The 288,358-nt window shown below is 47.7% G+C and overlaps 2 pseudogenes; both read left to right on the plus strand.

The window, feature by feature from the left end:
- Nucleotides 1–2,631: 2,631 nt before the first annotated feature.
- LOC144163916 (uncharacterized) lies at nucleotides 2,632–168,724 on the plus strand (annotated as a pseudogene).
- Nucleotides 168,725–179,399: 10,675 nt separating this feature from the next.
- On the plus strand, nucleotides 179,400–186,498 carry LOC144163917 (uncharacterized; annotated as a pseudogene).
- The last annotated feature ends 101,860 nt before the right edge of the window (nucleotides 186,499–288,358 follow it).

The following is a 288,358-nucleotide window of genomic DNA, read 5'->3' on the forward strand; positions in this document are numbered from 1 at the left end:
ATTTTTTTTGGCGCAAAGTGAGCCGGGGTAAAGGAGCGCCAAACAAAAGTAACAAAAAATAGTGGCTACTAAAGACCGAGTAACAATAAAATCAATTAACGGCAATGGTAATGTCTGGTGTATAGGGCCAGTTTCGATTACGCATGATAGGGAATGAGGTTTAAAAAGTTAACACCAGATAAATATTTAAAAACACGTTGTACAGAAACCATGGTATTGTCACCCAGAACCAAGGAAGGGTGTGGCGGAATGTGTTGTCTGTGTAGTTGCTTGAAGTGTCTGTGTCTTGTTGTGTCGAGTGCCAGGCATGTGATTAGGATTTGTACTACGGATATGCCCTCCCCACACCTGCTACACACGGGTCTTGGAGAGCTAGTGAGCAGGTGTGAGTGCGTCGCATGCGTCTGGCCCATCCGTAACCTGGCCAAGGCGACTTCCGTGGGTCTGTTGCGTGTGTCCGTAGTGTATATTCCCTAGTGTGGTTTTATTAGGTGTAACTTGTTGCCTGCCTGTGTATTTCAGTCTGCTTGCCATGTATTGCGAAGGTGGTTTCTGATGTGTGGTTTGAAGTCAGGGTAGGGTACTGTTGGTATGTGCAGTGTATTTGCAAGCACAGCAGCAGCGGCCATCTGATCCGCGATCTCATTACCGGCTATCCCCGAGTGGCCAGGCACCCAACACACAGTTCAAGATTCGAGGCATATGCAGATATAATGCTCTTTAGGATGAGATTGATGACAGTTTTTCAATGACATTGTGGATGACAATGCTTGCACCGCACTCAACGAGTCGGTATAAATGACAGACTTAGGGATGTTATGTTCAATGGTATGGTTTGCAACAAGAAATGTCCTTTAGGAAGCAGTATGGGCCAATAGGTTAGAGCGTGAGAACGATGTTGTAGTTTAAGAACTGAAGGGACATTCGGGGTTATTCGTATGTTTATATAACACCAGTAATATTTATTTATCCCCCCTCCTCCACACCTTCACCAATCTTGTAGTCTCTTTTGTAATTGTTCCTGTTGTGTCCGCAAACCATTCTTCTCATTAATGGGACGCGTGACAGGGGTATAGAGGTTTTCATTTTATCTCATTTAAATGTTGATATAATACATTTAATATCAATTACTGACTGCAAGCCACAGACAAGCCTACCTGTGTCATGCGAGAACTTGCCCCCAGTGCTAAACACATACATTTTATGTCGACTCCAGTGTTTCAGGCGGAATTCTCACCACAGCGGTCGTGATTCCTGGCCTGTTATTTTATCATAAATGCCACTCTTAAGCCACTGAGGGGCCTCCGTGAACACTTGCAGAGCTTAAAGGGATTACTGCTGAGACTAGAACAATAAAGACTGCAGTGATTTTTACTGACACAATGCAGGCCATGCGAGACCGTGGGAAGGTTCTACCTCAGGTACCCTTTAATCAAACCACCAACACGAAGGCTTCGACAGTTCCTCGACCGAGAACACCTTGAGCACTCCACACTCACACTTATCCCACCGTGTGGCTCTAACGTTCCTGGTGGTCTCATCCGCCGCCAGGAGGTGGCGCGAAGGATTTACGTCGGGGAGGCTCTTACATCAGCCGTCACTCACACCTAGGCCCCTGGAATTACGGGCTACAGTTGGGCTCTGATTTCGTTTCACTTTTGCATTGACCACATACATTCTAAATTTTTGTGCACTTGCCGTTCCCTACAGCGTTCCCGACAGTGCGCATTAAACAGTTTTCGAGTCAATCCAGGACGGCTGGCTCTCTACAGACGCTTGCCTTCGCGCCCGCATGACAGGACGTTTGACACTTTTCATTCGTCAAGGCATTTAGAATTTCAACTTTAGATATATAAACATTTTAGACATTGAGACTATAAACACGTCAAGCGCTTTTATGACGCCTCATTTCTATTTGTTTCCATTACAAGTGTTTCCAGACAGGCAGGACTGACACGAGCCCTCAATGGGGTCGGTTCGAAGAGAGACGGGTGTTCAGAGGAGTTCATTACTCTGTGTTCGTGTAAACACTGGTAGTTTACAAATTTTAGATGCGAAGCAGCTTATGGTGGTGCCTGTTCCCTCCCCCGTTGTGTGGGCACCGTTGTGCGGTGTCCACACCCCCACTGCGCATGCGCCAGGAACCGCTTATGATTGTGGCAGGATGTCCCTAGGGACTCTCCAACCAAAGAATCCGTCACAAGATAGCTTCGCGTTCAACCAGCGTCGTCATCTTCCTGTAGGGGAAGCTCCTCCCGCAACGCCGCGATGGGTTCCACGGGCAACGCCACCTGCAACGCCACCGTGAGGGCACAACAAGAAGAACAAGAAGAAGAAGGAGCAGCACCTCCTCCTGCCGTGATCGTCCACCCGGAACACGAAGACGCCGACCTGATCCCGAGCCAAGACTTGGTGCGCCTGATCAAACACGCGAGTCCGTACGAGGCCGCGCGCAAGCGCCAGGACATCATGAACCAGGACGAATACTACAACTTGATGAGGATGACACACGCGGAACATGAGCTACTGCGCGAGATTATCCACCGGCAGGCGACGCCATCAGTACCTCCGTTACGGGTATTCTTCACCGGACTGGCCGGTTGGGGGAAGACGTTCTTCCTCCGGCTTGCCATGGACCTCTGCAGCCGCTACAGCAACACCGGCAACAACACCGCCTACAACGCGTTCGTCATTTGCGCGTGCCCCGGAAAGGCGGCTGTGGCAGTGGGGGATCCACGGTGCACGCGGGTTTCAAGCTCTCTCGGAAGACCACCGGCCCCAACAAGGACGGAGGCCCCAGCGCCAGCGAGTTGAACACCTTTAGCGTGGCCTTCCGCGACGTGAAATGCGTGATCATAGACGAGGTGAGCAGGATGTCTGCGGACAACCTAAATGCAGTCGACTTGAGTCGACCCCATGGCTGCTTCGCATACTACTCAGGGATCCCCTGCGGGTAGAAGGTAATTTTTGTGTATAACCGGAAACTTTATGCCTTCTTTTTGCAGTAGTGACGGCTCTGGCAGTTTACAAATTTCTTTTATAATCCAAAGCTTTATGCATTTTTTTTGCAAGTAGTGACGACACGGGAGCCTTGGTTTTTGCCATTTTATTTGCAAAGGGAGAATCCAATAGACTTTATGCAAAAACTGGCGCCCTCTTGCGGGAACCATTTGCGCTTCCGCCATGTTGGGGGATTCTGCGGATGTCCGGATACCAGAGTATACGGGATAGCCCGGGGTTAGCTCCACGCACGTCGGCCTTTATCGTTGTACAGGATAATTAAATACTGCCGTGTAACTTGCTGTGCAGAAAGATGATACGACGACGACCACAGAAATAGCGTACACATCTTTGTTTTCTATTTCTCAACGGAAGCTTAATTCGAGCCCTGCGTGAACTCGCTTGCGGGTGTCGACTTCCCTTCGTGCAGTAATATTATACCTAGATCGCATGCATAGTCACGAAACGAATAATATGTGCACGACTAAAAAGTTCCCAAAGTGAGCTATTTTCTAGCCCTGTATCTGCCGCCAAGCACTCCTGCCCGCTGGTAGTTAAGGCGCACTGCATCGGTCAGCTCGTACTCATGTACGAGCTGACCGATGTCAACTCATGTGGGATGAGTTTTGAGACTGCCGTTCGTGCTTTGCGCGTTTTTTTTATTCTGGACGTTCGGTGGGCTTTTATGGAAGTACTACGCATTATTTCGTTTGCCAAACGTTACAGGAAATAAGGGATCCGCGAGAGTTGCAACCTTCACGTAGCGCCATGAGCAGCGCAAGTGTAAGTAGTAACCCATGTATCGGTCATTTACCGCTCGTCGCCTGCTGTTCGACCGTAGCCTATTTTCCCAAGATGAAATTTTTCGAGCGGAATTTTCTAAGCGGTAGTGTGCACCCAGTTTTGTTGTCCAGGGCGTGAGCAGGGGATGCTCAGCGGTCACCGCGAGGCACGAGCTCACGAGCGCTCGGCATTTTCTCGCTCTTTAAGGTTTTCGCAGTTTTTTTTTTCTAAAGCCTTTGCGTGTGCTGGGGATGCTCTGCGGTCGCCGCAAGGAATGCCCTCACCTGCGCTCGGCAATTTATTGGTAATTTAATTATTCATTGGCAATTTACAGGTAATGTATTGGCAATGTTTACCGCGTTACACACCACACGCGTTCCGCGCTACAAATTACGGCCAGCTACAACAGCTCCACGGTTAAAAAATGCCAGGTATGCAATTTATTTTATGAAGTGTTTTTTTTTGCAGGTTTCCTCTGCGTCCCAGAGGATCCTTAGCGTATAGCTATATCGCGGAGTGCCCCCCCCCCTCCCTCATTTCAACCTCAGGGCAGCCCACATCGGCTCGAAGCGTTTCAGGAATGACCTCCTGAGAAACTCGCAGGATTCGAACTAACACGTATGTACTTTCGACGTTTGGGTTTTCAAAGCCAAAAAAAAAGAGAAGAAACGCGACAACCTCCAAAAGCTTCCCTGCCGGTGCCTCTCTGACTGCTTTTTCAATGCATAATTCGTATTTACGAAGTCACTCGCAAATGTGGGCAACAGAGGGCCTCCTCGATTATCGTCTCGGACTGCCCGAGACGCGATCCGGCGCTCGATTTCCCCATGTATACCTATGGGACTTCTGTTCCGAACGCAGTCCTCGGACTGCCCGCGGACTGTCCAGGACTAGTAAATCGACGAGACCCAGAGAAAGGTCCACAGATCCCACGTCGCTTATTTTGCTGCGCTCAAATATGAATATAAAAGGATCGCCAAGCCCAGAAAGCCCCCCACACGCTCCGTACCAAGCAATCCCGCGACCGCCATCCCCCAACATGGCGTGGCGTGCTCGTTTCGTTTTTCTTCCGGTAGATGGCGGCACTTTTGCATAAGGTCTTTAGGCTAAGCTTTAATGCTCTTCTCCCACTTTGTGCAAGTATAGGCTGGCACCGACAGACTGTCAAGCCCAACAACATGCAACGGCCATCGGCAAATAAACATCGTCCTGTGCTTTTTAATGCTTAAAATATTTTCTTTGTACTTCAGCGTGAGATGGGGACAGTTGTTATCCACCTACGTGTGGCAGTAGTGTCAGTGTTTATGACGTTGTTTCCTTTTTTTCGAGGATGAATGCGAGCGCCGCGGCCTGTTTGAATCTGCCACACATGCCAGCTTTGCTGGTTTATTTTAGCCTCAATGAAATTGTTACGTGGCACCGTCACAATATTCCTCGATGCAGCAAACTGCATGCCGAGAATAAGGCGGAATGTAAAATGCCATCGCTTTGTGGATTTAAACAGTTACACAGAGGCATAAATTTGCATTTATAGCTTCTCATCAAAAGAAGCCTTAAGAATGGCATCGTGCTCCACATTGTCATATGCTCCTTTAACGTCCAGGAACAGCGCAGCGCATATGCGCTTGGAGCGTCTCTGCTGCTGCACAAAAGTTATTAGGTCGATGACGCAATCGATGACGCATTCGGGAATGGAAGTGCGGATGCTGCCGCCCGCTTGGCACAGCAAATGTTGGAGACCATATCTATTCCATTATCCAGTATGGACGCAGCTAGGACACTCCGCAAATTTGCCCGGGAGACCACGATAGCCCAATGGATTACCCAAGAGTTCACGAGCTCTCGTATTTATGCCCAGGACCAGCACCTTCAGCGTCCTCTCTAATTAGGAAGGCTTCTTCACCTTCCTAACAGGAAGGCTTCTTCACCTAGAATTGCCTACTCATTGTCTAAGTGATTCATAAGAATTGACCGCACACGCCACAGCAGTGGAAACATCGCCCGTTGCGGTCGGGCGCGAAGACACGCGGCACCACGATTTCATCATAATACAAATGCACCAGCACACATCAGGAAGTTCACCAACGTGTCATTTGAAGGTGTGCTCATTCTAAGTGTAAGACCAAACAACCTGCTTAGCACAGTCCAAAACGTTACCGCTACACGACACTGAAACAAGGCATGTTCCAATGTTTCAGTGTGCCCGCAGTGCGGGCACCGTGAGGAACGCACAATGCCGAATCTCGCCAGACGGTCACACGTCGGAAGAACTTGCCAGCCACGCAACCATCCGAAATCCCTAACATCAGAAGGAAGCTCCGTCGAAGTCAGCTGATGCCCACGGACACCGCGTGATCTTGCTGTCTGATGATTATATAATTGGTTTGCTGCCATTTTTTCGCACAATTCGCTTGCTGTACTATCTCTAAAATTCAGCCTTGGCAAGGTAGACTGGACGTTTCTGAGTGTTTTGACAACATAGGCATAAAATGGCAGTCACTCCTCGGCAGAGGGACCGGCAATGCGTTCGTCATAAAACATTGAGCGGTAAGTTCCCAGAAAGTACTGCAGCAGCGCTCTCCCTGGGTACTCAGTTGAGTCTACAAGGTCGAACACTGCACGTACGGCCAGCACGCTAAACATGGTTTCCAAGCAAGGCAGACTGAAACCACCCATTGACTTGGGCAGTCTCAACAGCGTACGCGACACTGTTTCTGTCTTGCCCGCCCAAAAGAACAACCCAAACTTCGTTGCGAGCTCACGGGTGAAATGGCGCGGTGGTTTCGCTACGTGTGCTACATAAAAAAGCGCCGCCGAGACAGAAGACTTAATTATCTAGCTGCGCTCTGCGAGGGAAAGTCTGAACTTTGACGCAACCGCAAGACGCTGCTTCGCTGCCTCGAGGAGGCGCATCCACGTACTACGCGCCACTTCACCCTGGGAATGGAAAACCACGCCAAGTACTCGAGCACCCGTAACCCATTCTATGTCGCCCGCCAGGCTAGATGCAAATGTGCCGAAGCGCACCGCCATACTTTTGCCCCTGTTCAGTCGAGCTCCAGACAGCTCACCGTACTCATAAAATAGCCGCATAAACGCTTGGTAGCTGTCCTCGTCCCGAATGAACAGGGACACATCGTCCGCATACGCAGACAGCTTGACTTGGCCTAGGCCTGGCAACGGGAAGCCGCGGATGGCGGTATTTGCATCTATACGGCGGAGCAGCGGGTCTAGACAAATGACAAAGAGCAGAGGCGACAAGGGGCATCCCTGTCTTATCCCACGGGTGACGGAGAACGGACTACTTAATAGTCCGTTGACAAGGAGTCTAATGCTCACGTTCGAGTACAGCAGCTCAAGCATTGTTACAAAGTCGGCTGGAAAGCCGTATTGACGCAAAACGCCTTCCAGGTATCGATGTTCCACTCGGTCGAAGGCTTTCGCTTGATCTAGGGAGATGAAGCAGCCAGAGGGGCCAATCATCGTCGCATAGCTGAATAAATCACGCGTCAATGCCAAGCAGCGTTACGTGTTTGAAGGGCTGGCTCTATGGTCCACGCGCAGCCACAACCAAGCAGGTGTTTGCCTCCTTTTGGGGCTTTGCTCGCGCCACTGCCGTACATCTCAAAATGTAAATTGTCCCAAGGTAATTGACCCCACCCTTCCCACCCGTTCTCATATGGGCCCAGTCGCCATCCTTATTTATTTATTTATTTATTTATTTATTATATTTTATTTATTATACCTTCAAATGCCCATAGGGAGGGGTATTACGTGAGGTCGTCAATATTCGCGAAGGATGATGCGTTCGAAATTGGCGGCATCGGAGTGGTGCGTAGCTTCAATGGGAGATCGTTCCAGTCTATAGCTGTTTGAATAAAGAAAGAATGAAGATGCGCAGAAGTATGGGCATGCGGCTGGTAAACTGCTTTTGTTTGATTGATACGGCATGAGTGGATGTGAGCATGCGTAATGACCCAGCTACCAAGAGATGAGCCATAGAATTTATGGTACAGACATATGCGGGAAATTTCGCGTCTAGTTGCAAGATTTGGTAGGTTAGCTTTAGATTTAAGATCGGTCACACTGGTGTGGTATGAGCACTCATTAAAAATAAAAGTAACAATAAAATTAGGAATAAATTGTTATTGATTATTCAATAGACCGTAGTGTTTGATTATAAAGGTGTGGCTGCGCCGGATTAAGGAGGATGAGATGAGTTGGAATGATGTGAAATCGGATATTTTGTAATTGATTAGAAGTTTGTCGTCAATGTTATTAACCTGGTATATCCCATTGAAATGGATTGGGGTGGAATAAGACTAATTAAATTGAGTTAGGTGTGAATTAAGGTGGATTAGTATGAATTGCGACAAAATAATGTGTATTCTGATGGACGAATGTGGGATTTGTGTGGTTGTGGGTGGATTAGATATCGCAATGAAGAGATGAACACTGATACAGTAAAATAGCTTGCTCTCCGCGTGGGCGGGTTGAAGTGCCTATAAAAGGTACCCGTAACAATTGTTCGGCAAGAACAGTATAGCGCCCTGTCGACAGTGCAAGTCAATAAACATCGCGAGGCATACGCCTTCGAAGCACTTAAGCAGCCGCTTGTCTCCTAAATGAGCCTGCTTCCGGTATTTTCTGGAGGGAAGGAAACGTCGTCGTAGAAGGCTTAACACGACCAAGGAATCGCAACAAGTAGGACACCAACGGGCTCGGTCCGGCGTGTTTCTATTGCTCGGTACTGTTTCGTTCTTGCTGTTCCATCTTTTCATAAAAATGAGCCAACTAACTCCAATCATAGTCCGGAAATTGTCGCTCGCGTGTAGCGGCGGCGGTATGGCCGAGCAGCCCTAACCAGACAACGCAAATCTTGATATTACCCGAGAAGTATGTATTCGCTCTTATCTTAGAGCAAATACAGAAACTATAGATCAACACGCCCTTTATGCACACCAAAAAAGTGCATAAAAAATTCGGCCACCTTCGCAACTGAGAGGCGGAGAGTTAACAAACAGAGAAGCTGGAAGTTCTCACTCACTCTAACTTGGCTTATCCGTAAATCGGACACCGATGCCGGGGAGTGCACACCGTCTGTCCTAACTAGAACACCTGCACGTCAGAAGTTACGTCATCACTAATCGCAGCTAATTGCCGAGGCGCAACTGACCACCCTACCATCTGCGGCGCCAAGCTCACTCTCCAGTGCTGCTCCTCTGCTTCTTGTCGACCCTCCACTTCGCCTCATAATTCTTAGACTATCATCTTCCCGCTCTCCAGTTTGCTGCGGAATTTTTTTTATCACGCTGGGCACTGCTGGAACTCAAGTTGAAAAAGCTTCGCTTTTAAAAGAAGAATTTGGTACGCATCAACATTTCAGGAAAAGTAGTGTACAGAAGGTCTGCAAATGACATCATGACGGAATAGTTACAATCTGCTTTTTCGAAATATTTGGGCAAGGATTCAAGCCCTTGCAGTGACTACTAAGAAAATAACTTCTTAGAGCCTTTCAAAATATTTAGAACGTAAAAAAACGCCAGACGATTACGATACTCCCCAAAGCGAAATTTGTAGCGGAGCACGAACCGTAGTCTTGTCGGTCAAGGTGCATAGCTGCTGTGTCTCAGGAAGGGATCGCGTGTTGAGCGAAAGCAGCGGCGGTCGCACTACTCCACCGTTACCTCGCACCGCGTCAGAGCCGCCGAGCATGTTGTTGCGAATCGTGTTTGAACCTCTCGCACAAATGTCACGTGGTTCTGACAGGCTTAAGGTACGTCTTAGGCTTCACGCTCGTCGTCCGTCTCTCAATGTAATCGTGCTTGACTTTGATCCAACCCGCAAAACCGCATCTGGCCACTAACTAGCCCGAGTAACAGTTTCCCGCGCCTCAGTAAAATCAACTACAGCAGTATGTCTTAATTTTCACCCTCTGGCCAAACCGCTACCGCACGCCGACCAGCTAGAGTCACTGTTAATGAATATTCACTGGTATTAATTTGAGATTGCCAGACGTAACTTTACCGATAGCTACGTAGGCTGGTGCTTCGTAGAATGAAAACGTTTTCTCTGATACTTAAAAAAATTATGACATACCGCTTCCGCTCTGAATTCTGAAGCGGCGTAAAAAATAGCGGCCATACAGCTCTGCCCATGCCCACTGGAAAAAAGGACACATTTCAAGCCGGCATCATAACGATAACAAATGGTTGTAAAACCACTATATAAAAAATGACAACAGGACATCACAATTTAACGAAGTCGTGGCCACTTCGTAAAGTAACAGCAACTCTGGTCAGTCAGCAAGCGAAGGTTGTTTGGCTTGTTGGGTAAAAGTCATCACAAACTGTGAAGCGGATGGCGAACGTGACTATTTAGATATTTTGTGGCTTGTGAGTGTACAGCCGAAGTTCCTATAAAGACAGCGTTATTGAAAGCACGGCCTTTCGACTACTATAGCACATGCTCAAGTATTGTGGGTTTCATTGTGACCGTCTGTTATGTTTTACCAGTCGGCATTAGTATATTTGATAAACACCCGATCAGTCGAGCACTCGTGCTAAGTTAGGCCTATGTGAAAAGAAAATTTACATGTCAACATGCGATATTCTTGTTTGTGAGTCATTACGAATGTCCATTTTATTTTTGTATAATGCGTAATGTTTTTGCTTGTTGATTCCTTCTCTAGAAGCACGTCTGACACTACGTTGTATTCCATTTTCGGGAAGCCAATGACGAGAATGGTCACTGTTGCGATGAGATGACAGTTTGAAAAGTGTATTTAAACTCTCGACATTTCACAAACGGATATATACAAAATAAAACACCGAGCATTGCTCTAACGGAAGCGTGCAAGAACAATCGCATAAAAGTTTCTGTACTGTGAAGATTCTCGGTGCACTGCTCATTGACGCGCAATGATGCAGCCCTCAATTTATTCGCGCACATTTAAAATGAACAAGGGTGCACTGGTTACCTGTAGTGGCAATCACTTCATTCCAACACTAGAGACAAATGAGCACAAAAAATGGCAGCTTGGTTAATGGCAGGATATTCAATGGCAATTTGGGCAATTGAAAAAAAAAACAATGGGAGTTTGGACGACATGCCTTCCTCACACTGTCTGAGTTGACCGGGCCACATGCGTCCACAAATAGTGTTCGAGTAGCGAGAGAGCACAAAAATACCAAGAACACCCAAGGGGTTACGAGTCGCCCACTGATATGACCTTCTAGATGTCATGACTGTTTGGTTGGAGTTCGTTTTCAGCACAGTTTTAATCATGATGTCGGGGTGGGGTCCTCCGCGCCTTCTAGCAGAGCGCGAGCTCTGCTGTCCCTTTCCGAATGGGAGTTGGGAAGCTTAGTAATCCTACCGTGCTCGGTTTGACACTGACTTTTCTGTGAACGTAGAGTCGAGTAAATATTGGGCAAGGAAGGAAGGAATAGAAGTAAAGGAAAGGCAGGATTGTCAACCAGGGTGTGGCCTAGTTTGCTATCCTACACGTGGATAAAAGGAGATATGGGAAAAAAAGATGACAGTAGTAAAAGAAGGGGAAGGTAAAGAGGGAGCGTAAAGAGGTGTGGCCAGCACCACGACGCAAAAGGCGATAGAGTTCATTGACTTCACAAAGCCGTCCCTAGCGCTACAGTCTGCTGTACAAGTTCGTTGCTTTTAGGAAGCACAGGAGCGCTTTTGTGGCCTTGTGCGTAGATGACAGTGAAAGCCAGATTGCCAGGATTTTCTCCTCGGAGAACGGCCGCACAAAATCGGCAGTTTGTTATTTTACGTAGGTGCTGGTTTCGGCTTGCCGCGGGTTTTTTTTTCTCCGTAGGGCAAACAAAATAGTGTGTATCCCTCTTTCATAGGAATCGGTAAAACACAAAAGTGAGATGTGCCTTCGCAGGATCAGATGAATGTTTATTCTGCATAGATATGAACTTGCACATCACTATTTAAATTTCCTCGGTAAGGTAGCGTCAGACTTATCAACATTAGACACTGGATTGCACGCGCTGGAGCACTGCGTAAACACGAATGAAACCACACGCGCTCGCAAACCCTGCGAAAGAAACTGAACCGGTTGCCCCGGAATCGTTTGGTGAACTCACGGTCCGCTGCAGCGAAAGAGCATGATTTGCGGGGCTGTCTTGTGGTTGTGCTTGGAGACAACAACCTGCTGCCGCGTCGCTTTCGCAAATGTGCAACCACTGCGTCCCCGCTCCGTGGAGTGTGCGGCAGACGGTTGCGTTCGAATGAGTTCAACTGGCGCCAACTGTCGGCGGTCATTAGCATCATGATGCACCACTCACTTTACCTCTCTTAGGTGGCAGAACCATAAAAAAAGTAGAGGTTGTAGGAAAGATATATGGCGCGTTCATATGACTGTATGCGCTTCATCTCGTTGCAGAGTCGGTAGCGCCTGGAACCTCCCGTTGCGGAAACGGAGCACCCGGCTGGAATCTTGGCGCAGCCGCGGTTTTCTGGCGATGTCATTCCAGTGACGGATATGACATAGTCAGACCTAGGTGTACCCTGGCATGAAACACTTTCGTGTTAGGAAGCCGCTCGCTTTCTCAGCACTGAGGCCCTGTTCCCTGCACATGCCGAGGCTATGCGTACGCGGTGTTCTCTTGCGCTGTCTGCACCCCTTTTTTCCGACCCTCTCTCGCCAGAAGTGCGCCCGCAAATGTGCGGGAATCTTTATTGTGACGTCATACTTGGACTGGAGGCGTCAGCCTAGTTGCTTTCGGGCAGAGCTGCGGGCAGGACGCGCGTTGGTGCAGCGGGAAAGACAGCGGACCTGCGAAGAGCACTGGCGTGAGTATAACGGCGGTTGCAAATACGACCGAATAACACCACCAACGAGGATCAGGCCTAGGGCGCTAAGCTTACGTGCAATTACTGAAGGCCCCCATAATAGCGGGAAGCAGAAATCTGAAGATGTCGGGGTGACAATCCCGCTGAACTTTGCTCCGGCGCGAAACAGCTGTTTGAGCAGGAGTTCGACGCCAACCGATTCGACGTCGCTTGCTCGGAGTGTCAGCGCTTGCAGTTATGGTGACGTCTGTTATGGTGACTTGTTATGGTGACGTCTGTAAGTAAACAGTACGTTTAGCCAACAATAGCTATCCGGGAACGCGGCTCTGCGTCCTTCTCGGCCGCTGTTACGGGCGTCGGCGACGGCAGCAGGATACCACCGCTGTCCCCTCCGAATATGTCCGGCACAAGTGAATTTTATTGTCGCCTCGTTTAAACCTGATACTGGCCCAGTGAGAGGTGTGTTTTGTTTTGCAGCGCGGACAACGAATGCGGCCTCATTACGAATATATGCGTCGTAGAAAAGTATAATTCGGTAATGCGATTACCCAATACCTGATAATAACCTGTGCCTTTTATAAGAATCAACGCGAAAATGGTAAGTATATTCCAAGGCTCTGCGTCGTGAAAGATGTGCACTTATGCCTTATAGCAAGAACCAAGAAAAGTGAATTAAACCACTGAAAAAGTAATGGTCTGCAAGTCCGGAAGAAACAAAATAGCTCATACAGAAATAAAAAAAAAAACTCAGTGCAGCTTCTGAATTGCCTAAGACGTTCGTATAAACTTAAGCCGGGTAAGACTTAGAACACCAAGTGTGCGAAATGCACTGCTATTTCTCGAGACATAGGGAGCAGCAGGGGGACGCATACGTATTGTTGTGTGCGATTGTGGAGCGAAATCAAGGATAGAACGTTTTAGTAATCACACACACAAGCTACTTGTTCACGCCGCTCTAGTTTTTAGACTTCAACTAACAGCTGATCCCTCGGCGAACGCATTTTTTGAGGTATACTAGTTCAAAACTGGTAAAAGGTGTCCCTAGAAGAGTGGGATATCTGATAAGGCCTTCATATTTCCGTCTGTGCTAGATTCTGCAGGCTCCCTGCGTCATATGACTATGCTTCGAAAAAACGGTTAGTCGCGAATGGGCATTACTGTAGAAGCCCTTCTCCGGCCTGCTCGCGGAGGATATATCTAACATATATGAATGTTTGCGGGCGCTCACCTCACTACAAGATGCCCCAGCATTATTTTTTTTTGTCGCGCGCTGATTCCGGGTATAATTTTGGATTATCCATCGTACTTAATTCATAGAATATTTGTGAAATTTATGTCCAGGGTAGTGATCAATGTCTGAGGTATGATATTAGCAAGCATAACTGCAAGCATAACTGCAGACAGCACGCCGTGGCGTGCTGTCAGGTATAAGCGCTCCACTAGACTGATTTACATCGTAATGTATAGCCATGGCATGACCATTTGGGGAAATTATGCTTACGGAGACACTGTTAGTAAATTTCAGGGCAGCGGAATCACAATCATCTCCATATGCATATCCCTGTTTCGCGACGCCGACCTGTGACGCACACCTGTCCCTTGTACAGACCGAATGTACCAGCTAAGATCGCGTCAGACACATTTACACTCTCGTAAACACACATTTGCGAGCCGAGTGACTGCTCCACATAAATATGTATTTCCAACGCATACAAACGGTAAATCTCCGTCGTGAACGGGCCCCGAAAGCAACGGTGACAGTGGGGAGCGGGCCGGAGACTCCCGTGGTTGCTTTCGAAACGGGCCGCTAGGGGGATTTCAGTGGCGCCCCTACAGGCCGCACTCGAGGCGTATACTCTAGCACGCAAACACAACTTTATATGTGTTCGGGTGATAGCTGATCTCCAAAAAATTCAGTGTCCTTCTACCCTGTGCATAGGGATGATCAGCGGAGCTCTAGTGCACAGTTTTAGTAGCAGGTAATTGTTATGTAATTTCTTTCCGTAGAGGTCTGGTAGAACAACATTTACGGCAGATTTCTGACCACAGGCTTGCCTCCATAGATGACCCTGATTGACTGCAGACGGCAGTTCTGTGACGTTTACAACTTCACTGTGAAGTAATTATTAATGACAAGTAAATAAAACTCGGCGTAACGATAGAGTCGTCTTAGCGGCTCATCGCCATATCATTCATTGTCGAATCTGTCAATAACACAAGAGTTACAGTGGTCTTCTCTAACCATACTCCTTTCGTAGATGGCCATATTTTACCATGCAACAGGCAATGGGGAAAGGCCGCTTGCAATAAACAAGCTTCCGCTGATCTCCCTACAGTCCCCTTCACGTCTACATTGGATGCACTGCTGGAATGTCATTGTTTTAGGGGCAATATATGCCGTCTAATGACAAATTATTAAATCCCTAAGAACTTGTTTTTTTATTTGCCCCTATACCACGCTCTGGTTTTGGCGAGCCGGAGATTCCTGCTTCGGAAGGAGCGGGTCAAAAGGTGTAGCGGTCTGACAGACTGTCCCGGACTGACCGTGCCCAGCCACGACCAATGTCAACAGGGCAAACTGCATTTTGGTGCCACTGACTGATGAAGTATCCATTTTGTGAATAGGTGGGTTATGCTAATATATGAATTGTGAAGGGTTCCCTGTCCTTTTCTCTCCCCTCCCGTTCCTCCCTTCCCCTCAGGGCCTCATGGCCTCATGGCCTGTCGTATTTATTAAAACGTGTCACTCACTCATTACTAAATGAACACAAATGGACGCTTCTTTCCGCAACACGCGCACTAGACCGCTTCGTGCTTCAAGCAAAACCGTATACCTGCACCCCCCATCGGTTTCATCTCCGTTGGCAAAAACGCCAAGCCGCCAAGAGTGCACCCATACCCTGCATGTCTCGCTCCACCCAAGGTTTCATGTTGCTGGCGATGGCCGGGGATTTTTTCTCGGTACGAACTTGATGTCCTTGGCCAATACTCCTATTTACTGTACGGAATGTGACGTGTACTTACTCTAAACCAGCATAATGCTGTTTTCACTCGTTTCTTTATTATTTTTCTACCCCTAATTTTAAGCAGGTTATGCGCTCTCACGGATGCGACGTTATTGCGGCTTTTGAGTTTATGGCATTTCCTTGCGAGAAATTTAGTTTAGTTTGATAATTGGTTCACTAGAACGGTATTTGTGGTTAAACCCGATGTTATGCTTCGTGCAATCCAGGATGCAGGGAATAAAAAGTTTCCGGCTATAACATTTTAGACTATTTTTCGCCAACCCATGCGTATATTCATGGGAATTAATAATGAAAAAAAACAAATAGTTCAGCCTAAGAAAACGACACACCGCGGTGGTTTGCTGGCGTAAACCTTTGAATTCCATCCTTTCAACCAATGACTTTGCAGATTTCTACTACTACGTATTCCGCGATGAGGCGTCTCAGCATGTACGGACTTACATAATGTAAAATTCACAGTGCAACCTTACGTCGGGTGCACATAGAAGACAACATCGCCTGTTGAGCCAGAATGTTTGTGGGGCTACATAAACACCTTCAAATATAAATTTACAGATTTGTGTTACCCACATCCATCCCAATAATTCTCCGCATTATAAGAACTTTATTTTAAAATAGCTCTACTATAAATATCGCTACATGGAGACCGCGTGATTGCTACAAGTTAATATTTGCCACGTTATATCTAAAGCAAAAGAATACTTCAATACATGAAAAGCACAAAACCAACTTTAAAATTACAAAAACACTTATGTGTAGTGGAAATATTTCAAAAAGGTTTTTAAAGCTGCATCTCATTTTTGCGGGTATATTAAGTAGTAATATTGCATTGCTTTAAGAAATATTATATAACTTTTGTAGAAGTGATTATTGCTTATAATATACACACGTCTTCCAAACAATAACTTAAAAGAGGGACGATTTACCATCAAGTTAAAAGCCGGTGTGGGCACGACATTTCGGTTTACGATCATACAGGTTAATCCAGCCCAGATGTCTGTCGGTGCAAAAGTTAACACTCGAACCACTTATGGCAGCACACATACTCTAGCAAATTTACCCTTTATTTATTGCAGGTTGCCTGTTTGAAAGTCAGCCGTGTGGACAAACGCATCGAAACCATCAACGAGCATCACTGGAGGTGCAAATTGAAATTTCCCTAATATCCCAGACAAATTAATCAAGCAGGCTGAGTTATTCCCGTTTTTGGAACACAAATTTCATTGAAAAAAGGAAGTGGCGTTTGCGGCGGCCCACCGCAAGCCATGCCACGATCGGAACCCCGCTATTCCACTTCGTAAATCTGGTTTATCGGGTAGGATGCCGGGATGTTCCGGCCATTATTCATAAAATTTATTCGCAGAAGTTACGATTCAATATCTTCTTGCATCACGTTGTGAAAAATTCAGGTCCTCGAACCATTTGGTCGTGGGGATTTCGCACAGGATCCTCATTTTTTACACGCTGTATTTTTGCAGTGTTATTTGAATGTAATCATTTCTTTCCGGGCGATGTAATGGAGCATAACATCCTGACAGATGGCCATGCGTGAAGAAGAGGGTGTCAGTGCACTGTACAGTACTTACGTACTAGATCTTCTGTGAGTATTGCAGACCGCACCACGAAACAGTTCTCGCGTAACCACGTGGTAATCCAAGTGACTAAAATTACAAGAATTCACTGGACGTGGTGATATCGTCCATGCTCTTGGCAAACATTCTACCGCCACCGAAAATTTACAAATGACCCCTTCATTGTCCCGTTTGTCGCTCTGTGCTCACTACTTCTACCTGCGGCCTTCATTGTCAGATGAAGCCTGTTAATCATGGTTCTTATTAAAGCTAGTGGACCCGGTAGTGGACCATGTAACTCCCCAAAAGGAAGCTGACAGCCAATGACGTATTGCGTAATTTGGGTAATATCCGTAAGAAAGTCTTTAGACCTGGTTTATTCCCTAGAAATTAAGAATAAGAAAAACCATTCCTGTCGCCAAAAAGGTGTCAGTGAATGCATTCGTAGATATCTTCGGGTTGCTATTCGTTGTTTGTTAGCAAAATAGCCGAAAAGGTATTTTGCAAAGAATAATTATTTATTTGACAAAATGTAGGCTGTTATTTCCTCAGCTTTTATCATTTCGGTAAATTTACTCTCCTGCTGTTCCACTAATTATTTCAGTGGAATAATTAGGGGCTATTACTATGGCTACGGCCATTTTAATCCTGATACCTACATCCCTTTACGCCATTGTTCACAAATTTTTCGTTAAAAACTTCATTGCGTTGGCAAAGTTATCGCACCTTTCAAATTCTACTTTTAAGGGGTCCAAATCAACGGTATTTCCTACTTCAGCCAAAACCTACTACCAAAGTCTTTTACCATGCAGTCATTCTTGGTCGCTTACACTTTAACTCATGAGAAACGAATAACTCAAAGTGTTTTATCACTGGTAACATACGTTACATGAAGACAGCCCGACATCGTAAAAGGATACAAAACTTATGCTGCACACCAATGTCGGCTTAACATATATCTGATTAATTATAAACCTTGTAACCGCCATAATATTCTACGAATGAAAGGTATCAATACTGCATTTATGTTGTTTTCATGCCATTCATTTAAAACCAAAATCTTGACATAAATAACAATTCATAGCCATGTTTTACCAGCACCAAGACATCAATGTTGATAGGTATCGTCTAGGATACGCACGTAAAAGAACCAAGCACATTCTCTTCTGCAAAAACAGTTCATAAGAAAGGCGAGGATGGTGAAGAGACGATGCAGGAGCTTCTATTGACTGCGAATAGTTGACACTAGCGCCTCTCTCACCAGGTCACAGTCCTCGTCTTCACTGCGCATAGCCTCCCTTCCAAAATGACCCAACTTTACGGAAAAATTTCTTTATTGTACTAAACTTGTGTTGTAGTAACGACACGTTTTGTTATAGAGAACAGGGCCGGTACGTAATACAATTAAAGCATAACTGAACCGGAACGAAGTACGGTCGAAACGGAACTGCTATTAAACCAAACTATGTGTGAGTGCGCGTCTGCGTGTCTGTGTGAGATCCCGTGCGCGCGTGTTGGGAGCATGCTTGGGTGCGGGCGTGCTTGTGCAGGTGTGCGTCTGTGTGCGTGCGTGCATGCTGCTGTAAAGGTGGCACGCTGGTCTCATGGCCACTGTTCGCAGAGCTGAGCGATGGAGCAGTCGAGGCGACTGTGAGTTGATAGAGTTATGGACAACATGTACAAGTGTAATACATAGCCGGGTCGTATAAAGGGAAGAGGGGAGAGAGTGTGCTAAAATATTTGTGGAAGCACGTCTCAGCTGACAGTCTTCGTCGTCGATTTCCCTTCACCTGGCTTTGGCTCCTATAGCCCCTGGGATTCGTTTTGGCCTGCTGCAGTTTAAATTCTCCAATACGAACCCTCCACTGGCAGCTGTTTGAATTTGGTGAATGTACGCGAAGGTCTTCCATCAGATTGCTCTGCGAAGTGTGGGGAGGTGACTCATCGGTGCCCCTTTGTTAGGCCCGGGCATGTTCGTGTCCAGCCGTTGGACAGCAGGGCGAGTGTCCGCCCGGCCGATATGCGGGGCGCCTAGTTTCAGCAGCTGAGCGAACTTGTGTCGGATAGTTCCAATGACTTTACTTTTGTGTGCTCCGGCACTACGTGCGCGAAGCCGCGCGCCACCGCAAGATTGATATTATTTGATGCCGAATCGTCCGTCGAACCTTCTCATAATATGAGGTCATGATGGTGAACGCCGGACGTTTAAATCAATAACATCCAGGCGCAGCCACACAACGTTAAGAATATCTGTCGGATGCCTGGTGGCGTCAGTGTCGATTTTACAGGCACGTTCCCCAAAGTCGCTTGGCTGTCTTGGTGCTGGACAAACATGGCACGCTGATTCCAGTATTGCTGACAGTGGGCAACGATGCTGGCGGTAATGGTACAACAGAGAAAATACAATACAGGAGAACTTGTGCCGCCTTGGAAAGCCACTTGGCGTGGCCTCAAAATTTTGGGCACCATCTTTTGTGGAGAGATTGGGCGTCGCTGGACCTTAGACGATTTGATATTTAGAGCATTTTTTTGGAAAACAAAATATGCACACTGGGACTTGACATCCATAAGCAGGCAAGTAGCTATTGCGTGGTATGTACTAAACCTCATAAAAATGGTGCACAATTTTCCAGTTCTCCGGCTGTTCGGACGCAGTACCTCAAATGCGTAAGCTATACTTGAAGGGCACACGTTATCAACAACCTTAAATTATCAACATAAATGCATCTACCTTATTATGGTAAAAAAAAGAAAGAAAATAGATGTAAACCTAAAGAGAAGGTGAAGCGGTTTTAGAATTAAAAGAGAAGTTGACTAGCGGGAAGTACACATTGAATAGTTCCTGTGTACGAACTATTCTCCCAATAAATGCAATAGAAGCGGCGCAATACGCAAACACAAGTGGCCCGACGCCCCGCCCCCATCTCGCCGCACGATGCCGGAAGACCGAAGAGCGCAGCGAAAACCGGCTGTAAACGTCATACCTGGACTTGACCGGATCGGCCGCCTCTGCCATGCTCTTTTCGCCGTGTTTCCTGCAGAGGCTCGCCACAGGAAGAACGATACCTGTTGTTGTTTTTGTTGTGGATACTTTTTGTTGTTTTTGTTGTGGATAGGACTTATTTGTACCATTTCCGTGTTCAAAAAGTACGCACGAACGCCAAACGAGTCATACGTTACCATGCCGTATTCTTAAGCAGGATAATACCACGCCGGGATGTTTCATAACATACCGAATCGACAATCGAGGTGGCTGTACTTCATGACAGAGAATATAGTACACTACGTTAGATACTTTGTAAAACGCTCCAACGTGTTTTTTTTTCTATTTTGCTTTTGTTTTTGATGAGACGGACATGCATATTCACATTATATGCTAGATTTAGGAAGGATGGTGAATACTGGTGTACTTTAGCCCGGGATGTTTCGTTCTGTTCCATAAACAAAGTCACATTTGTTCAGGAAATACCAGTTTCGTTGAAGCTGTCAGTTTTCTTTCCCTATAGGCTTAGAACAGTGTTCAAAAAAACTTAATTTTGGCGAAAATAAAGCAAGGGGCCAATCCTGATAGAAGTTCTCTCCCGGCTAATAGATAAACACTATTCTTACAGAGTAAAAGAACCAAGACCACTACATTACTTATTTCGCAAGTATAAATGCCACCATAAGGTAATATTTGTATAGAACGAAAAAAAACCCACTCCGAACCACCCCCGTAACATATTTTTCTGTTGAATGCGGAGGCCTAATTCCTTGCCCAAGATTCCGTGTGGCTGCATATCATAACCTGGCAAGCACTGGTTGCCGCTGAACCTCAACTGTGCTCCAGCAATAGTCGTTGATATATATAAAGATGAGACTAAAAAAAGTAGGAGCGAAGAGTAAATATACGGGCTTTGTCCGACTAGAGCAGTAGATGCTTAAATCTAGAAATGCTGAAACAGGCCAACGATTCATTATCACAAACGTTCGGTGATTGTTACCTAAAGTAACGTAAGTACAACGTAACTACCTTGTCCGACTGGTCTGTTAATTATAACGAGGTGGCCGTAACATTGTAGCAGAATCCGCAACGGACACGCGAAAATGAAGCCGATAAGGCTGCGGAGGCGCAAGTATACTTCAGTGTTTTCAGAATAAATGCAAGTAAAGCAGTAAGACGCCACTCATCGAAGTGCAGCTAGCGATAGGGGAGGCGCCTTAGCGCCGCTGCCCAAATGGCGCTGGCGCGCGTGCGAGTGGGTCTGTTTATGTGGATGAGTAAGGGGGGTGGGGTGGGCGAAGAACGAACAAAGGAAATTCGGAAGCAGAGCCCGCTTGTTGGTTTATGCGTTTAGCGGAAACATATGCCTCGCATATATGTTTACAGCGCATGAACGCTATTTTTTCGCGCAGTGTACTTACGTGCTTTTCGCTGGTAGATTGTTTATAAAACGCCGCTTAATCTCGGACATAAATGGTTTCGTATATTGTAACAAGCAGTTCAGACACTACCTAATATTAACATAGGGCATAGAAACCCCCTATGCTGGTTGCCTAATTCAGAAAAAATTGACGGAACCCTCTATCCGACGCCACAGTCACTGCTTTAGGGTTCTCGGTTGTGTAAAGCGAATTCAAGCTCCAAGATACTTGAACGAACATCACGGGAAGTTGGAAAATAAACTTGCAGCCAAGTGCGAACACTAAACTGCAAGCTAAATTGCCGAAAAGGCAAGCGCCGCTGCCATGCGCTCGTTCCCAATGCTTCCGACAACCCGTGCGGTCGAAGGGTGTCTTCCTTTGACGTCATGACGGGCGCAATGAATCAGAGGCGTCAAAGACGAAAAACGCGCGTCTTTCAAATGGGACCATGCGTTTTGCAAGATAAATTCCGGTTGGACGCATGTACGATAAAATTCAATGCGATACTCGGAGTCAGCGCGGAGGAAACTATATACATGCCTCTAACTCAATTTTTTTGAAAAGCGCTTCAGCTTCCCTTTAAAGGAGTACTGACACCAAAGTTTGACGCCTACAAAATGATATCATTGGCTTCAGTAGTTTGTAGAGATGCCTCACAGACATTTTTGCAGCGATCCGAGGCCGGAATCACATCTAAAATCGCTTTTGATTGCCAAGGCCTCGAGCTTTCACAAATCGGCAGCACTAGCGAAATCGCTTTCGGCGTGACGAAACATCGGCCTGCGGGTCTGGGCGGTTCAGGGTGACGTCATATAGTCGTTTTCGGAACCGGAAACGATATCCTGCGCTGCTGTTGTCGGTGGTATTCGTTTTGGCAGGAGACGTGGGCGTAGCTGTGTGAGCAATGCTTGTAAACGTTGCGTGTTCGACGTCTTTGCTCTTCAGTTCGTGGCCTGCTCATGGTATTCCCTTGCACTGGTGCCGAAAACTGCGCGGTGCCGGCGCCGCGCGGTGCGCGATGTCGACGGGCACGCGGTGGTGCGCGTCGCCAAGCTCGCCCAAGTTGTGCTATGGCAAGCTCGTGGTATGCGAAGTACTGCTCGTGGAAGCCTGTCCGAACAAATCGACGACGACGCCAAGATGCATTATTTTCCACGCGACGACATGCAGCGCTAAACGTGGTCTGAGTTCGTGCGCAGCGGCGGCCGCTAGAACTGTCGCCCAAGCCAGCGGGTAGCACGGGTCACCTTGGGTGTTAGGAACTTTAGACTTAGTATCGTTGGTATCGTGGCGACTATTTGATCGCTGGTATCTGTGCAACTGCGAATGACCATCCCTTACACAAATTTTCACCACACTATAATCACCTTTATCGCATATGGAGCTTTATTTTGGCAATAATCTCCGTTTCAGCGATCGGTGACCAAGACATCTGCCGCAGCCTGTTTTGATTCTAGCACGCAGGTGGCGCCATCTTTCGGCCGCTCGCCGCACCGCTGTGCCAGCAGTGCTGGGTCGGAGCGCCGAAGCACCGCTGCCGGTCAGCGTAGGCTTACAATCGCGGCTAATATCTGAACGCCACTTTTAAATTCAGCGCTGATAACAACCCCTAGCAGAATTTTTCAACACTATAACATCTACTATACTATAACATCTACTTTCTCGCATGTGGAACTTCTTTTTCGCGATAAAATTGATTAGAAGAGTGGCGACAAGCTGTTGCTATCACGGTCTGCGCCAGTTCAAGCCGCAGTGATATTAAAAAACGGACGACGGCGAAGACATCGCCGGCCTAATCGCCTGGCCAAATAAAGTTGTTCTGTCTGTCGGGTGGCAGCGACTCATCCGAGTCTGACGATTCAGACGACATGTCGACTGCGCGGGCGAGTACGGACCATGTGCAATCGTAGCAGACGATTCTGTGAAAGCATGGAGGAAAGAAAAACGTCCCTGACGTCACGGGTGAGACCGTGACGTAAGGCTGGCCCGCTTGCAGGCTGGCCTTCGAACGGCCATTTTCCCGCGTGGCGACCAAATTTGAAATTGGTTGCAATAAACGTGCTATAATTAATTCTGTGTTGGCGGCTGACGGCTTTCGGTTCGTTTTTCGTAATTACTGGGCCAATAGGTATTCTTTACAGCATAAAAACTGAAAGCGAGAAATGTCGTGTCACTACTCCTTTAAGGCAAGTACCTCAGAAGCAAAAATTGGTCATGTTTTTTGCTGTGATAGAGAGTATCATACACTATTTATGATAATAAAAAACCCTTATAGAATAGAAAAACAATAAAATCGGAGCTTCTTATCTTTGCGTCATAGGTCGTCGCATATGTTCCCCTGTTTTACCAGGCGTAAGCTGCGTTCTTCGTATGTCCAGGGATCGGAACAGTTCTCCTGGACAGAGTAACACAACGTAAAGAGAGACCTTAAAGAGAATTTCGGGCAGTATACATTCTTTGTGCACACCCGATGCAGTGGCCGTGGCTAAGGGGTTTATGCGGGTGCGCCCAAGGACGGGGGTTTGATTCCCGACTGTAGTGGCTGCTTTTCTGACGAAGGAGAAAAGCGAAAAGGCGTGTGTGTTCGAGATTTCTGCGCACGTTGGAGATCTCCAGGTCCTGTGTAGCGTGGGTGCATTAAACCTAATAATTATTTAACCAATTGTTTTTACACACGATAAAAATGTAAATAAGTGCCCATGTACGCCTTCCAGAAAATGGCGCTGTTTTGTCGCGTACTCGCGCGTTATTGCCGCGTCGCATGCTTTTTTGGTGGGTGCTGTTTCGACACCGTGCTCTTGTATCGGCGCTTATTTGTTGTTCGCTGTTTTGTAACGTCCTGTTCTGACGCTGTCACCTAATCTTTGTGTCGAAGCAGCCACAGCACCTGTTTCCTCTGCTCTACTGGCATGTCTCCTGATGACTAGCACCTCCTCAGGGCTTACACAACCGTCTTGTGTTCTCCAGTGGAAATCAAGGGGGTTAGTGGGCAAGCTACGCGAACCTAAATACTGAATACACAATGGCCGATTATCCGCATGGGCCCTCTTGCTGCATAAAACCAGCTGTGCCCCACAAATATATGAATCCAGCGCACATCAGTCACCAGCCATTCGGGACCGTCGATGTGTGTGTCCGGACGTCCTCCATGGCAAAGGAGTTTTTTTACTGCCCTGCCTGCTTGCCACATACCCAAGTTCTTCTTCTTGCATGATGTGCTGGTTGGTAAGAGGGATAAATAGCACAGAGCAATTCCTTCAAGACTTACTGAGAATTGTAAAGAGAGGTTGAGCAACTGTATGTGTACGCACATCTTAAAGTGTCCAGAAATTGTAGTCGTCGTGAAAGCAGGGAAACCTCCGGGAACGCTCAGCAATCTACAGCTGATTGCTCTGAAACGGATTCTATGCCCGTCGGCTGATTGTATGCTATGGCGCCTTCAGGGTATGGGTCGGTACCATCCCTCTAAAAACCGCTTTCGACTCAATATCGGTGCAGGGGACGGCTTGCATTTATAATCACAGTCATGTGAACTTCTCGTATTCGCTCCATTCTTCCTTGAGTGTGAGGAAAACCTATGGCAATATCAGCCATCGAGCTAATCTCGAGATGCTCAGATGCCTTGGGTTCCCGACGCTGGTAGTGTCCTTTATACATTCGTTTTGAGTAGTTTCCGGATAGCTGGTATGCGCCTTCTCAACAATCCGAGGGATACCGCAATGTGGCGTCCTGGCACGTACGCTATTTAACCTGACAAGGTGGTTGTCAGGAACCAGGTGGCGAAGAAGAGTTTTACAACGTAAAAAGAGAGGGAAACAAGTCAGAAATTTCTCGAAGCTAAAAGAGAAAGAGGAGGGAACAAGGAGGAAGAAGACGAGGAGCAGGCGGAGGGAGAGATCGTGTTTGGAGGCGACTGAAGGGGCGGGATCCGCGGCGTAGGTAACCGCAATGCCCAAGCGGTAATGCTCCGCTGGCCTTCTCGAGCAGTCGAGACAAGTGCTCCTGGACCCCACCGGCTGCGCTCGGCTGGCCGCAGCACCGACGTGCACGGGCTCCCACGCACCAGCGGCTACGTCCCGTTGGACTGGCCACCATCTTCACGGGGCCGCGCTCACGGATGCTGCCTTAGCGACATTGGACACCCGACTGCCGTGAACATCCGGTGCAGCCACGCAAAGTGCGGTATAAAATTGCTGACGATGATGATGGTTGGAGTTTTTTGGCGCAAGGCCAGCTGGGGCAAAGAGCGTCAAACAAAACTATATAACAAAAAATAGTGGCTATAAAGCCCGAATAAAAATAAAATCAAATAGCGGCAATGGTGATGGCTGGTGTATAGGGCCAGTTTCCATTACGCATGATAGAAAATGAGGCTTAAAAAGTTAACACCAGTAAATATTTAAAAACGCGTTGTACCGAAACCATGGTATTGTCACAAAAACAAGGAAGGGTGTAGCGGAATGTGCTGTCTGTATAGTTCATTGAAGTGTATGTGTCTTGTGGCGAGTGCCTCGCATGTGATTGAGATGTGGACTACAGATAGGCCCTCCCCACACCTGCTACACACGGGTCTTGGAGAGCTAGTGAGCAGTGTGAGTGCGTCGCATGCGTGTGGCCCATCCGTAACGTGGCCAAGGCGACCTCCGTGTGTCTGTTGCGTGCGCCCGTAGTGTATGGTCCCAAATGTGGTTTTATTAGGTGTAACTTGTTGCCTACATGTGTATTCCAGTTGCTTGGCAAGCATTGCTAAGGTGCTTTCTGAAGTGTGGTTTGAAGTCAGTGTAGGGTACTGTTGCTATGCGCAGTGTATTTGTAAGCACAGCAGCAGCCATCTGATCTGTGGTCTCATTACCGGCTATCCCAGAGTGACCAGGCACCCAACACACAGTCAGTTCAAGATTCGAGGCATATGCAGAGATAATGGTGTTTAGGATCAGATTGATGACATAGTTTTTGGATGATTTTGTGGATGACAATGCTTGCACCACACTCAACGAGTCGGTATAAATGGCAGACTTAGGGATGTTATGCTCAATGATATGGTTTGCAACAAGAAATGCCCTTTAGGAAGCAATATGGGCCAATAGGATAGAGCGTGAGAACGATGTTGTAGTTTAAGAACTTAAGGGACCGTCGGGGTTCTTCGTATGTTTATATAACACTAGTAACATTGATTTATCCCACCTCCTCTATACCTTCACGTACCTTATAGTCTCTTTTAGAATTGTTCCCGTTGTATCCGCAAACCATTGTTCTCATGAACGGAATGCGTGACAGTGGTATAGGTGTTTCCATTTTATCTCATTCTAATGTTCATATAATACATTTAATATCAATTACTGACTGCAAGCCTACCTGTGTCGTGCGAGAACTTGCACCCAGTGCTAATCACATACAATTTATGTCCACTCCAGTATTTTAGGCGGTCTTGTCACCACAGCGGTCGTGATTCCTGGCCTGCAATTTTATCAGAAATGCCACTATTAAGCCACTAAAGGGCCTCCGTGAACACTTGCTGAGCCTAAAGGGAGTACTGCTTAGATTAGAACAATTGAAGCCTGTAGTGATTTTTACGGACTCGATGCAGGCCGTGCGAGACCATGGGAAGGTTCTACCTCAGGTACCCTTTAATCTCACCACCAATACGAAGGCTTCAACAGTTTCTCCACAGAGAACACCTTGGGCGCCCCGAACTCGCACTTATCCCAACGTGTGGCTCTAAACTTCCTGGTGGTCTCACCCGCCGCCAGGAGGTGGCACGAAGGATTCACGTCGGTGAGGCTCTTATATCCTCCGTCACTCACTCCTAGGCCCCTGGATTAACGCGCTACAGTTGGGCTCTGATTTCGTTTCACTTCCGCATTGACCACATACATTCATAACTTTTGTGCACTTGCCGTGCGTTCCTGACAGCGTTCCCGACAGCGAGTATTAAACAGTTTTCGAGTCAATCCAGGACGGCCGTCTCAATACAGATGCTTGCCTTTGGGCCCGCATCACAGAACATTTTAGGCTCTTCACTCGTCGAGACATTTAACTTTAGATATTCCAACATGTATGTTAGACACTTACACTTTAAACTTGTCAAACGTTTCTAAGACGACTCATTTCTATTGGTTTCAATCACAACTGTTTCCGGACCAGCAGGAATGACATGAGCCCTCGATACAGTTTGTTCGAAGAGAGAGGGGGGTTCAGAAGAGTTTATGACACTGTGTTCGTGAAAACACTGGTAGTTTACACATTTTAGATGCGAAGCAGCTTATGGTGGCGCCTGTTCCCCCCGCCATTGTGTGGGCGCCTTTGTGCGGCGTCCACACCCCCACCACGCACGCCTGGCGAGGCACCGATGATGATTGTGGCAGGATGTCCCTAGGTATTGTCCAAACAAAGAATCCCCGTCACGAGATAGCTTCGCGTTCAACCACCATCGTCATCTTCCCGAAGGGGAACCTCCTCCCGCAACACCGCGATGAGTGCCCCGGGCAACGCCACCGGTAACGCCACCTGCAACGCCACCGTCAGGGCACAACAACAAGAACAAGAAGAAGAAGGAGCAGCACCTCCTCCTGCCGTGATCGTCCACCCGGAACACTAAGACGCCGACCTCATCCCGAGCCAAGATTTGGTGCGCCGCATCAAACACGCGAGTCCGTGCGAGGCCGCGCGCAAGCGCCAGGACACCATGGACCGGGACGAATACTACAACTTGATGAGGATGACAAACGCGGAACGTGAGCTACTGCGCGAGATTATCCATCGGTAGACGACGCCGTCAGCACCTCCGTTACGGGTCTTCTTCACCGGACCGGCTGGTTGAGGCAAAACTTTCGTCCTCCGGCTTGCCATGGACCTCTACAACCGGTACAGCAACACCGGCAACAACAGCGCCTACAACGCGTTCGTCATCTGCGTGAGCACCGGAAAGGGGGCTGTCGCAGTAGGAGGAACAAAGGTGCACCCGGCTTTCAAGCTTTCTAAGAAGACCACCGGCCCCAACAAGGATGGAGCCTCCTCAGCGCCAGCGAGTTCAACACCTTCCGCGTGGCCTTTCGCAACGTGAAATGCGTAATCATACACGAGGTGAGCATGGTCTCTGCGGAGACCATGCAACCTAAAGGCAGTCGACTCGAGTCGACCCCATGGCTGCGTAGCATAGTACTCAGGGTTCTCCTACGGGAAGAAGGTAAAATTTTTTTTGTATGACCGGCAGCTTTATGCCTTCTTTTTGCAGTAGTGACAGCTCTGGCAGTTTACAAATTTCTTTATAACCTGAAGCTTTATGCCTTCTTTTTCCATTAGTGACGGCATGGGAGCCTGGGTTTGCCATTTTATTGGCAAAGGGGGGAACCCATTAGGCTGAGCTTTAACCCACTTCTCTCACTTTTTGCAAGAATAGGCTGGCACCGACAGACGTTCAAGCACAAAAACATGCAACCGCCGTCGGTGAACAAACATCGTCCTGTGCTTTTTAATGCTTAAAAGTATTTTCTGGGTACTTCAGGTTGAGATGGGGAGAGTTATAATCCACCTAATGGTTACAGTAGTGTCAGTGTTTATGTCGTTGTTTCCTTTTTATCGAGAATGAAGCGAGCGCCGCGGCCTGTTTGAATCTGCCGCATATGGCAGCTTTGCAGGTTTATTTTAGCCTGAACGATAGTGTGACGTGGCACCGTCACAATGTTCCTTGATGCAGCAAACTGCATTCAGACAATAAGAAGGCATGTAAAATGCAATTTGCTTTGCGGGCTTAAACAGGCATAAATTTGCATTTCTACCATCACATCAAAACATGGCGAAATGGGTGCCGTCTGCCAGACCGCATATTGCTCTTACTAAATATGTGGGTAGGTTTCTTTTGGTGCTATCGTCAATCCTTCATAAAATGTACCTCCTAAAGGCTGTTCCTTTTTCAAACATTTCAGAGTTTGAAAAGAAAATTTGCAATTATTGAGGCTTTGCAAGCACTACCATGGAACAAGAGGCAGAGCGCCCACCTCATGAACCGGCTGCGCCGCTCCGAATCCTACTGGCGAACGTTTTTCCACAGGTAGGGCTTTTCGTGACAGCGACGGTGGTGCCCTCGAGCGGGGCTGAGTCCCTATAAACATTTTCGGTGTCCGCATGTATCCGACAGAAATGATGACACAAAATAAGAATCTTTTTTGCAAATGATCATGACTACCAGTAACTGTGGTTTGACCATTAGAGTACTTTAGGTGGCTTGCCAATCCGGCAATCTACTCGTGTGAGTTTCTTGGCGTCACCATCGACTTTAAATTATTCTGGAGGCAGGCCGTGGATTCTCTAATCACGTCCATGGTTCCCCGCTTAAATGTGCTTCGATTAATTGCTGGATCTAACTGGGGAGTCACTCATCATCTATGCTTACTTAGGCTTGACTCGGCACTCATCTTGAATCGGGTTCGTTACCATATACCTGTTTTGTCTCCCTCAGAGTCCCAGTATGCTCGCCTGGAAGCGCTGCACCAACAGGGCGTTAATATATCCCTAGGAGTACCCCAGGCGGTGGCAAACAAAAAACAAAAAAATCCTGGAAGAGTATCATTATCCACCTCTTCGATTGATGGCGTCTCAGCGGTTGCTCTTGCAGCTTGTCCTGCTGGGAAAGTTCGCCGCCGGAAGGGCCTTGCTCAGGCGTCTCCGCCTAAGGGTAGAATCTCGCATACACGCGGCGCTCTACACTCTCAGCATTCTCTACCCGCAACAGCGGAAGAACCAACATCACTTGGAGTCACCGTGGTCTTTCGGGAGTTTGGAGTGACAGCTCACCATCCCGGGCATCCGCTCGAAGAGATAAACACCAGTGGCGGAAGCGAGAATGCGACCACTTGAGCACTTGGACCGGCCGTACAGAGATTGTGTTCATGTGTTTACGGACGGATCTGTCGACAGAGAAGCAGATACCAGCGCAGCGGCCTTTGTGATTCCCGGCATGAACGTTTCCTGGGCGGCTCGCATTGACCAGTTGACGTCATCAACAACGGCGGAGTGCATCGAGGCGGCCTTGAATAATATCAAATCGCTTCGGCTGCAGCATGCGGTAATTCTCACGGATTCCAAGTCGGCCCTACAACTCTTGCAGCTTGGATTTTCCGCAGATAAAACATGCCAACGCTCCCTGCGCCTTCTTCAGCAGATAAAGTAAAACGGATTTAGCCTTTGCTTCCAGTGGGTTCCTTCCCACGTAAGAGTGCTTGGAAACGAAGCTGCGGACCAGTTGGCTCGTGAAGCGACATCGTGCACTCGTCTTCTGAAGGTAGCCCCAGATGAACGGCGCATTTGAAAAACAATCATACAGGATCATTTCCGCCCTCTTTGGCGACCACAACATCGACCTTGTGTTACCAAAGGAATGAAGAGGAAAGAGGCAACCTTACTGTTCCGCATCCGGACCAACTCAGCGCGGACACCGGCGTGGCTTCACAAGCTGAACATTATCTCTTCACCTCTGTGCGGAGCGTGTGATGCTACAGGCGACATCGGTCATTTTATTATGGACTGCCGAGAGCATGCTGAGGAGCGGTTAGCTTTGTTTAAAGAACTGCGAAGGAAAGCCACTCCGCATGCATCTTTGAACAATTCAATTTTCCCGGAAGGCCATTGGATCACGAGGAGGGACATCTTTCGTTTGATCCTGCAATTTGTAAGGGTCACAAGCATAGCGGTAAAAGGTGCTGATCGGGTGAGCAATTGCCGGCACACCTCGCAGGGCTAGGTCCACCCGTCAATAAACATCACCACCACCATACACGTTGCATATTGAGAGATTAGTGAAGAAAATATATAAATTTTTTTGACGGGTGAACGAAGTTTAAGACTCCAAGTCTAATGGGTGTAGTGCAAAGCTCTGGTAGTAGTGGGCATCCTGTTAAAATTCATGTAAGAGGAGATAACATTATGCAGTTCTACTGAAGTGGGAACCCCGTTGAAGTGACGTCGACTAGGAACAACACACGCGTGCTAATATGAATTAGCGGCAATGTGTACCGGACCGTTCAAAACCCTCAAGCGTAACCCTCATTCGAGCGATACGCTCTATTAGGTTCAGCTACTTGTTTAGAATTTGGCGCGAATTCTTTTATGCTTTCAAAAGCCTTCTCCGCAAACAATGATGTCGAGGAAAGTGCTGCATCTTCGTCTGTCTTTCGCGCCCTGTGAGTGGGCAATTACAAATCACAAAAAGCATTTCATACTTGCTAATGGTTCGGATGACACAGAGTAGAAATGGCCAATTTTAATCGTTGGATGTAGCTACTTGAATGAGGTATATCTGTATAGCATGCGAGAACATTGCTGTGTTGTTGGATTTTTTCTTAACAGTACGTGCACTATTTAAAATATTACGGAGCAGCCCTCCTTGGTGAGGTCGTGAAGCCGTGGCTATGAAGAGTAATACCCATGAAGGGCGTGTGGCCAAAGTTGAGGATGAAGACAACGTTCACTGTGGCGCCTGGCAGGAGCTTAAATGGTCATCTGCTGTGTCTCCGATTTTTCCCGTTGGTAAATAGTGTAAATACAGCCATTTATAACGGCGTCTACCTCGTCTCATCTTCGTGTAGATGCTACAGCGGTTCTGTGAGCCTACGGAGCTTCATAGTGGACACTAGGTCCCTCAGAACACCATTCTCGCCGATTCTGGGCAGTATCATGAACTGGCCATGCCACCGTCGATTGTGTTGCCCCACTTCCGGGATCCTGGATTTTGCTACGGCACCGACGACGTCGACGTGGACGACTGGCTCACCCTGTAGAAGGCATGTAAGTAGCCACAACAACTGGGATCCCAGGATCATGCAGCCAATACCATTTTTCATCTCAAGAGGTCGGCGTTCAAATGGTATAATAACTATGAACATGAGCTCATTGGGTGGGAGACCTGGAAAGAAAGGCTGAAAAGCCTGTTTGCCAGGACCTTTAGACATCAGCGTGCTGCCAAGCAAGAGCTGAGAGGACAACGGATGCGTATTTAGCATACATACAGCATGTACTTTCTCTATGCGCCAAGGTCAACGCCACATTATCCTAGTCCGAGAAGATCGCCGCATCTTAAAAGGCATTGCCGATGACGCCTTGAACTTGTTGCTTCTCCAGAATTGCTCGATCGTGGATAGAGTCATGGCGGAGTGCCGACACTTCGAGGAAGCGAAATGCCGCCACATTGACAAAACTTCATGACGCTCCCAAACAGTGCGGTGGCATCAACCTGCGCGGTCTCACCACATCCTCCGCACGACCCTACTTCGCCAGAAAATGTGGTACGCCTTGAACGCCGGGAGCTAGAAGCTATCGTTCCGCCAACCTTTATTTTCCCAGCAGACAAAGCAACACCACCGATATAACTCATCCAGATTGTAGTACGCCAGGAGCTTGAAAATGGCGGCTTAGGTACGCTGTGCTCCATATGTCGCCCTTTCACCCACGATATTCCACCCTCAAGTGCTTCCCGTGCCCACTACATGCCTCCTCGACATCTTAACACGGATGAATGGCGTACACGTCACGACAAACCAATTTGCTACGCCAGTCGCTGTGGCGGTCATATTTCTCGCTACTGTCCAAGCCGCTGGCTACCGGCACCCCGTTCCGGCTTTTATAACCAGCAAGGACCAACGAGGAGCTAGCCTTTTTCTCTCGCCGAGCTCAGACACCACAGACTCCCGCCCGCTTTCGAACAACCTACTGACCGACCCAGTCGCTCACCATACTCTCGACGTCACCTATCTCCGTCACACCAACCCCACAGTTTCTCTTCTCCCTCCTACCATTGGTATCCCATTGCGGAAAACTAGACAAAAAGCACTTAGAGGTGACGCTGCATGAACGACTGGGCCAGAAAATCCGGTTTTGAGTGTTTCTTCCGCTCCTAATCTTCGTGAAATATTCGTCGATCGTCGATCGTCGATCGTATAATCATATGCATCCAGGCGTTAGTGGACCCCCCTGCTCAAACTTCTGCCCTTTGTTCTGACCTTTACCGGCGGCTTAAAAAGTGCGCAGTGCTTCCCCCTGCTGTGAAGTACGCCTGGCCGATGGGGGTGGGCCAGCCATTTTTGATACGTGCACCGCTCGGGTTACCATCGCAAATTATGAAATCCCTGTGTTATTTCATGTCCTACCGCACTGCACTCACGACATCATCCTTGAACCCGGCTTCTTTACTAAAACTTCTGCGCTCATTGACTGTCCGCGTGTGAAATTCGACTTGGGCTGTCACTTTCCCCCCAGGTAACTCATGAAGTGGAATGTTGCCTTCGCTCGGAGAAGTTTACCCGCTTGCCTCCAAAAACTGTGAGATGCGTTTTTTTCTACTCTTAACGTACCCGATGGTTCGTACGTCCTTTCCCAAATCAGTGACGTTATCATGTTACGTCAAGCTACCCTTCCTCATTCCCTCATTACTGTTTCGAACAATCACGCCACCCTTCCGCTTTAATATTTACGTTTATCCCCACATGTCGCCCCCTATGGAATATCCTTGGCTACCTTGGTTTCCCTTGACCGGCGCCACATTCTGAGCTTTACGACTGATAGGCCTTCAGATTTTTAAAATGGTACGCCCCACTTCGAGACCAAATCTGATGAATTTGGTAAAATGATCAGCCCTGATCTGACAGGAGCATAAATTGATAACCTTTCGAACATTTTGAGCTCATTTTGAGGCATTTTCAGTTTCGACGAGCGCCCTTTAGGCCAATGGACATTGGTGAAACATCGAACCTACTCGGCCGACGTGAGCCCCCTCCCGCGGTGGCCATACCGTATTTCCCCCTCTGAAGGCCAGGTCATTCAAAAGGAGGTGTATAACATGCTTCAAAAATATATCATCTAGCTTTACTCTAGCCCTTGGCCATCGTCGGTCTTCCCGGTCAAGAGAAAAGACCATACCAGGAGATTCTGGGCCGACTATCATCATCTCAACAATTACAAAGAAACACGTTTACCCATTACCCCGAATAGACGATGCCTCGACTGTCTCCATGGAACGAAGCACTTCTATTTGACATACCTTTGCTCAGGCTACTGGTAAATTGCGGTGGACAAGATGGACAGAGAAAAAACTGCTTTCATTACACCGGACGGACTTAATCAGTCTATGGGCATGCCGTGCGGCGTTTGCAATTTGCCAGCGACATTTAGGCGCATGGTGGACTCACTACTTCAGAGATCTAACTTGTCCACGTTTGTTTGTTAGATTGGCGATGTGATCACTTCCTTTTCTAAATTTGTGACTCACCTTTTACGACTATTGGCCATCCTTGTCGTTTTCTGTAATTCCATCTTCCATCTGTACTCCTCCAAGTGCCATTTTAGACTGCACAAAATTACTATCCTCGGCCATCGTGTCGACGCGTGTGGAGTAAAACCTGACCCATAAAAGCTGAAGGCATTCCAAAGCTTTACTGTCCCTACTTCTTCAAGAGACGTATGTAGCCTTCTTGAGTTATGCTCGTACTTTTCGCTTCAATTAATGTTTCGCGGACATTGCACGCCCTAAACACAGCTTCTTAAGAAGAATGTGCGTTTTTTCTGGGGACCTGATCAAGAACGCGCCTTTACGACCTTAAGAACTAGATTAACAACGCCTTCCATCCTTCGCTATTTTGATACTCCCGCCCCTCTAGAAGCTCACCCTGACGCGAACGGCAATGGCATCGGAGCAGTTCTGGCGCAACGACTGTAGGAAAGATCGTGTGGTCGCTTCTGGAAGCCACCTTTTATATGCAGCCGAACGATACTACTATATTACTGAACATGAGTGTTTGGTACTGGTATGCGCTGTCACCATGTTTCGACCGTATCTCTGCAGACGGCCATTCTCTGTGGTCACAGACCACCGTAACCTTTGCTGGCTCTCAGCATTAAAGGACCCAACAGTAAGGCTAGAGCGCTGGGCGCTCGGGCTTCAAAAATACGGCTTTCTGTTCTGCATAAGTACGGGCGATTGCACCGGGATGCCGAATCGTTATCTCACTATCCCGTTACCACTCCTGATGGAAATGAGATAGATGACCAAGTCTCTTCCGTATCAGGCCTGCCCAGCATTGGGGTCGAACAACGATGCGATGAATGCTTGCGGCGTATCATTGAACGCCTACACTACCCTCTGCAGGACGCTTCAATTGGTATCTATCTCTTCAGAGAAGCGGCTTTATACAGCCGAAATATTCACACAGATGGCCTCGAGCTCTTTCTCGTCATTCCAGAACACTTTCGGTTGTCTGCCCTACAGCATTTATTGACAAAACAAATGCGGCCCGTCTAAGCCTTGGCGTACCTACTACAGCGTTCGCCACCGGTTTTTCTGGCCGAACGTACCAATTGGTACATATTCGGCCAGTGCTATGTCACCTCGTGTCACCTCATCATAATCATAATCATCACCAGCCTATCTACGCCCACTGCAGGGAAAAGGCCTCTCCCATTATTCTCCAATTCCCTCGGTCCTGTGCCAACTGTGACCAATTTATCCCCGCAAACTTCTTGATCTCATCTGCCCATCTAACTTTCTGCCGCCCCCTGCGACGGTTGCCTTCTCTAGGGATCCACTCTGTTACCCTTAATGACCAGCGGTTATCTTGCCTTCGCATTACATGCCCTGCCCACGTCCATTTCTTCTTCTTAATTTCTACTAATATGTCTTTAACACCAGTTTGCTCCCTGACCCACTCCGCTCTCTTCTTGTCACTTAATGTTACACCTATCAATTTCCGCTCCATTGCCCACTGAGTCGTTCTCAATTTAAGTTGAACCCTCTTAGTGAGCATCCAAGTTTCTGCCCCGTAGGTGAGTACCGGTAAGATGCAGCTGTCATACACTTTCTTCTTCAGCGACAATGGTAGGCTGCTATCCATTATCTGAGAATGTCTTCCATATGCACCCCACCCCATTCTGATCCTATTTTTGAAGCCAGAGATAATAATCTCTGCCTCATGGGTGGGATCTGGGGTGGGATCACGGGTGGGAACTTGGCTTAAGTAGATATATTCGTTTACCACTTCCACTGCCTCGCCACCTATCTCAAACCGCTGTGCTGTCCCGAGGTTATTGATCATTACTTTAGTTTCCTGCATATTAATTTTCAGGCCCACGGTTCTACTCTGATCGCCCAGTGCGGAAAGCATGCTTTGCAATTCGTCCCCCGAGTTACTTAGCAAGGCAACGTCATCAGCAAATCTGAGGTTACTGAGGTATTCTCCATTAACCCTTCCTCCCACCTGTTCCTAATCCAACGTTCTGTATACTTCTTGTAAACATGCTGTGAATAGCATTCGAGAGATTGTGTCTCCTTGTCTGACACCCTTCCTTAAAGGTATTTTACTGCTCTCCCTATGGAGGATGATGGTAGCTGTAGACCCATTGTAGATATCCTCTAGTATTCTTACATAATGCTCATCTACCCCCTGGTTCTGTAATGCCTGAATGACTGCTAGGGTTTCGACCGAGTCAAATGCTTTCTCATAATCTATGAAGGCTATATATAGGGGTTCAGTATACTCAGCGCACTTCTCTATCACCTGATTGATCGTGTGAATATGGTCCATTGTTGAATAACCTTTACGGAACCCTGCTTGTTCTTTAGGTTGACTGAAATCTAAGGTTGCTGAAATTCGGTTAGCGATTACCTTGGTAAATACCTTGTAGACGACTGACAGTAAGCTGATCGGCCTGTAATTTTTCAAGTCCTTCATGTCGCCTTTCTTATGGATTAGGATAATGTTCGCGTTCTTCCAAGATTCCGGTACCATTGCGGTCATTAGGCATTGCGTATACAGGTTTGCCAGTTTTTCAAGGACAATTTCTCCGCCGTCCTTCAAGAGGTCTGCTGTTATCTGATCCTCACCAGGTGCTTTGCCCCCTTTCATTTCTTTCAAAGCCTTCCTTACTTCTTCGGTCGTTACTGGTGTGATGTCTATCTCCTGTGAACTACTGTCTCCTTCGACATTATCCTGTATGTCCTGGCTACTGTACAGATCCCTATAGAAATCCTCGGCCACTGTGACTATATTATCCCTATTTGTGATGGCATCGCCTTGCTTATCCATAAGTGCATACATCTGATTTTTCCCCACGCCAAGACGTCCCTTCACTGCTTTCAGGCTACCTCCGTTCTTTACAACGTATTCGATCCTATCCATATTATACTTCCGTATGTCAGCTGTCTTACGCTTATTGATTAACTTCGAGAGCTCCGCTAGTTCTATTCTGTCAGCTGCGGTGGAGATTCTCATGGTTTGCCGTTTCCTGATTAGATGTTTCGTCACGTGTGAAAGTTTGCCAGTATCCTGTCTAGCCATAGTGCCCCCGACTTCTGCTGCACACTCCGTGATAATGCGTGTAAGGTTGTCGCTGGCTTCCTGTGTCGTAAACTCGGATTCCTCGTTAAGAGCGGAATATCGGTTCTGCAGCGCGATCCTGAATTCTTCTACTTTACGTCTTACTGTTAGCTCATTTATCGGCTTCTTTCGTACTAGCTTGTTGCGGTCCCTCCTCAAATCTAGCCTAATTCCAGATCTTACCATACGGTGGTCACTACACCTTACTCTTCCGAGCACTTCCACATGCTGCACGACGCCAGGGTTATCGCATAATATGAAGTCTATTTCATTTTTGTGCTCCCCATTCGGGCTCCACCAGGTCCACTTCCGACTCTCCCGTTTACAGAAGAAGGTATTCATTATGCGTAGGTTATTCCGTTCTGCAAACTCAACTAGTAGGTCCCCCCTGCTATTTCTACAGCCCAGACCATAGTTCCCAACTGCCTTGTCTCCAGCCTGATTCTTGCCTACTTTAGCATTGAAGTCCCCCATAACTACGGTATACTGTGTTTTTACTTTAGCCATTGCCGATTCCACATCTTCATAGAAGCGTTCCACTACTTGGTCGTCGTGGCTGGATGTAGGTGCGTAGCCCTGCACCACCTTGAGCTTGTACCTCTTATTTACCCTAAGTACAAGACCTGCTGCCCTTTCGTTAATGCTATAGTATTCGTCTATGTTGCCAGCTATGCTTTCATTGACTAGAAGTCCCACTCACCTCAGCTGAACCGCTATGCAACCTGATGTGATCACTGTCTACGACTTAAAACCCATACTGTGGGCCTAGCTGGCCTCCTGCAGCCCATCGATGTCCCCTTTACACCGTTCTACAGCGTCGGTTTCGATTTGCTTGGACTTTTTCCTACTACCACTCTGGGAAACAAGTGGTTGCATTGCCAGTGACTATGCTACTCACTTTGCCATCCACAAGGTCCCTCCAACCACTTGTGCTACCGAAGTTGCTGTTACTTCTTACATGACGTTTTTCTCAACCATATAGCCCCTTACCAAGTCCTCACCGACAGAGGGCGATCCTTTTTATCCCACGTTGTCTTGACATCCTACATTCGTGCAGCACTGAGCATAACTTATCCACTGCGTATCATCCTCATACGAATGGACTCACTGAACGCCTTAGTCGTACCATCACCGACATGATAGCAATGTATGATTTACGGGAACATCGCGACTGAGACGTAGCGTTACCGTTTCTGACGCTTTATAACTGGTCACGTCATGACGTCGCCACGTATTCCATATTTTCCATCTTGTATGGAAGGACACCTACCTTGCCACTGCATACCTTGCGGCCTCCTTCGCATGTTTCTGTGATAGAATACGTGAGCGACGCCATCGCCCGGGCTGACTACGCACGACAGATTTCCAGCATACACACCAAACGGTCCGAAGCACACCACAAAAGCTTTTATGACAAGCGCCACCGTCCTGAACATCCAGGCTCCCTCGTGCTTCTGTGGTCTCCTCGGGTTTCTCATCGAATTACACCAGATCTTTTTCCACGTTACACCAGCCATTACAAGGTGTTACGCCAGGTGACCAAGGTGACGTACGATGTCACCACGATTCAATCATAATCTTCCGTTGTTACAACAAACATTGTCTATTTTGCTCGGCTGAAACCACACACCTCGGCTCTGTCGGCCCCTGAATAGAAAACTCAGAGTCCGCGCATTCGCCGGCGGGGGTTATGTTATGGACCAGCCCTGCTTCGTTAAGTTATGAAGCCGTGGCTATGAAGAGGAATCCCAGTTAAGGGCATGTGGCCAAACGTGGACGAAGAAGACGACCATCGGTGTAGCACCCGACAGTATCTGAAAATGTGATTTGCTGTCTTCGATTTTTTCATTTGTAAATAGTATAAATACAGGCATTTCTAATGGCGTCTATCTCGTATCAGTATCCAAGCTTTATTTTTTTGAAATATAAACAGTGTAAATGCAGCCATTTTTAACCGCGTCTACCTTGTCTCAATATCCATGCTTAATTTTTAACGTAAAAGGCTTAGCCAGCTGCGTTTTACAACACAGCGTTAAGAAGGAGAACAAAAAAATGTAGAATAACTTTGGAACCGGGTTTTGTTTTATGTCTGCTTCCTATTTGGTGCGATAGGAAAGAGACACTTTGGTCGAAACACAATAAAGTGGCAGCTTATTTCTGCATTCGCTACGAATTTTTGCAGATATCCACAGCCCTCCCTGCAACGGCAGATAAAATGGACGATTACAGGCAGCTGAGCCTGAAAAAAACACGCCAAGGAAAACAATATTATTACTGAAAACATCGGAAACAGAAGCGCAATAAGGAAATGTGGTATTCGCCAACAGACAACAAGGAGCGTCCTGCACCTGAAATTCCAGTCTTCTTTGTCTTTTTAGCTTTAAGGAAGCAAGGTTTCTTTCCAAATAGTTATGTTAGACAGCCTTGGCCAGCTCCGGCCTCGAGGGTAAGCTACACTTGATCGGAAGGGCTGTCGATTCAGCCCAAGAAGCTCAAGGCATCCTGCAATCAGTACGCTGTACAAAGACTTCACTCGATTTTGTTAAAGTTAATTTTCTCTTTTCTCGCTCTCTCACAATAGCAGCTGGGTGGGGTAATCAAGAGAAGAAAACTCTATTTCGAACAAATTCACACTGTGCTGTGTGAATTCGACTGATTATGCGCAGAATTGATTCAAATAGCTGTTAAACCCGTATACGTTGCCCTAGTCGTTGAAGACTTCAACATTGTTCTTTTGATACTATCTAGATTGTGCAGCTTTTCCCTCATCCTTAATGTTCTTTCGGACCCCATGCATGTCGCTTTGCCAAAACGCCAGCGGTCGTGAAGAATGCTATAACGTTAAACTACGGCCGTGTGCCCTATCTAGGTCGCAAAACGCGCATCGTGTTTTTTTGTGGAGAAAAGAATCCTTCATGCAGTATTCGACGGGAAGCAGCTTGTAAATTGAGAGCGTACTGTTCGGAAACCGGGCAGACAACTGTCCAGTGTACCACTGTATTCATTAGGCACCCGAATCCACTATTATTTTACAAAAAACTGTTACAGGCTGCGGATGAAAGCTGTAAGACGGTCACTACCGGGCATCGAAACATTGCCCCCCCCCCTGCTTTAGCGCGGTAACTACAATGACTTGTATCCAAGCTCTGTAAAAGTATCACGGCACGTATGCTGTTCTAAATCAGTGCATAAGCGTTTCGAGGGTAAGGGGGAAGGTTAATTCGTACTGTAGGTTATGGTATCCCTGCATTGCTCCTAAGTCTTCCACTTACTGATGGATACCAATTGGAACGGTTAAGAGATATGGTAGTTGTGGGACTCAACCGATCATTGTTGTGTCGTATTAGGCTTGGCTCCACGTATTTTATGTGTTGTATGAAACTCATTGTGTAATCGGCAGACGTCGATACCTATTCCGGATTTCGTCTTCTTGATCTTCATTGGCCAGTGGTGCTTCGCAGGTGTATGTTGTTTTTTTTGTCCTTAAAGCTTGTCCATTTCTTTCATTAAGCTTATTATGGCAGTTCAAGTTTTCTTCCCGCTGCAACCAGCTCCGTAACGTTCGGAAGCACCCCTTGTAGACCACAGGAAGACCCTTCCGGAGCCCAAAAACGAAATATATGGATCATGCACGGACGACCGGCCAAATTAAATGGAGGAGCAAATTTTTATCTGGAAAGGTCTTACGTACAGGCTTGACTACATCCATTATCCCTTAGGCAACTTGGCGGTAACGAAGCAGCGCAGTAGGCGTTCAGCATGGCGTGAGTACCGGGGGATATGCTGATAGAAACCATACAAGCGCTACCAGACGCTACGATAGATCTTTAAAGTCGCGAGTTGGTGATGCGAGGCTTTTTTACGCTTGGCCTGTTTTAAATGTTAGTGCTTCGTGTGGCGCCTAAGCATGCAGTAAACATATGAGTGTGCATTGTGCGTTTCGTTCACTAGAGGTGCGGTGCGTTGCGTTTTCGTTGCATATGAAGTATTTCGATACATGCACATCATGCTCACCTCTAAACACAATCATATAACACGACAAGGTAGCTGCTGGGACATGACCCGACGCTCTGATTTAGCCTGGCCTGTTATCGAGTTCGCTGAAATGTTCTTCAAGCTATCAACATCTGACTGTCTGCGCTTGGATTATCTTTAGTGTTCATTGACTTTAAAATTTGTTCAGTGTGTGCGGAGGCAACGCCAGGTGCCGGTTAGCGCTTGTAATTAGCGTAATGTTGATATCACGTGTGTATGTTAGGGATTGGATCACCACCACATCCGAACCAAATGTCAATCGCGGACTTATCGCAGCTCGTTTCTCTATATCATTTATCCGCAACAAAATTTGCCCAAAGCTACGAAGCACCGTGTTACCTCCAAAACGTGACCTATGTGTCTGGTGTGTCGTAGTTTTCGAAAGGTTAATTGTTTGTGTGAAGCTACGTGGGCTGCTATCAATGCTCCATGGTGTTGTGTTGTTGGTATTGCAGCGAGAGACGAATGTTCTGATACTACTCCAGAAGTCGGCTCACGTGTTCTGAAATAATGAACAGAAAATCCTCGAGGTCGGTGTCTACAGCCCACCAGCTAGGAATGGCGCTGAGCAAAGACAGCGAGTTGCTTTCGTGTGCTTCAACTTGCCGGGATTATTGTCGTTACAAGCAAGTTTGCCCATAAGAAGCACTGGACATATCTTTTGTGCGTTGTGATGGGCTGATGGGCTAATGGGCTCAACGCAGGCGTAAATGAAAATACCCTGCAAAAATATAAAAGAAGCCACTAAGGTGCATAGAATATAAAAACGTGCACCTTAGTGGTTTCTTTTATATTCTTGCACGGTATTTTCAATTACGTCCGCGTTGATCCCATTAGCACTAAATCAAAATTGCATCCCTTAACATACCATAACCCTATTTGAGAACACATTTTCGTGTGCTATTGTTCTACTGCAGTATTTCGAAAACCGCTATGGATGTTAGAAATTAAGGTTTATTTGCCGTTCTAAACCTATTAACCTGAATTTGTTTAGCTATTACTCTTCTACTGCAGTATTTCGAAAACCGCTATGGATGTTAGAAATTAAGGTTTATTTGCCGTTCTAAACCTATTAACCTGAATTTGTTTAGCTATTACTCACATACGTTTATTTTTCTCGGTTGCTGACCTTGCATTGCTTTAGAAAGCAATGGTTGGTTTAACGCTTCGTCTAAAGGTACGTCGAATGTGCCCACAACTTATAAATACTTCGGGCATACCTACAACATTCCTTGAAGGTACGTGGGTTGTACACGATCTGAGAGGCTCAACGTACGACTTACACGCTTCCCGTTCGTCGTACGCCTCTCAGTGCATCTTGCTTGATTTTTATCGACTGGCAAAACCACCTCTGCTCACTGACTAACCAGAGTCACAGTCACCCGTGCGTGAATACAAACAACTACAGCAGTATGACTTGATTTTTGCCCACCGGTCAAGCCACTCCTGCTCGCTGATTAGCTAGAGTCACTGTTAATGATTAATCACTACTATTAATTTCACATTGCCAGACGCAACTCTACCGATGGCTACGTCGGCCGTTGCTTTAGTGAGTGATAGCGTTTTCTCTGATTAGGTAAAAAATCGTGACATGCCGCTTCTACTTTGAATTGTGAAGCGGCGTGAAGAATAGCTACAATACAACTCAGCCCACACTGGAAGAAAGGACGAATTTCAAACCTGCATCACAAGGACAAAAGCCGGTTGTGGAAACTACTTCGAAAATCGCATCGGGACTTCACAATTTGACGAAGGCGTGGACATTGGCAAACAAACAGAAACTTTGGTTAGTAAGCGAACGTAAGTTGTTTGGCGTGTTGGGTAAAAATCATGACAAACTGTGACGCGGACGGCGAACCTGACTTTTGAGATATTTTGCAGGTCCTTCATACATATATTTAAGATATTTTGCGTGTACATCCGAAGTACCTATAACGACATCGTTATTTAAAGGTTCAGCTTTTGACTGTGATAGGGCATCGTCAAATATTGTGCGTTTCATTGGAACCGTATTTTCTATTCTAATTCCCCTTAGATAAATTAATAAATTCTTTTAACTCATCCACAAGAAGACATATGAGCACCGGATCGGTGGCGCACTGGTTTTAACTATGTTAGGCGCATTGGAGCACAAATTTGATATATCAAATTGTGATATTCTTATTTTCGCGTTGGAAGGTATGTTCTGGTTATTTTTCTCTAATACGTAATGATGTTGCTTGTTGATTCCTTCATTATCCGCACATCTGGCGCTACATTATATTACGTTGCGGAGGCTACGTAATACGAGAACGGCTACCGTTTCGATGAGATGAATGTTTTAACAGTATAGCTGAACTATTCATTATACAAGCAGATATATACAAAATTAAGCCGTGAGCTAACTCTAACCGAAGCGGGCATTAACACTGCATAAAATGTTCTCTATCCTTCCCCTGCACTATGAATATTCTTCGTGCACGGTTCCTTGCTACGCAATGATACAGCAATCTGTACGTGCCCATTTAAAATAAGCATAAGGGATGACTCGTTTTTTATAGGGAGAATCACTTAAAGGGAACACAAGCGACCAATGGGCACAAAGGCAATGGCAAAGTGGTCAATAGGATTTTGGCCAATGAAAAAAAAATCAATGGGAGCTTGGTCGACACGGCCTCCATCGTACTTATGACGGGGCCATGTGCCCACACACAGTGTTTCAGTACTGAAAAAACAAAACAATGCCAAGAGCACCCAAGGGGTGCTCTTGGCAAGTCCTACGTAAGGGGTAGGACTTCACCCCTGATTGACCTTCTAGAGCCAGTTGCTCTTGGAGACCCTTTTCAGCAGAGTTCTAATCACGGTTTCGTGGAGGGGTCCTCCGCACCTTCTTCAAGAGCGCGAGCAGTCCTGTGCAATTCCAAATAAGAGTTGGGAATCTTAATAATCCTACCGTGCTCGCTTGCACACTGCCCTTTCAGTGAATTTAGAGTCAAGTAAATATTGCACAATTCGTTATTTTGCGGTAGAGCTGTCATAGGCTAGCCGCGGGTTTTTTCGTCTGTAGGAGAAGAAAGTTGATCGCTTTCTCAGCACACCGCTTTATCCTCCATGCACATCCCGTGGCATAGTGCACGCGTTCTCCTCTTGCGCTATGGGACACCCTTTTTCCCCGGCACTCTCACAACTGTAGAAGGGGCAGCAATTGCCTTGGCCCTTATCACCACGCCGCAACCACAATTATAATTATTGATTTGAAGACGTCGATTCAAAACTTCATTCGCCGTGCTACTTCGGCTACGGAACTCAGATTTAACCTCCAAAATCCCTGTACTCAACCAGTCGATATCATCTGGACTCCGGCCCACACGGGTGGGAGGCAACGAGGTGACCCACAAAGCAGTACGAGAACTCACCAGCTACGCTGTGCTCACTCCTGCACTCTACCACAATGCTCGGCCGGCCCTCAATCGACTGCTTTCGTGCATAGAAGGCACAGAGCATTGCCCCTCTCCCACCTCCGCTACCACCCCGCCCTCACATCCCTCACCAACGCTCACGAGCGCGTATGGCGACTCCTTCAGACCAATTTCCTCCTACACAAGACCTATTCCTCTGAGTTCCCTTCAACCTACTGTCCCTCTGTGACTCCCGTGATATGTGGGCCTGTTCTCTTCCCCCACTTCCGCCCATCTTCGGCGTCGTGCAGGGGGAGTACGCACGGGGCAGTTCCCAACCGGGGGTGCAGCTACGTCTGGTTGACCAGGCAGCCAGCGCCACCGAAAACCTTCGGGCGGCGGCCACCATGCATTTCTAGCCAACTTGCTTGAAAAATAAAGGGATCTCCCTCTCTCTCGCCCTCCGCTAGCCGGACACCCGCAATGTGTGCGTATCTCTATTGTGACGTCTTACATCTCCAGGAGGCGTCATCACAGTTGTGTTCCGGGAGAAATGTGGGCAGGACGCGCGTTGTGCACAGCGAGGAAGGACAGCGGGCCTTCAAAGAGCAGCGCTGGCGTGGGCATACCGGCTGGTGCAAAGACGGCAGAAGACAACGACGATCGAGCTGACGGCACCACGCTTAAGCGCGATGTCAATCGGTACCCTGAATAACGCGCAGCGGAAAATTGAAGATGGGGGTGACTGCAATCCCGCTGCACTATGCACCGGCGCCACGCAGCTGTTTGAGCAGGAGTGCGTGGCCAACCAATAAGGCGTCGCTTGCTCGGTGTGTCATCGCTTGCGGTTTCCTGGTAACCTCATTCTATTACGACGGTCTCACATGAACAGCTCCGCTGGTCTTCCATCGTCATAGAGTGGAATGGTGCTGAATGTTTAAAGGAATTTAGGCTGTATTGTTTTTAGTATGGAGCACAATCTCCACAACAAAGTTTGCACGTATGTTTGTGGTATAAACTTTCTTTGTGTTCTACGTAATGAACGTTACGACACCCCTACTGACGCGTTGTTAGAAAATTTTCCTTAACTAATATTCGGGCCCTAGTTTAGTATCGCTTGCTCTTAGCCTAGACATACACATTAAAACGCAAACACAACTTCAAATATATTTAGTTGATAGCTGATCTCCCACAAATTCAGTGCCCTTCTATATTGTGAATAAGGACGGTCAGTGGAGCTGTGGTGCGCAGTGTTAGTAGCGGTTAATTGTCATACATCTTTCCCTATAGGTCCGATTACAGTTACAACAGTTTTCTGATCACAACCTCCCACCATAGATGGCCCTGGATTGACTGCAGTTAGTAATTCTGTAACGTTTATAACTTCACTGTAAGCGAACTAGTAAAAACACGTAAATAAATCTCGGCGTAACGATAGAGTCGTCTTAGTTGCTTATTGCCGTACAATTCGTTTTAGAACAGTGTGGATAACAAAAGCGTTGCAGGGGTCTCGTAGATGGCCCTATTTTAAAGTGCGACACGCAATGGGAAAAAGCCCGCTTACAACGAACAAGCTTCCATTGATCTCACTATAGTCGACTTCACGTTTAATTTAGATGCATTGCTTGAATGTCATTGTTTTTGGGGCAATATGTGCCGTATTATATGAAATCATGAAAGCCCTAAGGCCTTGTTATGTTTTTTTTTACTTTTTCCTATACCGGTACGGTTTTAGCGGGCGGAGAAACCTGCTCCAGAAGGAGCGTGACACTCTACCAGAACCGATCTTCATCAAGCCCACCGGTACAAAATGCAACATTGGCTCGTTTCAAGTGCACGCACCATTTACACTTCGCCGATCGTTCGCTTTGCCTTCCAAACAGGCTGAATCTTCTAACATTCAATGAACGTGGTAATCACTACAATATGTGAGCTGTACGACTTTTCTGGGCAAAGCCCCTTCGGGGCTTAAGCCGTTGGCGTCTCCTGTCGTCGTCGTTAGACGTCGCGGTAGAGGTGGTACTAAAGCACTGTGACACTCGTTTTCCAAGGCCTCGCCCTAGATCGTAACGCCCACTAAAAGAACACAAAGAGACGCTCGTTTTCCAACTCTTGCACTATACCGTTTCGTGCTTCAAGCAAAGCTGTATACTTCTACCCCCCATCGGTTTCATCTGCCTGGGAAAAAAACGCCAAGGCCCCAAGAATACACTTACACCCTGCGTGCTTCGCTCCTCTCCAGTTTTCATGTTACTGGAGATGGCCCGTGTTTTTTTCTCGGTACGAACATGATGCGCTTGGCCAATACTTCTCTGTACTCAACAGAATGTGACGTACGTATTCTAAACCGCCATAATGTTGTTTTGACTCAATTTTTATTATTTTTTTGCCTCTAATTTTCACTAGGTTATGTTCTCTCACTGATGCGTCAATACTGCAGCTCTTGAGTTTATGGCATTTCTGTGAGAGAAATTTAGTATACCTTCCGCAAATTGGTTGAGTAGAATGGTATTTTTGTTCCCTCCCCCGCCACCCCCCCCGCTGTTATACTTCCTGTATGCTGGATGCAGGGCATTGTAAAGTTGCCGACTATAACTTTTAGCCTATTCTCCGCCATAACACAGGTATATTTGTGGGAACAAAAATAACAAAACAAGTAGTTCAATCATAACAAAGGGCACACCGTGGTTTTTTGCTGCCGTAAACCTTTGAATTCCATCCTAACCAATAACTTGGCAGATTTTTACCACCCCTTATTCCGCGATAAAGCATCTTAGCTTGTATGAATTTACACAATGTAAAATCGACAGTTTAACCTTGCGTTGGGTGCACACAGAAGACAGCATCACCTGTGAAGCCAAAATGTTTGTGGGACTGCACAAACTCCTTCAAAGACGTATTTACCGATTCACACCCTACCAAATCAATCTCAGGAACTTCGTACTCGGAAGAAACCCATTACATAAACAGTTGCACATTACTTTGCTGATGTGCGTTTATTTTTGCAGCTTTGTCTACTGATGTTCTGATAAATTGTTTCATAATCATAAAATCATATATAGCTAGCAAAACACAAAGTCAAATTTAAAATCATCAAAAGATTTCTAAGCAATACAAATATTTGAATACTATTTCTAAAAGGGCAGACTATTCGCACGGTGTTATAAATAGCGTTAATTTAAAGGTTTTTGCAGTCTTGTAAAACTTGTCTAGAACTGATTATTCTGTTAAACTTACGTACATCTTAAAAACAGCAAATTAAAAGGGACAAATTTCTCGTCACGTTCAGAGCCTGTGTGGGCACGACCTTTTGGTCGTGCCTTGTCCATGGAGGTTAATCTAGCCCAGATCTCAATGGGGGCCCAAGTTAATACACGGAAAACGTATGGCAGCACACAAACCACAGCAAATTCACCGCTTATTTCATTGCAGGTTCTCGGTGGCTTTAAAAGTCAGCCGTATGAACAAACGCATCGAAGATATCAACGAGCAACAGTGGAGGTGCAAATTCCAACGTCCATAAGAGCCCACATGAACTCATCAACCAGAATGACCTATTGCTGTTTTGGCGCGAAATGTTATTGCAAAGAACGAAGTAGCGTTTCCGACGCCACACCCGAAGCCGGGCCAGGATTGAAACCCTGCTATGCCACTTCGTCGTACTGGCTTATCGGATAGGAAGCTCGGATGTTTCAGCCATTGTTCATAAAATGTATTCAAAGAAGTTGCGTGTGTAATATTTTATTCTATCACGTAGCGAATTCAGCCTTCTGCACCATTTCGACGAGGTGATTTTACTCAGGTTCATCAATTTTCCACGATATATTTTTGCGGTGCCTTTAAAATATTACCTTTTCTTTCCAGGCAATCTGGGGGAGCATCAACGTCTTCACAGACGAAGTTGTATGAAATAAAGGGTGGCAGTGCACTCCACAGTACTTGCGCACTAGAACTTCTGTGAATATTGCAGACCGCACCCTGAAAGCAGTCCCCACATAACCATATAGGTAATCTAAGCGACTAAAAATGCCAATAATTCACTGGCCGCCATGACATCCATGCTCTTGAAAAACATTCTTCCGCCACCGAGAATTTACATACGACCCCTTCATTCCCCTGTTTGTGGCTCTGTGCTCGCTACTTTTATCTACGGCCATCATTGTCAGATAAGGTGTGCCTGGTAATCATGGGTCTTATTAAAGCTAGTGGAGCCGGTATTTGCTGCTTGTAAGTGCCCAAAAGGAAGCTGATAGCCAGTGCAGTATTGCCTAATCTGGGTAATGTCCCTAACAAATCTGCAAACCTGGTTTATTCCCTAGGAATTAATAATAACAAACACTATTCCTGTTTCTAAAAAGTCGACAGTGGATCCATTCGTATGTATCACCCGGTTGCTATTCCTTGTTTGTTACCAAAGTATATAGAATCGAAAAGTTATGTTAAAACAACAAATTATTTATTTGACAAAGTTTCGGCTATTATCTCTTCAGCGGTTAGCATTTCGGCAACCTTACTGTCCGGCTGTTCCGAAAAATATTTCAGTGTAATAATTATGGCCCAGTATTATGGCTACGAACACTATAATCCATATACAAAGATCATTTGAGGCCATTGCTCACAAAGGTTTGTGGTAAATCCCTCATTGTGTTGCGAAATTGAGACCAACTTTCCAAAAAATTTTAAACTATCTAGCTAAGCAGTTTTGAGGGGTCCAAATCAATGTCATCTCTTACTTCAGCCACACGTATTACCAATAGCTTTCTCCGTGCAATTATTTTGGGCCGCTTGCACTTTAACTCACGATAAACGAATACCCCAAAGTGATCAATCCCTCATTACGTATGTTATATGCAGAAAGCACTAAAACCCACAAACATACCAGACTTATGCGGCACACCAATGTCGGCCTAACATGTCTCTTATCATTTTTAAACCTTGTAGCTGCCATAATATTCTACGAATGAAAGCTACAAATAATGAATTTATGTTGTTTTTACGCCGCTCAACTAAAACCAACATCTTGACTTAAATAACAATTCATAGCGATGTTTTACAGGTACCAAGACATCAAAGTTGTTTAGTGTTCTTAAATAAGCACGTCCAAGCACAAAGAACGTTCTCTTCTGCAAAAAAACGTTTCTAAAGAAGACGAGGACAGTGAAGAGCGAGGTAGGAGCTTCTATTGACTGCGAATAGTTGACACCAGCGCCTGTCTTGCCAAGCCACAGTCCTCGCCTCCTCTACGCATACCCTCCCTCGCAATATGAGCCAGCTCGCCGGAGACATTTCTTTATTGTAGTAAATCTGGCATTTGTAGTAACGGCATGTCTTGTATAGCGAACAGGTACGGTACGTGATTTAATTGAAGCGGAACTGAACCAAGACCAAATGCGGTCGAACAGGAACGGCTATTAAACCGCACTATGTGAGAGTGTGCGTCTCCGTGACTGCGGGAGATCCCGTGCGCGCGTGTGTGTGCGAGAGTTTGGTGCCTGCTTGGGTGCGTGCGTGCCTGTGCATGTGTGCTTGCGTGGGCTTGCGTGTATGCTGCTGTGAAGGTGCCTTCCTCATCCCGCGGCCAGTGTTTCGGAGAGCAGAGTGACAAAGCGGTCGAGGCGACGGAAAGTTAACCGAGAGATTTATGTACGACATGATCAAATGTGGTACATAGTCTGCTAGTACAAGGGGAGTGGGAGAGAGTGCAAAAAGTTTTTGTGAAAGCACTTCTCAGCTCATTGTCTTTGTGGTCTATCGCCCTTCACGCGGCTTTGGCTCCTATAGTTTCTGGGATTTGTTTCAGCCTGCAGCAGTTTATATTCTCATATAAGAACTCTCCACAGGTAGCTGTTTGAATTTGACGAGTGTACGCGAAGGTGTTGCATCAGATGACCCTCTGAAGAGGGTGGAGCTGACTCATCGGTGCCCCTTTGTCAGGCCCAGGCATGTTTATTTCCAGCTGTTAAACAGCAGGGCGAGATTTCCCCGGCAGATCAGCGGGGCGCCTGGTTTCAGCATCTCAGCAAACTTGTGTCGGGTAGTTCCAAAGACTTTAGTGTTCTGAGTACAGGCCACTTGATGTCAGCACAATCGCAAGTCCCCTGAGACATGGCGTCGTTGTGGTGATCAAACCTGTCGACTCCTCGAAGGATATCACTCGCTACAACCTCATTGCTGTCAAGGAAGGATTAGAGACTCTGGCTCCAGATGGCGTGCTACAAGTACGCCCAAATTATCGCCTCAACCTGCTCGCCATTGACACTCGCAACGCTGATGCCACCGAGCGTCTCCTGAAAATCTCCTCCATTGCTGGAGTGAAAGTCCAGGCCTATGAACCACGATCGAGCAATTGCGGAGTGGGCGTGATCAGGGGAGTAGCTAAGGAGCTCTCCGACCCTGAAATCCTTAGTGCGTTACGAGCCAGAGCGCCCAAATCCGCCAGGAGACTGGGAAAATCATCAGAGAGTGTGCAGATTGTGTTCGCCACAGAACCTGTACCAGAGCATGTAGTCATCGGTTACACGCGCTATCGCGTGTATGATTACATAGAGACACCGATACAATGCAAAAACTGCCAGCGATTCGGGCACGTGGCGAACATGTGCAAATTCCCGCTCCGGTGTTCACGGTGCGGTGGCACCCACGACCGAGAATCCTGCTCAGTTCAAAATCCTAAATGCCCAAACTGCAGCAAAAAGCATGAGTCGACGTTTGTTCATTGTTCTGTCCGCCGTGATGAAAAGGCTATTTTCAAAATCAAGGCTAGAAACAACACTGACTACAAGTCAGCGAAATACGCTCTACTGGAATGCCGTAAGGCTGGACATAAGGAACACGGGAGAAAGCAAGAGTACACATCTGCGGCTGTCGGGTTCAACAACAATGAGGATGATTTCCCAGCTCTGCCAGTCCTCCATCGCGCATCGCAGCAGAAGCATCCCCCTACTGCAGCTCTGCCAGTACGAGCTACCGCAGCAATGGTTGACTCCCCCTCAAAAGATGCCGCCCCGCCTGCATCGACAGCTGCGCCTGCTCGGCCATCAGACGAGACTCCAACTCCAGCTGTACGAACTTCGAAGCCTGCTCGTCGAACATCTCTGAGAGAGCAGCGTGAGCCAAAGGATCTCCAGAGCTCCGGGGGCTTGCGTTCTGTGATATCAGCTGTAGTGGAGGCGGTGCGCCTCTTCCTCGCCCCCCTTTCATCACCGGTAGCCGTGGCTATCCTGACACTCCTGGACTATGTTTCACCTCTACTTATGCAATGGCGTTAACTGCAACTGCTGGTGCAATCACAGTTCCCAGAGTACAAGAAATTCGAGATAAAGCTACAATCTTACAGTGGAACGCCTGCGGACTCAAGCAGCGCCTTTCGGACCTACGCCAATTCATACGCGAACATCGTTTTCCCGTTATCGCTATTTCTGAATCACGGCTGATGGAAGACATACGCCTTTCGGGATATACAGTTCTGCGGTCGCTGACTGGCGTAGAAATGTCAAGAGTTTTAATGGCCGTTAGAAATGACCTCACCATAATACAGCATGGTCTATCACCGGATGCACGAAACGAATACGTGGCAGCCACAGTTCGCGGCACGGGGTTGTCCTTCACCATAATCGCCGCCTATATTCCACCTCGTGTAGCACTGGACTTAAATCGCTTAGAAGGCATCATCAATACTACACCAGCCCCGCACATCTTGACCGGTGACTTCGACGCCCATCATCCAATCTGGGGAAGTAGGAAAACGACGGCTAAAGGGAGGCACCTTCTGGACATTGCTCACCGGCAGGGGATGTGCGTTGTCAATTCTGGAGAGCCCACCTTCTACCGGGGAAAGATGTCCAGCGCCCTCGACGCCACGTTTGTTTCGTCACAACTCCTCCCTAGGACGAGCTGGGCAGTGGACATTGAACTGCATGGCAGCGATCATGCGCCGACTTATATTGCAGTAGATGGTCTCTCGGGCTCTCGTCCACAGCGTGTGATTCGCTCCTCTGACTGGGAGGCATTTAGAACTGTGGTGGAGGAAGCCGTGGACTCGGTGAGCTCATATGAAGCCTTCGTGGACACGATGTCAAGAGCTCGAAAGTCAAGCAGCAAACTACTGCGGCTTCCGCATGGATACACCGCCGCCGACTCGGAGTATGAGAGGCTTCGCGCAGTGCGTCGAAGAGCAGAAAGACGAGCGCGCCGGACACAAGCGCCTGAAGATATCCGTGCGTCAAGACGAGCCCAGAAGGCAATTCCAAGGCATATGATTAAGCTCGCCAAGCGTGAGTGGGAATCCTTCTGCTCCAAGCTGGACCCCCGGAAGCCGCTCTCCAGAATATGGCTCTTGATCCGAAGTTTGCGGACCCCGCAAATTCAACTGCACCCGTTCAAATCCATCTCACTGTGCACGAACACCAGTGACCTCCAAGTCGCTGACGCCTTCTGCAGGAGAATTACTGCAGCGCCAGCAGCTCTTCTTCCGCCACACTCCCCCCACAACGAGGGATGCTCAGGCCCGGTGTCCCCAATGGACGAGCCATTCCCCATGGCAGAGTTGCTCGCTGCACTGGCTTCTGTCAAGAAATCCAGCTGCCCAGGCCCGGATGACATCACCTACACAACCATCTCGCATCTAGGTGAAAAGGGAAGAAGTTGCCTCCTGCATGCCTTCAATCTTTCGTGGGAAACTGGTCGTCTAGAGCCAAGGTGGAAACACGCTCGCCTTGTCCCAGTCCTAAAGCCAGGTAAAGTTCCAACCGCCATCGAGTCTTACCGACCCATAGCGCTCCTGAGTTGTGTCGGGAAACTGATGGAAAAAATGGTGCTGCTCTGCTTGGACTGGGATTTGACCATCCGAAATATATACCCGGCACAGATGTCTGGTTTCCGCAAGGGTCGTAGCAGCCTCGACAACGTCATCGCCCTTGTAAATAGCATAAGAGAAGCAAAGTGTCGGCGGAACATTGCTGTCGCTGTGTTCCTCGACATCAAGTCAGCGTATGACTGCGTCGAGCATGAAGCCATCCGCTCTGCGCTGAAGTCTTTAGGCATCAGGATCCGCATGTACGCATGGCTATCGGACTACCTCTCCGATAGGTATGTGTACATGTCTACCGACATGGGCGACTCATCGCTACATCAGGTGACCCGAGGTGTTCCACAGGGTGGGGTGCTGAGCCCTACACTCTTCAACATTGCCATAGTTGGCCTGGAGAAATGCGTGCCAAAGTCGGTAGAAATCTCCCTGTACGCCGACGACATCTGTATATGGAGTTCTGGCCGCAATAGGCGAGTGTTACGGTCAAGAATGCAGCGGGCAATTGACTCTTTTGCGGCATTTCTGGCAACTAGAGGATTAGTGATTTCAGGGAATAAGTGTGCTGCGATGGGCTTCACAAAGCGTGACCTTACGCGCTACGGCCTCACTGTTGGAGGGACCGCAATTCCATACGTCCGGACCCACAAGTTCTTGGGAGTGACATTTGATAGCAATCTCACCTGGTCGCCACATGTTCGCCACCTCAAGGACAAGATTACTTCCTTCGGCCGCATATTCCGCATGCTCTCCACCAAGACTGGCGGTTGTTCAGTCAATTCTCTTCTACGCGTATACAAAGCGCTTTGCGTTGGCCTGCTGAGTTACAGCATCCCTGCTTTGGTCCCTCTATCAAAAGGAACTGTCAAAGCGCTAGAGAGCATGCAAGCACAAGTCCTGCGGGTCTGCATTGGCGCTCCAAAGACAACCTCTACCATCGGAACGCTGACAGAATGCAGGCAGCTCTCACCACTCGCTCTAAGCACGCAGGAGTTGCTTCGTGCGCGTCTGCGGATTGTGGCAAGACAGCGGGGCCATCCTCTAGCGACAAGCTGGGCCAAAGAAGTGCGTGAATTTCTGCCGAAGGAGTATCAAGAGCCTTCTCCTCCTGAGCACCCGCCCTGGATGTTCCTGCCCATACCAGTCACGACTACTGTGCCCGGTATCACGAGGAAAGAGTATATTCCGGCTTCCGCACTAAAGTTCCTCGCCCTGGACTACATGTCGCGGATATACAGAGACCACACTCATGTGTACACTGATGGGTCGGTGTCGTCAACATCATCCACTATCGGGGTGTGGATACCGTCATCCCGTACTACCATCAGTGTCATGCTCAGCCACAGAACGTCAACAACGGCTACCGAACTTGCAGCTCTGAGGGTGGCTTTCGCTCATATCGTCAAGCAATCCGCTCGAGAGTGGGCCATCTTCACAGACTCAAGGGCTGCCCTTCAATGTCTAGCATCTTTTCCAAAAGACCAGCTTGTGTGTGACATACTCGCTTTACATCTCCAAGCTCTCCAAGCGCACCATCACATTGCACTTCAGTGGATTCCAGCCCATTGTGGGATAACTGGCAATGTGAAGGCGGACATTGCTGCATCCGTTGCGCATAAGCATAATGGATCGGCAATAGCTATACCATTCTCCAGGAAAGATGCATCTATACTTGCATCCAGCGTGGCATGGAACATGCAGCGTGCAGCCTGGGATGACGTATCACGTCATTACGCGCCGTTATATTTCATAGATCCCAACTGCAAATTTAAAATGCCACCAGGACTCTCCAAGCGGGTACAAGCAATCCTACATCGCATGCGGTTGAATGTCGCATACACGCGCAACTTCCTCTTCAAGATAAAACAGGCTACGTCGCCACTCTGCCCACACTGTGATGTGCGAGAAACCCTGCAGCACCTGCTCTGTGAATGTGCTCGATTCAGTGCTCAAAGAGTATCCCTCGCAGTGACTTTGGGACTGCCGCTTTCCGTGGACATGCAGCTAAAGGACGTTTTAGGACCATGGGCTTGTCCCAAACGTGCTTTGCGGGCTACCAAAGCTCTGATAGAGTACCTGCAACACACAGGTCTAGACCAGTCGCTGTGAATAACTCGCCGTATCTGTACGCATCAACTTCTTGGACATCATCGGCATCATCTTCATCACGTCATCAACTGGCGTAGCAAGTTAGGCATTTTAGCCCAGCTAACATCGCCAGACTTCATTAAAGATCGCTCTCTCTCTCTCTCTCTCCGGCACAATAATACGTGCGGGAGGCTGCGCGCCACCGCAAGGTTAATGTTTTTGATGCCGAATCGTTCGTCAAACTTTCTGCAGAAATTATGACGTCACAATGGTGAATGCCGGACGTTTAAATTCATAAGATCCGAACGCGGCCCCGCAAAGTTTGGAATATGTGAGGTATGCCTGGATACGTTGGTGCGGATTTTACAGGCACGTTCCCCAAACTCATTTTGCTTTCTTGGTCCTGGACAAGCATGGCATGCTGATTCCAGCATTGCTGTCAGCGGGCAACGATGCCGGCGGTAATGGTAGAGCAGAGAAATACGATACAGGAAAACTTGGGCCGCCTTGGAAAGCCACTTGGCGTGGCCTAAAACTTTTCAGGCACCATCTTTTGGGGAGTTATTTGACGTTACGGGAACTTCGACCATTTGATATTTAGAGCATTTTTATCTTGAAAGACAAAATATGCAAACTGAGACTTGACATTAATAAGCAGGCAGGTAGCTATTGCGTGGTATGTAAACCTCATAAAAACGGTACACAAATTTCCAGCTTTCCTGCTTTCCGAACGGAGAACCTCAATTGCATAAGCTATACTTGAAAGGAAGACGGTATAAACAGCTTAAATTATCAACATAAATGTATTTTCCTTATTATGGTACATATATTATTGAAATTGTATGTCTGCTAAAGGCAAGTACCTCAGCAGCAAAAATTGGGTATAGTTTTTGCTCTGAGAGAGTATGACAAACTATTTATGATAAGCAAAAGCCCGAATATATTATACAAACTTTAAAATCGGAGCTTCTTATCTTTGCGTCATTGCTCGTAGCATATATGTTCCCCAGTTTCAGCAAACGTGAGCTGCGTTCTCCGACGGTACCGGAATAGGAACATTTCTCCTGGACAGAGTAACCCAACAATAAGAGAAACTTAAAGAGAATTCGAGACACTACACATTGTTTGTACACACCAGATTCGGTTGCAGTGGCTAAGGCCTTGTGCCTCAGCGTCCAAGAACGGGGATTTGATTCCGGCCGGCCGTAATGGCCTCTTTTCTGTCGGAGACGAAAAGCGGAAAGGCATATGTGTTCGAGATTTCTGCGCACGTTTAAGATCCCCAGGTGGTCAAAATAAACCCGGAGCCTTTCACTATCGCCTGTGTTGAAAAGCTGCGTTAAAACTAATATTCAATCAATCAATTGCTTGTCAATACCAGCCTATCTACGCGCACTGCAGGGCAAAGGTCTCTCCCATTCTTCGCCAAATATCCCGATCCTGTGCTAACTGTGACCAGTTTATCTGCCCAAACTTCTTGATCTGATCTGCCCATCTAACTTTCGGCCGCCCCCTGCCACGCTTGCCTTGTCTAGGGATCCACTCTGTTAGCCTTAATGACCACTGGTTATCTTGCATTCAATACATGCCCTGCACACGTACATTTTTCGTAATTTCTACTAACATGGCGTCAACATGCATTTGTTCTCTGACCCACTCCGCTCTTTTCTCTTCCTTTGGCGTTACACCTATCCTCTTCTGTTCCATTGCGTGCTGAGTCGTCCCTAGTTTAATTTGAACTCTCTTAGTGAGCCTACAAGTTTCTGCCCCGTAGGTGAGTACCGGGGAAATGCAGCTGTCATACACTTTCTCATTCAGGGACAATAGTAGGCTTCCATTCATTACCTGAGGATACCTGCTGAATGCAATCCACCTCATTTTTACCCTTCGAATTATTTCTGCCTCATGGTTGGGTTCCGAGGTCACAACTTGGCCTAAGTAGATATATTAACATACTACTTCCACTGCCTCGCCCCCTATATCAAACCGCTGTGCTTTCCCGAGGTTATTGATCATAACTTTAGTTTTACGCGTATTAATTTTTAGGCCCACGGTTCTACTCTGTCCAGTGCGGTAAGCATGGTTTGCTATTCGCCCCCCGAGTTATTTACCAAGGCAACGTCATCAGCAAATCTTACGTTACTGAGGTGTTCCACTTTAACCCTGACTCCCACCTGTTCCCAATCCTATGTTCTGAATACTTCTTATAAGCATGCTGTGAATAACTTCGGAGAGATTGTGTCTCCTTTTCTGACGCCCTTCCTTATAGGTAATTTTACTGCTTTCCTTTGGAGACGATGGTAGCTGGGGACCCACTGTAAATACCGTTTACTATTCTTAGAAAACGCTCGTCTACACCCTGGTTTCGTAATGCCTGAATGACTGCTGCGGTTTCCACCCAGTAAAATGCTTTCTCATAGTCTATGAAGGCAATATATGGGGTACTCCGAACACTTCTATATCACCTTATTGATCATGTGGATATGGTTCATTGTTGAATAGCCTCTACGAAACCATGCTTGTCCTTTAGGTTTACTGAAACTTACGGTGGCAAAAATTCTGTTAGCGATTACCTTGGTAAGTACCTTGTAGACGTGTGACAATAAGCTGATCGGCCTGTAATTTTTGAAGTCCTTCATGACACCTTTCTTATGGATTAGGAAGATGTTTGCGTTCTTCCAAGATTCTGGTGCACTCGCGGTCATTAAGCATTTCGTGTACAGGTTTGCCAGTTTTACTAGTACAATTTGCCCGTCATATTTCAAGAGGTCTGCTATTATCTTACATTCACCAGGTGCTTTGCCCCCTTTCATTTCTTTCAAAGCCTTCGTTACTCCTCCTGTCGTTACTGGTGGATGTCTATCTCCACTGAACTACTTTTTCTTTCGGCATTAACCTGGATGTCCCGGCTACTGTACAGATCTCTATAAAACGCTTCGGCTACTGTGGCTATTTTATCCCTATTTGTGATGATATTGCATTGCTTGTCATTAGGTGCATACATCTAATTTCTCCCCACGCCTATACGCCTCTTCACTGCTTTCAGGCTGCCGCCGTTCTTTACAGCATATTCGATCCTCTCCATATTATGCTTCTGTAAGTCAGCAGTCAGCCTATTATTATATGTCAGCCTATAAGTCAGCCTATTCATTAACTTCGAAAGCTCCGCTAGTTCTATTCTGTCAGCTGGGGTGGAGATTGTCATATTTTGCCGTTTCAAAAGCAAGTCTTTCATCTCCTGGGAAAGTTTGCCAGTATCCTGTCTAGCTGTCGTGCCCTCTTCTTCTGCACACGTAGTGTTAATGCGCGTAAGATTGTCACTGGCTTCCTGTGTCGTAAACACTGGTTCGTAGGAAGCAGCTGAATATCGGTCTCGCAGAGCGATCCTGAATTCTTCAACTTTACGTCTTACTGTTAGCTCATCGATCGGCTTCTTTCATACTAGCTTGTTACGGTTCCTGCTCACATCTAGCTTAATTCGAGATATTACCATACGATGATCACTACGTCTTACCCTTCCGAGCAATTCCACATTCTGCACGACGCCAGGGTTATCGCATATTCTGAAGTCTATTCCATTTTTATGCTCACCATTCGGACTGCTCCACGTCCACTTCCGGCTCTCCTGTTTGCAGAAGAAGGTATTCATAATGCGTATATTATTCCGCTCTGCAAACTCGATAAGTAGGTTCCCCTGCTATTTATACAGCCCAGATCATTGTTCCCAACTGCGTTGTCACCAGCCTGATTCTTGCCTACTTTAGCATTGAACTCTCCCATAACTGCTGTTTACTGTGTTTTTACTTTAGCCATTGCCGATTCCACATCTTCATAGAAGCGTTCAACTAGCTGGTCGTCGTGGCTGGATGTAGGCCACCGCCCTGTACCACCTTGAGTTTGTGCCTCTGATTAAGACTAAAACAAGTCCGGCTACCCTTCGGTCAATGCTATGGTGTTCTGGACTAGACATCCCACTGCCAGTTCTTTCTATCCACTAGACCACGGAAACACAGGACGTGTCCTATATTCAGCAACGCAAAGCCTTCACCTGTCCTCCTAACCTCACTAAGCCCTATGACATCCCGTTTAATGCCCTCTAATTCCTCGAACAACATCTCTAGACTCGCCTCGCTAGATAAAGGTCTCGTGTTAAACGATACAACTTTCACATTCCAATGGGGGGGCCTGTCCGGCTCTAGGGATTCTTAGCACCTTCTGCTGCATGACAGGTCTTACTGCCGCCGGGGTCAGTTGTTTCGCAGCCACTGGAGACGGAGGGCCGTTAGTTAATTGGCGCATTCATGGGAGGTTGTGGCCACTACTAAACCATGGTGGCCAATCGCGCTCTGGTGAGGGAGTGCGTTAACGGCAGTGGTCGGCGGGGTCAGGCCGCACCCCAAGCCTCATTCTGCAATTCCATAAACACGCGGTAACTTTTTAATCCGGTGGGCATTGTTCGGCATCGTATTCTAACCACACTCCTACTGCATGTGAGGCGGATTCTCTACCTCTACGCCACCGCTGCACCACCAATTGTTTTTACACGCGCTAAAAATGTAAATAAGTCCCCATGTAGCCCTCCACGAAAATGGTGCTGCGTTTCGCTCACTCGGGTGTTATTGGCGCGTCGCCTGTTTTTTGGTGGGTGCTGTTTTGACACCGTTCTCTTGTATCGACGTGCTGCTTTGACGCTGCCGCGTAATATTCGTGTCGAAGCAGCCACAGCACCTGTTCTCTCTGCTCTACTGCCATGTCTCCCGATGACTAGCACCTCCTCAGGTAATCAACCGCCTTGTGTTCTCCAGTGGAAATCAAGGGGCCTTTTGGGCAAGCTACAAGAGCTCAAATATTGAATACGCATTGGTCCGTTATCTGCATGGGTGTTTCCGGATAGCTGGTATGCTCACCTTCAACAATCCGAGGGATACCGCAATGTGGCTTCCTGGTACCTATGCTCTTTAACCTGACAAGGTGATTGCAGGAACCAGTTTGCGAAGAAGATTTGGACAACAAAAAAGGAGGGGGAAACAAGTCAGAAATTTCTGAAGCTGGAGGAGGAACTGGAGGGAAGAAGGAGGAAGAAGACGAGGAGCAGGTGGAGGTTGAGATCGTTGTCCGAGGCGACTGAAGGAGACGGGATCCACTGCGTAGGTAACCGCATGGCCCAAGCGGCAATGCCCCGCTGACCTTCTTGAGCAGTCGACTCAAGCGCTCCTGGAGCTCAGCGGCTCCGCTCGGCTGGCCCCAGAACCGACGTGCACGGGCTCCCATGCAGCAGTGGCTTCGTCCTGCTGGCCTGGTCACCATCTTCACGGTGGTGCGCTCATGAAGGCTGCCTTAGCGACATTGGACACCCGACTGCCGTGAACATCCGGTGCAGCCACGCAAAGTGCGGTATGAAAATGTCATTTAAGAAGCAATGTGGAGCAATAGGACAGAGTATGAGAACACTCTCGTAGTTTAAGAACTGAAGGGGCAGTCGGGGTTCTTCGTATTATTTTACAAGACTAGTAATATTTATTTTCCTACCTCCTCTATACCTTCGCCTACCTTAAAGTCTCTTTCAGACTTGTTCCCTTTGTGTACGCAAACCATTGTTCTCATTAATGTGACGCAAGACAGTGGTATGGGGGTTCCCACTTCATCTCATCGTAATATTGATATTATAAATTTAATATAAATTACTGACTGCAAGGCTCGGGGTTCTCCGAGCTCTATCGTGCGAGAACTTGCACCCAGTTCTTATCAGATACAATTTACGTCAACGCCAGTGATTCAGGCAGTTTTGTCACCACACCAGTCGGGATGCAATTTTGTCAACAATGCCACTATTAAGCCTCTGAGGGTCTTCTGTGAACACTTGCTCAGCTCAAAGGGAGAACTGACAGCTGCCAAGTCACGAACAATCAAAGCCTGTAGTGATTTTTGCGGACTCAATGCAGGCCGTTCGAGACTGTGGGAAGGTACTACGTCAGGTAACGTTTTACCCAACCACCAACACGAAGGCTTCAACAGTTTCAGAGTAAAGATTACTGGGACCAGAGGACATCCACTCCTGGACAGCAACAGAAGGATGCTGTGACCCGCATACTCTTAAGACGCATCCACTCAGCTTATCTTCTACTTATTCAATTTCTAATGACTACCGACAGAGAACACCTTGGGCGCTCCACAAACGCACGTATCCCACCGTGTGGCTGTAACATTCCCGGTGGTTTCATTCGCTGCCAGGAGGTGGCGCGAAGGATTTACGTCTGGGAGGCTGTTAGATCAGCCTTGACTCACAACTAGGCCCCTGGATTGACGAGCTACGGGGGCCTTTTCGTTGCACTTCGGCATAGACCACATACATTCATAACTTTCGTGCACTTGCCGTTCTCTACAGCGTTCCCGACAGCGCGCATTAAACAGTTTTCTAGTCAATCCAGGACGGCTGTCCCACTACAGACGCTTGCCTTCACGCCCACCTGACAGGGCGTTTTAGACTTTTCACTCGTCAAGACATTTAGAATTTCAACTTCAACATTTGAGACATTCAGACTATAAACTGGTTAAGCGCTTCTAAGACGGCTCATTTCTATTTGTTTCCATTACAACTGTTTCCGGACCGGCAGGACAGACACGAGCCCTCAGTGGGGTTGGTTCGAAGAGAGAGGGGCGTTCAGAAGAGTTTATTACACGGTGTTCGTGGAAACAATGGCAGTTTACAAATTTTTTCTATAACCGGAAGCTTTATGCTTTCTGTTTACGAGTAGTGACAGCACGGGAGCCTGCGTTTGCCATTTTATTGGCCAAGGGGTGAATCCAGTAGCCTAAGCTTTAACCAACAAAATGCAATGGTCGTGGGTAAACAAACATGGTCCTCCCCTTCTTAATGCGTAAAAATTATTTCCAGGGTACTTTAGTGTGACATGGGCACCGTTGTTAATCCACGTAATGGTTACAATACTGTCAGTGCTTATGACGTTGTTTCCTTTTAAATGCACAGCATTTCTTAGCCTCGCCTCTTCCTGCGTCAGACGGCGTCCACAGCTCCGCGTCCGCAGCAGGTGCGCGCATGCGTCGTAGTCAGCCCGTTCGCTCCGTCGCGGTCTCGGCGTAACGGGTGCGTGATAGCAGCGCGGTGGGGCGTGGAAGGGCGCGGGCTGCTTGCGCATGCGCGCTCTCTCCCCCGTACTGCTCTCCCTCTACTGCGCGCGCTGCAAATATAAAGCGGCTAGCGGTCGCTCGTGCTTCAGTCACTGCGTGGTGCCTTCCTTCCTTGGTTGACGCTCGCTCCACCCTAACGCGACTTTACTCTCCTCTGTCTACCCCAAACCAACACCAACGCAACTACGACCCAACTACCCACCCTAACGCGACTTTACGCGGCGTTAACGACCCCCAGTGCTCTGCATTTACTCGTGTTCCCCTCGCAGGAAGGCGCGGGAATTTTTTTTTATCGACGACTAATGCCGTGGCCTGTTTGAATGTGCCGAACGTGCCAGCTGTGCAGGTTAATTTTAGCCTCAATTATATTGTTACGTTGCACCGTCACAATATTTCTCGATGCGGTAAACTGCATGCAGACAATAGGACGGTATGTAAAATGGAATTGCTTTGCGCATTTAAACCGTTACACAGTCATATATTTGCATTCCTAGCTTCCCGTCATAACATGGCAAAATGCGCACCGTCTGCCAGACCGCATATTGCTTCTGCCTTCAGCTGCATGTTTTTTGCTTTCTTAACCCCCAACTCCATTTTTAGGGCCAATGGAGGATAGAAACGTTAGAGCCCTTTCCTTCTGTTTTAAAGTTTGCAGGCTTAGCTGTGCAAGCGCTTTCGTTAGAAAAGGCTTTCTTGTGACACTACAAAACAGCCCTCGGTGTCGGCTTCAATAAACTTGAAACCGTCACTGGGCAAATCTTGAAGAATGTTTTTTATACGGCCTTCCTTTATTTTCTGTTTCCCTGAGGTTTCCGATTCACTAACACACTCTGTGACGAACCTGTGTCTGTCCAAAGCCAGAACACGGTTTAAAATGGCCCTTGCTATAGCTAATTTCTCAGCGGGAACCAACAGCGGTGCTAAACCACACTTCGGGTCCTTGCCTAACATCTCAAAATGTTTCTCTGGAACCCCGCAATCACCCAGGACCACGACCTTCCCCACAGCTGTTTACCACTTGCTGGGAGGTTGGGGCGCACTGAATTCCAAAGCATGTCGGCCGAGTTTTCAGCCGTCTCACTCCGTTCCCTGTACACACGTCCGCCATGACGGGTCCCAACTTTGGTTTAGCAGGCGATACGACGGTGGTCCTTGAAAACGCGTGGTTCTATCGACTGCTCCGACCTGAGGATTTCGCTTTTAACCACCACTGGTATTTGTAATGCGTCATTTTCAAGTGAACTGCAGCGACGCAACGACGGCGTCCGTACAAGCTAGTAGTAACTTTGGCAGAGCCAAAAGGAATGCATCGTCGCGTCTCAGACGTCTCAATGCGCAGTTAGAGTGCCAAATTCCTGATCTGAGTGGCCCAGTAAAAGGTCTACGTGATATGGCTGCATTCAGGCGGACGCATATCACGAGGACGCCTGAAAGCTGCCATATGTGGTGACTGACGGGAACTTGAGGGCACTATAGAAACAGGTACTGCTTCAAGAAATGTTTTACTGCCCTACATGTGTGTTCCGGCAAATGGTTCACTTCGAACAGGAAGTTTCCAACGGAATTATAACCCGTCGGCCTGTGGAATCAGCCCACAGCCGAGTATATCGCTGTGTTTATTTGGCGTTAAAGAGTGTGATAATCGGTAGATTGGACCGAGAACATGTCGCGTGTTTCAGGCGCTCAGTTGTTACAGGGGACAGATCGGCTTTGCAATGTCCACGGAACTTGAATTAACACTTACGCGCACCCGACTGAATACACGCCGCACCAAAAGTTAGCTCCTGCGCTACGACCTCGATTCAACTACACTGGGGAAGCATTTTCATGTTATAGCATTCTTATTCATGCGCGTTTTTACACAGATATGTGATTCAAGAAACGCAGAGAGATACGGTTAGCAGAGAAGCCAGAACGTAGCAGACGAGGAGAACACGCTCCGATGACGGGATTCTCGCGCTGAGAGCATAATGTGACTTTACACACACTGAGCGTGGGTGATGCTTCGCGAAGTGATGCAAAAAATGTATCAGTTGTCCCTCTCTCGCCCTTTCTAAAAGAGAAGTTGCATATCTTGTTCGCGAATGACTGCTCTGTGCATATGTTAACGTAATAGTCGGTGTTCAGTGTTTTTTTTCTGTTTTCGTCCTTGTTTGTGTTTTCGGTGATGTACAGTCGGTCAACTCGTTAACTAGCGCGCGTGAGGTGCCACTTTTTATGCCTCAGCGCCGTATGACGGAAGCCACGTTGCAAAGAAGTCGAGATTTAATGAACGCTCAAAACCCGTGAGCAGCTGGGCCCATCGCTTGCTATGCTGTTATCTTGTAAAAGCGATGGTCGACGACTCTGACTAGTTTCGGTTTCGTAGGGCGCCTCCACCACGAGTCTGATGCACAACGTCGAAACACGGATGCGTTGGCGCCGCCATTTTGGGTCGCTCGCTCACCGCTGCAGCAAGTAATTCTATCAAAACCGCGCTGTAATGATCACCGCAACGCGATTTACTGGTGAAGTTTGAATAATCTCATCTGTTTGGCGTTGCTCTGTATCGTGGGAAACAAAAATAACAGCGCGTTGAGCACCTTGCCCCAATAGCGGCGGCACGGGAGACCCATACGTGGTGGACACACCCTTTGAACGGTGGCGTGCCGCCGCAACTGGGTCAACGTGCTCATCGTGTTGTCTTTTCATTGCCGAGGAGACCCAGCAACGGGAAACTAAGGTGATTCAAACTTCACCAGTAAATCGCGTTGCGGAGATAATTTTAGCGCGGTTTTAATACATTGATTTGCTTCGGCGACGATCGAGTGACCCAAAATGGCGGCACCAGCGTATACGTGTGTCTACCCTGTACGGCGTACGCGTGAATGAAGACACACTAGGTTTCGAAAATTGGAGCGATCCTAGCGGCAGGGTGCTGTGGCGTGGCTCTCCTTTCTCTTTCTCTCGGCGTTTCTTTCTTTCCACACCATCCATGCTTCTGTTCTTCTGACGCATGAGCAACCAGAGACCGGACACTTCACCTAGTTTCGTTATCGGAAATGAAATGCCGCCAGGACGCCGATAGCCAAGCAAAAATTAAGGAACTTTAGCAAATGTGGCTTTATCTTTCCAGCACAGGCAGCAATAAAGTAAAGTGATGATGTGTAGAAATAAAATGTGTTATTGGCTGTTTCTTTTTCACAATTTATTTATTTATTTATTTATTATTTTCATTTGTTGCACCGCGGGTGGCGCCTTCAGTCTTGTATCTTATGCTGCCCCCCTTTTCGTCTGCTCGTGCCGCTTTCCTTGTGGGCTCGTGAAGTATTCTAGTATGCGTTGAAGGTGCAAAATTTTGGTGTCAGTGAGTGCGAATGGGCTCGAAATGTCAGAGAAACTGAAAACAGGAAACAAGGCGTGGTGCGCTACTGTGTGGTATGACAACTAGGGTAGGAATAACACAGCGCAACTTTTCCACTTCCCAGCGGATGCACGTAAGCACACCTGTTATTCAGTCTAAGTTATAAAGAAGAAAGCGCTACCCTTATCAAAAAAGCGGCAGGGCGAACCAAAAAATGCTGCGTTGTTGCTTTAAAGCGAATTTTTTTTGTTTGGTACAAGGAATTTTGCAGCAAGGTTGTGAGCATGTGAAGCTTGCTCTCGACAGTTTTTCATGAGCCGATTGATTCCAGCGAACGCGCGGACGGAAATGTTGCTTCTGTAATGGTTTCGTGACGCGTCACTCTTCTTTTTGTGTTCCACATGAGGAAGGCTTGAAAATTATGTTTGCCGTATGTGCGTAAAGGCGTGTTTGATGCACTGGTTTGGCTTAGAGTGTTCCGCCGACCAGCTTCTTATAGTGACATTAGCACCTTTCAATGTTTATTAACACGAAAGAACACCCCAAAATCATTTACATGGCAGCTGACCGCTTGGATTCCGCGTAACGAGAAGTTCGAGTTACCTGCGCGACGGCCCAGCTGCGCTTCTCTTTTCAGCCTGTGCTAGGACACATTTTTTGTGCCGTCTTCGCACTCTCAATACTTGTTTCGCTTTTACATGTTGTATATTGATATCCATGGTGGTATTTTTTACATTTCCTAGGTGTGACGTATGGCTCAATTACGCAGAAATTTTGCTAGCTGTATAATGTTTTTTTGGGCTATCAAGTTTAAAAAAACAAGAAAAAGAAGTAGCTATTAATGGTGGGCAAAATGTGCTGGTCATCTGTGCATCAAACTCATTTTATTATTCACAAGCGTGTGTTACTATGAAACTACGTTTCTGTAGAATTGTATTGTGTACAACGAATGAACGGGGTGACCGCTGCAGCAATTTTCTGTACACGATCAATTGCACGAAGATGTCTATTATGTTTGTGTAATCGACACAGAATGTGAGAATTTGTAGTACTTACTATCGAGATACACAGCTCTATGCTACTGTGAAAAGGACCGCATTTCTTCGTTTGTGATACGTTGCTAATAACATCAGTAAATAAACCACATTTCCCGCCTACCGCTTTTTTATTTTCACGCGCCATTACTGTTCATGCGGCATTTAAAAAAGGTGAATGCGTTCGATTTGTGTTCTGCGAGTTGCGCATGATTTTTGTACGTAGGTATAATCCAGCTATCAGGGCTACCCGCCGCGGTGGATCAGTGGCTAAGGCGTTGCGCTGCTGAGCACGAGGTCGCGGGTTCGATTCCCGGCCGCGGCGGCCGCTTTTCTGATGGAGGCGAAGAGCAAAAACGCCCGTGTGTACGAGATTTCGGCGCACGTTAAAGATCCCCAGGTGGTCAAAATTAATCCGGAGCCTCCACTACGGCGCGCCTCATCGCGTGCGCTGCGTCGGCGCGTTAAACCATACAATCAATCGATCAATCAGGGGTCAATATTGCGGGTAATATGTTGCGACACTTTCTTCTCGCTGCATTTTGTTGGTGTGAACATGGTTTCTTGGAAGCATGCAGATTAATGATAGAACCAACGCTTTGTATCAGAGTTAGCGTAAACTGGCCCAAATGCAGCCTTCGGAGCATATGCTTGCATGCTTTTTTTAAATATATAGGTTCCCGAGTATTGCACGTCTGAACTGAAACAAATTTGTTGAATGTCTAAGGAACCTTCCTGGCACGAGGCCTGCCCAGAAAATAAGTATACATTCAGTGGAACTTTCAAGTTCTTTTCTTCTTGCTCCGAGGCGTGCGCGAGAAAAAATCTGTGTTGTCACTAGAACTTTCGAAGTTCTTCTTGCGTAAACAATTACTGTGTACTTAAATGTGTATGTAGAACGTTCCTTTTGCCTATCGTACAATATTGTCATATTTTTGCTTAGAGTGCAATAGTGTGCACATAAAATGTATATGTAATATGTGAGTGTGGTACGTGTGTTTTCATGCCTTCTAATCAAAGACGTACTCATTAATTTTGAATAAAATAACAGCAAAAAGAATGTTTGTGTAACGCTGCAATTAATACTGCGATAAAGACAACAATTCGACACCAGCAAACACACTACTAACTGCATGTTTTCTCCGCCCAATTATTAAACATGTTATTGCACTCACATAACAAACGACGGGCCCAACTTTCGCGCCTGGTTCCGTTCCCGAACGGCCCATTAGGCAGCGATCGGCGACAGGCGCGAAAGATGAGCAAGCGTCGGTTCAGGCGGTCGCCGCACGGAGCCCGGCCGTGACGTCACGCGCGCCCGCGACGTCACCGACCTCGTTTCTCCCCTCGCCACTCGTTGCCATGACGATTAATGCAACGTTTTTCAGGCGCCACGTGCAACTAGGGGAGAATTTAGCGCTGTTGGCGCGAATTACATAGTTGATGCTACAGAGGCCTCTCGTGGTAATGGTATCATGAGACAGAAAAATCCTCGCTCGCGCACGCTTGTAAAGAGTCGGCCGACTGCACACTAAAAGTATCGCTGTTTCCTTCATTAAAATCTTTAGTTGCGAGTCAGTGCCGTGTTTCTGTATATCCTATCTTAGTCTGCATCTTTTATGCTCTATTGTCACCTTTAAATCGCTCTAACTTGCCTCAGTTCGCCGCACTTATCAATATCGGGAATTTTTATTTGCCTGTTCTTCTCATCGCATGTAAACTTGACGTACCGTAAAATTGATTATACAAGCTGATAGTAGACGCGGTCCGCTTTCGTAGCACTTCAATTGTTCAGTACGCACATACACACATGCAATGTGAAAAGCAGTACTCTGGACACTGAGCGGAAAGAAAGCGGCACGGCAGAACGAAGCGTTCCCCGCACTGGGCACCTTGAGCAATCTTGGTAACGGTATTGGCGACACCACGGACCCGGAGCGCCCAAACGTAAGCTGGAACCAACCGTGGCAATGTGTTGAATGGTGAAGGGTAGAAACCCCGAACGGTGGCCGTCGCAGCCCAGGTCAAGCTTCGGCGGATGGGCCCCCTGTCTGTCCACGAGGCAGGGAGCTCCGGGACCTCTTCAGCTGCCAGGGTAAGGTTGACGAAAAAAGTACCCCCGTCTCCCTGCTTTTATACTATGCTATACGGCAAATTCTAAACCCCCCCAAAGGTGATCGGCCCCCGAAAAGGGGCTGCACCGAAGAATCTTTTCCTGCTTTGCCTTCCATCTCGCTCCCAAAGCCAGATAACTACCCTCGTTTTTTGATCCTAGAGTCTGTATACAAATCAAAGCCGGTTACCTCTCAATCAGTATTTCTTGTTTCGGAATTCCTTGAAGGTATCATCGGCGAAACATACGACGCCAAAAAGCTCAGAACTGGTGAAGTGCTAGTTGTAAAAACTTAGCAGCAATCCACAATCCTCCTGAAACAAACCCGCATGGCAGATCTGGAGATTAGGGTCACACTCCACCGCAGCCTCAACAGCTCTCAGGGTGTGATCTCTGAGGCAGATCTCATTTTCGAAACCGATGCCGACTTTCTGGAAGGCTTAAGGGATCAGTCAGGCCGTCACGGCTGTAAAGCGCATATCCATACGACGCGATGACAAGCAGATAGCAAAAAAACATTATCCTTACCTTCGATCGATCCACCCTGCCAGACTCCGTCGGTAAATGCCGGTTACATACATTGTTCTCTCCGCCCGTACATCCCGAACCCACGGCGCTGCTTCAAGTGCCAACTTTTAGGGCATTGCACAAACTCTTGCCGTGTCCGACTTACCTGCGCTAAGTGCGGTCAGCATGATCATCCCTTAGACAATTGTGAATCTGAAACCTTCACCTGTGCCAACTGCGAGGGACCCCATGCAGCGTACTCGTAAAAACGTGAAAAGTTTAAGCAGTTGAAGCAGATAATTCATGTCAAGGTAACAGAGAACATCACCTTCCCAGAGGCGCGAAAGAGGTTCGCCTCTTTACCCCTGGGGAGGTACGCCGACGCAGCTCGCCGAGGGGCGGAGCGGCGTCTTGTTTCGGCGGGGACCCAGTACCGCGAGTCGGACTTGGTCCCGCCCCTGCCGCCCCCTGGGTTGCCTCCGGCGGCTCAACCCACCACTCCGCCGCTCGCTGAGCCAGCAGCGGTTGTGGTGGCATCGGTGTCCGCTGAGGATGCAGCTGCACCCACTGTTTCCTCCTCTCCACCGGCCCGAAGCACATGCGAGGGCCCGGAGGTGATAGAGATGGAGGAAACGGCAGCAGTTCCCACCTCAGCCGCACCGCCTGTGCCACCTGGGGCGCTCCTGACGCTCTCGGCGGTCGCAGCCACAACGAAGGGAACCGCAAAAGGTGCCAAGTTCGGGGGGTCAGGTACGGCGGGTACCCCTTCCAAATTTGATGATGAGATGGATGTGGGACCTTTGCTGTCTCTTTCGCAGCGCAAGGAGCGGGTCCCTCCATCTAAACCTCCAGAGAAGGTAAAAAAAAACTCTTCCAGGAGTGGAAGCCCCGAAAGACCTTACGTAAATGGTCACACTCCAGTAGCTCTAACACATCATAATGGGAAGAGAAAACATAGTTCAATAGAACGGCAGAGGCCTTCTGAATAATCTTGATGAAGTGTATAAGATTCTGCAAGATAGTCAGCCAAGTTTAATGTGTGTCCAAGAAACAAACTTAAATTCTAATCAATCAATTTTTTTAAATAGCTATATCGTGTTCAGAAAGGATAGGGTTGGCTGCACACACTCTTCTGGTGGTGTAGCCATAATAGCCCGAGAATCCTTGCATGCCACCCTATCGCCCACAACACCGTCCTTGAGGCTGTAGCAATACGAACAATAATTTTATTAGGTTGATAACGGTATGCTTTATTTACATTCGTCATGATTTTGAACTCTCCAGCTCTGACTTCGAGTCGCTGGTCGACCAGCTGACTGAACCATATACATCATAACAGGCGACCTTAATGCGCAGAACTCTCTTTGGGGCTCTCCTCGCACAGATGCCCGAGGTCGCGTGATAGAGAAATTCTTACATCTTCAGGAGCATGCGTCTTCAACAAAAATAAGCCCACATACGTTAATATAGGTGTCACAAACTCGAGCGTACGACGTCTAAAAGTATCGTATAAATTTTTCATTTTATTGTACAGCGCCTAACTCTTCTTCAGTCGTCCGATTCATTCAGTTCGGTTCTATTCGCCCCGAGACAAGGCTGGAACTTTCGCGAACGAAGAGGCGGTAACACGATGACCCGCCGGCTCGCCGGCAAGAAAACAACAAAAATAAAACCTCCGCCGCACCGGTTTCGTCGAAGCTTCCAATACTTTCGAGGAGGTGCGGGTGGCCTTGCCAGTGCTAAAGCGCGATGACGATTCTAGAAGGGAGAAAGGGGGAAGTTATTCACTGACGGCGGCGGGCGCGTTGTGTGTTGTGCTCTCTCTCTCCGCGCCGGCACGGTTATAAAAAGAGAAGCCGCGCCTAAGCAAACGAGCTACGTTTGGACGTCGTGATTGACAACGGCACCTGCCAGTTTGTACATCACACCATCGGCGACCCGCGCCCTGGAGGACTCCAACGTACTCCCGGGCCTCGAATCACCGTGATCGTCTCGGACGGCCTGGCCTACAGCGAAGCCACGATTCCCAGGTAGCCGAATCGTCGCCGACAGCGGTGCATCGTCCGGCCCGGCTGGTGAATATGCTGGGACTCTGTCTCTCATATGCATCGAACTGTTTCTTTTTTTTAACTATTCCGCTTCGTAATATTCATCTGTTAACGCTCCTGTTTGTATCATTTTGTCTAATTGGACCGTTTCTTGTATTTGAATTCCATCTAAGTTGTCGGTCATTATCGATCCGTTACCTAGTGCTTGTGTTTGTAACTTGCCTGTCTAAATATAAGTCTGTGCTGTTTTTCGTTCAGGGATCTTGCTCATTCTTGCCGCTCTGGTCGTCGAAAGCCGCACATCAGACGGCCACCCCCTTTGTCACCTGTGCCCTGTTGATTCGGTGGGGTTGGTTGGCTCTCTAGAGTCGACTCCTCATATCTTCTGGCAGTGCACTCTAATTTAAGGAAACGGGTTACAATTTCTGGCGTCCGCGACAGGACGTCTGATGTGAGCGGTAGGGAGGAGAAAGGGCCTGGAACTTTTTTGGCATAGGTTGCTACTACCTTTATAAACGGGTGCTCTTGTTCACTTGCTCTGCGTAGATATACCTAGCTAGAGGCTAGAGTATTGTGGTTAGATTGCGATACATTTGCAATCATGGATTTAGAGAAAATCGTAGCGTTGGGCTGTCAGCTGGGCCTGTCAGGGGCCGAATTACGAAAGTGGGTCGCGCAGAAAGAAAAAGAAGAAAACGAGAAAGCTGAGAAAGCAAGGCAGGCAGCACGAGAAGAAAGACAGGCAGCACGAGAAGAGGCTGAGAGGGCTGAAAGAGAAAGAGAGAAAGAATTCCAGAGACAACTTCATTTGGAGCGAGAGAAAGCGGAGCTAGAAGAGAAAGCCCGCCAGGCAGAGGCAGAAAGGGAGCGAGCGAAAGCGGAGCGAGAAGAGAAAGCACGCAATGATGAGGTAGAGAAATCAAAAACAGAAATCGAGGCACTGCGTTTGGAGAGAGACTCTACGCCAGCCGATCGGAGCATACCAGAAGAAAATAACGGCGTACGCTTGAACCCGAGCAAGCTCCTTGTGGCATTTGACGAAAAAAAGCCGGGATGATCTCGACGCTTACATTCGTCGGTTCGAAGGAATAGCCAAAAGCCAAAACTGGCCGGAAGACCAATGGTCTTCCGGCCAGTTTAAGCGGCGAAGCACTGAGCGTGTTTGGGAGATTGACCCTGAGGACGCCGCTGATTACAGCAAGGTCAAGGCCGCGCTGTTGAAAAGGTTTCGCTTCACAGTAGATGGCTTCCGAGAGAAGTTCAGAAGTGAAACGCCCGCAGATGGCGAAACCGCCTCACAATTTGCGGCTCGCCTGAGCCACTACTTCGACCGCTGGACAGAGCTAGCCGAAATAGGAAAGGAGTATGCATCACTGCGGGAGCTGCTGATAAAAGAGCAATTTCTGAATGGGTGTCACCCAAGTCTTTCTCTGTATCTGAAAGAAAGAAGAGTGACATCTCTTGCCGAAATGCTGGAACTGGCCGACCAGTACCTTGAGGCGCAGAGAAGCACCAATCTAGGAAGGGCAAAAAGGGACAAAAGAGAAGAATCTGGACGCGTTGAGCCGGAGAAAAAAACGGCCGGTCAGAAGCCCCCGCCCAAGTGTTACCTGTGTAACAAGTTGGGACACCACGCAAATAACTGCCGGAGCAATTTCGCGGGAAGCAACGCTCCAAAATGCTTCAAGTGCGGGCGTCACGAACACAGGGAAGACGTTGAGCAGCAACAACAAAGTGCGTCAAGTTTCGTGCGTCTACGCACCACCTAAGCAGCCAAAGCCCGACGAGATCAGCGAAGGCTTTGTAGAACTCAAGAATGGCAAGATCCCGGTCGTGAACGCGGTCATTATGATGGGATCGCAGTTGCGAGGGGAGCGTATGCCCGTTGCTCAGGGAAAGTTGGCCGATCAAGATGTTTCGGTTTTGCGTGACACAGGATGCAGCCTAGTGATCGTGCGAAAAGACCTGGTACGAGATGAAGATCTCGCAGGGGAGACTAGCCCCGTGTATTTAGCGGACGGCACCATTCGGAATTTGCCCGAGGCTCAGATCGAGGTACAGACTCCATACTACAGTGGAAGGGTTAACGCCCTCTGCATGAAGACGCCGCTGTACGACCTCATTCTCGGCAACATCAACGGAGTGAGAGCCCCCGACGACCCCATAACTTCACCGACCCAGGAAGAAATACCCCCAGACACGATCACACAGCAAGCTATGGACGAGCCACACCCCGATGTCTCGGCCGAAGGGGAAGTCGCGGCCGTGGTAACACGAGCACAGTCACAAAAGAAGGCGCGACGCTTTCAGCCGTTAAAGACTCCTGCGCCGACGTCCGAACCACTTGAAGAGTGCAGTTATGCCGAAGACCAAGAAAAGGACCACTCTTTGAAATCCCGCTTCGCACAAATCGGCAAGGAGACGAAAAACTCGAAGAATAAGCATAAGATCGAGTTCAAGCTGGAAGATAACCTCCTTTACCGGCGATTCACCGAGAAGAGCGGTCGGGAAATACGGCAACTAGTCGTCCCCATAGGCCGCCGACCAACCGTACTGAAAACGGCCCACGATGGCATTGGCTGGCCACTTGGGTGTGGAAAAAACGAAGGACTGGATACTGGAAGACTTTTACTGGCCGGGTATCACAGCAGACGTGAAGAGGTTCGTCGCTTCGTGTGACATTTGCCAACGAACGATCCCCAAGGGAAGAGTGCCACGAGTACCCCTGGGAAGGACGCCGGTTATAGAAACACCGTTCCACCGAGTGGCGATTGACATTGTCGGTCCGATCCACCCACCGTCGAAGGCTGGAAACCCATTCATCCTCACGCTGATGGACTGTGCAACCCGGTACCCGGATGCCATTGCACTGGCAAGCATCGAGACGGAACGCGTCGCCGAAGTTCTAGTTGAGATGTTTTCTCGCGTGGGAGTCCCCAAACAGGTGTTGAGTGACAGGGGGACCAACTTCACATTCGAACTCATGAAGGAAGTGGCGCGGCTGCTCTCAGTACGCCTACTCCACAATAGCCCATACCACCCGATGGCCAACGGGATGGTTGAAAAGTTCAATGGAACCTTAAAACTCATGTTGAAGCGAATGTGTGTGGAGAAACCCCGGGACTGGGATCGTTACCTAGCTTCACTACTCTTCGCGTACAGGGAAGTGCCACAAGCAAGCCTCGGATTCTCTCCCTTCGAGCTACTGTACCGCCGCCACATCCGAGGTCCCTTGTCCATCCTTAAGGACATATGGAGTAATGAAAGTCTGGATGAGGAGACCAAAACTACGTATCAACATGTTCTCGACCTTCGTAACAGGCTGAATGAAACCTGTCGCGTAGCGCACGAAGAACTCGAGAAGGCAGGGGCCCGTTATGCGAAGTTGTACAACCGAAAGACGAGGAATCGACGATTCCAGACCGGAGACAAAGTCTTAATCCTGCTCCCGACAGATAACAACAAGCTCCTTCTCCACTGGAAAGGACCATTCGAGGTGAAAGAAAAAAAAGGGGAAGCTGACTACGTCATCGAGACACCCAGTGGGCCCAAAATCTTTCACGCCAACCTGCTGAAGAAGTACGAAGAAAGGAAACCCAACCCCGAAAAGACAATGTGTAACGCGATATGCGGCGTGCCTGAAACTAGTGAAGAAAGCAGCATGCCGTTCCGGAATTTGTCAAGACGGAAGGCATCGCTGACGTCAAACTTTCGCCGCACCTTACAACAACGCAAAAGGCCCAAATTGAGGCAGAACTGAAGCAACATTCTAAGTTTTTCTCGAACGTTCCAGGAAAAACTAATTTGGTAGAATGCCACCTGGAGCTCACCACCGACACCCCGGTTCACGTAAAACAATACCCACTGCCGTTTGCTACGGTGGAGAACATGGAGAGAAGGAAGTGCAGGAAATGAAGGCCCTGGACATCATAGAAGAATCAGTGTCCCCGTATAACTCCCCGGTGCTGCTGGTGAAAAAGCCCGACCACACCAATCGGTTCGTCGTAGACTACCGAAAACTCAATAACATACAAGTCGCCGATTCAGAACCAATGCTCCGAGCCGATGCCGTAGTTGCGGCCGCAGGCGGCAAAAAGTACTTTTCCAAATTGGACTTTGTAAAGGGGTACTGGCAAATTCCTCTTTCGGAGGAGTCCAAACCCAAGACTGCCTTTTCCACAACGTCGGGACTTTACCAGTTCCGTTGCATGCCGTTCGGAATCAAAACCGCTCCCGCCGTCTTCGCCAAGCTGATGCGGAGATTCGTCAACGGTGTCCCCGGGGTTAATCATTACTACGACGATGGCTTAATTGCCAGCAGCACGTGGGAAGAGCACGTTGCATCCCTCCGAGAGCTTTTCAGCCGAATTGAAGCGGCTGGACTGACCGTACGACCAAGCAAGTGTGAGTTCGGGGCAACAGAGATCGACTTCCTCGGGCATCGAATTGGGCAAGGAGAACTAGCCCCGCTGAAAAGAACCTGGAAAAGATCCAGACAGCGCCGGCTCCGAAAACAAAACGGCAAGTTCGGGCATTCCTCGGCCTAACAGGCTATTATCGCGAATTTATTCCGAACTATGCCGAGATTAGCGCACCGCTAACCGAACTCACCAAAAAAGGGGAAAACAACATCATCAAGTGGAGTACCGCCCAAGAAGAAGCCTTCCAAGAGCTCAAACGGCGCATCTCTAGCACTCCTATATTTAGACTCCCAGACTTCACTGAGACATTCGTGCTCCGCACTGACGCCTCTCAAACCAGCCTCGGCGCCGTCCTCATGCAACGCTACGACGGCACGCTTCACCTTATAGCGTACGCCAGCAGGAAACTTGTGCCCCGAGAGGCCTCTTATAGCACTATTAAAAGAGAATGTCTTGCCCTTGTTTGGGGAGTCCAAAAGTTTAACGCGTACTTGTACGGTCGGCCGTTTGTCGTACAAACCGACCACCAGCCGCTCTGTTACATTCAGCAAGCAAAACAGCTGAACAGTAGTCCTCCGCTGGAGTCTGCTTTTACAGGAATACCAGTTCACAGTCGAACATATTAAAGGGAGCGATAATGTGGGAGCAGACTACCTAAGCAGAGTGTAAACCCAGGTATACCTGTAATTGTGTACCGCGAGTAAAATGTTTAGGTTGTATGTTCACAAGGTGGTGCCTCACGTTTACATTCGCGACTTCTATATTGTACCAAAACGTGAAGTTGGTAATTATGCGTATTACCTATTGTACTGTACATTTGCCGTGTATTGTTGGCGTTACTAGTGGTGGCATTCGCGAACGTTGCGGTTGTCGACTGCCAGAACTTTATTGTTCTCAAACTTATGAGTTGTCACTAGGATGTGGATTTGTTGAGAAATTTGCGCTAAACCGCTGTTCTGTACGCGAATTCTGTACCTGTCATTATTCTTATGAAGAACATTGGGCTGTACTGGATTTTGGGTTAGTAGGCGCAGCCTGTTTTGTTCGCTTAGTGTGAACGACGCGAACGCACGACTTTGTGAGTTTGGGAATATTATTGCATAATATTCTGAAACTGGGGGGCTGTGTCACAAGCTCGAGCGTACGACGTCTAAAAGTATCGTATAAATTTTTCATTTTATTGTACAGCGCCTAACTCTTCTTCAGTCGTCCGATTCATTCAGTTCGGTTCTATTCGCCCCGAGACAGGGCTGGAACTTTCGCGAACGAAGAGGCGGTAACACGATCACCCGCCAGCTCGCCGGCAAGAAAACAACAAAAATAAAACCTCCACCGCTCCGGTTTTGTGGAAGCTTCCAGTACTTTCGAGGAGGTGCGCGTGGACTTGCCAGTGCTAAAGCGCGATGACGATTCTAGAAGGGAGAAAGGGGGAAGTTATTCACTGACGGTGGCGGGCGCGTTGTGTGTTGTGCTCTCTCTCTCCGCGCCGGCACGGTTATAAAAAGAGAGGCCGCGCCTAAGCAAACGAGCTACGTTTGGACGTCGTGATTGACAACGGCACCTGCCAGTTTGTACATCACACCATCGGCGACCCGCGCCCTGGAGGACTCCAACGTACTCCCGGGCCTCGAATCACCGTGATCGTCTCGGACGGCCTGGCCTACAGCGAAGCCAAGCTTCCCAGGTAGCCGAATCGCCTCCAACAGCAGTGCATCGTCCGGCCCGGTCGGTGAATATGCTGGGACTCTGTCTCTCATTTGCATCGAACTGTTTCTTTTTTTTTAACTACTCCGCTTCGTAATATTCATGTGTTAACGCTCCTGTTTGTATCATTTTGTCTAATTGGACCGTTTCTTGTATTTGAATTCCATCTAAGTTGTCTGCCAATATCGATCCGTTGCCTAGTGCGTGTGTTTGTAACTTGCCTGTCTAAATATAAGTCTTTGTGCTGTTTTTCGTTCAGGGCTCTTGCTCATTCTTGCCGCTCTGGTCGGCGAAAGCCGCACATCAGACGGCCACCCCCTTTGTCACCTGTGCCCTGAGGATTCGGTGGGGATGGTTGGCTCTCTAGAGTCGACTCCTCATATCTTCTGGCAGTGCACCCTAATTTAACGAAACGGGTGACAATAGGACACAACACACACTCATATCTTGAACTGGCTATTGGATCCGCAGTTCTCTTTCCTCTTCTAGAGTGGGATGTGGGTACTGGCCCATATTGTAGTGACAACTTCCCCACGTCACTAACATATATAGGTAAAGGCCTATGCAGTCCATCTTCTAAAAACAGGCTTCAATGAAGCAAGAGCAAACTGGAATACATTTACAGGGACATCCAAACTGCGCCACACATCCATAGAACACCTACACGTTGAAGAAGCTACCCAACTCCTCACGGAGCACATCCTTGACGCCGCCGAAAAATTCATTCCCCACGCCTCTGCTGCCCCGTGAAACCAGAGGAGGCCGTGGAGGAATGAGGACTGTAGGCGGGCGCGAGAGGCCCAGAACGAGGCGTGGGGTATCCTTCGTCGGTACCCCGCGTCGGGTAACCTTATTTTGTTCAAACGGGCCAAGGCGTTTGCGCTGTGAGGCAAAACGAGAGAGTTGGCACACCTTCTTGGCATCCATAAATTATTACACAGACACACACAAAGTCTGGACACGAATACGAAAACTAAAAGGACAACAGGCACACAGCCTGCCCCTGGTTAGTACAAGGGGGGACACAATAGAAGACCAGGCTAACACACTTCCACAACACTTATAACATGTGTCGAGTTCAGCACACTACACAAACACTTTCAATAAACACAAAACATCTGTAGAAAAGAAGTCCCTGCGTGATAACTACAAGTCGCACACTTCTTACAATTCACCCTCTGCTCTGAGCACATGTAAGCTCCAGGTGCAGACTAAATCACATACACCATGATACACACCTACACCCAGACACTCTTGAAACACTGCTACATCTATACAACAACATATAGCTATCGGGGCACATTCCTCGCTCTTGGAGGGAGGCCATAGTAGTGGCTTTTTGAAGGAAGGAAAGGACCCTTCCTCTCCCGCCAGCTATCGGCCCATCGCCCTTACAAGCTGCCTGTGCAGGCTCCTCGAGAAGATGATAAACAGGAGGCTCGTGTTCTTTCTTGAGTACAATGGTCTTCTCGAGAGCTGCCAGGCGGGCTTCAGGGCAGGGCGGTCCACTAACAACCAACTCGTCGCGCTCGAGTCTTATATAAAGGTTGTTTTCCTGCACAAACGATATTGTATGACGGTATTCTTTGATCTGGAAAAGCGTACGATACCGCGTGGTGGTATGACATCCCAAGCGACCTGAATTCCTTCGGCATGTCGGGTAACATGATGAACACACTTGCCAGCTACTTGTCTCAAAGAACCTTTCGTGTGCGAGTTAGAACTGCACTCTCTAGGGTGCATGTGCAGGAAAATGGAGTGCCGCAAGGTGGAGTTTTAAGTTGCACACTTTTTATTGTGGAAACGAATTCCCTTAGGAAGGCGCTGCCACCGTTGAGTTCCTGTTGAATCTATGTAGACGACGTTCAACTCTCCTTTAAATCCTGTAACTTGTCTGTCTGTGAGCACCAAGTCCAGCTTGGTGTTAAGCTAGCCGGCTGGGCAGATAGCAATGGTTTTTAATTTATTCCAGGGAAGTGCACTTGTGTTTTGTTTTCCAAGAGGCGTGGCATCCGGCCAGATCCAGACATTCAACTCACTGTGGTCTGGATTCCTGTAGAAAACGAAAACAAGTTTTTAGGTATAATCTTCGACGAGAAGCTCACATTCATCCCACACGTAAAACAACTAAAACATAAATGCTTATAAACAACCACTATACTGAAGGTTCTCTCACACATTTCTTTTGGCGCTGACAAACAACTTCTTTTACGTGTTTTTACCAGCTTGATAGGTTCACGATTGGACTATTGTAGCATTGTTTATGGGTCAGCAAGTAAAACATCCCTCAAAATGTGTGGACCCAGTGCTCCATCTGGAGCTCCACCTGGCGTGTGGCGCCTTCCGCACTAGCCCGGTCGAAAGCCTCTATGCGGAGTGCAACAAATGAAACCTACAACCTCAGCGAGCATACACAGATCTCCTTTGCGCTTCTAGAATTTCATCCATGCCTCACCATCCTTTTAAATCAGTTTTGCATGATACATCCATGATTTAACTACTTTTAAATCGACCATCGTTCTCTGCGCCCTTCTCTTAGAGAGTTAGAGAGGAAGTGTCAGAGCTTGCTGTCTTCTTTTCAGGAACCATCCAAACTTCTGTAACAGATTTTATGGCACTATGGCATCTCCACCCTGTATCATGCGACACATCTTTTACATATACAGATAACCGAGCCCCCCCATGTGCAATTCTGCAGCACTTCTTGTATTTGGAACAGAAGTATCAATGTTCTGAATGTTATACGGATGCCTCTAAAACTGCCACATCTGTGTCCGGCGCGGCACATGGGTCCGGCCTTAATGTCACTAGAACTCGCAATAGTAATACTAGTATCTTTACGGCAGAGGCTTACGGTGTACTTCTCTTTGTTTAATCATATACTTCAAAGCCTCATCCCACAATAAATTATATATATAGATTTCCCCAGTGTTGTGCGGGCATTGTCGTCAACAAAGTCTTCCAAAAACCATGTTGTCAATCTGATAGTCAAGGGTAATATGTCTGTGTGCGCCCACAAATTTGAACTGGTCCTATGCTGGGTCCCTGGACACTGTGGCATAGCCTGGAACGAAGCAGCGGATCGAATGGCTGCTGCTGCTAGACTCTTGAATACAGTAGACATAGCCACATTACCTTACACCGACGTGAAACCACACATCAGACAACAACTTCCCAAAACATGGCAAACACACTGGAGTGAACAAACAGACAAGTTACACATAATAAAACCTCACTTGGGACAATACACCACCGACACACGCAATAGATACACTGAAGTCGCCTTGGCTACATTACGGATAGGGCACACACATGCAACGCACTCGCACCTTCTCACTGGATCTCCAAGTCCTCTGTGCAGCAGGTGCGGAGAGGTCCTATACCTGATCCACATCCTCATACAATGTAAGGCACTCGACATTATACGACGCAAACACTTCCCACAACTACACACGCGACATATTCCACCACACCAGTCATACGTCTTAGGAGACGATGCCATGTTTTCGGTTCAGCGCACCTTTAAGTTCCTATCAGAAGTTCACTTCTTACAACTCATCTCATACCCCCCATTGTTTTACCGATGGTCCTATACACCAGCCACCTTATTTATCTTCTAACCACTCTTGTTCTTCACCCTGGCCCTTCACACCAGCCGTGCTCATTGTCTTTAACCGATTTATCCATGTTCCCTCCTCATCAAATAACTTTGTGTTTAGCGCTCTTTACCCATGTCGGCCTTGCCCCACTAAACTAAAACCATCATCATCATCATCATCATCATCATCAGAACGAAGAGTTGACTTAGGCAATAAAGTATAAAGCTGTTTTCTGACGAAGGCTGACACGTGTACATACATTCGTGTGTTTGTGCGTGTGCATGTGCGAGTGAGATCGTGTGCGTGATTGCGTGCGTGTGTGTGGGTGCGTGCCTGCATGTGCGTGCGTGCGTGCGTGTTTATGGGTGTGGCTGTAGTTGACTGATGTGTCGGTTTAAAAATACACCGTACCTAAATCCACAGGCGATGTCGGTGTCCTGCCACCCTTCTTGGTGTTTCTCTTGTGCGCGTCGTGAGGAGATCGTTCCATAGTCGTAACCACGTTACCGCTGTCTGCCGAATCCGTGCAGCGCTTTTTGATGTACACCTCGGCTGCCTTATGAGCCCGCCGCTTGCGTGTTGAGACTCCGCTTGGAAGCTGCTGATTGGAGGCACTTTCAGCCCCCCGTTGACGAGAGCACAGCCTTCTGTGTTCCACTATGAACGCGAAAGCGTTACAGAATGAGTTATCGGAACGTAACCATTGCTAGCGAGATGCAGCGATGGCGTAGAGGTAGAATACCCGCCTCGCGTGCAGAAAGACTGTGGATCGAATCCCGGTGCCGGACAATTCCAACCGGATTAAAAAAAAAATCCCGCGCATTGATGGAATTGCACAAAGGGGCTTGGGGTGCTGCCTGACCCCGGCTACCATTGCCGGTAATGCACTCCCTCACCAGAGCAGGATTGGCTACCCTGGTGTAGTAACGGCCACAACCTCCCATGAATACGCCAATTAACCCTCGGCCCTCAGTTCCCAGCGGCTGCGAAGCAACTGACCACGGCGGCGGTCAGACCTGTGACGCAGCAGAGGGTGCTAAGAATCCCTGGATCCGGACAGGCCGCCAATGGAATCTGAACCTGGAAACGTTTAACGTGCGAACCTTATCTAGCGAAGCAAGTCTAGAGGTGTTGTTCGAGGAATTAGAGGGCATTAAATGGGATGTAATAGGGCATAGCGAGGTTAGGAGGGCAGGCGAAGCCTTTACGGTGCTGAAAAATGAACACGTCCTATGTTACCGTGGTCTAGAGGACAGAAGAGAACTGGGAGTGGGCCTTCTAGTCAATAAAAGCATAGCTGGCAACATAGAATAATACTATAGCATTAACGAAAGGGCAGCAGGTCTTGTAATTAGGCTCAATAAGAGGTACAAGCTCAAGGTGGTGCTACGCTCCCACATCCAGCCACGACGACCAAGTAGTGGAACGCCTCTATGAAGTTGTGGAATCGGCAATGGCTAAAGTAAAAACGCAGTATACCGTAGTTATGGGGGACCTCAATGCTAAAGTAGGCAAGAATCAGGCTGGAGACAAGGCAGTTGGGAACTATGGTCTGGGCTGTAGAAATAGCAGGGGGGACCTACTAGTTGAGTTTGCAGAACGGAATAACCTACGCATAATGAATACCTTCTTCTGTAAACGGGAGAGTCGGAAGTGGACCTGGAGGAGCCCGAATGGGGAGCACAAAAATGAAATAGACCTCATATTATGCGATAATCCTGGCGTCGTGCAGGATGTGGAAGTGCTCGGAAGGGTAAGGTGTAGTGACCACCGTATGGTAAGATCTCGAATTAGGCTAGATTTGAGGAGGCACCGCAACAAGCTAGTACGAAAGAAGCCGATAAAGGAGCTAACACTAAGACGTAAAGTAGAAGAATTCAGGATCGCGCTGCAGAACCGATATTCCGCCCTTAACGAGAAAGCCGAGCTTACGACACAGGAAGCCAGCGACAACCTTACACGCATTATCACGAAGTGTGCAGTGGAAGTCGGGGGCACTATGGCTAGACAGGATACTGGTAAACTTTCTCAGGAGACGAAATATCTAATCAGGAAACGGCAAACCATGAGAATCTCCACCGCAGCTTCAGAATAGAACTAGCCGAGCTCTCGAAGTTAATCAATAAGCGTAAGACAGCTGACATACGGAACTATAATATGGAGAAGATCGAATACGCTGTAAAGAACGGAGGTAGCCTGAAAGCAGTGAAGAGACGTCTTGGCGTGGGGAAAAATCAAAGGTATGCACTTAAGGATAAGCAAGGCAATGTCATCACAAATAGGGATAAAATAGTCACAGTGGCCCAGGAGCTCTACAGGGATCTGTACAGTAGCCGGGACATCCAGGATAATGCCGAACGAGACAGTAGTTCAGAGGAGATAGACATCCCACCAGTAACGACCGAAGAAGTAAGGAAGGCTTTGAAAGAAATGAAAGGGGGCAAAGCACCTGGTGAGGATCAGATAACAGCAGACCTCTTGAAGGATGGCGGAGAAATTGTACTTGAAAAACTGGCAAACCTGTATACGCAATGCCTAATGACCGCAATGGTACCGGAATCGTGGAAGAACGCGAACATCATCCTAATCCATAAGAAAGGCGACATGAAGCACTTGAAAAATTACAGGCCGATCAGCTTACTGTCAGTCGTCTACAAGGTATTTACCAAGGTAATCGTAACCGAATCTCTGCAACCTTAGATTTCAGTCAACCTAAAGAACAAGCAGGGTTCCGTAAAGGTTATTCAACAATGGACCATATTCATACGATCAATCAGATGATAGAGAAGTGCGCTGAGTATACTGAACCCCTATATATAGCCTTCATAGATTATGAGAAAGCATTTGACTCGGTCGAAACCCTAGCAGTCATTCAGGCATTACAGAACCAGGGGGTAGATGAGCATTATGTAAGAATACTAGCGGATATCTATAATGGGTCTACAGCTACCATCATCCTCCATAGGGAGATCAGTAAAATACCTATAAGGAAGGGTGTCAGACAAGGAGACACAATCTCTCCTATGTTATTCACAGCATGCTTACAAGAAGTATTCAGAACGTTGGATTGGGAACAGGTGGGAGTAAGGGCTAATGGAGAATACCTCAGTAACCTCAGATCTGCTGATGACGTGGCCTTGCTAAGTAACTCGGGGGACGAATTGCAAAGCATGCTTTCCGCACTGGGCGAACAGAGTAGAACCGTGGGCCTGAAAATTAATATGCAGAAAACTAAAGTAATGATCAATAACCTCGGGACAGCACAGCAGTTTGAGATAGGTGGCGAGGCAGTGGATGTGGTAAGCGAATATATCTTCTTAGGCCAAGTTGTGACCCCAGATCCCAACCATGAGGCAGAGATAATTAGAAGGATCAGAATGGGGTGGGGTGCATATGGCAGACATTCTCAGATAATGAATAGCAGCCTACCATTGTCGCTGAAGAAGAAAGTGTATGACAGCTGCATCTTACCGGTACTCACCTACGGGGCAGAAACTTGGAGGCTCACTAAGAGGGTTCAACTTAAATTGAGAACGACTCAGCGGGCAATGGAGCGGAAAATGATAGGTGTAACATTCAGGGACAAGAAGAGAGCGGAGTGGGTCAGGGAGCAAACTGGTGTTAAAGACATATTAGTAGAAATTAAGAAGAAGAAATGGACGTGGGCAGGGCATGTAATGCGAAGACAAGATAACCGCTGGACATTAAGGGTAACAGAGTGGATCCCTAGAGAAGGCAAGCGGTGGAGGGGGCGGCAGAAAGTTAGATGGGCAGAGGAGATCAACAAGTTTGCGGGGATAAATTGGTCACAGTTGGCACAGGACCGAGGTAATTGGAGAATAATGGGAGAGGCCTTTGCCCTGCAGTGGGCGTAGATAGGCTGGTGATGATGATGATGATGATGATGAACCATTGCTAGAGTGCATGACCTCGTTGTCGAAACGAATCGTACAAAAACGTAAGTTACACAAGGAATGTGCTAAACCAGCTACAGCATGCCAGCCGTGTTTGAAGGTTGATAACAGATTACCAAAGAGTATTTTATTTATTTATTTATTTTTTTATTGGTTTGGTTACTTATTAAACAAATTTTTATTTATTAATAATTTATTTAAAATATAATTCCTGACAAAAGCACATAAGTGGTGTTTGGTGGCACATAGCAAGAAAACGCCTACGCTTTTCAGTGTGCACGAGCACACCTTAAGCCGTCCCCGATAAGTGAGTTAAAGTTCTTGGCATTCCTCTTCCTGAGGATGGCGGCTGCAGTGTGTGGCTCGACCAAATCAAGAAAACATGAAATCAACAGCTTCACATAATCAAACCCATAAGCAACTGGTTAGGGGGGGGATGCAACGGAGACTCTCAAACTTTTGACGCAAGCTGTCCTCACGAGCAAATTGACATATGGGGCAGTATGCTTCGATTTCACTAAGGCTCCACTGCAGCAGCTAGAGGTGCTACATCGTGAGATCCTTCGAGTCAACACTGGCCTTCCCAAACATGCCAAACTCGAGGAGCTATACAAGTACGCCCAACTCCTACCACTCAAAGAAATCATTCTAACCCGTCAGGAAGGCCAAGACTTCCGACGAGCATCGACTCACGCCGGCCGTGCGCTACTTGCGCTACGGCCAACATGCGCGGAACCACAACATCCTATCCCTGTGCCACTTTCATGATGGGACGACTTCATCGTCGTTAACACACAGCCACTCCCAGTCACCGGTCCAAGGCTTCACCATTCTAACAAACACCGACGCACGGCTCAAATGACCGAGCAGTTTCCGCATAGTGCTGTCTATATCGGTGCTACTTAGGACCCAACCACGAATACTGCCGGATTAGCGGCCATTCACTCGACATTTCGTGCTACCTGTCGACAAGAATAGTCAACAGCGCCCTCGTCTTCCCACCTTCAACTTGAAGCGATATCACTCGCTGTCCGAGAAACTCCAAATTTCTCACTACCAACCAGCCTCATGCAACTGTCTTCACAGCCAGCCAGGAGGCATTCCCCGCATTGCGCCGTGTGCCTTATCAGGATTCTATCTGTGCGTCTATCAAGATGCTTGCCCGGAGGCCACATTGTACAACAGGACTACAAATTCGGGTAGACTGGGTGCCAGGGTACTGCGTTAACTCCTTCAAAGAGTTTGCGCGCTCTCTGGTGAGTGATATTATTTGCACCCGCTCCCAACGAGTTTTGCCTCATCACGACCCCAACTTGGACCCCTTTGAAGCCCGTGCCACCTACCAACGATCTGCTAGCGCTCGACTCCGCAGCCACATCCCTACCAATGACTACCCGTTAACTACAGGACTGGCACGTGGCCTTCAGGTTCCGATCCACAAGGCTCGTGCTAGGGCGGCGCCTACAGAGGACATCCATTTTAAGTGGCGCTCTTACATACCCAAGAAAAGGCTGCCACCTGTTCTCCCAGGCCCTGCCGCAAAAATTTAACCCCCGCCGGCCATGGCACCACCGACGTGCGTGACATGCTGTCTAGGAGCCACACCCACCACTGATCATCTCCTTTGGATGTGCCCAGGACTGCACGCGGAGCGAACCTCTTTCAAACAAAGCAGCGTTACGTGTTTGAGGGGCTGGCTCTACGGTCCACCGCAGCCACAGCCACGCAGGTGTTTGCCTCCTTTTGGGACTTCGCTAGCGCCACTGGCGTCCTTTTGAAAATGTAAAGTTATCCTAAAATTATTGCCCCCAACCTCCTCACCCGCCCCCATATAGGCCGAGTCGCCATCCTTATTTATTTATTTAAATATTTATTTATTTTTTCATTTTTCATTTATTTTATTTAATATGTCTTCAAATGCCCATAGGGAGGGGTATTACATGTGGTCGTCAACCTTCCCGAAGGATGATGCGTTCGAAATTGGCGGCATCGGAGTGGTGCGTGGCTTCAATGGGAGGTCGTTCCAGTCTATGGCTGTTTGAATAAAGAAAGAATGAAGATGCACAGAACTATGGGCATGTGGCTGGTAAACTGCCTTTGTGTGATTGATACGGCATGAGTGGAGGTGAGCATGCGTAATGACCGAGCTACCAAGAGATGAGCGATAGAATTTCTGGTACAGACATATGCGGACAGTTTTGCGTCTAGTTGCAAGATTTGGTAGGTTAGCTTTAGATTCAAGATCGGTCAAACTGGTGAGGTATGAGTACTCATTAAAAATAAAAGTAAAAATAAAATTAGAAATAAATTGTTATTGATTAGTCAATAGACCGTAGTATTTGGTTATAAAGTTATGGCTGCGCCGGATAAAGGAGGATGAGATGAGCTGGAATGATATGAAATCGGATATTTTGTAATGATTCGAAGTTGATCTTAAATATTATTAACCTGGTATGTCCCATTGAAATGAATTGGGGTGGAATGAGACTAACTAAATAGAGTTAGGTGTCAATTAGGGTGGATTAGTATGAATTGCGACCGAATAGTGTGTACTCCGATGGACGAATGTGGGATTTATGTGGTTGTGGGTGGATTAGATATCGCAATGAAGAGATAAACACTGATTCAGTAAAATAGCTTGGTCGCCGCGTGGGTGGGTTGAAGTGCGTATTAAAGGTACCCCTAACGGCAAGAACAGTATAGCGCCCTGTCGGTGGTGCAAGTCAATAAACATCGCGAGGAATGCGCCTTCAATGCACTAAAGGAGCCGATTGCCTCCCAAATGAGCCTGCTTCCGGTATTTTCTGGATGGAAGGAAACGTCGTCGTAGAAGGCTTAACACGACCAAGGAATCGCAACACGTATAGGACACAAACGGGCTCGGGCCTGCGTGTTTCTATTGCTCGGTACTGTTTCGTTCTTGCTGTTCCGTCTTTTCATAAACATGAACCAACTAACTCCAATCACAGTCCGGAAAGTGTCACTCACGAGTAGCGGCGGTGGTATGGCCGAACAGCACTAACGAGACATCGCAAATCTTGATATTATCGGATAAGTCTGTATTCGCTCTTCTCTTAGAGCCAATACAGAAACTATAGATCAGCACGCCATTTATGCACACCAAAAAAGTGCATACAAAATCTGGCCACCTTTGCAACTGAGAGGCGAAGAGTTAACAAACAGAGGAGCTGGAAGTGCTCACTCGCTTTAACTTGGCTTATCCGTAAATCGGACACTGATGCCTGGGAGTACACACCGTCTGTCCTAACTAGAACACCTGCACGCCGGAGCTTACGTCATCACTAATCGCAGCTAATCGCCGAGGCGCAACTCACCACCCTAACATCTGCGGCGCCACGCTCACTCTCGAGTGCTGCTCCTCTGCTTCTTGTCGACTCTCCACTTCGCCTCATAATTCTTAGACTATCATCTTTCCGCTCTCCAGTATGCTGCGTAAATTTTTTATCACCCCGGGCACTGCTGGAATTCAAGTTGAAAAAGCTTTGTTTTTAAAGAGAGAGAGAGAAACAACATTTATTCAGGCCTGCGTAAACCCGGTGGGTTACCTACTGGCGCTACTCGCCGGACCCCGTGCAAGGGGTGGCGGAAAGTCGCACTTTCGGCCGCTGGCGTTCGATGGCCGCGAGCGCGAGCTCGGCAGCCATCTTTTGGAGTTCGTAGTTGACGCTGGTGACCGCGTCCCTCACGCTTGGTGGGAGCGGATCATCGTCCTCCTCCGTTGTTGTTGTCGGTGGTTGATTGAGGCAACCCCACAGCATGTGCTGCATGGTCGCACGAGCGCTCCCGCACAGCGCACACTCGTCCGTTGGGTATAGTTCGGGGCACACGTGCTTGGCGACCACGGGCGTCCATATCGCCCGCGTTTGGAGCTGTCGCACGAGCACCCCTTCCCTCCTGGTGAGTTTACGGTGTGGCGGCGGGAAGGCGCGCCTAGTCTCTCTGTACCACGCAAGCACATCCTTGTAGGAGCTGACCGGGGTTGCCTCCTCTTCTTCCCTGTAGTAGTCTCCCGCGTTCGATGGAGTAGGAGGAGGGGGCAGACTCGCCTCGGCCGCAGCCGCCGCCCGAGCCGCCGCCGCACCCTCCGCGGGCGCAGCAGCAGCAGCCGCGGCAGCGGCCGCACCAACGACGGCGGCGCCATCGTGTCTCGTTAGCACGCGCGCCGCTCGGTCCGCTTCCTCGTTGCGGTTGGTCCCGGTCCCCACCGGTCCCACGTGTGCCGGGAACCACTTGAGGACCACCGGTAGCGTCCGTCGGGGCAGGGCCCCGCACACCCTGTTCGCGCACTCCGACACCGAGTTCCGAGCGTAGCTCAGTATCGCGTTTCGCGAGTCACTGATCACTGTCGCGCACCGTGGGTCCACTAGGGCCAGCGCGATCGCCAGCTCCTCCGCTTGCGTTGAGTCCCGGGCCCTGACGCTGCCCGCCGAGCACAGCTTCCCGGAGGTCGCTGCAATCACGGCCACGGCGTACGTGCCCCGGCGGCCTGGGTATTCCGCCGCGTCCACGTAGAAGGCGTTGGTGTCCGCCGCGTGCACGTCCGTCAGGGCTTTCGCTCTGGCCGCTCGCCGCTCTCGATTCTCTTCTGGGTCCATGTGCTTCGGCAGCGGCGGCACTTGCATGAGGGCGAGCAGCCCGCGCGGCAGCGACCGCGCCGGCTTCGGCATCGGCGGCCGGCTCGCCGGCCACCCCCCGCCTCCACCACCGCGACCACCGCCACCGCTCCCGCCGCCGCACCCGCCGCTCTCGCTTTCGCCTTCTCGCGTTAATTCCGACCGGTAGCCTACCCTACGTAGAATAGCCCTACCAGTTCTTGTCTGCGTAAGCCTCGCGATCTGTGCGGTGCCCTGGGCCTCGGCTATCTCGCTGAGGGTGTTGTGCACCCCCAGTTCGAGAAGCCTTTCTGTGTTGGTATGTGCGTATAGGCCTAGGGCCGTCTTATAAGCTTTGCGTAGCAGAGCGTCCACTTTCCCTCGCTCCGCCACCGTCCAATTGTGGAATGCAGCTACATATGCAACGTGGCTGACGGCGAACGACTGGACCAGCCTGAGGAGATTCGCCTCTCTCATGCCTCCGTGTCTGGACGCCACTCGTTTGATCAACCTCAAGGCCATTCCGACTTTTGATTCCAACTTGGCAACGGTGAAGCCGTTGTGTCCGTGGGCGTCGATGTGTAGTCCGAGGACTCGCAGCGTCTTCACCCTCGGAATGGCCGTCCCGTCCCGCGTCTTCAGGTGGATGTTATTGTTTCTTTCTTCTTCTCCTCTCTTGTGGCTTCCTCTTCTCTTTGGTGTTAGTACCAGCAGCTCCGACTTGGTCGGGGAGCACGTCAGACCCGTGTCTTTTAGGTGATCTTCGACTGCGTCGATGGCCTCTTGCAGGGACGCCTCGATCTCGCCGTCACTGCCGCCGGACACCCACAGCGTGATGTCGTCCGCGTATATGGTGTGTCCGACTTTCGGGACGCCCTGGAGGCGCTGGGCGACCCCGATCATTACGACGTTAAACAGCGTCGGCGAGATCACGGCGCCCTGTGGCGTCCCCGTGCTCCCCAGACTCTTCTTTGGCAGCTCCATGTCACCGGCAACGATCCTCGTGGTGCGGCCCGAGAGGAAGTCGCGAATGTACGCGAACGACCTCTCCCCCATGTTGAGGCGCGAGACCTGGTCCAGGATGGCTGAGTGTCGGACGTTGTCAAACGCCCCTTTCAGATCTAGGCCGAGCACCGCCCGGTTGTCCATGGAGCCGGCCGGCCAGTCGATGACTTCGTTCTTGAGCAGCAACATTGCGTCCTGGGTGCTTAACTTGGCCCTGAAGCCCAGCATGGTGTCCGGGTACAGGCCTTCCTCTTCGAGGTATGTCTGCCACCTGTTGAGCAGGACGTGCTCCAGCACCTTCCCCACGCAGGACGTCAGGGATATCGGCCGCAGGTTGTCTATGCTCGGTTCCTTTCCCGGCTTCGGGATCAGGACCGTCTTTGCCTCCTTCCAGCTGGCCGGGAGCTTGCCGGTTCGCCAGCACTGGTTGTAGTACCCCGTCAGCGATTTTATCGCCGCATCGCTCAGGTTGCGTAGCGCTTTGTTGGTAACCCCGTCCGGCCCTGGGGCGGACTTGCTGTTTATCGTTTGGATGACTGCCCGCACCTCCCATTCCTCGATGTCGGCGTCGAGCTTGGCATTGGCCTCGCCCGCGTAACTCGGGAGGGGGGTCGGCGGGATGGACGGGAGGTACTGGTCGTTTATGCGCCGGCGGACCTCGGCCTCGCCGAGCTCCCTTTTCGCTTTGTGCAGCGTCCGTGCGAGGGTGTGATGTTGGGCCCCTTTCGTTTTGCCTTCGTCAAGGAGGTGCCGGAGCAGATGCCAGGTCCTGCTCTTATGGATCTGGCCGTCCGCTTCCTGACAGACCGCCTGCCACTGCTGTCGGCAGAGCACCGCGCTGTGCTTCTCGATTTCGATGTTTAACAGTGCTATTCTTTTGCGGAGCCTTCTGTTGTGGCGTTGCCTCCGCCATCGAGCCTTCAGCGAGTTCCTCGCCTCCAGCAAGTGCGCGAGGCGGCTGTCCAGCTGCGGGGTCTCTTCGTCGACCTCGATTTCCTTGGTGGCTGTTTTCGCGGCCGCGTTCAAGGCTCGCGTCAACTTCTCGATGTCTCCATCCTCCTCTTCCTGGGCCTGTCCGATGATCAGGGCGTCCAGCTCCGTTCTGTATTTATTCCAGTCTGTGATGGCCTGCTTGCGGGTGACCGGGGGTCGGCCGTGCAGCGGCACCGCAATTTCCAGGACGCAGTGGTCGCTGCCCAACGTCTCGCCCGTGTTCCGCCAGCTTACTCCCGCAGTGGCTTTGCTGCAGAAAACGAGGTCCGGATTCGTATCGCGCTGCACCGACGTGCCGTGTCGCGTGTAGATGTTCGTGTCGTTGAGCAGGTGGAGTTCCGCCTCGAGAGCCTCGTCGTGCAGATTTCGCCCCTTGGCCGTGGTCTTCTGGTACCCCCACGCCGTGTGCGGCGCGTTAAAGTCTCCGCACACGAGCGCGGTGTCGTCCCCGGCAAGCTGCTTCGTTCTTTGCATGAGTGATCTGAACTTTTGTTGGGATTGCTTGGGGTACTGTAGATGTTGATTAAATACGTGCTTTCTTTCTTCTTTCGGCCCGTCACGACTTCGATTGCCAAGTGTTCAATGGTACTGCTCTGCAGTAAGCCGTGTTCTATGTACGTGATTCCTTTCCTCACCAGGGTACATCCTGTTTTTAAAAGAATCACTTGGTACGCATCAATATTTTAGGAAAAGTAGTGTACAGAAGGTCTGCAAATGATATCATGACGGAATAGTTACAATCAGATTTTTCGAAATATTTGGGGAAGGATTCAAGCTCTTGCAGTGACTACTAAGAAAGCAACTTCTTAGAGCTTTTGAAAATATTTAGAACGTAAAAAAATGTCTGACGAATACGATACTCGCTAAAGCGAAATTTGTGCGGAGCGCGATCTGCAGTATTGTCGGTCAAGGTGCATAGCTGCTGTGTCTCAGGAGCAGTGTTGCCATCGCTGGGCTTCAGACATCCGCTAAAAAGCAATAAGAAATCCGCCAGATTCCGCTAGATTCTAAAACATATCCGCTAAATTTCCCGCTAGGGCCTATTTTATTTAAAATAACAGTGCAATTTCGTATGATAAATACCTTTATCATTCTTAAAAGCTCCCCAATACTACGAGAGCTGAAATAACATATAAAAGAGTCTTCCGAGGAGTCTAACAGAACACTTCAGATTTCAGTGCTGCGGTGGTCGTCATTGGTCAACCTCATCACAGATGAGGCTAAAAGATATAAATGTTCACACTGATGAAACAAAAGAACTCACAGGTCAACGAAAAACACACCGAGGTCTGCGTCGCCGCTGTCGTCGTCTGACACCATCTCCACATGACCGCTGGTACTTGTTGAGGGACCATAAAGGTGACTTGGTTGCACATACGTTGCAGATGTCCCGATTGCAGTAACAACTGCTGCGGGAAATTCGTAATCAAAACAACTTTTCTGGTGTAACTTCAGTCCCGCTCTTACGACGAGGATGGCGTTTGTTGTTTCAGGCTTCAGCTTGTTGCTCAGCTTGGATTTTACTATGTTAAGCTGACTAAACCTCATCTCTACTTCGGCATTTGAATACGGCAGCACGAGCATCGACATGGCAAATCCGGCCAGGTCGGCGAACGGGTTTTCGCCGCAGGCGTCCTTATAGGAGTGAACTCCACACCAGAACGACTGCGTGGACGATATTTGCCTCCAGTGCAGGAGGGTGATTTTGCTCCACTGGTTTTGAATTTTTTAGACTGTCTCAGAGCCGTTTTGAAACCTCACGGATTTGTTTGTCAGAGATAGGCGGAGCAAGTGAACAGGAGCCCTCCTAACCTCTGAAGTTAAGCAATTTCTGCATTTTTAGAGGACACGGAAATGGTTTATTGCAGGGCGATTTTGAATCGGTGCACTGCGTGACGTATCCGCCAGAAATCCGCTATGTATGAAAATGGCCCGTCAAAAAATCCACCAGCCGCTAGACTAATTTTTTCCCCGTCAGAATAAAATGAAATCCGCCAGATTTAGCGGAAAATCCGCTAAATTGGCATCACTGCTCAGGAGGGATCGCGTGTTGAGCGAACGCACGGCGGTCGCGCTGCTCCACCGTTACCTTTCACCGCGTCAGGGCCGCCGAGCAGCATGTTGTTGCGATTCGCGTTTGAACCTCCCGCACAAATGTCACGTGGTTCTGACAGGCTTAAGGTAAGTCTTACGCTTCACGCTCGTCGTCCGTCTGTCAATGTAATCGTGCTTGACTTTGATCCAACCCGCAAAACCACTTCTGGCCACTAACTTCCTAGAGTTACAGTTACCCGCGGCTCAGTACAAGCAACTACAGCAGTATGTCTTAATTTTCACCCTCTGGCCAAACCGCTACCGCACGCCGACCAGCTAGAGTCACTGTAATGAATATTTACTGGTATTAATTTGAGATTGCCAGACGTAACTTTACCGATAGCTACGTAGGGTGGTGCTTTGTAGAATGAAAACGTTTTCTCTGATTAGGTAAATATTATGACATACCGCTTCCGCTCTGAATTCTGAAGAGGCGACAAAATAGCGATTATACAACTCGGCCCATGTCCACTGAAAACAAGGACACATTTCAAACCTGCATCATAACGATAACAACCGGGTGCAAAACCACTGTATAAAAAATGGCAACAGGACATTACAATTTAACGAAGTCGTGGCCACTTCGTAAACTAAAGGCAACTCTGGTCAGCCAGCAAGCCAAGGTTGTTTGGCTTGTTAGGTAAAGGTCATCCCAAACTGTGAAGCGGATGGCGAACGTGACTATTTAGATATTTTGTGGCTTGGTGTGACGTACATTTACGATATTGTGAGTGTACAGCCGAAGTTCCTATAAAGGCAGCGTTATTTAAAACACGGCCTTTTGTCTGCGATAGCACATGCTCAACTATTGTGGGTTTCATTGTGACCGTCTGTTATGTTTCACCAGTCGGCATTAGTATATTTGATAAACAACCGATCAGTCGAGCACTCGTGCTAACTATGTTTGGCCTATGTGAAAAGAAAATTTACATGTCAACATGCGATATTCTTGTTTGTGAGTCATTACGAATGTCCATTTTATTTTTGTATAATGCGTAATGTATCTGCTTGTTGATTCCTTCTCAATAAGCACGTCTGACACTATGTTCTTTTCCATTTCCGAGAGGCCAATGGCGAGAATGGTCACCGTTGCGATGACATGACAGTTTGAGAAGTGTACTTAAACTCTCTACATTTCACAAGCGGATATTAGGAAATAAAACACCGAGCATTTCTTTAACGGAAGCGTGCAAGAACAATCGGATAAAAGTTTCTGTACCTTCCCCTGCACTGTAAAGATTCTCGGTGCACTGCTCATTGACGCGCAATGATGCAGCCCACAATTTATTCGCGCACATTTGGGTTACCTGTAGTGGCAGTCACTTCATTCCAACACTAGAGACAAATGAGCACAAAAAATGGCAGCTTAATCAATGGCAGGATATTCAATGGCAATTAGGGCAATTGAAAAAAAAAAAACAATGGGAGTTTGGGCGACATGCCTTCCTCACACTGTCTGAGTTGACCGGGCCATATGTGTCCACAAATAGTGTTCGAGTAGCGAGAGAGCACAAAAATACCAAGAACACCCAAGGGGTTACAAGTCGCCCACTGATATGACCTTCTAGATGTCATGCCTGTTTGGTTGGAGTTCCTTTTCAGCACAGTTTTAATTATGATGTCGGGGTGGGGTCCTCCGCGCCTTCTAGCAGAGCGCGAGCACTGCTGTCCCTTTCCGAATGGGAGTGGGGAAGCTTAGTAATCCTACCGTGCTCGGTATGACACTGACTTTTCCGTGAACGTAGAGTCGAGTAAATATTGGGCAAGGAAGGAAGGAAGGAATAGAGGTAAAGGAAAGGCAGGATTGTCAAGCAGGGTGTGGCCTAGTTTGCTATCCTACACGTGGGTAAAAGGAGATATGGGAAAAAAAGATGAACAGCAGTAAAAGAAGGGGAACGTAAAGAGGGAGCGTAAAGAGGTGTGGCCAGCACCACGACGCTATAGGCGAACCTTTCATTGACTTCACAGAGCAGTCCCTAGCGCTACATTCTGCTGTGCAAGTTCGTTGCTTTTAGGATGTACAGGAGCGCGTTTGTGGCCTCGCGCGTAGATGACGGTGAAGGCCAGTGGCCCTGGAATTTTACCTGAGAGAAGGCCGCCGAGAATCGGCAATTTGTTATTTTACATAGGAGCTGGTTTCGGCTAGCCGCGGGTTGTTTTTTCTCTGTAGGGCAAACAAAATATGGTTTATCCCTCCTTCATAGGAATCGGTAAAACACAAAGGTGAGATGTGCCTTCGCTGGATCAGATGAATGTTTATTCTGCATAGATATGAACTTGCACATCGCTATTTACATTTACTCGGCATGGCACCGTCAGACTTATCAACATCAGGCGGTGGATAGCACGTGCTGGAGCACTGCGTAAACACGAATGAAACCACACGCGCTCGCAAACTCCGCGAACGAAATCGAACGGGTTTCCACACAATCGTTTGGTGAACGCACGGTCCGCTGCAGCGACAGAGCATGATTTGCGGGGCTGTCTTGTGGTTGTGCTTGAAGAGCAACAACCTGCTGCCGCGTCGCTTTCGCAAATGTGCAACCACTGCGTCCCTGCTCCGTGGAGTGTGCGGCAGACGGTTGCGTTTGAATGAGTTAACCTGGCGCCAACTGTCGGCGGTCATTAGCATCGTGATGCACCACTCGCTTTACCTCTCTTAGGCGGCAGAACCATCAAAACAGAGGAGGTTATAGGAAGGATATATGGCGCGTTCATATGGCTGTATGCGCTTCATCTCGTAGCAGAGTCGGTAGCGCCTGGAACCTCCCGTTGCGGCAACGGAGCATCCGGCTTGAATCCTGGCGCAGCCACGGTTTTCTGGCGATGTCATTCCAGTGACGGATATGACATAGTCAGATCTTGGTGTACCCTGGCATGAAACACTTTCGTGTTAAGAAGCCGCTCGCTTTCTCAGCACTGAGGCCCCGTTTCCTGCACATGCCGAGGCTATGCGCACGCGGTGGTCTCTTGCGCAGTCTGCACGCCCTTTTTTTCCGACCCTCTCTCGCCAGAAGTGCGCCCGCAAATGTGCGGGAATCTTTATTGTGACGTGATACTTGCACTACAGGCGTCAGCCTAGTTGCTTTCGGGCAGAGCTGCGGGCAGGACGCGCCTTGTGTGCAGCGGGAAAGACAGCGGACCTGCGAAGAGCACCGGCGTGAGTATAACGGCGGTTGCAAATACGACCGATTAACACCACCAACGACGATCAGGCCTAGAGCGCTAAGCTTACGTGCAATGACTGAAGGCCCCCATAATAGCGGGAAGTAGAAATGTGGAGATGTCGGGGTGACAATCCCGCCGAACTTTGCTCCGGCGCGACACAGCTGTTTGAGCAGGAGTCGACGCCAACCGATTCGACGTCGCTTGCTCGGAGTGTCAGCGCTTCAAGTTTTGCAGTAACTTCGTTCCAGTTACCATGGTCTCACACAAGCAGCTCCGCTGGTATTCCACCGTCCTATAGTGTAATGGAGCTGAATTTTTAAAGCAATTTAAGCTATATTGTGTTTAGCATCGAGCACAACATCCGCCACAAAGTTTGACCGGCTATTCCTGGTATATAGTTTAATCGTGGTCCATGTACGAACGTTACGACACCCTACTGTCAACTTGTTAGTAAACTTTGCATATCTAACCTTCAGCACCTACTTTAGTATTACTTACTCTTAGGCTACACATATATGCCACGAGCTTTGCGATTGCTTCGCCGCCTGCTGCCGCTTCTCTGCGGAGTTGACGGGATTTGCGCTGCGCGGCCCATAGGGGTTCATGCAGTGTTTTGGTTCTCTTTCGCTTCTTTTTGCCCTTCCAAGTGCTAAAAAAATTGTTATGGTGACGTCTGTAAGTAAACAGTACGTTTAGCCAACAATAGCTATCCGGGAACGCGGCTCTGCGTCCTTCTCGGCCGCTGTTACCGGCGTCGGCGACGGCAGCAGCATACCACCGCTGTCCCCTCCAAATATGTCCGGCACAAGTGAATTTTATTGTCGCCTCGTTTAAACCTGATACTGGCCCAGTGAGAGGTGTGTTTTGTTTTGCAGCGCGGACAACGAATGCGGCCTCATTCTACGACGCAATATATGCGTCGTAGAAAAATATAATTCGGGAATGCGATTACCCAATACCTGATAATAACCTGTGCCTTTTATAAGAATATAAGCAACGCGAAAATGGTAAGTATATTCCAAGGCTCTGCGTCGTGAAAGATGTGCACTTATGCCTTATAGCAAGAACCAAGAAAAGTGAATTAAACCACTGAAAAATTAATGGTCTGCAAGTCCGGAAGAAACAAAATAGCTCGTACAGAAATTAAAAAAAAAATCTCAGTGCAGCTTCTGAATTGCTTAAGACGTTCGTATAAACTTAAGCCGGGTAAGACTTAGAACACCAAGTGTGCGAAATGCACTGCTATTTCTCGAGACATAGGGAGCAGCAGGGGGACGCTTACGTATTGTTGTGTGCGATTGTGGAGCGAAATCAAGGAAAGAACGTTTTAGTAATCACACACACAAGCTACTCGTTCACGCCGCTCTAGTTTTTAGACTTCAACTAACAGCTGATCCCTCGGCGAACGCATTTTTTGAGGTATACTAGTTCAAAACTGGTAAAAGGTGTCCCTAGAAGAGTGGGATATCTGATAAGGCCTTTATATTTCCGTTTGTGCTAGATTCTGCAGGCTCCCTGCGTCATATGACTATGCTTCGAAAAAACGGTTAGTCGCGAATGGGCATTACTGTATAAGCCCTTCTCCGGCCTGCTCGCGGAGGATATATGTAACATATATGAATGTTTGCGGGCGCTCAGCTCACTACAAGATGCCCCAGCATTATTTTTTTTGTCGCGCGCTGATCCCGGGTATAATTTTGGATTATCCATCGTACTTAATTCATAGAATATTTGTGAAATTTATGTCCAGGGTAGTGATCAATGTCTGAGGTATGATATTAGCAAGCATAACTGTAAGCATAACTGCAGACAGCACGCCGTAGCGTGCTGTCAGGTATAAGCGCTCCACTAGACTGATTTACATCGTAATGAATAGCCATGGCATGACCATCTGGGGGAATTATGCTTACGGAGACACTGTTAGTAAATTTCAGGGCAGTGGAATCACAATCATCTCCATATGCATATCCCTGCTTCGCGACGCCGACCTGTGACGCACACCTGTCGCTTGTACAGACCGAATGTACCAGACTAAGATCGCGTCAGACACATTTACACTCTCGTAAACACACATTTGCGAGCCGAGTGACTGCTCCACATAAATATGTATTTCCAACGCATACAAACGGTAAATCTCCGTCGTGAACGGGCCCCGAAAGCAACGGTGACAGTGGAGAGCGGGCCGGCGACTCCCGTGGTTGCTTTCGAAACGGGCCGCTAGGGGGATTTCAGTGGCGCCCCTACAGGCCGCGCTCGAGGCGTATACTCTAGCACGCAAACACAACTTTATATGTGTTCGGGTGATAGCTGATCTCCAAAAAATTCAGTGTCCTTCCACACTGTGCATAGGGATGATCAGCGGAGCTCTAGTGCACAGTTTTAGTAGCAGGTAATTGTTATGTAATTTCTTTCCGTAGAGGTCTGGTAGAACAACATTTACGGCAGATTTCTGACCACAGGCTTGCCTCCATAGATGACCCTGATTGACTGCAGACGGCAGTTCTGTGACGTTTACAACTTCACTGTGAAGTAATTATTAATGACAAGTAAATAAAACTCGGCGTAACGATAGAGTCGTCTTAGCGGCTCATCGCCATATCATTCATTGTCGAATCTGTCGATAACACAAGAGTTACAGTGGTCTTCTCTAACCATACTCCTTTCGTAGATGGCCATATTTTACCATGCAACAGGCAATGGGGGAAGGCCGCTTGCAATGAACAAGCTTCCACTGATCTCCCTACAGTCCCCTTCACGTCTACATTGGATGCATTGCTGGAACGTCATTGTTTTAGGGGCAATAGATGCCGTCTTATGACAAATTATTAAATCCCTAAGAACTTGTTTTTTTATTTGCCCCTATACCACGCTCTGGTTTTGGCGAGCCGGAGATTCCTGCTTCGGAAGGAGCGGGTCAAAAGGTGTAGCGGTCTGACAGACTGTCCCGGACTGACCGTGCCCAGCCACGACCAATGTCAACAGGGCAAACTGCATTTTGGTACCACTGACTGAGTGAAGTGTCAATTTTGTGAATAAGTGGGTAATGCTAATATATGAATTGTGAAGGGTTCCCTGTCCTTTTCTCTCCCCTCCCGTTCCTCCCTTCCCCTCAGGGGCCTGTCGTATTTAATAAAACGTGTCACTCACTCATTACTAAAAGAACACAAATGGACGATTCTTTCCCCAACACTCCCACTAGACCGCTTCGTGCTTCAAGCAAAGCCGTATACCTGCACCCCCCATCGGTTTCAATTCCGTTGGCAAAAACGCCAAGCCGCCAAGAGTGCACCCATACCCTGCATGTCTCGCTCCTCCCCAGGTTTCATGTTGCTGGCGATGGCCGGGGAATTTTTCTCGGTACGAACTTGATGTCCTTGGCCAATACTCCTCTTTACTGTACGGAATGTGACGTGTACTTACTCTAAACCAACATAATGTTGTTTTCACTCCTTTTTTTATTATTTTTCTACCCCTAATTTTAAGCAGGTTATGTGCTTTCACGGATGCGACGTTAGTGCATCTCTTGAGTTTATGGCATTTCCTTGCGAGAAACTTAGTTTAGCTTACCTAATTGGTTCAGTAGAACAGTATTTTTGGTTCCTCCCCGCTGTTATCCTTCCTGCACTCCAGGATGCAGGGCATAAAAAGTTTCCGGCTATAACATTTTAGACTATTTTTCGCCAACCCATGCGTATATTTATGGGAACTAATAATAAAAAAAAAACAAATAGTTCAGCCTTAGAAAACGACACACCGCGGTGTTTTGCTATCGTAAACCTATGAATTCCATCGTTTCAACCAATCACTTTGCACATTTCTACTACCACGTAGCCCGCGACGAGGCGTCTCAGCATGTACGGACTTACATAATGTAAAATTCACAGTGCAACCTTACGTTGGGTGCACATAGAAGACAACATCGCCTGTTGAGCGAGAATGTTTGTGGGGCTACATAAACACCTTCAAATATAAATTTACAGATTTGCGTTACCGCGCATCCGTCCCAACAATCCTCCGCATTCAAAAAAACTTTATTTAAATTAATCCCACTGTGAACAACGCCAGATACTTAAGCGCATTATGCTTGCAAAGTAACATTTGCTAGGGTATATATAAAGCAAAAGAATACATGAATACATGAAAAGCACAAAACCAAGTCTAAAATTAAGAAAAGACTTATTTGTATTGGAAATACTTGAAAAAAGCTTTTAAAGCTGCATTTCATTTTGCGAAATATTTTAAGTAGTACTATTGCATTAATTTAAGAAATATTACATAACTTTTGTAGAAGTGATTATTGCTTGTAATGTTTACACATCATAAAAACAATAACTTAAAAGAGGTACGAATTCACCATCACGTTAAGAGCCGGTGTTGGCACGACATTTCGGTTTATGATCATACAGCTTAATCCAGCCCAGATGTCCGTCGCTGCAAAAATTAACACTCAAACCAGTTATGGCAGCACACATACTTTAACAAATTTACCGCTTATTCATTGCAGGTTACCTGTTTGAAAGTCAGCCGTGTGGACAAACGCATCGAAACCATCATCGAGCATCACTGGAGGTGCAAATTGAAATTTCCCTAATATCCCAGACGAATTAATCAAGCAGGCTGAGTTATTCCCGTTTTTGGAACACAAATAGCATTGAAAAAAGGAAGTGGCGTTTGCGGCGGCCCACCGCAAGCTATGCCATGATCAGAACCCCGCTATTCCACTTCGTAATTCTGGTTTATAGGGTAGGATGCCGGTATGTTCCGGCCATTATTCATAAAATTTATTCGCAGAAGTTACGATTCAATATCTTCTTGCATCACGATGTGAAAAATTCAGGTCCTCGAACCATTTGGTCGAGGTGATTTCGCACAGGATACTTCATTTTTTACACGCTGTATTTTTGCAGTGTTATTTGAATGTAGTCATTTCTTTCCGGGCAATTTAATGGAGCATCAATATCTTCACAGATGGCCATGCGTGAAGAAGAGGGTGTCAGTGCACTGTACAGTACTTACGTACTAGATCTTCTGTGAGTATTGCAGACCGCACCACGAAACAGTTCTCGCGTAACCATGTGGTAATCCAAGTGACTAAAATTCCAAGAATTCACTGGCCGTGGTGATATCGTCCACGCTCTTGGCAAACATTATACCGCCACCGAGAATTTACAAACGACCCCTTCATTGTCCCGTTTGTCGCTCTGTGCTCACTACTTCTACTTGCGGCCTTCATTGTCAGATGAAGTATGCCTGTTACTCATGGCTCTTATTAAAGCTAGTGGAGCCGGTAGTGGACCATTGAACTCCCCAAAAGGAAGCTGACAGCCAATGACGTATTGCGTAATCTGGGTAATATCTATAAGAAAATCTTTATGCCTGGTTTATTTCCTAGGAATTAATAAGAAAAACTATTCCTGTCAGCAAAAAGGCGTCAGTGAATGCATTCGTAGATATCTTCTGGTTGCTATTCCTTGTTTGTTAGCAAAATAGCCGAAAAGGTATTTTACAAAGAATAATTATTTATTTGACAAAATGTAGGCGGTTATTTCCTCAGCTTTTAGCATTTCGGTAAATTTACTCCCCTGCTGTTCCACTAATTATTTCAGTGGAATAATTATGGCCTAATACTATGGCTACGGCCATTTTAATCCTGATACCTACATCCTTTTATGCCATTGTTCACAAATTTTTCTTTAAAAACTTCATTGCGTTGGCAAAGTTATCGCACGTTTCAAATTCTAGTTTTAAGGGGTCCAAATCAACGGTATTTCCTACTTCAGCCAAAACCTACTACCAAAGGCTATTCCCGAGCAGTCATTCTTGACCGCTTACACTTCAACTCATGATAAACGAATAACCCAAAGTGTGTTATCACTCGGAACATATGTTATATGAAGAGAGCCCGACATTGTAAAATGATACAAAACTTATGCTGTACACCAATGTCGGCTTAACATATATCTGATCAATTCTAAACCTTGTAACCGCCAAAATATTCTACAAATGAAAGGTACCAATACTGAATTTATGTTATTTTCATGCCACTTATCTACAGGCAACATCTTGACATAAATAACAATCCATAGCCATGTTTTACCAGCACCAAGACATCAATGTTGATAGGTAGCGTCTAGGATACGCACGTCCAAGAGCCAAGCACATTCTGTTCTGCAAAAAAAGTTTATAAGACGAGGATGGTGACGAGACGATGCAGGAGCTTCTATTTACTGCAAATAGTTGACACTAGCGCCTCTCTCTCTATGTCACAGTCCTCGTCTTTTCTGGGTATAGCCTCCCTTCCAAAATGAACCAACTTTCCAGAAAAATTTCTTTATTGTAGTAAATTGTGTTATAGTAACATGTTTTGTTATAGAGAACAGGGCTGGTACGTGATGCAATGAAAGCATAACTGAACCGGAACGAAATACGGTCGAACCGGAACAGGTATTAAACAAAACTATGTGCGAGTGCGTGTCTGCGTGTCTGTGTGAGATCCCGCGCGCCCGTGTGTGTGCGTGTGTTTAGGAGCCTGCTTGGGTACGGGCGTGGCTGTGCAGGTGTGCGTACGTGCGCGTGCGTGCATGCTGCTGTAAAGGTGGCATGGTGGTCTCTTAGCCACTGTTTGCCGAGCTGAGCGATGTAGCGGTCGAAGCGACTGTGAGTTGATAGTTATGGACAACATGTACAAGTGTAATACATAGTCGGGTCGTATAATGGGAAAAGGGGAGAGAGTGTGCTAAAATATTTGTGGAAGCGTGTCTCAGCTGACAGTCTTCGTCGTCGATTGCCCTTCACGTGGCTTTGGATCCTACAGCCCCTGGGATTCGTTTGGCCTGCAGCAGTGCAAATTCTCCAATAAGAACCCTCCACTGGCAGCTGTTTGAATTTGGCGAATGTACGCGAAGGTATTCCATCACATGGCTCTCCGTAGTGGGGGGAGTTGACTCATCGGTGCCCCTTTGTTAGGCCCGGGCATGTTCGTGTCCAGCCGTTGGACAGCAGGGCGAGTGTCCGCCCGGCCAATAACCGGGGCGCCTGGATTCAGCAGCCGAGCTAACATGTGTCGGGTAGTTCCAATGACTTTACTGTTGGGTGCTCCGGCACTACGTGCGGTAGGCCGCGCGCCACCGCAAGATTGATATTATTTGATGCCGAATCGTTCATCGAACCTTCGTCTCATAATATGAGGTCATGATGGTGAACGCCGGACGTTTAAATTAATAACATCCGGATGCAGCCACACAAAGTTGGAAATATCTGTCGGATGCCCGGTGGCTTCACTGTCGATTTTACAGGCACGTTCCCCAAGCACGCTTGGCTGTCTTTGTGCTGGACAAGCATGGCACGCTGATTCCAGCATTACTGACAGTGGCCAACGATGCCGGCGGTAATGGTAGAACAGAGAAAATACAATACAGGAGAACGTGTGCCGCCTTGGAAAGCCACTTGGCGTGGCCTCAAAATTTTCAGGCACCATGTTTTGTGGAGAGATTGGGCGTCGCGGGACCTTACACGATTTGATATTTAGAGCATTTCTATTTGGGAAAACAAAATATGCACACTGGGACTTGACATCCACAAGCAGGCAAGAAGCTATCGCGCGGTATGTACTAAACCTCATAAAAATGGTGCACAAATTTCCAGTTCCCCGGCTGTCCGAACGCAGACATTCAAATGCGTAAGTTATACTTGAAGGGCACACGACATCAACAACCTTAAATTATCAACATAAATGCATCTACCTTACTATGGTACAAAAAAGAAAGAAAATGAATGTAAACCTAAAGGGAAGGTGAAGCGGTTTTAGAATTAAAAGAAAAGTTGCCTAGCAGCAAGTACACATTGAATAGTTCCTGTGTACGAAATATATTCCCAATAAATGCAATAGAAGCGGCGCAATACGCAAACAAATGTGGCCCGATGCTCCGCCCCCATCTCGCCGTGCGATGCCGGAAGACCGAAGAGCGCAGGCGAAAACCGGCTGTAAAACGTCATACCTGGACTTCGACCGGATCGGCCGCCTCTGTCATGCTCTTTTCGCCGTGTTTCCTGTAGAGGCTCGCCACAGGAAGAACGATACCTGTTGTTGTTTTTGTTGTGGATACCTGTTGTTGTTTTAGTTGTAGATAGCACTTATTTGTACAATTTTCGTGTTTAAAAAGTATCACGAACGCCAATCGAGGCATACGTTACCATGCCGTATTGCTAAGCAGGATAATACCACGCCTGGATGTTTCATAACATACCGAAGAGACAATGGAGGTGGCTGTACTTCATGACAGAAAATATACTGCATACGTTAGATACTTTGTAAAACGCTCCAATGCGTTTTTTCTATTTTTTTGGTGATCCGACGGACATGTATGTTCACATTAGATGGTAGATTTAGCAAGGATGGTGAATACTGCTGTACTTTAGGCCTGGATGTTTCATTCCGTTCCATAAACAGTCACATTTGTTCAGGAAATACTGGTTTCGTTAAACGTGTCGGTTTTCTTTCCCTATGGGCTTAGAACTGTGTTCAAAAACCTTATTTTTGGCCAAACTAAAGCAAGGGGCCAATCCTGATAGAAGTTCTCTCCCGGCTAATAGATAAACAGTATTCCTACAAAGTAAAAGAACCAAGAGCACCACATTACTTATTTAGCAAGTACACATGCCACAATGAGGTAATATTTGTCTGAAACGAAAAATTACGCCCACCTCCCCTCGTGGGAACCCTGTTGTGATGCTACGCTGAAGGGGGTTCCATTGTGCGTTTCCGTTGGGTCGATTACTCGAATTACGTGATCAATCGTCGGGTATTGCGAGAGAGAGAGAGAGCAAACGTAGCGTGGACGACCGTCGACTGAGAGACCGGTCGGAGCGCGGCACTCCGCTTATATGCGCAGCGCGCCTGAAGGAGAGGGCACCGCGGAGAGAGAGGGCGCTGCACATGCGCACAGCGCCCTTGCGCCGCGCGCAGCGCCACCCACCGGCAGAGTGAGAGTGCGCTGCGCCACGCGCCCGTAGATGTTGGGCGAGAGTGTTCGCTATCGGAGAGAGGAGAGGGGGTGAACGGAGCAGAGACGCAGCTGTGCGGACGCGGGCAACGACGACGGACGCAGGACAGGGCCGCCGGCAAGAGATGCTCCTCTCAGCGTCGCATCTAAAAAAAACCCGCTCCGAACCACCCCCGTACCATATTTTTGTGTTGACTGCGGGGCGCCTAATTCGTTGCCCAAGATTTCGTGTGCCTGCATATCATAACCTGGCAAGCATTTGTTGCCACTGAACATCAACTGTGCTCCAGCGATAGTCGTTGATATATATAACGATGAGACTAAAAACAGAAGAGCGAAGAGTAAATACACGGCCTTTGTCCGACTAGCGCGGTAAATGCTTAAATCTAGAAATGCTAAAGCAGGCCAACGATTCATTATCACAAACGTTGGGTGATTGTTGCCTAAAGTAACGTAACTACAACGTTACTGCCTTGTCCGACTGGTCTGTCAATTATAACGAGGTTGCCATAACATTGTAGCAGAATGCGCAGCGCCACGCGAAAATCGAGCCGATAATGCTGCGGAGGCGCCATTATGCTACAGTGTTTTCAGAATAAATGCAAGTGAAGCAGTAAGACGCCACTCATCGAAGTGCAGCTAGCGATCGCGGAGGCGCTTAGTGCCACTGCCCAAAACACACGCGCGCACTCGCGCGAGTGGGTGTGTGTATGGGGAATAGTAAGGGGGGTGGGGTGGGCGAACAACGAACAAAGGAAATTCGGAAGCAGATCCCGCTTGTTGGTTTATGCGTGTAGCGGAAACTTATGTCTCGCATATATGTTTACAGCGCATGAACGCTATTTTTTCGTGCAGTGCACGTACGTGCTTTTCGCTGGTTCATTGTTTATAAAACGCCGCTTAATCTTGGACATAAATGGTTTCGTAAATAGTAACAAGCAGTTCAGACACTGCCTAATAATAACATAGGGAATAGAAACCCCCTATGCTGGTTGCCTAATTCAGAGATATTTTGACTGAACCCTCTAGCCGACACCACAGTCACTGCTTTGGGGTTTTCGGTAGTGTAAAGCAAATTTAAGCTCCAGGATACTTGAACCAACATCACGGGAAGTTAGAAAATAAACTTGCACTCATGTGCGCACATTAAATTGCAAGCTGAATTGCCGAAAAGGCAAGCGCCGCTGCCGTGCGATCGTTCCCAATGCTTCCGACAACCCGCGCGGCCGAAGGGTGTCCTCCTTTGACGTCATGACGGGCGCAATGAATCAGAGGCGTCAAAGACGAAAAGCGCGCGTCTTTCAAACGGGACCGCGCGTTTTGCAAGGTAAATGCCGGTCGGGCTTATGTACGATAAAACTCAATGTGGTATTGGGAGTCCGCGCTCAAGAAACTATATAAACGTGCATCTAACTGAATTTTTTTGGAAAGCGCTTCAGATTCCCTTTGAGGCAAGTACCTCAGAAGCAAAAATTGGTCATGTTTTTCGCTGTGATAGAGAGTGAAACTATTTATGATAAGAAAAAGAGCCCTTAGGGAATAGAAAAACGTTAAAATCGGAGCTTCTTATCTTTGCGTCATATGTCGTCGCATATGTTCACCAGTTTTACCAGGCGTAAGCTGCGTTCTCCGCAAGTCCCGAGATCGGAACATTTCTCCCAGACAGAGTAACGCAAGATGAAGAGAGACCTTAAAGAGAATTTTGGGCACTGTACATTCCTCGTACACACCCGATGCGGTGGCAGTGGCTAAGGCGTTTGTGCGGCTGCGCCCAAGGACGGGGGTTTGATTCCCGGCTGTAGTGGCCGCTTTTCTGACGAAGCAGAAAAGCGAAAAGGCGTGTGTGTTGGAGATTACTGCGCACCTTGAAGATCCCGAGTTCCTGGGTAGCGTCGGTGCATTAAACCTAATAATTAATTAACCAATTGTTTTTACACACGATAAAAATGTAAATAAGGGCCCATGTACGACTCCCAGAAAATGCTGTTGTTTTTGTAGCGAAAGAGGACCAGCATCTGGCTTCCGATGTGGTGATCGAGTCGATTAGCGAGGCAGTGCCCACCTCCGATCCCTCTGTTCCTCTTCCCCTACTGTCGCCCCCTGCCTTTGCATCTTTATTTCTTAAAATACTCCCGCCGCCGCCAAGTTGGCTGGGAGCTAGCTGGCAGCTGCACGGGAAGTCCGGGCCTCACTACGACCAGTTGTTCGACTTCTGGCGGCGCATAATTCCACAGTAGCGATGCTTGTAGGCAGGCTGGGGGATTCAGTGGAGCATTTGGCTGGATGTCTCCGTGCCGTCTATCTCGGTACATGTCTATAGCCAGCGTGACGGGCAACGAGCGCTTGCTGGTTTGCTGGGTCAAAGTTACTTAGGGCTAAAAGTGAATACTGCGAGTGTTCATATGGTCCCCCGGGAAAAAAGACCATGCTCAAGGTTTTCAACCAGAAGGCAGCCGCCGGGATCGAAAGGGAACAGCTGATACGGACGGTCAAACTTGCAGAGATCATGCGGCGTGCGTTGGGGCATTGTCCTTGCGTCACATGTCTGATACTGCTTCTATGGAGCAATCGGTGAGTTCCAGCAGCACATCCGTTGTCTCTGCGAACCATGAGATTTCCCCCTTTTCGGACCTACAAACACTGTAGAAAGGAGCATCCAGCGTCGACTTGTGCTTGCTGAAGATGGGGTGGCCCAAATACAAGCATTTGTTCTGCTTCCACACGGGAATGCGTCGCCACCGGGCGTGGACGAGTGCGGCCGGAGCTCGTTTCCGGCGTCGAAGCTCGCTCACGGAGTGCCGGAGAAGCAGCTAGGGTCTTCGTTATCCCCTTATGCGAGTCCACCTTCCCAACGAATCGCGTTTTTGTTGCGGGATCCAACAATACTTTCTTCCAATCGTAGCTGAGCTCCTGAAATGTTGCAGAAACGAGAGCTGCATCGCGAACGACACGGTCGCAACAGGGCCGCAGGGACGCCTCCACAGCGGGAGTCGAATCAGTGATTCCAAGTTCATGGCAGGGCCGGTCAGACGTGTCCGGAGCGGAAGTCAAGTCATCGATGTGAGGATTGTGGAACATCTGTATTGACGTCTCCGAAGTGAGAATTGTGTCTGTGACACCAGCGTCCGTCTGAGGCCACTGAGACATCTCCAGAGCAGAAGTCTTGTCGGCGAAGCTAGAGTCAAGGCAGGGTCGCGGAGCTGTTTCCGAGACTATAGTCGCGTCAGCGACGCCGAGGCCGGTGGAGTGTCCTTGAGACTTCCGCATAACGGCGATCGCGGAAACACCAGGTTGGGGCGGTCGCAGGAGCCGCTCTCCCGGGCAGAACCCCTTCGGGTCTTCCTTGGCATTGTTGTAAGGCGCAGCGCCCTCTTTGCGGTCATGTTCCTGTTCTACAACCCGCGCACCAGTCATTTCCCGAACAGGCGGCACGTCACCCGGGACAAATGTCCGCCGGGCCTCCTCGGGAAGCAAGCAAATAATCGAGGTTGCGATACGGGTGGTGAACAGGGCCGCCTGAGGTTGAAGGACGGGGCTTGCGGAAGAGTATTGGCTCGCGGAGAAGCGTACACGCGTTCGCATGGCGCATATACGCTCGTCGGAATCGATCGCTTCCAAAACGTCAGCATCAAATTCTTCATCATTCAAGTTCTCCTGAACTTGAGCGTCGAGTAGGTGAAGAGGGATAAACTGCACAGAGTAGTTCCCCCAGGACTTACTCAGAAGTGTAAAGAGAGTCTCAGCAACTGGATGCGTACGCACATCTTAAAGTGTCCAGGAATTGTAGTCGTCCTGAAAGCAGGGAAACCTCCGGGAACGTTCAGCAATCTACAGCTTATTGCTCTGAAACGGATTCCATGCACGTCGGCTGAGTGTATGCTATGGCGCCTTCAGGGCATGGGTCGGTATTATCCCTCCAAAAACCGCTTTCGACCCAACATCGGTGGAGGGAACGGCTTGCATTTGTAATCGCTGTCATGCGGACTTCTCGTATTCCCTCCATTCTTCCTTGAGTGGGAGGAAAACCTAAGGCAATATCAGCCATCAAGATAATCTCGAGATGCTAAGATGCCTTGGGTTACCGACGCTGGTAGTGTCCTTTATACATCTATTTTAAGTACTTATCGGACAGCTGGTATGCTGCTTCTCTACAATCCGAACAATACCGCAATGTGGCGTCCTGGCACCTACCATCCTTAACCTGACAAGGTGGTTGTTAAGAACCAGGTGCGAAGAAGAGTTCGACAACGTAAAAGGAGAGGAAAACAAGTCAGAAATTTCTCGAAGCTGAAGGAGAAAGAGGAGGGAACAAGGAGGAAGAACACGAGGAGCAGGTGCAGGGAGAGATCGTGTTTGGAGGCGACTGAAGGGGCGGGATCCGCGGCGTAGGTAACCGCAAGGCCCAAGCGGTAATGCTCCGCCGGCCTTCTCGAGCAGTCGACACAAGTGCTCCTGGACCCCACCGGCTCCGTTCGGCTGGCCGCAGCACCGACGTGCACGGGCTCCCACGCACCAGCGGCTACGTCCCGTTGGACTGGCCACCATCTTCACGGGGCCGCGCTCACCGATGCTGGTGAAGCGACATTGGACCACAGACTTCCGCGAACATCCGGTGCAGTGACGCAAACTGCGGTATGAAAATGGTGATGATGATGATGGTTGGATTTTTTTGGCGCAAAGTGAGCTGGGGCAAAGGAGCGCCAAACAAAAGTAACAAAAAATAGTGGCTACTAAAGACCGAGTAACAATAAAATCAATTAACGGCAATGGTAATGTCTGGTGTATAGGGCCAGTTTCGATTACGCATGATAGGGAATGAGGTTTAAAAAGTTAACACCAGATAAATATTTAAAAACACGTTGTACAGAAACCATGGTATTGTCACCCAAAACCAAGGAAGGGTGTGGCGGAATGTGTTGTCTGTGTAGTTGCTTGAAGTGTCTGTGTCTTGTTGTGTCGAGTGCCAGGCATGTGATTAGGATTTGTACTACGGATATGCCCTCCCCACACCTGCTACACACGGGTCTTGGAGAGCTAGTGAGCAGGTGTGAGTGCGTCGCATGCGTCTGGCCCATCCGTAACCTGGCCAAGGCGACTTCCGTGGGTCTGTTGCGTGTGTCCGTAGTGTATATTCCCTAGTGTGGTTTTATTAGGTGTAACTTGTTGCCTGCCTGTGTATTTCAGTCTGCTTGCCATGTATTGCGAAGGTGGTTTCTGATGTGTGGTTTGAAGTCAGGGTAGGGTACTGTTGGTATGTGCAGTGTATTTGTAAGCACAGCAGCAGCGGCCATCTGATCCGCGATCTCATTACCGGCTATGCCCGAGTGGAGAGGCACCCAACACACAGCTCAAGATTCGAGGCATATGCAGATATAATGCTCTTTAGGATGAGATTGATGACAGTTTTTCAATGACATTGTGGATGACAATGCTTGCACCGCACTCAACGAGTCGGTATAAATGACAGACTTAGGGATGTTATGTTCAATGGTATGGTTTGCAACAAGAAATGTCCTTTAGGAAACAGTATGGGCCAATAGGATAGAGCGTGAGAACGATGTTGTAGTTTAAGAACTGAAGGGACATTCGGGGTTATTCGTATGTTTATATAACACCAATAATATTTATTTATCCCCCCTCCTCTATACCTTCACCAATCTTGTAGTCTCTTTTGTAATTGTTCCCGTTGTGTCCGCAAACCATTCTTCTCATTAATGGGACGCGTGACAGGGGTATAGAGGTTTTCATTTTATCTCATTTAAATGTTGATATAATACATTTATATCAATTACTGACTGCAAGCCACAGACAAGCCTACCTGTGTCATGCGAGAACTTGCCCCCAGTGCTAAACACATACATTTTATGTCGACTCCAGTGTTTCAGGCGGAATTCTCACCACAGCGGTCGTGATTCCTGGCCTGCTATTTTATCATAAATGCCACTCTTAAGCCACTGAGGGGCCTCCGTGAACACTTGCAGAGCTTAAAGGGATTACTGCTGAGACTAGAACAATAAAGACTGCAGTGATTTTTACTGACACAATGCAGGCCATGCGAGACCGTGGGAAGGTTCTACCTCAGGTACCCTTTAATCAAACCACCAACACGAAGGCTTCGACAGTTCCTCGACCGAGAACACCTTGAGCACTCCACACTCACACTTATCCCACCGTGTGGCTCTAACGTTCCTGGTGGTCTCATCCGCCGCCAGGAGGTGGCGCGAAGGATTTACGTCGGGGAGGCTCTTACATCAGCCGTCACTCACACCTAGGCCCCTGGAATTACGGGCTACAGTTGGGCTCTGATTTCGTTTCACTTTTGCATTGACCACATACATTCTAAATTTTTGTGCACTTGCCGTTCCCTACAGCGTTCCCGACAGTGCGCATTAAACAGTTTTCGAGTCAATCCAGGACGGCTGGCCCTCTACAGACGCTTGCCTTCGCGCCCGCATGACAGGACGTTTGACACTTTTCATTCGTCAAGGCATTTAGAATTTCAACTATAGATATATAAACATTTTAGACATTGAGACTATAAACCCGTCAAGCGCTTTTATGACGCCTCATTTCTATTTGTTTCCATTACAAGTGTTTCCAGACAGGCAGGACTGACATGAGCCCTCAATGGGGTCGGTTCGAAGAGAGACGGGTGTTCAGAGGAGTTCATTACTCTGTGTTCGTGTAAACACTGGTAGTTTACAAATTTTAGATGCGAAGCAGCTTATGGTGGTGCCTGTTCCCTCCCCCGTTGTGTGGGCACCGTTGTGCGGTGTCCACACCCCCACTGCGTATGCGCCAGGAACCGCTTATGATTGTGGCAGGATGTCCCTAGGGACTCTCCAACCAAAGAATCCGTCACAAGATAGCTTCGCGTTCAACCAGCGTCGTCATCTTCCTGTAGGGGAAGCTGCTCCCGCAACGCCGCGATGGGTTCCACGGGCAACGCCACCTGCAACGCCACTGTGAGGGCACAACAAGAAGAAGAAGAAGAAGAAGGAGCAGCACCTCCTCCTGCCGTGATCGTCCACCCGGAACACGAAGACGCCGACCTGATCCCGAGCCAAGACTTGGTGCGCCTGATCAAACACGCGAGTCCGTACGAGGCCGCGCGCAAGCGCCAGGACATCATGAACCAGGACGAATACTACAACTTGATGAGGATGACACACGCGGAACATGAGCTACTGCGCGAGATTATCCACCGGCAGGCGACGCCATCAGTACCTCCGTTACGGGTATTCTTCACCGGACAGGCCGGTTGGGGGAAGACGTCCTTCCTCCGGCTTGCCATGGACCTCTGCAGCCGCTACAGCAACACCGGCAACAACACCGCCTACAACGCGTTCGTCATTTGCGCGTGCCCCGGAAAGGCGGCTGTGGCAGTGGGGGATCCACGGTGCACGCGGGTTTCAAGCTCTCTCGGAAGACCACCGGCCCCAACAAGGACGGAGGCCCCAGCGCTAGCGAGTTGAACACCTTTAGCATGGCCTTCCGCGACGTGAAATGCGTGATCATAGACGAGGTGAGCAGGATGTCTGCGGACAACCTAAATGCAGTCGACTTGAGTCGACCCCATGGCTGCTTCGCATACTACTCAGGGATCCCCTGCGGGTAGAAGGTAATTTTTTTTTGTATAACCGGAAACTTTATGCCTTCTTTTTGCAGTAGTGACGGCTATGGCAGTTTACACATTTCTTTTATAATCCAAAGCTTTATGCATTTTTTTTGCAAGTAAGGACGACACGGGAGCCTTGGTTTTTGCCATTTTATTTGCAAAGGGAGAATCCAATAGACTTTATGCAAAAACTGGCGCCCTCTTGCGGGAACCGTGTGCGCTTCCGCCATGTTTGGGGATTCTGCGGATGTCCGAATACCACAGTATACGGGATAGCCCGGGGTTAGCTCCACGCACGTCGGCCTTTATCGTTGTACAGGATAATTAAATACTGCCGTGTAACTTGCTGTGAAGAAAGATGATACGACGACGACCACAGAAATAGCGTACACATCTTTGTTTTCTATTTCTTAACGGAAGCTTAATTCGAGCCCTGCGTGAACTCGCTTGCGGGTGTCGACTTCCCTTCGTGCAGTAGTATTATACCTAGATCGCATCCATAGTCACGAAACGAATAATATGTGCACGACTAAAAAGTTCCCAAAGTGAGCTATTTTCTAGCCCTGTATCTGCCGCCGAGCACTCCTGCCCGCTGGTAGTTAAGGCGCACTGCATCGGTCAGCTCGTACTTTATCATGTGGAATGAGTTTTGAGTCTGCCGTTCGTGCTTTGCGCGTTTCTTTTTATTCTGGACGTTCGGTGGGCTTTTATGGAACTACTACGCATTATTTCGTTTGCCAAACGTTACAGGAAATAAGGGATCCGCGAGAGTTGCAACCTTCACGTAGCGCCATGAGCAGCGCAAATGTAAGTAGTAACCCGTGTATCGGTCATTTACCGCTCGTCGCCTGCTGTTCGACCGTAGCCTATTTTCCCAAGATGAAATTTTTCGAGCGGAATTTTCTAAGCGGTAGTGTGCACCCAGTTTTGTTGTCCAGGGCGCGAGCAGGGGACGCTCAGCTGTCGCCGTTAGGCACGAGCGCACGAGCGCTCGGCATTTTCTCGCTCTTTAAGGTTTTCGCAGTCTTTTTTTTTGCTAAAGCCTTCGCGTGTGCTGGAGATGCTCTGCGGTCGCCGCAAGGAATGCCCTCACCAGCGCTCGGAAATTTATTGGTAATTTAATTATTCATTGGCAATTTATTGGTAATATATTGGCAATGTTTACCGCGTTACACACCACACGCGTTCCGCGCTACAAATTACGGCCAGCTACAACAGCTCCACGGTTAAAAAATGCCAGGTATGCAATTTATTTTATGAAGTGTTTTTTTTTGCAGGTTTCCTCTGCGTCCCAGAGGATCCTTAGCGTATAGCTATATCGCGGAGTGCCCCCCCCCCCCTCCCTCATTTCAACCTCAGGGCAGCCCACATCGGCTCGAAGCGTTTCAGGAATGACCTCCTGAGAAACTCGCAGGATTCGAACCAACACGTATGTACTTTCGACGTTTGGGTTCTCAAAGCCAAAAAAAAAAAAGAGAAGAAACGCGACAGCCTCCAAAAGCTTCCCTGCCGGTGCCTCTCTTACTGCTTTTTCAATGCATAATTCGTATTTACGAAGTCGCTCGCAAATGTGGGCAACAGAGGGCCTCCTCGATTATCATCTCGGACTGCCCGAGACGCGATCCGGCGCTCGATTTCCCCATGTATACCTATGGGACTTCCGGTCCGAACGCAGTCCTAGGACTGCCCGCGGACTGTCCAGGACTGGTAAATCGACGAGACCCAGAGAAAGGTCCACAGATCCCACGTCGCTTATTTTGCTGCGCTCAAATATGAATATAAAAGGATCGCCAAGCCCAGAAAGCCCCCCACACGCTCCGTACCAAGCAATCCCGCGACCGCCATCCCCCAACATGGCGTGGCGTGCTCGTTTCGTTTTTCTTCCGGTAGATGGCGGCACTTTTGCATAAGGTCTTTAGGCTAAGCTTTAATGCTCTTCTCCCACTTTGTGCAAGTATAGGCTGGCACCGACAGACTGTCAAGCCCAACAACATGCAACGGCCATCGGCAAATAAACATCGTCCTGTGCTTTTTAATGCTTAAAATATTTTCTTTGTACTTCAGCGTCAGATGGGGACAGTTGTTATCCACCTACTTGTGGCAGTAGTGTCAGTGGTTATGACGTTGTTTCCTTTTTTTCGAGGATGAATGCGAGCGCCGCGGCCTGTTTGAATCTGCCGCACATGCCAGCTTTGCTGGTTTATTTTAGCCTCAATGAAATTGTTACGTGGCACCGTCACAATATTCCTCGATGCAGCAAACTGCATGCCGACAATTAGGCGGAATGTAAAATGCCATCGCTTTGTGGATTTAAACAGTTACACAGAGGCATAAATTTGCATTTCTAGCTTCTCATCAAAACAAGCCTTAAGAATGGCATCGTGCTCCACATTGTCATATGCTCCTTTAACGTCCAGGAACAGCGCAGCGCATATGCGCTTGGCGCGTCTCTGCTGCTGCACAAAAGTTATTAGGTCGATAACGCAATCGATGACGCATTCGGGAATGGAAGTGCGGATGCTGCCGCCCGCTTGGCACAGCAAATGTCGGAGACCATATCTATTCCATTATCCAGTACGGACGCAGCTAGGACACTCCGCAAATTTGCCCGGGAGACCACGATAGCCAAATGGATTACCCAAGAGTTCACGAGCTCTCGTATTTATGCCCAGGACCAGCACCTTCAGCGTCCTCTCTGATTAGGAAGGCTTCTTCACCTTCCTAACAGGAAGGCTTCTTCACCTAGAATTGCCTACTCATTGTCTAAGTGATTCATAAGAATTGACCGCACACGCCACAGCAGTGGAAACATCGCCCGTTGCGGTCGGGCGCGAAGACACGCGGCACCACGATTTCACCATAATACAAATGCACCAGCACACATCAGGAAGTTCACCAACGTGTCATTTGAAGGTGTGCTCATTCTAAGTGTAAGACCAAACAACCTGCTTAGCACAGTCCAAAACGTTACCGCTACACGACACTGAAACAAGGCATGTTCCAATGTTTCAGTGTGCCCGCAGTGCGGGCACCGTGAGGAACGCACAATGCCGAATCTCGCCAGACGGTCACACGTCGGAAGAACTTGCCAGCCACGCAACCATCCGAAATCCCTAACATCAGAAGGAAGCTCCGTCGAAGTCAGCTGATGCCCACGGACACCGCGTGATCTTGCTGTCTGATGATTATATAATTGGTTTACTGCCAATTTTTCGCACAATTCGCTTGCTGTACTATCCCTAAAATTCAGCCTTGGCAAGGTAGACTGGACCTTTCTGAGTGTTTTGACAACATAGGCATAAAATGGCGGTCACTCCTCGGCAGAGGGACCGGCAATGCGTTCGTCATAAAACATTGAGCTGTAAGTTCCCAGAAAGTACTGCAGCAGCGCTCTCCCTGGGTACTCAGTTGAGTCTACAAGATCGAACACTGCACGTACGGCCAGCACGCTAAACATGGTTTCCAAGCAAGGCAGACTGAAACCACCCATTGACTTGGGCAGTCTCAACAGCGTACGCGACACTGTTTCTGTCTTGCCCGCCCAAAAGAACAACCCAAACTTCGTTGCGAGCTCACGGGTGAAATGGCGCGGCGGTTTCGCTACGTGTGCTACATAAAAAAGCGCCGCCGAGACAGAAGACTTAATTATCTAGCTGCGCTCTGCGAGGGAAAGTCTGAACTTTGACGCAACCGCAAGACGCTGCTCCGCTGCCTCGAGGAGGCGGATCCACGTACTACGCACCACTTCACCCTAGGAATGGAAAATCACGCCAAGTACTCGAGCCCCCGTAACCCATTCTACGTCGCCCGCCAGGCTAGATGCAAATGTGCCGAAGCGCACCGCCATACTTTTGCTCCTGTTCAGTCGAGCTCCAGACAGCTCACCGTACTCATAAAATAGCCGCATAAACGCTTGGTAGCTGTCCTCGTCCCGAATGAACAGGGACACATCGTCCGCATACGCAGACAGCTTGACTTGGCCTAGGCCTGGCAACGGGAAGCCGCGGATGGCGGTATTTGCATCTATACGGCGGAGCAGCGGGTCTAGACAAATGACAAAGAGCAGAGGCGACAAGGGGCATCCCTGTCTTATCCCACGGGTGACGGAGAACGGACTACTTAATAGTCCGTTGACAAGGAGTCTAATGCTCACGTTCGAGTACAGCAGCTCAAGCATTGTTACAAAGTCGGCTGGAAAGCCGTATTGACGCAAAACGCCTTCCAGGTATCGATGTTCCACTCGGTCGAAGGCTTTCGCTTGATCTAGGGAGATGAAGCAGCCAGAGGTGCCAATCATCGTCGCATAGCTGAATAAATCACGCGTGAATGCCAAGCAGCGTTACGTGTTTGAAGGGCTGGCTCTATGGTCCACGCGCAGCCACAGCCAAGCAGGTGTTTGCCTCCTTTTGGGGCTTTGCTCGCGCCACTGGCGTCCATCTCAAAATGTAAATTGTCCCAAGGTAATTGACCCCACCCTTCCCACCCGTTCTCATATGGGCCCAGTCGCCATCCTTATTTATTTATCTATTTATTTATTTATTTATTATATTTTATTTATTATACCTTCAAATGCCCATAGGGAGGGGTATTACGTGAGGTCGTCAATATTCGCGAAGGATGATGCGTTCGAAATTGGCGGCATCGGAGTGGTGCATAGCTTCAATGGGAGATCGTTCCAGTCTATAGCTGTTTGAATAAAGAAAGAATGAAGATGCGCAGAAGTATGGGCATGCGGCTGGTAAACTGCTTTTGTGTGATTGACACGGCATGAGTGGATGTGAGCATGCGTAATGACCGAGCTACCAAGAGATGAGCCATAGAATTTATGGTACAGACATATGCGGGAAATTTCGCGTCTAGTTGCAAGATTTGGTAGGTTAGCTTTAGATTTAAGATCGGTCACACTGGTGTGGTATGAGTACTCATTAAAAATAAAAGTAACAATAAAATTAGGAATAAATTGTTATTGATTATTCAATATTCAAAAGTGTGGCTGTGCCGGATTAAGGAGGATGAGATGAGTTGGAATGATGTGAAATCGGATATTTTGAAATTGATTAGAAGTTTGTCGTCAATATTATTAACCTGGTATATCCCATTGAAATGGATTGGGGTGGAATAAGACTAATTAAATTGAGTTAGGTGTGAATTAGGGTGGATTAGTATGAATTGCGACAAAATAATGTGTATTCTGATGGACGAATGTGGGATTTATGTGGTTGTGGGTGGATTAGATATCGCAATGAAGAGATGAACACTGATACAGTAAAATCGCTTGGTCTCCGCGTGGGCGGGTTGAAGTGCCTGTAAAAGGTACCCGTAACAATTGTTCGGAAAGAACAGTATAGCACCCTGTCGACGGTGCAAGTCAATAAAAATCGCGAGGCATACGCCTTCGAAGCACTTAAGCAGCCGCTTGTCTCCTAAATGAGCCTGCTTCCGGTATTTTCTGGAGGGAAGGAAACGTCGTCGTAGAAGGCTTAACACGACCAAGGAATCGCAACACGTAGGACACCAACGGGCTCGGTCCGGCGTGTTTCTATTGCTCGGTACGGTTTCGTTCTTGCTGTTCCATCTTTTCATAAAAATGAGCCAACTAACTCCAATCATAGTCCGGAAATTGTCGCTCGCGTGTAGCGGCGGCGGTATGGCCGAGCAGCCCTAACCAGACAACGCAAATCTTGATAATACCCGATAAGTCTGTATTTGCTCTTATCTTAGAGCAAATACAGAAACTATAGATCAACACGCCCTTTATGCACACCAAAAAAGTGCATAAAAAATTCGGCCACCTTCGCAACTGAGAGGCGGAGAGTTAACAAACAGAGAAGCTGGAAGTTCTCACTCACTCTAACTTGGCTTATCCGTAAATCGGACACCGATGCCGGGGAGTGCACACCGTCTGTCCTAACTAGAACACCTGCACGTCAGAAGTTACGTCATCACTAATCGCAGCTAATTGCCGAGGCGCAACTCACCACCCTACCATCTGCGGCGCCAAGCTCACTCTCCAGTGCTGCTCCTCTGCTTCTTGTCGACCCTCCACTTCGCCTCATAATTCTTAGACTGTCATCTTCCCCCTCTCCGGTTTGCTGCGGAAATTTTTTATCACGCCGGGGACTGCTGGAACTCAAGTTAAAAAGCTTCGCTTTTAAAAGAACAATATGGTACGCATCGACATTTTAGGAAAACTAGTGTACAGAAGGTCCGCAAATGATGTCATGACGGACTAGTTAGAATCTGTTTTTTTCAAATATTTGGGCAAGGATTCAAGCCCTTGCAGTGACTACTAAGAAAGCAACTTCTTAGAGCTTTTGAAAATATTGAGAACGTAAAAAAACGCCGGACTATTACGATACTCCCTAAAGCGAAATTTTTAGCGGAGCGCGAACTGCAGTCTTGTCGGTCAAGGTGTATAGCTGCTGTGTCTCAGGAAGGGATCGCGCGTTCAGCGAAAGCAGCGGCGGTCGCGCTGCTCCACCGTTACCTCGCACCGCGTCAGGACCGCCGAGCATGTTGTTGCGAATCCTGTTTGAACCCCCCGCACAAATGTCACGTGGATCTGGCAGGCTTAAGGTACGTCTTACGCTTCACGCTCGTCGTCCGTCTCTCAATGTTATCGTGCTTGGCTTTGATCCAACCCGCAAAACCGCCTCTGGCCACTAACTAGCCCGAGTTACAGTTTCCCGCGCATCAGTACAAGCAACTACAGCTGTATGTCTTAATTTTCACCCTCTGGCCAAACCGCTACCGCACACCGACCAGCTAGAGTCACTGTTAATGAATACTCACTGGTATTAATTTGAGATTGCCAGACGTAACTTTACCGATAGCTACGTAGGCTGGTGCTTCGTAGAATGAGAACATTTTCTCTGATAATTAAAAAAATTCTGACATACCGCTTCCGCTCTGAATTCTGAAGCGGCGTAAAAAATAGCGGCCATACAACTCTGCCCATGCCCACTGGAAAAAACGACACATTTCAAACCGGCATCATAACGACAACAAATGGTTGCAAAACCACTATATAAAAAATGGCAACAGGACATTACAATTTAACGAAGTCGTGGCCACTTCGTAAACTAACAGCAACTCTGGTCAGTCAGCAAGCGAAGGTTGTTTGGCTTGTTGGGTAAAAGTCATCCCAAACTGCGAAGCGGATGGCGAACATGACTATTTAGTTATTTTGTGGCTTGGTGTGACGTTTTTTTACGATATTGTGAGTGTACAGCCGAAGTTCCTATAAAGACAGCGTTATTTAAAGCACGGCCTTTTGACTGCGATAGCACATGCTCAACTACTGTGGGTTTCATTGTGACCGTCTGTTATGTTTCACCAGTCGGCATTAGTATATTTAATAAACACCCGATCAGTCGAGCACTCGCGCTAACTATGTAAAGCCCATGTGAAAAGAACATATACATGTGAACATGCGATATTCCTATTTTCGCGTCATTACGAATGTCCATTTTATTTTTGTATAATGCTTAATGTTTTTGCTTGTTGATTCCTTCTCAATAAGCACGTCTGACACTATGTTCTATTCCATTTCCGAGAGGCCAATGACGAGAATGGTCACCGTTGCGATAAGATGACGGTCTGAGAAGTGTATTTAAACTCTATACCTTTCACAAGCGGATATATACAAAATAAAACACCGGGAATTTCTCTAACGGAAGCATGCAAGAACAGTCGCATAAAAGTTTCTGTACTGTGAAGATTCTCGGTGCACTGCTCATTGATGCGCAATGATGCAGCCCTCAATTTATTCGCGCACATTTAAAATGAACAAGGGTTCACCGGTTATCTGTAGTGGCAATCACTTCATTCCAACACCAGAGACAAATGAGCACAAAAAATGGCAGCTTGGTCAACGGCACGATATTCAATGGCAATTTGGGCAATGAAAAAAAACACCAATGGGAGTTTGGGCGACATGCCTTCATCACACTGTCTGAGTTGACCGGGCCACATGTGTCCACAATTAGTGTTCGAGTAGCGAGAGAGCACAAAAATACCGAGAACACCCAAGGGGTTACAAGTCGCCCACTGATATGACCTTCTAGATGTCATGCCTGTTTGTTTGGAGTCCCTTTTCAGCATAGTTCTAATCATGATGTCGGGGTGGGGTCCTCCGCGCCTTCTAGCAGAGCGCGAGCACTGCTGTCCCTTTCCGAATGGGAGTTGGGAAGCTTAGTAATCCTACCGTGCTCAGTTTGACACTGACTTTTCTGTGAACGTAGGGTCGAGTAAATATTGGGCAAGGAAGGAAGGAATAGAGGTAAAGGAAAGGCAGGAATGTCAACCAGGGTGTGGCCTAGTTTGCTATCCTACATGTGGGTAAAAGGAGATATGGGAAAAAAAGATGAACAGCAGTAAAAGAAGGGGAAGGTAAAGAGAGAGCGTAAAGAGGTGTGGCCAGGACCACGACGCTATAGGCGATAGAGTTCATTGACTTCACAGAGCAGTTCTTAGGGCTACAGTCTGCTGTACAAGTTCGTTGCTTTTAGGAAGCACAGGAGCGCTTTTGTGGCCATGTGCGTAGATGGCGGTGAAAGCCAGATTGCCGCCCAGAACGGCCGCCCAGAATCGGCAATTTGTTATTTTACATAGGAGCTGGTTTCGGCTAGCCGCGGATTTTTCTTTCTCCGTAGGGCAAACAAAATATGGTTTATCCCTCCTTCATAGGAATCGGTAAAACACAAAAGTAAGATGTGCCTTCGCAGGATCAGTTGAATGTTTATTCTGGACCAATATGAACTTGCACATCGCTATTTACATTTCCTCTGTATGGCACCGTCAGACGTATCAACATTAGACCCTGGATTGCACGCGCTGGAGCACTGCGTAAACACGAATGAAACCACACGCGCTCGCAAACCCTGTGAACGAAACCGAACCGGTTTCCACCGAATCGTTTGGTGAACTCACGGTGCGCTGCAGCGAAAGAGCATGATTTTCGGGGCTGTCTTATGGTTGTGCTTGGAGAGCAGCAACCTGCTGCCGCGTCGCTTTCGCAAATGTGCAACCACTGCGTCCCTGCTCCGTGGAGTGTGCGGCAGACGGTTGCCTTCGAATGAGTTCAACTGGCGTTAACTGTCGGCGGTCGTTAACATCGTGATCCACCACTCACTTTACCTCTCTTGGGCGGCAGAACCATCGAAAAAGTAGAGGTTACAGGAAAGATATATGGCGCGTTCATATGGCTGTATGCGCTTCATCTCGTAGCGGAGTCGGTAGCGCCTGGAACCTCCCTTTGCGGCAACGGAGCACCGAGCTAAAATCCTGGCGCAGCCGCGGTTTTCTGGAGATGTCATTCCAGTGACGGATATGACATAGTCAGACCTTGGTGTGCCCTGGCATGAAACGCTTTCGTGTTAGAAAGCCGCTCGCTTTCTCAGCACTGCGGCCCTGTTCCCTGCATATGCCGAGGCTATGCGTACGCGGTGTTCTCTTGCGCTGTTTACACGCCCTTTTTGTCCGACCCTCTCTAGCCAGAAGTGCGCCCGCAAATGTGCGGGAATCTTTATTGTGACGTCATACTTGGACTGGAGGCGCCAGCCTAGTTGCTTTCGGGCAGAGCTGCGGGCAGGACGCTCGTTGTGTGCATCGGGAAAGACAGCAGACCAGCGAAGAGCACCGGCGTGAGTATAACGGCGGTTGCAAAGACGACCGAAGAACACCACCAACGACGATGAGGCCTAGGGCGCTAAGCTTAAGCGCAATGACTGAAGGCCCCCCTAATAGCGGGAAGCGGAAATCTGAAGACGTCGGGGTGACAACAATCCCGCTCAACTTTGCTACGGCGCGACACAGCTGTTTGAGCAGGAGTTCGAGGCCAACCGATTCGACGTCGCTTGCTCGGAGTGTCAGCGCTTGCAGTTTTGCGGTAACCTCATTCCAGTTACCACGGTCTCACACAAGCAGCTCCGCTGGTATTCCACCGTCCTATAGTGAAATGGAGCTGAATTTGTGAAGCAATTTAAGCTATATTGTGCTTAGTATCGAGCACAACATCCTCCACAAAGTTTGACCGGCTATTCCTGGTATAACCTTTAATCGTGGTCCATGTACGAACGTTACGACACCCTACTGTCAACTTTGCATATCTAACCTTCAGCACCTACTTTAGTATCGCTTACTCTTAGGCTACACATATACGCCTCGAGAGAGAGAGAGACAAACATTTATTTTATTATTGAGCAGGAGGATGTTCTTAGGGCCTCCACCCAGTGAGAGGCATCCTTATTCCAAGATGCCTTGGAGCTGGCTGGCCATCCGGGCCCGTTCCACCAGTCGGCGCTGGTCCGAGAGCTCGGAGCTGGTCAGCTGCTCCACCCACTGCTCATAGGAAGGGTTGGGAGCTTTGCGATCGCTGCACCGCCTGCCGCCGCTTCTCCGCGAAGTTGACGGGATTAGCGCTGCGCGGCCCATAGGGGCTCATGCAGTGTTTTGGTTCTCTTTCGCTTCTTTTTGCCCTTCCAAGTGCTAAAAAACTTGTTATGGGGACGTCTGTAAGTATACAGTACGTTTAGCCAACAATACCTATCCGGGAACGCGGCTCTGCGTCCTTCTCGGCCGCTGTTACGGGCGTCGGCGACGGCAGCAGCATACCACCGCTGTCACCTCCGAATAAATCCAGCACAAGTGAATTTTATTGTCGCCTCGTTTAAACCTGATACTGGCACAGTGAGAGGTGTGTTTTGTTTTGCAGCGCGGACAACGAATGCGGCCTCATTACGAATATATGCGTCGTAGAAAAATATAATTCGGGGATGCGATCACCCAATACCTGATAATAACCTGTGCCTTTTATAAGAATATAAGCCACGCGAAAATGTTAAGTATATTCCAAGGCTCTGCGTCGTGAAAGATGTGCACTCATGCCTTATAGCAAGAACCAAGAAAAGTGAATTAAACCACTGAAAAATTAATGGTCTGCAAGTCCGGAAGAAACAAAATAGCTCGTACAGAAACTCAGTGCAGCTTCTGAAATGCTAAAGACGTTCGTATAAACTTAAGCCGGGTAGGACTTACGAGACCAAGTGTGCGAAATGCACTGCTATTTCGCGAGACATGGGGAGGAGGGGGACGCTTACGTATTGTTGTGTACGATTGTGGAGCGAAATCAAGGAAAGAACGTTTTAGTAATCACACACACAAGCTACTCGTGCACGTCACTCTAGTTTTTAGACTTCAACTAACAGCTGATTCCTCGGCGAACGCATTGTTTGAGGTATACAAGTTCAAAACTGATAAAAGGTGTCGTTAAAAGAGTGGGATATCGGATAAGGCCTTCATATTTCCGTTTGTGCGAGTTTCTGCAGGCTCCCTGCGTCATATGACTATGCTTCGAAAAAACTGTTAGTCGCGAATGGGATTACTGTAGAAGCCCTTCTCCGATGTGCTCGCGGAGCTCACTACAAGACGATCCAGCATTATTTTTTTTGTTGTGCGCTGATCCCGGTTATAATTTTGGATTATCCATCGTACTTAATTCGTAGAATGTTCGTGAAATTGATGTCCAGGGTAGTGATCAATGTCTGAGGTATGGTATTGGCAAGCATAACTGCAAGCATAACTGGCAAGCATATCTGCAAGCATAACTGCAGCACGCCATGGCGTGCTGTCGGTATGAGCGCTCCACTACACTGATTTACATTGTAATGTATAGCCATGGCATGACCATCTGGGGAAATTATGCTTACGGAGACACTATTAGTAAATTTCAGGGAAGTGGGATCACAATCATCTCCATATGCATATCGCTGTTTCGCGACGCCGACCTGTGACGCACTCCTGGCGCTTGTACAGACCGAATGTACCAGACTAAGATCGCGTAACACACATTTACACTCTCGTAAACACACATTTGCTAACAGAGTGGCTGCTCCACATAAATATGTATTTGCAAAGCATACAAACGGTAAATCTCCGTCGTGAACGGGCACCGAAAGCAACGGTGGAAGTGGGGAGCGGGCCGGCGACTCCCGCGGCTGCTTTCAAAACGGGCCGCTAGGGGGATTTCAGTGGCGCCCCTACAGGCCACGCTCGAGGCGTATACCCTAGTACGCAAACACAACTTTATATGTGTTCGGGTGATAGCTGATCTCCAAAAAATTCACAGTCCTTCTATACTGTGCATAGGGATGATCAGCGGAGCTCTAGTCCACAGTTTTAGTAGCTGGTAATTGTTATGTAATTTCTTTACGTAGAGGTCTGGTAGAACAACATTTACGGCAGATTTCTGATTACAGACTGCCTCCATAGATGACCCGGTATTGACTGCAGACGGCAGTTCTGTAACGTTTACAACTTCACTGTGAAGTAATTAATAATGACAAGTAAATAAAGCTCGGCGTAACGATGGAGTCGTCTTAGCGGCTCATTGCCATATCATTCATTTTCGAATACTGTCGATAACACGAGAGTTACAGGGGACTTCTCTAACCATACTCCTTTCGTAGATGGCCATATTTTATCACGCAACACGCAATGGGGAAAAGCCCGCTTACAACGAACAAGCTTCCACTGATCTCCCTATAGTCTCCTTCACGTCTACATTGGATACATTGCAGGAATGTGATTGTTTTAGGGGCAATATATGCCGTCTTATGACAAATTATTAAATCCCTAAGAATTTGTTTTTTTATTTGCCCCTATACCACGCTCTGGATTTTGCGAGGCGGGGAATCCTGCTTCGGAAGGAGCGTGACAAATGGTGTAGTGGTCTTACAGACTGTCGCGGGCTGACCATGCCCAGCCAAGACCAATGTCAACAGGGCAAACTGCATTTTGGTGCCACTGACTGATGAAGTATCCATTTTGTGAATAGGTGGGTTATGCTAATATATGAATTGTGAAGGGTTCCCTGTCCTTTTCTCTCCCCTCCCGTTCCTCCCTTCCCCTCAGGGCCTCATGGCCTCATGGCCTGTCGTATTTATTAAAACGTGTCACTCACTCATTACTAAATGAACACAAATGGACGCTTCTTTCCGCAACACGCGCACTAGACCGCTTCGTGCTTCAAGCAAAACCGTATACCTGCACCCCCCATCGGTTTCATCTCCGTTGGCAAAAACGCTAAGCCGCCAAGAGTGCACCCATACCCTGCATGTCTCGCTCCACCCAAGGTTTCATGTTGCTGGCGATGGCCGGGGATTTTTTCTCGGTACGAACTTGATGTCGTTGGCCAATACTCCTATTTACTGTACGGAATGTGACGTGTACTTACTCTAAACCAGCATAATGCTGTTTTCACTCGTTTCTTTATTATTTTTCTACCCCTAATTTTAAGCAGGTTATGCGCTCTCACGGATGCGACGTTATTGCGGCTCTTGAGTTTATGGCATTTCCTTGCGAGAAATTTAGTTTAGTTTGATAATTGGTTCACTAGAACGGTATTTGTGGTTAAACCCGATGTTATGCTTCGTGCAATCCAGGATGCAGGGAATAAAAAGTTTCCGGCTATAACATTTTAGACTATTTTTCGCCAACCCATGCGTATATTCATGGGAATTAATAATGAAAAAAAAACAAATAGTTCAGCCTAAGAAAACGACACACCGCGGTGGTTTGCTGTCGTAAACCTTTGAATTCCATCCTTTCAACCAATGACTTTGCAGATTTCTACTACTACGTATTCCGCGATGAGGCGTCTCAGCATGTACGGACTTACATAATGTAAAATTCACAGTGCAACCTTACGTCGGGTGCACATAGAAGACAACATCGCCTGTTGAGCCAGAATGTTTGTGGGGCTACATAAACACCTTCAAATATAAATTTACAGATTTGTGTTACCCCACATCCATCCCAATAATTCTCCGCATTATAAGAACTTTATTTTAAAATAGCTCTACTATGAATTTCGCTACATGGAGACCGCGTGATTGCTACAAGATAATATTTGCCACGTTATATCTAAAGCAAAAGAATACTTCAATACATGAAAAGCACAAAACCAACTTAAAAATTACAAAAACACTTATGTGTAGTGGAAATATTTCAAAAAGGCTTTTCAAGCTGCATATTATTTTTGCGGGTACATTAAGTAGTAATATTGCATTGCTTTAAGAAATATTATATAACTTTTGTAGAAGTGATTATTGCTTATAATATACACACGTCTTCCAAACAATAACTTAAAAGAGGGACGATTTACCATCAAGTTAAATGCCGGTGTGGGCACGACATTTCGGTTTACGATCATACAGGTTAATCCAGCCCAGATGTCTGTCGGTGCAAAAGTTAACACTCGAACCACTTATGGCAGCACACATACTCTAGCAAATTTACCCTTTATTTATTGCAGGTTGCCTGTTTGAAAGTCAGCCGTGTGGACAAACGCATCGAAACCATCAACGAGCATCACTGGAGGTGCAAATTGAAATTTCCCTAATATCCCAGACAAATTAATCAAGCAGGCTGAGTTATTCCCGTTTTTGGAACACAAATTTCATTGAAAAAAGGAAGTGGCGTTTGCGGCGGCCCACCGCAAGCCATGCCACGATCGGAACCCCGCTATTCCACTTCGTAAATCTGGTTTATCGGGTAGGATGCCGGGATGTTCCGGCCATTATTCATAAAATTTATTCGCAGAAGTTACGATTCAATATCTTCTTGCATCACGTTGTGAAAAATTCAGGTCCTCGAACCATTTGGTCGTGGGGATTTCGCACAGGATCCTCATTTTTTACACGCTGTATTTTTGCAGTGTTATTTGAATGTAATCATTTCTTTCCGGGCGATGTAATGGAGCATAACATCCTGACTGATGGCCATGCGTGAAGAAGAGGGTGTCAGTGCACTGTACAGTACTTACGTACTAGATCTTCTGTGAGTATTGCAGACCGCACCACGAAACAGTTCTCGCGTAACCACGTGGTAATCCAAGTGACTAAAATTACAAGAATTCACTGGACGTGGTGATATCGTCCATGCTCTTGGCAAACATTCTACCGCCACCGAAAATTTACAAATGACCCCTTCATTGTCCCGTTTGTCGCTCTGTGCTCACTACTTCTACCTGCGGCCTTCATTGTCAGATGAAGCCTGTTAATCATGGTTCTTATTAAAGCTAGTGGACCCGGTAGTGGACCATGTAACTCCCCAAAAGGAAGCTGACAGCCAATGACGTATTGCGTAATCTGGGTAATATCCGTAAGAAAGTCTTTAGACCTGGTTTATTCCCTAGAAATTAAGAATAAGAAAAACCATTCCTGTCGCCAAAAAGGTGTCAGTGAATGCATTCGTAGATATCTTCGGGTTGCTATTCGTTGTTTGTTAGCAAAATAGCCGAAAAGGTATTTTACAAAGAATAATTATTTATTTGACAAAATGTAGGCTGTTATTTCCTCAGCTTTTATCATTTCGGTAAATTTACTCTCCTGCTGTTCCACTAATTATTTCAGTGGAATAATTATGGGCTATTACTATGGCTACGGCCATTTTAATCCTGATACCTACATCCCTTTACGCCATTGTTCACAAATTTTTCGTTAAAAACTTCATTGCGTTGGCAAAGTTATCGCACCTTTCAAATTCTACTTTTAAGGGGTCCAAATCAACGGTATTTCCTACTTCAGCCAAAACCTACTACCAAAGTCTTTTACCATGCAGTCATTCTTGGTCGCTTACACTTTAACTCATGAGAAACGAATAACTCAAAGTGTTTTATCACTGGTAACATACGTTACATGAAGACAGCCCGACATCGTAAAAGGATACAAAACTTATGCTGCACACCAATGTCGGCTTAACATATATCTGATTAATTATAAACCTTGTAACCGCCATAATATTCTACGAATGAAAGGTATCAATACTGCATTTATGTTGTTTTCATGCCACTCATTTAAAACCAAAATCTTGACATAAATAACAATTCATAGCCATGTTTTACCAGCACCAAGACATCAATGTTGATAGGTATCGTCTAGGATACGCACGTAAAAGAACCAAGCACATTCTCTTCTGCAAAAACAGTTTATAAGAAAGGCGAGGATGGTGAAGAGACGATGCAGGAGCTTCTATTGACTGCGAATAGTTGACACTAGCGCCTCTCTCACCAGGTCACAGTCCTCGTCTTCACTGCGCATAGCCTCCCTTCCAAAATGACCCAACTTTACGGAAAAATTTCTTTATTGTACTAAACTTGTGTTGTAGTAACGACACGTTTTGTTCTAGAGAACAGGGCCGGTACGTAATACAATTAAAGCATAACTGAACCGGAACGAAGTACGGTCGAAACGGAACTGCTATTAAACCAAACTATGTGTGAGTGCGCGTCTGCGTGTCTGTGTGAGATCCCGTGCGCGCGTGTTGGGAGCATGCTTGGGTGCGGGCGTGCTTGTGCAGGTGTGCGTCTGTGTGCGTGCGTGCATGCTGCTGTAAAGGTGGCACGCTGGTCTCATGGCCACTGTTCGCAGAGCTGAGCGATGGAGCAGTCGAGGCGACTGTGAGTTGATAGAGTTATGGACAACATGTACAAGTGTAATACATAGCCGGGTCGTATAAAGGGAAGAGGGGAGAGAGTGTGCTAAAATATTTGTGGAAGCACGTCTCAGCTGACAGTCTTCGTCGTCGATTTCCCTTCACCTGGCTTTGGCTCCTATAGCCCCTGGGATTCGTTTTGGCATGCTGCAGTTTAAATTCTCCAATACGAACCCTCCACTGGCAGCTGTTTGAATTTGGTGAATGTACGCGAAGGTCTTCCATCAGATTGCTCTGCGAAGTGTGGGGAGGTGACTCATCGGTGCCCCTTTGTTAGGCCCGGGCATGTTCGTGTCCAGCCGTTGGACAGCAGGGCGAGTGTCCGCCCGGCCGATATGCGGGGCGCCTAGTTTCAGCAGCTGAGCGAACTTGTGTCGGATAGTTCCAATGACTTTACTTTTGTGTGCTCCGGCACTACGTGCGCGAAGCCGCGCGCCACCGCAAGATTGATATTATTTGATGCCGAATCGTCCGTCGAACCTTCTTATAATATGAGGTCATGATGGTGAACGCCGGACGTTTAAATCAATAACATCCAGGCGCAGCCACACAACGTTAAGAATATCTGTCGGATGCCTGGTGGCGTCAGTGTCGATTTTACAGGCACGTTCCCCAAAGTCGCTTGGCTGTCTGGGTGCTGGACAAACATGGCACGCTGATTCCAGTATTGCTGACAGTGGGCAACGATGCTGGCGGTAATGGTACAACAGAGAAAATACAATACAGGAGAACTTGTGCCGCCTTGGAAAGCCACTTGGCGTGGCCTCACAATTTTGGGCACCATCTTTTGTGGAGAGATTGGGCGTCGCTGGACCTTAGACGATTTGATATTTAGAGCATTTTTTTGGAAAACAAAATATGCACAGTGGGACTTGACATCCATAAGCAGGCAAGTAGCTATTGCGTGGTATGTACTAAACCTCATAAAAATGGTGCACAATTTTCCAGTTCTCCGGCTGTTCGGACGCAGTACCTCAAATGCGTAAGCTATACTTGAAGGGCACACGTTATCAACAACCTTAAATTATCAACATAAATGCATCTACCTTATTATGGTAAAAAAAAGAAAGAAAATAGATGTAAACCTAAAGGGAAGGTGAAGCGGTTTTAGAATTAAAAGAGAAGTTGACTAGCAGGAAGTACACATTGAATAGTTCCTGTGTACGAACTATTCTCCCAATAAATGCAATAGAAGCGGCGCAATACGCAAACACAAGTGGCCCGACGCCCCGCCCCCATCTCGCCGCACGATGCCGGAAGACCGAAGAGCGCAGCGAAAACCGGCTGTAAAACGTCATACCTGGACTTGACCGGATCGGCCGCCTCTGCCATGCTCTTTTCGCCGTGTTTCCTGCAGAGGCTCGCCACAGGAAGAACGATACCTGTTGTTGTTTTTGTTGTGGATACTTTTTGTTGTTTTTGTTGTGGATAGCACTTATTTGTACCATTTCCGTGTTCAAAAAGTACGCACGAACGCCAAACGAGTCATACGTTACCATGCCGTATTCTTAAGCAGGATAATACCACGCCGGGATGTTTCATAACATACCGAATCGACAATCGAGGTGGCTGTACTTCATGACAGATAATATAGTACACTACGTTAGATACTTTGTAAAACGCTCCAACGTGTTTTTTTTTCTATTTTGCTTTTGTTTTTGATGAGACGGACATGCATATTCACATTATATGCTAGATTTAGGAAGGATGGTGAATACTGGTGTACTTTAGCCCGGGATGTTTTGTTCTGTTCCATAAACAAAGTCACATTTGTTCAGGAAATACCAGTTTCGTTGAACCTGTCAGTTTTCTTTCCCTATAGGCTTAGAACAGTGTTCAAAAAAACTTAATTTTGGCGAAAATAAAGCAAGGGGCCAATCCTGATAGAAGTTCTCTCCCGGCTAATAGATAAACACTATTCTTACAGAGTAAAAGAACCAAGACCACTACATTACTTATTTCGCAAGTATAAATGCCACCATAAGGTAATATTTGTATAGAACGAAAAAAAAACCCACTCCGAACCACCCCCGTAACATATTTTTCTGTTGAATGCGGAGGCCTAATTCCTTGCCCAAGATTCCGTGTGGCTGCATATCATAACCTGGCAAGCACTGGTTGCCGCTGAACCTCAACTGTGCTCCAGCAATAGTCGTTGATATATATAAAGATGAGACTAAAAAAAGTAGGAGCGAAGAGTAAATATACGGGCTTTGTCCGACTAGAGCAGTAGATGCTTAAATCTAGAAATGCTGAAACAGGCCAACGATTCATTATCACAAACGTTCGGTGATTGTTACCTAAAGTAACGTAAGTACAACGTAACTACCTTGTCCGACTGGTCTGTTAATTATAACGAGGTGGCCGTAACATTGTAGCAGAATCCGCAACGCACACGCGAAAATGAAGCCGATAAGGCTGCGGAGGCGCAAGTATACTTCAGTGTTTTCAGAATAAATGCAAGTAAAGCAGTAAGACGCCACTCATCGAAGTGCAGCTAGCGATAGGGGAGGCGCCTTAGCGCCGCTGCCCAAATGGCGCTGGCGCGCGTGCGAGTGGGTCTGTGTATGTGGATGAGTAAGGGGGGTGGGGTGGGCGAAGAACGAACAAAGGAAATTCGGAAGCAGAGCCCGCTTGTTGGTTTATGCGTTTAGCGGAAACATATGCCTCGCATATATGTTTACAGCGCATGAACGCTATTTTTTCGCGCAGTGTACTTACGTGCTTTTCGCTGGTAGATTGTTTATAAAACGCCGCTTAATCTCGGACATAAATGGTTTCGTATATTGTAACAAGCAGTTCAGACACTACCTAATATTAACATAGGGCATAGAAACCCCCTATGCTGGTTGCCTAATTCAGAAAAAATTGACGGAACCCTCTATCCGACGCCACAGTCACTGCTTTAGGGTTCTCGGTTGTGTAAAGCGAATTCAAGCTCCAAGATACTTGAACGAACATCACGGGAAGTTGGAAAATAAACTTGCAGCCAAGTGCGAACACTAAACTGCAAGCTAAATTGCCGAAAAGGCAAGCGCCGCTGCCATGCGCTCGTTCCCAATGCTTCCGACAACCCGTGCGGTCGAAGGGTGTCTTCCTTTGACGTCATGACGGGCGCAATGAATCAGAGGCGTCAAAGACGAAAAACGCGCGTCTTTCAAACGGGACCATGCGTTTTGCAAGATAAATTCCGGTTGGACGCATGTACGATAAAATTCAATGCGATACTCGGAGTCAGCGCGGAGGAAACTATATAAACATGCCTCTAACTCAATTTTTTTGAAAAGCGCTTCAGATTCCCTTTAAAGGAGTACTGACACCAAAGTTTGACGCCTACAAAATGATATCATTGGCTTCAGTAGTTTGTAGAGATGCCTCACAGACATTTTTGCAGCGATCCGAGGCCGGAATCACATCTAAAATCGCTTTTGATTGCCAAGGCCTCGAGCTTTCACAAATCGGCAGCACTAGCGAAATCGCTTTCGGCGTGACGAAACATCGGCCTGCGGGTCTGGGCGGTTCAGGGTGACGTCATATAGTCGTTTTCGGAACCGGAAACGATATCCTGCGCTGCTGTTGTCGGTGGTATTCGTTTTGGCAGGAGACGTGGGCGTAGCTGTGTGAGCAATGCTTGTAAACGTTGCGTGTTCGACGTCTTTGCTCTTCAGTTCGTGGCCTGCTCATGGTATTCCCTTGCACTGGTGCCGAAAACTGCGCGGTGCCGGCGCCGCGCGGTGCGCGATGTCGACGGGCACGCGGTGGTGCGCGTCGCCAAGCTCGCCCAAGTTGTGCTATGGCAAGCTCGTGGTATGCGAAGTACTGCTCGTGGAAGCCTGTCCGAACAAATCGACGACGACGCCAAGATGCATTATTTTCCACGCGACGACATGCAGCGCTAAACGTGGTCTGAGTTCGTGCGCAGCGGCGGCCGCTAGAACTGTCGCCCAAGCCAGCGGGTAGCACGGGTCACCTTGGGTGTTAGGAACTTTAGGCTTAGTATCGTTGGTATCGTGGCGACTATTTGATCGCTGGTATCTGTGCAACTGCGAATGACCATCCCTTACACAAATTTTCACCACACTATAATCACCTTTATCGCATATGGAGCTTTATTTTGGCAATAATCTCCGTTTCAGCGATCGGTGACCAAGACATCTGCCGCAGCCTGTTTTGATTCTAGCACGCAGGTGGCGCCATCTTTCGGCCGCTCGCCGCACCGCTGTGCCAGCAGTGCTGGGTCGGAGCGCCGAACCACCGCTGCCGGTCAGCGTAGGCTTACAATCGCGGCTAATATCTGAACGCCACTTTTAAATTCAGCGCTGATAACAACCCCTAGCAGATTTTTTCAACACTATAACATCTACTATACTATAACATCTACTTTCTCGCATGTGGAACTTCTTTTTCGCGATAAAATTGATTAGAAGAGTGGCGACAAGCTGTTGCTATCACGGTCTGCGCCAGTTCAAGCCGCAGTGATATTAAAAAACGGACGACGGCGAAGACATCGCCGGCCTAATCGCCTGGCCAAATAAAGTTGTTCTGTCTGTCGGGTGGCAGCGACTCATCCGAGTCTGACGATTCAGACGACATGTCGACTGCGCGGGCGAGTACGGACCATGTGCAATCGTAGCAGACGATTCTGTGAAAGCATGGAGGAAAGAAAAACGTCCCTGACGTCACGGGTGAGACCGTGACGTAAGGCTGGCCCGCTTGCAGGCTGGCCTTCGAACGGCCATTTTCCCGCGTGGGGACCAAATTTGAAATTGGTTGCAATAAACGTGCTATAATTAATTCTGTGTTGGCGGCTGACGGCTTTCGGTTCGTTTTTCGTAATTACTGGGCCAATAGGTATTCTTTACAGCATAAAAACTGAAAGCGAGAAATGTCGTGTCACTACTCCTTTAAGGCAAGTACCTCAGAAGCAAAAATTGGTCATGTTTTTTGCTGTGATAGAGAGTATCATACACTATTTATGATAATAAAAAACCCTTATAGAATAGAAAAACAATAAAATCGGAGCTTCTTATCTTTGCGTCATAGGTCGTCGCATATGTTCCCCTGTTTTACCAGGCGTAAGCTGCGTTCTTCGTATGTCCAGGGATCGGAACAGTTCTCCTGGACAGAGTAACACAACGTAAAGAGAGACCTTAAAGAGAATTTCGGGCAGTATACATTCTTTGTGCACACCCGATGCAGTGGCCGTGGCTAGGGGGTTTATGCGGGTGCGCCCAAGGACGGGGGTTTGATTCCCGACTGTAGTGGCTGCTTTTCTGACGAAGGAGAAAAGCGAAAAGGCGTGTGTGTTCGAGATTTCTGCGCACGTTGGAGATCTCCAGGTCCTGTGTAGCGTGGGTGCATTAAACCTAATAATTATTTAACCAATTGTTTTTACACACGATAAAAATGTAAATAAGTGCCCATGTACGCCTCCCAGAAAATGGCGCTGTTTTGTCGCGTACTCGCGCGTTATTGCCGCGTCGCATGCTTTTTTGGTGGGTGCTGTTTCGACACCGTGCTCTTGTATCGGCGCTTATTTGTTGTTCGCTGTTTTGTAACGTCCTGTTCTGACGCTGTCACCTAATCTTTGTGTCGAAGCAGCCACAGCACCTGTTTCCTCTGCTCTACTGGCATGTCTCCTGATGACTAGCACCTCCTCAGGGCTTACACAACCGTCTTGTGTTCTCCAGTGGAAATCAAGGGGGTTAGTGGGCAAGCTACGCGAACCTAAATACTGAATACACAATGGCCGATTATCCGCATGGGCCCTCTTGCTGCATAAAACCAGCTGTGCCCCACAAATATATGAATCCAGCGCACATCAGTCACCAGCCATTCGGGACCGTCGATGTGTGTGTCCGGACGTCCTCCATGGCAAAGGAGTTTTTTTACTGCCCTGCCTGCTTGCCACATACCCAAGTTCTTCTTCTTGCATGATGTGCTGGTTGGTAAGAGGGATAAATAGCACAGAGCAATTCCTTCAAGACTTACTGAGAATTGTAAAGAGAGGTTGAGCAACTGTATGTGTACGCACATCTTAAAGTGTCCAGAAATTGTAGTCGTCGTGAAAGCAGGGAAACCTCCGGGAACGCTCAGCAATCTACAGCTGATTGCTCTGAAACGGATTCTATGCCCGTCGGCTGATTGTATGCTATGGCGCCTTCAGGGTATGGGTCGGTACCATCCCTCTAAAAACCGCTTTCGACTCAATATCGGTGCAGGGGACGGCTTGCATTTATAATCACAGTCATGTGAACTTCTCGTATTCGCTCCATTCTTCCTTGAGTGTGAGGAAAACCTATGGCAATATCAGCCATCGAGCTAATCTCGAGATGCTCAGATGCCTTGGGTTCCCGACGCTGGTAGTGTCCTTTATACATTCGTTTTGAGTAGTTTCCGGATAGCTGGTATGCGCCTTCTCAACAATCCGAGGGATACCGCAATGTGGCGTCCTGGCACGTACGCTATTTAACCTGACAAGGTGGTTGTCAGGAACCAGGTGGCGAAGAAGAGTTTTACAACGTAAAAAGAGAGGGAAACAAGTCAGAAATTTCTCGAAGCTAAAAGAGAAAGAGGAGGGAACAAGGAGGAAGAAGACGAGGAGCAGGCGGAGGGAGAGATCGTGTTTGGAGGCGACTGAAGGGGCGGGATCCGCGGCGTAGGTAACCGCAATGCCCAAGCGGTAATGCTCCGCTGGCCTTCTCGAGCAGTCGAGACAAGTGCTCCTGGACCCCACCGGCTGCGCTCGGCTGGCCGCAGCACCGACGTGCACGGGCTCCCACGCACCAGCGGCTACGTCCCGTTGGACTGGCCACCATCTTCACGGGGCCGCGCTCACGGATGCTGCCTTAGCGACATTGGACACCCGACTGCCGTGAACATCCGGTGCAGCCACGCAAAGTGCGGTATAAAATTGCTGACGATGATGATGGTTGGAGTTTTTTGGCGCAAGGCCAGCTGGGGCAAAGAGCGTCAAACAAAACTATATAACAAAAAATAGTGGCTATAAAGCCCGAATAAAAATAAAATCAAATAGCGGCAATGGTGATGGCTGGTGTATAGGGCCAGTTTCCATTACGCATGATAGAAAATGAGGCTTAAAAAGTTAACACCAGTAAATATTTAAAAACGCGTTGTACCGAAACCATGGTATTGTCACAAAAACAAGGAAGGGTGTAGCGGAATGTGCTGTCTGTATAGTTCATTGAAGTGTATGTGTCTTGTGGCGAGTGCCTTGCATGTGATTGAGATGTGGACTACAGATAGGCCCTCCCCACACCTGCTACACAGGGGTCTGGGAGAGCTAGTGAGCAGTGTGAGTGCGTCGCATGCGTGTGGCCCATCCGTAACGTGGCCAAGGCGACCTCCGTGTGTCTGTTGCGTGCGCCCGTAGTGTATGGTCCCAAATGTGGTTTTATTAGGTGTAACTTGTTGCCTACATGTGTATTCCAGTTGCTTGGCAAGCATTGCTAAGGTGCTTTCTGAAGTGTGGTTTGAAGTCAGTGTAGGGTACTGTTGCTATGCGCAGTGTATTTGTAAGCACAGCAGCAGCCATCTGATCTGTGGTCTCATTACCGGCTATCCCAGAGTGACCAGGCACCCAACACACAGTCAGTTCAAGATTCGAGGCATATGCAGAGATAATGGTGTTTAGGATCAGATTGATGACATAGTTTTTGGATGATTTTGTGGATGACAATGCTTGCACCACACTCAACGAGTCGGTATAAATGGCAGACTTAGGGATGTTATGCTCAATGATATGGTTTGCAACAAGAAATGCCCTTTAGGAAGCAATATGGGCCAATAGGATAGAGCGTGAGAACGATGTTGTAGTTTAAGAACTTAAGGGACCGTCGGGGTTCTTCGTATGTTTATATAACACTAGTAACATTGATTTATCCCACCTCCTCTATACCTTCACGTACCTTATAGTCTCTTTTAAAATTGTTCCCGTTGTATCCGCAAACCATTGTTCTCATGAACGCAATGCGTGACAGTGGTATAGGTGTTTCCATTTTATCTCATTCTAATGTTCATATAATACATTTAATATCAATTACTGACTGCACGCCTACCTGTGTCGTGCGAGAACTTGCACCCAGTGCTAATCACATACAATTTATGTCCACTCCAGTATTTTAGGCGGTCTTGTCACCACAGCGGTCGTGATTCCTGGCCTGCAATTTTATCAGAAATGCCACTATTAAGCCACTAAAGGGCCTCCGTGAACACTTGCTGAGCCTAAAGGGAGTACTGCTTAGATTAGAACAATTGAAGCCTGTAGTGATTTTTACGGACTCGATGCAGGCCGTGCGAGACCATGGGAAGGTTCTACCTCAGGTACCCTTTAATATCACCACCAATACGAAGGCTTCAACAGTTTCTCCACAGAGAACACCTTGGGCGCCCCGCACTCGCACTTATCCCAACGTGTGGCTCTAAACTTCCTGGTGGTCTCACCCGCCGCCAGGAGGTGGCACGAAGGATTCACGTCGGTGAGGCTCTTACATCCTCCGTCACTCACTCCTAGGCCCCTGGATTAACGCGCTACAGTTGGGCTCTGATTTCGTTTCACTTCCGCATTGACCACATACATTCATAACTTTTGTGCACTTGCCGTGCGTTCCTGACAGCGTTCCCGACAGCGAGTATTAAACAGTTTTCGAGTCAATCCAGGACGGCCGTCTCAATACAGATGCTTGCCTTTGGGCCCGCATCACAGAACATTTTAGGCTCTTCACTCGTCGAGACATTTAACTTTAGATATTCCAACATGTATGTTAGACACTTACACTTGAAACTTGTCAAACGTTTCTAAGACGACTCATTTCTATTGGTTTCAATCACAACTGTTTCCGGACCAGCAGGAATGACATGAGCCCTCGATACAGTTTGTTCGAAGAGAGAGGGGGGTGTTGAGAAACAAAGAAGCGCAGGCAGGGGGCGACAGTAGGAGAAGAAGAAGAGGAGGATCGGGGCGCTCGCTGCCTGGGTAATCGACTCGATCACCACATCGGAAGCCAGACGCTGGTCCTCTTTCGTTACACATTTCGTTACAGGGGGTTCAGAAGAGTTTATGACACTGTGTTCGTGAAAACACTGGTAGTTTACACATTTTAGATGCGAAGCAGCTTATGGTGGCGCCTGTTCCCCCCGCCATTGTGTGGGCGCCTTTGTGCGGCGTCCACACCCCCACCACGCACGCCTGGCGAGGCACCGATGATGATTGTGGCAGGATGTCCCTAGGTATTGTCCAACCAAAGAATCCCCGTCACGAGATAGCTTCGCGTTCAACCACCATCGTCATCTTCCCGAAGGGGAACCTCCTCCCGCAACACCGCGATGAGTGCCCCGGGCAACGCCACCGGTAACGCCACCTGCAACGCCACCGTCAGGGCACAACAAGAAGAACAAGAAGAAGAAGGAGCAGCACCTCCTCCTGCCGTGATCGTCCACCCGGAACACTAAGACGCCGACCTCATCCCGAACCAAGATTTGGTGCGCCGCCTCAAACACGCGAGTCCGTGCGAGGCCGCGCGCAAGCGCCAGGACACCATGGACCGGGACGAATACTACAACTTGATGAGGATGACAAACGCGGAACGTGAGCTACTGCGCGAGATTATCCATCGGTAGACGACGCCGTCAGCACCTCCGTTACGGGTCTTCTTCACCGGACCGGCTGGTTGAGGCAAAACTTTCGTCCTCCGGCTTGCCATGGACCTCTACAACCGGTACAGCAACACCGGCAACAACAGCGCCTACAACGCGTTCGTCATCTGCGTGAGCACCGGAAAGGGGGCTGTCGCAGTAGGAGGAACAAAGGTGCACCCGGCTTTCAAGCTCTCTAAGAAGACCACCGGCCCCAACAAGGATGGAGCCTCCTCAGCGCCAGCGAGTTCAACACCTTCCGCGTGGCCTTTCGCAACGTGAAATGCGTAATCATACACGAGGTGACCATGGTCTCTGCGGAGACCATGCAACCTAAAGGCAGTCGACTCGAGTCGACCCCATGGCTGCGTAGCATAGTACTCAGGGTTCTCCTACGGGAAGAAGGTAAAATGTTTTTTGTATGACCGGCAGCTTTATGCCTTCTTTTTGCAGTAGTGACAGCTCTGGCAGTTTACAAATTTCTTTATAACCTGAAGCTTTATGCCTTCTTTTTCCATTAGTGACGGCATGGGAGCCTGGGTTTGCCATTTTATTGGCAAAGGGGGGAACCCATTATGTTGAGCTTTAACCCACTTCTCTCACTTTTTGCAAGAATAGGCTGGCACCGACAGACGTTCAAGCACAACAACATGCAACCGCCGTCGGTGAACAAACATCGTCCTGTGCTTTTTAATGCTTAAAAGTATTTTCTGGGTACTTCAGGTTGAGATGGGGAGAGTTATAATCCACCTAATGGTTACAGTAGTGTCAGTGTTTATGTCGTTGTTTCCTTTTTATCGAGAATGAAGCGAGCGCCGCGGCCTGTTTGAATCTGCCGCATATGGCAGCTTTGCAGGTTTATTTTAGCCTGAACGATATTGTGACGTGGCACCGTCACAATGTTCCTTGATGCAGCAAACTGCATTCAGACAATAAGAAGGCATGTAAAATGCAATTTGCTTTGCGGGCTTAAACAGGCATAAATTTGCATTTCTACCATCACATCAAAACATGGCGAAATGGGTGCCGTCTGCCAGACCGCATATTGCTCTTACTAAATATGTGGGTAGGTTTCTTTTGGTGCTATCGTCAATCCTTCATAAAATGTACCTCCTAAAGGCTGTTCCTTTTTCAAACATTTCAGAGTTTGAAAAGAAAATTTGCTATTATTGAGGCTTTGCAAGCACTACCATGGAACAAGAGGCAGAGCGCCCACCTCATGAACCGGCTGCGCCGCTCCGAATCCTACTGGCGAACGTTTTTCCACAGGTAGGGCTTTTCGTGACAGCGACGGTGGTGCCCTCGAGCGGGGCTGAGTCCCTATAAACATTTTCGGTGTCCGCATGTATCCGACAGAAATGATGACACAAAATAAGAATCTTTTTTGCAAATGATCATGACTACCAGTAACTGTGGTTTGACCATTAGAGTACTTTAGGTGGCTTGCCAATCCGGCAATCTACTCGTGTGAGTTTCTTGGCGTCACCATCGACTTTAAATTATTCTGGAGGCAGGCCGTGGATTCTCTAATCACGTCCATGGTTCCCCGCTTAAATGTGCTTCGATTAATTGCTGGATCTAACTGGGGGAGTCACTCATCATCTATGCTTACTTAGGCTTGACTCGGCACTCATCTTGAATCGGGTTCGTTACCATATACCTGTTTTGTCTCCCTCAGAGTCCCAGTATGCTCGCCTGGAAGCGCTGCACCAACAGGGCGTTAATATATCCCTAGGAGTACCCCAGGCGGTGGCAAACAAAAAACAAAAAAATCCTGGAAGAGTATCATTATCCACCTCTTCGATTGATGGCGTCTCAGCGGTTGCTCTTGCAGCTTGTCCTGCTGGGAAAGTTCGCCGCCGGAAGGGCCTTGCTCAGGCGTCTCCGCCTAAGGGTAGAATCTCGCATACACGCGGCGCTCTACACTCTCAGCATTCTCTACCCGCAACAGCGGAAGAACCAACATCACTTGGAGTCACCGTGGTCTTTCGGGAGTTTGGAGTGACAGCTCACCATCCCGGGCATCCGCTCGAAGAGATAAACACCAGTGGCGGAAGCGAGAATGCGACCACTTGAGCACTTGGACCGGCCGTACAGAGATTGTGTTCATGTGTTTACGGACGGATCTGTCGACAGAGAAGCAGATACCAGCGCAGCGGCCTTTGTGATTCCCGGCATGAACGTTTCCTGGGCGGCTCGCATTGACCAGTTGACGTCATCAACAATGGCGGAGTGCATCGAGGCGGCCTTGAATAATATCAAATCGCTTCGGCTGCAGCATGCGGTAATTCTCACGGATTCCAAGTCGGCCCTACAACTCTTGCAGCTTGGATTTTCCGCAGATAAAACATGCCAACGCTCCCTGCGCCTTCTTCAGCAGATAAAGTAAAACGGATTTAGCCTTTGCTTCCAGTGGGTTCCTTCCCACGTAAGAGTGCTTGGAAACGAAGCTGCGGACCAGTTGGCTCGTGAAGCGACATCGTGCACTCGTCTTCTGAAGGTAGCCCCAGATGAACGGCGCATTTGAAAAACAATCATACAGGATCATTTCCGCCCTCTTTGGCGACCACAACATCGACCTTGTGTTACCAAAGGAATGAAGAGGAAAGAGGCAACCTTACTGTTCCGCATCCGGACCAACTCAGCGCGGACACCGGCGTGGCTTCATAAGCTGAACATTATCTCTTCACCTCTGTGCGGAGCGTGTGGTGCTACAGGCGACATCGGTCATTTTATTATGGACTGCCGAGAGCATGCTGAGGAGCGGTTAGCTTTGTTTAAAGAACTGCGAAGGAAAGCCACTCCGCATGCATCTTTGAACAATTCAATTTTCCCGGAAGGCCATTGGATCACGAGGAGGGACATCTTTCGTTTGATCCTGCAATTTGTAAGGGTCACAAGCATAGCGGTAAAAGGTGCTGATCGGGTGAGCAATTGCCGGCACACCTCGCAGGGCTAGGTCCACCCGTCAATAAACATCACCACCACCATACACGTTACATATTGAGAGATTAGTGAAGAAAATATATAAATTTTTTTGACGGGTGAACGAAGTTTAAGACTCCAAGTCTAATGGGTGTAGTGCAAAGCTCTGGTAGTAGTGGGCATCCTGTTAAAATTCATGTAAGAGGAGATAACATTATGCAGTTCTACTGAAGTGGGAACCCCGTTGAAGTGACGTCGACTAGGAACAACACACGCGTGCTAATATGAATTAGCGGCAATGTGTACCGGACCGTTCAAAACCCTCAAGCGTAGCCCTCATTCGAGCGATACGCTCTATTAGGTTCAGCTACTTGTTTAGAATTTGGCGCGAATTCTTTTCGCGCCAAAAGAATTTGGCGCGAAAAGCCTTCTCCGCAAACAATGATGTCGAGGAAAGTGCTGCATCTTCGTCTGTCTTTCGCGCCCTGTGAGTGGGCAATTACAAATCACAAAAAGCATTTCATACTTGCTAATGGTTCGGATGACACAGAGTAGAAATTGCCAATTTTAATCGTTGGATGTAGCTAGTTGAATGAGGTATATCTGTATAGCATGCGAGAACATTGCTGTGTTGTTGGATTTTTTCTTAACAGTACGTGCACTATTTAAAATATTACGGAGCAGCCCTCCTTGGTGAAGTCGTGAAGCCGTGGCTATGAAGAGTAATACCCATGAAGGGCGTGTGGCCAAAGTTGAGGATGAAGACAACGTTCACTGTGGCGCCTGGCAGGAGCCTAAATGGTCATCTGCTGTGTCTCCGATTTTTCCCGTTGGTAAATAGTGTAAATACAGCCATTTATAACGGCGTCTACCTCGTCTCATCTTCGTGTAGATGCTACAGCGGTTCTGTGAGCCTATGGAGCTTCATAGTGGACACTAGGTCCCTCAGAACACCATTCTCGCCGATTCTGGGCAGTATCATGAACTGGCCATGCCACCGTCGATTGTGTTGCCCCACTTCCGGGATCCTGGATTTTGCTACGGCACCGACGACGTCGACGTGGACGACTGGCTCACCCTGTAGAAGGCATGTAAGTAGCCACAACAACTGGGATCCCAGGATCATGCAGCCAATACCATTTTTCATCTCAAGAGGTCGGCGTTCAAATGGTATAATAACTATGAACATGAGCTCATTGGGTGGGAGACCTGGAAAGAAAGGCTGAAAAGCCTGTTTGCCAGGACCTTTAGACATCAGCGTGCTGCCAAGCAAGAGCTGAGAGGACAACGGAGGCGTATTTAGCATACATACAGCATGTACTTTCTCTATGCGCCAAGGTCAACGCCACATTACCCTAGTCCGAGAAGATCGCCGCATCTTAAAAGGCATTGCCGATGACGCCTTGAACTTGTTGCTTCTCCAGAATTGCTCGATCGTGGATAGAGTCATGGCGGAGTGCCGACACTTCGAGGAAGCGAAATGCCGCCACATTGACAAAACTTCATGATGCTCCCAAACAGTGCGGTGGCATCAACCTGCGCGGTCTCACCACATCCTCCGCACGACCCTACTTCGCCAGAAAATGTGGTACGCCTTGAACGCCGGGAGCTAGAAGCTATCGTTCCGCCAACCTTTATTTTCCCAGCAGACAAAGCAACACCACCGATATAACTCATCCAGATTGTAGTACGCCAGGAGCTTGAAAATGGCGGCTTAGGTACGCTGTGCTCCGTAAGTCGCCCTTTCACCCACGATATTCCACCCTCAAGTGCTTCCCGTGCCCACTACATGCCTCCTCGACATCTTAACACGGATGAATGGCGTACACGTCACGACAAACCAATTTGCTACGCCAGTCGCTGTGGCGGTCATATTTCTCGCTACTGTCCAAGCCGCTGGCTACCGGCACCCCGTTCCGGCTTTTATAACCAGCAAGGACCAACGAGGAGCTAGCCTTTTTCTCTCGCCGAGCTCAGACACCACAGACTCCCGCCCGCTTTCGAACAACCTACTGACCGACCCAGTCGCTCACCATCCTCTCGACGTCACCTATCTCCGTCACACCAACCCCACAGTTTCTCTTCTCCCTCCTACCATTGGTATCCCATTGCGGAAAACTAGACAAAAAGCACTTACAGGTGACGCTGCATGAACGACTGGGCCAGAAAATCCGGTTTTGAGTGTTTCTTCCGCTCCTAATCTTCGTGAAATATTCGTCGATCGTCGATCGTCGATCGTATAATCATATGCATCCAGGCGTTAGTGGACCCCCCTGCTCAAACTTCTGCCCTTTGTTCTGACCTTTACCGGCGGCTTAAAAAGTGCGCAGTGCTTCCCCTTGCTGTGAAGTACGCCTGGCCGATGGGGGTGGGCCAGCCATTTTTGATACGTGCACCGCTCGGGTTACCATCGCAAATTATGAAATCCCTGTGTTATTTCATGTCCTACCGCACTGCACTCACGACATCATCCTTGAACCCGGCTTCTTTACTAAAACTTCTGCGCTCATTGACTGTCCGCGTGTGAAATTCGACTTGGGCTGTCACTTTCCCCCCAGGTAACTCATGAAGTGGAATGTTGCCTTCGCTCGGAGAAGTTTACCCGCTTGCCTCCAAAAACTGTGAGATGCGTTTTTTTCTACTCTTAACGTACCCGATGGTTCGTACGTCCTTTCCCAAATCAGTGACGTTATCATGTTACGTCAAGCTACCCTTCCTCATTCCCTCATTACTGTTGCGAACAATCACGCCACCCTTCCGCTTTAATATTTACGTTTATCCCCACATGTCGCCCCCTATGGAATATCCTTGGCTACCTTGGTTTCCCTTGACCGGCGCCACATTCTGAGCTTTACGACTGATAGGCCTTCAGATTTTTAAAATGGTACGCCCCACTTCGAGACCAAATCCGATGAATTTGGTAAAATGATCAGCCCTGATCTGACAGGAGCATAAATTGATAACCTTTCGAACATTTTGAGCTCATTTTGAGACATTTTCAGTTTCGACGAGCGCCCTTTAGGCCAATGGACATTGGTGAAACATCGAACCTACTCGGCCGACGTTAGCCCCCTCCCGCGGTGGCCATACCGTATTTCCCCCTCTGAAGGCCAGGTCATTCAAAAGGAGGTGTATAACATGCTTCAAAAATATATCATCTACCTTTACTCTAGCCCTTGGCCATCGTCGGTCTTCCCGGTCAAGAAAAAAGACCATACCAGGAGATTATGGGCCGACTATCATCATCTCAACAATTACAAAGAAACACGTTTACCCATTACCCCGAATAGACGATGCCTCGACTGTCTCCATGGAACGAAGCACTTCTATTTGACATACCTTTGCTCAGGCTACTGGTAAATTGCGGTGGACAAGATGGACAGAGAAAAAACTGCTTTCATTACACCGGACGGACTTAATCAGTCTATGGGCATGCCGTGCGGCGTTTGCAATTCGCCAGCGACATTTAGGCGCATGGTGGACTCACTACTTCAGAGATCTAACTTGTCCACGTTTGTTTGTTAGATTGGCGATGTGATCACTTCCTTTTCTAAATTTGTGACTCACCTTTTACGACTATTGGCCATCCTTGTCGTTTTCTGTAATTCCATCTTCCATCTGTACTCCTCCAAGTGCCATTTTAGACTGCACAAAATTACTATCCTCGGCCATCGTGTCGACGCGTGTGGAGTAAAACCTGACCCATAAAAGCTGAAGGCATTCCAAAGCTTTACTGTCCCTACTTCTTCAAGAGACGTATGTAGCCTTCTTGAGTTATGCTCGTACTTTTCGCTTCAATTAATGTTTCGCGGACATTGCACGCCCTAAACACAGCTTCTTAAGAAGAATGTGCGTTTTTTCTGGGGGCCTGATCAAGAACGCGCCTTTACGACCTTAAGAACTAGATTAACAACGCCTTCCATCCTTCGCTATTTTGATACTCCCGCCCCTCTAGAAGCTCACCCTGACGCGAACGGCAATGGCATCGGAGCAGTTCTGGCGCAACGACTGTAGGAAAGATCGTGTGGTCGCTTCTGGAAGCCACCTTTTATATGCAGCCGAACGATACTACTATATTACTGAACATGAGTGTTTGGTACTGGTATGCGCTGTCACCATGTTTCGACCGTATCTCTGCAGACGGCCATTCTCTGTGGTCACAGACCACCGTAACCTTTGCTGGCTCTCAGCATTAAAGGACCCAACAGTAAGGCTAGAGCGCTGGGCGCTCGGGCTTCAAAAATACGGCTTTCTGTTCTGCATAAGTACGGGCGATTGCACCGGAATGCCGAATCGTTATCTCACTATCCCGTTACCACTCCTGATGGAAATGAGATAGATGACCAAGTCTCTTCCGTATCAGGCCTGCTCAGCATTGGGGTCGAACAACGATGCGATGAATGCTTGCGGCGTATCATTGAACGCCTACACTACCCTCTGCAGGACGCTTCAATTGGTATCTATCTCTTCAGGGAAGCGGCTTTATACAGCCGAAATATTCACACAGAGGGCCTCGAGCTCTTTCTCGTCATTCCAGAACACTTTCGGTTGTCTGCCCTACAGCATTTATTGACAAAACAAATGCGGCCCGTCTAAGCCTTGGCGTACCTACTACAGCGTTCGCCACCGGTTTTTCTGGCCGAACGTACCAATTGGTACATATTCGGCCAGTGCTATGTCACCTCGTGTCACCTCATCATAATCATAATCATCACCAGCCTATCTACGCCCACTGCAGGGAAAAGGCCTCTCCCATTATTCTCCAATTCCCTCGGTCCTGTGCCAACTGTGACCAATTTATCCCCGCAAACTTCTTGATCTCATCTGCCCATCTAACTTTCTGCCGCCCCCTGCGACGGTTGCCTTCTCTAGGGATCCACTCTGTTACCCTTAATGACCAGCGGTTATCTTGCCTTCGCATTACATGCCTTGCCCACGTCCATTTCTTCTTCTTAATTTCTACTAATATGTCTTTAACACCAGTTTGCTCCCTGACCCACTCCGCTCTCTTCTTGTCACTTAATGTTACACCTATCAATTTCCGCTCCATTGCCCGCTGAGTCGTTCTCAATTTAAGTTGAACCCTCTTAGTGAGCATCCAAGTTTCTGCCCCGTAGGTGAGTACCGGTAAGATGCAGCTGTCATACACTTTCTTCTTCAGCGACAATGGTAGGCTGTTATCCATTATCTGAGAATGTCTTCCATATGCACCCCACCCCATTCTGATCCTATTTTTGAAGCCAGAGATAATAATCTCTGCCTCATGGGTGGGATCTGGGGTGGGATCACGGGTGGGAACTTGGCTTAAGTAGATATATTCGTTTACCACTTCCACTGCCTCGCCACCTATCTCAAACCGCTGTGCTGTCCCGAGGTTATTGATCATTACTTTAGTTTCCTGCATATTAATTTTCAGGCCCACGGTTCTACTCTGTTCGCCCAGTGCGGAAAGCATGCTTTGCAATTCGTCCCCCGAGTTACTTAGCAAGGCAACGTCATCAGCAAATCTGAGGTTACTGAGGTATTCTCCATTAACCCTTCCTCCCACCTGTTCCTAATCCAACGTTCTGTATACTTCTTGTAAACATGCTGTGAATAGCATTGGAGAGATTGTGTCTCCTTGTCTGACACCCTTCCTTAAAGGTATTTTACTGCTCTCCCTATGGAGGATGATGGTAGCTGTAGACCCATTGTAGATATCCTGTAGTATTCTTACATAATGCTCATCTACCCCCTGGTTCTGTAATGCCTGAATGACTGCTAGGGTTTCGACCGAGTCAAATGCTTTCTCATAATCTATGAAGGCTATATATAGGGGTTCAGTATACTCAGCGCACTTCTCTATCACCTGATTGATCGTGTGAATATGGTCCATTGTTGAATAACCTTTACGGAACCCTGCTTGTTCTTTAGGTTGACTGAAATCTAAGGTTGCAGAAATTCGGTTAGCGATTACCTTGGTAAATACCTTGTAGACGACTGACAGTAAGCTGATCGGCCTGTAATTTTTCAAGTCCTTCATGTCGCCTTTCTTATGGATTAGGATAATGTTCGCGTTCTTCCAAGATTCCGGTACCATTGCGGTCATTAGGCATTGCGTATACAGGTTTGCCAGTTTTTCAAGGACAATTTCTCCGCCGTCCTTCAAGAGGTCTGCTGTTATCTGATCCTCACCAGGTGCTTTGCCCCCTTTCATTTCTTTCAAAGCCTTCCTTACTTCTTCGGTCGTTACTGGTGTAATGTCTATCTCCTGTGAACTACTGTCTCCTTCGACATTATCCTGTATGTCCTGGCTACTGTACAGATCCCTATAGAAATCCTCGGGCACTGTGACTATATTATCCCTATTTGTGATGGCATCGCCTTGCTTATCCATAAGTGCATACATCTGATTTTTCCCCACGCCAAGACGTCCCTTCACTGCTTTCAGGCTACCTCCGTTCTTTACAACGTATTCGATCCTATCCATATTATACTTCCGTATGTCAGCTGTCTTACGCTTATTGATTAACTTCGAGAGCTCCGCTAGTTCTATTCTGTCAGCTGCGGTGGAGATTCTCATGGTTTGCCGTTTCCTGATTAGATGTTTCGTCTCGTGTGAAAGTTTGCCAGTATCCTGTCTAGCCATAGTGCCCCCGACGTCTGCTGCACACTCCGTGATAATGCATGTAAGGTTGTCGCTGGCTTCCTGTGTCGTAAACTCGGATTCCTCGTTAAGAGCGGAATATCGGTTCTGCAGCGCGATCCTGAATTCTTCTACTTTACGTGTTACTGTTAGCTCATTTATCGGCTTCTTTCGTACTAGCTTGTTGCGGTCCCTCCTCAAATCTAGCCTAATTCCAGATCTTACCATACGGTGGTCACTACACCTTACTCTTCCGAGCACTTCCACATGCTGCACGACGCCAGGGTTATCGCATAATATGAAGTCTATTTCATTTTTGTGCTCCCCATTCGTGCTCCACCAGGTCCACTTCCGACTCTCCCGTTTACAGAAGGTATTCATTATGCGTAGGTTATTCCGTTCTGCAAACTCAACTAGTAGGTCCCCCCTGCTATTTCTACAGCCCAGACCATAGTTCCCAACTGCCTTGTCTCCAGCCTGATTCTTGCCTACTTTAGCATTGAAGTCCCCCATAACTACGGTATACTGTGTTTTTACTTTAGCCATTGCCGATTCCACATCTTCATAGAAGCGTTCCACTACTTGGTCGTCGTGGCTGGATGTAGGTGCGTAGCCCTGCACCACCTTGAGCTTGTACCTCTTATTTACCCTAAGTACAAGACCTGCTGCCCTTTCGTTAATGCTATAGTATTCGTCTATGTTGCTAGCTATGCTTTCATTGACTAGAAGTCCCACTCACCTCAGCTGAACCGCTATGCAACCTGATGTGATCACTGTCTACGACTTAAAACCCATACTGTGGGCCTAGCTGGCCTCCTGCAGCCCATCGATGTCCCCTTTACACCGTTCTACAGCGTCGGTTTCGATTTGCTTGGACTTTTTCCTACTACCACTCTGGGAAACAAGTGGTTGCATTGCCAGTGACTATGCTACTCACTTTGCCATCCACAAGGTCCCTCCAACCACTTGTGCTACCGAAGTTGCTGTTACTTCTTACATGACGTTTTTCTCAACCATATAGCCCCTTACCAAGTCCTCACCGACAGAGGGCGATCCTTTTTATCCCACGTTGTCTTGACATCCTACATTCGTGCAGCACTGAGCATAACTTATCCACTGCGTATCATCCTCATACAAATGGACTCACTGAACGCCTTAGTAGTACCATCACCGACATGATAGCAATGTATGATTTACGGGAACATCGCGACTGAGACGTAGCGTTACCGTTTCTGACGCTTTATAACTGGTCACGTCATGACGTCGCCACGTATTCCATATTTTCCATCTTGTATGGAAGGACACCTACCTTGCCACTGCATACCTTGCGACCTCCTTCGCATGTTTCTGTGATAGAATACGTGAGCGACGCCATCGCCCGGGCTGACTACGCACGACAGATTTCCAGCATACACACCAAACGGTCCGAAGCACACCACAAAAGCTTTTATGACAAGCGCCACCGTCCTGAACATCCAGGCTCCCTCGTGCTTCTGTGGTCTCCTCGGGTTTCTCATCGAATTACACCAGATCTTTTTCCACGTTACACCAGCCATGACAAGGTGTTACGCCAGGTGACCAAGGTGACGTACGATGTCACCACGATTCAATCATAATCTTCCGTTGTTACAACAAACATTGTCTATTTTGCTCGGCTGAAACCACACACCTCGGCTCTGTCGGCCCCTGAATAGAAAACTCAGAGTCCGCGCATTCGCCGGCGGGGGTTATGTTATGGACCAGCCCTGCTTCGTTAAGTTATGAAGCCGTGGCTATGAAGAGGAATCCCAGTTAAGGGCATGTGGCCAAACGTGGACGAAGAAGACGACCATCGGTGTAGCACCCGACAGTATCTGAAAATGTGATTTGCTGTCTTCGATTTTTTCATTTGTAAATAGTATAAATACAGGCATTTCTAATGGCGTCTATCTCGTATCAGTATCCAAGCTTTATTTTTTTGAAATATAAACAGTGTAAATGCAGCCATTTTTAACCGCGTCTACCTTGTCTCAATATCCATGCTTAATTTTTAACGTAAAAGGCTTAGCCAGCTGCGTTTTACAACACAGCGTTAAGAAGGAGAACAAAAAAATGTAGAATAACTTTGGAACCGGGTTTTGTTTTATGTCTGCTTCCTATTTGGTGCGATAGGAAAGAGACACTTTGGTCGAAACACAATAAAGTGGCACCTTATTTCTGCATTCGCTACGAATTTTTGCAGATATCCACAGCCCTCCCTGCAACGGCAGATAAAATGGACGATTACAGGCAGCTGAGCCTGAAAAAAACACGCCAAGGAAAACAATATTATTACTGAAAACATCGGAAACAGAAGCGCAATAAGGAAATGTGGTATTCGCCAACAGACAACAAGGAGCGTCCTGCACCTGAAATTCCAGTCTTCTTTGTCTTTTTAGCTTTAAGGAAGCAAGGTTTCTTTCCAAATAGTTATGTTAGACAGCCTTGGCCAGCTCCGGCCTCGAGGGTAAGCTACACTTCATCGGAAGGGCTGTCGATGCAGCCCAAGAAGCTCAAGGCATCCTGCAATCAGTACGCTGTACAAAGACTTCACTCGATTTTGTTAAAGTTAATTTTCTCTTTTCTCGCTCTCTCACAATAGCAGCTGGGTGGGGTAATCAAGAGAAGAAAACTCTATTTCGAACAAATTCACACTGTGCTGTGTGAATTCGACTGATTATGCGCAGAATTGATTCAAATAGCTGTTAAACCCGTATACGTTGCCCTAGTCGTTGAAGACTTCAACATTGTTCTTTTGATACTATCTAGATTGTGCAGCTTTTCCCTCATCCTTAATGTTCTTTCGGACCCCATGCATGTCGCTTTGCCAAAACGCCAGCGGTCGTGAAGAATGCTATAACGTTAAACTACGGCCGTGTGCCCTATCTAGGTCGCAAAACGCGCATCGTGTTTTTTTGTGGAGAAAAGCATCCTTCATGCAGTATTCGACGGGAAGCAGCTTGTAAATTGAGAGCGTACTGTTCGGAAACCGGGCAGACAACTCTCCAGTGTACCACTGTATTCATTAGGCACCCGAATCCACTATTATTTTACAAAAAACTGTTACAGGCTGCGGATGAAAGCTGTAAGACGGTCACTACCGGGCATCGAAACATTGCCCCCCCCCCTGCTTTAGCGCGGTAACTACAATGGCTTGTATCCAAGCTCTGTAAAAGTATCACGGCACGTATGCTGTTCTAAATCAGTGCATAAGCGTTTCGAGGGTAAGGGGGGAGGTTAATTCGTACTGTAGGTTATGGTATCCCTGCATTGCTCCTAAGTCTTCCACTTACTGATGGATACCAATTGGAACGGTTAAGAGATATGGTAGTTGTGGGACTCAACCGATCATTGTTGTGTCGTATTAGGCTTGGCTCCACGTATTTTATGTGTTGTATGAAACTCATTGTGTAATCGGCAGACGTCGATACCTATTCCGGATTTCGTCTTCTTGATCTTCATTGGCCAGTGGTGCTTCGCAGGTGTATGTTGTTTTTTTTGTCCTTAAAGCTTGTCCATTTCTTTCATTAAGCTTATTATGGCAGTTCAAGTTTTCTTCCCGCTGCAACCAGCTCCGTAACGTTCGGAAGCACCCCTTGTAGACCACAGGAAGACCCTTCCGGAGCCCAAAAACGAAATATATGGATCATGCACGGACGACCGGCCAAATTAAATGGAGGAGCAAATTTTTATCTGGAAAGGTCTTACGTACAGGCTTGACTACATCCATTATCCCTTAGGCAACTTGGCGGTAACGAAGCAGCGCAGTAGGCGTTCAGCATGGCGTGAGTACCGGGGGATATGCTGATAGAAACCATACAAGCGCTACGAGACGCTACGATAGATCTTTAAAGGGAAGCTGAAGCGCTTTCCAAAAAATCTGAGTTAGATTAACAGTTATATAGTTTCTTGCACGCTGATTCCGAATATCACATTGAAATTTATCGTACATGAGTCCAAGTGGCATTTATCTTGCAAAAAGCGCGGCCCCGTTTGAAAGACGCGCGCTTTTCGTCTTTTGACGCCCCTGATTGGTTGCGCCCGTCATGACGTCAAAGGAGGACACCCTTCGGCCGCGCGGGTTGTCGGAAGCATTGCGAACGATCGCACGGTTGCCTTTGCGGCAATTTAGCTTGCAGTTTAATTTTCGCACATGACTGGACGTTTGTTTTATAATTTCCCGTGCTGTTGGTTCAATTATCTTGGAGCTTAAATTTGCTTTACACGACAGAGAACCCCAAAGCACTGACTGTGGCGTCGACTAGTGGGTTCCATCAAAATATTTTTGAATTAGGCAACCAGCATAGGGGGATTTTATACCTTATGTTAAATTAGCTACTGCCTTAACTGTTTCTTATTATACACAAAATCATTTATGCTGAAGATTAATCGGCGTTTTATAAACAATCTACCAGCGAAAAGCACGTACGGGCACTGCGCGAAAAAATAGCGTTCATGCGCTGTAAACGTATATGCGAGGCACATCTTGCCGGTACACGCATAAACCAACAAGCAGACTCTGCTTCCGCATTTCCTTTGTTCGTTGTCGCCCACCCCAGCCCCGTTACTCATCCCCGTACACAGACCCACACGCGCGCGCCATTCCGGCAGCGGCGCTACGGCGCCTCCGCGATTGCTAGCTGCACTTCGATGAGTGGCGTCTTACTGCTTCACATGCATTTATTCTAAAAACACTGCAGCATACTAGTGCCTGCTCAGCATTATTGGCTGTAGTAGGGCTTGATTTTCGCTTGTGCCTTGCGCATTCTGTTACAATATTACGGCCACCTCGTTATAATTAACAGACCAGTCGGACAAGGCAGTTACGTTGTAGTTACGTTACTTTAGGTAGCAATCACCAAACGTTTGTGATAATGAATCGATGGCCTGTTTCAGCATTTCTAGATTTAAGCATTTACCGCGCTAGTCGGACAGAGGCCGTATATTTACTCTTCGCTCCTAATATTTTAGTATCATCATTATATATATCACCGACTATCACTGGAGCACACTTGAGGTTCAGTGACAACAAGTGCTTGCCAGGTTATAATATGCAGCCACACGGAATCTTGGGGAAAAATTAGGCCCCCGCAGTCAACAGAAATTATGGCACGGTGGTGGTTCGGAGTGGTGTTTTTTTTTTAAATTCCAGACAAACATCACCTTATCGTGACATGTATACTTGCAAAATAAGTAATCTGGTTGTCTTGGTTCTTTTACTTTGTAGGAATACTTTTTACCTGTTAGCCGGGAGAGAACTTCTATCAGGATTGGCCCCTTTTTTTTAGTTTCGCCAAAAAATTGTTTTTTTTACACTTTCCTGAGCCCATAGGGAAAGAAAACCGACGCGTTTAACGAAACAAGTATTTCCTGAACAAATGTGACTTGGTGTCTGGAATGGAACGAAACATCCCCGGCCAAAGTGCAGCAGTATTCCCCATCCTTCCTAAATCTAGAATCTAATGCGAACATTCACGTCCGTCACATCAAAAAAAAAAAAAGCCGCATTGGAGCGGTTTACAAAGTATTTAACGTAGTGTAGTATATTCTCTGTCATCAAGCACAGCCACCTCGGCTGTCGCTTCCGTATGTTATCAAGCATCCCGGTGTGGCATTATTCTGCTTAGGAATACGGCATGATAACGTACGCCTCGTTTGCTTTTCGTGCATACTTTTTGAACACGAAAATTGTACGAATGAGTGCTATCAACCACAACAACAAGTATCATTCACAAAGAAACACGGCGAAAAGAGCATGGCCGAGGCGGCCGATCCGGCCGGAAGTCCAGGTATGACGTTTTTCAGCCGGTTTTCGCCCGCGCTCTTCGGTCTTCCGGCATCGCGCAGCGAGTGGGGGGCGGGGCATCGGGCCACTTTTGTTTGCTCATTGCGCCGCTTCTATTGCATGTATTGCGAAAATATTTCGTACACATGAACTATTCAATGTGTACTTGCCGCTAGTTTACTTTTCTTTTAATTCTAAAACCGCTTCACCTTCCCTTTAAAGTCGCGAGTTGGTGATGCGAGGCTTTTTTACGCTTGGCCTGTTTTAAATGTTAGTGCTTCGTGTGGCGCCTAAGCATGCAGTAAACATATGAGTGTGCATTGTGCGTTTCGTTCACTAGAGGTGCGGTGCGTTGCGTTTTCGTTGCATATGAAGTATTTCGATACATGCACATCATGCTCACCTCTAAACACAATCATATAACACGACAAGGTAGCTGCTGGGACATGACCCGACGCTCTGATTTAGCCTGGCCTGTTATCGAGTTCGCTGAAATGTTCTTCAAGCTATCAACATCTGACTGTCTGCGCTTGGATTATCTTTAGTGTTCATTGACTTTAAAATTTGTTCAGTGTGTGCGGAGGCAACGCCAGGTGCCGGTTAGCGCTTGTAATTAGCGTAATGTTGATATCACGTGTGTATGTTAGGGATTGGATCACCACCACATCCGAACCAAATGTCAATCGCGGACTTATCGCAGCTCGTTTCTCTATATCATTTATCCGCAACAAAATTTGCCCAAAGCTACGAAGCACCGTGTTACCTCCAAAACGTGACCTATGTGTCTGGTGTGTCGTAGTTTTCGAAAGGTTAATTGTTTGTGTGAAGCTACGTGGGCTGCTATCAATGCTCCATGGTGTTGTGTTGTTGGTATTGCAGCGAGAGACGAATGTTCTGATACTACTCCAGAAGTCGGCTCACGTGTTCTGAAATAATGAACAGAAAATCCTCGAGGTCGGTGTCTACAGCCCACCAGCTAGGAATGGCGCTGAGCAAAGACAGCGAGTTGCTTTCGTGTGCTTCAACTTGCCGGGATTATTGTCGTTACAAGCAAGTTTGCCCATAAGAAGCACTGGACATATCTTTTGTGCGTTGTGATGGGCTGATGGGCTAATGGGCTCAACGCAGGCGTAAATGAAAATACCCTGCAAAAATATAAAAGAAGCCACTAAGGTGCATAGAATATAAAAACGTGCACCTTAGTGGTTTCTTTTATATTCTTGCACGGTATTTTCAATTACGTCCGCGTTGATCCCATTAGCACTAAATCAAAATTGCATCCCTTAACATACCATAACCCTATTTGAGAACACATTTTCGTGTGCTATTGTTCTACTGCAGTATTTCGAAAACCGCTATGGATGTTAGAAATTAAGGTTTATTTGCCGTTCTAAACCTATTAACCTGAATTTGTTTAGCTATTACTCTTCTACTGCAGTATTTCGAAAACCGCTATGGATGTTAGAAATTAAGGTTTATTTGCCGTTCTAAACCTATTAACCTGAATTTGTTTAGCTATTACTCACATACGTTTATTTTTCTCGGTTGCTGACCTTGCATTGCTTTAGAAAGCAATGGTTGGTTTAACGCTTCGTCTAAAGGTACGTCGAATGTGCCCACAACTTATAAATACTTCGGGCATACCTACAACATTCCTTGAAGGTACGTGGGTTGTACACGATCTGAGAGGCTCAACGTACGACTTACACGCTTCCCGTTCGTCGTACGCCTCTCAGTGCATCTTGCTTGATTTTTATCGACTGGCAAAACCACCTCTGCTCACTGACTAACCAGAGTCACAGTCACCCGTGCGTGAATACAAACAACTACAGCAGTATGACTTGATTTTTGCCCACCGGTCAAGCCACTCCTGCTCGCTGATTAGCTAGAGTCACTGTTAATGATTAATCACTACTATTAATTTCACATTGCCAGACGCAACTCTACCGATGGCTACGTCGGCCGTTGCTTTAGTGAGTGATAGCGTTTTCTCTGATTAGGTAAAAAATCGTGACATGCCGCTTCTACTTTGAATTGTGAAGCGGCGTGAAGAATAGCTACAATACAACTCAGCCCACACTGGAAGAAAGGACGAATTTCAAACCTGCATCACAAGGACAAAAGCCGGTTGTGGAAACTACTTCGAAAATCGCATCGGGACTTCACAATTTGACGAAGGCGTGGACATTGGCAAACAAACAGAAACTTTGGTTAGTAAGCGAACGTAAGTTGTTTGGCGTGTTGGGTAAAAATCATGACAAACTGTGACGCGGACGGCGAACCTGACTTTTGAGATATTTTGCAGGTCCTTCATACATATATTTAAGATATTTTGCGTGTACATCCGAAGTACCTATAACGACATCGTTATTTAAAGGTTCAGCTTTTGACTGTGATAGGGCATCGTCAAATAATGTGCGTTTCATTGGAACCGTATTTTCTATTCTAATTCCCCTTAGATAAATTAATAAATTCTTTTAACTCATCCACAAGAAGACACATGAGCACCGGATCGGTCGCGCACTGGTGCTAACTATGTTAGGCGCATTGGAGCAGAAATTTGGCATATCAGCTTGTGATATTCTTATTTTCGCGTTGGAAGGTATGTTCTGGTTATGTTTCTCTAATACGTAATGATGTTGCTTGTTGATTCCTTCATTATCCGCACGTCTGGCGCTACATTCTATTACGTTGCGGAGGCTACGTAATACGAGAACGGCTACCATTTCGATGAGATGAATGTTTCAACAGTATAGCTGAACTATTCATTCTACAAGCAGATATATACAAAATGAAGCCCGGAGCTTACTCTAACGGAAGCGTGCAAAAACACTGCATAAAATGTTTTGTACCCTTCCCCTGCACTATGAATAATCTTGGTGCACTCCTCCTTGCCACGCAATGATACCGCAATCTGTACGCGCCCCTTTAAAATAGGCATAAGGGATGACTCGTTTTCTATAGGGAGAATCACCTAAGGGGAACACAAGAGACCAATGGAAAAAAAGGCAATGGCAAAGTGGTCAATGGGAGTTTGGCAAATGAAAAAAAAAATCAACGCGAGCTTGGTCGACACGGCCTTCATCGTACTTTCAAAGTTGACGGGGCCACACGTGCCCACACATAGTGTTTCAGTACTGAAAGAACAAAACAATGCCAAGAACATCCAAGGGGTAGGAGGACATCCCTGATTGACCTTCTAGAGCCAGTTGCTCTTGGAGACCATTTTTAGCATAGTTCTAATCACGGTTTCGTGGTGGGGTCCTCCGCGCCGTCTACCAGAGCGCGAGCAGTCCTGTGCAATGCCAAATAGGAGTTGGGCAGATTAATAATCCTACCGTGCTCGCTTGCACACTGACCTGTCAGTGAATTTAAAGTCAAGTAAATATTGCCTAAATCGTTATTTTGAAGTAGACCTGTTATAGGCTAGCCGCGGGTTTTTTCATCTGTAGGACAAGAAAGGTGATCGCTTTCTCAACCCCCCGGTTCTTCCACCATGCACATCCCTGGCATAGCGCACGCGTCCTCCTCTTGCGCTGTGGGACACCCTTTTTCTCCGGCACTCTCACAACTGTAGAAGGGGCAGCAATTGCCTTGGCCCTTATCACCACGCCGCAACCACAATTACAATTACTGATTTGAAGACGTCGATTCAAAACTTCATCCGCCATTGTACTTGGGATACGGAACTTAGATTTAACTTCCAAAATCCCTGTACTCTACCAGGCGACATATTCTGCACCCCGGCTAACACGGGTGGGAGGCAACGAGGTGGCCCACAAAGCAGCACGATAACTCACCAGCTGCGCTGTGCTCGCTCCTGCACTCTACCACAGTGCTCGGGCGGCCCGCAATCGACTGCTTTCGTACCAAGAAGACACGGAGCATTGCCCCCTCATCCATCTCCGCTAACACCCCACCCTCACATCCCTCACCATCGCTCACGAACGCCTTTGGCGACTCCTTCACACCAATTTCTTCCTACACAAGATTTATTCCTCTGAGTTCCCTTCAACCAACTGTCCCCTCTGTGACTCCCTGGACACATTAACCCATGATATGTGGGCCTGTTCTCTTAACCCACTTCCGCCCATCTTCGGCGTCGTGCGGGTGGAGTACGCACGGGACAGTTCCCAACCGGGGTGTGCAGCTACGTCTGGTTGACCGAGCAGCCACCGCCACCGCAAACCTTCGGGTGGTGGCCGCCATGCATTTTTAGCCAACTTGCTTGAAAAATAAAGGAATCTCCCTCTCCCTCACTCTCCGCCAACCGTGCACCCGCAATCTGTGCGTATCTCTATTGTGACGTCTTACATCTCCCGCAGGCGTCACCGCAGTTGTGTTCCGTGAGAGATGTGGGCAGGACGCGCATTGTGCACGGCGAGGAAGGACAGCGGGCCTTCAAAGAGCGCTGGCGTGGGTATACCGGCGGGTGCAAAGAAGGCAGAAAACAACGACGATCGAGCCGACGGCACGACGCTTAAGCGCGATGTCAGTCGGCACCCTGAATAACGCGAAGCGGAAAAATGAAGATGGGGGTGACTGCCATCCCGCTGCACTCTGCACCGGCGCGACGCAGCTGTTTGAGCAGGAGTCCGTGACCAACCGACAAGGCGTTGCTTGCTCGGTGTGTCATCCCTTGCGGTTTCCCGCTAACGTCATTCCCATTACGACGGTCTCACACGAACAGCTCCGCTGGTCTTCTACCGTCATAGAGTGGAATGGTGCTGAATTTTGAAAGTAATTTGATCAATTTGTTTTTAATGGAGCACAATGTCCACAACGAAATTTAAGCGTATGTTTGTGGTATAAACGTTTTTGTGTTCTACGTAATGAACGTTACGACACCCCTACTGACGCGTTGTTAGAAACTTTTTCAGAACTAATAATCGAGACCTAGTTTAGTATCGCTTGCTCTTAGCTTACATATACACTTGAGAACGCAAACACAACTTCAAATATATTTTGCTGATAGCTGGTCTCCAAAAAATTCAGTGCCCTTCTATACTGTGAATAAGGACGATCAGTAGAGCTGTGGTGTGGAGGGTTAGTAGCGGGTAATTGTCATATGATTTCTTTCCCTATAGCTGCGATAGAACCACAGATACAGCAGTTTTCTGACCACAACCTCCCTCCATAGATGGCCCTGGATTGACTGCAGACAGTAATTCTGTAACATTTACACCTTCACAGTAAGCGAACTAATAACAACACTTAACTAAAACTCGGCGTAATGATACGGTCGTTTTAGTGGCTAATTTCCGTGTAATTTGTTTTGGAACAGTGTGGATAACAATAGCGTTACAGGGGTCTCGAAGATGGCCCTATTTTGAAGGGCGACACGCAATGGCAAAAAGCCCGCTTACATCCAACAAGCTTCCATTGATCTCCCTATAGTCGACTTCACGTTTAAATTAGATGCATTGCTTGAATGCCATTGTTTTTGGGACAATATGTGCCATATTATATGAAATCATGAAAGCCCTAAGGCCTTGTTATGATTTTTTTTTACTTTTTCCTATACCGGTACGGTTTTAGCGGGCGGAGAAACCTGCTCCGGAAGGAGCGTGACACTCTACCAGAACCGATCTTCATCAAGCCCACCGGTACAAAATGCAACATTGGCTCGTTTCAAGTGCACGCACCATTTACACTTTTCCGATCGTTGGGTATAGCCTTATGAACAGGCTGAATCTTCTAACATTCAATGAATTTGGTAATACTACAACATGTGAGCTGCACGAATTCACTGGGCGAAGCCCCTTAGGGGCTTGAGCTGTTGGCATCTCCTGTCATTGCCGTCGTTCGTTGTCGCCGTAGAGGTGGTACTAAAGCACTGGGACACTCGTTTACCATAACCTCACCCTAGACCGTAACGCGTACTAAATGAACACGAAGAGACGCTCGTTTTCCAACTCTAGCACTACTCCGCTTCGTGCTTCAAGCAAAGCTGTATACTTCTACCCCCCATTGGTTTTATCTGCGTGGGAAAAAACGCCAAGGCCCCAACAGTAAACTCATACCCTGCATGCCTCGCTCCTCCCCAGGTTTCATGTTACTGGAGATGGCCCGTGATTTTTTCTCGGTACGAACATGATGCCCTTGGCCAATACTTCTCTTTACTCTACATGATGTGACATATACTTATTCTAAACCGCCATAATGTTGTTCTGATTCGATTTTTATTATTTTTCTACCTCTAATTTTCAGTAGGTTATGTACCGTCAATGAAGCGTCAATATTACGGCTCTTGAGCTTATGTCATCTCTGTAAGAGAAATTTAGTATACCTTCCGCAAATTGGTTGAGTGGAACGGTATTTTTGTCCCCCCCCCGATGTTCTACTTCCTCTATGCAGGATGCAAGGCATGGTAAAGTTGCTGACTGTAACTTTTAGCCTGTTCTCCGCCATAACGTGTATATTTGTGGGAACAAAAAAAAACAAAACATGTAGTTGAATCATAACAAAGGACTGCTGCCGTAAACGTTTGAATTCCATCATTTCAACCAATAACTTTGCAGATTTCTACCACCCCTTATTCCGCGATAAAGCATCTTGGCTTGTACGGATTTACACAATGTAAAATTGACAGTTTAACTTTGCTTTGGGTGCAGACAGAAGACAGCATCACCTGTGAAGCCAAAGTGTTTGTGGGACTGCATAAACGCTTTCAAAACCGTATTTACCGATTCCCTACAAAAATCCGTCAAAGGCATATGATACTGCACAAAAAACTTTTTTTATGGATAAATTGTTACTGACTGACTTTGTTGTGCGAATTGCACAATTTACTACAAATTTATTATCATAAAAATATATAAAGCTTGAAAAACCGAAAGTCATTTTTAATAGTGTGAAGAAATTTTAAAGCAGTACATAAATTCGAAAATAATTTCTAATAAAACAAAGCGTTTGCGTAGTGTTTTAAGTAGTAGTCATGCGTTGCTTTACGTAATGCTGTAAAACTTTTCTAGAACTGATTTTTGCTTGAAAAATACATACGTCTTGAAAACCGGGAATATAAGACCGACGAATTTACCGTCACGTTCAGAGACTTTGTGGGCACGACCTTTTGGTTTAAGTCCATAGAGGTTAGTCCAGCGCAGATGTCCACCGGGGTCCAAGGTAATACACGAAAAACTTATGGCAGCACACAAACCACAGCAAATTCGCCGCTTTTTTCTTTGCAGGTTCTATGTTGCTTTACAAGTCAGCTGTATGGACAAACGCATGGAAGGCATCAACGAGAAACACTGGAGGTGGAAATTACAATGTCAATCACAGCCCACACAAATTAATAAAGTAGACTGACCTATTTCTGTTTTGGCGCACAACTTTATTGCAAAGAACGAAGTGGCGTTTGCTACGACACACCGCAAGCCGGGCCAGGATTGGAACCCCGCTTTGCCACTTTGTCGTACTGGTTTACCGGATAGGGTGCTGGGATGTTCCAGCCATCGTTCATAACATGTATTCAAGGAAGTTACGTGTCCAATATTTTATTCCATCACGTGACAAATTCAGCCCCTTGCACCATTTCGACGAGGTTATTTGGCGCAGGTTCATCATTTTTTACACTATGTATTTTTGTGGTGCCTTTGGAACATTATTTTATCTTTCCAGGCGATCTGCGGGGGCGTCAACCTCTTCACAGACGAACTTGCGGGAAGAAAAGGGTGGCAGTGCACTGTACAGTACTTGCGTACTAGATCTTCTGAGAATATTACAGAGCGCACTCTGAAAACAGTCACCGCATAACCACATAGGTAATCCACGCGGCTAAAAATACCAAGAATTCACTGGCCGTCATGACAGCACGAAGCACATTCTCTTCTCCAAAAAAAGGTTTGTAAGGAAGACGAGGACAGTAACGAGACGAGGTAGGAGCTTCTATTGACTGCGAATAGTTGACACTAGCACCTGTCTTGCCAAGTCACAGTCCTCGTCTTTAGTGCGCATACCCTCCCTTTCAATACGAACCAACTTGCTGCAAACATTTCTACATTGTAGTAAATTCTTGTATTGTAGTAAAGACGTTTTATATAGGGAACAGGCACTGTACGTGATTTAATTGAACCGAACTGAACCGAGACAAAATGCGGTCGAACCGGAACGGCTATTAAACCGCACTATGTGTGAGTGTGCGTCTTCGTGACTGCGTGAGATCCCGTGCGCGCGTGGGTGTGCGTGTGTTTGTGTGCCTGCGTGGGAACATGCGGGCCTGTGCATGTGTGCTTGCGTGTGCGTGCGTGTGGTTGCGTGTTCGCTGCTGTGAAGGTGCCTTCCTGATCCCTCGGCCAGTGTTTCGCCGAGCCGAGTGATGGTGCTGTTGAGGTGACGGTAAGTTAAGGAGAGACTTATGTACGACAGGATCAAGTGTGGTACATAGTCTGCTAGCGCAAGGGAGTGGGAAAGAGTGCCAAAATTATTTGTAAAAGCACTTCTCAGCTCCCTGTCTTCGTCATCTATCGCCCTTCACGCAGTTTTGGCTCCTATAGCCCCTGGGATTTGTTTCGGCCTCCTGCATTTTAAATTCGCCAATAATAGCCCTCCACTGGACGCTAGTTGAATTTGACGAATATACGCGAAGGTGTTGCATAATATGACCCTCTGAAGAGGGCGGAGCTGACTCATCGGTGCCCCTTTGTCAGGCCCGGGCATGTTTGTGTTCAGCCGTCGGACAGCAGGGCGAGATTCCCCCGGCAGATCAGCGGGGCGCCTGGATTCAGCATCCCAGCAAACTTGTGTCGGGTAGTTCCAATGACGTTAGTGTTCGGCGCTCCGGCGCAACAAAACGTTCCGAGGCCGCGCGCCACTGCAAGATTAATGTTCATCATCATCATCATAATCATATTCATCATCATCATCATCAACAGCCTCTCTACGCCCACTGCAGGGCAAAGCCCTCTCCCATTATTCTCCAATTACCTCGGTCTCTGCCAAATGTGACCAATTTATCCCCGCAAACTTATTGATCTCATCTGGCCATCTAACTTTCTGACGCCCCGTGCAACGCTTGCCTTCTCTAGGGATCCACTCTGTTACCCTTAATGACCAACGGTTATCTTGCCTTCATTTTACACGCCCTGCCCACATTCATTAATTCTTAATTTCAAGTAATATGGCCTTAACATGCTCTTGTTCCCTGACCCACTCCGCTCTCTTCTTGTCCCTGAACGTTACACCTACCATCTTCCATTACATTGCACACTCAGTCGTCCTTAAGTTTATTTGAAGTATCTTAGTGAGCCTCCACGTTTCTGCCCCGTAGGTGAGTACCGGTGATATGCAGCTGTCAAACACTTTCTCCTTAAGGGACAACGGTAGGCTTCCATTCATAACCTGATGATACCTGCCGAATGCACAACACCTCATTTTTGCCTTCGAATATTTCTGCCTCATGATTAGGATCCAGAGTCACAACTTGGCCTAAGTAGATATATTCACTTACCACTTCGACTGCCTCGCCACCTATATCAAATCGCTGTGCTTTCCCGAGGTTATTGATTATTACTTTAGTCTTCCACGTATTAATTTTCAGGCCCACGGTTCTACTCTGTTTGTCAAGTGCGGTAAAGATGCTTTGCTATTCGTCCCCCGAGTTACTTAACAAGGCAACGTCATCAGCAAATCTCAGGTTACTGAGGTATTCTCCATTAACCCTTACTCCCACCTGTTCCCAATCCAATGTTCTGAATACTTCTTGTAAACATTTTGTGAATAACATTGGAGAGATTGTGTCCCCTTGTCTCCCGCTTTTCCTTATACGTATTTTACTAATATACTTATGGAGCATTACGCTACCTGTGGACCCATTGCAGATACCTTCTAGTATTCTTACATAATGCTCATCTATAGCTTGGTTCCGCCATGCCTGAATGAATGCTGAGGTTTTGGCTGAGTCAAATTCTTTCTCATAATCAATGAAAGCTACATATATAATACATAATAACATTGGAGAGATTGTGTCTTCTTGTCTAACGCCTTTTCTTACAGGTATTTTACTGCTTTGCTCATGGAGGATGATGGTGGCTGTGTACCCACACTAAATATCCTCTATATTCTTACAAAGTGCTCGTCCACACCCTTCTTCCGTAATGCCTGAATGACTACTGAGGTTTCGACCCAGTAAAATGCTTTCTCGAGTCTATGAAGGCTACAAATAGGTGTTCAGTATACTCCGTCCCTTCTCTGTTCCCTTATTGATCGTGTGAATATGGTTCATTGTTGAATAGCCTCTACGAAGCGATGCTTTTCTTTTGGTTTACTGAAATCTAAGGTGGCAGAAATTCTGTTAGGGAATAACTTGGTAAATACCTTGTAGACTTCTGAGAGTCAGCTAATCGGCCTGTAATTTGTCGAGTCCTTCATGTCACCTTTCTTATGAATTTGGATGATGTTTGCATTCTTCCAAGATACGTGTACCCTCGCGGTCATTAGGCATTGCGTGTGCATGTTTGCCAGTTTTACTAGCACAATTTGCCCGCCATCCTTCAAGAGGTCTGCTGTTATCTGACCTTCACCAGATGCTTTGCCCGCTTTTCTTTCAAAGTCTTCTATACTTATTCTGTCATTACTGGTGGGATGTCTATCTCCTCGGAACTACTTTATCTTTCGGCAATATCCTGCATGTCCCAGTTACTGTACAGATCTCTATAAACTGCCTCGGCTACTATGATTATTTATTCCTTATTTGTGGTGACATTGCTTTGGTTGTCATTAGGTGCATAGATTTATTTTTTCTCCCCATGCCTAGTCGCCTCTTCACTGCTTTAAGGCTGCCTCCGTTCTTTGCAGCATATTCGACCCTCTCCGTATTATACTTCTGTATGTCAGCTGTCTTACGCCTATTGATTAACTTCGAAAGCTCGTTAGTTCTATTAGGTCAGCTGGGTGGATATTGTCATGCTTTGCCCTTTGAAATCAAGTCTTTCATCTCCTGGGAAAGGTTTCCAGTATCCTGTCTAGCCATCGTGCCCCCGACTTTTTCTGCACACTTCGTGATAATGCGTGTAAGATTGTTATGCTCACCATTCGGGCTACTCCACATCCACTTCCGGCTCTCCTGTTTGCAGAAGTAGGTATTCATGATGCGTTAATTATTCCGTTCTGCAAACTCGACAAGTAGGTCCCCCCTGCTGTTTCAACAGCCCAAATCATAGTTTCCAACTGTCTGGTCACCAACCTGATTCTTGCCAACTTCAGCATTGAAGTCTCCATAACTACGGTATACGGTATTCTTACTTTAGACATTGCTGATTCCACTGCTTCATAGAAACGTTCAAATAGCTAGTCGTCATGGCTGGATGTAGGCTACAGCCCTGTACCACCTTTAGTTTGTGCCTCTTGTTAAACCTAATTACAACACCGGCTGCCCTTTCGTTAATGCTATAGTATCCTTCTATGTTGCTAGAAATGCTTTCATAGAATAGAAATCCCACTCCCAGTTCTCATCTGTCCACTAGACCACGGTAACATAGCACGTGTCCATTTTTCAGTACCGTAAAGGCTTAACCTGTCCTCCTAACCTCACTATGCCCTATGACATCCCGTTTATTGCCCTCTAATTCCTCGAACAACATCTCTAGACTCGCCTCGCTAGATAAAGTTCTCGTGTTAAACGGTACAACGTTCAGATTCCAATGGGGGGCCTGACCGGCTCTAGGGATTCTTAGCACCCTCTGCTGTGTCACAGGTCTTACTGCCGCCGTGGTCAGTTGTTTCGCAGCCACTGGAGACGGAGGGCCGTGAGTTAAGGGGCGCATTCATGGGAGGTTGTGGCCGTGTTACACCATGGTGGCCAATCCAGCTCTGCTGAGGGAGTGCGTTAACGGCAGCGGTCGGCGGGGTGAGGCCGCACGCCAAGCCTCATTCTGCAATTCCATAAACACGCGGTAATTTTTTAATCCGGTGGGCGTTGTCCGGCATCGAAATTCTAACCACAGTCCTTCTGCACGCGAGGCGGATGCTCTACCTCCACGCCACCGCTGCACCACCAATTGTTTTTGCACTCGCTAAAAATGTAAATAAGTCCCCATTTAGGCCTCCCCGAAAATGGTGCTGTGTTGTGGCGTACTGGAGCGTTATTGGTGCATCGCGTGCTTATTTGGTGGGTGCTGTTGTGACACAGTGCTCTTGTGTCGACGCTCGCTTGTCGGGCGCTGTTTTGTTACGTGCTGTTTTGACGCTTGCGCCTGATCTTCGTGTCCAAGCAGCCACAGCACCTACTCTCTCTGCTCGACTGCCATGTCTCCTGATGACTAGCACCTCCTCAGGTCTTACGCAAACGCATTGTGTTCTCCAGTGGAAATCAGGGGGCTTATTAGGCAAGCTAGGCGAGCTCAAATGCTGAATACGAATTGGCCCATTATCTGCATGGGCGTTTCCGAATAGCTGTTAGACTCCTTCTCAACAATCCCAGGGATACCGCAATGTGGCTTCCTGGTACCTATGCTCTTTAACCTGCCTTGGTGGTTGCAGGAACCAGTTTTCAAAGAAGAGTTTGACAACAAAAAAGGAGGGGGAAACAAGTCAGAAATGTCTGAAGCTGAAGGAGAAAGAGAAGGGAACAAGGAGGAAGAAGACGAGGAGCAGGCCGAGGGAGAGATCGTGTTTGGAGGCGACTGAAGGGGGCGGGATCCGTGGCGTAGGTAACCGCAAGACCCAAGCGGTAATGCTCCGCTGACCTTCCCTAGCAGTCGACACAAGTGCTCCTGGAGCTCAGCGGCTCCGCTCGGCTGGCCGCAGCACCGACGTGCACGGGCTCCCCCGCACCAGTGGCTTCGTCCCGCTGGCCTGGTCACCATCTTCACGGCGGTGCGCTCATGAATGCTGCCTTAGCGACATTGGACACCCGACTGCCGCGAACATCCGGTGCAGCAACGCAAAGGGCGGTATGAAAACGTCGTTTAAGAAGCAATGTGGAGCAATAGGATAGAGTAGTAGAACGATCGTGTAGTTTAAGAACTGAAGGGGCAGTCGGGGTTATTCGTATTATTTTACAAGACTTGTAATATTTATATTTCCTACCTCCTCTATACCTTCGCCTACCTTAAAGGGGTCCTAATACCTTCCGCCGATGCATGGATGTACATGCAACCAAATAAAGCAATGTATTAGCAATCTCCTCCCGCAAGAATTTTGTTAAAGCGATGAGTATTAGCTGAGAAATCGTAAATAAAAAACCGCGCAATATCGTCGTGCCGCGCTTCCTCCTCCTTTCGAGTTACTCTCCGCTGTTGACGGCGCGCGAGCCTTGGCTCCCGTGATGCTGCGCTCCTCAGCGGTGACGTACTTCCGCTATTGCGCTGGTAAGACTGCCGCCTGCTACGGGCAAGCTTTGTTGACACCATGAATCCCGCACTCCGCTCCAGGCTGGAAAAGCGAACGAAAAATCTGGCCGCATGTCTGCGGCGGTCTGGCCTTGCCCTTTCGCGGTGTACGTTGGTGCAGTTTCTATCGGCGGCACGTCGCTTTTTATCGGCGGCGAACTCGCAGCCGCACTGGGAGGATCGTGCGCTCGTTCTTTGATGCACCGCGCACTGTTTATCCAAAAAGCGCCGTATCAGATGTGGCCCCGCTGGTGCCGGGTCTTATTTTGCGGCGGTGGTAATTCCTGCCGGCGGCATGTGAAAAAGACATTTTAAACCGATACAGAACCCGTGCACCAACCGCTTCAATCATGTGACCAGTTCAACTTGGGGCGACGCGTGGTGGAGAGCGGCAACGTTGGCAAAACATGCTCCACCGCGGCTCTCGTTGCAGCGAGCGCCATTTCTTTGACTATCTCAAACATCGGTTGCCTTGGCAACAAGGTACAAACCACTCTAGAAGTCAGTTACGGTTCCGTGATCCCAGTTCAGCTCGGGGCCCCACCTCGCGACATGTGTGTACTGCAGGCGTACCACTCACTCCCATTGGGAAGTGCGAGATGCGTTTGGCATTACAGGAGGCGATGGTGTGTGTGTTGTGGACGTCTTTGTTTCGCGATGAAATGCGACGTTGTGCTTCTGCGGGTGGATAGTACTTCCCGTGGTCTGGATTATCTTTCTCGAGTGATGTACTACTCAACCTCGCATGGGGTATTTGCAGTGTGCGTGGCTAAAAGCCATCTCGGCTTGTGCGCCGGAGTTAAGTGACTTGCAGTTCGTCCCCGCCAACCGCGCGCAAGGTGAGTGCCGAATTTACGGCGGGCAGGAGGAGGCAACCCATCGTCTATCAATCGCGGTTCAGACTTGCAACGCATGTTGTGACGTTGTGTTCGTTGGAAACGCATCTCTGGATTGTTTTGAAGTTGAATAAAATGTGTGCGTCAAACCCGGGCATTCGGCTCAGGGCGTTCTCTGCGATTACACGAAAAAAGTGCCACGGGGCTTCAACGCTTTCTTTATGGAACGTACTCAGGTAAGAGAATATCCATGTCGTGTTATGGCCGTGTTGCATTCAATACAAACGGTTAAGCGTTTGATTACACTTGTTTCGTTTGTCGTAAAATGTCCAAGCACTCCGGCACTCCGCTGGCAGATCAGCCAGCGAGCCGACGCTGAGCAGACGACTCATCTCTTTGCCGGAAGTGCATGAAAAAGTCACCCAATAGCAGGATGTCTAGCTCATGACGAACATCCGGGAATCTTTGACGTAGACATGTGAAGATGGCGGCGTCCAAAAACACGAAGGGAAGGGTGAGAAAAAAGCGACAAACTTTGCAACAAAAGTGTAAGCTTTCCGCTGCGCGTAAAAGAGTAATACTTGGCACAGATGACGTTGACGACCGAATTTAACGATTGCGCTAGTTCATTTAGTGTGCTCAAAACGCCTTTCAGGTCCCCTTTAAAGTGTCTTTCAGACTTGTTCCCTTTGTGTACGCAAACCATTGTTCTCATTAATGTGACGCAAGACAGTGGTATGGGGGTTTCCACTTCTTCTCATCGTAATGTTTATATTATAAATTTATTATTAAATTGCTGACCGCAAGGCTCGGGGTTCTCCGAGCTCTATCGTGCGAGAACTTGCACCCAGTTCTAATCAGATAGAATTTACGTCAACGCCAGTGATTCAGGCAGTTTTGTCACAACACCAGTCGGGATGCAATTTTGTCAACAATGCCACTATTAAGCCTCTGAGGGTCTTCAGTAAACACTTGCTCAGGTCAAAGGGAGAACTGACAGCTGCCTAGTCAAGAACAAGCAAAGCCTGTAGTGATTTTTGCGTACTCAATGCAGGCCGTTCGAGACTGTGGGAAGGTACTCCGTCAGGTAACCTTTAACCCAACCACCAACACGAAGGTTTCAACAGTTTCAGAGTAAAGATGACTGGGAACAGAAAACGTCCATTCCTGGACAGCAACAGAAGGATGCTGTGACCCGCATACTCTTAAGACGCATCCACTCTGCTTATCTTCTACTGATTCAATTTCTAATGACTACCGACAGAGAATACCTTGGGCGATCCACACACGCACGTATCCCACCGTGTGGCTGTAACCTTCCTGGTGGTTTCATTCGCCGCCAGGAGGTGGCGCGAAGAAGGATTTACGTCTGGGAGGCTGTTAGATCAGCCTTGACTCACAACCAGGCCCCTGGATTGACGAGCTACACTGGGGCCCTTTCGTTGCATTTGGGCATTGACCACATACATTCATAACTTTCGTGCACTTGCCGTTCTCTACAGCGTTCCCGACAGCGCGCATTAAACAGTTTCCGAGTCAATCCAGGACGGCTGTCCCACTACAGACGCTTGCCTTCACGCCCACCTGACAGGGCGTTTTAGACTTTTCACTCGTCAAGACGTTTAGAATTTTAACTTTAGATATTTAAACATTTTAGACATTTATACTATAAACTCGTTAAGCGCTTCTAAGACGGCTCATTTCTATTTGTTTCCATTACAACTGTTTCCGGACCGGCAGGACTGACACGAGCCCTCAGTGGGGTTGGTTCGAAGAGAGAGGGGCGTTCAGAAGAGTTTATTACACGGTGTTCGTGGAAACAATGGCAGTTTACAAATTTTTTCTATAATCGGAAGCTTTATGCTGTCTGTTTACGAGTAGTGACGGCACGGGAGCCTGTGTTGCCATTTTATTGGCAAAGAGGTGAATCCAGTAGCCTAAGCTTCAACTAACAAAATTTAATGGTCGTGGGTAAACAAGCATGGTCCACCGCTTCTTAATGCGTAAAATTTATTTCCGGGGTACTTCAGTGTGAGATGAGCACCGTTGCTAATCCACGTAATGGTTACAATACTGTCAGTGCTTATGACGTTGTTTCCTTTTTATCGACGACTAATGCGATTGCCGCGGCCTGTTTGAATCTGCCGCACATGCCAGCTGTGCAGGTTCATTTTAGCCTCAATTATATTGTTACGTTGCACCGTCACAATATTCCTCGATGCGGGAAACTGCATGCAGACAATAAGACGGAATGTGAAATGCAATTGTTTTGTGCATTTAAATCGTTGCACAGTCATATATTTGCATTCGTAGCTTCCCATTATAACATGGCAAAATGCGCGCTACCTGCCAGACAGCATATTGCTTCTGCCTTCAGCTGCATGTTTTTCGCTGTCTTAACCCCAACTCCATTTTTAGGGGTTTAGAAACTTTAGAACCCTTTCCTTCTGTTTTAAAGTATGCAGGCTTAGCTGCGCAGGCGCTTTCGTCAAAAAAGTCTTTCTAGTGATACTACAAAACAGCCCTCTGTGACGGCTTCAATTAGCCTGAAGCCGTCACTGGGTAAATTTTGAACAGTGTTATTTTTTTGTCTTCCTTTCTTTTCTGTTTCCGTGAGCTTTCAAATTCACCGACGCACTCTGTGGCGAACCTGTGTCTGTCCACATCCGCAACACGGTTTGAAATGACCCTTGATAATTTCTCAGCGGGAACCAACATCGCTGCTAAACCACACTTCGGGCCCTTGCCTAACATCTCAAAGTGTTTCTCTAGAACCCCGCAATAACCCAGGACCACGACCTTCCCCACGGCAGCAGTGTGTTTACCACTTGCTTGGACGCTGGGGCGCACTCAATTCCAAAGCACGTCGGCCGAGTTTTCAGCCCTCTCGCTCTGCTCCCTGTACACACGTCCGCCATGACGGGTCCCAACTTTTGTGTAGCAGGCAATACGACGGTGGTCCTTGAAAAAGCGTGCTTCTATCGACTTCTCCAACCAGATGATTTCGCTTAACCGTCTGGTCCCACCTCCTGCAGTGGAGAGCCACCCTCACAAAGCTTGCATTCGCAGGGAGGAGGCATTCTGTAGATACTACGTGATCACACGAGCCTCGCGTGCGTGCACTGCCTACGAGTTCGATTAGTAAAGTGTAAGTTTAAACATGAAGATTTTAATGAGTGAAAACGGCCATACCTAAAGTGTACATAACCGAAAACACAAATAAGAAAGAAAAGGAACAAAACCAGTTAAAACGGACAACTACGTTAACCGATATTAAGGATAGTAATGCGGTGTCGTGGATTACGGTAACCGTAACAAAATCTTGCCACCATACCCTGTCGTCCAGTCTATGGTAGCCGGTAGGCAGGTTAAAAACTGCAAGCTATCTGGAATATATGCTATCACGAGCCTGTGAAAAACTGCTACGGTACGTAAAATCAAGGTATTGATCGCAGCGATCATGAAGTCTCCAAATGGGGCAGTCCTGTGGTTGTGCCATTTGTCCAAACATTGTCGCCTGGGATACGAAAAGTAGCATCACGGTGCGGTGTCAGGGCTGCATTCAGCGCTCCGATACGGCTCAGGAGCATATGCCCGGCAGCACAGAAGGCAGCCGAGATATCAACAAACAAGCGGTCGCAAAAGGGCTCTTTTGTTAACCATGGGTCTACGTTTTTAGAGTGTGCCAAAAATGTGCTGCCCTGTAACAGGTTATACAGCGGTGCGCCTGCTTAGGGTGAGCATGGGAGCGCGCGGCCACCACCAACTGTCATTGCAGCCTACCGCGGGCGCCACGAAGCATCACGCATGCGCTGTTCGTGCCGATCGAGGATATGCTTTCAGCGCGCGCATCGTGTCTCCGGAACAACTGCTTGTCGTCTCCTAATTGTATCTCGCTTATTATGGTGGAGCTGTCAGCTACTCTATGAATGACTGGCAACTGAAGTCACCAGAAAAACGTTCAATTCGTAAATTTTGCTTCACTAATTAGCAGTATGCCTGAAAGCGTACGTCAAGGTGGCGTAACGCAGCGACTTTCTGCAAGCAGATTTGCAATAAAACAATTTTGGGAGTTGTAAGATCAGTTTTTTTTTGTAAGCGTGCACGAAAAAGATTTTCAGTACACACGGAGGCTCGAATTCTCTCAATGTCATGTTTACCATATGTGTCAGTAGGGAACACAGTACCACAACTGCTATTTGTAATGCGTCATTTTCAAGTGAACTGCAGCGACGCAACGACGGCGTCCGTGTGGGCTGGTAGTAACTTTGGCAGAGCCGAAACGAATCAATCGTCGCTTCTCCGACGTTTCAATGCGCAGTTAGAGTGCCAAACTCCTGATCTGATTGGCCCAGTAAAAGGTCTACGTGATATGGCTGCATTCAGGCGGACGCATATCACGAGGACGCCTGAAAGCTGCCATATCTGGTGACTGACGGGAACTTGAGGGCACTATAGAAACAGGTACTGCTTCAACAAATGTTTTACTGCCCTACATGTGTGTTCCGGCAAATGGTTCACTTCGAACAGGAAGTTTCCAACGGAATTATAACCCGTCGGCCTGTGGAATCAGCCCACAGCCGAGTATATCGCTGTGTTTATTTGGCGTTAAAGAGTGTGATAATCGGTAGATTGGACCGAGAACATGTCGCGTGTTTCAGGCGCTCAGTTGTTACAAGGGACAGATCGGCTTTGCAATGTCCACGGAACTTGAATTAACACTTACGCGCACCCGACTGAATACACGCCGCACCAAAAGTTAGCGCTTGCGCTACGACCTCGATTCAACTACACTGGGGAAGCATTTTCATGTTATAGCATTCTTATTCATGCGCGTTTTTACACAGATATGTGATTCAAGAAACGCAGAGAGATACGGTTAGCAGAGAAGCCACAACGTAGCAGACGAGGAGAACACGCTCCGATGACGGGATTCTCGCGCTGAGAGCATAATGTGACTTTACACACACTGAGCGTGGGTGATGCTTCGCGAAGTGATACAAAAAATGTATCAGTTGTCCCTCTCTCGCCCTTTCTAAAAGAGAAGTTGCATATCTTGTTCGCGAATGACTGCTCTCTGCATATGTTAACGTAATAGTCGGTGTTCAGTGTTTTTTTTCTCTTTTCGTCCTTGTTTGTGTTTTCGGTGATGTACAGTCGGTCAACTCGTTAACTAGCGCGCGTGAGGTGCCACTTTTTATGCCTCAGCGCCGTATGACGGAAGCCACGTTGCAAAGAAGTCGAGATTTAATGAACGCTCAAAACCCGTGAGCAGCTGGTCCCATCGCTTGCTATGCTGTTATCTTGTAAAAGCGATGGTCGACGACTCTGACTAGTTTCGGTTTCGTAGGGCGCCTCCACCACGAGTCTGATGCACAACGTCGAAACACGGATGCGTTGGCGCCGCCATTTTGGGTCGCTCGCTCACCGCTGCAGCAAGTAATTCTATCAAAACCGCGCTGTAATGATCGCCGCAACGCGATTTACTGGCGAAGTTTGAATAATCTCATCTGTTTGGCGTTGCTCTGTATCGTGGGAAACAAAAATAACAGCGCGTTGAGCACCTTGCCCCAATAGCGGCGGCACGGGAGACCCATACGTGGTGGACACACCCTTTGAACGGTGCCGTGCCGCCGAAACTGGGTCAACGTGCTCATCGTGTTGTCTTTTCATTGCCGAGGAGACCCAGCAACGGGAAACTAAGGCGGTTCAAACTTCACCAGTAAATCGCGTTGCGGAGATAATTTTAGCGCGGTTTTAATACATTGATTTGCTTCGGCGACGATCGAGTGACCCAAAATGGCGGCACGAGCGTATACGTGTGTCTACCCTGTACGGCGTACGCGTGAATCAAGACACACTAAGTTTCGAAAATTGGAGCGATCCTAGCGGCAGGGTGCTGTGGCGTGGCTCTCCTTTCTCTTTCTCTCGGCGTTTCTTTCTTTCCACACCATCCATGCTTCTGTTCTTCTGACGCATGAGCAACCAGAGACCGGACACTTCACCTAGTTTCGTTATCGGAAATGAAATGCCGCCAGGACGCCGATAGCCAAGCAAAAATTAAGGAACTTTAGCAAATGTGGCTTTATCTTTCCAGCACAGGCAGCAATAAAGTAAAGTGATGATGTGTAGAAATAAAATGTGTTCTTGGCTGTTTCTTTTTCACAATTTATTTATTTATTTATTTATTTATTTATTTATTATTTTCATTTGTTGCACCGCGGGTGGCGCCTTCAGTCTTGTATCTTATGCTGCCCCCCTTTTCGTCTGCTCGTGCCGCTTTCCTTGTGGACTCGTGAAGTATTCTAGTAGGCGTTGAAGGTGCAAAATTTTGGTGTCAGTGAGTGCGAATGGGCTCGAAATGTCAGAGAAACTGAAAACAGGAAACAAGGCGTGGTGCGCTACTGTGTGGTATGACAACTAGGGTAGGAATAACACAGCGCAACTTTTCCACTTCCCAGCGGATGCACGTAAGCACACCTGTTATTCAGTCTAAGTTATAAAGAAGAAAGCGCTACCCTTATCAAAAAAGCTGCAGGGCGAACCAAAAAATGCTGCGTTGTTGCTTTAAAGCGAATTTTTTTTGTTTGGTACAAGGAATTTTGCAGCAAGGTTGTGAGCATGTGAAGCTTGCTGTCGACAGTTTTTAATGAGCCGATTGATTCCAGCGAACGCGCGGACGGAAATGTTGCTTCTGTAATGGTTTCATGACGCGTCACTCTTCTTTTTGTTTTCCACATGGGGAAAGCTTGAAAATTATGTTTGCCATATGTACGTAAACGCGTGTTTGATGCACTGGTTTGGCTTAGAGTGTTCCGCCGACCAGCTTCTTATAGTGACATTACCACCTTTCAATGTTTATTAACACGAAAGAACACCCCAAAATCATTTACATAGCAGCTGACCGCTTGGATTCCGTGTAACGAGAAGTTCGAGTTACCTGCGCGACGGCCCAGCTGCGCTTCTCTTTTCAGCCTTTGCTAGGACACATTTTTTGTGCCGTTTTCGCACTCTCAATACTTGTTTCGCTTTTACATGTTGTATATTGATATCCATGGTGGTATTTTTTACATTTCCTAGGTGTGACGTATGGCTCAATTACGCAGAAATTTTGTTAGCTGTATAATGTTTTTTTGGGCTATCAAGTTAAAAAAAACAAGAAAAAGAAGTAGCTGTTAATAGTGCGCAAAATGTGCTGGTCATCTGTGCATCAAACTCATTTTATTATTCACGAGCGTGTGTTACTATGAAACTACGTTTCTGTAGAATTGTATTGTGTACAACGAATGAACGGGGTGACCGCTGCAGCAATTTTCTATACACGATCAATTGCACGAAGATGTCTATTATGTTTGTGTAATCGACACAGAATGTGAGAATTTGTAGTACTTACTATCGAGATACACAGCTCTATGCTACTGTGAAAAGGACCGCATTTCTTCGTTTGTGATACGTTGCTAATAACATCAGTGAATAAACCACATTTCCCGCCTGCTGCTTTTTTATTTTCACGCGCCATTACTGTTCATGCGCATTTAAAAAAGGTGGATGCGTTCGATTTGTGTTCTGCGAATTGCGCATGATTTTTGTACGTAGGTATAATCCAGCTATCAGTGGTCAATATTGCGGGTGATATGTTGCAACACTTTTTTCTCGCTGCATTTTGTTGGTGTGAACATGGTTTCTTGGAAGCATGCAGATTAATGATAGAACCAACGCTTTGTATCAGAGTTAGCGTAAATTGGCCCAAATGCAGCCTTTTTAAATTATAGGTTCCCGAGTATTGCACGTGTGAACTGAAACAAATTTGTTGAATATCTAAGGAACCTTCCTGGCATGAGGCCTGCCCAGAAAATAAGTATACATTAGGCGGAACTTTTAAGTTCTTTTCTTCTTGCTCCGAGGCGTGCGCGGGAAAAAATCTGTGTAGTCACTAGAACTTTCGAAATTCTTGCGTAATCAATTACTGTGTACTTAAATGTGTACGTACAACGTTCCTTTGGCCTATCGTACAATATTGTCATATTTTTGCTTAGAGTGCAATAGTATGTACATAAAATGTATATGTAATATGTGAGTGTGGTACGTGTGTTTTCATGCCTTCTAATCAAAGACGTACTCATTAATTTTGACTAAAATAACACCAAAAAGAATGTTTGTGTAACGCTGCAATAATTACTGCGATAAAGACAACAATTCGACACCAGCAAACACACTACTAACTGCATGTTTTCTCCGCCCAATTATTAAACATGTTATTGCACACACATACCAAACGACGGGCCCAACTTTCGCGCCTGGTTCCGTTCCCGAACGGCCCATTAGGCAGCGATCGGCGACAGGCGCGAAAGATGAGCAAGCGTCGGTTCAGGCGGTCGCCGCACGGAGCCCGGCCGTGACGTCACGCGCGCCCGCGACGTCACCGACCTCGTTTCTCCCCTCGCCACTCGTTGCCATGACGATTAATGCAACGTTTTTCAGGCGCCACGTGCAACTAGGGGAGAATTTAGCGCTGTTGGCGCGAATTACATAGTTGATGCTACAGAGGCCTCTCGTGGTAATGGTATCATGAGACAGAAAAATCCTCGCTCGCGCACGGTTGTAAAGAGTCGGCCGACTGCACACTAAAAGTATCGCTGTTTCCTTCATTAAAATCTTTAGTTGCGAGTCAGTGCCGTGTTTCTGTCTATCCTATCTTAGTCTGCATCTTTTATGCTCTATTGTCACCTTTAAATCGCTCTAACTTGCCTCAGTTCGCCGCACTTATCAATATCGGGAATTTTTATTTGACTGTTCTTCTCATCGCATGTAAACTTGACGTACCGTAAAATTGACTATACAAGCTGATAGTAGACGCGGTCCGCTTTCGTAGCACTTCAATTGTTCAGTACGCACATACACACATGCAATGTGAAAAGCAGTAAGTACTCTGGACACTGAGCGGAAAGAAAGCGGCACGGCAGAACGAAGCGTTCCCCGCACTGGGCACCTTGAGCAATCTTAGTGACGGTATTGGCGACACCACGGACCCGGAGCGCCCAAACGTAAGCTGGAACCAACCGTGGCGATGTGTTGAATGGTGAAGGGTAGAAACCGCGAACGGTGGCCGTCGCAGCCCAGGTCAAGCTTCGGCGGATGGGCCCCTTGTCTGTCCTCCAGGCAGGGAGCTCCGGGACCTCTTCAGCTGCCAGGGTAAGGTTGACGAAAAAAGTACCCCCGTCTCCCTGCTTTTATACTATGCTATACGGCAAATTCTAAACCCCCCCCCAAAGGTGATCGGCCCCCGAGAAGGGGCTGCACCGAAGAATCTTTTCCTGCTTTGCCTTCCATCTCGCTCCCAAAGCCAGATAACTACCCTCGTTTTTTGATCCTAGAATCTGTATACAAATCAAAGCCGGTTACCTCTCAATCCGTATTTCTTGTTTCGGAATTCCTTGAAGGTATCATCGGCGAAACATACGACGCCAAAAAGCTCAGAACTGGTGAAGTGCTAGTTGTAAAAACTTAGCAGCAATCCACAATCCTCCTGAAACAAACCCGCATGGCAGATCTGGAGATTAGGGTCACACTCCACCGCAGCCTCAACAGCTCTCAGGGTGTGATCTCTGAGGCAGATCTCATTTTCGAAACCGATGCCGACCTTCTGGAAGGCTTAAGGGATCAGTCAGGCCGTCACGGCTGTAAAGCGCATATCCATACGACGCGATAACAAGCAGATAGCAAAAAAAACATTATCCTTACCTTCGATCGATCCACCCTGCCAGACTCCGTCGGTAAATGCCGGTTACATACATTGTTCTCTCCGCCCGTACATCCGGAACCCACGGCGCTGCTTCAAGTGCCAACGGTTAGGGCATTGCACAAACTCTTGCCGTGTCCGACTTACCTGCGCTAACTGCGATCAGCATGATCATCCCTTAGACAATTGTGAATCTGAAACCTTCACCTGTGCCAACTGCGAAGGACCCCATGCAGCGTACTCGCAAAAATGTGAAAAGTTTAAGCAGTTGAAGCAGATAATTCATGTCAAGGTAACAGAGAACATCACCTTCCCAGAGGCGCGAAAGAGGTTCGCCTCTTTACTCCTGGGGAGGTACGCCGACGCAGCTCGCCGAGGGGCGGAGCGGCGTCTTGTTTCGGCGGGGACCCAGTACCGCGAGTCGGACTTGGTCCCGCTCCTGCCGCCCCCTGGGTTGCCTCCGGTGGCTCAACCCACCACTCCGCCGCTCGCTGAGCCAGCAGCGGTTGTGGTGGCATCCGTGTCCGCTGAGGATGCTGCTGCACCCACTGTTTCCTCCTCTCCACCGGCCCGAAGCACATGCGAGGGCCCGGAGGTGATAGAGATGGAGGAAACGGCAGCAGTTCCCACCTCAGCCGCACCGCCTGTGCCACCTGGGGCGCTCCTGACGCGCTCGGCGGTCGCGGCCAAAACGAAGGGAACCGCAAAAGGTGCCAAGTTCGCGGGGTCAGGTACGGCGGGTACCCCTTCCAAATTTGATGATGAGATGGATGTGGGACCTTTGCTGTCTCTTTCGCAGCGCAAGGAGCGGGTCCCTCCATCTAAACCTCCAGAGAAGGTAAAAAAAACTCTTCCAGGAGTGCAAGCCCCGAAAGACCGTACGTAAATGGTCACACTCCAGTAGCTCTAACACATCATAATGGGAAGAGAAAACATAGTTCAATAGAACGGCAGAGGCCTTCTGAATAATCTTGATGAAGTGTATAAGATTCTGCAAGATAGTCAGCCAAGTTTAATGTGTGTCCAAGAAACAAACTTAAATTCTAATCAATCAATTTTTTTAAATAGCTATATCGTGTTCAGAAAGGATAGGGTTGGCTGCACACACTCTTCGGGTGGTGTAGCCATAATAGCCCGAGAATGCTTGCATGCCACCCTATCGCCCACAACACCGTCCTTGAGGCTGTAGCAATACGAACAATAATTTTATTAGGTTGATAACGGTATGCTTTATTTACATTCGTCATGATTTTGAACTCTCCAGCTCTGACTTCGAGTCGCTGGTCGACCAGCTGACTGAACCATATACATCATAACAGGCGACCTTAATGCGCAGAACTCTCTTTGGGGCTCTCCTCGCACAGATGCCCCAGGTCGCCTGATAGAGAAATTCTTACATCTTCAGGAGCATGCGTCTTCAACAAAAATAAGCCCACATACGTTAATATAGGTGTCACAAACTCGAGCGTACGACGTCTAAAAGTATCGTATAAATTTTTCATTTTATTGTACAGCGCCTAACTCTTCTTCAGTTGTCCGATTCATTCAGTTCGGCTCTATTCGCCCCGAGACAAGGCTGGAACTTTCGCGAACGAAGAGGCGGTAACACGATGACCCGCCGGCTCGCCGGCAAGAAAACAACAAAAATAAAACCTCCGCCGCACCGGTTTCGTCGAAGCTTCCAATACTTTCGAGGAGGTGTGGGTGGCCTTGCCAGTGCTAAAGCGCGATGACGATTCTAGAAGGGAGAAAGGGAGAAGTTATTCACTGACGGCGGCGGGCGCGTTGTGTGTTGTGCTCTCTCTCTCCGCGCCGGCACGGTTCTAAAAAGAGAAGCCGCGCCTAAGCTAACGAGCTACGTTTGGACGTCGTGATTGACAACGGCACCTGCCAGTTTGTACATCACACCATCGGCGACCCGCGCCCTGGAGGACTCCAACGTACTCCCGGGCCTCGAATCACCGTGATCGTCTCGGACGGCCTGGCCTACAGCGAAGCCACGATTCCCAGGAAGCCGAATCGTCGCCGACAACGGTGCATCGTCCGGCCCGGCTGGTGAATATGCTGGGACTCAGTCTCTCATATGCATCGAACTGTTTCTTTTTTTAAACTACTCCGCTTCGTAATATGCATGTGTTAACGCTCCTGTTTGTATCATTTTGTCTAATTGGACCGTTTCTTGTATTTGAATTCCATCTAAGTTGTCTGTCATTATCGATCCGTTACCTAGTGCTTGTGTTTGTAACTTGCCTGTCTAAATATAAGTCTTTGTGCTGTTTTTCGTTCAGGGATCTTGCTCATTCTTGCCGCTCTGGTCGGCGAAAGCCGCACATCAGACGGCCACCCCCTTTGTCACCTGTGCCCTGTTGATTCGGTGGGGTTGGTTGGCTCTCTAGAGTCGACTCCTCATATCTCTGGCAGTGCACTCTAATTTAAGGAAACGGGTTACAATTTCTGGCGTCCGCGACAGGACGTCTGATGTGAGCGGTAGGGAGGAGAAAGAGCCTGGAACTTTTTTGGCATAGGTTGCTACTACCTTTATAAGCGGGTGCTCTTTTTCACTTGCTCTGTGTAGATATACCTAGCTAGAGGCTAGAGTATTGTGGCTAGATTGCGATACATTTGCAATCATGGATTTAGAGAAAATCGTAGCGTTGGGCTGTCAGCTGGGCCTGTCAGGGGCCGAATTACGAAAGTGGGTCGCGCAGAAAGAAAAAGAAGAAAACGAGAAAGCTGAGAAAGCAAGGCAGGCAGCACGAGAAGAAAGACAGGCAGCACGAGAAGAGGCTGAGAAGGCTGAAAGAGAAAGAGAGAAAGAATTTCAGAGACAACTTCATTTGGAGCGAGAGAAAGCGGAGCTAGAAGAGAAAGCCCGCCAGGCAGAGGCAGAAAGGGAGCGAGCGAAAGCGGAGCGAGAAGAGAAAGCACGCAATGATGAGGTAGAGAAATCAAAAACAGAAATCGAGGCACTGCGTTTGGAGAGAGACTCTACGCCAGCCGATCGGAGCATAACAGAAGAAAATAACGGCGTACGCCTGAACCCCAGCAAGCTCCTTGTGGCATTTGACGAAAAAAAGCCGGGATGATCTCGACGCTTACATTCGTCGGTTCGAAGGAATAGCCAGAAGCCAAAACTGGCCGGAAGACCAATGGTCTTCCGGCCAGTTTAAGCGGCGAAGCACTGAGCGTGTTTGGGAGATTGACCCTGAGGACGCCGCTGATTACAGCAAGGTCAAGGCCGCGCTGTTGAAAAGGTTTCGCTTCACAGTAGATGGCTTCCGAGAGAAGTTCAGAAGTGAAACGCCCGCAGATGGCGAAACCGCCTCACAATTTGCGGCTCGCCTGAGCCACTACTTCGACCGCTGGACAGAGCTAGCCGAAATAGGAAAGGCGTATGCATCACTGCGGGAGCTGCTGATAAAAGAGCAATTTCTGAATGGGTGTCACCCAAGTCTTTCTCTGTATCTGAAAGAAAGAAGAGTGACATCTCTTGCCGAAATGCTGGAACTGGCCGACCAGTACCTTGAGGCGCAGATAAGCACCAATCTAGGAAGGGCAAAAAGGGACAAAAGAGAAGACTCTGGACGCGTTGAGCCGGAGAAGAAAACGGCCGGTCAGAAGCCCCCGCCCAAGTGTTACCTGTGTAACAAGTTGGGACACCACGCAAATAACTGCCGGAGCAATTTCGCGGGAAGCAACGCTCCAAAATGCTTCAAGTGCGGGCGTCACGAACACAGGGAAGATGTTTGCAGGAGCAACAACAAAGTGCGTCAAGTTTCGTGCGTCTACGCACCACCTAAGCAGCCAAAGCCCGACGAGATCAGCGAAGGCTTTGTAGAACTCAAGAATGGCAAGATCCCGGTCGTGAACGCGGTCATTATGACGGGATCGCAGTTCCGAGGGGAGCCTATGCCCGTTGCTCAGGGAAAGTTGGCCGATCAAGATGTTTCGGTTTTGCGTGACACAGGATGCAACCTAGTGATCGTGCGAAAAGACCTGGTACGAGATGAAGATCTCGCAGGGGAGACTAGCCCCGTGTATTTAGCGGACGGCACCATTCGGAATTTGCCCGAGGCTCAGATCGAGGTACAGACTCCATACTACAGCGGAAGGGTTAACGCCCTCTGCATGAAGACGCCGCTGTACAACCTCATTCTCGGCAACATCAACGGAGTGAGAGCCCCCGACGACCCCATAACTTCACCGACCCAGGAAGATATACCCCCAGACACGATCACACAGCAAGCTATGGACGAGCCACACCCCGATGTCTCGGCCGAAGGGGAAGTCGCGGCCGTGGTAACACGAGCACAGTCACAAACGAAGGCGCGACGCTTTCAGCCGTTAAAGACTCCTGCGCCGACGTCCGAACCACTTGAAGAGTGCAGTTATGCCGAAGACCAAGAAAAGGACCACTCTTTGAAATCCTGCTTCGCACAAATCGGCAAGGAGACGAAAAACTCGAAGAATAAGCATAAGATCGAGTTCAAGCTGGAAGATAACCTCCTTTACCGGCGATTCACCGAGAAGAGCGGTCGGGAAATACGGCAACTAGTCGTCCCCATAGGCCGCCGACCAACCGTCCTGAAAACGGCCCACGATGGCATTGGCTGGCCACTTGGGTGTGGAAAAAACGAAGGACCGGATACTGGAAGACTTTTACTGGCCGGGTATCACAGCAGACGTGAAGAGGTTCGTCGCTTCGTGTGACATTTGCCAACGAACGATCCCCAAGGGAAGAGTGCCACGAGTACCCCTGGGAAGGACGCCGGTTATAGAAACACCGTTCCACCGAGTGGCGATTGACATTGTCGGTCCGATCCACCCACCGTCGAAGGCTGGAAACCCATTCATCCTCACGCTGATGGACTGTGCAACCCGGTACCCGGATGCCATTGCACTGCCAAGCATCGATACGGAACGCGTCGCCGAAGCGCTAGTTGAGATGTTTTCTCGCGTGGGAGTCCCCAAACAGGTGTTGAGTGACAGGGGGACCAACTTCAGATTCGAACTCGTGAAGGAAGTGGCGCGGCTGCTCTCAGTACGCCAACTCCACACTAGCCCATACCACCCGATGGCCAACGGGATGGTTGAAAAGTTCAATGGAACCTTAAAACTCATGTTGAAGCGAATGTGTGTGGAGAAACCCCGGGACTGGGATCGTTACCTAGCTTCACTACTCTTCGCGTACAGAGAAGTGCCGCAAGCAAGCCTCGGATTCTCTCCCTTCGAGCTACTGTACCGCCGCCACATCCGAGGTCCCTTGTCCATCCTTAAGGACATATGGAGTAATGAAAGTCTGGATGAGGAGACCAAAACTACGTATCAACATGTTCTCGACCTTCGTAACAGGCTGAATGAAACCTGTCGCGTAGCGCACGAAGAACTCGAGAAGGCAGGGGCCCGTTATGCGAAGTTGTACAACCGAAAGACGAGGAATCGACGATTCCAGACCGGAGACAAAGTCTTAATCCTGCTCCCGACAGATAACAATAAGCTCCTTCTCCACTGGAAAGGACCATTCGAGGTGAAAGAAAAAAAAAGGGAAGCTGACTACGTCATCGAGACACCCAGTGGGCCCAAAATCTTTCACGCCAACCTGCTGAAGAAGTACGAAGAAAGGAAACCCAACCCCGAAAAGACAATGTGTAACGCGATATGCGGCGTGCCTGAAACTAGTGAAGAAAGCAGCATGCCGTTCCGGAATTTGCCAAGACGGAAGGCATCGGTGACGTCAAACTTTCGCCGCACCTTGCAACAACGCAAAAGGCCCAAATTGAGGCAGAACTGAAGCAACATGCTAAGATTTTCTCGAACGTTCCAAGAAAAACTAATTTGGTAGAATGCCACCTGGAGCTCACCACCGACACCCCGGTTCACGTAAAACAATACCCACTGCCGTTTGCTACGGTGGAGAACATGGAGAGAAGGAAGTGCAGGACATGAAGGCCCTGGACATCATAGAAGAATCAGTGTCCCCGTATAACTCCCCGGTGTTGCTGTTGAAAAAGCCCGACCACACCAATCGGTTCGTCGTAGACTACCGAAAACTCAATAACATACTAGTCGCCGATTCAGAACCAATGCCCCGAGCCGATGCCGTAGTTGCGGCCGCAGGCGGCAAAAAGTACTTTTCCAAATTGGACTTTGTAAAGGGGTACTGGCAAATTCCTCTTTCGGAGGAGTCCAAACCCAAGACTGCCTTTTCCACAACGTCGGGACTTTACCAGTTCCGTTACATGCCGTTCGGAATCAAAACCGCTCCCGCCGTCTTCGCCAAGCTGATGCGGAGATTCGTCAACGGTGTCCCCGGGGTTAATCATTACTACGACGACGGCTTAATTGCCAGCAGCACGTGGGAAGAGCACGTTGCATCCCTCCGAGAGCTTTTCAGCCGAATTGAAGCGGCTGGACTGACCGTACGACCAAGCAAGTGTGAGTTCGGGGCAACAGAGATCGACTTCCTCGGGCATCGAATTGGGCAAGGAGAACTAGCCCCGCTGAAAAGAACCTGGAAAAGATCTAGACAGCGCCGGCTCCGAAAACAAAACGGCAAGTTCGGGCATTCCTCGGCCTAACAGGCTATTATCGCGAATTTATTCCGAACTATGCCGAGATTAGCGAACCGCTAACCGAACTCACCAAAAAAGGGGAAACAACATCATCAAGTGGAGTACCGCCCAAGAAGAAGCCTTCCAAGAGCTCAAACGGCGCATCTCTAGCACTCCTATACTTAGACTCCCAGACTTCACTAAGACATTCGTGCTCCGCACTGACGCCTCTCAAACCAGCCTCGGCGCCGTCCTTATGCAACGCTACGACGGCACGCTTCACCCTATAGCGTACGCCAGCAGAAAACTTGTGCCCCGAGAGGCCTCTTATAGCACTATTAAAAGAGAATGTCTTGCCCTTGTTTGGGGAGTCCAAAAGTTTAACGCGTACTTGTACGGTCGGCCGTTTGTCGTACAAACCGACCACCAGCCGCTCTGTTACATTCAGCAAGCAAAACAGCTGAACAGTAGAGTCCTCCGCTGGAGTCTGCTTTTACAGGAATACCAGTTCACAGTCGAACACATTAAAGGGAGCGATAATGTGGGAGCAGACTACCTAAGCAGAGTGTAAACCCAGGTATACCTGTAATTGTGTACCGCGAGTAAAATGTTTAGGTTGTATGTTCACAAGGTGGTGCCTCACGTTTACATTCGCGACTTCTATATTGTACCAAAACGTGAAGTTTGTAATTATGCGTATTACCTATTGTACTGTACATTTGCCGTGTATTGTTGGCGTTACTAGTGGTGGCATTCGCGAACGTTGCGGTTGTCGACTGCCAGAACTTTATTGTTGTTCTCAAACTTATGAGTTGTCGATAGGATGTGAATTTGTTGAGAAATTTGCGCCAAACCGCTGTTCTGTACGCGAATTCTGTACCTGTCATTATTCTTATGAAGAACATTGGGCTGTACTGGATTTTGGGTTAGTAGGCACAGCCTGTTTTGTTCACTAAGTGTGAACGACGCGAACGCACGACTTTGTGAGTTTGGGAATATTATTGCATAATATTCTGAAACTGGGGGGCTGTGTCACAAGCTCGAGCGTACGACGTCTAAAAGTATCGTATAAATTTTTCATTTTATTGTACAGCGCCTAACTCTTCTTCAGTCGTCCGATTCATTCCGTTCGGTTCTGTTTGGTCCGAGACAAGGCTGGAACTTTCGCGAACGAAGAGGCGGTAACACGATCACCCGCCAGCTCGCCGGCAAGAAAACAACAAAAATAAAACCTCCGCCGCTCCGGTTTTGTGGAAGCTTCCAGTACTTTCGAGGAGGTGCGCGTGGACTTGCCAGTGCTAAAGCGCGATGACGATTCTAGAAGGGAGAAAGGGGGAAGTTATTCACTGACGGTGGCGGGCGCGTTGTGTGTTGTGCTCTCCCCCTCCGCGCCGGCACGGCTATAAAAAGAGAAGCCGCGCCTAACCAAACGAGCTACGTTTGGACGTCGTTATTGACAACGGCACCTGCCAGTTTGTGCATCACACCATCGGCGACCCGCGCCCTGGAGGACTCCAACGTACTCCCGGGCCTCGAATCACCGTGATCGTCTCGGACGGCCTGGCCTACAGCGAAGCCAAGCTTCCCAGGTAGCCGAATCGCCTCCAACAGCGGTGCATCGTCCGGCCCGGTCGGTGAATATGCTGGGACTCTGTCTCTCATATGCATCGAACTGTTTCTTTTTTTTAACTACTCCGCTTCGTAATATTCATGTGTTAACGCTCCTGTTTGTATCATTTTGTCTAATTGGACCGTTTCTTGTATTTGAATTCCATCTAAGTTGTCTGCCAATATCGATCCGTTACCTAGTGCGTGTGTTTGTAACTTGCCTGTCTAAATATAAGTCTTTGTGCTGTTTTTCGTTCAGGGCTCTTGCTCATTCTTGCCGCTCTGGTCGGCGAAAGCCGCACATCAGACGGCCACCCCCTTTGTCACCTGTGCCCTGAGGATTCGGTGGGGATGGTTGGCTCTCTAGAGTCGACTCCTCATATCTTCTGGCAGTGCACCCTGATTTAACGAAACGGGTGACAATAGGACACAACACACACTCATATCTTGAACTGGCTATTGGATCCGCAGTTCTCTTTCTTCTTCTAGAGTGGGATGTGGGTACTGACCCATATTGTAGTGACAACTTCCCCACGTCACTAACATATATAGGTAAAGGCCTATGCAGTCCATCTTCTAAAAACAGGTTTCAATGAAGCAAGAGCTAACTGGAATACATTTACAGGGACATCCAAACTGCACCACACATCCATAGAACACCTACACGTTGAAGAAGCTACCCAACTCCTCACGGAGCACATCCTTGACGCCGCCGAAAAATTCATTCCCCACGCCTCTGCTGCCCCGTGAAACCAGAGGAGGCCGTGGAGGAATGGGGACTGTAGGCGGGCGCGAGAGGCCCAGAACGAGGCGTGGGGTATCCTTCGTCGGTACACCGCGTCGGGTAACCTTATTTTGTTCAAACGGGCCAAGGCGTTTGCGCTGTGAGGCAAAACGAGAGAGTTGGCACACCTTCTTGGCATCCATAAATTATTACACAGACACACACAAAGTCTGGACACGAATACGAAAACTAAAAGGACAACAGGCACACAGCCTGCCCCTGGTTAGTACAAGAGGGGACACAATAGAAGACCAGGCTAACACACTTGCACAACACTTATAACATGTGTGGAGTTCAGCACACTACACAAACACTTTCAATAAACACAAAACATCTGTAGAAAAGAAGTCCCTGCGTGATAACTACAAGTCGCACACTTCTTACAATTCACCCTCTGCTCTGAGCACATGTAAGCTCCAGGTGCAGACTAAATCACATACACCATGATACAATACCTACACCCAGACACTCTTGAAACACTGCTACATCTATACAACAACATATAGCTTTCGGGGCACATTCCTCGCTCTTGGAGGGAGGCCATAGTAGTGGCTTTTTGAAGGAAGGAAAGGACCCTTCCTCTCCCGCCAGCTATCGGCCCATCGCCCTTACAAGCTGCCTGCGCAGGCTCCTCGAGAAGATGATAAACAGGAGGCTCGTGTTCTTTCTTGAGTACAATGGTCTTCTCGAGAGCTGCCAGGCGGGCTTCAGGGCAGGGCGGTCCACTAACAGCCAACTCGTCGCGCTCTAGTCTTATATAAAGGTTGCTTTCCTGCACAAACGATATTGTATGACGGTATTCTTTGATCTGGAAAAGCGTACGATACCGCGTGGTGGTATGACATCCCAAGCGACCTGAATTCCTTCGGCATGTCAAGTAACATGATGAACACACTTACCAGCTACTTGTCTCAAAGAACCTTTCGTGTGCGAGTTAGAACTGCACTCTCTAGGGTGCATGTGCAGGAAAATGGAGTACCGCAAGGTGGAGTTTTAACGTCTCGACTGGGGCCAGTTGGTTCATTCTGATCTTAAACAACAGCGCAAAAGACAAGGACTAGCGCTTGTCTGTGCTTCTTTCTTAGTCCTTGTCTTTTGCGCTGTTGTTTAAGATTGGAGTTTTAAGTTGCACACTTTTTATTGTGGAAACGAATTCCCTTAGGAAGGCGCTGCCACCGTTGATTTCCTGTTCAATCTATGTAGACGACGTTCAACTCTCCTTTAAATCCTGTAACTTGTCTGTCTGTGAGCACCAAGTCCAGCTTGGTGTTAAGCTAGCCGGCTGGGCAGATAGCAATGGTTTTTAATTTATTCCAGGGAAGTGCACTTGTGTTTTGTTTTCCAAGAGGCGTGGCATCCTGCCAGATCCAGACATTCAACTCAATGTGGTCTGGATTCCTGTAGAAAACGAAAACAAGTTTTTATGTATAATCTTCGACGAGAAGCTCACATTCATCCCACACGTAAAACAACTAAAACATAAATGCTTATAAACAACCACTATACTGAAGGTTCTCTCACACATTTCTTTTGGCGCTGACAAACAAGTTCTTTTACGTGTTTTTACCAGCTTGATAGGTTCGCGATTGGACTATTGTAGCATTGTTTATGGGTCAGCAAGTAAAACATCCCTCAAAATGTGTGGACCCAGTGCTCCATCTGGAGCTCCACCTGGCGTGTGGCGCCTTCCGCACTAGCCCGGTCGAAAGCCTCTATGCGGAGTGCAACAAATGAAACCTACAACCTCAGCGAGCATACACAGATCTCCTTTGCGCTTCTAGAATTTTATCCATGCCTCACCATCCTTTTAAATCAGTTTTGCATGATACATCCATGATTGAACTACTTTTAAATCGACCATCGTTCTCTGCGCCCTTCTCTTAGAGAGTTAGAGAGGAAGTGTCAGAGCTTGCTGTCTTCTTTTTAGGCACCATCCAAACTTCTGTAACAGATTTTATGGCACTATGGCATCTCCACCCTGTATCATGCGACACATCTTTTACATATACAGATAACCGAGCCCCCCCATGTGCAATTCTGCAGCACTTCTTGTATTTGCAACAGAAGTATCAATGTTCTGAATGTTATACGGATGCCTCTAAAACTGCCACATCTGTGTCCTGCGCGGCACATGGGTCCGGCCTTAATGTCACTAGAACTCGCAATAGTAATACTAGTATCTTTACGGCAGAGGCTTACGGTGTACTTCTCTTTGTTTAATCATATACTTCAAAGCCTCATCCCACAATAAATTATATATATAGATTCCCCCAGTGTTGTGCGGGCATTGTCGTCAACAAAGTCTTCCAAAAACCATGTTGTCAATCTGATAGTCAAGGGTAATATGTCTGTGTGCGCCCACAAATTTGAACTGGTCCTATGCTGGGTCCCTGGACACTGTGGCATAGCCTGGAACGAAGCAGCGGATCGAATGGCTGCTGCTGCTAGACTCTTGAATACAGTAGACATAGCCACATTACCTTACACCGACGTGAAACCACACATCAGACAACAACTTCCCAAAACGTGGCAAACACACTGGAGTGAACAAACAGACAAGTTACACATAATAAAACCTCACTTGGAACCATACACCACCGACACACGCAATATATACACTGAAGTCGCCTTGGCTACATTACGGATAGGGCACACACATGCAACGCACTCGCACCTTCTCCCTGGATCTCCAAGTCCTCTGTGCAGCAGGTGCGGAGAGGTCCTATCCCTGATCCACATCCTCATACAATGTAAGGCACTCGACATTATACGACGCAAACACTTCCCACAACTACACACGCGACATATTCCACCACACCAGTCATACGTCTTAGGAGACGATGCCATGTTTTCGGTTCAGCGCACCTTTAAGTTCCTATCAGAAGTTCACTTCTTACAACTCATCTCATACCCCCCATTGTTTTACCGATGGTCCTATACACCAGCCACCTTATTTATCTTCTAACCACTCTTGTTCTTCACCCTGGACCTTCACACCAGCAGTGCTCATAGTCTTTAACCGATTTATCCATGTTCCCTCCTCATCAAATAACTTTGTGTTTGGCGCTCTTTACCCATGTCGGCCTTGCCCCACTAAACTAAAACCATCATCATCATCATCAGAACGAAGAGTTGACTTAGGCAATAAAGTATAAAGCTGTTTTCTGACGAAGGCTGACACGTGTACATACATTCGTGTGTTTGTGCGTGTGCATGTGCGAGTGAGATCGTGTGCGTGATTGCGTGCGTGTGTGTGGGTGCGTGCCTGCATGTGCGTGCGTGCGTGCGTGTTTATGGGTGTGGCTGTAGTTGACTGATGTGTCGGTTTAAAAATACACCGTACCTAAATCCACAGGCGATGTCAGTGTCCTGCCACCCTTCTTGGTGTTTCTCTTGTGCGCGTCGTGAGGAGATCGTTCCATAGTCGTAACCACGTTACCGCTGTCTGCCGAATCCGTGCAGCGCTTTTTGATGTACACCTCGGCTGCCTTATGAGCCCGCCGCTTGCGTGTTGAGACTCCGCTTGGAAGCTGCTGATTGGAGGCACTTTCAGCCCCCCGTTGACGAGAGCACAGCCTTCTGTGTTCCACTATGAACGCGAAAGCGTTACAGAATGAGTTATCGGAACGTAACCATTGCTAGCAAGATGCAGCGATGGCGTAGAGGTAGAATACCCGCCTCGCGTCCAGAAGGACCGTGGATTGAATCCCGGTGCCGGACAATTCCAACCGGATTAAAAAAAAAAAAAATCCCGCGCATTGATGGAATTGCACAAAGGGGCTTGGGGCGCTGCCTGACCCCGGCGACCATTGCCGGTAATGCACTCCCTCACCAGAGCAGGATTGGCCACCCTGGTGTAGTAACGGCCACAACCTCCCATGAATACGCCAATTAACCCTCGGCCCTCAGTTCCCAGCGGCTGCGAAGCAACTGACCACGGCGGCGGTCAGACCTGTGACGCAGCAGAGGGTGCTAAGAATCCCTGGATCCGGACAGGCCGCCAATGGAATCTGAACCTGGCAACGTTTAACGTGCGAACCTTATCTAGCGAAGCAAGTCTAGAGGTGTTGTTCGAGGAATTAGAGGGCATTAAATGGGATGTAATAGGGCTTAGCGAGGTTAGGAGGGCAGGCGAAGCCTTTACGGTGCTGAAAAATGGACACGTCCTATGTTACCGTGGTCTAGAAGACAGAAGAGAACGGGGAGTGGGATATCTAGTCAATAAAAGCATAGCTGGCAACATAGACGAATACTATAGCATTAACGAAAGGGCAGCAGGTCTTGTAATTAGGCTCAATAAGAGGTACAAGCTCAAGGTGGTGCAGGGCTACGCTCCCACATCCAGCCACGACGACCAAGTAGTGGAACGCCTCTATGAAGATGTGGAATCGGCAATTGCTAAAGTAAGAACGCAGTATACCGTAGTTATGGGGGACTTCAATGCTAAAGTAGGCAAGAATCAGGCTGGAGACAAGGCAGTTGGGAACTATGGTCTGGGCTGTAGAAATAGCAGGGGGGACCTACTAGTTGAGTTTGCAGAACGGAATAACCTACGCATAATGAATACCTTCTTCTGTAAACGGGGGAGTCGGAAGTGGACCCGGAGGAGCCAGAATGGGGAGCACAAAAATGAAATAGACTTCATATTATGCGATAACCCTGGCGTCGTGCAGGATGTGGAAGTGCTCGGAAGGGTAAGGTGTAGTGACCACCGTATGGTAAGATCTCGAATTAGGCTAGATTTGAGGAGGCACCGCAACAAGCTAGTACGAAAGAAGCCGATAAAGGAGCTAACACTAAGACGTAAAGTAGAAGAATTCAGGATCGCGCTGCAGAACCGATATTCCGCCCTTAACGAGAAAGCCGAGCTTACGACACAGGAAGCCAGCGACAACCTTACACGCATTATCACGAAGTGTGCAGTGGAAGTCGGGGGCACTATGGCTAGACAGGATACTGGTAAACTTTCTCAGGAGACGAAAGATCTAATCAGGAAACGGCAAACCATGAGAATCTCCACCGCAGCTGACAGAATAGAACTAGCCGAGCTCTCGAAGTTAATCAATAAGCGTAAGACAGCTGACATACGGAAGTATAATATGGAGAGGATCGAATACGCTGTAAAGAACGGAGGTAGCCTGAAAGCAGTGAAGAGACGTCTTGGCGTGGGGAAAAATCAAAGGTATGCACTTAAGGATAAGCAAGGCAATGTCATCACAAATAGGGATAAAATAGTCACAGTGGCCCAGGAGCTCTACAGGGATCTGTACAGTAGCCGGGACATCCAGGATAATGCCGAACGAGACAGTAGTTCAGAGGAGATAGACATCCCACCAGTAACGACCGAAGAAGTAAGGAAGGCTTTGAAAGAAATGAAAGGGGGCAAAGCACCTGGTGAGGATCAGATAACAGCAGACCTCTTGAAGGATGGCGGAGAAATTGTACTTGAAAAACTGGCAAACCTGTATACGCAATGCCCAATGACCGCAATGGTACCGGAATCTTGGAAGAACGCGAACATCATCCTAATCCATAAGAAAGGCGACATGAAGGACTTGAAAAATTACAGGCCGATCAGCTTACTGTCAGTAGTCTACAAGGTATTTACCAAGGTAATCGCTAACCGAATCTCTGCAACCTTAGATTTCAGTCAACCTAAAGAACAAGCAGGGTTCCGTAAAGGTTATTCAACAATGGACCATATTCATACGATCAATCAGATGATAGAGAAGTGCGCTGAGTATACTGAACCCCTATATATAGCCTTCATAGATTATGAGAAAGCATTTGACTCGGTAGAAACCCTAGCAGTCATTCAGGCATTACGGAACCAGGGGGTAGATGAGCATTATGTAAGAATACTAGCGGATATCTATAATGGGTCTACAGCTACCATCATCCTCCATAGGGAGAGCAGTAAAATACCTATAAGGAAGGGTGTCAGACAAGGAGACACAATCTCTCCTATGTTATTCACAGCATGCTTACAAGAAGTATTCAGAACGTTGGATTGGGAACAGGTTGGAGTAAGGGTTAATGGAGAATACCTCAGTAACCTCAGATCTGCTGATGACGTGGCCTTGCTAAGTAACTCGGGGGACGAATTGCAAAGCATGCTTTCCGCACTGGGCGAACAGAGTAGAACCGTGGGCCTGAAAATTAATATGCAGAAAACTAAAGCAATGATCAATAACCTCGGGACAGCACAGCAGTTTGAGATAGGTGGCGAGGCAGTGGAAGTGGTAAGCGAATATATCTACTTAGGCCAAGTTGTGACCCCAGATCCCAACCATGAGGCAGAGATAATTAGAAGGATCAGAATGGGGTGGGGTGCACATGGCAGACATTCTCAGATAAGGAATAGCAGCCTACCATTGTCGCTGAAGAAGAAAGTGTATGACAGCTGCATCTTACCGGTACTCACCTACGGGGCAGAAACTTGGAGGCTCACTAAGAGGGTTCAACTTAAATTGAGAACGACTCAGCGGGCAATGGAGCGGAAAATGATAGGTGTAACATTAAGGGACAAGACGAGAGCGGAGTGGGTCAGGGAGCAAACTGGTGTTAAAGACATATTAGTAGAAATTAAGAAGAAGAAGTGGACGTGGGCAGGGCATGTAATGCGAAGACAAGATAACCGCTGGTCATTAAGGGTAACAGAGTGGATCCCTAGAGAAGGCAAGCGGTGGAGGGGGCGGCAGAAAGTTAGATGGGCAGAGGAGATCAAGAAGTTTGCGGGGATAAATTGGTCACCGTTGGCACAGGACCGAGGTAATTGGAGAATAATGGGAGAGGCCTTTGCCCTGCAGTGGGCGTAGATAGGCTGGTGATGATGATGATGATGATGATGAACCATTGCTAGAGTGCATGACCTCGTTGTCGAAACGAATCGTACAAAAACGTAAGTTACACAAGGAATGTGCTAAACCAGCTACAGCATGCCAGCCGTGTTTGAAGGTTGATAGCAGATTACCAAAGAGTATTTTATTTATTTATTTATTTTTTTATTGGTTTGGTTACTTATTAAACAAATTTTTATTTATTAATAATTTATTTAAAATATAATTCCTGACAAAAGCACATAAGTGGTGTTTGGTGGCACATAGCATGAAAACGCCTACGCTTTTCAGTGTGCACGAGCACACCTTAAGCCGTCCCCGATAAGTGAGTTAAAGTTCTTGGCATTCCTCTTCCTGAGGATGGCGGCTGCAGTGTGTGGCTCGACCAAATCAAGAAAACATGAAATCAACAGCTTCACATAATCAAACCCATAAGCAACCGGTTAGGGGGGGATGCAACGGAGACTCTCAAACTTTTCACGCAAGCTGTCCTCACGAGAAAATTGACATATGGGGCAGTATGCTTCGATTTCACTAAGGCTCCACTGCAGCAGCTAGAGGTGCTACATCGTGAGATCCTTCGAGTCAACACTGGCCTTCCCAAACATGCCAAACTCGAGGAGCTTTACAAGTACGCCCAACTCCTACCACTCAAAGAAATCATTCTAACCCGTCAGGAAGGCCAAGACTTCCGACGAGCATCCACTCACGCCGGCCGTGCGCTACTTGCGCTACGGCCAACATGCGCGGAACCACAACATCCCATCCCTGTGCCAGTTTCATGATGGGACGACTTCATCGTCGTTAACACACAGCCACTCCCAGTCACCGGTCCAAGGCTTCACCATTCTAACAAACACCGACGCACGGCTCAAATGACCGAGCAGTTTCCGCATAGTGCTGTCTATACCGGTGCTACTTAGGACCCAACCACGAATACTGCCGGATTAGCGGCTATTCACTCGACATTTCGTGCTACCTGTCGACAAGAATAGTCAACGGCGCCCTCGTCTTCCCACCTTCAACTTGAAGCGATATCACTCGCTGTCCGAGAAACTCCAAATTTCTCACTCGCCTACCAACCAGCCTCATGCAACTGTCTTCACAGCCAGCCAGGAGACATTCCCCGCATTGCGCCGTGTGCCTTATCAGGATTCTATCTGTGCGTCTATCAAGATGCTTGCCCGGAGGCCACATTGTACAACAGGACTACAAATTCGGGTAGAATGGGTGCCAGGGTACTGCGTTAACTCTTTCAAAGAGTTTGCGCGCTCTCTGGTGAGTGATATTATTTCCACCTGCTCCCAACGAGTTTTGCCTCATCACGACCCCAACTTGGACCCCTTTGAAGCCCGTGCCACCTACCAACGATCTGCTAGCGCTCGACTCCGCAGCCACATCCCTACCAATGACTACCCGTTAACTACAGGACTGGCACGTGGCCTTCAGGTTCCGATCCACAAGGCTCGTGCTAGGGCGGCGCCTACAGAGGACATCCATTTTAAGTGGCGCTCTTACATACCCAAGAAAAGGCTGCCACCTGTTCTCCCAGGCCCTGCCGCAAAAACTTAACCCCCGCCGGCCATGGCACCACCGACGTGCGTGACATGCTCTCTAGGAGCCACACCCACCACTGATCATCTCCTTTGGATGTGCCCAGGACTGCACGCGGAGTGCACCTCTTGCAAACAAAGCAGCGTTACGTGTTTGAAGGGCTGGCTTTACGGTCCACCCGCAGCCACAGCCAAGCAGGTGTTTGTCTCCTTCTGGGACTTCGCTCGCGCCACTGGCGTCCATTTCAAAATCTAAAGTTGTCCTAAAGTAATTGACCCCACTCACCTCACCCGCCCCCATATAGGCCGAGTCGCCATCCTTATTTATTTATTTATATAATTATTAATTTTTTTAGTTATTCATTTATTTTATTTATTATATCTTCAAATGCCCATAGGGAGGGGTATTACATGTGGTCGTCAACCTTCGCGAAGGATGATGCGTTCGAAATTGGCGGCATCGGAGTGGTGCGTGGCTTCAATGGGAGCCGCGCTGTCTTGTTAAAGTTATGTACCAACTTGCCCAACTACAAACCCTGCTGCGCTTCAATGGGAGGTCGTTCCAGTTTATGGCTGTTTGAATAAAGAAAGAATGAAGATGCGCACATATATGGGCATGCGTTTGGTAAACTACCTTTGTGTGATTGATACGGCATGAGTGGAGGTGAGCATGCGTAATGACCGAGCTACCAACAGATGAGCGATATAATTTATGGTAGAGACATATGCGGGCAGTTTTGCGTCTAGTTGCAAGATTTGGTAGGTTAGCTTTAGATTTAAGATCGGTCATACTGGTGTGGTATGAGTACTCATTAAAAATAAATGTAAAAAGAAAATTAGAAATAAATTGTTATTGATTAGTCAATAGACCGTAGTATTTGATTATAAAGGTGTGGCTGCGCCGGATAAAGGTGGATGAGATGAGTTGGAATGATGTGAAATCGGATATATTGTAATTTATTAGAAGTTAATCGTAATTATTATTAACCTGGTATATCCCATTGAAATGAATTGGGGTGGAATAAGACTAATTAAACAGAGTTAGGTGTCAATTAAGGTGGATTAGTATGAATTGCGACGGAATAATGTGTATTTTGATGGACGAATGTGGGAATAATGTGGCTCTGGGTGGATTAGATATCGCAATGAAGATATAAACACTGATACAGTGAAATAGCATGGTCGCCGCGTGGCCGGTTGAAGTGCGTATAAAAGGTACCCGTAACAATAGTACGGCAAGAAAGGTATAGCGCCCTGTCGACGGTGCAAGTCAATAAACATCGCGAGGAATGCGCGTTCAAAGCACTTAAGCAGCTGCCCAGCAAACCACTAACATCTCTGCGACGTCTCAAAAAGATCCGAACGTCTATGTCCCAGCAGTATCTCTATTAGACATCCGTACTACATGCAATATTTTAATGAAAATTTCTGGATGTTGAGATAACGTTGCTGGTACCTTAAAGGGACACTGAAGTGATATGTAAACATTGCGGGATTACTTGCGGAAATTGTAGTCCGGAGTCCCCAGGCCATGTTTCGACCACCCTGGGCGCGTTTACGCGATTTTATTTAGTAGAAAAATTAATTCGAAAATTCTGTCCTCCTCTCTTTACGCTCGCCCATTTTCTGTGGCGTTTTCGTGTGACGTCAGCAGGAGAGGAGCTGACAATTGGCTGCGCTACTGCACGGCTCGCCGACCTTCCACGACCGAGTCAGTCGGCCCACCGTTTAGTCCGCCGGCCGCCAACGGGTCGTCGCAATGCGCTCGATCAGTTGAAACGAAGCCAGGACACGTTTGTGAATGTAAGAATGTGCCTTTCTTTACTTGGTTAGTTTGTACACTGTATCTAGCTCCAAGTCAAGGTCGCTTCACACAAGCGCTGCACAAGCGCAGATGCGACGCTTCGCTGACTGGTACGCCAGTATGAAAATATAAGGCCTCTTGAAGGGGGAGAAGAGTAAGCGAAGTCAATATTGGTACTAAGGAAATAAAATAAACTGATATTTTTACCGTACAGCGTAAAACTAGGGTGCGGGAAGCACTTTTTTGCACTGGGCGAACAAGCAGAGCGGTCAGCAGCACGACTACGCATCTGCGAACGCTTTCCCGTCTACGAAATGCAATTGCTAGACGTGAGCTATTGTGAAAACTCGGGGGACGCTTACTGCACGAGCGCAATACAACAAATAGTCACCTAAGCTGCTTGAAATACTAAAACTAAATAAAAGTGAAACTGGTTATACATTATATACCTGATATTTTCCATTCCCGCCACCGGCCCCCTGTGGCCTGGTGGGGCACCTCGTTGAGCGCCTCGGCGTCGCGGGGGGCCAGCTGCACGACTCTGGTGTTCGTTTCGGCCTCCTCTAGGCCCGGGATCCTCCATTTTTCACGGACGACCCGCTTCACTTTCCCGAAGCGGCCAAGTTGTTGGGCAATAAGGGCGTCCGGGACGTGGTGTGGAACCCAGTGCACGTTGATATCTTTCTCCTGCACGTTCGGGTCGATCACGACGCACTTCCTCCCTTTGACTGTGATTTCGGACTTGGATGCCAGGGGAGCCATGTCTTCTCCCGTCTTGAAAGTGAGCATCCATACGTGATTGAACTGAAAGCCTCCAAGGCTGGCGATGCTTTTCAGCTCGATAACAGCTGAGAGAGAGGCCCGCTGCTATATCTTAGATTCCGGTTGGACGGGCTGCCGGATCACAGTGCAGAAACAGTGAATTCTCCGTCACCTTTCCCGTGGGCAGGGTGGGGAGAAGCATCCTGTACTCCGACGAGCCGGGGACGGTCACCGATGTGCCGGGGAAGGACCGGTTTGACGCGGGTGCGCCTGCCGAACGCGAGGAGCTCGCTCCTGACATGACCGCTCCCTTCGGTGTCCGACGGGAGACTCCTACGCGGTGACCCCAAGAAACCGGTTACGGAGAGCGCGACCGAGACTTCCCCCCCGCCCACCGCCAAGCCCACCGCGGACGAGCAGCAGAGTGGAGAGGAGAAGCCGGCCGACCCGGAGGGAGAGGAGGTGCCCGCCCCGAGCGACCAGCCAGGAGGGACCGACGGAGCCGGCGCCGACGAGTATCCCCCGACAAAGGACGCAGCAGCATCGCGCCAACCCGCCACCACGGGAGTCGAGACGCGGCGGAGGGCGCGCGGGAAACAAGGCGGCGCAGCCCCCAACCAGCCAAGCCAGGGAGAGACCGGGTCAACGAACTCCGAGGGCAGCTCAACGAGCGGAAGGAGTTGAAGACTCAGTCGGTAAGCGCCTTTCACACCATGACACCACAACAGAGCGCAGTCACGCTTGCCACATTAAATGTGGTAAGTCTAACCACGCAGAAACGGAAGCATTGGCTGGCCGACCTCCTTAATGAAAACAAGACAGACGTTGCTTTTTTACAAGAAACCAAAATTGCTACTCGAGAGGACGCTCAAAATTTTGTACGTTTTTTTGGCCACCAATTTGGGTGTTTTTACACCCTTACACCGGGTGTTTGGTGTTTTTACACCCGTGCGGGCGGAACCGCTATTCTAATTCGGAAACATAATTTCTTAACCGTAATTGACTGCGAGCTGGCGAGGGACGGGCGTTTTTGCACCGTCGATGTCCTGGTGGGAGGGGAGCTTACGCGCTTTGTTTGCGTTTATGCACCGAACGATTTCTTGTCTTCCATTCGTGACAGCCTGGTGATTCCGGGTCGACTCGTCCTGGCAGGTGACTTCAATTGCGTTGTTAATGCCAGCGACAGAGCAGGTGCTAGGGGCGGGGCGGACGCTTCGGCGTGTGTTTTGAAAGCAGTCCTTCGAGAGGGTGACCTGAACGACGTCGCCCTCCAGCGTGGGTGGTCAACTTCCCGCTACACCAGATGTCGTGGCACGTCACAGGCTCGCTTAGATCGGGTGTATTTGACTGGTGATGCGCTGCCGTTAGTGACTGACTACGCCGTCACCCCTGTTGCTTTCTCGGACCACGGTTTGGTAACATGTACCATTAGAATTGAGCGCGAAATCAAAGGAGGGGTTGGCAGCCGTTGGCTGATGAACACTACGGTCCTCGATAATGCGGCCTTCGCTGATCGCATAAGAGGCGAAATCGAAGCAATCAATGCTGCACCCATTGATGGGGTCGCCTGGGAGCGCTTCAAAAAACGGGTAAAAAACATCCCCCTCGTGAGGGGCACGATCAAATGCAGAGCATTTCCGCGGGGGGCGCGCCTGCAAGTCGTATGGATTACGTATTGGTTGTTGTTGTAATTGTTGTCTTCCAGCGTAGACATTGTTGATGAAGTCGATGGTGAAACGTTAAACGTGCCGTGATCCCCCTGCCGCGGCTATGACGCAACGTCGAGCGGCTATGACGCAACGTGGCGCGGCTATGACGCAACACAATCCAACACAATCCACTTTAATCCAATCCAATCCAAATCCAAACCAAGCCAAGCCAAGCCAATCCAATGCCAGCGCGAACCCAACGTACAGTGCCTAGAATATACTGGCTAGTGTGCTGAGGGCGGGCGCGGAGGTGGCCCCGACCGTGATGACTGGCGGCGGCGCCCGCTTGGGGCGCTGCTGTGCGAGAGGGTGCATGTGCGCGCCGTCCGCGCCAGCCCGCGCAGCGTTCCGCGTGCTCCCCAAACGCTGGGAAGCTTCAAGTTAGCCGAGTAGCGCGAAGCGGGCGTTTACTTTTTTCGTGTGTTTGGAGCGTTCGTTACAAAACGCCATGCTATATGAGAACTACGCGAGTACTTTTAGAATGCACGCATTTTGCTAAACCCAATGTAGATAAATGTGTGGCGTAAACTTCGCCGTCTCCTCCCGCCCTCAAAAAACTTTACTTGTCAGTAACCACCCAACCGATTTTTTATTTACTTTGCTTCTGAGAGCAGAAATATCACAGGAAGTTTGAAACCCCTTACCACATGGCCTGCATTCTGCCAGAGATGAAGTGAAAACAAAATAGTAATGGCAAGTATGTCAAGCAAATAACCGGACACTAAAGCAACGTTTGAGATTCTGCGCTGCGCTGCTTATTCTGGGCTGGTGACGTTAGTTTCCGACACTCTCTCAATCAAAGGAGATAAGATAACATGTGCGGCAATATCTGAGGTGAAATAGAAAACATTATGGCAGCGACATTTAAAGCGACACCTTCGATTTGTTTAAAATGAACATCCATGGATATTTGTAAATGTCTCCAAAGGACTGTCGTTGCCGAAGACATAATTAACAACCTACAATTCACCTATTACGGCATTAAATAACTACACAGAACATGAATTATATTTCAGAACTCCTGTCGTAATGACAATAATATTGGCGTTCGAAACCTCAAAGCAGCTATTGTGCTTCACCAGGCAGTAAATTAAAAACATTGTTATATCTGCTACTTTAAATTATCTTTCACAAAGGGCCTGACCAACAATATAAACCACGATTTATTACACGTTAACCAATTCCAGAAGTTTCCTCGTGATTCAACTAACCTAATTAGCAGGTATACCTCAGTGTGATGTTAAGAACTGAAGCACTGTGTTCAATGCAGCATGTAGAGGCTGGTGTATGCCAAAACAGGTCAACTATTTAACCTGTTTGCCTTTTTGCATCCTAAAAAACAAGCTTTTTCAGCCAAAGCCTTTTTTTCACACCGCTGTTTAAGTGCTCTGTCTCAATGAGTCGCGCCACTGGCAAGTGTATTAGATCTAGGCAATCTGGAAACTATAAAAATGACAAAAAATATGAAAACAAAAATCTGTGCAAATGTGCAATAAATTTACTGCAGACATGAAACGAAGTACTTTATTTACAGAACACTGAACACAATAATTGAAAATAGAACATTAAAAAAAACCTCCGTCAGGCACAGATGGCCTGACGGAGGTCCTCAGCCCTCTAAACACTCAGCAACGTAAATTTCAACTCTCTTGTCTATGCATGCAATCGAACAGAGCAAATAGTTCTTACAAATATGGGAATAGGAAAAAAATTATAAAGCAATTAGGAAGGGAGTATGAGAAATGTTGTGAGCAAAAAAAAAAAACAACAACAAAGAATTACAGCACAATTGAGAGAACTCTCTGTCGTCGGAAAATAAACAAAAATAAATATATTTGTCTACGCATACATATACACACTTATACATAGTTCTACACAGAAAGAAACGCGCTCAACTGGCTCAACTACTAACTGCAAGGCAAAGAACGGTAATATGAAAAAAGTGTGGGTATCTCGAACAAACAAATTAGGTACTCACGGAAGGAGTCAAATGAGAACTATACACACTTCACACTACTGGCAGCGTCGCAACTTTAGGTTTTTTGTCGCTGCCTTTGACCTTCTCTTTGCTTGTTCAGGCCCTTAACATAAAACCAATCGGGCTGGAAGCTTTTCGAGGACATCTCAAGTCTTCTGGCGGCGTTATCATTGATGTAACGTTTAATCCAGGCCCGCCTTCACTTGCTAGTTGCGTGCGTGCGTGCGTGCGTGCGTGTGCGTGTGCGTGTGCGTGTGTGTGTGTGTGTGTGTGTGTGTGTGTGTGTGTGTGTGTGTGTGTGTGTGTGTGTGTGTGTGTGTGTGTGTGTGTGTGTGTGTGTGTGTGTGTGTGCAAGCAATACATTACTTCAACCATTGTAGCAACTTCGTTCAAATGTCGTACACCGAAGTATCCTCGCAGTTTGCTGTAAAGATTGGAACTGCTTTTCCCCAGTTCGAGGAGCCTGCAGGCACTGGACATGGACATTGCAAAAAGTATCCGTCCGAGTCAGGCTGGCACATATTTTCCATAAGCTTGGGCAGTTTATTTCCTATGCGAGCAACGAAGGCTGCTCTTCTGTGACAGACATGGCGAAATTTCAAATCCGTGAAAACTTTTAAGGTTCATTCCCAGATGTTTATGTTGTTGTTACATTTTTTTTGTGCTTGTCGGTAATGAATTTCACTTGCGAAGGTCATTCAGCCAGCTGAAATTGATCAAAAACCGCTTTGATCAGTGGTGACTGACAGCTGCCTCGGCGATTTGTCGCTGCTCAGCGTGGGGACAGAGATTCTTAAAAGCGTCAATGGTGAGGATATCATCATCAAACTAGCAAGTGAAACGGAAACGCTTGTAGAAACGTCCAGAACTTTTTATCTATTCCTAAAACACGAATAAAAACAGAAAGCATGCTAATACGTACACATGCCCGATTTCAAGGTTGGATTTCGTCGAAACGCGCGTAAGGTATTTTGTTTATTTATTTAGTCATTTAAGATGAAAAGAGCCGCATGCAATAGGAATGTGTTTTTTTCTGTTATAAATATATAGTGCCTGCAAAAATGTAAATCTGTTACCTGTTTAACAGTGAACTATGTTTTATTATTAAAATATTTTTGTGATGTTCGTATCCATCTCATTTCCTGAAAGCGCCACTTTTTCTAACAGATTTAGCTCCCCGCAGGTTCAGAATATTTTATTAATAAACCATTCAAATTAAATTTCCCGCTCAGTCGGCATATACCATATACTGCCTTAAGAGAGCTTAAATTTGGGTTTCTGGATGAAATCACAAAATAGCCAGGCGATTGGTAGCTTATTTACAGTAAGGATGGGCGAACAGTTTCTGGAAAAGGACTACCTGTTTACTTCGGCAGTGCTTACACGCCGCCGACCAAAGCGTGGGCTGCCGAATACGCCGCCGCGACAGAGGAGCTTGGCGGCTTTCATGCACCCTCTCGCCGAGCAGCGCCCCTTGCGGCCTCTGCGCGCAGTCATCGCCGGCGGAGCCACCCTCTCCCGTAGAGAATGCGCGCGCTCCGCACACTAGCCAGTATATTCCAGGCACTATACCCAACGCGGCGAGAGAGGGTGTTGCGCACATCCCCACCTGTTGTGCGCCCGAACCGAACGCGGCGAGAGAGGGTGTTGCGATCGGAGAGAAGGCGAGGAGGAAGCGGGGGAGAGGGCGCACCTGTGGCCGACGGTTGAATGAGTCAAGGATATAAGGCGTGTTCGTAACCCTCCGTTCTGTGTCGGCTTTGTGGGGCAGTGGGTAGAGTACCATGTACCTTGCGTTCCGCCCGCAGAGTCGTTGGTTCGAAACCTGGCGCCGGTAAGTATTATTTTTTTATATAGTGTAGGGGGAGCGATGCGGACTACGGACGCCAACGCGGGTGACATCGTGAGTTACTGAAATGCTCTGCATTTAAAAATGCAGCAATCGCAACCGAACGACAGGAAGCGAGGGACAGAAAGGCGAAATTAAGTCGACTCACGGAGTGCCTACGCTCTCTTGTGGAAGCGGACGGGGAGAGGCCGGGGGAATTCTCGGAGGACATTCGCAGCGTTAAAGAGGAGATCCGAACTGAGCTGGAAAAGCGGTACTGGGGGGCTCTTGTGCGGAGTAGGGAGCAGCCAGTGGTGGCCGAGGCACAGCCGTCGAAACTTTTTGGTGCTTTCGAGCGGGCAAGGACTGCCACTAAAGCGATTTCCGAGGTCAACCACCCTAATGGGCTCGCTCGTGGGAGCGGCGAGGTGGCGGCTGCCTTCGGCGACTACTACGAGAAGCTGTTCTCGCGCGCTGTTCCCGATGTTCCTCCGCCGGATGTCCTCGATGAGCTGCCCAAGGTCCCGGAGGACGTTAAGGCCGTCATAAACAACCCCACCACGGTCGAAGAAGTCAAAAGCGCTATAAAGGAATTGCCAAAGAATAAGTCACCGGGGCCGGACGGGATCGTTTCGGAGTTCTACCAGGTATTCCAAGAGGAGATCAGGCCTGTTTTGGCGTCGGTATTCGAAAACATCAAAAACACAAAGTTGCTGCCACCTTCAATGCGGAGCAGTAATTTGGTCCTTATACCGAAAAAAACGTCTCACGATACGGCACCCAGTGTTGAAGATTTCAGGCCTATCAGTCTGCTATCAACAGACTACAAAATCCTATCCCGAATCCTGTCCAGACGGCTCGAGAAGGCCCTCAGAAGTGTGGTGGGACCACATCAGACATGCGGATTCAGAGGCCGCTCAATAAACACCAACCTACACCGCATGAGGACTGTCTGTGAGGTGGCGGAGTCAGGGTTTTTTCCCCTTGCTGTCTTGTAACTCGACCTCAGAAAGGCCTTCGACCAAGTAGACCACGCCTTTCTGTTGATGCTCCTCCATCGGTGCGGGATAGGGGACGAAATGGTGGAGTGGATCAAAATCTGCTATACTGAAATCACCACCAGCATCATTATGAATGGGGAGGTGGGGAGCCCCATCGCCGTGAGAAGGTCGGTCAGGCAGGGCTGCCCCATGTCCCCCATTCTGTTTGCATTACATATAGAGCCACTTTGCAGAATGGCAATGGCATCGAAATCAGTCAAAGGCTTGGTTCTCGGCGACGAAGAACTAAGAGTCCTGGCTTACGCGGATGATGTCGCCTTCGTATGTTCATCGAAAGATCAGGTGAGGGAGATCGTCGCGCTCGCCCAATCATTCTGTCGGTTTTCGGGTACTCAGCTGAATCTTTCTAAGTGTGAGGGAGCATGGCTAGGTGAATGGCCCACCAAACCATCACAGCTCTACGGAGTCCGATGGAGGGAGGTTATCACCCGCTACCTCGGAGTCAACCTGGACTGCGGCCGAGCCATTGCCTCCCGCTGGCAGTCAAAGCTGGCAGCCGCGGGTAGGAAGTTGGAGCCCTGGCGAGCGCGACACATCGCCTTTTTCTCAAGGGCACATGTTTGCAATGCCGTGTTATACCCGGCCGTCCTGTACGTGGCCAGAGTATCGACCATTGACGCAGGCTTAGTGGCCAAGCTACACCGGCTGTTCGCCTCAGATAGTGTATTCTACGATTCCAAGCCTTCCTTGGAGGCTTATCTTATGCATTTTACAGCCGACAACATGGCAGAAGCGCGGTACTACGATAACTGGGATATTGAGAATGCCCATCCAACGACGCCATCGGATGTCAAACATTGTTTTACAGAACCGAAACCGAAACCGAAACTTGTTTGATTGCTCACCTTGGGCATCGTCCAATCACGGTGCCCTTTCCTCCAACGTCACAGCTTAGTTTGTGCGGCCGCCGCAAACCGGGCATGGTAGTTTTTCTTCTTTCGCGCTTTGTAAAATAATTACCGATTTGTCAACCGGATAAACGATGAAAAGTGTGCTAATTTGAGCCAGTCTACACAGTGCAAGCAAAAACGGGAGCTTGAAAAATTCACTTCAGTGTACCTTTAATGTCGGACGTTCTTTCAACTTTGCTAAAGACCTACTCTCGATGGTGCTGCTGCTTCATTTGGGGACGGAATTTAGACATATTTTGCTGACGTTGTTCAGATGTTGCTGGTATGTCCGTTTTTTACTTCGAGCATGTTTATCGTAGTTACATTTATTTTAGCTATATCTGCTATACTTTATTTTCAAAATCTCCGCAGGCGTACTGTATTGAAGTTACCGAGGGATTTTGTATGTGTTTTGTAAGGGTTTTGTAACGAGGGGTTTTGTGCAAGTATTGTAATCCACCACTATTGCTTTGAACCTTTGACCTTCAAAACAGTAGCCCAATACCGAACCTCACGGAAAGAGGCAGGGACTTAGTGCAGAATTCGTTTACAAGAGACGTTGCCAACGAGCCTTGTAAGGTTTTTTTTTGGTACGGCGGGGGAGGGGGGGTCATTGCCGTCAAATCTGAACAAAATAAGATAGGATGATGAGCAAAGATGCAATTAGCACAACTTTACTTGCTACTTGATTTAATCTTGATGTTACGCACCGACTGCAGCTTCATATTCAAAGTGTGAGCAAAGCAAATTTCGGGGCTGCCTTGATACTGAGGTTACCGTCAAACGTGACTTGTAGGTTAAACGGCAAGGTACTCTGCCTTTTTTGCCTTGAGAAAAAAAGTCGATGACACCCTTATTAGAAAAAAAAAACTAAAAAAATCCGCCAGGTTTTGCCAAGATTCGAACCATAGACTTTCAAAACACAACACCAGCACCTAAGCTCCAATGCACTCGACCACGCCGGAAAACAACGCGCGGACCCAAAATTTCGTAACCTAACAGAGGCTGCCAACGAATATTGTGGGGTGATTCGTTTCGGTCATATTTGACAAAGTTCGGCAGTGTTAACGCTGTTTCTTCCGCACCGATCTTGGAGGCGAGGCTAATACTGCAAGTGATGTAACCAAAGCTCCCTTATTTAAGCCAAGAAAAGCTATCGCGCTTCATCGTTCCCCCTATGCAAGCTACGGTAGCCGCGAATGAAATTGCATGCACCCCTAGATTTCTGGTGTTGATAAACTTTGTTCGTTACGCACCGATCTTGCAGACAAGCACATCATGCTAACACTACCCGCGATGTAGCCAGTGCTCCCGTATTTTACTAGCAAAAAGCTTTCCCAAACCCCCGATCTCCCCGATGAAAGCCAAGCTAGCCACGGAGGAATGCTCACTTTAGAACAGAAATAGCTTGGAATTTGCCTCAAGGCACCAAATTACCGCACGTTAAAAAAATGATTCTTTTCTGCGAACGTCATGACCCCAAACCAGGAGATAGACATGGAATCCCGACAATGTCGCCTGCTTTCGCATGCTTTCTGGCGCTGCGTCGACGCTAATATCTGGCGAGCAGCATAGACATCGGCCTAGCTACATAGGAGCAGTGGGAGAGTGAACTTGTCAGCTCGGACCAAAGTAAGCAGCTTTGGCTCGCTGAAAGGGCGAAGACGGCAGGCCGACAAACGGAGTCGTGTACTGAGAACCCCGGCCACTTCGAAGCTCGATCTACCTGTTCAGTAAAGTTTTCTCCTCCGGCACCTTCTCCCGCGTCAGCTCACGTCGCCGTGCATTTTGCCGACGGCGTCAACGCGGGGCAATGTCGACGCGCGAAAGCGCGGAAAATACGCTGCAAGTGGTTGTGGCCTCAGAACAAACCGTAAAATTACGGCGCCCACAACCCCACGGTAACTGTATTTCCACCGCAGACCCTGAAATTGCCTTAAATTCCGTAATGTAGATTATCGGTACGATTACTGTTTTCTTTAAAAAATACCCACGCTCAAGCTTTTCTTGTATATAATTGGCAACTAATATATGTATTTACCAATAACTTGGGCATCTATTTCGCAACGCGTTTTATCAAGGTGGCTGTCTTTCAGGAACTAGTTTTTCCCTCAGACGAGCACGAGACAGGAAGTCGCTGCGCGGCAGGTCCGATCGTCCGACATTTTATTAACTGCACTCCGTATCGATACGCGTGCTTCAGGTCGGTGGCGGCACGGGTGTGCACGCCTTCAACTTTTGTTATTTCGATCATTTGAGTACCATGGATTTATCTACCGGACAAAGAAATACTGCCAAGTAGTGGAGGTAAGTGAGTACTAGTAAACCTTATTTTCTTGGCATATATTTTTAACGTAGCAGAGTTGCTCTCGAACTTCGGTACGCGTAAGCAGTTAGCCCTACGATTTGAGGGGCTAACTTTGTGCGCTGCGGAGATTTGTCGGTAGACCTTTGTACCTGGCTGCTGCGTCTGTAAACAGAATCAATTCTCGCGCAATTTCTAGCCCTGTGCTTGGTGAAGTGTTTGTGTTCTGTCCTGTTTTGCTAGGCGAATGTTTTGATATAAAATGAAATACAGGAAGCTGGAGAGTGCGAATATAAGTGCGTGTGCGAATATAAGCGTGTATACGCTACACGCACACCGTGCAGTTTACGCGTGATATTGGTTTTTGTTTCGTTTCTGCAGATGTCGTTTTTTTCGTCATAATAGTTTTCCGTTAAAAAACGTGCACAATAAATTGAATGATTGTCGTGAGTGTAGCATTAAAATAAAATAATAAATCGAGTGAATTCCGAGAGTAAAGCGTTAGATTAAAATGCCATCTGAATCCTTTTTTTCGCGTTTCCATTGAGTGTTCAATCTTTTCGAACGCTCAGTTTGGTCGTGAAATGTTGGAATGAACAACGTGTATGCAACCCAAATTTATTTGTAACGTCAGAACTACACGCATGTCGTAACTGGTACAGTAGTATGAGCAGCGCTGGTTGTGCTTCGTACTCTTACTGCAGCATCGCAAACGTAAATTAACCATTCAGAACCTAGTAAAAATATTCAAAAATGGCTGTTAAATTTCTGTCACTTGTGGAATTTTCAGCTTAGTGAATTTATAGTGTAACACACCTTGGTGATCAGAGTAACACAGCATTTGGGATTTCGCAGGTTTAAGCAGAGTATGATTCTGGTGTTTGGCCTGTCGTTTGCTAATAACTTACATGTTGCAGGCTGCTGACTGGTGCAACTTAGACTATGTGGGAATGTGATTGTGCTGTAAAAATTTCTTGCACTAATTTGATGCTTCCTGCTGTACAACGTATACTTCAACTAAAAATGTAGGCCTGGCAGGACAAGCGAACAGGACAACATGACGAGTTTTTCAGTGATGTGCTTTTTGAAGGTTTAGTTATGCATATATACCAACTAGCCCACCTCGCCATTCTGCTGCAGGAAGTATACGTCCATGGCAGTGACGCTGTCCGGGTTCGTGCATGTTTCCTTTTGCCACATTTTGTGGACATGGCTTCATCCTCCGGGTGCATATTATCACTCCAATCCACCAAGCGGTTACGATAGACACAGAAAAATATTTTGCAAGCTCAGATGGGACCTGTAGCTGGGCTAGAATGTCCTCAGAGTCCCCATTCACGAGATATAGTTTTTATATATAGTGGTACCTCACATTAGCTGTCATAGTTAGTGTTAAGGTTGCCTTAGTAGTGCCAATGCTGACATTAAATTATATCCACTGCGCTCTCTTCCTGTCCCTGAATTGTACACCCATCTTCCAGTGTTCTATAGCCTGCTAAGTCGTCCTTAATTTAAGTTATACCCTTTTAGTGAGCCTGGAAGTTTCTGCCCTGTAGATGAGTAGCGGTAAGATGCAGCTGTCATACACTGTCTTTTTCAGGGATAATGGTAGGCGGCCATTCTGTATTAAACCAGTCTTAAAAGCTGTATTAACAACACAGATTTTCCTTTACCCATGCCTAGATTGAAGAACTGGCTTGCAAGGGAGGTGCTACTGCAACAGTCTGCACAAGGCGCGTGTTCAAGCTACTGTTGACAGTCAACTTGGCGCAGGAGTTCTCCTGGTTTGGAAAAAAGAGAAACACGGTTTTTTCCACCTGCGAGTGGCATCCTGCATTGTGTGTAACTAGATATCTTCGTGTTAGAGACACCAAATAATTTCACCAGACAATGTATAGGGCCCAGATTTTTATTGTCAGTCACAACCTGTGCAAATATCAGCTTTGTCGACAACCTGCGGCTTCTTAGTTTTTATTGCTGGAAAAGGTATTAAATTTCTTTCAGCCTTTGGACCATGAAATTTTTACTCACTTTCCAGCCAATCTGATCTGCAACTATTTGGGAAGTTTCTGGCACCGCAACGAAGAACGCAAACCGTTCAAGAATCCCTACCATAACTGATGATGGAGGCATGCACCAATGAACCAGCATTGAATCATTTCCGTGCTTCCATGCGTTTTCATTTTGTGTTATTGTTCTTTGAGCGTATCACTTGGTGTGAATCACGTAGTCATGTAAATCAGTCTTCTTGTAACTAATATCAATCATTTCCGTGTTCCCCGTTTTTTCGTTTGTTCCCAAATCATATCACTTTGTGTGAAATATTGAAATAGTGTAACTTTTTGTTTTCTAACCAGAATTCGTTAAGTTGTTTCTAAAGTGTTTTGTTGTTTTATTGTTGTCCTGCCATTTCACTAAGTGTGAATCATTTCATCAAGTAAATTTCTACTGCTCTTGTAACCGCCGTACCGTCATTTCTTTATACATACCTTTTCTATAGATCATAACCATTTCCCTAGGTGTTGGTTTGTTGTAACTAGCTTAAATTTGTATGGCACTCACAACCACCACTCAACACCAGTTCTGTGTTTCCTAGGTGCTTTTGTTTTATTGTTCCACAAACTTTTCACTACATGTGAATTATTTAGTTTCGTAAATGTGATGTGTTTTATAACCACAATTCAGTCATTTCTTTGTTTTCACACTTTTCTTGCGTTGTTTTTCACCAAATTATTTTAATGTGCGATATTTCAAGTTGCATAACTATCTTGTGCTTGTACCCTGTGTTTACATGTTTGCTTTTCTTCCTATTTTTCGTCAACCTTTCTGCTGTGTGTGTCTTATTTATAGTCATGAATATTTGTACTATTCTTGTGATTGTACAATGTGTACCCTGTGGGCCAGGGCAGATAGGAATGAAAATTAAAGTATTTGTGTTGCGAAAGCATACGACATAATTTTGAATTGAATATAAACTGTTTTACCTGAACTCTTTTGTGTTTTATGTGTACTTTGAAAGCGTTCTTACTACCCAGCTGCAGGTACTTACAGATAGGATGGGAGACTGTCATTTTGATTAGTTTAATTTTTAAGTTGTTTCTGTGATAATTTATTTGCAGAAGGCCTGTACAGCCGTGCTGTATGGTACAATTCGATGACGCTACTGTGGTTGCCTTAGTGTCCAGTGCGCTTGTGCTGATCAGGACTGGTTTGCTGTTACTTACTGCCTCTTGTTTTCGAGGCGACATTTCTTGTTTAGAGCTGTGCTTCGTGTGCTTCTGCAAGAGTGTGTTTTCAGCTTGGCACTTCACATATGAGACTTCATGCAGTATGCAGCACTTCAAAAGTGGAAACACATTAATCTTGAAACCAGGTGACAAGTAACAGCAAACAGTGCTGAATAGCTAGTAAGACATGTATTTGAAGTATAAATGCCCACAAGACGTAGGCAACCTTGGAAAGGGGGCTGGCCAAATTTCCAAATAATGTATAACGAATGTAAATTTTAGGCATACAGGTTCATCTCAACAATATCATACTAACGCACACAAGTCACGAATATAAAAAAACTAATGCTTGTGCCAAAGACAGAAGACCAATGTAGAACAGACATCTATATACGTCTTGCATGCATACCACTACAATATCCATAAGACATACCACTGAGATAACGTCCCGTAAACAGCATATAAAAGTACCATGAGACGTCTATTGTACATATTCCTTTGTGTGATTTGGATGAGTTTTTTGCAGTTGTAGGAACGTTGAATATATGTAACTCTGACCCTAACGGTACGTCTCCTGGACATCTGCAATGTCGATTGCTGACGTCTCCGGGATACCTGCACGACGTAACGTGGTTTGCTTGGAGGCGATTGCCTCCCAAATGAGCCTGCTTCCGGTATTTTCTGGAGGGAAGGAAACGTCGTCATAGAAGGAAACGTCTTCGTCGTAACACGACCAAGGAATCGCAACACGTAGGACACAAACGGGCTCGGGCTTGCGTGTTTCTATTTCTCGGTACTGTTTCGTTCTTGCTGTTCCGTCTTTTCATAAACATGAACCAACTCGAATCATACTCCGGAAATTGTCGCTCGGACGTAGCGGTGGTGGTATGGCCGAACAGCACTTACAAGACAACGCAAATCTTGAAATTACCCGAAAAGTCGGTATTCGCTCTTTCCTTAGAGCCAATACAGAAACTTTAGATCAGAACGCCCGTTCTGCACGCCAAAAAAGTGCATAAAAAATCGGCCACCTTCGCAACTGAGAGGCGGAGAGGTAACAAACAGAGGAGCTGGAAGTGCTCACTCGCTTCAACTTGGATTATCCGTAAATCGCACACTGATGCCGGGGAGTGCACACCATCTGTCCTAACTAGAACACCTGCACGTCGGACGGAGCTTACGTCATCACTAATCGCAGCTAATCGTCGAGGCAAAAGTCACCACCCTAACATCTGCGGCGCCACGCTCACTCCCCAGTGCTGCTTCTCTGCTTCTTGTCGACCCTCCACTTGGCGTCATAATTCTTAGACTATCATCTTCCCGCTCTCCAGTTTGCTGCGGAATTTTTTTTATCACGCTGGGCACTGCTGGAACTCAAGTTGAAAAAGCTTCGCTTTTAAAAGAAGAATTTGGTACGCATCAACATTTCAGGAAAAGTAGTGTACAGAAGGTCTGCAAATGACATCATGACGGAATAGTTACAATCTGCTTTTTCGAAATATTTGGGCAAGGATTCAAGCCCTTGCAGTGACTACTAAGAAAATACCTTCTTAAAGCCTTTGAAAATATTTAGAACGTAAAAAAACGCCGCACGATTACGATACTCCCCAAAGCGAAATTTGTAGCGGAGCGCGAACCGTAGTCTTGTCGGTCAAGGTGCATAGCTGCTGTGTCTCAGGAAGGGATCGCGTGTTGAGCGAAAGCAGCGGCGGTCGCACTACTCCACCGTTACCTCGCACCGCGTCAGAGCCGCCGAGTATGTTGTTGCGAATCCTGTTTGAACCTCTCGCACAAATGTCACGTGGTTCTGACAGGCTTAAGGTAAGTCTTAGGCTTCACGCTCGTCGTCCGTCTCTCAATGTAATCGTGCTTGACTTTGATCCAACCCGCAAAACCGCATCTGGCCACTAACTAGCCCGAGTAACAGTTTCCCGCGCCTCAGTAAAATCAACTACAGCAGTATGTCTTAATTTTCACCCTCTGGCCAAACCGCTACCGCACACCGACCAGCTAAAGTCACCGTTAATGATTAATTACTGGTATTAATTCGAGATTGCCAGACGTAACTTTACCGATAGCTACGTAGGCTGGTGCTTTGTAGAATGAAAACGTTTTCTCTGATTAGGTAAAACATTATGGCATACCGCTTCCTCCCTGAATTCTGAAGCGGCGTAAAGAATAGCGACCATGCAACTCTGGCCATGCCCACTAGAAAAAAAGACACATTTCAAACCGGCATCATATCGATAACAAATGGTTGCAAAACCACTATATAAAAAATGGCAACAGGACATTACAATTTATCGAAGTCGTGGCCACTTCGTAAACTAACAGTAACTCTCGTCTGTCAGCAAGCGAATGTTGTTTGGCTTGATGGGTAAAAGTCATCCCAAACTGTGAAGCGGATGGCGAACGTGAATATTTAGATATTTTGTGGCTTGTGAGTGTACAACCGAATTGTGAGTGTACAGCCGAAGTTCCTATAAAGACAGCGTTATTTAAAGCACCGCCTTTTGACTGCGATAGCACACGCTCAACTTTTGTGAGTTTCATTGTGACCGTCTGTTATGTTTCACCAGTCGGCATTAGTATATTTAACAAACACCCGATCAGTCGAGCACTCGTGCTAACTATGTTAGGCCTATGTGAAAAGAAAATGTACGTGTCAAGATGCGATATTCTTGTTTGTGCGTCATTACGAATGTCCATTTTATTTTTGTATAATGCGTAATGTTTTTGCTTGTTGATTCCTTCTCAATTAGCACGTCTTACCCTACGTTCTATTCCATTTCCGAGAGGCCAATGACGAGAATGGTCAACGTTGCGATGAGATGACAGTTTGAGAAGTGTATTGAAACTCTCGACATTTCACAAACGGATATATACAAAATAAAACACCGAGCATTGCTCTAACGGAAGCGTGCAAGAACAATCGCATAAAAGTTTCTGTACCTTCCCCTGCACTGTGAGGATTCTCGGTGCACTGCTCATTGAGGCGCAATGATGCAGCCCTCAATTTATTCGCGCACATTTAAAATGAACAAGGGTTCACAGGTTACCTGTAGTAGCAATCACTTCATTTCAACACTAGAGACAAATGAGCACAAAAAATGGCAGCTTGGTCAATGGCAGGATATTCAATGGCACTTTGGGCAATGAAAAAAAAACAATGGGAATTTGGGCGACATGCCTTCCTCACACTGTCTGACTTGACCGGGCCACATGTGTCCACAAATAGTGTTCGAGTAGCGAGAGAGCACAAAAATACCAAGAACACCGAAGGGGTTACAAGTTGCCCACTGATATGACCTTCTAGAGGTCATGCCTGTTTGGTTGGAGTTCCTTTTCAGCATAGTTTTAATCATGATGTCTGGGTGGGGTCTTCTGCGCCTTCTAGCAGAGCGCGAGCACTGCTGTCCCTTTCCGAATTGGAGTTGGGAAGCTTAGTAATCCTACCGTGCTCGGTTTGACACTGACTTTTCTGTGAACGTAGAGTCGAGTAAATATTGGGCAAGGAAGGAAGGAGTAGAGGTAAAGGAAAGGCAGGAATGTACCCCAGGGTGTGGCCTAGTTTGCTATCCTACACGTGGGTAAAAGGAGCTAAGGGAAAAAAAAGATGAAGAGCAGTAAAAGAAGGGGAAGGTAAAGAGAGAGCGTAAAGAGGTGTGGCCAGCATCACGATGCTATAGGCCAGTGGTTCTCAGCCATGACTGCCCCGGGGACCCCTTTCGGGCTTGCGGTATGGATGGGGGACCCCACGATGGAGCGTAAGTTGATCGGGTCCATATTGTGAAACAAGTTGTACTGGAAGCTATAAGTCTTCTAGGCACACGTATGCTGCTGTTTGTGGGTCTGTTTTCTGTCTTCTCATAGCTGGCGTGTTGTGCACAAATCAGATGTTAAAATATGTGCTACGCGGAGAAGCTCAACGTACAAGTAATGCGGCGGAGCCACCTTTTTGCATTGCAAGAAAATGCTGGGAAAATCGAGAAAAAAATGGCGGGGGAAACGTTTTGTGGGAAGCTTCGCGGACCCCTAAAATGCTCTCGCGGACCCCCTGGGGTCCGCGGAACCCCATTTCAGAACCACTGCTATAGGCGATAGAGTTCATTGACTTCACAGAGCAGTCCCTAGGGCTACAGTCTGCTGTGCAAGTTCGTTGCTTTTAGGAAGCACAGGAGCGCTTTTGTGGCCTTGTGCGTGGATGACGGTGAAAGCCAGATTGCCAGGATTTTCTCCTCGGAGAACGGCCGCCCAGAATCGGCAAATTGTTATTTTACATAGGACCTGGTTTCCGCTAGACGCGGGTTTTTTTTTCTCCGTAGTGCAAATAAAATATGGTTTATCCCTCCTTCATAGGAATCGGTAAAACACAAAAGTGAGATGTGCCTTCGCAGGATCAGATGAATGTTTATTCTGCATAGATATGAACTTGTACATCGCTATTTACATTTCCTCGGTATGGAACCGTCAGACTTATCAACATTAGACACTGGATTGCACGCGCTGGAGCACTGCGTAAACACGAATGAAACCACACGCGCTCGCAAACCCTGCGAACAAAACCGAACGGGTTCCCACCGAATCGTTTGGTGAACTCACGGTCCGCTGCAGCGAAAGAGCATGATTTGCGGGGCTGTCTTATGGTTGTGCTTGGAGAGCAACAACGTGCTGCCGCGTCGCTTTCGCAAATGTGCAACCACTGCGTTCCCGCTCCGTGGAGTGTGCGGCAGACGGTTGCGTTGGAATGAGTTAACCTGGCGCCAACTGTCGGCGGTCATTAGCATCGTGATGCACCACTCACTTCACCTCTCTTAGGCGGCAGAACCATCGAAATGGAGGAGGTTATAGGAAAGATATATTGCGCGTTCATACTGCTGTATACGCTTCATCTTGCAGTGGAGTCGGTAGCGCCTGGAACCTCCCGTTGCGCAACGGAGCACCCGGCTCGAGTTTTCTGGCGATGTCATTCCAGTGACGGATTTTACGTCAGTCAGATCTTGGTGTACCCTGGCATGAAACACTTTCGTGTTAGAAAGCCGCTCGCTTTCTCAGCACTGAGGCCCTGTTCCCTGCATATGCCGAGGCTATGCATACGCCTTGTTCTCTGGTGTTGTCGGCGCGCCCTTTTTGTCCGACCCTCTCTCGCCAGAAGTGCGCCCGCAAATGTGCGGGAATCTCTATTGTGACGTCATACTTGGCCTGTAGGCGTCAGCCTAGTTCTTTCGGGCAGAACTGTGGGCACGGCGCGCGTTGTTGTGCAGCGGGAAAGACAGCGGACCTGCGAAGAGCGCCGGCGTGCACCATAACGGCGGTTGCAAAGACGACCGAAGAACACCACCAATGACGATCAGGCCTAGGGCGGTAAGCTTAAGCGCAATGACTGTAGGCCCTCCTAATAGGGGGATGCGGAAATCTGGACATGTCGGGGTGACAACAATCCCGCTGAACTCTGCTCCGGCGCGACACAGCTGTTTGTGCAGCAGCACGAGGCCAACCGATTCGACGTCGCTTGCTCGGAGTGTCAGCGCTTGCAGTTTTGCGGTATCCTCATTCCAGTTACCATGGTCTCACACGAACTGCTCCGCTTGTATTCCACCGTTCTATAGTGAAATGGAGATGAATTTTTAAAGCAATGTATGCTATATTGTGTTTAGCATCGAGCACAGCATCCGCCACAAAGTATGACCGGCCACTCCTGGTATAAACTTTATTCGTGGTCCATGTATGAAGGTTACGACACCCTACTGTCAACTTGTCAGAAAACTTTGCATATGTAACCTTCAGCACCTACTTTGGTATCGCTTACTCTTAGGCTGCACATATACTCTAGTACGCAAACAAAACTTTATAAGTGTTCGGCTGATAGCTGATCTCCAAAAAATTCAGTGCCCTTCTACAGTGTGCATAGGGATTATCAGCAGAGCTCTAGTCCGCAGTTTTAGTAGCAGGCTATTGTTATGTAATTTCTTTCCGTAGAGGTCTGGTAGAACAACATTTACGGCAGATTTTTGACCACAGTCTACCTCCACAGATGACCCTGTATTGACTGCAGACGGCAGTTCTGTAACGTTCACAACTTCACTGTGAAGTAATTAATAATGACAAGTAAATAAAACTCGGTGTAACGATAGTCGTCTTAGCGGCTCATTGCCATATTCATTTTCGAATACTGTCGATAACACAAGAGTTACAGGGGTCTTCTGTAACCTTACTCCCATACTTTACCATGCAACACGCAATGGGGAAAAGCCCGCTTACAACGAACAAGCTTCCACTGATCTTCCTAGTCTCCTTCAAGTCTACATTGGATACATTGCTGGAATGTCATTGTTTTAGGGGCAATATATGCCCTCTTATGACAAATTATTAAATCCCTAAGAACTTGATTTTTTTCCCCTATACCACGCTCTGGTTTATGCGAGGCGGAGAGTCCTGCTTCGGAAGGAGCGTGACAAATGGTGTAGTGGTCTGGTCTGAGAGACTGTCCCGGACTGACCGCGCCCAGCCACGACCAATGTCAACAGGGCAAACTGCATTTTGGTGCCACTGACTGAGTGAAGTGTCCATTTTGGTAATAGGTGGGTAATGCTAATATATGTTGTCTGAGGTGTTCCCTGTCCTTTTCTCTCCCCTCCCCACCCTCACTTCCCCTAAGGGCCTCATGGCCTCTCGTATATTTATTAAAACTTATCACTCACTCATTACTAAAAGAACACAGATGGCCGCTTCTTTCCCCAACACTCGCACTAGACCGCTTCGTGCTTCAAGCAAAGCCGTATACCTGCACCCCCATCGGTTTCATCTCAGTTGGCAAAAATGCCACGGCGCCAAGAGTGCACTCATACCCTGCATGTCTCGCTCCTCCCCAGGTTTCATGTTACTGGTGATGGCCGAGGATTTTTTCTCGGTACGATCATGATGCCCTTGGCCAATACTCCTCTTTAGTGTACGGAATGTGACGAGTACTTACTCTAAGCCAACGTAATGTTGTTTTCACTGTTTTTTTTTATTATTTTCTGCCTCTAATTTTAAGCGGGTTATGTGCTCTCAAGGATGCGACGTTATTGCGGCTCTTGAGTTTATGGCAGTTCCTTGCGAGAAATTTAGTTTACCCCCCCCCGATAACTGGTTCAGTAGAACGGTATTTTTGGTTCCATCCAACTCTTATCCTTCCTATATATATTTGCAGGATGCAGGACATAGTAAAGTTGCTGACTACAACATCGTAGACAATTTTTCGCAATAACATGTGTATATTCATGAGAACAAATAATTAAAGAAGACTGTTGGAAAAACTTACCAAGAGCAGTGGAAGTGCGATCAAGTGCGAAACATCCCCCTCGCGAGGGGCACGATCAAATACAGAGCATTTCCGGGGGCGCACGACGTTAAGTAGTTTGCGTTACGTTGATGTTGTTGCACTTGTGGCAACTGCTGACGAGAGAGCGCTCGTCAGCAGTAATTTGAATGAGCCAACGATATAAGGCGCGTTCGTAGCGTCCCATTCTGTGTCGGCTTTGTGGCGCAGTGGGTAGAGCCCCATGTACATTGCGTTCCGCCCGCAGGGTCGAGGGATCGAAACCTGGCGCCGGATAGTATTTTCTTTTATATAGTGTAGGGGGAGGGGTGCGGACTACGACTACGGACGTCAACGCGGGTGACATCGTAAGTTACTGAAATGCTCTGCATTTAAAAGAGTTCAGCCTTAAAAAACGACACACCGCGGTGTTTTGCTGTCGTAAACCTTTGAATTCTATTCTTTCAACCAATGACTTTGCAGATTTGTACTACCACTTATTCCGCGATGGGGCAACTTAGCATGTACGAACTTACATAATGTAAAATGCACTGTTCAACCTTACGTTGGGTGCACCTAGAAGAGAACAGCGCCTGTTGAGCCAGAATGTTTGTAGGGCCACATAAACACCTTCAGATATCAATTTACACATTTGTGTTATACCCACATCAATCCAAACACCCTACTCTGCAAAAAAAAAACTTTTCTTTTTTTAAAAATACTACGTGCGTGACGTGATGGTGCACTGTAATTGTTAACGACGAATATACACTAAAAATTGTTTTAAGCAAAAAAATACATAAAAAAATTAAAAAAAGAACAAAAAATGAAATTTAAATTAAAAAAAACCTTAGTGTAGTGCAAATACGTGAAAAATATATGCAAAGGGAAACCTAATTTGCGAAGTGTTTTAGGTACAAACATTGCATTGCTTTGACAAATACTATATAACTTTTGTAGAAATGATTATTGCTTATAATGTGCATACGTCTTAGAAACAATAACGTTAGAGAGGGGTGATATTACCGTCACATTCAGAGCCCGTGTGGGCACGACATTTTGGTTTATGACCATACAGGTTAATCCAGCCCAGATATCCGTCGGCGCCACAGTTAGCACTCGAACAACTTATGGCTGCACACATACTACAGCAAATCCACCGCTTATTCACTGCAGGTTACCTGTTGGTTTGAAAGTCAGCCGTGTGGACAAACGCATCAAAACCATCAACGAGCATCACTGGAGGTTCAAAATGAAATGTCCCTAAAAACCCAGACGAATTAATCAAGCAGGCTGAGTATTCCCGTTTTTGGAACACCGATTTTATTGCAAAGAACGAAGTGGCGCTTGCGGCGGCACAACGCAAGCCATAACAGCATCAGAACCGTGCTATGTCACTTCGTCATTCTGGTTTATCAGGTAGGATGCCGGGGTGTTCCAGCCATTATTCATAAAATTTATTCACTGAAGTTGCTTATTCAATATCTTCTTGCATCACGTTGTGACAAATTCAGGTCCTCGAACCATTTGGTCGAGGTAATTTCTCACAGGATCCTCATTTTTTACACGCTGTATTTTTGCACTGTCATTTGAATGTAATCATTTCTTTCCGGGCGATCTAATGGAGCATCAGCATCTTCACAGATGACCATGCGTGAAGAAGAGGGTGGCAGCGCACTGTACAGTACTTACGTACTAGATCTTCTGTGAGTATTGCAGACCGCACCCCCACAAGCAGTTCTCGCGTACCCACGTGGTAATCCAAGTGACTAAAATGCCAAAAATTCACTGGCCGTGGTGATATCGTCCATGTTCTTGTCAAACATTCTACCGCCACCGAGAATTTACGAGCGACCCCTTCATTGTCCCGTTTGTCGCTCTGTGCTCACTACTTCTACCTGCGGCCATCATTGTCAGATGAAGTATGCCTGGTAATCATGGTTCTTATTAAAGCTAGTGGAGCCGGTAGTGGCACCATGTAACTCCCCAAAAGGAAGCTGACAGCCAAGGAAGTATTGCGTAATATGGGTAATATCCGTAAGAAAATCTTTGGACCTGGTTTATTCCCTAGAAAATAAGAATAAGAAAAACTATTCCTGTCTCCAAAAAGGTGTCAGTGAATGCATTCGTAGATATCTTCGGGTTGCTATTCCTTGTTTGTTAGCAAAGTAACCGAAAAGTTATTTTTAAACAAATATTTATTTGACAAAATGTAGGCTATCATTTCCTCAGCTGTTAGCATTTCGGCAAACTTACTCTCCTGCTGTTCCACTAATTATTTCAGTAGAATAATCATGGCCTAATATAATGGCTACGGCCATTTTAATCCTGATACCTACATCCTTTTACGCCATTGTTCACCTATTTTTCTTTGAAAACCTTGATTGCGTTGGCAAATTTAACCCACCTTTCAAATTCATTTACAGTTTCTAGCCAACTAGTTTTAAGCGGTCCAAATGAACGGTATTTCTTACTTCAGCCAAAACCTACTATCAAGGCTTTCCCATACACTCATTCTTGGCCGCTTACACTTTAACTCATGATCAACGAATAACCCAAAGTGTGTTATCACTCGTAACATACGTTACATGAAGACAGCCCGACATCTTACAAGGATACAAAACTTATGCTGCACAACAATGTCGGCTTAACATATATCTGATCAATTTTAAACCTTGTAACCGCCACATTATTCTACGAATGAAAGGTACCAATACTGAATTTATGTTGTTTTTATGCCACTCAACTACATCCAACATGTTGACATAAATAACAATTCATTGCCATGTTTTACCAGCACCAAGACATCAATGTTGATAGGTATCGTCTAGGATACGCACGTCCAAGAACCAAGCGCATTCTCTTCTGCAAAAAAAGTTTATAAGAAAGACGAGGATGGTGACGAGACGATGCAGGAGCTTCTATTGACTGCGAATAGTTGACACTAGTGCCTCTCTCGCCAGGTCACAGTCCTCGTCTTCACTGCGCATAGCCTCCCTTCCAAAATGAACCAACTTTCCGAAAAAATTTCTTTATTGTACTAAATTGTTGTGTTGTAGTACCGACATGATTTGTTATAGAGGAAAGGGCCGGTACGTGATACAATTAAAGCATAACTGAACCGGAACGAAGTTATGGATTTATGGACAACATGTACAAGTGTAATACATAGTCGGGTCGTATAAAGGGAAGAGGGGAGATAGTGTGCTAAAATATTTGTGGAAGCACGTCTCAGCTGATAGTCTTCGTCGTCGATTTCCCTTCACGTGGCTTTGGCTCCTATAGCCCCTGGGATTCGTTTTGGCCTGCAGCAGTTTAAATTCTCCAATAAGAACCCTCCACTGGTAGCTGTTTGACATTGGCGAATGTCCGCGAAGGTATTCCATCAGATGACTCTCCGATGTGGGGGGAGGTGACATATCGGTGCCCCTTTGTTAGGCCCGGGCATGTTTGTGTCCAGCCGTTGGAGAGCAGGGCGAGTGTCCGCCCGGCCGATTCGCGGGGAGCCTGGTTTCAGCAGCCGAGCGAACCTGTGTCGGGTAGTTCCAATGACTTTACTGTTTGGTGCTCCGGCACTACGTGTGCGAAGCCGCGCGCCACCGCAAGATTGATATTATTTGATGCCGAATCGTCCGTCGAACCTTCTTGTCATAATATGAGGTCATGATGGTGAACGCCGGACGTTTACTCAATAACATCCAGGCGCAGCCACACAAAGTTAAGAATATCTCTCGGATGCCTGGTGGTGTCAGTGCCGATTTTACAGGCACGTTCCCCAAACACGCTTGGCTGTCTTGGGGCTGGACAAACATGGCACGCTGATTCCAGCATTGCTGACATTGGGCAACGATGCCGGCGGTAATGGTACAACAGAGAAAATACAATACAGGAGAACTTGCGCCGCCTTGGAAAGCCACTTGGCGTGGCCTCAAAATTTTCGGGCACCATCTTTTGTGGAGAGATTGGGCGTCGCCGGACCTTAGACGATTTGATATATAGAGCATTTTTTTTGGAAAACAAAATATGCACACTGGGACTTGACATCCATAAGCAGGCAACTAGCTATTGCGCGGTATGTACTTAACCTCATAAAAATTGTGCACAAATTTCCAGTTCTCCGGCTGTTCGAACGCAGTACCTCAAATGCGTAAGCTATACTTGAAGGGCACACGTTATCAAAAACCTTAAAGTATCAACGTAAATACATCTACCTTATTATGGTAAAAAAAGAAAGAAAATGAATGTTAACCTAAATGGAAGGTGAAGCGGTTTTAGAATTGAAAGAAAAGTTGACTAGCAGCAAGTACACATTGAATAGTTCCTGTGTACGAACTATTCTCCCAATAAATGCAATAGAAGCGGCGCAATACGCAAACAAATGTGGCCCGATGCTCCGCCCCCATCTCGCCGCTCGATGCCGGAAGACCGAAGAGCGCAGGCGAAAACCGGCCGGAAAACGTCATACCTGGACTTCGGGCCGGATCGGCCGCCTCGGCCATGCTCTTTTCGCCGTGTTTCCTGTAGAGGCTCGCCACAGGAAGAACGATACCTGTTGTTGTTTTTGTTGTGGATACTTGTTGTTGTTTTTGATGTGGATAGCACTTATTTTTACAATTTTCGTGTTCAAAAAGTATGCACGAACGCCAATCGAGGGATACGTTACCATGCCGCATTCCTAAGCAGGATAATACCACGCCGGGATGTTTCATAACATATCGAAGCGACAGTCGAGGTGGCTGTACTTCATGACAGAGAATATATTAATACGTTAGATAATTTGTAAAACGCTCCAATGCGTTTTTTTTTCTATTTTTATTTGTTTTTTGATGCGCCGGACATGTATGTTCACATTATATGCTGTATTTAGGAAGGATGGTGAATGCTGCTGTACTTTATCCCGGGATGTTTTGTTGTGTTTCATAAACAAAGTCACATTTGGTCAGGAAATATCGGTTTCATTACACCTGCCGGTTTTCTTTCCCTATGGGCTTAGAACAGTGTTCAAAAACCTTATTTTTGGCAAAAATAAAGCAACGGGCCAATCTTGATAGAAGTTCTCTCCCGGCTAATAGATAAACACTATTACTACAGAGTAAAAGAACCAAGACCACCAAATTACTTATTTTGCAAGTATAAAGGCCACGATAAGGTAATATTTGTCTGGAACGAAAAAAAAAACTCGCTCCGAACCACCCCCCCAGCATATTTCTGTGTTGACTGCGGGGGCCTAATTCCTTGCCCAAGATTCCGTGTGGCTGGATATCATAACCTGGCAAGCACTTGTTGCCGCTGAACCTCAACTGTGCTCCAGCAATAGTCGTTGATATATATAATGATGAGACTAAAAAAAGTAGGAGCGAAGAGTAAATGTACGGCCTTTGTCCGACTAGCGCAGTAAATGCTTAAATCTAGAAATGCTGAAACAGGCCAACGATTCATTATCACAAACGTTCGGTGATTGTTACCTAAAGTAACGTAAGTAGAACGTAACTGCCTTGTCCGACTGGTCTGTTAATTATAACGAGGTGGCTGTAACATTGCAGCAGAATCCACAACGCACACGCGAAAATCAAGCCGATAAGGCTGCGGAAGCGCAAGTATGCTACAGTGTTTTCAGAATAAATGCAAGTGAAGCAGTAAGACGCCACTCATCGAAGTGCAGCTAGCGATCGCGGAGGCGCTTAGTGCCGCTGCCCAAAACACATGCGCACGCGCGATTGGGTGTGTGTATGTGGATGAGTAAGGGGGGTGGGGTGGGCGAACAACGAACAAAGGGAATTCGGGAGCAGATCCCGCTTGTTGGTTTATGCGTGTAGCGGAAACATATGTCTCGCATATATGTTTACAGCGCATGAACGCTATTTTTCGTGCAGTCACGTACGTGCTTTTTGCTGGTTCATTGTTTATAAAACGCCACCTAATCTTGGACATAAATGGTTTCGTATATAGTAACAAGCAGTTCAGACACTGCCTAATATTAACACAGGGAATAGAAACCCCCTATGCTGGTTGCCTAATTAAGAGATATTTTGACGAAACCTTCTAGCCGACACCACAGTCACTGCTTTGGGGTTTTCGGTAGTGTAAAGCAAATTTAAGCACCAAGCTACTTGAACCAACATCACGGGAAGTTAGAAAATAAACTTGCACTCATGTGCGCACATTAAACTGCAAGCTGAATTGCCGAAAAGGCAAGCGCCGCTGCGTGCGATCGTTCCCAATGCTTCCGACAACCCGCGCGGCCGAAGGGTGTCCTGCTTTGACGTCATGACGGGAGCAATGAATCAGAGGCGTCAAAGACGAAAAGCGCGCGTCTTTCAAATAAATGCCGGTCGGGCTTATGTACGATAAAATTCAATGTGGTAGAAACTATATAAAAGTGCCTTTAACTCAATTTTTTTGGAAAGCGCTTCAGCTTCCCTTTGAGGCAAGTACCTCAGAAACAAAAATTGGTCATGTTTTTTGCTGTGATAGAGAGTATCACAAACTATTTATGATAAGAAAAAGAGCCCTTAGGGAATAGAAAAACGTTAAAATCGGAGCTTCTTATCTTTGCGTCATAGCTCGTCGCATATGTTCACCAGTTTTACCAGGCGTAAGCTGCGTTCTCCGCAAGTCCCGAGATCGGAACATTTCTCCCAGACAGAGTAACGCAACGTGAAGAGAGACCTTAAAGAGAATTTTGGGCACTGTACATTCTTTGTACACACCCGATGCGGCGGCCGTGGCTAAGGCGTTTGTGCGGCTGCGCCCAAGGACGGGGGTTTGATTCCCGGCTGTAGTGACCGCTTTTCTGACGAAGCAGAAAAGCGAAAAGGCGTGTGTGTTGGAGATTTCTGCGCACCTTGAAGATCCCCAGTTCCTGTGTAGCGTCGGTGCATTAAACCTAATAATTAATTAACCAATTGTTTTTACACACGATAAAAATGTAAATAAGGGCCCATGTACGACTCCCAGAAAATGATGTTGCTTTTGTAGCGAAAGAGGACCAGCATCTGGCTTCCGATGTGGTGATCGAGTCGATTAGCGAGGCAGTGCCCACCTCCGATACCCTCTTCCTCTTCTCCTACTGTCGCCCCCTGCCTGTGCATCTTTATTTCTTAAAATACTCCCGCCGCCGCCAACTTGGTCGGGAGCTAGCTGGCAGCTGCACGGGAAGTCTAGGCCTCACTACGACCAGTTGTTCGACTTCCGTCGGCGCATAATTCCAGAGTAGCGATGCTTGTAGGCAGGCTGGGGGATTCAGTGGAGCATTTGGCTGGATGTCTCCGTGCCGTTTATCTCGGTACATGTCTATAGCCAGCGTGACGGGCAACGAGCGCTTGCTGGTTTGCTGGGTCAAAGTTACTTAGGGCTAAAAGTGAATACTGCGAGTGTTCATATGGTCCCCCGAAAAAAAAGACCATGCTCAAGGTTTTTAACCAGAAGGCAGCCGCCGGGATCGAAAGGGAACAGCTGATACGGACGGTCAAACTTGCAGAGATCATGCGGCGTGCGTAGGGGCATTGTCCTTGCGTCACATGTCTGATACTGCTTCTATGGAGCAATCGGTGAGTTCCAGCAGCACATCCGTTGTCTCTGCGAACCATGAGATTTCCCCCTTTTCGGACCTACAAACACTGTAGAAAGGAGCATCCAGCGTCGACTTGTGCTTGCTGAAGATGGGGTGGCCCAAACCCAAGCATTTGTTCTGCTTCCACACGGGAATGCGTCGCCACCGGGCGTGGCGAGTGCGGCCGGAGCTCGTTTCCGGTGTCGAAGCTCGCTCACGGAGTGCCGGAGAAGCAGGGTCTTCGTTATCCCCTTATGCGAGTCCACCTTCCCAACGAATCGTGTTTTTGTTGCCGGATCCAACAATACTTTCTTCCAATCGTAGCAGAGCTCCTGAAATGTTGCAGAAACGAGAGCTGCATCGCGAACGACATGGTCGCAACAGGGCCGCAGGGACGCCTCCACAGCGGGAGTCGAATCAGTGATTCCAAGTTTATGGCAGGGCCGGTCACACGTGTCCGGAGCGGAAGTCGAGTCATCGATGTGAGGATTGTGGAACATCTGTATTGACGTCTCCAAAGTGAGACTTGTGTCTGTGACACCAGCGTCCGTCGGAGGCCACTGAGACATCTCCAAAGCAGAAGTCTTGTCTGCGAAGCTAGAGTCAAGGCAGGGTCGTGGAGCTGTTTCCAAGACTATAGTCGCGTCAGCGACGCCGAGGCCGGTGGAGTGTCCTTGAGACTTCCGCATAACGGCGATTGCGGAAACACCAGGTTTGGGCGGTCGCAGGAGCCGCTCTCCCGGGCTGAACCCCTTCGGGTCTTCCTTGGCATTGTTGTAAGGCGCAGCGCCCTCTTTGTCGTCATGTTCCTGTTCTACCCGCGCACCAGTCATTTCCCGAACAGGCGGCACGTCACCCGGGACCGATGTCCGCCGGGCCTCCTCGGGAAGCAAGAAAATAGTCGAGGTTGCGATACGGGTGGTGAACAGGGCCGCCTGAGGTTGAAGGACGGGGCTTGCGGAATAGTCTTGGCTCGCGGAGAAGCGTACACGCGTTCGTATGGCGCACATACGCTCGTCGAAATCGATCGCTTCCAAAACGTCAGCATCAAATTCTTCATCCTTCAGGTTCTCCTGAACTTGAGCATCGAGTAGGTGAAGGCTCACCTGGTCATGCAAGATGAGGTCGAGGGCATTTTGTCTATCAAGGGCCGTTGCTGCCTGGCTCCGCAGCAAGGCGTCGAGGACTGTCATGGTCCCGGAGACGGTCGCTCGCAGGACATCTAGGCGAATACGAAGAGCGTCCATGGCACCAGTCGATGAAGCGAGACGCTGGGGTTGCGAATACCAAGGGGACAAGGGCGGGCTTGCGCACGAGCCGAAGGGGGCGGCGGCCGAGGGCAAGGCTTCCATGATAAAGCAGTACGAAGGTATCAAAGCCTCGCGTGCCTCGAAGCCGCTCCGCCGTCGAACGTAGATTCGCTCGTGCGCCGGTTCTCTGAAGCGAGTCCATCTTCTGCACGAACCGCGTTTTCGTTGCTGGACCCAATGAAAATATATTTGACTCGAAACTGTGTTGCTGAAATGCTTGCGAAACGAGTGGTGCGTCGCCGACGTAAGGGTCGCAACAGGGAAACGTCGCATACTTAGGCGTTATTGCCGCGTCGCCTGCTTTTTTGGTGGGTGCTGTTTCGACACCGTGCACTTGTATCGGCGCTCGTTTGTTGTTCGCAGTTTTGTAACATCCTGTTTTCACGCTGCCACCTGATCTTTGTGTCGAATCAGCCACAGCACCTGTTCTCTCTGCTCTACTGGCATGTCTCCTCATGAATCGCACCTCCTCAGGTCTTTCGGAACCGTCTTGTGTTCGCCAGTGGAAATCATGGGGGTTAGTGGGGAAGCTACGCGAACTGAAATACTGAATACACATTGGCCGATTATCCGCATGGGCCCTCTTGCTGCATAAAACTAGCTTTGCCCCACAAATATAAGAATCCAGCGCACATCACTCACCAGCCATTCGGGACAATCGAAATGTGTGGCTGGACGTCCTGCCTGGCAAAGGAGTTTTTTACTTCCCTGCCTGCTTGCCACATACCCAAGTTCTTCTTCTTGAATGATGTACTGGTTGGTAAGAGGGATAAACTGCACAGAGTAATTCCCCCAGGACTTACTCAGAATTGTGAAGAGAGTCTCAGCAACTGGATGCGTACGCACATCTTAACGTGTCCAGAAATTGTTGTCGTCCTGAAAGCAGGGAAACCTCGGGAAGCGTTCAGCAATCTACAGCTTATTGCTCTGAAACGGATTCCATGCACGTCGACTGATTGTATGCTATGGCGCCTTCAGGGCATGGGTCGGTATTATCCCTCTAAAAACCGCTTTCGACCCAACATCGGTGGAGGGAACGGCTTGCATTTGTAATCACTGTCATGCGGACTTCTCGTATTCGCTCCATTCTTCCTTGGGTGTGAGGAAAACCTATGGAAATATGAGCCATCGAGATAATCTCGAGATGCTAAGATGCCTTGGGTTACCGACGCTGGTAGTGTCCTTTATACATTCGTTTTAAGTACTTATCGGACAGCTGGTATGCTGCTACTCTACAATCCGAAGGATACCGCAATGTGGCGTCCTGGCACCTACCATCCTTAACCTGACAAGGTGGTTGTCAGGAACCAGGTGGCGAAGAAGAGTTCGACAACGTAAAAGTAGAGGGAAACAAGTCAGAAATTTCTAGATGCTGAAGGAGAAAGAGGAGGGAACAAGCAGGAAGAAAACGAGGAGCAGGCGGAGGGAGAGATCGTATTTGGAGGCGACTGAAGGGGCGGGATCCGCGGCGTAGGTAACCGCAAGGCCCAAGCGGTAATGCTCCGCTGGCCTTCTCGAGCAGTCGAGACAAGTGCTCCTGGACCCCACCGGCTGCGCTCGGCTGGCCGCAGCACCGACGTGCACGGGCTCCCACGCATCAGCGGCTACGTACCGTTGGACTGGCCACCATCTTCACGGGGCCGCGCTCACCGATGCTCACATTGGACCCCCGACTTCCGCGAACATCCGGTGCAGTGACGCAAACTGCGGTATGAAAATGGTGATGATGATGATGGTTGGATATTTTTTGGCGCAAAGTGAGCTGGGGCAAGGAGCGCCAAACAAAAGTAACAAAAAATAGTGGCTACTAAAGACCGAGTAACAATAAAATCAATTAACGGCAATGGTAATGTCTGTTGTAGAGGGCCAGTTTCGATTACTCATGATAGGGAATGAGGTTTAAAAAGTTAACACCAGATAAATATTTAAAAAGACGTTGTACAGAAACCATGGCATTGTCACCCAAAAACAAGGAAGGGTGCGGCGGAATGTGTTGTCTGTGTAGTTCCTTGAAGTGTCTGTGTCTTGTTGTGTCGAGTGCCAGGCATGTGATTAGGATTTGTACTGCGGATATGCCCTCCCCACACCTGCTACACACGGGTCTTGGAGAGCTAGTGAGCAGGTGTGAGTGCGTCGCATGTGTGTGGCCCATCCGTAACCTGGCCAAGGCTACTTCCGTGGGTCCGTTGCGTGTGTCCATAGTGTATAGTCCCTAGTGTGGTTTTATTAGGTGTAACTTGTTGCCTGCCTGTGTATTCCAGTCTGCTTGTCATGTATTGCGAAGGTGCTTTCTGATGTGTGGTTTGAGTTCAGGGTAGGGTACTGTTGGTATGTGCAGTGTATTTGTAAGCACAGCAGCAGCGGCCATCTGATCCGCGGTCTCATTACCGGCTATCCCAGAGTGGCCAGGCACCCTACACACAGTTCAAGATTCGAGGCATATGCAGAGATAATGCTCTTTAGGATGAGACTGATGACATAGTTTTTCGATGACATTGTGGATGACAATGCTTGCACCATACTCAACGAGTCGGTATAAATGACAGACTTAGGGATGTTATGTTCAATGGTATGGTTTGCAACAAGAAATGTCCTTTAGGAAACAGTATGGGCCAATAGGATAGAGCGTGAGAACGATGTTGTAGTTTAAGAACTGAAGGGACATTCGGGGTTATTCGTATGTTTATATAACACCAGTAATATTTATTTATCCCCCCTCCTCTATACCTTCACCAATCTTGTAGTCTCTTTTGTAATTGTTCCCGTTGTGTCCGCAAACCATTCTTCTCATTAATGGGACGCGTGACAGGGGTATAGAGGTTTTCATTTTATCTCATTTAAATGTTGATATAATACATTTAATATCAATTACTGACTGCAAGCCACAGACAAGCCTACCTGTGTCATGCGAGAACTTGCCCCCAGTGCTAAACACATACATTTTATGTCGACTCCAGTGTTTCAGGCGGAATTCTCACCACAGCGGTCGTGATTCCTGGCCTGCTATTTTATCATAAATGCCACTCTTAAGCCACTGAGGGGCCTCCGTGAACACTTGCAGAGCTTAAAGGGATTACTGCTGAGACTAGAACAATAAAGACTGCAGTGATTTTTACTGACACAATGCAGGCCATGCGAGACCGTGGGAAGGTTCTACCTCAGGTACCCTTTAATCAAACCACCAACACGAAGGCTTCGACAGTTCCTCGACCGAGAACACCTTGAGCACTCCACACTCACACTTATCCCACCGTGTGGCTCTAACGTTCCTGGTGGTCTCATCCGCCGCCAGGAGGTGGCGCGAAGGATTTACGTCGGGGAGGCTCTTACATCAGCCGTCACTCACACCTAGGCCCCTGGAATTACGGGCTACAGTTGGGCTCTGATTTCGTTTCACTTTTGCATTGACCACATACATTCTAAATTTTTGTGCACTTGCCGTTCCCTACAGCGTTCCCGACAGTGCGCATTAAACAGTTTTCGAGTCAATCCAGGACGGCTGGCCCTCTACAGACGCTTGCCTTCGCGCCCGCATGACAGGACGTTTGACACTTTTCATTCGTCAAGGCATTTAGAATTTCAACTATAGATATATAAACATTTTAGACATTGAGACTATAAACCCGTCAAGCGCTTTTATGACGCCTCATTTCTATTTGTTTCCATTACAAGTGTTTCCAGACAGGCAGGACTGACACGAGCCCTCAATGGGGTCGGTTCGAAGAGAGACGGGTGTTCAGAGGAGTTCATTACTCTGTGTTCGTGTAAACACTGGTAGTTTACAAATTTTAGATGCGAAGCAGCTTATGGTGGTGCCTGTTCCCTCCCCCGTTGTGTGGGCACCGTTGTGCGGTGTCCACACCCCCACTGCGCATGCGCCAGGAACCGCTTATGATTGTGGCAGGATGTCCCTAGGGACTCTCCAACCAAAGAATCCGTCACAAGATAGCTTCGCGTTCAATTAGCGTCGTCATCTTCCTGTAGGGGAAGCTCCTCCCGCAACGCCGCGATGGGTTCCACGGGCAACGCCACCTGCAACGCCACCGTGAGGGCACAACAAGAAGAACAAGAAGAAGAAGGAGCAGCACCTCCTCCTGCCGTGATCGTCCACCCAGAACACGAAGACGCCGACCTGCTCCCGAGCCAAGACTTGGTGCGCCTGATCAAGCACGCGAGTCCGTACGAGGCCGCGCGCAAGCGCCAGGACATCATGAACCAGGACGAATACTACAACTTGATGAGGATGACACACGCGGAACATGAGCTACTGCGCGAGATTATCCACCGGCAGGCGACGCCATCAGTACCTCCGTTACGGGTATTCTTCACCGGACTGGCCGGTTGGGGGAAGACGTCCTTCCTCCGGCTTGCCATGGACCTCTGCAGCCGCTACAGCAACACCGGCAACAACACCGCCTACAACGCGTTCGTCATTTGCGCGTGCCCCGGAAAGGCGGCTGTGGCAGTGGGGGATCCACGGTGCACGCGGGTTTCAAGCTCTCTCGGAAGACCACCGGCCCCAACAAGGACGGAGGCCCCAGCGCCTGCGAGTTGAACACCTTTAGCGTGGCCTTCCGCGACGTGAAATGCGTGATCATAGACGAGGTGAGCAGGATGTCTGCGGACAACCTAAATGCAGTCGACTTGAGTCGACCCCATGGCTGCTTCGCATACTACTCAGGGATCCCCTGCGGGTAGAAGGTAATTTTTTTTTGTATAACCGGAAACTTTATGCCTTCTTTTTGCAGTAGTGACGGCTATGGCAGTTTACACATTTCTTTTATAATCCAAAGCTTTATGCATTTTTTTTGCAAGTAGGGACGACACGGGAGCCTTGGTTTTTGCCATTTTATTTGCAAAGGGAGAATCCAATAGACTTTATGCAAAAACTGGCGCCCTCTTGCGGGAACCGTGTGCGCTTCCGCCATGTTGGGGGATTCTGCGGATGTCCGGATACCACAGTATACGGGATAGCCCGGGGTTAGCTCCACGCACGTCGGCCTTTATCGTTGTACAGGATAATTAAATACTGCCGTGTAACTTGCTGTGAAGAAAGATGATACGACGACGACCACAGAAATAGCGTACACATCTTTGTTTTCTATTTCTTAACGGAAGCTTAATTCGAGCCCTGCGTGAACTCGCTTGCGGGTGTCGACTTCCCTTCGTGCAGTAGTATTATACCTAGATCGCATCCATAGTCACGAAACGAATAATATGTGCACGACTAAAAAGTTCCCAAAGTGAGCTATTTTCTAGCCCTGTATCTGCCGCCGAGCACTCCTGCCCGCTGGTAGTTAAGGCGCACTGCATCGGTCAGCTCGTACTTTATCATGTGGAATGAGTTTTGAGTCTGCCGTTCGTGCTTTGCGCGTTTCTTTTTATTCTGGACGTTCGGTGGGCTTTTATGGAACTACTACGCATTATTTCGTTTGCCAAACGTTACAGGAAATAAGGGATCCGCGAGAGTTGCAACCTTCACGTAGCGCCATGAGCAGCGCAAATGTAAGTAGTAACCCGTGTATCGGTCATTTACCGCTCGTCGCCTGCTGTTCGACCGTAGCCTATTTTCCCAAGATGAAATTTTTCGAGCGGAATTTTCTAAGCGGTAGTGTGCACCCAGTTTTGTTGTCCAGGGCGCGAGCAGGGGACGCTCAGCTGTCGCCGTTAGGCACGAGCGCACGAGCGCTCGGCATTTTCTTGCTCTTTAAGGTTTTCGCAGTTTTTTTTTTGCTAAAGCCTTCGCGTGTGCTGGGGATGCTCTGCGGTCGCCGCAAGGAATGCCCTCACCAGCGCTCGGAAATTTATTGGTAATTTAATTATTCATTGGCAATTTATTGGTAATATATTGGCAATGTTTACCGCGTTACACACCACACGCGTTCCGCGCTACAAATTACGGCCAGCTACAACAGCTCCACGGTTAAAAAATGCCAGGTATGCAATTTATTTTATGAAGTGTTTTTTTTGCAGGTTTCCTGTGCGTCCCAGAGGATCCTTAGCGTATAGCTATATCGCGGAGTGCCCCCCCCCCCTCCCTCATTTCAACCTCAGGGCAGCCCACATCGGCTCGAAGCGTTTCAGGAATGACCTCTTGAGAAACTCGCAGTATTCGAACCAACACGTATGTACTTTCGACGTTTGGGTTCTCAAAGCCAAAAAAAAAAAAAAGAGAAGAAACGCGACAGCCTCCAAAAGCTTCCCTGCCGGTGCCTCTCTTACTGCTTTTTCAATGCATAATTCGTATTTACGAAGTCGCTCGCAAATGTGGGCAACAGAGGGCCTCCTCGATTATCATCTCGGACTGCCCGAGACGCGATCCGGCGCTCGATTTCCCCATGTATACCTATGGGACTTCCGGTACGAACGCAGTCCTAGGACTGCCCGCGGACTGTCCAGGACTGGTAAATCGACGAGACCCAGAGAAAGGTCCACAGATCCCACGTCGCTTATTTTGATGCGCTCAAATATGAATATAAAAGGATCGCCAAGCCCAGAAAGCCCCCCACACGCTCCGTACCAAGCAATCCCGCGACCGCCATCCCCCAACATGGCGTGGCGTGCTCGTTTCGTTTTTCTTCCGGTAGATGGCGGCACTTTTGCATAAGGTCTTTAGGCTAAGCTTTAATGCTCTTCTCCCACTTTGTGCAAGTATAGGCTGGCACCGACAGACTGTCAAGCCCAACAACATGCAACGGCCATCGGCAAATAAACATCGTCCTGTGCTTTTTAATGCTTAAAATATTTTCTTTGTACTTCAGCGTCAGATGGGGACAGTTGTTATCCACCTACTTGTGGCAGTAGTGTCAGTGGTTATGATGTTGTTTCCTTTTTTTCGAGGATGAATGCGAGCGCCGCGGCCTGTTTGAATCTGCCGCACATGCCAGCTTTGCTGGTTTATTTTAGCCTCAATGAAATTGTTACGTGGCACCGTCACAATATTCCTCGATGCAGCAAACTGCATGCCGACAATTAGGCGGAATGTAAAATGCCATCGCTTTGTGGATTTAAACAGTTACACAGAGGCATAAATTTGCATTTCTAGCTTCTCATCAAAACAAGCCTTAAGAATGGCATCGTGCTCCACATTGTCATATGCTCCTTTAACGTCCAGGAACAGCGCAGCGCATATGCGCTTGGCGCGTCTCTGCTGCTGCACAAAAGTTATTAGGTCGATAACGCAATCGATGACGCATTCGGGAATGGAAGTGCGGATGCTGCCACCCGCTTGGCACAGCAAATGTCGGAGACCATATCTACTCCATTATCCAGTACGGACGCAGCTAGGACACTCCGCAAATTTGCCCGGGAGACCACGATAGCCAAATGGATTACCCAAGAGTTCACGAGCTCTCGTATTTATGCCCAGGACCAGCACCTTCAGCGTCCTCTCTGATTAGGAAGGCTTCTTCACCTTCCTAACAGGAAGGCTTCTTCACCTAGAATTGCCTACTCATTGTCTAAGTGATTCATAAGAATTGACCGCACACGCCACAGCAGTGGAAACATCGCCCGTTGCGGTCGGGCGCGAAGACACGCGGCACCACGATTTCACCATAATACAAATGCACCAGCACACATCAGGAAGTTCACCAACGTGTCATTTGAAGGTGTGCTCATTCTAAGTGTAAGACCAAACAACCTGCTTAGCACAGTCCAAAACGTTACCGCTACACGACACTGAAACAAGGCATGTTCCAATGTTTCAGTGTGCCCGCAGTGCGGGCACCGTGAGGAACGCACAATGCCGAATCTCGCCAGACGGTCACACGTCGGAAGAACTTGCCAGCCACGCAACCATCCGAAATCCCTAATATCAGAAGGAAGCTCCGTCGAAGTCAGCTGATGCCCACGGACACCGCGTGATCTTGCTGTCTGATGATTATATAATTGGTTTACTGCCAATTTTTCGCACAATTCGCTTGCTGTACTATCCCTAAAATTCAGCCTTGGCAAGGTAGACTGGACGTTTCTGAGTGTTTTGACAACATAGGCATAAAATGGCGGTCACTCCTCGGCAGAGGGACCGGCAATGCGTTCGTCATAAAACATTGAGCTGTAAGTTCCCAGAAAGTACTGCAGCAGCGCTCTCCCTGGGTACTCAGTTGAGTCTACAAGATCGAACACTGCACGTACGGCCAGCACGCTAAACATGGTTTCCAAGCAAGGCAGACTGAAACCACCCATTGACTTGGGCAGTCTCAACAGCGTACGCGACACTGTTTCTGTCTTGCCCGCCCAAAAGAACAACCCAAACTTCGTTGCGAGCTCACGGGTAAAATGGCGCGGCGGTTTCGCTACGTGTGCTACATAAAAAAGCGCCGCCGAGACAGAAGACTTAATTATCTAGCTGCGCTCTGCGAGGGAAAGTCTGAACTTTGACGCAACCGCAAGACGCTGCTCCGCTGCCTCGAGGAGGCGCATCCACGTACTACGCGCCACTTCACCCTAGGAATGGAAAACCACGCCAAGTACTCGAGCCCCCGTAACCCATTCTACGTCGCCCGCCAGGCTAGATGCAAATGTGCCGAAGCGCACCGCCATACTTTTGCCCCTGTTCAGTCGAGCTCCAGACAGCTCACCGTACTCATAAAATAGCCGCATAAACGCTTGGTAGCTGTCCTCGTCCCGAATGAACAGGGACACATCGTCCGCATACGCAGACAGCTTGACTTGGCCTAGGCCTGGCAACGGGAAGCCGCGGATGGCGGTATTTGCATCTATACGGCGGAGCAGCGGGTCTAGACAAATGACAAAGAGCAGAGGCGACAAGGGGCATCCCTGTCTTATCCCACGGGTGACGGAGAACGGACTACTTAATAGTCCGTTGACAAGGAGTCTAATGCTCACGTTCGAGTACAGCAGCTCAAGCATTGTTACAAAGTCGGCTGGAAAGCCGTATTGACGCAAAACGCCTTCCAGGTATCGATGTTCCACTCGGTCGAAGGCTTTCGCTTGATCTAGGGAGATGAAGCAGCCAGAGGTGCCAATCATCGTCGCATAGCTGAATAAATCACGCGTCAATGCCAAGCAGCGTTACGTGTTTGAAGGGCTGGCTCTATGGTCCACGCGCAGCCACAGCCAAGCAGGTGTTTGCCTCCTTTTGGGGCTTTGCTCGCGCCACTGGCGTCCATCTCAAAATGTAAATTGTCCCAAGGTAATTGACCCCACCCTTCCCACCCGTTCTCATATGGGCCCAGTCGCCATCCTTATTTATTTATCTATTTATTTATTTATTTAATATATTTTATTTATTATACCTTCAAATGCCCATAGGGAGGGGTATTACGTGAGGTCGTCAATATTCGCGAAGGATGATGCGTTCGAAATTGGCGGCATCGGAGTGGTGCGTAGCTTCAATGGGAGATCGTTCCAGTCTATAGCTGTTTGAATAAAGAAAGAATGAAGATGCGCAGAAGTATGGGCATGCGGCTGGTAAACTGCTTTTGTGTGATTGACACGGCATGAGTGGATGTGAGCATGCGTAATGACCGAGCTACCAAGAGATGAGCCATAGAATTTATGGTACAGACATATGCGGGAAATTTTGCGTCTAGTTGCAAGATTTGGTAGGTTAGCTTTAGATTTAAGATCGGTCACACTGGTGTGGTATGAGTACTCATTAAAAATAAAAGTAACAATAAAATTAGGAATAAATTGTTATTGATTATTCAATAGACCGTAGTATTTGATTATAAAAGTGTGGCTGTGCCGGATTAAGGAGGATGAGATGAGTTGGAATGATGTGAAATCGGATATTTTGAAATTGATTAGAAGTTTGTCGTATATATTATTAACCTGGTATATCCCATTGAAATGGATTGGGGTGGAATAAGACTAATTAAATTGAGTTAGGTGTGAATTAGGGTGGATTAGTATGAATTGCGACAAAATAATGTGTATTCTGATGGACGAATGTGGGATTTATGTGGTTGTGGGTGGATTAGATATCGCAATGAAGAGATGAACACTGATACAGTAAAATAGCTTGGTCTCCGCGTGGGCGGGTTGAAGTGCCTGTAAAAGGTACCCGTAACAATTGTTCGGAAAGAACAGTATAGCACCCTGTCGACGGTGCAAGTCAATAAAAATCGCGAGGCATACGCCTTCGAAGCACTTAAGCAGCCGCTTGTCTCCTAAATGAGCCTGCTTCCGGTATTTTCTGGTGGGAAGGAAACGTTGTCGTAGAAGGCTTAACACGACCAAGGAATCGCAACACGTAGGACACCAACGGGCTCGGTCCGGCGTGTTTCTATTGCTCGGTACGGTTTCGTTCTTGCTGTTCCATCTTTTCATAAAAATGAGCCAACTAACTCCAATCATAGTCCGGAAATTGTCGCTCGCGTGTAGCGGCGGCGGTATGGCCGAGCAGCCCTAACCAGACAACGCAAATCTTGATATTACCCGATAAGTCTGTATTTGCTCTTATCTTAGAGCAAATACAGAAACTATAGATCAACACGCCCTTTATGCACACCAAAAAAGTGCATAAAAAATTCGGCCACCTTCGCAACTGAGAGGCGGAGAGTTAACAAACAGAGAAGCTGGAAGTTCTCACTCACTCTAACTTGGCTTATCCGTAAATCGGACACCGATGCCGGGGAGTGCACACCGTCTGTCCTAACTAGAACACCTGCACGTGAGAAGTTACGTCATCACTAATCGCAGCTAATTCCCGAGGCGCAACTCACCACCCTACCATCTGCGGCGCCAAGCTCACTCTCGAGTGCTGCTCCTCTGCTTCTTGTCGACCCTCCACTTCGCCTCATAATTCTTAGACTGTCATCTTCCCCCTCTCCGGTTTGCTGCGGAAATTTTTTATCACGCCGGGGACTGCTGGAACTCAAGTTAAAAAGCTTCGCTTTTAAAAGAACAATATGGTACGCATCGACATTTTAGGAAAACTAGTGTACAGAAGGTCCGCAAATGATGTCATGACGGACTAGTTAGAATCTGTTTTTTTCAAATATTTGGGCAAGGATTCAAGCCCTTGCAGTGACTACTAAGAAAGCACCTTCTTAGAGCTTTTGAAAATATTGAGAACGTAAAAAAACGCCGGACTATTACGATACTCCCTAAAGCGAAATTTGTAGCGGAGCGCGAACTGCAGTCTTGTCGGTCAAGGTGCATAGCTGCTGTGTCTCAGGAAGGGATCACGCGTTCAGCGAAAGCAGCGGCGGTCGCGCTGCTCCACCGTTACCTCGCACCGCGTCAGGACCGCCGAGCATGTTGTTGCGAATCCTGTTTGAACCCCCCGCACAAATGTCACGTGGATCTGGCAGGCTTAAGGTACGTCTTACGCTTCACGCTCGTCGTCCGTCTCTCAATGTTATCGTGCTTGGCTTTGATCCAACCCGCAAAACCGCCTCTGGCCACTAACTAGCCCGAGTTACAGTTTCCCGCGCATCAGTACAAGCAACTACAGCTGTATGTCTTAATTTTCACCCTCTGGCCAAACCGCTACCGCACACCGACCAGCTAGAGTCATTGTTAATGAATACTCACTGGTATTAATTTGAGATTGCCAGACGTAACTTTACCGATAGCTACGTAGGCTGGTGCTTCGTAGAATGAGAACATTTTCTCTGATAATTAAAAAAATTCTGACATACCGCTTCCGCTCTGAATTCTGAAGCGGCGTAAAAAATAGCGGCCATACAGCTCTGCCCATGCCCACTGGAAAAAACGACACATTTCAAACCGGCATCATACCGACAACAAATGATTGCAAAACCACTATATAAAAAATGGCAACAGGACATTACAATTTAACGAAGTCGTGGCCACTTCGTAAACTAACAGCAACTCTGGTCAGTCAGCAAGCGATGGTTGTTTGGCTTGTTGGTTAAAAGTCATCCCAAACTGCGAAGCGGATTGCGAACATGACTATTTAGTTATTTTGTGGCTTGGTGTGACGTTTTTTTACGATATTGTGAGTGTACAGCCGAAGTTCCTATAAAGACAGCGTTATTTAAAGCACGGCCTTTTGACTGCGATAGCACATGCTCAACTACTGTGGGTTTCATTGTGACCGTCTGTTATGTTTCACCAGTCGGCATTAGTATATTTGATAAACACCCGATCAGTCGAGCACTCGCGCTAACTATGTTAAGCCCATGTGCAAAGAACATATACATGTGAACATGCGATATTCCTATTTTCGCGTCATTACGAATGTCCATTTTATTTTTGTATAATGCTTAATGTTTTTGCTTGTTGATTCCTTCTCAATAAGCACGTCTGACACTATGTTCTATTCCATTTCCGAGAGGCCAATGACGAGAATGGTCACCGTTGCGATAAGATGACGGTCTGAGAAGTGTATTTAAACTCTATACCTTTCACAAGCGGATATATACAAAATAAAACACCGGGAATTTCTCTAACGGAAGCATGCAAGAACAGTCGCATAAAAGTTTCTGTACTGTGAAGATTCTCGGTGCACTGCTCATTGATGCGCAATGATGCAGCCCTCAATTTATTCGCGCACATTTAAAATGAACAAGGGTTCACCGGTTATCTGTAGTGGCAATCACTTCATTCCAACACCAGAGACAAATGAGCACAAAAAATGGCAGCTTGGTCAACGGCACAATATTCAATGGCAATTTGGGCAATGAAAAAAAACACCAATGGGAGTTTGGGCGACATGCCTTCATCACACTGTCTGAGTTGACCGGGCCACATGTGTCCACAATTAGTGTTCGAGCAGCGAGAGAGCACAAAAATACCGAGAACACCCAAGGGGTTACAAGTCGCCCACTGATATGACCTTCTAGATGTCATGCCTGTTTGTTTGGAGTCCCTTTTCAGCATAGTTCTAATCATGATGTCGGGGTGGGGTCCTCCGCGCCTTCTAGCAGAGCGCGAGCACTGCTGTCCCTTTCCGAATGGGAGTTGGGAAGCTTAGTAATCCTACCGTGCTCAGTTTGACACTGACTTTTCTGTGAACGTAGGGTCGAGTAAATATTGGGCAAGGAAGGAAGGAATAGAGGTAAAGGAAAGGCAGGAATGTCAACCAGGGTGTGGCCTAGTTTGCTATCCTACATGTGGGTAAAAGGAGATATGGGAAAAAAAGATGAACAGCAGTAAAAGAAGGGGAAGGTAAAGAGAGAGCGTAAAGAGGTGTGGCCAGCATCACGACGCTATAGGCGATAGAGTTCATTGACTTCACAGAGCAGTTCTTAGGGCTACAGTCTGCTGTACAAGTTCGTTGCTTTTAGGAAGCACAGGAGCGCTTTTGTGGCCATGTGCGTAGATGGCGGTGAAAGCCAGATTGCCGCCCAGAACGGCCGCCCAGAATCGGCAATTTGTTATTTTACATAGGAGCTGGTTTCGGCTAGCCGCGGATTTTTCTTTCTCCGTAGGGCAAACAAAATATGGTTTATCCCTCCTTCATAGGAATCGGTAAAACACAAAAGTAAGATGTGCCTTCGCAGGATCAGTTGAATGTTTATTCTGGACCAATATGAACTTGCACATCGCTATTTACATTTCCTCTGTATGGCACCGTCAGACGTATCAACATTAGACCCTGGATTGCACGCGCTGGAGCACTGCGTAAACACGAATGAAACCACACGCGCTCGCAAACCCTGTGAACGAAACCGAACCGGTTTCCACCTAATCGTTTGGTGAACTCACGGTGCGCTGCAGCGAAAGAGCATGATTTTCGGGGCTGTCTTATGGTTGTGCTTGGAGAGCAGCAACCTGCTGCCGCGTCGCTTTCGCAAATGTGCAACCACTGCGTCCCTGCTCCGTGGAGTGTGCGGCAGACGGTTGCCTTCGAATGAGTTCAACTGGCGTTAACTGTCGGCGGTCGTTAACATCGTGATCCACCACTCACTTTACCTCTCTTGGGCGGCAGAACCATCGAAAAAGTAGAGGTTACAGGAAAGATATATGGCGCGTTCATATGGCTGTATGCGCTTCATCTCGTAGCGGAGTCGGTAGCGCCTGGAACCTCCCTTTGCGGCAACGGAGCACCGAGCTAAAATCCTGGCGCAGCCGCGGTTTTCTGGAGATGTCATTCCAGTGACGGATATGACATAGTCAGACCTTGGTGTACCCTGGCATGAAACGCTTTCGTGTTAGAAAGCCGCTCGCTTTCTCAGCACTGCGGCCGTGTTCCCTGCATATGCCGAGGCTATGCGTACGCGGTGTTCTCTTGCGCTGTTTACACGCCCTTTTTGTCCGACCCTCTCTAGCCAGAAGTGCGCCCGCAAATGTGCGGGAATCTTTATTGTGACGTCATACTTGGACTGGAGGCGTCAGCCTAGTTGCTTTCGGGCAGAGCTGCGGGCAGGACGCTCGTTGTGTGCATCGGGAAAGACAGCAGACCAGCGAAGAGCACCGGCGTGAGTATAACGGCGGTTGCAAAGACGACCGAAGAACACCACCAACGACGATGAGGCCTAGGGCGCTAAGCTTACGTGCAATGACTGTAGGCCCCCCTAATAGCGGGAAGCGGAAATCTGAAGATGTCGGGGTGACAACAATCCCGCTCAACTTTGCTACGGCGCGACACAGCTGTTTGAGCAGGAGTTCGAGGCCAACCGATTCGACGTCGCTTGCTCGGAGTGTCAGCGCTTGCAGTTTTGCGGTAACCTCATTCCAGTTACCACGGTCTCACACAAGCAGCTCCGCTGGTATTCCACCGTCCTATAGTGAAATGGAGCTGAATTTGTGAAGCAATTTAAGCTATATTGTGCTTAGTATCGAGCACAACATCCTCCACAAAGTTTGACCGGCTATTCCTGGTATAACCTTTAATCGTGGTCCATGTACGAACGTTACGACACCCTACTGTCAACTTTGCATATCTAACCTTCAGCACCTACTTTAGTATCGCTTACTCTTAGGCTACACATATACGCCTCGAGCTTTGCGATCGCTGCACCGCCTGCCGCCGCTTCTCCGCGAAGTTGACGGGATTAGCGCTGCGCGGCCCATAGGGGCTCATGCAGTGTTTTGGTTCTCTTTCGCTTCTTTTTGCCCTTCCAAGTGCTAAAAAACTTGTTATGGGGACGTCTGTAAGTATACAGTACGTTTAGCCAACAATAGCTATCCGGGAACGCGGCTCTGCGTCCTTCTCGGCCGCTGTTACGGGCGTCGGCGACGGCAGCAGCATACCACCGCTGTCACCTCCGAATAAATCCAGCACAAGTGAATTTTATTGTCGCCTCGTTTAAACCTGATACTGGCACAGTGAGAGGTGTGTTTTGTTTTGCAGCGCGGACAACGAATGCGGCCTCATTACGAATATATGCGTCGTAGAAAAATATAATTCGGGGATGCGATCACCCAATACCTGATAATAACCTGTGCCTTTTATAAGAATATAAGCCACGCGAAAATGTTAAGTATATTCCAAGGCTCTGCGTCGTGAAAGATGTGCACTCATGCCTTATAGCAAGAACCAAGAAAAGTGAATTAAACCACTGAAAAATTAATGGTCTGCAATTCCGGAAGAAACAAAATAGCTCGTACAGAAACTCAGTGCAGCTTCTGAAATGCTAAAGACGTTCGTATAAACTTAAGCCGTGTAGGACTTACGAGACCAAGTGTGCGAAATGCACTGCTATTTCGCGAGACATGGGGAGGAGGGGGACGCTTACGTATTGTTGTGTACGATTGTGGAGCGAAATCAAGGAAAGAACGTTTTAGTAATCACACACACAAGCTACTCGTGCACGTCACTCTAGTTTTTAGACTTCAACTAACAGCTGATTCCTCGGCGAACGCATTGTTTGAGGTATACAAGTTCAAAACTGATAAAAGGTGTCGTTAAAAGAGTGGGATATCGGATAAGGCCTTCATATTTCCGTTTGTGCGAGTTTCTGCAGGCTCCCTGCGTCATATGACTATGCTTCGAAAAAACTGTTAGTCGCGAATGGGATTACTGTAGAAGCCCTTCTCCGATGTGCTCGCGGAGCTCACTACAAGACGATCCAGCATTATTTTTTTTGTTGTGCGCTGATCCCGGTTATAATTTTGGATTATCCATCGTACTTAATTCGTAGAATGTTCGTGAAATTGATGTCCAGGGTAGTGATCAATGTCTGAGGTATGGTATTGGCAAGCATAACTGCAAGCATAACTGGCAAGCATATCTGCAAGCATAACTGCAGCACGCCATGGCGTGCTGTCGGTATGAGCGCTCCACTACACTGATTTACATCGTAATGTATAGCCATGGCATGACCATCTGGGGAAATTATGCTTACGGAGACACTATTAGTAAATTTCAGGGAAGTGGGATCACAATCATCTCCATATGCATATCGCTGTTTCGCGACGCCGACCTGTGACGCACTCCTGGCGCTTGTACAGACCGAATGTACCAGACTAAGATCGCGTAACACACATTTACACTCTCGTAAACACACATTTGCTAACAGAGTGGCTGCTCCACATAAATATGTATTTCCAAAGCATACAAACGGTAAATCTCCGTCGTGAACGGGCACCGAAAGCAACGGTGGAAGTGGGGAGCGGGCCGGCGACTCCCGCGGCTGCTTTCAAAACGGGCCGCTAGGGGGATTTCAGTGGCGCCCCTACAGGCCACGCTCGAGGCGTATACCCTAGTACGCAAACACAACTTTATATGTGTTCGGGTGATAGCTGATCTCCAAAAAATTCACAGTCCTTCTATACTGTGCATAGGGATGATCAGCGGAGCTCTAGTCCACAGTTTTAGTAGCTGGTAATTGTTATGTAATTTCTTTACGTAGAGGTCTGGTAGAACAACATTTACGGCAGATTTCTGATTACAGACTGCCTCCATAGATGACCCGGTATTGACTGCAGACGGCAGTTCTGTAACGTTTACAACTTCACTGTGAAGTAATTAATAATGACAAGTAAATAAAGCTCGGCGTAACGATAGAGTCGTCTTAGCGGCTCATTGCCATATCATTCATTTTTGAATACTGTCGATAACACGAGAGTTACAGGGGACTTCTCTTACCATACTCCTTTTGTAGATGGCCATATTTTATCACGCAACACGCAATGGGGAAAAGCCCGCTTACAACGAACAAGCTTCCACTGATCTCCCTATAGTCTCCTTCACGTCTACATTGGATACATTGCAGGAATGTGATTGTTTTCGGGGCAATATATGCCGTCTTATGACAAATTATTAAATCCCTAAGAATTTGTTTTTTTATTTGCCCCTATACCACGCTCTGGATTTTGCGAGGCGGGGAATCCTGCTTCGGAAGGAGCGTGACAAATGGTGTAGTGGTCTTACAGACTGTCGCGGGCTGACCATGCCCAGCCAAGACCAATGTCAACAGGGCAAACTGCATTTTGGTGCCACTGACTGAGTGAAGTGTCCATTTTGTTAATAGGTAGGTAATCCTAATACATGTTGTGTGAAGTGTTCCCTGTCCTTTTCTCTCCCCTCCCGATCCTCCCTTCCCCTCAGGGCCTCATGGCCTCTCGTATTTAATAAAACGTGCCACTCACTCATTACTAAAAGAACACAAATGGACGCTTCTTTCCGCAACACGCGCACTAGACCGCTTCGTGCTTCAAGCAAAACCGTATACCTGCACCCCCCATCGGTTTCATCTCCGTTGGCAAAAACGCCAAGCCGCCAAGAGTGCACCCATACCCTGCATGTCTCGCTCCACCCAAGGTTTCATGTTGCTGGCGATGGCCGGGGATTTTTTCTCGGTACGAACTTGATGTCCTTGGCCAATACTCCTATTTACTGTACGGAATGTGACGTGTACTTACTCTAAACCAACATAATGCTGTTTTCACTCGTTTCTTTATTATTTTTCTACCCCTAATTTTAAGCAGGTTATGCGCTCTCACGGATGCGACGTTATTGCGGCTCTTGAGTTTATGGCATTTCCTTGCGAGAAATTTAGTTTAGTTTGATAATTGGTTCACTAGAACGGTATTTGTGGTTAAACCCGACGTTATGCTTCCTGCAATCCAGGATGCAGGGAATAAAAAGTTTCCGGCTATAACATTTTAGACTATTTTTCGCCAACCCATGCGTATATTTATGGGAATTAATAATGAATAAAAACAAATAGTTCAGCATAAGAAAACGACACACCGCGGTGGTTTGCTGTCGTAAACCTTTGAATTCCATCCTTTCAACCAATGACTTTGCAGATTTCTACTACTACGTATTCCGCGATGAGGCGTCTCAGCATGTACGGACTTACATAATGTAAAATTCACAGTGCAACCTTACGTTGGGTGCACATAGAAGACAACATCGCCTGTTGAGCCAGAATGTTTGTGGGGCTACATAAACACCTTCAAATATAAATTTACAGATTTGTGTTACCCCAAATCCATCCCAATAATTCTCCGCATTATAAGATCTTTATTTTAAAATAGCTCTACTATGAATATCGCTACATGGAGACCGCGTGATTGCTACAAGTGAATATTTGCTACGTTATATCTAAAGCAAAAGAATACTTCAATACATGAAAAGCACAAAACCAACTTTAAAATTACAAAAACACTTATGTGTAGTGGAAATATTTCAAAAAGGCTTTTAAAGCTGCATCTCATTTTTGCGGGTATATTAAGTAGTAATATTGCATTGCTTTAAGAAATATTATATAACTTTTGTAGAAATGATTATTGCTTATAATATACACACGTCTTCCAAACAATAACTTAAAAGAGGGACGATTTACCATCAAGTTAAAAGCCGGTGTGGGCACGACATTTCGGTTTACGATCATACAGGTTAATCCAGCCCAGATGTCTGTCGGTGCAAAAGTTAACACTCGAACCACTTATGGCAGCACACATACTCTAGCATATTTACCCTTTATTCTTTGCAGGTTGCCTGTTTGAAAGTCAGCCGTGTGGACAAACGCATCGAAACCATCAACGAGCATCACTGGAGGTGCAAATTGAAATTTCCCTAATATCCCAGACAAATTAATCAAGCAGGCTGAGTTATTCCCGTTTTTGGAACACAAATTTCATTGAAAAAAGGAAGTGGCGTTTGCGGCGGCCCACCGCAAGCCATGCCACGATCGGAACCCCGCTATTCCACTTCGTAAATCTGGTTTATCGGGTAGGATGCCGGGATGTTCCGGCCATTATTCATAAAATTTATTCGCAGAAGTTACGATTCAATATCTTCTTGCATCACGTTGTGAAAAATTCAGGTCCTCGAACCATTTGGTCGTGGGGATTTCGCGCAGGATCCTCATTTTTTACACGCTGTATTTTTGCAGTGTTATTTCAATGTAATCATTTCTTTCCGGGCGATGTAATGGAGCATAACATCCTGACAGATGGCCATGCGTGAAGAAGAGGGTGTCAGTGCACTGTACAGTACTTACGTACTAGATCTTCTGTGAGTATTGCAGACCGCACCACGAAACAGTTCTCGCGTAACCACGTGGTAAACCAAGTGACTAAAATTACAAGAATTCACTGGACGTGGTGATATCGTCCATGCTCTTAGCAAACATTCTACCGCCACCGAAAATTTACAAATGACCCCTTCATTGTCCCGTTTGTCGCTCTGTGCTCACTACTTCTACCTGCGGCCTTCATTGTCAGATGAAGCCTGTTAATCATGGTTCTTATTAAAGCTAGTGGACCCGGTAGTGGACCATGTAACTCCCCAAAAGGAAGCTGACAGCCAATGACGTATTGCGTAATCTGGGTAATATCCGTAAGAAAGTCTTTAGACCTGGTTTATTCCCTAGAAATTAAGAATAAGAAAAACCATTCCTGTCGCCAAAAAGGTGTCAGTGAATGCATTCGTAGATATCTTCGGGTTGCTATTCCTTGTTTGTTAGCAAAATAGCCGAAAAGGTATTTTACAAAGAATAATTATTCATTTGACAAAATGTAGGCTGTTATTTCCTCAGCTTTTATCATTTCGGTAAATTTACTCTCCTGCTGTTCCACTAATTATTTCAGTGGAATAATTATGGGCTATTACTATGGCTACGGCCATTTTAATCCTGATACCTACATCCCTTTACGCCATTGTTCACAAATTTTTCGTTAAAAACTTCATTGCGTTGGCAAAGTTATCGCACCTTTCAAATTCTACTTTTAAGGGGTCCAAATCAACGGTATTTCCTACTTCAGCCAAATCTACTACCAAAGTCTTTTACCATGCAGTCATTCTTGGTCGCTTACACTTTAACTCATTAGAAACGAATAACTCAAAGTGTTTTATCACTGGTAACATACGTTACATGAAGACAGCCCGACATCGTAAAAGGATACAAAACTTATGCTGCACACCAATGTCGGCTTAACATATATCTGATTAATTATAAACCTTGTAACCGCCATAATATTCTACGAATGAAAGGTATCAATACTGCATTTATGTTGTTTTCATGCCACTCATTTAAAACCAACATCTTGACATAAATAACAATTCATAGCCATGTTTTACCAGCACCAAGACATCAATGTTGATAGGTATCATCTAGGATACGCACGTAAAAGAACCAAGCACATTCTCTTCTGCAAAAACAGTTTATAAGAAAGGCGAGGATGGTGAATAGACGATGCAGGAGCTTCTATTGACTGCGAATAGTTGACACTAGCGCCTCTCTCACCAGGTCACAGTCCTCGTCTTCACTGCGCATAGCCTCCCTTCCAAAATGACCCAACTTTACGGAAAAATTTCTTTATTGTACTAAACTTGTGTTGTAGTAACGACACGTTTTGTTATAGAGAACAGGGCCGGTACGTAATACAATTAAAGCATAACTGAACCGGAACGAAGTACGGTCGAAACGGAACTGCTATTAAACCAAACTATGTGTGAGTGCGCGTCTGCGTGTCTGTGTGAGATCCCGTGCGCGCGTGTTGGGAGCATGCTTGGGTGCGGGCGTGCTTGTGCAGGTGTGCGTCTGTGTGCGTGCGTGCATGCTGCTGTAAAGGTGGCACGCTGGTCTCATGGCCACTGTTCGCAGAGCTGAGCGATGGAGCAGTCGAGGCGACTGTGAGTTGACAGAGTTATGGACAACATGTACAAGTGTAATACATAGCCGGGTCGTATAAAGGGAAGAGGGGAGAGAGTGTGCTAAATATTTGTGGAAGCACGTCTCAGCTGACAGTCTTCGTCGTCGATTTCCCTTCACCTGGCTTTGGCTCCTATAGCCCCTGGGATTCGTTTTGGCCTGCTGCAGTTTAAATTCTCCAATACGAACCCTCCACTGGCAGCTGTTTGAATTTGGCGAATGTACGCGAAGGTCTTCCATCAGATTGCTCTGCGAAGTGTGGGGAGGTGACTCATCGGTGCCCCTTTGTTAGGCCCGGGCATGTTCGTGTCCAGCCGTTGGACAGCAGGGCGAGTGTCCGCCCGGCCGATATGCGGGGCGCCTAGTTTCAGCAGCTGAGCGAACTTGTGTCGGATAGTTCCAATGACTTTACTTTTGTGTGCTCCGGCACTACGTGCGCGAAGCCGCGCGCCACCGCAAGATTGATATTATTTGATGCCGAATCGTCCGTCGAACCTTCTCATAATATGAGGTCATGATGGTGAACGCCGGACGTTTAAATCAATAACATCCAGGCGCAGCCACACAACGTTAAGAATATCTGTCGGATGCCTGGTGGCGTCAGTGTCGATTTTACAGGCACGTTCCCCAAAGTCGCTTGGCTGTCTTGGTGCTGGACAAACATGGCACGCTGATTCCAGTATTGCTGACAGTGGGCAACGATGCTGGCGGTAATGGTACAACAGAGAAAATACAATATAGGAGAACTTGTGCCGCTTTAAAGCCACTTGGCGTGGCCTCACAATTTTGGGCACCATCTTTTGTGGAGAGATTGGGTGTCGCTGGACCTTAGACGATTTGATATTTAGAGCATTTTTTTGGAAAACAAAATATGCACACTGGGACTGGACATCCATAAGCAGGCAAGTAGCTATTGTGTGGTATGTACTAAACCTCATAAAAATGGTGCACAATTTTCCAGTTCTCCGGCTGTTCGGACGCAGTACCTCAAATGCGTAAGCTATACTTGAAGGGCACACGTTATCAACAACCTTAAATTATCAACATAAATGCATCTACCTTATTATGGTAAAAAAAGAAAGAAAATAGATGTAAACCTAAAGGGAAGGTGAAGCGGTTTTAGAATTAAAAGAGAAGTTGACTAGCGGGAAGTACACATTGAATAGTTCCTGTGTACGAACTATTCTCCCAATAAATGCAATAGAAGCGGCGCAATACGCAAACAAAAGTGGACCGACGCCCCGCCCCCATCTCGCCGCGCGATGCCGGAAGACCGAAGAGCGCAGCGAAAACCGGCTGTAAACGTCATACCTGGACTTCGACCGGATCGGCCGCCTCTGCCATGCTCTTTTCGCCGTGTTTCCTGCAGAGGCTCGCCACAGGAAGAACGATACCTGTTGTTGTTTTTGTTGTGGATACTTTTTGTTGTTTTTGTTGTGGATAGCACTTATTTGTACCATTTCCGTGTTCAAAAAGTACGCACGAACGCCAAACGAGTCATACGTTACCATGCCGTATTCTTAAGCAGGATAATACCACGCCGGGATGTTTCATAACATACCGAATCGACAATCGAGGTGGCTGTACTTCATGACAGAGAATATAGTACACTACGTTAGATACTTTGTAAAACGCTCCAACGTGTTTTTTTTTCTATTTTGCTTTTGTTTTTGATGAGACGGACATGCATATTCACATTATATGCTAGATTTAGGAAGGATGGTGAATACTGGTGTACTTTAGCCCGGGATGTTTCGTTCTGTTCCATAAACAAAGTCACATTTGTTCAGGAAATACCAGTTTCGTTAAACCTGTCAGTTTTCTTTCCCTATGGGCTTAGAACAGTGTTCAAAAAAACTTAATTTTGGCGAAAATAAAGCAAGGGGCCAATCCTGATAGAAGTTCTCTCCCGGCTAATAGATAAACACTATTCTTACAGAGTAAAAGAACCAAGACCACTACATTACTTATTTCGCAAGTATAAATGCCACCATAAGGTAATATTTGTCTAGAACGAAAAAAAACCCACTCCGAACCACCCCCGTAACATATTTTTCTGTTGAATGCGGAGGCCTAATTCCTTGCCCAAGATTCCGTGTGGCTGCATATCATAACCTGGCAAGCACTGGTTGCCGCTGAACCTCAACTGTGCTCCAGCAATAGTCGTTGATATATATAAAGATGAGACTAAAAAAAGTAGGAGCGAAGAGTAAATATACGGGCTTTGTCCGACTAGAGCAGTAGATGCTTAAATCTAGAAATGCTGAAACAGGCCAACGATTCATTATCACAAACGTTCGGTGATTGTTACCTAAAGTAACGTAAGTACAACGTAACTACCTTGTCCGACTGGTCTGTTAATTATAACGAGGTGGCCGTAACATTGTAGCAGAATCCGCAACGCACACGCGAAAATCAAGCCGATAAGGCTGCGGAGGCGCAAGTATACTTCAGTGTTTTCAGAATAAATGCAAGTAAAGCAGTAAGACGCCACTCATCGAAGTGCAGCTAGCGATAGGGGAGGCGCCTTAGCGCCGCTGCCCAAATGGCGCTGGCGCGCGTGCGAGTGGGTCTGTGTATGTGGATGAGTAAGGGGGGTGGGGTGGGCGAAGAACGAACAAAGGAAATTCGGAAGCAGAGCCCGCTTGTTGGTTTATGCGTTTAGCGGAAACATATGCCTCGCATATATGTTTACAGCGCATGAACGCTATTTTTTCGCGCAGTGTACTTACGTGCTTTTCGCTGGTAGATTGTTTATAAAACGCCGCTTAATCTCGGACATAAATGGTTTCGTATATTGTAACAAGCAGTTCAGACACTACCTAATATTAACATAGGGCATAGAAACCCCCTATGCTGGTTGCCTAATTCAGAAAAATTTGACGGAACCCTCTATCCGACGCCACAGTCACTGCTTTAGGGTTCTCGGTTGTGTAAAGCGAATTCAAGCTCCAAGATACTTGAACGAACATCACGGGAAGTTGGAAAATAAACTTGCAGCCAAGTGCGAACACTAAACTGCAAGCTAAATTGCCGAAAAGGCAAGCGCCGCTGCCATGCGATCGTTCCCAATGCTTCCGACAACCCGTGCGGTCGAAGGGTGTCTTCCTTTGACGTCATGACGGGCGCAATGAATCAGAGGCGTCAAAGACGAAAAACGCGCGTCTTTCAAACGGGACCATGCGTTTTGCAAGATAAATTCCGGTTGGACGCATGTACGATAAAATTCAATGCGATACTCGGAGTCAGCGCGGAAGAAACTATATAAACATGCCTCTAACTCAATTTTTTTGAAAAGCGCTTCAGCTTCCCTTTAAAGGAGTACTGACACCAAAGTTTGACGCCTACAAAATGATATCATTGGCTTCAGTAGTTTGTACAGATGCCTCACAGACATTTTTGCAGCGATCCGAGGCCGGAATCACATCTAAAATCGATTTTGATTGCCAAGGCCTCGAGCTTTCACAAATCGGCAGCACTAGCGAAATCGCTTTCGGCGTGACGAAACATCGGCCTGCGGGTCTGGGCGGTTCAGGGTGACGTCATATAGTCGTTTTCGGAACCGGAAACGATATCCTGCGCTGCTGTTGTCGGTGGTATTCGTTTTGGCAGGAGACGTGGGCGTAGCTGTGTGAGCAATGCTTGTAAACGTTGCGTGTTCGACGTCTTTGCTCTTCAGTTCGTGGCCTGCTCATGGTATTCCCTTGCACTGGTGCCGAAAACTGCGCGGTGCCGGCGCCGCGCGGTGCGCGATGTCGACGGGCACGCGGTGGTGCGCGTCGCCAAGCTCGCCCAAGTTGTGCTATGGCAAGCTCGCGGTATGCGAAGTACTGCTCGTGGAAGCCTGTCCGAACAAATCGACGACGACGCCAAGATGTATTATTTTCCACGCGACGACATGCAGCGCTAAACGTGGTCTGAGTTCGTGCGCAGCGGCGGCCGCTAGAACTGTCGCCCAAGCCAGCGGGTAGCACGGGTCACCTTGGGTGTTAGGAACTTTAGGCTTAGTATCGTTGGTATCGTGGCGACTATTTGATCGCTGGTATCTGTGCAACTGCGAATGACCATCCCTTACACAAATTTTCACCACACTATAATCACCTTTATCGCATATGGAGCTTTATTTTGGCAATAATCTCCGTTTCAGCGATCGGTGACCAAGACATCTGCCGCAGCCTGTTTTGATTCTAGCACGCAGGTGGCGCCATCTTTCGGCCGCTCGCCGCACCGCTGTGCCAGCAGTGCTGGGTCGGAGCGCCGAACCTCCGCTGCCGGTCAGCGTAGGCTTACAATCGCGGCTAATATCTGAACGCCACTTTTAAATTCAGCGCTGATAACAACCCCTAGCACAATTTTTCAACACTATAACATCTACTTTCTCGCATGTGGAACTTCTTTTTCGCGATAAAATTGATTAGAAGAGTGGCGACAAGCTGTTGCTATCACGGTCTGCGCCAGTTCAAGCCGCAGTGATATTAAAAAACGGACGACGGCGAAGACATCGCCGGCCTAATCGCCTGGCCAAATAAAGTTGTTCTGTCTGTCGGGTGGCAGCGACTCATCCGAGTCTGACGATTCAGACGACATGTCGACTGCGCGGGCGAGTGCGGACCATGTGCAATCGTAGCAGACGATTCTGTGAAAGCATGGAGGAAAGAAAAACGTCCCTGACGTCATGGGTGAGACCGTGACGTAAGGCTGGCCCGCTTGCAGGCTGGCCTTCGAACGGCCATTTTCCCGCGTGGCGACCAAATTTGAAATTGGTTGCAATAAACGTGCTATAATTAATTCTGTGTTGGCGGCTGACGGCTTTCGGTTCGTTTTTCGTAATTACTGGGCCAATAGGTATTCTTTACAGCATAAAAACTGAAAGCGAGAAATGTCGTGTCACTACTCCTTTAAAGCAAGTACCTCAGAAGCAAAAATTGGTCATGTTTTTTGCTGTGATAGAGAGTATCATACACTATTTATGATAATAAAAAACCCTTATAGAATAGAAAAACAATAAAATCGGAGCTTCTTATCTTTGCGTCATAGGTCGTCGCATATGTTTCCCTGTTTTACCAGGCGTAAGCAGCGTTCTTCGTATGTCCAGGGATCGGAACAGTTCTCCTGGACAGAGTAACACAACGTAAAGAGAGACCTTAAAGAGAATTTCGGGCAGTATACATTCTTTGTGCACACCCGATGCAGTGGCCGTGGCTAAGGGGTTTATGCGGGTGCGCCCAAGGACGGGGGTTTGATTCCCCACTGTAGTGGCTGCTTTTCTGACGAAGGAGAAAAGCGAAAAGGCGTGTGTGTTCGAGATTTCTGCGCACGTTGGAGATCTCCAGGTCCTGTGTAGCGTGGGTGCATTAAACCTAATAATTATTTAACCAATTGTTTTTACACACGATAAAAATGTAAATAAGTGCCCATGTACGCCTCCCAGAAAATGGCGCTGTTTTGTCGCGTACTCGCGCGTTATTGCCGCGTCGCATGCTTTTTTGGTGGGTGCTGTTTCGACACCGTGCTCTTGTATCGGCGCTTATTTGTTGTTCGCTGTTTTGTAACGTCCTGTTCTGACGCTGTCACCTAATCTTTGTGTCGAAGCAGCCACAGCACCTGTTTCCTCTGCTCTACTGGCATGTCTCCTGATGACTAGCACCTCCTCAGGGCTTACACAACCGTCTTGTGTTCTCCAGTGGAAATCAAAGGGGTTAGTGGGCAAGCTACGCGAACCGAAATACTGAATACACAATGGCCGATTATCCGCATGGGCCCTCTTGCTGCATAAAACCAGCTGTGCCCCACAAATATATGAATCCAGCGCACATCAGTCACCAGCCATTCGGGACCGTCGATGTGTGTGTCCGGACGTCCTCCATGGCAAAGGAGTTTTTTTACTGCCCTGCCTGCTTGCCACATACCCAAGTTCTTCTTCTTGCATGATGTGCTGGTTGGTAAGAGGGATAAATAGCACAGAGCAATTCCTTCAAGACTTAGTGAGAATTGTAAAGAGAGGTTGAGCAACTGTATGTGTACGCACATCTTAAAGTGTCCAGAAATTTTAGTCGTCGTGAAAGCAGGGAAACCTCCGGGAACGCTCAGCAATCTACAGCTGATTGCTCTGAAACGGATTCTATGCCCGTCGGCTGATTGTATGCTATGGCGCCTTCAGGGTATGGGTCGGTACCATCCCTCTAAAAACCGCTTTCGACTCAATATCGGTGCAGGGGACGGCTTGCATTTATAATCACAGTCATGTGAACTTCTCGTATTCGCTCCATTCTTCCTTGAGTGTGAGGAAAAGCTATGGCAATATCAGCCATCGAGCTAATCTCGAGATGCTCAGATGCCTTGGGTTCCCGACGCTGGTAGTGTCCTTTATACATTCGTTTTGAGTAGTTTCCGGATAGCTGGTATGCGCCTTCTCAACAATCCGAGGGATACCGCCATGTGGCGTCCTGGCACGTACGCTATTTAACCTGACAAGGTGGTTGTCAGGAACCAGGTGGCGAAGAAGAGTTTTACAACGTAAAAAGAGAGGGAAACAAGTCCGAAATTTCTCGAAGCTAAAAGAGAAAGAGGAGGGAACAAGGAGGAAGAAGACGAGGAGCAGGCGGAGGGAGAGATCGTGTTTGGAGGCGACTGAAGGGGCGGGATCCGCGGCGTAGGTAACCGCAATGCCCAAGCGGTAATGCTCCGCTGGCCTTCTCGAGCAGTCGAGACAAGTGCTCCTGGACCCCACCGGCTGCGCTCGGCTGGCCGCAGCACCGACGTGCACGGGCTCCCACGCACCAGCGGCTACGTCCCGTTGGACTGGCCACCATCTTCACGGGGCCGCGCTCACGGATGCTGCCTTAGCGACATTGGACACCCGACTGCCGTTAAATCCGGTGCAGCGACGCAAAGTGCGGTATAAAATTGCAGACGATGATGATGGTTGGAGTTTTTTGGCGCAAGGCCAGCTGGGGCAAAGAGCGTCAAACAAAACTATATAACAAAAAATAGTGGCTATAAAGCCCGAATAAAAATAAAATCAAATAGCGGCAATGGTGATGGCTGGTGTATAGGGCCAGTTTCCATTACGCATGATAGAAAATGAGGCTTAAAAAGTTAACACCAGTAAATATTTAAAAACGCGTTGTACCGAAACCATGGTATTGTCACAAAAACAAGGAAGGGTGTAGCGGAATGTGCTGTCTGTATAGTTCATTGAAGTGTATGTGTCTTGTGGCGAGTGCCTTGCATGTGATTGAGATGTGGACTACAGATAGGCCCTCCCCACACCTGCTACACACGGGTCTTGGAGAGCTAGTGAGCAGTGTGAGTGCGTCGCATGCGTGTGGCCCATCCGTAACGTGGCCAAGGCGACCTCCGTGTGTCTGTTGCGTGCGCCCGTAGTGTATGGTCCCAAATGTGGTTTTATTAGGTGTAACTTGTTGCCTACATGTGTATTCCAGTTGCTTGCCAAGCATTGCTAAGGTGCTTTCTGAAGTGTGGTTTGAAGTCAGTGTAGGGTACTGTTGCTATGCGCAGTGTATTTGTAAGCACAGCAGCAGCCATCTGATCTGTGGTCTCATTACCGGCTATCCCAGAGTGACCAGGCACCCAACACACAGTCAGTTCAAGATTCGAGGCATATGCAGAGATAATGGTGTTTAGGATCAGATTGATGACATAGTTTTTGGATGATTTTGTGGATGACAATGCTTGCACCACACTCAACGAGTCGGTATAAATGGCAGACTTAGGGACGTTATGCTCAATGATATGGTTTGCAACAAGAAATGCCCTTTAGGAAGCAATATGGGCCAATAGGATAGAGCGTGAGAACGATGTTGTAGTTTAAGAACTTAAGGGACCGTCGGGGTTCTTCGTATGTTTATATAACACTAGTAACATTGATTTATCCCACCTCCTCTATACCTTCACGTACCTTATAGTCTCTTTTAGAATTGTTCCCGTTGTATCCGGAAACCATTGTTCTCATGAACGGAATGCGTGACAGTGGTATAGGTGTTTCCATTTTATCTCATTCTAATGTTCATATAATATATTTAATATCAATTACTGACTGCAAGCCTACCTGTGTCGTGCGAGAACTTGCACCCAGTGCTAATCACATACAATTTATGTCCACTCCAGTATTTTAGGCGGTCTTGTCACCACAGCGGTCGTGATTCCTGGCCTGCAATTTTATCAGAAATGCCACTATTAAGCCACTAAAGGGCCTCCGTGAACACTTGCTGAGCCTAAAGGGAGTACTGCTTAGACTAGAACAATTGAAGCCTGTAGTGATTTTTACGGACTCGATGCAGGCCGTGCGAGACCATGGGAAGGTTCTACCTCAGGTACCCTTTAATCTCACCACCAATACGAAGGCTTCAACAGTTTCTCCACAGAGAACACCTTGGGCGCCCCGCACTCGCACTTATCCCAACGTGTGGCTCTAAACTTCCTGGTGGTTTCACCCGCCGCCAGGAGGTGGCACGAAGGATTCACGTCGGTGAGGCTCTTACATCCTCCGTCACTCACTCCTAGGCCCCTGGATTAACGCGCTACAGTTGGGCTCTGATTTCGTTTCACTTCCGCATTGACCACATACATTCATAACTTTTGTGCACTTGCCGTGCGTTCCTGACAGCGTTCCCGACAGCGAGTATTAAACAGTTTTCGAGTCAATCCAGGACGGCCGTCTCAATACAGATGCTTGCCTTTGGGCCCGCATCACAGAACATTTTAGGCTCTTCACTCGTCGAGACATTTAACTTTAGATATTCCAACATGTATGTTAGACACTTACACTTTAAACTTGTCAAACGTTTCTAAGACGACTCATTTCTATTGGTTTCAATCACAACTGTTTCCGGACCAGCAGGAATGACATGAGCCCTCGATACAGTTTGTTCGAAGAGAGAGGGGGGTTCAGAAGAGTTTATGACACTGTGTTCGTGAAAACACTGGTAGTTTACACATTTTAGATGCGAAGCAGCTTATGGTGGCGCCTGTTCCCCCCGCCATTGTGTGGGCGCCTTTGTGCGGCGTCCACACCCCCACCACGCATGCCTGGCGAGGCACCGATGATGATTGTGGCAGGATGTCCCTAGGTATTGTCCAACCAAAGAATCCCCGTCACGAGATAGCTTCGCGTTCAACCACCATCGTCATCTTCCCGAAGGGGAACCTCCTCCCGCAACACCGCGATGAGTGCCCCGGGCAACGCCACCGGTAACGCCACCTGCAACGCCACCGTCAGGGCACAACAAGAAGAACAAGAAGAAGAAGGAGCAGCACCTCCTCCTGCCGTGATCGTCCACCCGGAACACTAAGACGCCGACCTCATCCCGAGCCAAGACTTGGTGTGCCGCATCAAACACGCGAGTCCGTGCGAGGCCGCGCGCAAGCGCCAGGACACCATGGACCGGGACGAATACTACAACTTGATGAGGATGACGAACGCGGAACGTGAGCTACTGCGCGAGATTATCCATCGGTAGACGACGCCGTCAGCACCTCCGTTACGGGTCTTCTTCACCGGACCGGCTGGTTGAGGCAAAACTTTCGTCCTCCGGCTTGCCATGGACCTCTACAACCGGTACAGCAACACCGGCAACAACAGCGCCTACAACGCGTTCGTCATCTGCGTGAGCACCGGAAAGGGGGCTGTCGCAGTAGGAGGAACAAAGGTGCACCCGGCTTTCAAGCTCTCTAAGAAGACCACCGGCCCCAACAAGGATGGAGCCTCCTCAGCGCCAGCGAGTTCAACACCTTCCGCGTGGCCTTTCGCAACGTGAAATGCGTAATCATACACGAGGTGAGCATGGTCTCTGCGGAGACCATGCAACCTAAAGGCAGTCGACTCGAGTCGACCCCATGGCTGCGTAGCATAGTACTCAGGGTTCTCCTACGGGAAGAAGGTAAAATTTTTTTTGTATGACCGGCAGCTTTATGCCTTCTTTTTGCAGTAGTGACAGCTCTGGCAGTTTACAAATTTCTTTATAACCTGAAGCTTTATGCCTTCTTTTTCCATTAGTGACGGCATGGGAGCCTGGGTTTGCCATTTTATTGGCAAAGGGGGGAACCCATTAGGCTGAGCTTTAACCCACTTCTCTCACTTTTTGCAAGAATAGGCTGGCACCGACAGACGTTCAAGCACAACAACATGCAACCGCCGTCGGTGAACAAACATCGTCCTGTGCTTTTTAATGCTTAAAAGTATTTTCTGGGTACTTCAGGGTGAGATGGGGAGAGTTATAATCCACCTAATGGTTACAGTAGTGTCAGTGTTTATGTCGTTGTTTCCTTTTTATCGAGAATGAAGCGAGCGCCGCGGCCTGTTTGAATCTGCCGCATATGGCAGCTTTGCAGGTTTATTTTAGCCTGAACGATATTGTGACGTGGCACCGTCACAATGTTCCTTGATGCAGCAAACTGCATTCAGACAATAAGAAGGCATGTAAAATGCAATTTGCTTTGCGGGCTTAAAGAGGCATAAATTTGCATTTCTACCATCACATCAAAACATGGCGAAATGGGTGCCGTCTGCCAGACCGCATATTGCTCTTACTAAATATGTGGGTAGGTTTCTTTTGGTGCTATCGTCAATGCTTCATAAAATGTACCTCCTAAAGGCTGTTCCTTTTTCAAACATTTCAGAGTTTGAAAAGAAAATTTGCAATTATTGAGGCTTTGCAAGCACCACCATGGAACAAGAGGCAGAGCGCCCACCTCATGAACCGGCTGCGCCGCTCCGAATCCTACTGGCGAACGTTTTTCCACAGGTAGGGCTTTTCGTGACAGCGACGGTGGTGCCCTCGAGCGGGGCTGAGTCCCTATAAACATTTTCGGTGTCCGCATGTATCCGACAGAAATGATGACACAAAATAAGAATCTTTTTTGCAAATGATCATGACTACCAGTAACTGTGGTTTGACCATTAGAGTACTTTAGGTGGCTTGCCAATCCGGCAATCTACTCGTGTGAGTTTCTTGGCGTCACCATCGACTTTAAATTATTCTGGAGGCAGGCCGTGGATTCTCTAATCACGTCCATGGTTCCCCGCTTAAATGTGCTTCGATTAATTGCTGGATCTAACTGGGGGAGTCACTCATCATCTATGCTTACTTAGGCTTGACTCGGCACTCATCTTGAATCGGGTTCGTTACCATATACCTGTTTTGTCTCCCTCAGAGTCCCAGTATGCTCGCCTGGAAGCGCTGCACCAACAGGGCGTTAATATATCCCTAGGAGTACCCCAGGCAGTGGCAAACAAAAAACAAAAAAATCCTGGAAGAGTATCATTTTCCACCTCTTCGATTGATGGCGTCTCAGCGGTTGCTCTTGCAGCTTGTCCTGTTGGGAAAGTTCGCCGCCGGAAGGGCCTTGCTCAGGCGTCTCCGCCTAAGGGTAGAATCTCGCATACACGCGGCGCTCTACACTCTCAGCATTCTCTACCCGCAACAGCGGAAGAACCAACATCACTTGGAGTCACCGTGGTCTTTCGGGAGTTTGGAGTGACAGCTCACCATCCCGGGCATCCGCTCGAAGAGATAAACACCAGTGGCGGAAGCGAGAATGCGACCACTTGAGCACTTGGACCGGCCGTACAGAGATTGTGTTCATGTGTTTACGGACGGATCTGTCGACAGAGAAGCAGATACCAGCGCAGCGGCCTTTGTGATTCCCGGCATGAACGTTTCCTGGGCGGCTCGCATTGACCAGTTGACGTCATCAACAACGGCGGAGTGCATCGAGGCGGCCTTGAATAGTATCAAATCGCTTCGGCTGCAGCATGCGGTAATTCTCACGGATTCCAAGTCGGCCCTACAACTCTTGCAGCTTGTATTTTCCGCAGATAAAACATGCCAACGCTCCCTGCGCCTTCTTCAGCAGATAAAGTAAAACGGATTTAGCCTTTGCTTCCAGTGGGTTCCTTCCCACGTAAGAGTGCTTGGAAACGAAGCTCGGACCAGTTGGCTCGTGAAGCGACATCGTGCACTCGTCTTCTGAAGGTAGCCCCAGATGAACGGCGCATTTGAAAAACAATCATACAGGATCATTTCCGCCCTCTTTGGCGACCACAACATCGACCTTGTGTTACCAAAGGAATGAAGAGGAAAGAGGCAACCTTACTGTTCCGCATCCGGACCAACTCAGCGCGGACACCGGCGTGGCTTCATAAGCTGAACATTATCTCTTCACCTCTGTGCGGAGCGTGTGGTACTACAGGCGACATCGGTCATTTTATTATGGACTGCCGAGAGCATGCTGAGGAGCGGTTAGCTTTGTTTAAAGAACTGCGAAGGAAAGCCACTCCGCATGCATCTTTGAACAATTCAATTTTCCCGGAAGGCCATTGGATCACGAGGAGGGACATCTTTCGTTTGATCCTGCAATTTGTAAGAGTCACAAGCATAGCGGTAAAAGGTGCTGATCGGGTGAGCAATTGCCGGCACACCTCGCAGGGCTAGGTCCACCCGTCAATAAACATCACCACCACCATACACGTTACATATTGAGAGATTAGTGAAGAAAATATATTAATTTTTTTGACGGGTAAACGAAGTTTAAGACTCCAAGTCTAATGGGTGTAGTGCAAAGCTCTGGTAGTAGTGGGCATCCTGTTAAAATTCATGTAAGAGGAGATAACATTATGCAGTTCTACTGAAGTGGGAACCCCGTTGAAGTGACGTCGACTAGGAACAACACACGCGTGCTAATATGAATTAGCGGCAATGTGTACCGGACCGTTCAAAACCCTCAAGCGTAGCCCTCATTCGAGCGATACGCTCTATTAGGTTCAGCTACTTGTTTAGAATTTGGCGCGAATTCTTTTATGCTTTCAAAAGCCTTCTCCGCAAACAATGATGTCGAGGAAAGTGCTGCATCTTCGTCTGTCTTTCGCTCCCTGTGAGTGGGCAATTACAAATCACAAAAAGCATTTCATACTTGCTAATGGTTCGGATGACACAGAGTAGAAATGGCCAATTTTAATCGTTGGATGTAGCTACTTGAATGAGGTATATCTGTATAGCATGCGAGAACATTGCTGTGTTGTTGGATTTTTTCTTAACAGTACGTGCACTATTTAAAATATTACGGAGCAGCCCTCCTTGGTGAAGTCGTGAAGCCGTGGCTATGAAGAGAAATACCCATGAAGGGCGTGTGGCCATAGTTGAGGATGAAGACAACGTTCACTGTGGCGCCTGGCAGGAGCCTAAATGGTCATCTGCTGTGTCTCCGATTTTTCCCGTTGGTAAATAGTGTAAATACAGCCATTTATAACGGCGTCTACCTCGTCTCATCTTCGTGTAGATGCTACAGCGGTTCTGTGAGCCTACGGAGCTTCAGAGTGGACACTAGTTCCCTCAGAACACCATGCTCGCCGATTCTGGGCAGTATCTTGAACTGGCCATGCCACCGTCGATTGTGTTGCCCCACTTCCGGGATCCTGGATTTTGCTACGGCACCGACGACGACGACGTGGACGACTGGCTCACCCTGTAGAAGGCATGTAAGTAGCCACAACAACTGGGATCCCAGGATCATGCAGCCAATACCATTTTTCATCTCAAGAGGTCGGCGTTCAAATGGTATAATAACTATGAACATGAGCTCATTGGGTGGGAGACCTGGAAAGAAAGGCTGAAAACCCTGTTTGCCAGGACCTTTAGACATCAGCGTGCTGCTAAGCAAGAGCTGAGAGGACAACGGAGGCGTATTTAGCACACATACAGCATGTACTTTCTCTATGCGCCAAGGTCAACGCCACATTATCCTAGTCCGAGAAGATCGCCGCATCTTAAAAGGCATTGCCGATGACGCCTTGAACTTGTTGCTTCTCCAGAATTGCTCGATCGTGGATAGAGTCATGGCGGAGTGCCGACACTTCGAGGAAGCGAAATGCCGCCACATTGACAAAACTTAATGACGCTCCCAAACAGTGCGGTGGCATCAACCTGCGCGGTCTCACCACATCCTCCGCACGACCCTACTTCGCCAGAAAATGTGGTACGCCTTGAACGCCGGGAGCTAGAAGCTATCGTTCCGCCAACCTTTATTTTCCCAGCAGACAAAGCAACACCACCGATATAACTCATCCAGATTGTAGTACGCCAGGAGCTTGAAAATGGCGGCTTAGGTACGCTGTGCTCCGTAAGTCGCCCTTTCACCCACGATATTCCACCCTCAAGTGCTTCCCGTGCCCACTACATGCCTCCTCGACATCTTAACACGGATGAATGGCGTACACGTCACGACAAACCAATTTGCTACGCCAGTCGCTGTGGCGGTCATATTTCTCGCTACTGTCCAAGCCGCTGGCTACCGGCACCCCGTTCCGGCTTTTATAACCAGCAAGGACCAACGAGGAGCTAGCCTTTTTCTCTCGCCGAGCTCAGACACCACAGACTCCCGCCCGCTTTCGAACAACCTACTGACCGACCCAGTCGCTCACCATCCTCTCGACGTCACCTATCTCCGTCACACCAACCCCACAGTTTCTCTTCTCCCTCCTACCATTGGTATCCCATTGCGGAAAACTAGACAAAAAGCACTTAGAGGTGACGCTGCATGGACGACTGGGCCAGAAAATCCGGTTTTGAGTGTTTCTTCCGCTCCTAATCTTCGTGAAATATTCGTCGATCGTCGATCGTCGATCGTATAATCATATGCATCCAGGCGTTAGTGGACCCCCCTGCTCAAATTTCTGCCCTTTGTTCTGACCTTTACCGGCGGCTTAAAAAGTGCGCAGTGCTTCCCCTTGCTGTGAAGTACGCCTGGCCGATGGGGGTGGGCCAGCCATTTTTGATACGTGCACCGCTCGGGTTACCATTGCAAATTATGAAATCCCTGTGTTATTTCATGTCCTACCGCACTGCACTCACGACATCATCCTTGAACCCGGCTTCTTTACTAAAACTTCTGCGCTCATCGACTGTCCGCGTGTGAAATTCGACTTGGGCTGTCACTTTCCCCCCATGTAACTCATGAAGTGGAATGTTGCCTTCGCTCGGAGAAGTTTACCCGTTTGCCTCCAAAAACTGTGAGATGCGTTTTTTTCTACTCTTAACGTACCCGATGGTTCGTACGTCCTTTCCCAAATCAGTGACGTTATCATGTTACGTCAAGCCACCCTTCCTCATTCCCTCATTACTGTTGCGAATAATCACGCCACCCTTCCGCTTTAATTTTTACGTTTATCCCCACATGTCGCCCCCGATGGAACATCCTTGGCTACCTTGCTTTCCCTTGACCGGCGCCACATTCTGAGCTTTACGACTGATAGGCCTTCAGATTTTTCAAATGATACGCCCCACTTCGAGACCAAATCTAACGAATTTGTTAAAATGATCAGCCCTGATCTGACAGGAGCATAAATTGATAACCTTTCGAACTTTTTGAGCTCATTTTGAGACATTTTCAGTTTCGACGAGCGCCCTTTAGGCCAAAGCACATTGGTAAAACAACGAACCTACTCGGCCGACGTGAGCCCCCTCCCGCGGCGGCCATACCGTATTTCCGCCTTTGAAGGCCAGGTCATTCAAAAGGAGGTGTATAACGTGCTTCAAAAATATATCACCTAACTTTAATCTAGCCCTTGGCCATCGTCGGTCTTCCCGGACAAGAAAAAAGACAACACCAGGAGATTCTGGGCCGACTATCATCATCTCAACAATTACAAAGAAAGACGTTTACCCATTAACCCGAATAGACGATGCCTCGACTGTCTCCATGGAACGAAGTACTTCTATTTGACATACCTTTTCTCAGGCTACTGGTAAATTGCAGTGGACAACATGGACAGAGAAAAAACTGCTTTCATTACACCGGACGGACGTAATCAGCCTATGGGCATGCCGTTCGGCGTTTGCAATTCGCCAGCGACATTTAGGCGCATGGTGGACTGACTACTTCACAGCTCTAACTTGTCCACGTTTCTTTGTTAGCTTGACGATGTGATCGCTTCCTTTTCTAAATTTGTGACTCACCTTTTACGACTATTGGCCATCCTTGTCGTTTTCTGTAATTCCATCTTCCACTTGCACTCCTCCAAGTGCCATTGTTGTCTGCCCAAAATTACTATCCTCGGCCATCGTGTCGATGCGTCTGGAGTAAAACCTGACCCATAAAAGCTGAAGGCATTCCAAAGCTTTCCTGTCCCTACTTCTTCAAGAGAAGTATGGAGCCTTCTTGAGTTATGCTCGTACTTTTCGCTTCAATTAATGTTTCACGGACATTGCACGCCATAAACACAGCTTCTCAAGAAGAATGTGCGTCTTTTCTGGGGGCCTGATCAGGAACGCGCCTTTATGACCTTGAGAACTAGATTAACAACGCCTTCCATCCTTGGCTATTTTGATACTCCCGCCCCTTTAGAAGTTCACACTGATGCGAACGCCAATGGTATCGGAGCAGTTCTGGCGCAACGTCTGCAGGAAAGATCGTGTGGTCGCTTCTGGAAGCCACCTATTATCTGCAGCCGAACGATACTACTATATTACTGAACATGAGTGCTTGGTACTGGTATGGGCTGTCACCAACTTTCGACCGTATCTCTGCGGACGGCCATTCCCTGTGGCCACAGACCACCGTAACCTTTGCATGCTTTCAGCATTAAAGGGACCAACAGTAAGGCTACGCCGTTGGGCCCTGAAGGCTTCAAAAATACTGCTTTCTGTTCTACATAAGTACTGGCGATTGCACCGGGATACCGAATCCTTGTCTCACTATCCCGTTACCACTCCTGATGGAAATGAGATAGACTACCAAGTCTCTTCCATATCAGGCCTGCTCAGCATTGGGGTCGAACAACGACTCCCTGAATGCTTGCGGCGTATCATTGAACGCCTACACTATCCTCTGCAGGACGCTTCAATTGGTATCTATCTCGTCAAGGAAGCGTCTTTATACAGCCGAAATCTTCACATAGACGGCCTCGAGCTCTTTCTCGTCATTCCAGAACACTTGCGGTTGTCTGCCCTTCTGCACCTTATTGCCAAACCAAATGCGGCCCGTCTAAGCCTTCCGCGTACCTACTACAGCGTTCGCCACCGGTTTTTCTGGCCGAACATGTACCAATTGGTACATATTCGGCCACTGCTATGTCACCTCGTGTCACCTCAGCTGAACCGCTATGCAACCTGATGTGATGACTGTCTAAGACTTAAAACCCGTACTGTGTGCCTAGCCAGCCTCCTGCAGCTCATCGATGTCCCTTTTGAACCGTTTTACCGTGTCGGTTACTATTTGCAGGGCTTTTTTCTACTACCACTCTGGGAAACAAGTGGTTGTATTGCCAGTGACTATGCTACTCACTTTGCCATCCCCATAGTCCCTCCAACCACTTGTGCTACCGAAGTTGCTGTTACTTCTTACATGACGTTATTCTCAACCATATAGCCCCTTACCAACTCCTCACCGATAGAGGGCGATACTTTTTATCCCACGTTGTCTTTACATGCTACATTCGTGCGGCACTGAGCATAACTTATCCACTGCGTATCATCCTCAGACGAATAGACTCACTGAACGCCTTAGTCGTACCATCACCGACATGATAGCCATGTATAATTTATGGGAACATCGTGACTGAGACGTAGCGTTACCGTTTCTGACGTTTTATAACTCGTCACGTCATGACGTCGCCACGTATTTCATATTTTCCATCTTGTATGGAAGCCAACCTACCTTACCGATGCATACCTTGAGGCCTCCTTGGCATGTTTCTGTGATAGAATACGTGAGCGACGCCATCGCCCGTGCTGTCTATGCGCGACAGATTGCCAGCATACACATCAAACGGTCCGAAGCACACCACAAAAGCTTTTATGACAAGCGCCACCGTCCCGAACAGTATAACCCAGGCTCCCTCGTCCTTCTGTGGTCTCCTCAGGTTTCTCATCGAATTACACCAGTCCTTTTTTCACGCTAAACCAGCCCTTACAAGGAGTTACGCCAGGTGACTAAGGTGACGTAGGAGGTCACCACGATTCAATCATAATTTTCCGGCGTTACGACAAACATTGTCTATTTTGCTCGGCTGAAACCACACACCTCGGCTCTGTCGGCCCCTGAATAGAAAACTCAGGGACGGCGCTTTCGCCGGCGGGAGTTATGTGATGGACCAGCCCTGCTTCGTTAAGTTATGAAGCCGTGGCTATGAAGCGGAATCCCAGTTAAGGGCATGTGGCCAAACGTGGACGAAGAAGACGACCATCGGTGTAGCACCCGACAGTATCTGAAACTGTGATTTGCTGTGTCCGATTTTCCCATTTGTAAATAGTATAAATACAGGCGTTTCTAATGGCGTCTATCTCATTTCAGTATCCAAGCTTTATTTTTTCGAGATATAAATAGTGTAAATGCAGCCATTTTTAACCGACCTCTACCGTGTCTCAATATCGAAGCTTTATTTTTAACGTAAAAGGCTTAGCGAGCTGCGTTTTACAACACAGCGTTAAGAAGTAGAACAAACAAATGTAGAATAACTTTGGAACCGGGTTTTGTTTGATGTTTGCTTCCGATTTGGTGCGATAGAAAAGAGACACTTTGGTGGAAACACAATAAAGTGGCACCTTATCTCTGCATTCGCTACGAATTTTCGCGGATATTTATAGCCCTCTCTGCAACGGCAGATAAAATGGACGATTACAGGCAGCTGAGCCTGAAAAAAGCGCGCGAATGAAAATAATACCATTACTGAAAACATCGCAAACAGAAGCGCAGTAAGGAAGTGTGGTATTCGCCGACAGCCAGCAAGGAGCGTCCTGCACCTGAAATTCCGGTCTTCTTTGTCTTTTTAGCTCTAAGGAAGCAAGGTTTCTTTCCAAATAGCTATGTTAGACAGCCTTGGGCAGCTCCGGCCTCGAAGGTCCGCTACACTTGATCGGAAGGGCTGTCGATGCAGCCCAAGAAGGTCTAGGCATCCTGCAATGAGGACGCTGCACAAAGACTACTCGATTTTGTTAAAGTTAATTTTCTTTTTTCTCGCTCTCACACAGTAGCAGCTGGGTGGGGTAATCAAGAGAAGAAAACTTTATTTCGAACAAATTCACAGTGTGCTGTGTGAATGCAACGGATTATGCGCAGAATTGATTCAAAGAGCTGTTAAACCCGCATACGTTGCCCTAGTCGTTCAAGACTTCAACATTGTTGTTTTGATACTATCTAGATTGTGCAGCTTTTCCCTCATCCTTAATGTTCTTTCAGACGACATGCATGCCGCTTTGTCAAAACGCCAGCGGTCGAGAAGAATGCTATAACGTTAAACTACGGCCGTGTGCCCTATCAAGGTCGCATAACGCGCATCGTGTTTTTTGTGGAGAAAAGCATCCTTCATGCAGTATTCGACGGGCAGCAGCTTGTCAATTGAGAGCGTACTGCTCGGAAACCGGGCAGACAACTGTCCAGTGTATCACTGTATTATTTAGGAACCCGAATCCTGTATTATGTTTCAAAAACCTGCTACAGGCTTCGGATCAAAGCTGTCAGACGGTCACTACCGGGCGTGGAAACATTGTCCCCCTGTTTTAGCGCGGTAACTACAATGGCTTGTATCCAAGCTCTGTAAAAGTATCACGGCACGTATGCTGTTCTAAGTCAGTGCATAAGTGTTTCGAGGGGCACGGGGGCAGGGTAATTCATACTGTAGGTTATGGTATCCCGGCCTTGCTCCTGAGTCTTCCACTTACTAATGGATACCAATTGGTATGGTTAAGAGAAATGGTAGTTGTGGGACTCAACAGATCATTTATCTTATTAGGGTTGCCTCCACGTATTTGATGTGTTGTATGAAACTCATTGTGCAATCCGCATACGTCGATACCTATTCCGTATTTCGTCTTCTCGATCTTCATTGGCCAGTGGTGCTTCGAAGGTGTATGTTGTTTTTTTGTCCTTAACGCTTGTCCATTTCTTTCATTTGGAATATTTTGCCAGTTCGAAATTTCTTCCCGCTGCAACCAACTCAGTAACGTTCGGAAGCTCCCCCTGTAGACCACAGGAAGACCCTTCCGGAGCCCAAAAACGAAATATATGGATCATGTACGGACGAGAGGCCGAATTAAATGGAGGAGCTAATTTTTATCTGGAAAGGTCGTACGTACAGGCTTGACTACATCCATTATCTCTTAGGCAACTTGGCGGTAACGAAGCAGTGCAGTAGGCGTTCAGCATGGCGTGAGTACCGGAGGATATGCTGATACAAACCACACAAGCGCTACCAGACGCTACGATAGATCATGAAAGTCGCGAGTTGGTGATGTGAGGTTTTTTTACGCTTGGCCTGTTTTAAATGTTAGTGCTTCGTGTGGCGCCTAAACATGCAGTAAACATATGAGTGTGCATTGTGCGGTGTCGTTCACTAGAGGTGCGGTGCGTTGCGTTTTCGTTTCATATGAAGTATTTCGATACACGCACATCATGCTCACCTCTAAATACAACCATATAACAAGACAAGGTAGCTGCTGGTACATGACCCGACGCTCTAATTTAACCTGGCCTATTATCGCGTTCGCTGAAATGTTCTTCAAGCTATCAACATCTTACTCTCTGCGCTTGGATTATCTTTATTGTTCATTGACTTTAAAATGTGTTCAATTTTCGGGGAAGCAACGCCAGGTGTCGGTTAGCGCTTGTAATTAGCGTAATGTTGATATCACGTGTGTATGTTAGGGATTGGATCACCACCACATCAGAACCAAATGTCTATCGCAGACTTATCGCAGTTCGTTTCTCGATATCATTTATCCGCACCAAAATTTGCCCAAAGCTACGAAGCACCGTGTTAACTTCAAAACGTGACCTATGTGTATGGTGTGTCGTAGTTTTCGAAAGGTTAATTGTTTGTGTGAAGCTACGTGAGCTGCTATCAATGCTGCATGGTGTTGTGTTGTTGGTATTGCAGCGAGAGACGAATGTTCTGATACTACTCCAGAAGTCGGCTCACGTGTTCTGAAAAAATTGGCCGCGTATCTGCTCCTTTCGTTGCAAATGTCGTCAAAAGACGATAGTCTTTATCTACTTTTGCCAAGTAAATGCCTCCCTTCGCTTTCCCGCTCACCTCTCATGTTGTTCCTCTTGCGTCGCGCTCCTCCCAAGGTAAAGACGCAAAAGGTTTGCTTAAATCATTTTAAATTTCCCTCGTTCCACTGCTCCAAACCGGGTGTCTCGATGCCAACGCTGCCGTACGGCGAAGACGCGCGTGAATCGAGGCGCCCTACTTCAACTTTTATAGAACCGCGTTTCCCTACTCCACGTGCGTTGGAAGCAGAACGTGGACCCTATCTAGTGGAACCTTTCGTAACTGTTGCCGGTTGATTTCTTAAAATGGCGCCAGACGCTATAGTGGCGCGGGCGACAGCAGGCGACGGCGGGGTTAATTTTTTTGTGTGTGCAGTTAATGAAATATTTTTTTCGCAAAAGTCAAGCATGTATGATTTTTTATAAAGGACCACTGCAAATATCACTTCTGTACTAATTTGTTGTCGTATAATTGCGTAGTATCTTGTTCTTCTTCAACAATGTTGACAAGTATGAACATTACACCGGTCTTAGACGGGTAGATTTAGCTGTGACTATATAAGACTATTGCGTAGGCATTGTTTTACTTTGGCCGGGTGGTTGAATCGACAGACAGACAGACAGACAGACATACAGACAGACCAAAATTTCTGGGTTTAAGGAGCCCAAGAAAGACTATCGTCTTTAATAATGAACAGAAAATCCTCGAGGTCGGTGTCTACAGCCCACCAGCTAGGAATGGCGCTGAACAAAGACAGCGAGTTGCTTTCGTGTGCTTCAACTTGCCGGGATCATTGTCGTTACAAGCAAGTTTGCCCATAGGATACACTGGACATATCTTTTGTGGGCTGTGATTGGCTGATGGGCGAATAGGCTGAACGCAGGCGTAAATGAAATAGCCACTGAAAATATAAAAGAAGCAACTAACGTGCATAATATAAAAACGTGCCCCTTAGTGGCTTCTTTTATATTTTTGCAGGGTATTTTCATTTACGTCCGCGTTCATCCCAATAGCACTAAATCAAAATTGCATCCCTCTACATACCATAACCCTATTTGAGAACACATTTTCGTGTGCTATTGTTGTACTGCAGTATTTCGAAAACTACTGTGGATGTTAGAAATTATTGTTTATTTGACGTTCCTAAACCTTAGTAGTAAGCTGACTTTCTTTTACCATTACTGACATACGTTTATTTTTCTGGGTTGCTGACCTTATAATGGTTTAGAAAGCAATGGTTGGTTCAACGCAGCGTCTAAACGTACGTTGAATGCGCCCACAAAGCATAAGTAATTCGGGTGTACCGGTCGCGGGTTCGATTCCCGGCCGCGGCGGCCGCTTTTCTGATGGAGGCTAAAAGCAAAAACGCCCGTGTGTACGAGATTTCGGCGCACGATAAAGATCCCCAGGTGGTCAAAATTAATCCGGAGCCCTCCACTACGGCGCGCCTCTTCGCCTGCGTTGCGTCGGCGCGTTAAACCCCACAATCAATCAATCAATTCGGGTGTACCTGCTACATTCCTTGCAGCTGCGACGGTTGTACACGATCTGACAGGCTGAACGTACGTTTTACATGCTTCACATTCGTCGTCCGCCTCTCAGGGCATCGTGCTTGACTTTTATCGTCTGGCAAAACCACCTCTGCTCACTGACTAACCAGAGTCACAGTCACCCGTGCCTGAATACAAACAACTACAGTAGTAAGACTTGATTTTTACCCTTTGGTCAAGCCACTCCTGCTCGCTGATTAGCTAGAGTCACTGTCAATGATTAATCCCTACTATTAATTTCACATTGCCAGACGCAACCCTACCGATGGCTACGGCGGCCGTTACTTTAGTGAGTGATAGCGTTTTCTCTGATAAGGTAAAAAATCCTGACATGCCGCTTCTACTTTAAATTGTGAAGCGGCGTGAAGAATAGCTACAATACAACTCAGCCCACACTGGAATAACGGACGAATTTCAAACCTGCATCATAAGGACAAAAGCCGGTTGTGGAAACTACTTCGAAAATCGCAACGGGACTTCACAATTTGACGAAGGCGTGGACATTGGCAAACAAACAGAAACTTTGGTTAGTAAGCGAACGGAAGTTGTTTGGCGTGTTGGGTAAAAATCATGACAAACTGTGACGCGGACGGGGAACCTGACTTTTGAGATATTTTCCAGGTCTTTCTGACATACCTTAAAGATATTTTGCGCGTACATCCGAAGTACCTATAACGACATTGTTATTTAAAGGTGCTGTTCTGACTGCGATAGGACATGGTGAAATATTGTGCGTTTCATTGGAACCGTATTTTTTATTTTATTTCCCCTTAGATAAATTATAAATTTTTTTAACTCATCCACAAGGAGACATATGAGCACCTGATAGGTCGCGCACTGGTGTTAACTATGTTAGGCGCATTGGAGCACAAATTTGACATATCATTGTGATATTCTCATTTTCGCGTTGGAAGGTATGTTCTGGTTATTTTTCTCTAATACGTAACGATGTTGCTTGTTGATTCCTTCATCATCCGCACGTCTGGCGCTACATTCTGTTACGTTGCGGAGGCAACGTAATACGAGAACGGCTACCGTTTTGATGAGATGAATGTTTTAACAGTATAGCTGAACTATTCATTCTACAAGCAGATATATACAAAATGAAGGCGTGAGCTTACTCTAACGGCAGCGTGTAAAAGCACTGCATAAAATGTTCTGTACCCTTCCCCTTCACTATGAATAATCTTGGTGCACTCCTCCTTGCCACGCAATGATACAGCAATCTGTACGCGCCCCTTTAAAATAGGCATAAGGGATGACTCGTTTTCTATAGGGAGAATCACCTAAGGGGAACACAAGAGACCAATGGAAAAAAAGGCAATGGTAAAGTGGTCAATGGGAGTTTGGCAAATGAAAAAAAATCAATGCGAGCTTGGTCGACACGGCCTTCATCGTACTTTCAAAGTTGACGGGGCCACATGTGCCCACACATAGTGTTTCAGTACTGAAAGAACAAAACAATGCCAAGAACATCCAAGGGGTAGGACGACATCCCTGATTGACCTTCTAGAGCCAGTTGCTCTTGGAGACCATTTTTAGCATAGTTCTAATCACGGTTTTGTGGTGGGGTCCTCCGCGCCGTCTACCAGAGCGCGAGCAGTCCTGTGCAATGCCAAATAGGAGTTGGGCAGATTAATAATCCTACCGTGCTCGCTTGCACACTCCCACCCGTCTTCTTTGCCTGCGCCTGCTACATCACGGTAGCAGGCGCAGACTCGCGTGAGTAATTTGCAGTGGCCGTATAGCACTCCTTTTTCTTCACTTTTTTTCATTTTCGTTGCTCCCTCACTGGTAGCCAAGGGCTCACAGCGTGGTCATTTTTGCCCCTTTCCTTAAAAGGCCTTTTTTGTGTGCACATAAGAACTCACTCGAACTGTCCGAAAAGAGGATATAAAAACGTGCAGCCCTATAGGAGGCAAATCCGCTCCCCAAGCAGCTAGCTGACGGTGCGCCTTTTGTTTATTTTGCCCGAGAGCTACTGCCACGAATTGCAGACCGGCGCCCTGCGCATGCGCTGATGGCTACTGGAGAAAGGTCCATCTAATAATTCGTTGCACCACTTGTATTCAACCGCTAATAAGTGACAAGAAATGGCCCATGTGAAATTTCCAAGAACGAAAAGGTCGGTGCTTCCACTTTCCCTATTACGGGACTACTTAGAACCAGACGCCTGGCCCGTCTTCCAGGAAGTTTGTTGGGCTACGTCCCTGTCTCACTTTTCTGTCTTGGGTTGTTGAATTCGTATCTATAATCTTGTCCGAACACGTCACCCTACTTTCCCACTCTGGCTTGCATTCTTTGTTGAGCTTGGCTCGTCGCACCGAGGCTGCGGCGCAGGAGAAAGCCACCTCACGAAATCCAGGAGCGGAGGACACACGCAATAGAGGCTCCCCTTTTTCCTAGAAACCCGCGCGAAACGTGCGGGGGACACATGTGCGGAGAGCGGCGCGTCCCCGAGTGCGTTCCCCCCCCCCTCCCAAACCGGTCCTGTGGCCTTCATGAGTGCTCCTGACCGCTGCCGGACCGGTTTCTACTCTGATGTGTCCCGCCGCGTTGAAGTCAGCCGCGGAGATGGCGAACTACGTTGAAGTGTGAGTCGTTCGGTTGGTCGAAGAAGACGTGTTTGGTCATGGTTAGTGTCAGTCGATCTGGAAGAATCGAGTGACGACGTCGTGGGAGCTGCGACGACTTTGAAGAGTGCCTCCTGGAAGAGTGGCATTCGGGACCACGACGAAGGGAACGGCGATCAGCGCTGGAGTTTGCGTGAGTGTTTCCTAGAAGAGAATCATTCGAGTTGCTTAACAAGAGTTGCAGTTTGGACTAACTTTTTCAATATTTAGGACTTTAAGTGTTCTCAAATAGGTTGTAGTGCATGCGATTGCATTTGTAGCGTGATTTGCTGTGGCTTCCCGTGGTTGCAAACACTATCTGAGATATAGAGTGAGTTGCGATGTGAATTGAGTTGTGATTGTTACCAGTCGAGTGTGCATGGTTTTGTGTTGCTTGTACTGGCTTAAACTGAGAATATATTTTGTTTGTGTCTTTGGTCCACAACCGGCGTTCGCTGGCGCACTAAAAGGACCACCCCTCAAAATTGCCCGTGCTTTCGTGGGGCGTTTAGGGGGGCAGATAAGTCAGCCTTTGGAATCCGCCCGGCGATTGCAACCACTTAACGCGACCAGTGACAAAAGTGAATTGATTGACTGAATAAAACGCTCATAGAATTATTTACTTTTCTCTGTCTCTTGTTGTTTACCTGTTCTTGGAGGCGTGATTCGTGAGTTAATTTTTTCGGGAGTTTCTTTAATGCGTTTCCTCGTTTCCCCCAACCGGCGTACCAGCGGGTTACACTTTGTTTCATTTCTAGTTGCAGGTTTACTCCTCTTTGTGAGCTTTATTCACGTATTTACATGTAAACGAACCCATCCCCTTCTGATTCGCCCAGGAAAATTACCATATGACCCCCCTTCTCTACCCCCCCCCCCCCAAAAAAAAATCCTGGGTACGCGGCTGCCACGGCTCATCCAGCTTCAAACATTTTTCTATGCAGATCTATGCCATGGCACTGAGCAAGCCTTCTGGAGCTCAGTTTCGGCACTACCGACGAAACAAGTTGGCTGAAGAGAAAGCGCAAGGAGACAGGCTACGAGCTTGGCTCCTTTCTACAGGTAAGCTCTTCATTTTCATGCTTGCGTTTATATTTACAGAATAGGCTCCCAATCGGTAGTATTCGTAGCCTGAGCTGAGGTGACCCCGCTCATAATGCGGCACATATCACCAGAACTGTACCCAAATGACACGTGTGTGTTGTGCAACAACGCCAGAGCGACTGCTGCCCATTTATTGTGGGACTGTGAGGTGAGACCAGCAGATGCTTCAACCAGGACCGACCTCCCGCCGTGGTATCAAGACGGCACGCGAAGTTACAGGAAGGAGGACCAACTTTCCGCTGTCCAGCAGATCCGGTCGGCTCTCGAACGGCAGCACAGGAGTGAAAGCTGCGGGGCCTCATCCTCCCTCCGGGGAACAGGGCGACCACCGCCGCAGTGAGTAGCGACGGTGACTGCCTAGTAGAGTGGCTAAAGGACCGACGAGTGGCTCCGTCCGGGCGTGGCAACACTGCGTCTGTTGCAGGCATTTAATCAAGTCTTTTCATTCGCTCACTCACTTAGCATGGTTAAGTGTTGGTTTCACTTTGTGAACCTTTCGTTTACTTGTAATTACTATAGTTAAGTACACACTCATCGTTAACCCAGCCTGGTATGACCGCTGTACGTAGGCACATGGTCTAGACGTGACTGTGATTAGGCTTGGGTAGTCACGCATCGTCAGGCACAATCCCGGTTGTCAGATGCCACTTGCCGACCAGTGCGGTTTGGTCCCTTGCAACGCTCACCGAAGGAGGACAGGCCTCGCTTTCATTGATGGCGAACGCGGGGTTCCTCTTCGCCGTGCGCAAGACGAATCACCTTCCCCGAGACGAACGAGGAGCGAGGCATGCGGATGCCTATCAGTTGAGCGGCAGCTCCGACCGCAGCCGGCGCCGCTCAGTTGCGGAGAACGGCCTCAAAACCGCCCCTTCCCCTTCCCCTGTTGCTCCAATAAACGTTCACCACTTCCACCACCACCACCTCAAAACCGCGTCTTGTGCGTAGCAAGGCGGGCCCGGCGAGTCACGTGGTGTGCTGCAAGGGGTGTGTCGCAACTTCGGTCAAATGCAGGTCAACATGCGTGCGACGGCGACACCGCTGGACGAGATCAGTAAAGCTTTGCTTTGAAAAGGAATCACCATGATAAGAATGAACGCGACGCCTCCTCGTTGGGCGGCCAGGAGAAGCCCACGTTTGGAACACGAACTGTGGTATCCATGCGCGAGACTCTCGCCGCACAGGAAATGTTTCCTCGATCTCATGCCAGTTGAAACGGTTGCGGGCACGAGCCAGCGGAGCCAGCTAACGAAGAGCGTGCCTCTCCCAGCCACAACTGCCAGCCGCGGCGCGTAGGGCAGGGAATCCCTTTCATGGCAGTGGCCCGCTACGGCGCTACCCCGGGCCCCTGCTTCGTGTGGCGCTGCAGGTGGAAGCGTTGAAGGCACGTGGTCGGCTAGCGTCGTTCACACTGCCACCACTGCATTTTCCAGCACGGCGGCCGCTATGGAAGTGTCTAAAGCGGCTGAACCAGTCGACAATGGCACGGCAAAACGCAACTTTCCCCGTAACCGTCGGCAGCGCGTTGAAGGAGGAGGAATAACTTTATTTCAGATGCGAAGCATCTCATGGTCGGGGCTATGTCCCTCCCTTGTTTTTGCGCCGTCCACACCCCCACTGCGCATGTTCGGCTTGCTGAGCGCCCGGTGGTGTCTCACCCTTTAATGGCTCCTGGAGCGATAGTGTTGCCGGTGTCTTCCTGGGCCGGCACGAGACGAGCACGCTTCACGCGCCTTGGACGTTTCATTGTCGTCGGCAGCGGCGTGCGTCGGCGAGTCTCGGCGGGCCGTGATTAAAAGCAGCCCACAACCATCCGGGGAACGTGCATCGACCTCTTCTTCAGCAACTTTAGGGTTCATCCGCTACAACAGCTTTTGACTTTACATTTCACAGACCATAAGGCGGTGATAATCAAAGCGGAACGCCAACCACAGCTCCATGTCACATACGTTGAACATGATGATGATAATGCTTAAATAAAGACAAACTCATACCGCGTACAACGTCTCTCTCTCTTTCTCTCTCTCTCTCTTTAAAGCCTCTCCACTCTAACATCCCCCACCACCCTTCAATAAAATTACACCATCTTCCCATAGGGGAACCCTGAGTAGTATGTGAAACAGCCATGGGGTCAACGCAATTTCCCATTTCGTAGTTACAGTAATTGAAAAGTGTGGTAGTTACCATGGAAACCAAACGGTAAATATAACGGTAGCTACGTTCCTCAACCTAACGGAAACAACGAACTGAAAACTAATGGGCACTTGTATCGACCCCATGCCTGCTTCGCATACTACTCAGGGTTCCCCTACGGGAAGATGGGGAATTTTTTTTTGCCCAGGTTGGGGTCAGGGGTGGGGTAGGCCATGGAAGTCCCTTCCCCCCTCTTCAGCCATCGGCCAGGAGCCCCCGCTCCTTGGCGACGGCCTCGGCCATCCGGACAGCCCAAGACCGAGACTCGGCGTCCGATCTGAGCAGTATCGTCTCCCACTGCTCCGGTGTACTTATCATTTTCCTTGCTTTATCTGCGGTGGTGATGGCAGGGCAGGCCCATAGCATGTGTTTCAGGTCAGCCCTTCCTGTGCAGGTTTTACATCTGTCGCTGTGCAGTTCTGGATAATAGTGATTGTACAGTACGGGGTTGCGGTACATTCCCGTCTGCAGTTTCCACGCAAATGATTGTTTTTTATGTAATGTTTTGTGTGCCTCTGGGTATTTTAGCCTCCCCAATCGGTAATGATCGATAATTTCTCTGTAAGTGACCATGCGTTCACTGCCGGTTCTGGGCGATGGTTACTTCGTGGTGCTTTTTGCGCGATCGAGCTCCGCTCGTAAGTCCTCGAGCTAGGTTGTGAGCGTCCTAGTTGCGTGGTGGGGCTGTATGAGGTGGTTCCCATATTAGCTTTACTCTTCTAAGCTTTTCTACGTTATATTCAATCATAATTTTCAGCGTTTCAGCCGATATCCGTCCTCTCGAGAAGTTTCTGACTGTCATCTTGGAGTCACTGATTATATATCTTGCTTGGGTTGATGCTAGCGCCATGGCAATGGCAGCTTCTTCCCCAGTCCTAAGTGTTCTTGCACGGACTGAGCCAGAGGTTATCAGGTGGCCGTGCTGGTCGACTACAGTTATTCCCATGGGAGTGCTTCACAGTATTCAGCAGCGTCGACGTATATCGCGTCCTTGGTTTTTTCAAAGCGCTTGTCGATAGTTTTGGCTCTTTCTTGTGCACGCTCCTGGTTATGCACTGGGTGCATGTTCCTGGGTAAAGGAGGAATATGCAAATGTGCTCGTGCTTCGTGGATAACGTCAACTTTATGTCCATGTTGCGAACCATAACGAATGTTTAGGGATCGCAGCACATGTTTTCCAGCCTGACTTTTCGTGAGTCGCTCCAATTGGGAGATTTATTGGGCTTCGATTAGCTCGTCGAGCGAATTGTGCAGCCCTAACGCATCGAATTTGTTGTTCGGCGTTGTTATGGGTGCGGCCCGCCGCGGTGGCTCAGTGGCTAAGGCCTTGTGCAGATGAGCTCAAGGACCCGGGTTCGATTTCCGGCCGTTGCGGCCGCTTTCCTGATGGAGGTGAAAAGAAAAAAAACGCCCTTGTGTACGAGATTTCGGCGCACGTTAAAGATCCCCAGGGGGTCAAAATTAATCCGGAGCCCTTCACTGCGGCGCGTCTCGGTGCCTGCGTTGCTTCGGTCCGTTAAACCCTACAATCAATCAACGAACCCTTGGGGCGGCAGTGGGCTAGTTGACTCAAGCAGGGAACGTGGAGGCGAGATCCCGCCACACAATCTGTGCGAGAGCCGCCACCGTCGACATTCTGGGCGCACGCGCAGCCGCGCCCAACGCACACGTGCCCGTACGCGGTAATCCTCAGATCTGATTTCCTGTCCCTTGGGGAACGGAATGACTTTAGTTTTGCTGAGGCACGGTCCCGCCAAACGCGCCTACCGATCCAGCAGCCCTACGCAGCCTTGCGGAGGCACCACCCCTCCAGGCATTCGTACAACCTGTAGAGCTGTCTTTTCCAAGCTTCCATTGCTGTAAACAGCAAACTTGTTCATAACAGCATCTCAGCGTAACTTCTTTGGCGAGTCGCTGCTGAGTGGGAGAAATGAACACCTGCACACTAGTGCGGATTGATGGGCTAGTTGGTACTTCGACATCCTTCAAGCACAGTGCACTGCAGTGCGCTGTTCTTAAAGGACTTGTACACTGCCGCGGCGACCACTGCGCAACAATGGAAGAAGAGATGCCAGCGACGAAAGGGGGCAAGCGGTTATGGAAGGAAAGGGCGGCTGCTGGGGGGGGGGGAGCAAACAAAAGATGAGGCGTATAAGAAAGTGCGTTAGAACGGTGGTTTGGGCTGGTTGGTGTATACTAACTGAAATTCAGAAGTTCAGAACAGCACAAAAACACGGGACAAGAAGCGACGTATGTCAGCGCCGTCTGTCGTTGTTTCTTGTCCTGTCTTTTTGCGCTGTTTTGAATTTTAGTTTGTTGGCTGGAGGAAGGTACGCTCGAGAGAGTCGATAGAGCGGGCTCCAGGTCCGCTGAACAGGCCCAAGGCCCTTTCATTTCGTCCGCCGGTCGGTCGCGTGCTTCGCGTGGGTGTTCGGATAACGCGGACAGGCATAAGATCGCGTCGGATAACCGAGGTCTTTAATGCACTGTTTCTACGGGGAATTCTCCAGGACCCGACTAGTCCTTCGTGAAGCCCGGGTTGTCGTAGAACCCTGGGACATATAACTGGGTTCCGCTGTTTTTAAAAACGTGTTCCCAGCTAAAACAACACTAATGTGCAACCATACCTATTCCGAATCATGCGTTGAAATTGATTGAATTGTTTGGACACGTAAGGTGGTGTCACATTTATACACTACGTAGCACCATCTTTAAAGGGGCCCTGCAGCACTTACCATCGACATCTAGGAATGTATTTTGAAGTAAAGTCTATTGTCCCAGCAATCTCCTCCCGCAAGAATTACGAAAATCCGTTCACTATCACCGAAACTACGCCCGATGAGAAATCGCCCATGGATTGTTCTCTCTCAACTCGACCGCGGACAACGCAACAAAAGCTGCGCGTTCTCCCCCGGAGAAGGGGGTGGCTCGCGGCGTTCTTTTCCGCGGCCTTCGATATATCACAGGCCGGGGAGTTTTCTCCTCTTCTCCGCAACGTGGAGGGGTCTATTTCCGGTCTGGTGCCACAAAAAAGCCGGCATGGCTGCCTGCTCGCAAGCGCGCGCTCGGGATGGTAGAGCATTTTTGATGCAACAAAATTTAAAAACTCCTCATTCTTATCGGAGTATGTAAATCGCTAGATTTCACATGAGTTACAAGACATACACTCCACGAAAATCGTTTGTCTGTGCTTTTTAATATATTTCGCTTTTAGCTGATCTCCATATTAAACGAATATCCTATCAGGCAAGATCGTCTGCACATTTGCTCGTTCCCCGCCACGCACTCATTACACTTTGCAGATGGCTACGTCTGCCATTCCAAACTGGTTAAAGCAGTTAATATTCAATGGGTTTGATAATGCCTCGTGAAAAACATCTGTGCTGTAGAACATTTTTTTTCCTCGAAACAAAAAAGACCTTCTTTGCTAATTATTCTCTTTTTCGTAAAATTTTTTCATGTATTCTAAATCACGCCCGAAATGTTTATTCGAGTAGTTCTTTAAATTTATCTGCGTAGGGTCTTGCCGAGGTTATGTGCTCTGACTGATGCGACGTTTCTCGTACTTTTTAGTTTATGGCATTTCTGGACAAGACAAATGTCTTGTCCAGATATGTCCAGTATAGCACTCGCAAATCGGTTAGCTGGGATGAGACCTTTAGTTTCCATACCTTTGTTATCCTTCATCTATGAAATATGTAGGGCATAGTAAAGTTGCCGCCTGTAACTTTTTAGCGTAATTTCCAGCAGAATATATTTGTTTTTGTGAAAACAAATAAACCTATCGAGCGTTCTTGAATTCCAACACACTACCCTTTTTTGCTATTGTAAACATTGGCCTTTCCGACGCTTCACCGAATACTTGGGACATTTCTACCACCGCTTACCGCTGTCAGTTGGGTGGGTGGGGGGGGGGGATTTGGCACTGGAGTGCCGCACCCCGCAGCAGCAAAACTCAACCACCGATCATCCTTCAACAGCGATCACTCCACTCATGGTAAGCCCTCCCCACGGAGCGAGGGAGATTTTTTTGTTTAGAGTGGCGGCCCTTCCCCCTGGGCGCAAGGGTGGCGATGCTATTGCCATGGCTGCATGAAAGAGAAACCGTTAGCCATCCTGCAAGCAAAGAGAAACAGTAGTAGACTACCGCGATGTTTCCCCCAGCCTCCTCTAGAATCACTGCCAGTTTGCACCAAGTGGATGCGAAGCCCTGAGACCCAAGCCGGTGCTGCTCTCTTCGCAGGTGGAACCAGACCTTTTTCGGCACTTTTGCAAGCACTTCGTCGAGCCCTGGCCGCCGCTCAGAGTAAGCAGTAGCGCAGCGGGCCAGCCAAACCTGATAAGAACATTCCACGAGGATCAAAACAGACTGCTTTACTACTGCGCGCGGGAGCGGGTTGAGAAACCTCAGAGGTTCGTATGGGATGCCAGGGGCGTCGATAACTGTGCCAATTTCCGGTGTAGCGCCTGCGGAGTGGTGCAGTCCAGAAAGATGTGCAACGTGGACTCGGACGCTCCGGTGTGCCGGAACCAACCCCACAGCGGCCTGCCTTCGCGTAAGAGAGGAAGGAAGATTCCCGCGCGCAAACAGCCACTGAAAAGATACTCTACGGGGCTCTAGAAATTGGGCCAAGATTAGTTTCCACGTAGGGTTTTTTTACTACTACTACTACTACTACTACTACTACTACCAATAATAATAATAATAATAATCAATCAATCAATCAATCAATCAATCAATGTTTATTATAGTGCCCAGGAACAGCGGAGGCCTTCGTGCTGGAGCACTCAGAGGGGAAAATGCAGCACTGTAGTACATCAACAATTTGCTAATAAACACTCAGTGAGCAAAAAAAAAGAGAAAAAAAGACAGAAAGACTCACAAAAAACGGCAAAGAAGATCAGTAATAAAATAGTGCAATCCAACCGACTTTACACAATCAAGTCATGCTGGCGCACAGAAAAGGTATAAGACAGCAATGAAATGCATCAACAGCTGGCAAAAGAACAGTGAGCGAGCAAAAAATATGAAGAAGCTACAACTTCAAAGAAGAATAAAAATACCATATTGTAATTTTAGGCAACATTACACAATCAATAGAAACTGTAATGTCTGGTCAATTGCAAGAAGACATCTTACAATAAGCGTAACTATACGGAAGGGTGAGTGAAAAGAAGAAGTTTTTACAAGATTCGGGAAGCGTACATTTTCAGTTTCAAATGGACGCATGAAGTGAATATGGCAACTTTTAATGATAAAATTGGCAGAAAAAGAAAAATTCTACGATAATTACAGTCGCAGTATCAGCACAATACACGAATAACAGGAACAAGAACAAGCTCGGTGAAGTCAATGCACACGTCAGGACGATAAGTGAAGAAAAAGAGCACTGCCAAGATGAACCTAGTGTGTCAGAGCTGACAACCCGGCCAAAAACTCCCGAAGAGGACGCTGAAAGATATCGAGCTTCTCGGAGTGAACATTATGCAGATGCTGCATCCTTTGAAGAGGAGAACGTGTGCTGAGAGCTCCAGCTGCTTTAAAAGGGTGGGCGAGCCTTGTAGCTTTTTGTGGAACGCGAAAACTGATTGATTCAAGTAGTTCCGGGCATAAAATAATACCATGAAGCAATTTGTACATGAAAAGAAGGTCTGAGTGGGTCCGCCGGGAACTTAGAGAAACCGTTATAGGGATAGGCTCCGAAGGAAAACGATGCCTAAATATTGATGAAAATTTGGTTTGTACACGCTCTATACGTTGACAGTTGGAACTACAGGTTCCATTCCAAACGACAGAAGCATATTCTAGTTGCGGAATACAAAGCGTTCTGAATAGTTTTAGGAATGAAGAAGGAAACCGGAATTCTCGAGAAAACCTGCATACAGCCCCAAGAGAGCGTAGCGCCCGCCTAGTAAGTTGAGTGACATGAGGTGAGAAAGTTAAGGCACTGTCGAAAAGCACGCCGAGGTCTCTGATCTCTTCAACTCTAGACAAGTAACCGCCGTTAATACTGTAGCAAAATAAAGTGCGGTTCGTTTTCCTGCTATAAGACATGACCTTTGTTTTTGTAGAGTTAAGATTTAATCTATTGTCTGAGCACCACTTGGAAAATGAGGATATATCTTGCTCCAGGGCAATGCAGTCATTAATGGACTCAATCCGTCTGAATATTTTAATGTCGTCAGCGTAAAGAAGGAAAGAAGACATCTTAATTGCGGCTGACACATCATTAACAAAAATGGAGAACAAGAGAGGCCCCAACACGGAGCCTTGAGGCACACCGCTTGTTGATCTGTACAGAGCAGACGTCTGCCCGTTAACGCTAACGAAACTGAACCGGTTATCTAGATAACTACCCAACAATGCCACGAGTGGTGTATCAATTCCTACCTGTAAAAGCTTTTTAAGTAACAGCGTGTGGCAAACAACGTCAAATGCTTTGCTCAGATCACAGTAGACAACGTCGAGCTGGCCCCTCTCAGAAATGGCTGCCGAGGCCTGCTCCATGAAGCAGGAGAGATTAGTCGTTGTCGACCTTCCTGATATAAAGCCGTGCTGTTTACTTACAAGAAGATTCTGTACAGAACTTGACAGTAATTTGTACAGCGCTGTCTCAAACAGCTTGGAACAAGCACAAAGGAGAGAAATTGCTCTGTAGTTTGTTGCATCCGATTTGGAGCCTGACTTGAAAATAGGACGCACTCGAGAAATTTTCCACGCGAGAGGAAACACGTTTGTAATAATAATAATAATAATAATAATAATAATAATAATAATAATAATAATAATAATAATAATAATAATATTCATTAGTTAAACAGAAGTCACGTACATAATCCAGCCTACCTAAGCCGCAACGGGCTTGTCTGGCAGAGCCTGGCAGGCGACAAGCGTTATTTAAAAAAAAACATATTACTACACAGAGTACGAACCAAGAACAGATAAACATGCGATATTCACAAAATCTGTGGAAAGCTCTAACGCATGCGCCTTAAAGCCTTTTTCAGTTTATATTTTGAAGCATGCGCAAAAACGTCAGATGGCAAAGTGTTAAATATAGCTGGCACATGATAAGGGCGTGTCCTTTTCCCGTACCTTGTGGAACAACGAGGAATCGCGTAACGTTGCTTCGGTCTCGGGGACCAAGCAGGAGTGTAAAAAGTTTTGAATGTATTAATCCAAAAGTGTTTTAAGGTAACAGTTTTGTTTAGGAGCGAGGTAGAATCGGGCAGCATCAAGGTTTTGAATACATTGTCATCTTTCTCAATACACAAGTCATATGCAGTGGTACGCAGCAAAAAACGCAAAATGGAATTGACTAGCTCTATCCAACGTAAAGCGCAGTGACCATATACTGTAATACCGTACCAAAGCACACTATAACAAAGGGAATGTGCAATGACTTTTCGCAGCGAAAACGGAATAAATGTTCTTAATTTGTACAACAAAGATGATACAGCACGAATTTTTTTACACACATAAACTCGGTGGGAATTTCAAGAAAGGTCGCTATCGAAATACAAACCTAAACACATAATTTACAGGAATACAAGAACAAGAAGAGCAGGCCGTTGAGTGTAGAAATACAGATTGTGTTAAGCGAACTTTTTTTAACGGATTATGAAAGCAAATTAGCTGTGTTTTGTGGTATTAAAATCAATAGAATTGGCCGTAAACCAACTCATAGTTTCCATTGCAGTAGCTTGAAGCAACTTCATGGCGTCAGAATAATGAGAATCATAAGAAACAAGAACGGTGTCATCGGCGTATTGAAATATTCAAGATGATACAGCACAGGCGAGGTCGTTAACATACAAGTTAAACAGCAGAGGACTCAGTATAGACCCTTGTGGTACACCTGACCTAATAGAAGAAACATTACTTGAAAATTTAGCAGTGCAAACAACCTGAGTTCTGTCAAGTAAGAAGTTTTCAAGTAGAGGTAGAAAGTTGTCCCGAAAGCCTAGTCTTTGTAGTTTGGTGAGCAGGAGGGTATGACCCACACTATCGAAAGCTTTACTGACATCAAGAAATAATCCACATGCAATATGGTTATGATCGAAAGTGTAGTTTAATAAATCAGAAAAATCCTCGAGCAATGTTTGAGTACCTCGGTCTCTAATAAACCCATACTGACATGGGGAGAAAACATCATAAGTCGATACAAAACTGGTCATAACATTCAAGATGTGTTTCTCCAATATCTGAACTATACAAGAGAGAACAAAGATAGGTCTGTAGTTTTCAATTTCATTTCGAGAACCTGACATAAACAAAGGAAAAACTATTGCCTTCTTCAGTATGGGAATGTTGCCACTCTCAATGATATGGTTTAAAAGGGAAAAAAGAACAGCTTTAATGTGGTCAAAATTTCTGCGCAGCACACTTTTATCGAAGTACCATCATGTCCAAGTGACTTTTTGGCGTTTAGCGTAAATAAAATTGACTGAAGGTCACCTTCACTGAGTGGGGGCAGATAAGCAAAATCAGCAACTCTATTCTGCAACGTACACATGCCGGGGGTTGCTCGGGCAACACCCGTGACCCACGAAAAAAAGTCGTTGAAACCATTGGCAATATTCAGTCCATCACCAGAAAAACGGGAAAAAAAGAATTAGTCCTTGCTAGATTGTACATTAGAACATCTCATGCTGTTAATTGAGGATCAAGTTTTCTTATAATCGAAGCGCGCATCTGCGAAGTTATTCCGCATGTAGTTGCGTTTAGCTGGACGTATCATCGCATCTACCTTATTTCGACTTGTCTGACGCCCTTCCTTATAATATTTTACTCATTTTCTTATGAAGGATGATGGTAGCTGTGGACCCACTCTAAATACCATCCAGTATTCTTACAAAATGCTCGTCTACACCCAGGTTCCGTAATGCCTGAATGACTGCTGAGGTTTCGACCCAGTAAAATGCTTTCTCGTGGTCTATGAGGGCTATAGATAGGGGTTCAGTGTACTCCGTACCCTTCTCTATCACCTTATTGATCGTGTGAATATGGTCCATTGTTGACTAGCCTCTACGAAACCATGCTTCTTCTTTAGGTTTACTGAAATCTAAGGTGGCACAAATTCCGTTAGAGATTACCTTGGTAAGTACCTTGTAGACGTCTGACAGTAAGCTGATCGGTCTGTAATTTTTCAAATCCTTTATGTCACCTTTCTTATGGATTAGGAAGATGTTTGCGCTCTTCCAAGATCCCGGTACACTTGCGGTCATTAGGCATTGCGTGTACAGGTTTGCCAGTTTTGCTAGTACAATTCGCCCGCCATATTTCAAGAGGTCTGCTATTATCTGACCTTCACCAGGTGCTTTGCCCCCTTTCATTTCTTGCAAAGCTTTCCTTACTTCTCCTGTCGTTACAGGTGGGATGTCTAATTCCTCTGAACTACTTTCTCTTTCGGCATTATCCTGGACGTCCCGGCTGCTGTACAGATCTCTATAAAACTCTTCGGTTACTATGGCTATTTTATTCCTATTTGTGATGATATTGCCATGCTCGTCATTAGGTGCATATCCAATTTCTCCCCACGCCTAGACGCCTCTTCACTGCTTTCAGGCTGCCGCCGTTCTTTACAGCATATTCTATCCTCTCCATACTATGCTTTTGTAAGTCAGCTTTCTTATGCCTATTCATACTCTTCGAAAGCTCCGCTAGTTCTATTCTGTCAGCTGGGGTGGAGATTGTCATGTTTTGCCGTTTCGAAATCAAGTCTTTCATCTCCTGGGAAAGTTTGCCAGTATCCTGTCTAGCTATCGTGCCCCCTTCTTCTTCTGCACACTTTGTGTTAATGCGCGTAAGATTGTCGCTGACTTCCTGTGTCGTAAACTCTGGTTC

The sequence above is a fragment of the Haemaphysalis longicornis genome, unplaced genomic scaffold (assembly GCF_048455015.1).
Source record: "Haemaphysalis longicornis isolate Haplotype H1 unplaced genomic scaffold, Haemaphysalis longicornis Haplotype H1 scaffold_13, whole genome shotgun sequence".
Classification (NCBI taxonomy): Eukaryota; Metazoa; Arthropoda; class Arachnida; order Ixodida; family Ixodidae; genus Haemaphysalis; species Haemaphysalis longicornis.